Below are 288,358 nucleotides of genomic sequence, written 5' to 3'. Positions count from 1 at the left end.
GTTTGTCACAAAGTTGTTTTGTGCTTAAATCAGTGTTTTGCATGGTTTGTTAGGTGTTGCTAGGTAGTTACTTGGTGTTTAGTTGCAGGGTTAGGGTTAGTCCCACTTTTAGTTTGAGTCTTCAGTGTAAGGATTTGCTCATCTGCCATACAGAGAGTTATCACTTGAAAATGTAGTTTACAGCAAATGCACTCAAATGACCTAAGCCCTCAAATCCATATGTATCCACGTGAGAGAGGAAAGCTCAGGATATGGAGCTCCAGGAGACGTAGGTCTTAACTTCAGCCTTGTTTTAGGGTGCTGGCCTGTTCTCTCTCATCTGTTGTTACAGCTGCTACGGCCATGAGCGCTGCAGAGCCTCAACCTCAACCCCTACCCAGCTCCTCTCCAATGGGGTCATCACCTCTGACCCCTCACCCCGGGGTTATTTGCTGAGACACTGCGATTAAAGAAAGCTGTTTTGTTCCAAAATCTTTTTAAAAAAGACTTCAGCTTAAGTCCTCTGTCATCGGTGCTATTGATGTGCTCTAAGTGAGCTGATTTGTGGAGCCGACCGGTCAGGAAACTTGCTAAGCGGCCTATGTACTGGATTAGCATGTTCCCATAGCTTTTGTGAGCTATAGCATAATTTCAGTCAACTACAAGGTGTTATAGATGATGTGAAAAATGATACCGTATGTACGAGCAGTTTTTTGTTTCAGCTATGCGTAATCAATGTGTTGTGTGTTGTGCTCGTGTGTATGCGTGGGTGTGTGTGTGTGTGTGTAATTACAGACTGCAGGTAATTTAACACCACAATCATTCCCTTAGGTGCATGGCTCATGTTATATTAAGAAGAGGGTTTAGGGGAGGGAGGGTCATAACAACAATAGGCCATAGATCTGCACTGATCTCCATCTAAACCAACCATATACATCTTAAATGGAGCGTGAACGCATTGTCCTGATTGGAATACCAGGAATGACTGTACAATTCCATAGTGTTAAATAGCCACACCTATATGGACATCTACATGCATGGTTAGAGCGTAACAAATGTATTTGCATTTAATTGTTTGAATAAATATAACCCTCCAGTACAGATTCAACACTATGATTACTAAACAACTTTAGACCGTTGGAGATCTTTGATGTTTGGAGATTTTCAAGCTGTTGTTTTCTATCTCACTCTCTCTCTGTCTTAGGTCAGAGGGCAGAGATGGAGATCTCACCGTGCAAGCAATTCATGTGTTCACATCCGTCTTCATTAACCGTCTGGAACTCCTCAATCCACACAGTGTAGATTCTCCCACTTCCAGCACACACAATCACTGGCTGGCTACTGTGAGCTGCCAGATTCTCTCTCATCAACACTCGTATACTCTCAGATTTGTTTAATTTGACTCTTCATATAGATGTTCACATACAGTAGTGCCAAAGTGCATGGCTTTGGTTATGAGGATCTACATACCTGTGCATCAAACTATTTGTGTAGTTCGCATTTATTTCAGCTATATATGGACTAACATTTTAGGCTTGGTTGAGTTTTGGATGGAATTATGTTGAAGCATACATTGAGGAAGCCATATCTAGGGACCAGAATGCCACAGAGACTTGATCATAGGTATCACTACTATACATAAAATCATCCTGCATAATGTAAAAAAAAAAATTCTGGGCAAATATAAGCTTGATATCTTTAATATTGACAAAGTAAGGCCATGTCAAAGAAACTGAAATCAATGTCAAATCAATGATTGAAATCAAACTTTGACGCACATGATCTTAGAATTAGATTATTAGCCTGGATTTCACAGAGGCATGGTTCCAAATTTCAGTATTTTCTTTTGAAACTGTTCATTCTAGTTTCCTTAACTGTGCTGTAAAGGGGACATATCATGAAAATCTGACTTTTTCCATGTTTAAGTGCTATAATTGGGTCCCCAGTGCTTCTATCAACCTAGAAAACGTGAAAAAGAACAACCCAGTAACTTTGTTTTAGTAAACCATACTCTGCAAGCATGTGAAAAAAATTGGTCATTCAGATTTCGCTCCCTATGTGACATCAAAAGGGGATCTTAATTAGGGCCGGGACTTTAACGCGTTAATTAAGATTAATTAATTACACAAAAAATAACGCGTTAAACATTTTTAACGCATTTTAATCACACTTATTTTTGCACCGCGGAACATTTCTCATTGGATGAGTTTCGGCGGACCGATTATACTGGAGCACCAGCTAGCGTTCATGACTTCAGACAACAACAAACCACAGAACATGAGCGAAGAAGCTGATGAGATCGCTTTGATTGGCCTCGTGGATGGGAAATTTTTTTATAAATAAACGAACGGATGGAAGGGTCGATAAGAGCATGGTTGTGTGTAAGCTATGCAACAAGGAATTCACATATCACCGCAGCACATCGAGGCTCAAGTATCATCTCAATGCAAAACATATAGCAGCTAGCGTGGACATTAGCCCGACTCCGAGTACAACGACTTGGTTGAACAAAAATAAACAATATTTTGTTGCTTAAGCTTATGTGTTCAGTCATTAATCATGGTATACTAAAAATCCATGTGAAAAAATAACATCTCAATGTTCTCAGATCAAATATTTATATGTGATTAAAATATGATTCATTTCGATTAATTACAAAGCCTCTAATTAATTAGATTATTTTTTTTAAACGAGTCCCGGCCCTAATCTTAATATAATAATACCACCCCTTAATCTGCACTATCCAACCAAGGCACTGGCATTTAGTACAGAGAGAGAGACAGAAAGAAAATAATTGGCAGCACAGTTGAGTTTTAATTTCAACAAAACACCATTATGGCGATCAGTGTTTGCATAGCTCATTTGCATTTGAGGGGACACCCTTAATTTTTGAACACACCAATAAAGTGGCAATTTTAACTGCTGTAATAAATTATCTATGGGGTATTATGATCTTAGACTTCACATACACACTCTGGGGACACTAAAGTCTTATTTTACATCTTAAAAAGTCTCATAAAAGTCTCATCTTAAAAAGTCTCATAAAATGTCCCCTTTAATGAAATATTCAAAATGACCACAAGGCTCAGTTTGATACGCTCTGTTCCATGCTGTATTTCTTAATATAAGCAGATTCACTTATATGTGGGTAAACTGATGACAGAATGATAACAAAAACAGAGAGAGCATAAGAGACTCCTATTGGTGATTTGGCTGAACTCACTGTGAACCGTGCCAGATTTATTTTCTCCAACCTTTCCCTCTCCCAGTGGGAGCCAGATTTACACTGCCCCCTCTCTGTACGTGTGCTTTTGGGGGAGAAGCCGCAAAGACTTGTGGGGAGGCCGACAGCAGAAAAGAGGGATGATGGGTATTTAGAGGGGGGTCTTTTCTTTATGGCTTCACAACTGAACTTTAACCAACTCTTTGCCATAGAAGCACATCTCTCGCTCTCTTGCTCTCTCTCTCTCTCTCTCTCTCTCTCTCTCTCTACCCAAGGCCTTAATTCATCTTCTGAAACTCTCTCTGCTAAGCAATCAGAGGGAAACGCCTCAACTTATAGATTGGGGTCCCCCAGAAGTAGTAAATGTGTATCTTCTGTCATCATTCATCATTGTATTGTATTCATAAGAGTAGAGGTCAGTGGCCTGGGTTAAGGGTAATGATTCAATGTGTTACGGGGGGGTTGTGCAGATTTTTTGTTTGTCTTTATGTAAAAGGTGTTGAATGATATTGAAAGACCCTCCGTGCTCACTGTGGTTTGGTAACTATGCAGGCTCACGATGACTGGATTCAAAGGGCAGTATGCCATTGTGCATATGTGGATAACAAAGTGATTCATTAGGAAGTGAGTGGCACAAAAAGACCTGATAAAACTATATTGCTTTGTGACTAAATTATCTGTAATCTTTTCTAAATACAGTGGTGTGAAAAAGTGTTGGAAAACATTGGAACAGTGGTGAACCTACGCAGGAGTGGCTACCCGACCAAAATTACCCCAACAGTGCAGCGACGACTAAGGTATCCAAAAGGTCAAAAGACTCCACAACAACATCCACATAATTGCATCCAACTAACTGATCTCACAAAAATGTTTATGCTGAAGGAAATCAAGGATTTTAATGGGATTTTTGTAGGGATGCATCGATATGGAAATTTTGGCCGATACCGATAACTCTTTATATTTGGGGGCCGATAACCGATATATATATAGGCAGATAAATATTCATATTATTTTCACAATGAAAAACTCCCAGACCGCAGACATCTTGTCTTTGCGTTAGACTGGCTTACTCTTCTTAAAGGAACACGCCCACATTTTGGGAATTTAGCTTATTCACCGTATCCCCCAGAGTTAGATAAGTCCATACATACCTCTCTCATCTCCGTGCGTGCTGTAACTCTGTCTGACGCAGCCCCCGCTAGCTTAGCTTAGCACAAAGACTGGAAGTGGGTGGCTTTAGCTAGCATACTGCTCCCAATAAGTGACAAAATAACGCGATCATTTTCCTATTTATGTGTTGTGATTTGTATAGTCAAACCGTGTACAAATAACAAGGTGATATGAGACACAGCGATCTTTTAACAGTATACATACTGAGAACTATATTCTCTGAAGACGAAGCACTGCCGCATGGGCGGAGTGATTTGCACAATTCTGACCGAACTCTCTGCTCCTCACCAGGGGCTTCTCGTGTGCTGCGAGCAGATCACTCCGCCCATGCGGCAGTGCTTCGTCTTCAGAGAATATAGTTCTCAGTATGTATACTGTTAAAAGATCGCTGTGTCTCATATCACCTTGTTATTTGTACACGGTTTGACTATACAAATCACAACACATAAATAGGAAAATGATCGCGTTATTTTGTCACTTATTGGGAGCAGTATGCTAGCTATAGCCACCCACTTCCAGTCTTTGTGCTAAGCTAAGCTAGCGGGGGCTGCGTCAGACAGAGTTACAGCACGCACGGAGATGAGAGAGGTATGTATGGACTTATCTAACTCTGGGGGATACGGTGAATAAGCTAAATTCCCAAAATGTGGGCGTGTTCCTTTAAGCCCGCAACACGTGTCATCTTCGTGCTATTTCACAGAAAGCACCAATCAAAACTCCACATGGCCAGCAATGAGCAAGTGAAGTGGTTCAACAAACCAAATAATCCATAATTTATCGGCTTTCATTTATCGGCCTAATTTTGCTATCAGACCAATAACCGATAATATTAAAAATAAGCAGTTATCGGCCGATAACGATATGTCGGCCGATATATCGTGCATCCCTAGATTTTTGCCTTCAAAATCAATCATGGCATACATTACAGTCAGTTCTGTTTTTAGCTGGTACAGATTGAACACTGCTCCGTGACTCTGCGTTAAGCTAGAGAACACTTGCGGGATTTTTTCCAAAAATTGCCTGAATGGCAGAGTTCCAAGACGAAAACAGCTGCTGAGCAAAAGGAACAAAAGGCTTGTCTCAGTTTTGCCAGAAAACATCTTGATGATCCCAATAAAATACTTTGTGGACTGGCGAGACAAAAGTTTAACTTTTTGGAAGGTGTGTACGATTACGTATAGTGTAAAAGTAAAAAAAGAACATCATACCAACAGTAAAATATAATGTTTTGCTGCTTTAGGACCCGGAAGTTTTAATAACAAAGCTATTACTACCTACCTCAGTCCTGTTTTCCGACAAACCCTCCACCACCCCAACTCCCCACTCTAATCTGTTTTTATCCCACTTAAGGATGGGGGAGTTCTCCGGGTTTGGGCAATACCCCGGATTCGAGCTTCACTTCGAATCCAGAGCCCTCCCCCAGGACAACATGCCAAAATATGCTTACTTTCGCAATCAGATTAGATGTAAGGGCGAACTTGTGAAGCTGTAATAAATGGAACCACAAATTTTGCTGTATACCAAAAATTCCTGAAGGAGAATGTCTGGCCATCTGTTCATGACCTCAAGCTGAAGCGAACTTGGGTTCTGCAGCAGGACAATGATCCAAAACACACCAGCAAGTTCACCTCTGAATGGCTGAAGAAAAACAAAATGAAGACATTGGAGTGGCCTAGTCAAAGTCCGGACCTGAATCCTATTGAGATGCTGTGGCATGACCTTGAAATGCTCGAAAACCCTACAATGTGGCTGAATTATAACAGTTCTGCAAAGATGGATGGGCCAAAATTCCTCCACAGTGCTGTAACAGACTCATTGCAAGTTATTGCAAATGCTTGATTGCAGTTGTTGCTGCTAAGGGTGGCCCAAAAACAGTTATTAGGTTTAGGGGGCAAGCACTTTTTCACACAGGTACATGTGAGTTTGGATTTAGTTTAATAATAAAAGCCTTCTTTTAAAAACTGCATGTTTACTTGTGTTATCTTTGTGTTATCTTTTGTAAAAAACCAAAGAGTAAAGCCATTTTCTTCAGTGAATGCTGAATTTTAAGGCAACCAGGTGACTTATTTTTTTAAGTTGAACTAACAAATATTTTTATACATAAAGATTTACTTATTGCATAGTACACTTATGCAAATTAGGACATAGTGTCATTGTTTATGCCAATGAATACACTTGCACTGTCCTACAAGTTGGACAGTGAAGAATGCATCCATGTTCAAAGTGCCAAAAGCTAATATAAATACTTTTATACACTACTGTACTTCTGCATGTACGCTGGCACACCTACTGCGCGCACCCAGGGGAAGTCAAGCGCATAAAAGGACCAATGGTTGAAAAGGAGAACATAGTGTAACACCCATTTGAACATAAACAGGGGGATCTCCTTACGGAACAGAAAAAAAAATGCTCCATCCAACTGTGCTGGGAAAGGTGGATGAGGTCAGAGCACTTTCATTGGTGGAAAAGCTGAAAAAATCATTATAATTACTGTAATTACAACCAAAGCCTTTTTGCTCCCTCATTCAAATTGTGAAAGAGGAAGGTGGGGTTGCTTTACCTGAATAAAGGACACACACACACTCAAGCAAACACTCATGGCACACGTAAACATATGTAAACAGACACCGAGCACAGCGTACACACACACAGGTACAGGCATGCAGATGTATAGACAGGCATTGGCTTGCTGACACACATGATGGCGGTCTCAAATGCACACACATATACACTAAGCAACACAAATACACATGCCCCACAAGACGAAGATGTCTTTTATCATATTTCACTGTGTTGTTGCGAGTGTCAGGGTAACGTTGATTTATGAAGTCTCGTGTCCTCTGCTTGCTGTTTGTATATCTGTTTTGCTGTGATACTTCATGGGCTTCAATAAAGGCCAGTACATTGGTTGAATCGTGTTGGTGGACTGCGTTCCTGAGTATTTTGGCTAAGCCATTTTAAATGGAAATTCAGACTTCCTTGTATGAAACAATAGGGTGTATGTGATTGTGACATACTTTGGATAATTGTATTTTGAGTATTTTAAGTACAATACTAATGTGCAACTTTCTAATGGTTTTGCAGTTTAATATATGGATATCTAAAACACATAGGCCTACTCTAGTATGTAATATAATGTGTACTGTTTAGTTTGTTTGTTTGTATATTTATTTCTTATTTATATATTTAAAGGAAAGATTCACCAAAATGAAAATTCTGTCATCATTTACTTCCATGGTATTCTTTTTAGGAAGCTTGGTTACAAATATTCCTCAAAATATCTTCCTTCGTGTTCATCAGAACAAAGAAGTTTATACAGATTTGCAACCACATAGGGGTAAGTAAATGAGGACAGAATTTTCTGTAAATATTTTATACATTTTGTACTGTATCAATGTCACATTCTAACATATGCAACGTATTTATATATGAAGAGTTTGGTTCCAAAACTCAATAAATCCATTTTGACTATAATTTCTGTAAAAACATGTTTTCTATATCAAGAAAGTGACAAGATGAAAACCACTATTTTGTAAATAAATGTTACAAACTTTCTCATAGCATCTTTAGGTTATAAAAACATAAAAAATTCAAATCCATAATTTGATGTTCAAAGATTTATTATTATAAAAACTGATTCATTTTCCACAAAATGCAATAAATCCATGACAAGTTTTTTTTTTCAAAATGCTATAAATCTATTGAATCAATATATAACTGTGCATTCATCTTTGCCATGTTATATTAATTTAGTTGACTAGTGGTATACACTGATTAAAAAAAACATTAATGGCATTAATCAAAACACTTTGTCATATTAAGAACTGTCATTGCTGCTGTCATCCTTGGGACGTCGTCGCTGAACTTTTTTGACAGCGATCAACTGTAAAATGTTTTTGTCCTGCTCGATTTTTGTTGACTTTGAGTAAAATAATGAAAAGTTTTTCATAAGATCCCTTGTGGTCAATGTGTTAGCATGACAGAAACTTGATGCTGTCGTGTGAGAACAAGCAACAGCCGGCATTTTTCCTTCTCCCGAGTGCCTCTCGCTTAAATTATTAGATTTTGATGGCTTACGTTTCTTCCCCGTCACAGAAAACCACCACAGGTTTATCAATGTCAACAAAAGTATTATTTTGTTTTTGTTTGTTTGTTGATCACGAAGTAGAAATAAGATGAGGAAAAATAGGATTTTGTGTGTATTCAACGCGCCGCCATTATAGTTTACAATGCGTTGAATGGTGCGCTGTCATTTGTTGAGCGGATTTATTGCATTCTGCAAAAAAAGGAGGAGTGGCGTTTATCGCGTTCTGGGGAAAAAAGGTAGAAAAGATGACAGAATAACACGGCGGATATTGGATTTTGCATAAAATTAAGAAATTACTTTTTAATACTGACCAGATACAATACTGATTTGGGGGGTAACTAACTTTGTTTTTAAATGGCGTTTATCGAGTTTTGGAACCATATATTATATTTAATACTACAAATAAATGTCTCAAATACTGCGTGAATTTGAAAATACCAAGTTTGTATAATTTCATTTTAGTCATCACTATTCCATTTCAGTTTCACTATTAGAGTTATTTTTGGTCATTCAAGCTGTACACATTATTCAACCTCAGTTCATCATTAGAGCTCTGTTCTTACGGTAAACCTAGTGAGCCGCCGACATGAATCTTCCTGTAAGTCAACATAGCCACGTTCCTGACACAAAAATTGTTTCACAAGCTAGGCCGCGTAATTATACTGCATTTTAAGACACTGTGCCAAATTCTCAGGCATAATCAAATATATCTTTAATGGAAATGGCAATCCCAGAATTCATTGTAAACTCATCGAAGATGGCAGATTATTATTGTATGAACTGATTTTTTTCCCAGTATTTGTGTGTGGTTTATAAATATTTTGTGGCAGCAGCTCATCACACAGCAGTTTTTTCCAAGTATTGCTCTTTAGACCATAGTTAGATCTGATACCCTGTCTGATACTCAGTGAAATCCAATGCTTCAGTCATATTATCTGCACCACTCAAAGTGTGATGATTGACCTACTCATCGAGAAACCCAATCTTTTCAAGCTCTGGCCTGCATACAGAAAAGAAATCTGACAGTACCCATTTGGGTACCAGTATATACCTTTGTGGTAATAATATGGACGCTTTAATTACAAAGTTGTATTTTTGAAAGGGTACCGCCCCAGTACCTTTTTCTGAGAATGTGGTGTAAATAATCCGACTTCAAAATGGTCTCTCAACAATTTTACGTAGGAGGGGTCGAGTGATTATTTTGTGTATACTGAAGAAGATAAGTCTAATCATTTTGCTAAAAATTATATTTTGTTGATGTTTCGTTGTGTAAATGTTTTAGCCTAAAGGTTGAGTAAACTCAAAAAAGCTGTGCAAGTTATTTTTAGAGCAAATAATTTGTCTATATATTTACACAATAAAACTATTTGTTGGAAAAAGTAAGTAACCTTTTCTAACTTTTGAGTTAGTTCAACTTTTTGTAATTGTTTTAAAATTGTTGAGTTAACTAATATTTTGAAATAACTCAAAAACTTACTTTTTCAGTTGAACCAACTTTGTATTTCAGTTTACAGTGAATAATTTTATATACAGTAAATAACATAAATACAAAATATAGGTTAATATATATATATATATATATATCCTTGCATGGCTAGGAAGCAAAACTTGTTCTGTATACCCCTAAGTTGATTCAACTTAAAACATGGGGTAACTCGCAGCCCTAAAAATGTCAATTTTGCCTTGTTAAAATGCGGAACAGGCAATTAATATTTTTCATACTGAACGTAAAAAGTCTCGTTCCAGCAATTGTTAGATTAACAAAACATTTCCTGTTCTACAAATGGTCAGTAAACAATGTGAAAAAACTTTATTTCACACGAGCTCACATGTAAATCAAAAAAATATTTTTACTAGTGTACACCCCCCTAATATTGTACTAAGCTTGATACACTTGTGCTGTCTTGGTTAGCAAGTCAAAATTAATCCTAACAAGTGCTGACCAAAGGCATATGTGTTCCCCTTCCTGAGTCTTGGTTCCTCTAATGTTCTTCCTTCTTCTAACCTTACCATCTGAAGGGATTTTTCTCACCATTGTTTTCCTTGAATTGCTTATTACGCATTTTAAGGCACAAAAATAAGAGTTTGGTAGAAACCTAGAAAAAAACAGAATTGGAAGTATTTTCCTAGTTTTGCCAGTTGTGATCACGTGTGTTACTGAAGGGTATGTACTGAACTGTATTATAAAGGCCATTGTTGGCTGGAGGAGGGGATGGGGCTTGAGGAAAATACCTAGAGTTTTGCCTCATGAGCTGTGGTGAGAGGAGCCCACTAAACACTAATTGTATGGGTGCTTGGGTCCACCTTTATAATTTTGTCATGAATTTTAACAGCTGCCCTATGCCTTACTTCCATAAATAGAAATGTACCTGCTTATATAAACAAATGTATCCTCATTCCAACAAAGAAACATCTCAGATTGCTTCCTTACATACACTGTGAAAAATTCCACTTTGAATAAACTTGTATACGATTCATTTCAAGTTTCTTGACTAGTAAGTTTATAATTTATGATAAAAAAAATGTACAAAAAAGTTAAATAAGCTCAAAGAGCAACAATGGTCCGATTCACAATTTTACATTTTCTTTGGTGTGTAAGTGTGTATTAGTACATGTTAAGGATATGCAATAGGTACAGACCCCAAAGTAAACGATGTTGGAGTTATCATCTCCAACATAAATCTCTTTTCTTGGACTACAACAAACACACGGATTGTAGGCAACAGTTTACTTTACTGGGATTGGTAATGTAGACAGGTGATTCTCACGAAACCATTGAAACACCACGGCACTAATGATTTTAGCTTTAAAATGTGTAATATAGTAACATTAAAAAGCATCAGAATTAACACAATACTGTGTTCTACCTTGCACAATGTGTGATTTCAACATAAGAATTTATAATTGGAAATTTTATCTCATTTTCTGCTGAAATTCTTATTACCGCAATGTGTCCGGCTGTGTTTGAACATGCGTTATGTTGTAATTTAATCAAATTAACACAAAAATATTAAGAAAAAAATAAATGGATGTTTTGCTAGACTACTTTAGATGACAGAAAATATTTACTGAATATTCATGTATAATAATAATGAAGAAAAATTAGGAAAATGATGTGTCCATGCCTGATGTTCTCATCCTCTGCAACACTTTTTGAGAACAGTTTAAGCACACATACAGAATTTTAATAAAGTTTGATTTTGAGTGACCAAGCACATGGACCAGTTACTTCAAGATGGCTACCAAGTAAGATCATTTTTTACAGTTAATTTGAAATATTGTCTTGTCAGAATGCTTACACGACATTTTGATTATCATTACCGCAACAGATGCTTATTAAATGTTAATTTAATTAATAGAAGCATAATACTTTGATTTTAAATGCATGTGCAGAATCTCCAAATTATGTTCTTTCAGGTTTGTCATGTCATTTTGAAAATATGTCAGTGTTGATGTTTTCTGACTGTTGCGGTAATGAGATTTTTTAGGACTATTTTTTTTTAATTATGTTACAAAAAGTGTTAAATGATAAGTAAAAGTTTTTAAATTAATGTTCCCATTTACTCCAGACTTTGTTTTTCAATGTCTGGTGGGAAAAAAGTCAATTTAAGCAATTTTTACATTTTCATGCTTGACATTTTTAAAACCAAGTTTTCGTGAGAATCACCCATACAAGACCCGCTTTGGACTCACAACCTGTAAGTTAACTCCTGTTAGCATTGCATTGTGACCAAATTTTTTAAACATGGTAAGGAGCGTCACATTTCCAGTGTGATATTCAGGCCAATCACAACTTACTGTACAGGTCAACGGGCCAATCAGGGACAGTTTTGTACAAAATCTGTGCGTTTCTGGAGCTACAAAAAAGTACAGTGTGTGGAAAATAATGCAATAATGCAAAGTTATTTCAATTAAATTTTTTATAATTTATAGCAACTTCTTAGTGTTTATATAGGTTCACACTATTTCATTATATCTTAACCACCAACACAAAATTGCACTACTGTCTCTTTTTTGGCGGCAACAAATTTGCTTTAAATACACAAAGTTCTAACAGCCAGAAAATAACAAACAAGCTAAACATTAAGAGTTAAGAGTCCGACTAAAACAAACACTGATCACCATAATGGTGACTTTAAATAAAACAAAGCCAACATCTAAACTTAAAGGAATAGTCTACTCATTTTCAATATTAAACTATGTTATTACCTTAACTAAGAAGAGTTGATACATCCCTCTATCATCTGTGTGCATGCACGTAAGCGCTGGAGCGCGCTGCGACGCTTCGATAGCATGTAGCTTAGCCCCATTCATTCAATGGTACCAATCAGAGATAAAGTTAGAAGTGACCAAACACATCAACGTTTTTCCTATTTAAGACGAGTAGTTATACGAGCAAGTTTGGTGGTACAAAATAAAACGTAACGCTTTTCTAAGCGGATTTAAAAGAGGAACTATATTTTATGGCGTAATAGCACTTTTGGGAGTGCTTCGGCTCGGCGCAGTAACGCCCTCCCTCTCCCATGATGAGAGGGAGAGGGGGAGCGGACTTTTCAGGCGAGTCGGGGTGCTCCCGGGGGTGCTGTTGCGCCATAAAATATAGTTCCTCTTTTAAGTCCGCTTAGAAAAGCGCTACGTTTTATTTTGTACCACCAAACTTGCTCGTATAACTACTCGTCTTAAATAGGAAAAACGTTGATGTGTTTGGTCACTTCTGGCTTTATCTCTGGGTGGTACCGTTGAGTGAATGGGGCTAAGCTAAATGCTATCGAAGTGTCGCAGCGCGCTCCAGCGCTTACGTGCACGCACACAGATGATAGAGGGATTTATCAACAATTCTTAGTTAAGGTAATAACATAGTTTAATATTGAAAATGAGTAGACTTTTCCTTTAAGTTTAAGTTAATAAATGATTCTACAAAATGTAAAATGCAGTTGTAGGTTTCAAACAGAGATGGTGATAGAGAGGATAAAGTCAAAAGTGTCAAAGCTTTAAACACCGTTTCAGTGTTACTTTTAACATTCTGTGGTGTTAATGTAACACTGGGGATTTTGCTGTGTGTCACACAGTAACTTTTACTTATCTTAAGTTGGAGAGTTACTGAGCAGCATTCCAGATTATCTTTGCCTGTCAATTAAAACACATAAGAATCTCATAATGCAGAGTCAACAAAAATTCCTATATGCAACCATATTCACACTGCTTCACCCCAGCACTGTTTACAAGCAAACAACCATCGGCGAGATCTGAAGTGGGCCACACAGAATACAGCACACGACCCTATTATATTATTCTCTCACATCTTTGGCCTCATGCACACTGCGTTTATTTATACAGCAACTTATACTTGAGACTTTATTACACTTAACACTAAAACGTTTAAGTTGCTGGTTGTGCAAGGGAAATCAGATTCAGTACAGTAAAGCTGTGTAATGTAGATACTGACCTAGTAAAGTCATTCAGTCTGTGCTGTTGAGTTGCAGATGGCTGGTGTTAGCTTACCACAGTCTTGAGAGTAAATTCATACGAGCTAGTTGTGCACGTGCACGCATTGTTGTCAATCATAGAGCTTAGATGTCACCTGCTGGACACAAAGAGAACTGCAGGCAGTCGCCCGGACAGGGTTTAGATTAATCCAGGGCTAGGCCTTAGTTATATTAGGACATTTAAGTAGTTTTTACAAACATACCTTACAAAATATTATTTAATACACAATATTGGTGTGCTTCTTGACACAAAACAATGGCACTGATGTATGTTAAGATATGTCATTGCTAGATATTTTTAAATTAAGGCAGCTCAAACATGCATTTTAGTCTGGGACTAGGATAAGCCCTAACCACCCCAAACAAGCAACAAAAATCTTGAAAAAATTTCTTAAACATTAAATTCAATAAAATTGGCTGATTTGTTTTGCTTGTTTTATGCACAAAATCACTTAAATGTGAAATTTTTGGTTTTACTTTTTTTTCTTGGGTCGTTTTGCTCATCAAGAAAAAGCATCTTAATTTAAGAATTATTTTTTGATATTTTTACTGAAAACACTAAGAATTTTTTTTATTGAAAATCATTTTTTGCAGTGTATATTGATAGAAATTTGAGAGGGGCAAAGAAATAGCAAAGAATGAGATTAGGAATTATAAAACTTTTGCTGCGAGCACATGGGTTGTGTGCCAATTCAAGCTTTTTGAATTTTAATTGATTTACTAAAATAAAATTTTAAATGTGATTTAAATGAAATTCAATGCGTGTTTTCAGTAATATCTGAAGATATTAATAATCATTGCTTGAACTGCAGGTCTCATTTACTTTCTGACAGACATTTACCCTGAACAGTTCACAGCATGGTTTGTCCCACAAATCTTTCTAGGATTGGATTTGACATTGTAACTTGAGAATATAGGTCAGTTTGCTGTTGTTATTTAAATGTCTTTACTTTCGAAGGCCTTGACAAGTTTGTACCGTAGTACGTGTGTACTTAGACCTTTTATTATGTTCACAATGCCTGGCTCTTTTTTTGTTACACTTGACAAATAATGACCACACCCGCATAGGCCTTACATACTCTATATGTTACACAGTATAGATTCTAGTTAAATGTAGTCCAGCAGAAACTTTTTGTATAATGTATACACTGTACAATTAGCCTCATTTTACACTCTATTTCTTCTCCCTCGTACTCCTGCCAGCACAGCAGCTGTGAGGCAGATGTGAAAACAGTTGCGTATGAGAGCTGCGTTTGAGATATGAGTTTGGCATCATTTCCCCACACACCAAAACCACAGCACAGTTCTCCATCAGTCCAGAAACCTTCAGTTTCCCCAATCATGCTGGTTTTCGTTTTACTCACGGATGATTTTGGACCACTTAAGTGTCTGTTAATGGAGTCATTTTGACTAAAGGAAACATGACAGCGTTGCATGTGTTGTTTGGGTTTGGCTAACCAATCATCAACATATATGTTTATAAATGGTGCATTTTTGCATTTTGTGGGGAGTTACATTTCCATAAGAAAGGCAAAAATGAGGTTTCAGAATCTGGTGTGTGTTTATGTGCAATGGCCATCTTTCAGCCAGGCTTCGACTTTAGTTACACATGAATGCTAATGCGTGTGAATGAGCACGCTGCAGTCACCAAGCAGACTTTTTACACTTTTGAAAACTGTGAGTCGTGCGAATCTTGACTGTTACCCCACAATGGCCTTTAAATGGGCAAGGGTGTTGCTGACCATGTCAGTACCCCAAACCTCTATGCCGTTAGAGGTCATTAACCTGCCAAGGACCACTTAATGGATAGAGAGGAGCACCAGGGACCCCCAATACATGAATCAAATTTAGACTGGACTTACCTTCTTTGTTTACGTTACAAATATATTCAAATAATTGTTTTTTTGATATACGCAGTCACCTACTTTAATCATACAACATACAGTAACACAATTTACTAAACACAGGAAGCCTCAACAGATAAAAAAAATTATCGGTGAAGTTTTTTATTATTTAATTATATTTTTATTATGAGCCAATTAATGCTTTTTGTTGCCTAATTTAGGCAGATCATTCCACAGTTGTGGAACAGCTCCAGAGAAGGTACTAGAGGTCTTTTCGGGTCCAAAGAAATGTACCCGACCCGAAATGACCCGAATCACTTAATACTCGAACCCGACGTGCATAAATAATTTTTTTAAAAGAAAGACCAGAACCGAGACAAACTTGAAAAAATTAGACCCGAGTCCGACCCGAACTAGTGGCAATTTTTTTAACGGGACTGGACCCGAATGTAAACGGCACTGACGCAGCAGTCAGACAGAAAGAAATTACGGTGGCCTCGCAACCAATTTGGCGAACTGCTCCATTTGTTTTACTTTGTTATCTGACAATGACACCAAGGTAACCGCTAAAATGTACATTTAAAATTGACTGACATGTCTGTCTCAACGAAAATTAACTTACCCCCAGCCACACAATGTCGCAAGCGCTCTTGGCAAACAGATGAGAGGTTTGAAAAGGACACACGCGAGAGAGTTCGGGTCTTCTCGGGTCCGTTCGGCAAAAACACATTCATTGTCAATTACCCGAGACCCGATGCGGCTATTATTGTACCCGAGCCGTGTCCGAGGCACATGTGAAACTTTTAGACCTGAATCTGTTCGGGGTCTTGGGTTGGACCTCGGGTTTTCGTATCTAAATGGACCCGTGAAGACCTCTAGAAAATGTACGCAATAAAGTTTTTTTTCCCTTTTTGAGGTGGCAACACAAGCCATTGCTCGGTGAGAGAGCGCAGGGATGTCATGTATATCGAAAAGAGCAGTGGTCCAAGCACGGAGCCTTGAGGTACCCCAGTATTTGCTGTATTTATTTGTGCAACAGAAAGGCTCTGTGGATGTTAAAGGTTCTTTATGGAACCACAAATCCAGACAAAGACCATTTCTGAATTTTTTTATTGTGTAGATATGGTATCTCCTCTTAATGGAAGAGTATAGGAATTACATAAATCAAAACGTTTAAACATACTTTTCAAATTGCACAATTTGAGATATCATTAAGTCAGAGTTATGACAGAGTTTAATACTTAGAAACAAAATGACCCATTTTGAACAAACTGTTAAACTAAAAAGTGAGAGGGAAGAGATTTTACTGAACATTGTAAAACTAAATTGTAGTGAGAACGCATTAAAAAAGAACATAGAAAATAGTTGACGAGAAGTGTTGAGTTTTATTGTATTCATCCTGGGTGTGACAAGACCTTAACCTCCCTAGTTATTGGGTCACACACACGAAAACAAAGTGCGTGTGTGTGTGTGTGTTTGCGTATGCTCGTGTGAACAAACCAGAACAAACACATTCCCTATTGTTAAATGGAACAGTATTAGGCAAGTGAATGTTTCCATCATTATAAATATAACATCATGCCGATGTGTCTTCCAAACTGAGCAAATTCAATGGATAATGGTCAGAATAGGAATGGGAGGGGGCAGGAAACAGTAATTAGTCTTTGATCAAAGTGTCCGTTACTCAATAAGAGATGACACTGGAAGGGAGGGCAGCGGTAAAGAGAGTGTGGTCTTTTTCTCTGTCCTTTCTATAACTAACAGGGGAACCGTGGATGCTGAGGTCAAGACCCCAAACCCACAGTGCAATATGCACTTTCTATTTATAAAAAAATTGTAACAGTCTTTCCTAAAAGACTGAAGAGTATTTTTCGTTGTTTTGTTTAGAGTTGGGTGGATGGGGGTTATGTATGACAAACCTTCCTTTCATTTAATTTGATTCAAAGTAGGAAGCAGCTTTCAGACGTAAAGACTGGTAACTACAAAAAAAGAAAAAGAAAGGCAGAGGGTGAGTGATTTTTTAAGGCTTGACCACAGCTAACAAAAAAAAATAACACAATACACTAAGAACAAAAGAGATGGGACAAACATTCTTTTTTGATTTTGATTCTCAGTCAACACGTCTGCCGGTTCATACAAATGTTTGTCAAATACTGTCCTGGTATAAATATAGTACAGTGAATGATAATACAAAAAATACAAAAGTATGGTTCTTCATCATAATCGAACACATTATTTGCATATGCATATGAATACAAACACATCATAAAAACAGCAGACATTTTGATGGTACACTGAGAGTAAATATTTAGGTAAACTACCCTAAAAGGAAAAAAGAGAGCCACACGCATACAACTATCCATCATGTGCTTCTCTTTGTTAGTGTCTGCTCTCATTGGATGGTAAATACAGTCTTGGAAATAAATAAAACATTGAAACACAGCTGTTTTGGCCTAAGTTTTTTTTTTTAAATATATATAAATAGGAAAGAACAAGTTTGTGTGACACATTTAAGAGTACGCTTTTGAGAGATCTAAAAAGTGAACTATTTAAAATGTAAAGTTGCAACATTTAGGTTACAGTGCCTTTTAATTATTTTGAATGGCAAACATAAAATAATAAAGCGATGTTCATTATATGTTCATTAGGGGAATATGTATAGTGTTGTATTTGTAGGCCTACTTCTAACACTGCAAAAAATATATATATTTTTGTCTTGTTTTTAGTAAAAATATCTAAAATTTCTTAAATTATGATGCTTTTTCATGATGAGCAAAACGACCCAAGAAAAAAGTCTAGTTTTTAGACCAAAAATATAAAAGTGATTTTGTGCAAATTTAAGCAAATTTTTCTTGAATTTTTCGTGAGTTTAGTGTATAAGAAAAATGTTCAAGATTTTTTTTGCTTACCCCATTGGCAGATTTATTTGCTTGTTTTATGCACAAAATCACTTAAATTTGATATTTTTGGTCTAAAAACTAGACTTATTTTCTAAGGGTACTTTTGCTCATCAAGAAAAAGGATCTTAATTTAAGAAATTTTTGATATTTTTACTGAAAAAATATTTTTTCTTTAAATAATTTTTTTGCAGTGCAGTTGGGGCAAAATTGTGCTGTGTGACGTCTAGACTGACATAGCTGTATCTTCATTGTCCTGACAAGACCTCACACCCAACTACTGTACAATTAAGCAGAACATGTTTGTATGAATAATACAAGTTACATAGTTCTGTGCTTCACATTCTTCATCAGTTCACCTCACAATATCAATGCCTTAACTTATTCAAAATCTCAACTATATTTATCCTAGACCAAAGTGGGGTTAGATAAAGTGTAAATGGACATCTGCTTTACAAGCTATTTTTTACAAGACAAAAATAGTTTGTTAAATAAAACAGTAAAGTTACACGTATCTTTTGTAAAAAAAATGTCCTGAGTTATAAGCAACCTATGAGCAGTAAAATATCTTCTGAAAATGTAAATGGTAAAGGCCTACATGATTCATAAATAGTTTGAGCGCCTCCATGTGGTTATTTTTGACAATTACGTTTTAAATGTAAACATTAGGGGGCAGTATAACACCTAAAAGTTTGTTTACAATAAATAACATTCTCTCTCTCTCTCTCTCTCTCTCTCTCTCTCTCTCTCTCTCTCTCTCTCTCTCTCTCTCTCTCTCTCTCTCTCTCTAAATTAAAGTTTATTTGCATGATTGTGTCACTTTATACATACTTTCTGAGTGTGTGTAACTGATGAACGAATTTAGCAGCAGCTGATGGGCCTGTTTTTGATCTGATTCTGAAGAGCTGTGAAACTCTGGTATGAGCATTGGGATTTTGTTAACATCCCTACTGAAAAATCCAGCAAAGACCAGCATAAGCTGGTAGCTGGTTTTAGCTGATTTAATGTGGCCAAGGTGGTGGGTCAGCAGCTAAGTCCAGCTAGACCAGTTTAAAAAGTGACCAAAACACAGCATACCAGCTTGCTATAATTAGTGTGACCATACGTGCCATTCTTACCGGACGTGTTTTGGCCAGTATTTCAGTGCGTCTTCTGGAAGTCGTATTTGTTGACAGCATACGCCATTCAGTTAAACACAGCTACAATCGTAGTTTCATCCTTCTCTTAAAATGTAACGGTTGCTTTTCTGTAATAATAATAATAATCCTCTATGACATATGCGGTTGACAAATACAACTTGAAGACGCACCCGAAATCCTGGCCAGGACGCGTCCCGGAAGAATGAATGGCACGTATGGTCACCCTAGCTATAATAGCAAAACCAGCTAAAACCAATCTGGGAGACTAGCTAATACCTTTAATGATTTGGTTTATTGTGGCTTGTGCTGGTCTGGAGTTTCAGAGCCAATTGACAGATGAGATTGGTTTTATGTCTTTTCTCTTGGGTTTTAAGGGCTTCATTCTTAAGTGTGTTGGATGAACTTGAATTTAAGTGTGACCAGAATTTAAGGGAGCGTTTTTAGATGTTTATTATTAGGGGATATTTTCCTAATTCAGCCCTGCATGCATTAGTAGGTGTTCTTCTCTGAAGAAAGTTCTTCTTCTACAGAATACAGCATGCAGAGATATGCTCTCTTTCTCTATCTCTCTTTCTCTCTTTCTCTCTAAAGTGCTCTAAATCAGAATCATGTTTTCTTCATTGGTTTTTGCAGTGTGTTTCGTCTTATCCCTGACTCAAAATGACATCAGCCGGGCCGAGCATTAATCACAGCAGACTACACACATGGCATTCCCCAAACCTGCTCCATATCACACTGCAGTAGATCATTCTCTCCATTTCTCTTTAATGTGCTGCATAGTTATTTTCAAATGTCATTTCCACATGCAGCTGTATTTAAGGCCTACCTGCCCTCTCTAAAGCACAACCAATGACTTCAATGGGATATAACTCATTCTAAAGCTGCACAAAAGCGACAGTAGGATAAAAAATCAGCAGCCTTATAAATCCATCACCAGAAATACTGTCCTCAAGGCCACGTTTCACATGCTGAAGGTTTTGAACAAGAAAATGAAACAAGAAAAGAACAAAATATGTTTATCCCACATTCAGAAATTTATGAGGTCAAGTCAACTGTAACACGCACATGCATCAGCGACTTGTTTTTATCCATGTGCACTGTAAATGTGCTTTTTCTGACTCCTCCCCCCGAGCTTATTCCATGTGTCTATGTCTGCTAAAGTCATCATTGCGCTACCCCCTTACACCATCCCTGTCTCTCTCCCTCTATAAATGTGCTCTTAATGCCTCTTTAATGCCTCAAGATGACAATACAATAACATTCACAGGACATCATCACATAAATATCTGTGAAAACTTGCAGATCATGTGTGTGGGATAGGGGGGCTACTAAGTAAAACAACACTTCACTGATATGCTTACAGTGGTTTCAGAAAATATTCAACCAAGGGGCATCAACAAGCAATGCTGCTTATAACGTTATATAAGCCTAAGGTAGGGTTTTTTACCAACTCATCATGCACAAGCCTTTAAATTTTGTTTTTGGGACACAACATGCTGATCTCCACCACATCACTTGAGTATCTGATCTAGATCTGTTATATCTAAGATAAATGTCCGCAATTTAGCACAATTATTTTAGGGGAAGTTGAGATGAAATATTTTAAAGGAAGTAGAGCCAAAATCAAAAACTTCCAGATGTTACTGTTTTCTGGTTATCTTACAGAAAAATATCTGGAACTTTTCAAGTCAAAGGTATTATAGCATGAGCTCCGCCAATAACTTGAACTCTCCTTCATTAGATTTTCATATCTGATTACAACAATGGTAAAACATAATACGAAACAAACAGAATTTCTGATTTTGGGATCAAATATTGCACTGATCGTAATGATAAAAGTGCATTGTCTAAAGCGCACGGTCTTAACGGGCGTGTCCGATTCCACTTTTGCTAATTTAACAACGGGAAAAATTGTTTGTGCGCTGAGCGCACGGTTCAAAAGGGTTGTTCCTATTATCATAATGAGTAAGGGGTGTGTTTTGAGGGTAACGTGCAATAAACCAATGAGAGTCTCAGCTCTCATTCCCTTTAAAAGCCAGTTGCGCTGGTGCTATGTCTAATCCCTATTTAGATGACGGACTTTGTAAACTGAAAAACTAAGCGAAGGAAGAAGGCCGCCAGTTTAAGAATAATGTTTAAAAATTGTGTTGTATTCATTTTTATTGAAATAGTTATTTTTTGGATTAAAACCTTTAAAAGCAGTTTTCTTTCAGTCATAGAAGTAAAAATAGCAGGCTTTTATTGCTGTAAATGTATTAATATCCTACATAATCATTGTAATCTCATAAAATAATTAGCAAATATGCAAGAAAAGGTTTTTACTCTAAAAAGACTTTATTTGTAACAAACAAGAGATAAAGAATGTACATACGTGCAGAGAGCCAAAGTGTTTCAGCACTCGGACAGCGACATGTTTTTTTTTTAAGCATTACTTAAAAATGTTTCTCATTTCACCATATCCACAGGTACAGAGTCATCATATACAATAAATGCGTGGGGTAGCATTTAAAAAAACATTTAAAAAAATTGCATTTAAAAAAGCATTTATTTACTTACCAAGCTACAGGTGAAGCAGCTCTTTGCGCCTTCTAACGTCTCACAATCGGTCCTCGTTTATGTCCAAGAGACTCAATAATAATCTTTTACATTTTAATCCTTTACTTTTTCATATTTAAAAGCGTTTTTGTGCTGCTGCGCATCCACGTGTGTGATAAGCAAACCCGCGTTGCTGTCCCATTTATAGGCGCATATTACAAACACGCTCATTAAATAACAAAAGCAATATTGCACCATTGATTTTAGACTTTAGACCAGGTTTTAGTTGGTCAATGGTGTAGTCTATTTTAGTTGCCTCCAAATAGCAACGCGCCAACAATGTGCCTGAACACACCTCGTTTTCAGACCAGAACGCCCATGGGCGCAAAATTGAGCGCAATTTGCTATTTAAACAATAAAAGTGAAAAAAAAATTGTTGGACATAATGACTAAATACAGTGAAACTGTTTCACAGATATGAACAATGTTACAGCTGCAAGATATAAAGTTATGTTAAAATATGAATAATAAAATATTACAACAATGAACACTTGTCAGAGGACACCGAGATGCAAAGAATGAGCCAGGAATAAATTAGACTTCATCTTGATTCATTTTATTCAGATTTTGACAATATTTCTATCAGTTTACCACTTTGGAGCCAGATTTACACTGCTTTCATCACTGTCTCTTTGGCCATTAAAACTATGGGTGTGGACAGCTGTTTTTGCAACAGACATATTTGTAGGAGTTTCCCCTACTATGTTGATTTAAACCTGTATGAGTTTCTTTATTATGTTGCACACAAAAAAGCTACTTTGATAAATGATGGTAAGCATACCGTTGACGGTACCAAGTCACTTCCATAGTATTTGTTCCTTCTACTATTGAAATCAGTGGGTACCATCAACTGTCTGTGCGGTTACCATCATTTATCAAATATCTTCTTCTGTGTTCAACAGAATAAAGTAATTCATCTGATCAGCTGATCTCTGCACTAAATGGCAGTGCCATGGTTGGATAGTGCAGATTAAGGGGCGGGAATTATTATAAAAAGATCCCCTTCTGACATCACAAGGGGAGCCAAATTTCAATTACCTATTTTTTGACATGCTTGCAGAGAATAGTTTACCAAAACTAAGTTGTTGTTTTCACATTTTCTAGGTGTCTAAAAGCACTGGTGACCCAATTATAGCACTAAAACATGAAAAAGTCAGATGTTCATGATATGTCCCCTTTAACATGTGCAGAAAATCACAAACAGAAAATTCCACTCCCATTTATGCTTTTTTGAAATTTGCTTGGTAAATCTGGTACATAGTCTCTTATCTATTTATATGTTGAGATCAATAGTATTCAGGGGCAAGCATGCAAAATTATAAAAAACAAATAAAATTTTTATTAAAAGCTAGATGGGCAAGTAAATCTGTAGGTAAATGGAGGATTTGTGATATTGTAAGTCAGTGGTGCTCAAACTGGGGGGCGTGAGATAGTGCCAAGGGATCCATTTTCAAAATACATTAATTAATTATAATTTCTGTGCAATTAGATTTCAGAAATAATCCTAACCAACAGCATTACATTGTAAAGGGAGAACATTTTATCGCTGGAATATTGGCAACAAAGTCGGGGAGGTGATTTCCAAGTATGTATCTGTGGGAGCGAGATAATGCTGATTCAGTCTAAGTTCAGACATCACAGGTTGAGAATGTCTGGCCTTCCTTCGAAACACATGACAGAGACACCTGACAGTAGCAAAAGCTTTTAAGAAATGAAGTGAGAAGATGGTTATCAGGCTGGTTTTGTTCTTTTCATGTCTGAAAGCCAAATGTTAAGGTGTTGAGTGCAAGGTCCTGTGGGACATCTACAGCACTGCAATGAATCAGGGATTTCGCAGGCCTTCAGTGGGATTATAAATGCTGACACAGACTTGAAAACAGGTGGTGAACTGAATGAGGGAAGTGGAAACTGTGAAGACTTTGTGTGGGCTTTACACCCCATTACAGGCATACATACACAGACCTGTAAAGCAATATTACTGTAAAGACATCTCATAGGCACAATGGTTTTAATACTAAGATAATAATAATATTTTACCCAGTGAGAATTTCTGTACGCCTAAACCTCATCTGTCGATAGTATAGCCTACTAAATTTAAAGCAAAACTTTATTTGGTTGCTTTATGAGACTTTCAAAAATAAGGACCACTTCAGAGTATAAAACTGGATGTATTGGATATAATTTGTGCACAAATTGTGCAAAGTATTCAAAAGCCTTTCTGCAGCCTATACCAAAGGTGGTCCTAAGTCAAATCTTTTTCCTCCTTAAGCTTCCTGTAATGCCCCTCTACAACTGTTCGTCTTTAAACACGTCTGCTGTTTAGTGAGAGATCTCATCTGTCCTCGGGAGCCGTGTGTTTTGTCTGGTAGTAGCAGCGTGATAGATGGTGATATGTGTGTGTATATAAAGACAACCCTACCATAACACATTAAATGAGTGAACTCAACACTAAAGGAACGTATGTTTTGTGTAAGGCTTTGTGCTTTTCCGTGTAGAGCTGTAAAGGCTTAACAGACAAGGCCAAAAAAATTAAAATTAGGGCTGTCAAAAGATTAATCGCATACAAAATAAAAGTTTGTGTTTGCATAATATTGTGTGTATTGTGTGTAATTATTATGTATAAATAAATTAATATACACATACATGTACATTTAAGAAAATGTTATTTATGTATTATTTCTTTAATTTGTATATAAAGAGTTTGGTTCCAAAACGCGATAAACGCCATTTTTGAAAAAAAAAATGAGTTACTGCCAAAATCAGTATTATATCAGGTTATTATTTAAAAGTAAATTTTTAATTTTACGCTAAATCCAATATCCGCTGTGTTATTCTGTCATCTTTTCTCCCTTTTTTCCCACACTGTAAAAAATACTTTGCCGCCTTACATTTTTTTGTTGAATCAACTGGGATTTGCAAGTCATTTTAACTTACTATTATTTATCTTGACTAGAGATGAGTTGTTATAACTACAGGTGAGTTGTTATAACTTATAAAATTGAGTTGACTTTTCTCAGCTGTATTTTGTAAGTTGTGACAACTCATCTCTGTTGACATGACTTGTAAATCTGAGTTGATTTAACAAAAAAATTTAAGGCAGCAAAGTATTTTTTACAGTGCAAAACGCAACAAACGCCACTCCTCCTTTTCTATAGAATGCAATAAATCCGCTCCACAAATTATAGCGCACCATTCCACGCAATGTAAACAAACAATGGCGGCACGTTGAGTACACAGAATCCTATAACTGCAGCAATGACAGTGATCTTAATATGACAAAGTAAGTGTTTTGATTAATGCCATTAATGTTTATTTCTTTTAATCAGTGTATACCACTAGTCAACTAAATGAATATACAGTAACATGGCAAAGATGAATGCACATTTATACATTGATTGAATAGATTTATAGCATTTTGAAAAAAAAAACTTGTCATGGATTTATTGCATTTTGTGGAAAAAATAATTAGTTTTTATAATAAATCTTAAAAAAAATTAAGTTATGGATTTGAATTTTTTTGTAACAGAAAATAGTGGTTTTCATCTTGTCACTTTCTTGGTATAGAAAACACGTTTTTACCGAAATTTGCATGTGTGTGTATTTATATATAGAAAATAAATACACACAGTGCACACAAATATATTATGCAAAAACAAAAACGTTTTTTTTTTAATGCGATTAATCGTGATTAATCTTTTGACAGCCATAGTTAAAATACATTTTAACCTGGGCAGCTCTTATGTTGAAGGTTCAAGAAAGCTTGCAATGTAAAAAACGAATACATAGTCAAATTTGGTAGATGCGATTACCAAATATTTCATGTAAAAATATTGTATGCTGGCAATGTTTTGAGTATTACAGAAGGGCATTTTGGTGCCTGTAGTAAAAAATAGTTTGGTTCCAAAATGCAATAAATCCATTTTGACTAATTTCGGTAAAAATGTGTTTTCTATGCCAAGAAAGTAACAAGATGAAAACCACTTTTTTCTGGTACAAACTTTTACATAGCATTTTTAGGTTATAATAACATAAAAAATTCAAATCCATAATTAGATTTTTAAAAGATTTATTATAAAAACTGATTATTTTTTCCCACAAAATGCAATAAATCCATGACAAGTTTTTTTTAAATGCTATAAATCTATTGAATCAATATATAAATGTACATTCATCTTTGCCATGTTATATTTATTTAGTTGACTACTATATAAACAAAATGACAAAATAACACTGCGGATATCGGATTTTGCGTAAAATTACTTTTTAATACTGACCTTTTACAATACTGATTTTGGTGGTGACTCGTTTAAAAAAAGGGGTTTATCATGTTTTGGAACCAAACTCGTTGTTGTAAGTGCTGGAAATACATGCTAATGCATTTACAAACACAACACAGTTTTACCTACTGTAAGCATCTGCTAAATGCTTAAATGTTTTGTCTCTGTATTTACACCATATATTAATATTTGTAACAAATTATATGTTTATTACATGTTTCCCTGTTAAATCTTAAAAAATCTATAATTCTATGTCATTGAGTTAAACAATTAAAATATTTTAACTGTAGATTTACATTCTTTCCTTTTGAATTTATGAACATTTTGCTGTGCGTTTGTATGTGTTAGTTGGAGAGAGAGAGTGTGTATGTGAAGGAGCTTTGGCTGGGACAACTTTGGTCAGTCACAGAGAACCTAATCCACAAGATTTAAGAGAGCATTCGAACTGAGCTCTGTGTGTGTATACTATAATTTACAGAGAGTCAGAGCTTAAGGAGATATTCAGATACAGACATACGAGACACACACAGAGACACAGCGGACAAAAGCAGAGTTCAGTAAAATAAAGTAGACGGTTCAGAAATAAGGGGCTTGTGTGATTGTGATAAACAAGAATCAGTTCTGCAGCCTGTGATTTATGGACAAATGTCTCGTTGTATTTCCACAGTACTGATCCTTCCTTTATCCAGCTTCAATCCCAGCAGGCAAAGAGTACATATTGGTTAAATATAATCCATTCTGTTAAACACGGAAAACATCATGTTGCATTTAAGTGTGTCACTTCACCCAAAAATAAAAAAAATATGTCATCATGTTTACCCTTATGCTGTCCCAGACCCATATAACTTTATATCTCAGTGGACCACAAAAGATTATAATATGAAGAGTGTCTTTTTCCATACTGAATGTCAGTTTTTTATGCACTTTAAGAACACCCAAGCAGCCACATAGCAATGCCCTGTTGACCTCCCGCAACACTCTATAGTTTCATAGGATGCATGCGCTTTGCCACGGTTATGTGCCTGGCCCAAATGAACTTCCGGTCTGTGTTTGTTTATTGGTCTGGCTAGAGGCTAAACTGACCTATGGGACCAATATCTTGTCGAAAATAAAAATATTTTGGTTTCCTAACCAATGGAAACTCCGCTCTCAGCGCTCCTTCAAAAACGCGTGCGCGGCAGGCGGCAAAAAAACGCAAGGCGCTCCGCGCATAAACAGAGCGCAAACGCGCCCTGCCCATAGAATATCATTCAAAAAAGGCGCCTGCAACTGCCATAAGCGCTTTTGGTGTGACTGGCCCCTAAATGTCTGAAGGTGCGGTCACACTGAGCATTCAAAAATGTTTTCTTTTTTTTTTTTTTTTTTTTTTTTTTTTTTTTTTGGCCCGCCACCACCCCCCCTCTTCGGAAAAAAAATGTTTTCGATGTTACTGCGAATATGGGCGGGGAGTGGTTCCTCAATATAAGATCTTTGGCTTTCTCCATTTGTGCTTTTCAGTAGAGAGATGGGGCATGCCAAAACATACCGTTTTTCTTCTGTCACATATCTCAACGTAATATGAATTTGCATGTAAGAGTTCACCATACTTTAACTTTAATATGCAGTGAACTGCGAAATATTGTCGCACCAGCTTTTCAGTTTTTCCTGCAATTCTGCACTGCAAAAAATGATTTTCAAGAAAAATAAATATTAGTATTTTTGTCTTGTTTTCAGGTAAAAATATCTAAAAATTCTTGAATTAAGATGCTTTTTCTTGATGAGCAAAATGACTCAAGAAAATAATTCTAGTTTTTAGACCAAAACTATCAAATTTAAGTGATTTTGTGAATAAAACAAGCAAAAAATCTGCCAATGGAGTAAGCTAATTTTTCTTGAATTTAGTGTTTAAGAAAAATTTTCAAGATTTTTTTACTTACCCCATTGGCAGATTTCTTTGCACAAAATCACTTAAATTTTATATTTTTGGTCTAAAAACTAAACATATTTTCTTGGCTCGTTTTGCTCATCAAGAAAAAGCATCTTAATTTAAGAACTTTTACATATTTTTACTGAAAACAAGACAAAAATACTAAGAATTTTTTTCTTGAAAATCAATTTTTGCAGTGTGGTTTTTATCACATTCGCATGCGTATGAATGGAAGTCAATGGAACGAAAAGTATAGTGTGACTGCCCCTTTAACAGGCTTTCTCACAGTTTTGGTCATGAAGGGCAAAAAAAGTAGGTAAAGACTGGCATAAAAGTGTATTCTTGACCCAGCTGACAGAGAAACTTGAAAAGATTGTGTTACATTTGCATACTCTAGACATAAGAACAGAAACTCCTGTATACTGTAGCTTTTTGCAAACTTTATTTAACCAGGAGAAATCATATTGAGACTATAGTCTCTTTTTTAAATGATCCCTGGCCAAGAAAGGCAGCACTTAAAATCTAATAACATCCCAGTAGAACATAACACAACATCTAACAAAACAAAAATTAATACAACAAAATTTTAAATGACGTATAATCAAGACAGACAAAAATAACAATCTATATAATGCTGCAAAGCATTCCAGGTTGAGGGAGCATTAAAACGGAAAGCAATTTTGCCAAATTCAGTTTTAACAACAGGTATATTAAAAAGAATGCTGCTTTTTGATCTAAGATTATATCTGTTGTTTTCTACTAAAGAAAAGACTGATAAATAAGAAGGCAACAGTCCAATTATTCCCTTATAGATAAAAATAAACCAATGATGCTGTCTACGAATTGAAAGCGGAGGCCAACCTGATAAACTATACAGCTTACAATGATGTGTAAAATAATCTGCTTTAGTAACAAAGCGTAAAGCAGAATGATAAATAGAGTCCAGTGAACATAAAACAGACTTTGCTGCATGCATATACAAAATATCCCCATAGTCTATAACAGATAAAAAGGTAGAAGCAACGAGTTCCTTTCTTACAAGCCTTATTCCTATAATAAAAACCTAATTTAACTCTCAATCTTTTTACCAAATTATCTACATGGGGTTTAAATATAAGCTTATCATCCAATAAAAAACCCAAGTAATTATAACATGACACTCTTTCAATTTTCTGACCATCTTGCGTGATAATATGTGGCAAATCCTGTACATTGGTGGAGTGAGTAAATAACATAAATTTTGTCTTTTTGGAATTAAGTACCAATTTTAATTTAAGTAAATTATTTTGTAGAGTTATAAAGGCATCTTGCAATTTCTTTAATGCCTCATATGGAGTTTTAGCAATACTGTATATGATAGTATCATCCGCATAGAGATGTACAGCTGCATTTATATTTGTACAAATACCATTTATGTAGATTGTAAACAACAAAGGTCCTAATATGGAACCTTGAGGTACTCCAACACTTAGTTTTGCCTCCCCAGACATAATACCTTCGCAAGTGACATATTGATATCTACTATTCAAATAATTATTTTGAATAGTTTTTGAATAACAAGGCAGACTATAGGTGGTGACATTTGTGAGCAACCTGACAAATATCCAAATATAATGTAAATGCAGTTTATTGATTTGTGTGTAAATGCATAAAAAGAAACAGATTTTTTTTATAGATTTCTGCTTATTTTGTGCATTTAAAGCAATCATTGCAGATTCTTTATATCAGCAAATTGGTACACTGCAAAAAATGACTTTCTTACTTAGTATTTTTGTCTTGTTTTCAGTAAAAATATATCTAAAAATTCTTAAATTAAAGGTATAGCGGAGGATTTTCTCGAATTTTAGAAAAGAACCGCCTTCTCCACATTTTTAAAAAATGCAATCAATAGTCTTGATGATCCACCCGGAAAAAGAAAATCCTCCGCAATACCTTTAAGATGTATTTTCTTGATGAGCAAAATGACTTAGGAAAATAAGTCTAGTTTTAGACAAAAAAAATATAAGAAACATTTTCTTGAATTAAGTGATGAAAAAAGTAAACTTTTTCAAGAAAAATGTTCTTATTCCATTGGCAGATTTTTTTTGCCTGTTTTGGGCACTAATTTACTTAAAGTTTATATTTTTTGTCTAAAAGTAGACTTATTTTCCTAGGTAATTTTGCTCATCAAGAATATACATCTTAATTTAAGATATTTTTAGATATTTTTACTGAAAACAAGACAAAAATACTAAGAAAGTCATTTTTTTTGCAGTGTATATATCAGACTCTGGAAAGGTTCTCGTTTGACATGTGAAAACTATTTTTTGGTTCAGGTTTGAAATGTTTCATAACTTAAAATGTTAAAATGTGACTATTAGCAACAGATCTTCACCTGCTGTACTTGTGAACTCACAGCACACACTCGGATAGAATAGAAACTAACTCAGAGAGAAAAACAGATAACAAGATGAACTCATAAAATGGAATCACACATGAAGCTGTCACCATTGGTCCAATCCCCAGATTTTCTCAGCCTGAATTGCTGCCACAAGTTGTTAGTGTTAAACATGGTTCACGCTAGATCCTCCATTTCTGAAAAAGGAGTTTCCATCATGTTTCACTCCCACTGAGGTTCCAGAACGGCTGGCCAAACGGCAATAAAAACCTCTGAGGACAGCAGAGAGAGGGAGTGACGGAGAGACAAATAAGAGATGGAGAGAGGATGTGTTTGTTTGAAAAGTTAGCTGAGTGATGACAATGGCGCGCGAGTAAAGTGTATGTCCGACTACTGCCGAGTGATCTCATCCTGTGCTTGACTCATACTGTGACCAATTCCTTAACTCAAAATACAGAATTCATGCAGGCGATATGTATGTGCACTGGCATTTGTGCACGCACAACTGGTTTCATTGAGGACGTACTGTAATGTACTTTATTTGAATCATAAGTTGTCCCAATTGACTAATTTGCTATCAATGAATGTTAGAAGTACATCTCCAAACTACTAACCAGAGGTATAAGCAGTTTCCCAGACAAGTTCAAATGACGTAACGCATACAACAAAACAAGTTAATGTAAAACAGTTTGTACATTGTACTTTTGATGTCAATGTTAACTGTTTTGCTCAACATGACCTCAATCATCATCAAAGTAAACCGTAATCGTTTCTGCAGGTGAAACCATTTGCTTGCAACGCGCCTTGTACCCCTTCCTCCTTTCTTCTACATAATCAAAACTGTGACTGCTAAGTGCATTAAGTGTCAAGCAGTCCATACTTAGACGCTGTCCCAAATGATGCACTTCATGTGGACTTTTGTTCTCATGACCTTAAATTGTGCGTGCTATAGTCTACGAGTCTGTAGGGTGTCCCATCTGTCAAATTTTACGCTCCAAAGTGTGCTCATCAGCGCCCCCTTTGCCCCCTTGATGCGATCTTCGGCGAACTTTACCACTTTACCAACCCAGAAGTCCTTGCGAAAGAGCAATCAGACCAATCAGACGACGGAAGGGAGGAGTTCACATGATGGGCAACTTCTCTTTCTACTTCCAGCGTGACGCTTGAGTCTGTCCCAAAATACAACTCCGGTGCACCCTCGTGGACTCCCTAAGGTCTGCACTACATGATGTCATCAAAGTGTGGACTCCGAGGAAGTCCACAAGTCCGGAGTGTGCCATTTGGGACAGGGTCTTCATTTCTTCTGTTGAAGGAGTGCATCATCTGGGTACTTGTTGTGTACTTCCTCTAGTGAACACAATAATTTCAGTGTGAACACAATACTCACAATGTTTATACTATAAAATAACATAGAATTGTGCATAAGTGCAATTTGGGACACACATCTCCTTTTCCAGCCAGTCAAGTGAGACATGATCTCTCTTGTTTTGTTTTATTAAGACTGAGGGCAATGAAGCTCTCTCTTTTTTTCTATATCTACGTTTTAGTATGTTTTCTATCTCTAAGTCCAATGGAGCTTTGGTTCATTGCTCTAAATAGAATTCACAACTCACATTGATCTGTTCCTCCTTAAATCTTTCCCCGCCAGCGGTTTTTAAAAAAAGTTGCCAGCCAGCGCCAGCATTTTTCAAGATTTTCACAAAAGTTGAATGCCTTCCAGAAAATGTTCTTCTTAAAATATATAAACACGTCGGAGCTGATGGTGTAGTGGGCAGCGTTCCGACATGTGGTGCTTTCGCACTTTCGGCGACCTAAGTTCGATTCCCGGCTCTTGGTCATTTGCCGATCCCATTCCCCTCTCTCCTCCCTGTACTTTCCTGTGCTCTCCTTAATCACTGTCAAATACAGGCAAAAATAGCCCAAAAAATATAATTTCTATATAACTCTCTATATAACTATATAACTCTTTCGCCGCCATTGACGAGATATCTCGTTAATCAAGAGAACACGCAACTTATTAAACCCGGAAGTATTGCCCTATGGCAAGTGGCTGCATTAAAGATCGCTCTGAATGGGATCTCTATGAAAAGTCTGTCACAAAAATGGAATTATCTCTGCTTTTTGCTCAAAATGTGGTGTTTTTGCAGAAACCTACCCATATTCAAAATCTGATTACAAAAGAACTGCTGAAGGAAGGATGAAACATTTTTTGTTTGTTTGAAAGCAGAGGGTCTGTTCTTTCATTTGATATATTGTTTGTTTATATATTTAAAGAAGAACATTTTCTGAAAGGCATTCAACTTTTGTGAAAATCATGAAAAACGCTGGAACTGGCTGGCAACTTTTTTAAAAAACGCTGGTGGTGAAAGAGTTAAAATATATAAACATACAATATATCAAATGAAAGAACAGATCCTCTGCTTTAAAAAAACAAAACAAAACAAAACAAAACATTTTATCCTACCTTCATTAGTTCTCTTTTTATCACCTCTCACAGGTCCCGTACTGCATATTAATTCGGTTGTCACTTCACCTTTTAATGCTTAATCCTGTTCTGTACACACACAGTTCAGTAATTTACGGGACTCACAACCGCATTCTACAACCGAATTAATGCAGGTAGTGACAACCGCATTTACAGAAACTCTGCACAGTGTGTACATAACCGAACTGAACAAGTAGTTAATCAAGTGTTTAAACGTTCATCATAAACAGGACAGATCTCTCTTCTGAAAAAATAAATGCTTAGAAGAGGAAAAAGTCTTCTGTATGCGCGGTTCAGAAAATGACAGAGGCACAAGCGTTTGCTGACTAGTGTTGCCAGATCTTGCACTAAAAAAACACAGAACAAGAAAAATCCAATAATAAACCGAAATAAATCTAAATGCTTTACCTCAAAATCAAAATATTGGGACCGGCACCCTCACACTTTATTAACACCAATAACTTGATCGCTTCATGAGCCAAAAGCCATAAACGGTTAAAGGAATAGTCTACTCATTTTCAATATTAAAATATGTTATTACCTTAACTAAGAATTGTTGATACATCCCTCTATCATCTGTGTGCGTGCACGTAAGCGCTGGAGCGCGCTGCGACGTTTCGATAGCATTTAGCTTAGCCCCATTCATTCAATGGGACCATTTAGAGATAAAGTTAGAAGTGACCAAACACATCAACGTTTTTCCTATTTAAGACGAGTAGTTATACGAGCAAGTTTGGTGGTACCAAATAAAACGTAGCGCTTTTCTAAGCGGATTTAAAAGAGGAACTATATTTTATGGCGTAATAGCACTTTTGAGAGTACTTCGACTCGGCGCAGTAACACCCTCCCTCTCCCATTATGAGAGTGAGAAGGGGAGCGGACTTTTCAGGCGAGTCGAAGTACTCCCAAAAGTGCTATTACGCCATAAAATATAGTTCCTCTTTTAAATCCGCTTAGAAAAGCCCTACGTTTTATTAAGCGCCAAAACGGTATTTACGTACAAAAAAGACGAGGACCTGGCAACACTACAAGACCGCGTGCTCCGCGCTGTGAAGCAGCCTCACAAAAGCGTAAAATACACAACGCCAATACAGAGGTTATTGCAAAACACAATGCTGTTATTATTTTGGTCAAAGCTGTAAGCACGCGAGAACGTTGCTATGGATATTTCTCTGTCAATCATCACATTTTCGGGAGTGAGTCTTGTTCCGTACAGACATGAAACAAACATTTAGGAGATTCACTCCCGCATTTTAATGCGGTTTTCACTCCCGAAAGTTTGCAGTGTGTACGAGACCACATATGGGCAGATTTCTTCAAAAACACCAAATTTTGAGCAAAAAAATGAGATTATTCCATTTTTGTAAAGGAATTTGATAGAGATCAGACTGAGAGCAATCCTCAAAACTTACACAGACATACAGCTGTTTGCCCTAGGGTGATACTTCCAGGTTTTATAAGTTGCGAAAGAGCGCCCTGGTGGATAATAGCAGTATTGCGGAAAGCCGGCAATAATCGTCATTGGCAGGGAAGCACTTTCTCTTAATTGACGGGGAAACAGTTAATGTAAGAAATGTTACAGTTGATTACTAAAACAAAAAATGTCCCTTTAGCTTAGAGGGCACATTTAACATGACTTTTTATAAAGTCAAATAAATCTTTGGTGTCCCAAGAGTACATATGTGAAGTTCTAGCTCAAAATACCATATGGATAATTTATTATACCATATTAAAATTGCCACTTTGTAGGTGTGTGCAAAAATGTGCCGTTTTGGGTCCTGTTAAATGCAAATGAGCTGATTTCTGCACTAAATGCCAGTGCCGTGGTTGGATAGTGCAGGTTAAGGGGCTATATTATCCCCTTCTGACATCACAATCTCAATTACCTATTTTTTCACGTGCTTGCAGAGAAACTAAGTAACTGGGTTAATCTTTTTATAATTTTCTATGTTGATACAAACTTAGATTTTCATGATATGTCCCCTTTAAAACAACCAAAACATGTAGTTTGCAGTAATACACTTACAATGGGGTCTGTGTGGCAAGATATTGCACTAACAAAATATGAGCTTCAGAATTTCAAACCCTCAGAGAGACACTGTGCACATTGCAAGTCCATTACTGTAAATGTCTATGGTAACTAGCATGTCACAGAAGTTTAAATAACTGTGTATGGTAACGCAGAATTTCACCAGTTTAAGAACTGGTACACACTAATATTTACATGTATACGTGCATGGTGATACATGTAATCTGTTTAAAGCAAATACAGCTATATAAACCTACATAGATAGTACACACACAGATTCTGAGACACTAGGGCTGTCACTTTTCGTTCGAAAATCGATTGCACAATCGATCGGACTAACCAAAAAACGTTTCGAAAACGAAAATAGGCAATCGATTTTAACCAAATATGTACACTATTAATTTTAAAAGAATTAAACAGTTAAAAATATAGAGTAACAAAACTCACAAACAAGCAGAAAAAAAATTAAGAATTCCGAAAGTGCAGTAGGTGTGCGAAAGCTAGACAGAAAATACCCAGCAATTTTACGCACCTATGTTTCACGCTTTCAATCGCTGCATCTAGTGTTTTGCAAAGAAAATGGAGGACAACGTCAATAAACCTGTGCAACACGAGACAGCGTCGAAATTGTGACCTTACAGGAGATGATGAGTTATGACAAGGAGCCACCCTTGCGAGCTGACAGCGACCCGCTTTTGAGATGGAAGATTGGCAGTACGAAATACGCAGCTGGCAAAGAAGTACCCGAGTTTCCCTGGGACATCAGTGCGGTCGGAGTGCGTCTTCTCAACAGATGGACATAGTGAATGAAAAGCGCTCTGCTCTTGACCCCTAAAATGTTGATCGACTTGTTTTCCTGACCAATAATTTGTAATGGCCCTAGTCTTTTTGCGCATTTCATTATGCCTGCCTAGTGCCGCCTAAGTGTCGGTTAAAAAAATACACAGCATGTTCTCAACTTCAAGTAAGTCTATTTAAAGTTTCATTTTTGAACAGTTGTTTGAAATGGATCGAATCATTATTTAAAATAAATTTTGAATTGCCTAAATCATAAAAGCAGCCGGTTGAACCTGCAGTAATGTTTTTCATTTATGGCAGCAGTCCACTCTTTTAGAGAATGTTGCACTACTGTTGCTGTTTTTTATTCTGCACGAAACTTAATGACAATGAATAAGAATTATTGCTGACTTGTGCGTTTCAGGCGCTCTCTTTACATTTGTCTGTTATTTGGCGTTAAATGGAAACGTCTTTTTTAGACATAGAAAATCGATTTTACAATCGATTTAATGAACCCTTATATATTAAAAATCGAAAATGATTTTTTCACAAAAGTGACAGCCCTATGAGACACGCCTGAATAAAATCACCCTTAGGTTTATAGCAAATTGATAGTTTAATCTCATCTAGAATCTAATATGCAATATCATATTCTGTAACGCCTGTCAAATTAATATTCTCTGTAAGCAAAATAAGGGGTCATTTCAGTCAGATGATCTTAAACTTTTGACCTGCAGTCTATTATATGTATTTTATAATTTCCATAAGCAGTAAGCAAATTCATGAAGTAACATGTTACCTGTTACTGTTCCACAAGCATAGTGGAAATACAGTTACAGTACATAGACAAATATATGTTATACTTGAAATAACCTTTGTAACTATGTAAGTGTGACTTCACTCCTCAACTGTATTCCAGCATGGGACTGGAGTATTTCATTACTTTAGAACACACCAGTCAAGTTTTGTACTGAACACAACAGGGTGCGGCTAAAAATTACCTCAACATTGAATGCTTTATACACAAGCACACAAAAACACACTCAGACACGAACACACACACGAGATCCACGAGAGAGAAAACGAGAAAACCTATTATTTTATTCAAACATCTGCAGTAGACCCAAAGTTACATTTGTGGACTTTATATGCATGGGTGTTTGCTCTATGAAACCACACTAAAGGAGAAAATAACCCACAAAAACTATGCTGGAAATATAACACAGTCGATAATGGCATTACGCAGCATTCTAAGGAAACAAAGATGTTCGCGATATCATGCAGTTGCATAACTTTTAAACTTCTGTAGAATTTATGCAGTAGTCCAAATGTTTTCTATTCTTCACTGCACTGCCAAAAAAGCTAAAAACCATATCACACAGACCTGAACCAGCAATGTCTTTTGTGAGAAAAAGTTGGTTTGTTTTTAGTAAAAGCTGAAGTTAAACTCTCCCCCTCCAAGAGCAAGATAGACACCCCATCCTAAAACTTTAGTTAGTTTCTTGGTGTCATCTTTTTAAAATTCTGTATGAGATTCTTTGGCTGAAGCATATGAATCATGCTTAGGAGTTATTGTCTTATTTTGAGAAAGCAAATAAAACAACAGTGACAAGAAGAATGCGGACTCCTCTCACAAACTTTCTAATTGCTCTCCCGCAAACACTTTATTGCCTTGTAATGCTTCTTTCACACTGTACTTTAACCATGTGAATGTCTTTTGGCTTGCACTATATGGCAAATAGCAAGAAATTACAGCTTTGTCAGCAAGAGAGTTTCATCTGAACGTTGGGATGTTTGTTTGTTCCTTACTAATTCTTTCTGAGAACTGAATAAAAGTTTTAGAACTTTAAATGGTCAGACATATGTCTGTCTGTATTTTAAAAATGTTTGTGACCCTGCTTGTGAAAAAGTCGGTTTATTTTAATTTACTGTTTTCAACACAAAATGTTCATATTGTAAAGAGCATTCTTTGAAAATAAATCCTTGATATTTTTAATATTATTTGAGTAAGACCATGTCGAAGATTGAAATTAAACTTTGATGCTCCTAATCTTATAATTAGATTATGAGACTTTAGTCTGGATTTTACAGACAGGGTCATTTACAGTATTGAGAACCTTTTTGGCAGCAGTTCATAAACACACAATGGTCCAAATCCCTACAACAATCACATGAAAATATACAAAAACAATACATTAAAGAGGGATTAGAGGTCACAGATGAATAGTTGTGTCAAACCTAAGATAAACATCTGCAACTAAGAAGAAAGATTGGAGACTTCATTTTCTTAAGCGTCTTCATTCATTACTCTGCTTAAGTGTTTTAGTGTAATATGAAATGTGCATTAAACAATTTCCTTAAAAAATAAATAAAACATTGAATCTTTTAAAAATTATACTTGAGAGCTTATTATACTCTTTAAAAAGCATCCCAGGAGTCCGTTTATGAAGTTGGTTGAGAGAAAGCACAGAGTGTGCTGAACTGCAATCTAAACAAAGGATTGCAACTTTGAAGATGAAATATTTATCATATTTTCCACTGCATAATTCATAATCCATTTGTTTTATGCATCATATTATTATTATTATTATTATAAAATGGCAATATAAAGAATGATTAGCCACTTTTTTTGAAAATATGCTCATTTTCCAGCTAAACATTTGATTTTTTTTACCGTTTTGGAATCCATTCAGCCGATCTCCGGGTCTTGCGGTAATACCTTTTAGCATAGCTAAGCATAATCCATTGAATCTGATTAGACCATTAGCATAGTGCTAAAAAAAATAGAGTGCTAAAAAGTTTCGATATTTTTCCTTTTTTAAATTTGACTCTTCTGTAGTTACATCGTATACTAAGACTGACAGAAAATTAAAAGTTGCGATTTTCTAAGTCGATATGGCTAGGAACTATACTTTCATTCTGGCGTAATAATCAGGGACTTTGCTGCCGTAACATGGCAGCAGCAGGCGTAGTGATATTACGCACTGCCCGAAAATAGTCCCCTTGGTTACTTTCAATAGCAGGGGACTATTTTCAGGCGTTGCATAATAACATTGCACCTGCTGCAGGCATGTTACGCCAAAAAAGATTATTACGCCAGAATGAGAGTATAGTTCCTAGACATATCAACCGTAAAAATCGCTACTTTTAATTTTCCGTCGGTTTTAGTTAACACGGTCTCACACCCATGGCGTCAATATTTGACGACACTTGACCATGCGTCAATATGTTGACGCGGAGGGTATACCTTTCGCGTCATTTTTTGACGAACTGGGGACTTCAATACTATTAGGTACGCGAAATTAAACAGTTGTCGCCTGGCATTGGGGTTAGGGAAAGGTTTGGGTAGGGATGTCATTATGTAAATCTGACCCTAAACCGACCTGAAAATGGTAGAAAATGGTAAGAAAATAGGAAAGAGACTGCAACGGACTCAATATTATTGCAGTCCCCAGCTCGTCAAAAAATGACGCGAAAGGCACACCCTCCGCGCCAACACACCGACGCATGGTCAAGTGCCGTCAAACACCGACGCCATGGGGTGAGACCGGGTTGTTTTAGTACACAATGTTAGCCTGACGTTGTCATACTCAATTCTAGTTAGAATTTGAGTCTGATACCGCTCCATTGAGCTATAATTATGAGGCGTGTCTCAACCGAAAAATGCCTCTGCACTCAATTGGATAGACCTACGACCAATCAGAGCAACGGAGTGTGTGACGTATGTTGAAATTACGTCTTTGCAGCCTGACCAAACTGCTAGTTATTTCGCTACAATGACACTAACATTGTGATTATACTGAGTTAGCGAATGTACATCAACACCTACTATGTTTACAACATTTCGTTTATATCACAACATGAAGTATTTACTAAGTCATAGAGTAAGACTATCTCTTACCATTTGTACGTTAGGGGAACTTCATCCACGACGATACCCATTACGTTGGCTTGAAAATATTGGAGAATAGCATGTCCCTCCACTTATTCAGCAACCACGATTCCGGGCTTCCGAAAAGAAGCTGGCAACGACCGCTAATTATATCCATCTCGTCGTGCACGCTGAGTCGCATCGCCGTGATAACGTTAGCCATTTCAGTTGCGACCGAACTTTTGCCGAATAGGAAGGACGGCAAAAACATCAACAAATGCCCTGCTCGCGTTTCTCTGTTGCTCTTTTAAAATCAATGCTCTGTCGATATCTTTTAGAACAGACTCAATGTCAGAATCCACACAGCTGAACTCTACAGCGGCAGCCATTCAACACACGCGCTCTTTGGTGACGTAGTTCATTACGTTACTGTTGATTATCTGTCCATCATCGTATAAAGCCCGCCCTGACAATTTGATTGGTTCGACCAGCATTTGTCCAAGCATAGTAGCTCCTCAACGGAGAAACCCCAGACCGATATTCCCGTTTTCAAAATCTTGTGGGCGGGGGTAAGATCGGCTGGCACCCAGGCTAACACAATGTAACTACAGAAGAGGTTTATAATAGGAAAAATATCGAAACTCTTTGATTATTTTTTAGCACGATGCTAATGGTCTAATCAGATTTAATGAATTATGCTAAGCTATGCTAAAGTGGTACCACCAGACCCGTAGATCGGCTGAATGGATTCCAAAATGGTAAAAATCAAATGTTTAACTCTAGGGGAGCTGGAAAATGAACATATTTTCAAAAAAAGTGGAGTGTCCCTTTAAACTTTTAAAGACTTTTAACAAGAGCAACCGCCTTTAACCATTTTACTAATTTATACCATGGTACCGCTAAATGTTGTAACTGAATATTTAAAGGTTGCCTATAAATTACTAGAAAGATATTTATTGGTTAATGAAATATGACAACATACAGTACCCTATTACAAAAGCATTATTCACATTAAAATACGTTTAAAGGCACTCTGTTATATTAAAAATCATTAAAAGTCTTGCCAAGTTAAAATCATGCAAATCCTGCACACTTATCTGTAATTATTATGTGCAGTATTTTAACCCAGTTTAACTTTGGTTGTCAGGATGAAATAAAGGCTCGGAAACTTTTGAAGTAGCCTACCTCGTTTGAACTTTTTTCATGAGATGACTTATCCCCTGCCACCTATTTTATGCATTATTCACACTCAACTAATAAAGAGCAAGTGTACCCACAATGACTGAACAAGATTTAACTCAATAAGTGAGTCAGAAACGTGAACACTTGCGAGTGGGACAGTAGTGGCCCCTGATGCAATTTCCTGTATACACGCGCGTGGAGGGGGTTTGGCTCCCGGGGTAATCTGACCCCAGAGCTCTGCTCTTTAAAGAAATAAAGGATGAACTTACTGAATGGAGATTCGCTGCTGAGTACAGAGCAGGACGGAAAACCTCTAACGACGGAGCGATGCGAATGCAATCTTTACAGGAGTTTACAGATGCGCGGCGATGTGATTTGAAACATTAAAGTGAAGAACTCGTGCGGTCAACAGAAGGACAATCACAAGGTAAGCTGAACTATTGGAGGACTCGCGTGTTTTTAAGAACTGACTGAATATAGTTTGTCTTCGGTTCAAAGATCATGCAGGTTTTTTTTCGACGGCTGGTCCATATGGGTAATACTTTAAGTTTTAAAGTGTTAACGTTGTAGACCCCAAAACCGCACTGTTGTTATTAATTGGTATAATCGCGGGTCTGTGTCTATGTAATGTATGCATTATCGCGTGAGTCTGACATACCTGTGCATTGCATTCTGCCGATTTTTGCACGAAAGTAATCCCAACATTTCCTACACGTGTCATCATTGGGTTTTGTAGCATAATCTGTCGGTGCATGAACAAGTGTTAAGATTACGGTTTAGAAGGCTATGTGAAAGGCAGTATGATGGGCAAGTTTGCAAGCAGCCTATATTGCTGTTTATAACTGTATATGTGCTCACGTGGAGCCTTTGATCACAATGAATGAGTTTGATAACAGCTGACCTTGAACTCGCACGCGCATTAGAGACCACAACAAACAGTCAGTCAGTCAGTCAAGAGGTTTCTTCGCAATTTAATATTTCTAACGTAAATATTTATGAGACTCTCTCTCTCTCTCTCTCTCTCTCTCTCTCTCTCTTAATCGATTACAGTAGGCTATTATTTAAAAACCATTGGAATTACATCTTTACCATTGTTCTACAATAGTAAACGTTTACCTTGATATTAGTAGTAAAACTATGATAATCATGATCAGTTCCTAAACATTTAGCTACTATAGTAAAACCATGCGCGTCCCTTACGAAAATTAACCATGGTTTTTTGGTTTTAACTGTAGTAAAACCATGGTTAATTTTCATAAGGGGTGTATTGATATTTATGGGTCATATTATATAAAATTAAATGTTTTTCCCCAAAAATACATTTAAATCACTTTGAGGCACGGTTTAAGAGTTTTACTAAAGTAGTTGCTAAAAAATTGTTTCTGTAGCTTTACAACAAGTGGAGCATTGCATTATCAAAGCAAAAAGTGTTTGATCCCAGGGGAAATGCATATTGATAAAATGCATTATGTAGCCTAAATGCACTATAAGTCACTTTGGATAAAAGCAAATAATATATGAAGAACTTTAAAGCTGACTAAAACTGTACTCTAAAGCCTGCATCAGTCAGAGCATTTACAATAAGATTGTGTTGTCTTTGTGTGTAGGTAACTGTATTGAAGATGTTTACACCTCAGCATGGAGGAATGTCTGTAGGCTATATTTACTGCTCAGGCTGATAATGAGTGTGGCTAGTTTACAGAAACCTGTTATTAGGCTGAATGCAAGTCTTCCTGTAGACCAGATAAGAAGAGAGCAGCAATGGTGGAGAGAATATTGGAACTGTGGGTGATTTTCATGGCTCATCTACAGTTGTTATGAACTTTCTATGTGATTCATGCAATCCAATCTATTTATACCACCACTAAATGGGTGTTGTGTTTTACAGCAGATGTCCTCACTCCTAAATATGAAATCTGTGCAGTCTGGGGCTGCAGCGGTCGGTGCTCTATATTCAGTAGTGTCTTTTGGCGTCATTGATGCTTTGGCCCTTGATTCACTCCCAGCCGTTTCTCAATTCATGTTTAATTTAATTCATTAAACAAGCACGCCAAAGGTGACAGTCGCATATAAACTGTCGAGGTAAAACATAAAGGATGTTAAGGTAGGAGGAAAAAGAACTGAAGAGCTTGAATCAGTCTAAGGTGGTTTCTGACCTGGAATCGCAGCTTGGCCAAGTTGGCTTTTAGCTGGTTTATCTGGTCTTCCAGCCTAAATACAGCTGTAGATGTAGCTGACAACCATCAAAATAGACAAGCTTGGCCAAGGGGGACCAGAAATGAGAAACCATGGATGGAATCAACTTTTTCAGACCTTCTCAGAATTTGTACCGATTTAAGCTTCAAAGAAAAGATAATGGGGACAAAAGCATCTGCATGGTGCAGAGTGACTTTATTTAGCTGTTTTCAGCTACTTTGAGTTAGTCAAGCAGGCCTTGTTTTAGTTATTCAGACCTCCAAAGCTGATGTTATGGGTGGCCATAAATTGTTGCATGGACACCAAATGGAAAACTTTGTTGCAGACTGGAGAAGCTGAAACAAAAGCAATGAGGCTCAGTTTAGAGGAGTGTGGCGGACTCACTTTTAAGATGTATAGTCTGAAGAGCAAATACAGTAGTTGGAAAGTTTAAAGGCTGCTCGCTCCAACCTGTAATACAGTAGCTATTACAGGTATTCATTTAGAAGATCACACACAAAAATAATAGCATAGCAAACACTGTGAATTTAAAGGGACACTTCACTTAAAAAAAATGCTTATATTCCAGCTCACCTAGAGTTAAACATTTGATTTTTACCGTTTTGGAATCCATTCAGCTGATCTCTGGGTCTGCCGCTACCACTTTAAGCATAGCTTAGCACAATCCATTGAATCTGATTAGACCATTAGCATTGCGCTAAAAAAATAACCAAAGAGTTTAAATGTTTTTCCGATTTAAAACATTTCACAAGACTTTTTTTAAGATGTCAAATAAATCTTTGGCGTCTCCAGAGTGCGTATGTGAAGTTTCAGCTCTTTTTAAATGCAAATGAGCTGATCTCTGTACTAAATGGCAGTGCAGTGGTTGGATAGTGCATATTAAGGGGCGGTATTATCCCCTTCTTACATCACAAGAGGAGCCAAATTCAATTACCTATTTTTTACATGATTGCAGGGAATGGTTCACCAAAACTAAGTTACTGGGTTGATCTTTTTCACATTTTCTAGGTTTATAAAAGCACTAGGGGCCCAATTATAGCACTTAAATATTGAAAAAGTCTTTAAATACTTGAAGAATAGATTACTGGTCTGAATTATTGATGATGATCATTTATTTGTCCTTTTTAAGGGAAAATTAGTTTTTGGCATACACACACATAAAGCTGTGTACAAGACAAGCACATTAATAACATACAGTCATGTCATTCAAACAAGAGTTCAACAGTTTGGTCACGTTCATGCACACCACACGCACATACCATAAACCACCCAGCACACTTTTCCTGTTGATTTGATTAATTCCATCGGGATGCCAAATTCTTCGAAAACCAGTTTGGTCTTGACACACACAATCCAGAAAAACAACAGAGGGGATTTCACATGATGTTGCGATGATATCATTTAATCACCTAATCGCTTACATCACCGCAGCTGCACGCTCAGCGGAGATTTAGGGTGTATTCGCCCATGTCTACATGTACGTGACCCAGAGCTGATATTCAGCGTATTGAAATAACAGAGGTGGTTTTGTTTCACTGAATGATGCACCAGAGATGTGTCCTGGTTTCCCACTGACCTTTCATGACAGGCTTATTGTTTTTGCCCCTTGTGATATGAATTGGATCATATGATTTACCTATTCCACAAGTGTTGTAAATAGTTCACATTGTCTCATTTATAGGACACTATGGGGCATCGTTTTAAAGTGAAAAGCTATGCAGTTATCTGTCCGTGACATTTTGTGGCTGTATGGAGATGTATGAGAGCTTTCATGGCTGTTAGATCTTTTAAGGGGCACTGCTATGGAAAGCCTTTGGCCTTCAGATAGGCTGAGATGGAAGTATTATGAGTCATTACAAGAGATCTCAGTTCTGACACAATGCTTTATCCAAAATGTAAATGTAGCCCTATAAAATCTGGCTCTGCTTTCTGTTTTACTTTTTTTAAGTTACACTCCACTTTTTTTGAAAATATGCTCAGTTTCCAGCTCCCCTAAAGTAAAACATTTGATTTTTACCGTTTTGGAATCCATTCAGCCGATCTCCGGGTCCGGCTGTACCACTTTTAGCATAGCTTAGCATAATCCATTGAATCTGATTAGACCATTAGCATCGCGCTAAAATAACCAAATAGTTTCAATATTTTTCCTATTTAAAACTTGACTTTTCTGTAGTTACATTTTGTACTAAGACTGACTGAAAATTAAAAGTTGCAATTGTCTAGGCTGATATGGCTTGGAACTATACTCTCATTCTGGCGTAATAATCAAGTACTTGCTGCCGTACCATGGCTGCAGGAGGTTCAATGATATTACGCAGTCCTCTGCTATTGAAAGTTACCAAGGGGACTATTTTCAGGCGCTGAGTAATATCATTGCGCCTCCTGCAGCCATGGTACGGCAGCAAAGTCCTTGATTATTACGCCAGAATGAGATTATAGTTCCTAGCCATATCAGCAACAAAGCGGAATTTAGCTATGCTAAAAGTGATACTGCCAGACTCAGAGATTGGCTGAATAGATTCCAAAACGGTAAAAATCAAATGTTTAACTCTAGGGGAGCTGGAAAATGAGCATATTTTTTAAAAAGAGTGGAGTGTCCCTTTAAATGGTCTTTGAAAAACATTCAAATTCTAACAAACTTTTTTCTTTTTGCTGTATGAGATTCACTATGGATTCTTGAAAACCTTTAACCCAGTGTTTCTCAATTAGGGGGCCGGGGCCTAAAGGGGGGCCCTCTTCCAAGGGGGCCTCAGAATGGCATAAAATGATTCAAAATAAGACAAAAGTATTAGTGAGTTGAGAGGCCTTCAAATATTGTTGTGGACAATAGGGGGTCTTGAAGTAATGAAGGTTGCTATATAGTTTTAACCCATGTCCCAGTATTTTTAATCTTGAAATACACTGTTCCTAGCTGTCACTGGGGCAGTACCTAAACTAGTGCTGCACAATTAATCGCATCGCAATCGCGATGTCAGCCTATGCGATTATATGACAGCAAAATGTTGCAATTATATTAAATAAATAAATATGTGGACTTGTTAACGCAAACTTTCTGATAACAGTTTGATGATTTTCCTTGCTGTTTAAAAAAAGAAAGAAAAACGAACAAAAAAGGCAGTGCACGTGTGGCATGCACATGTGTGGTGTGCGTCGTCACTTATACCAGAGTGAAGATGGATGCAGAGGAGGTTGACAGTGATCTGGTAGCTAAAAAAACTCTGTGTCTGTTGTATGGCGGTATTTTGGATTTAGGATTACTGACACTGAGCAGTTGCTACATCACGTGGCAACACAAAAACATTTCTAGTTTTACAAATACACATTTTAGCTAAACTGTGTGTGGATTTTCCTTAAAACCAATCAAGTTGACTCATGATACCATTTAGTATAATCGCAATTGCACATCGCAATATTAGCATCAATAACCGCAATGGGAAAAATTACCTAAATCGTGCAGCCCTAACCTAAACAATAGCTAATGTGTACCATTTAGGATGTGCATAACATTTGGTACCAATATATACTATTGAGGTACTACTATGAATTCTTTAGGTGCATGCAAAGGTTTACTTTTTGAAAGGGTACCGCCCCAGTGACAGTTAGGGACCATTTTTTCTGACAGTGTATGAAATGCCATTATTACACACAAACTGTAATGCAAACAATCTGATTTATATAATCTCTTGATTAATTTCTTAAAAATGAATTAAAAATGATTATAAAACAATATTGCAAAAACTGCAAAGAGAGTCTTACCATGGGTTCACACACCAGCCGCGTTTGAGGCGTCAAATTTGCGTCTACAGCGTCTAGTTTGCCGCTTGAACATTTTGAGTTTACTTGCTTCAATTGCGCGTGAAAGCCGCACGTGAAATTCTAGTCATCAAGAAATTCACACGGAAATTCGCGTCATGGGAGGGGCTTCTGCGACTCCGCTGAAATTCCACTAGCTTCCTGTAATCATGTCACTACTAGAGCAAGCTCCTGATTGGTTAACGCGGCACGTTTTTCCTGGAAAGTTCCAATTTTTCAACTCGCACGTTTGCCGCGGCAACACTCAATTTGCGCATTCACCCAAATTAGACGCGCGAATTAGGCGGAATCGTGTCTACCGCGCCGCGCTTAACACCTCGTTCTCGCCCCGAGACCGCATCAACGCGTCTTCACATTGACTTAACATTGAAATCACTCGCGCTTGAAGCCTCTACCATGGCTGGTGTGAACGCAGCATTAGTTTTGTCATTAAATATCTTCTCTGAAGAAGACCAACGACTTATCGCTCTTTCTCTCTTCCTTCCCACAGTCAAACATCAAGCTGCAAAATGGCTTTTTTCTCAAAGCATTAGCACATAGGTTTAAGGGGCAAATGTATCGTTTGCGTATTGCTGTCAGCTTTGACATTACAAGTTGACATTGGGTTAAGCTGCAGTAGCAGAAACATTGGCTTCTTTTGACCTTCTGACAGCCATGGCTGCCTCCGCCAGGCTACGTTTCCCAAACCATAGGTTTTGGTTTCAGTCAAGTCTGTACATAACTAAACAGTGAGTTATAGCGCTTTGGTCAGCTAGAGGAATCTGTCTGTGCGCCGCTTCTGTAATTTGTCAGAAGGGCTATAGTTACAACCATGCTAATTGCAGAGCGCGACAAGAGACAGTTGTGCCGCTCTGCAGTTTAAATGTCTGCCGCGGTAGAGACTTCTGGTGTCACTCTGTCTCATTTACCGTTTCGCTTCCAACTAGCTGCCGTTTATTGTCTAGTGCAAAGGCCATTATATTGTCAAACTTCAACCTTTACTGTTTTGAAGTTCATCAGAAACATCTTATTGCCTTCATTGTTGTGACTCCCACACTCACCAACCCACATTTGTATTGTAACTTTTCATTTTATTTTCCCACCATATGAATAGAGCCATTTTTTTAGACATGGAGGTTGGCATATTTGCGACAGGCTACATTTAAGCTACAGCAGTGAGATGATCTACGACGCTTTGATTCGACGCAGTCTGTCAAAGGACTGCAAAGGCCTACTTGCCCATTCTGTTCTAACAAAACCTGTGGTTGAGATACAGACTAATTGCGGCCTGTCAGCTTCGCGCAGGTAAAAATAAACTGTGCTTTCAACTATTCAAGAGCTTGTCTCCTTTGAGCTGCCGCATTCTTTATCCCTTTTTCGGGGGGACTGATACCCCCCTCCCTCATACTGGTAATAGGGACTGTCATGCAGAAAGACTCCATTGTGTGGGCCAGGATCCTGTTTCTCCCTGGGTCTGTAATTAAGAAGGGATTGCTTGAGCAGGGATATTTAGGTGGCTGAATATGGGGTAGAGATTCTGGATAGACTGTCTAAACATGTATAGTTGGACATATCCTATCCCAACGCATGTGCATAGTAGTGTATTAGTGCATGTGCATATTAGTGTCTACACTGTGTGTAGTACAGTGCAAGAGAAGGGAGTCTTTGTTAAATTGTGTCATCTTTGTTAGCTCACAGTTCAAGTTTGCTTTTCAGTGGTTACCAAGGCGATCAAAAAAGTGAGCTCATTTGAAGAGAGGGAAACAATAAAAGTGAGGTGAATAGAAACCCTCGGGCCCAGAGCGTTTACCATCACAGCGATGATGTCAGCAGTGTCCTCATTTTATGGTAAATGTCAGCCTTGGATTACAGGCATTTTGGCCTCATTTATAGTAAACTGTCTAATGGAATTAAAATCTGGTCTGTAAACGCTATAAACGTCAGCCAATTTCTTGTCAGTCACTATGGAGGACACTATAAATGCTAATAAAGAACCAGTTAATAGTGACAATTGGAAACTAGAGTGTTACCGTTATTCTTAATAAGTTACCAAAGTATTTAAAGTGAGAAGGATACATAAAAAAACATGCATTTTAAAGGAACACGCCCAGATCTTGGCAATCCAGCCCATTCACCGTATCCCCCAGAGCCAGACAAGTCCATACATACCCCCCTCATCTCTGTGCGCGCTGCAACTCCGTCTGATGCAGCCCCCGCTAGCTTAGCTTAGCACAAAGTCTGGAAGTGAATGGCTCCAGCTAGCAAACTGCTCCCAATAAGTGACAAAATAACAACAACGCAAACATTTTCCTATTTATGTGTTGTGATTTGTATAGTCACACCGTGTACAAATAACAAGGTGATATGAGACACAGCGATCTTTTAACAGTATACATACTGGAAACTATATTCTCAGAAGACGAAACACTGCTACTTGGACAGAGTGATTTGCTCGCAGCACCCGAGAAGCCCCTGATGAGGAGCAGAGAGTTCGGTCAGAGTTGTGCAAATCACTCCGCCAAAGTAGCAGTGCTTCGTCTTCTGAGAATATAGTTCCCAGTATGTAAACTGTTAAAAGATTGCTTTGTCTCATATCACCTTGTTATAAAAATCACAACACATAAATAGGAAAATGTTCGCATTATTTTGTCACTTATTGGGAGCAGTTTGCTAGCTGGAGCCATTCACCTCCAGTCCCCGCGCCAAGCCAAGCCAGCGGGGGCTGCATCAGACAGAGCCACAGCACGCACGGAGATGAGAAAGGTATGTATGGACTTATCTAACTCTGCGGGATACGGTGAATAAGCTAAAGTCCCAAAATCTGGGCGTGTTCCCTTAACATTAGACTTTTTTGATGTTAAATCGACTTGTTCTACAGTCTATACACAGTATTAAGTTATATCAGAAGTAAGTAACTATAATTAAATTACAGGAAAAAGTAATTAAATTACAGTAACTAATTACTTAGTAATTAAACTCTATACCACTCCATCTCACTAGAATTCATACATATTATTCCAGTTGGCTTTTTTGTATTAATTCATTTGATCACAGTCGTAAGCTTTGGTACTATTTGCCTTGACCCCTGTGATTTTGGGGTTAGGTGCTGGGTTAGGGGCGGGGTTAGGGGTTCGGTTTTGTTGTGTGTTTTTTTTTCATGAGAATCGTACGATTTTGCACGATTAACTTCATGTGAATTGATACGAATTAGCCAGCTCGTAAAATATTTACGATTTCCTATGAGATCAGGCTGGTTTCACCCAACACTGGCTGTAACCTGTTAATATCAGGGCTTAAGATTAGTGCTGCAAACACGCAGTTCATGTATGAATTGTGTGAAATCTATTTACATATATATCTATGGTACGAGCCTAGTGGTGCGAACGAGTAGAGGCAAGGATCTAATTAGCATATTCATAAATCTGCATATACTACATGAGGCAAGGGTGTAGAGTAACATTCAAGCTGTTTTAAACAAATTCTGGAAACAAGCAGACCCCTATTTTCATTGCGCTGACTCGCTCCACCTGACAACTTCCCACACTGTTCCTAATAGATTTTTCCATCTGTGTTGCAGGTTGGCAGACTGGCACGCAGGCACAGATGGCAGAGGTGATGGAGGGCAGCACAGCTACAGCAGCAGTGCCCAACACCTGTGTGGACTGGCAGAAACGATGCATTGCCCTGGAGACGCAGCTCATGAGGTTTCGCCTGCAAGCAGGAAACATCCGACACCTTCTCGCTGAAAGGGTAAATAAAGAGAATGCACCCCATTGTATTGCAGATATGCATATGATACATTTAATTTATTTACCTTATCTTTCTTGACCAAAAATAACTCTTGTCTTGGGTTGGACTGTAACACATGCACTTTGATTGTGAATATCACATGCTCTATGAAGGATAAATAACAGACAAAGTAGTAAACACAGTTTGCCACTGTTTAGTGTGCTGTGGTGGATTGCATCTCATGACTAGCACATAATGTCTTTTTAAGGAGTGAACTAATTGGTCACAGGATAGTATCATCAGGGTATTTTTAGCCGGTTTTCAACTCACTAAACAAAGAACCATAACGTATTATTTGAAGTACCTTAGAGGATCATGCTAAAAAGGTATATATTAAGAGTTTGGTTACATAATGCAATAAATCCATTTTGACTAATTTTGGTAAAAATTTGTTTTATATACCAAGAACGTGACAAGATGAAAACCACTATTTTCTGTTACAAACTTTCACATAGCATCTTTACATTATAATAACATTAAAAATTAAAATCCATAATTAGATTTTCAAAGATTTATTATAAAAACCGCAAAATGCAATAAATAAAGTTTTTTTCAAAATGCTATAAATGTATTGAATCAATATATAAATGTGCATTCATCTTTTCCATGTCATATTAATTTAGTTGACTAGTGGTATACAATGATTAAAAAAATAAACATTAATGACATCAATCAAAACACTCACATATATTAAGAACACTGTCATTGCTGCTGTCATCCTTGGGACGTCGTCGCTAAACTTTTTTTTGACAGCGATCAGCTGTTAAATGTTTTGGTCCTGCTCGATTTTCGTTGACTTCGCGTAAAATAATGGAAAGTTTTTCATAAGATCCCCTGGGGTCAATGTGTTAGCATGACAGTAGCTTGATGTCATCGTGTGAGAACAAGCAAGAGCCGGCATTTTACCGTCGCCCGAGTTGCTAACGTTTCTTCCCCGCCACAGAAAACCACCACAGGTTTATCAATGCCATCAAAGGTATAATTTTGTTCTTGTTTGTTTGTTGATCACGAAGTACAAAGTAGATGAGGAAAACTAGGATTCCGTGTGTATTCAACGCGCCACCATTGTTGTTTACAATGCGTGGAATGGTGCGCTGTGATTTGTTGAGCGGATTTATTGCATTCTGCAGAGAAGGAGGCGTTTATCGCATTTTGGGAAAAAAAGGGAATAAAGATGACAGAATAACATGGCAGATATCAGATTTTGCGTAAAATTAAGGATTTACTTTTTAATACTGACCTGATACAATACTGATTTTGGTGGTAACTATTTTTTTAAAAATGAGGTTTAGCGTCATGTTATAGTCACAAAATATTCATTTATTCGTGTTATTGACACAATGTTTTGCTTTTTTCGTGCCATGAGCATGAATGTCTTTTTCGTGTCACACAGCACAAATTTGTATAAATATTTTTTTGTGTTTGTGGCACGACTTTCTTTTTTTGTGTCATTTTATTAGATTTGGAATGTAATTTTATGTATTGGTTTCTACATGTTTTTCTTCCGCTTTTAAAACAATTTTCGCTTGAATTTGGGGTAAGAGTTACGGCTTAGGTTAGGATGTCTGAAATGTATCAGAAAGTGATTCTAAACACAACCCCAGGCGACAATTGTAAAAAAATAGGAGAAAAACAATGAGAAAACAAAATATAAAATGACACGATAAAGAAAGTCGTGCGACGGACACGAAAAACAATTTATAACAATTCACGCTGAGTGACACGCAAAGACATTCTTGCTCATGGCACGAATAAAGCACCAAAATGGGTAAATATTGGACAGAACACACAGCCAGTGTTGGGCAAGTTACTGAAAATTAGTAATTAGTTACAGTTACTAGTTACTTCTTTTAAAAGTAACTGAATTACTCTACCAGTTACTGTATATCAAAAGTAATTAGTTACTTAGAAAAGTAACTTTTAAGTTACTTTTATGTCTGCTTTTAAATGTAAATATGAACAGTACTGAACAGTCAAACAGTAAAATGATATGGATGGGCTATTTTACACGTAAGACTCTAATATATCACACATACTGTAGGAGCTTATTTTGCTTTAGATTCAACCTTTGAATATTTTTGTTAGAAATTATCTTAATATGTAAACTTAGTTTATTTATGTATATCATTAAGACCATTGAGACAAATATTCTGCATGTTTACAAAAATATATAATGTGTTAAAATTGTGTAGTGTCTCTTTAAAAATTTGGAGACAATTGTGTCGACATGTCATATTTTCTAAAATAAATTATAATTTTTCTGATTTCATATTTATTTTAATAAGTTAGAAACGTCTCCGGTGTGTCCTGCTGACAGGCGCGATGTGCGTGCAGCAGGTGACGCAAATTATGGGTCCTCCGAAGGTTAGACCGTCTCATTTCAGTTCTCTTCGCAAACTTCTGAGCGCCTTGAAAGACAGAGTGCTCACCTTTTATCACATGCTTAGTAGGGTGCAGCCCTTGAATTGGAATACAGCTTGTGAAGCTTGCCGCAGGGACTGTGCTCTTTGGTCATATATTGTTTGTTTTCTGTTGGATTTAAATGATACACAGGATTAAAGGAAGATATTTAATCAGAACGAAGTAGGCTACGTGGATTGTTTTGTTGGACGGACACAGAGCGAGTGGATTGTTTTTTCGGATACGGAGAGACTGAAACTAAAACTAAAAGCGAGCTCACACATACTATGGAGTTTTAACACGGGTGTACAGAGCAGTGTGAATATTTTAGTGGAAACAACAATCGCGGATCGTTCTCTTCCATGAAGGCCGATGTAAACATCTAAGAATATATGAACATTTCTCAGATTTATTACCTTTGTGGACTACAAATGCAAGTTGATGTCATACTGCGATTGCTTGGTGAAGATAATTTACAAACATGAGACCGGATGGATTATGACTTTCGCACAACTTTTAAACAAAGGTATGTTGTCCCGTTTAGATTTTTCATGTTTATTCTAAATGCACTGTCAGCTATGATGAAGTGTAATGATTCATTGCGCCGCCAACCACGGTCCTGCGACGTCAGATATGTCTTGTCTATTTTTTACAAAATAGAGTAACGCGAGTAACAAACTCATTTAAATTTCAGTAATTGTAATTGCGTTACTTGATTTAAAAAAATACTTCGGTACATGCGCGTTACTGCTAAAAGTAGTGGAGTTACAGTAACGTGTAACACTGCACACAGCTGGGTTAAATTGGCCCAATGCTGGGTTGTTTTAACCATGGCTGCATAACAACAACCTAACATTGGGTAATTTTTAACCCAGCATGTGTTCTGTCTAATATTTACCATTATGGGTCAAAAATAACCCAGCCATTTTTAGAGTGCATAGCAAAGTCAAACGTAATGGGTTAGATTTTAGTATGTACATGCACATGTACTAATGCACAATATAATATATATATTATCAGTACCTGTATGTATATTCTGTGGGATCTGATGTAATGCTTGACCAATTGAGCTACAGGAGCACTGTAGGAATGACCTATAAGTCGCTTGGGATAAAAAAATGGCATAAATGTATTAAGTGTTCCGATTCTTTTGTTCAAATACTTTCAACATACTTTTGCCTATGTCACGATAGAAGGGGTATCGTTGTTCCTTCCCATCTCTATTCCTTTCCATCTCTCCCTCTTGCTCTACAGTTTGGTCATGCTGCATTGACTTCAGCGGTTTGTCTTGCAAGAAAAGGTTAACTGTCAAACTTGGCAGGCAGCCCTGAAGGGAAAGTCATGGGGAAACCACTGACTCGTGTCAATGCTTGAGTGGATATACATGTGTGTGTGTGTGTGTGTCATAGATAAGGGAAGGAATCCTTTATTAGTTACCAGTTCAGCGAAACTAACTAGATTTTGCCATGTTAAGAAAATGTGCTTGGTTGTCTGGCTTGACTTTCCAAAGCTTGCCGTCACACTGGGTGGTTGCCAGAGCATAACTATGCTATCGCTATGTTTTTTATTGCATTGCTATACAATTGCAGTGATTTTTAGGGCATTGCTACAGTAAGTTGTTGCTAGGGTATTTTGAGTGGTTGCTTGGTTGTTTCTTACTGACAGACCCCCTTGAAATACTCTCCATATATTTAAACTGTATACTCAAAGTAAAAGTCATCCTTTTTAATTCAATCATTTGATTTGGCCTGATAATTTTTCATTAATATAATTTATTTTTGTTTCATTATTATTTATGTAGTGACTAAAAGGAACTGAATTAATCCAAACTACAGGAAGATCTTCACTGTAGTCTCCTAGAATTCCAAAATTTCACTTCCATAAACAGGATGCGTAGTAAACATGACCTCATTGAAGAAGAGGTAAACAGTGTCCAAGAATGGTGTGTAAACCATATATATATATTATATATACATCAGGGATGTTTTTCTTATTGGTCCAAGAGGTAGATCGATTAATGTGCACGTTTATGTCTGTGTATGTGTGGTGGTGCCATTGGGGTGTTTACTATCTAAACACGCAGACCACAGGGACATTAAGTCTTGGACATGTCCCAAACATCGTCTATCAGGTTTCTTCCCTTTCTGGTCATCGCTCTAACATCACCCTGACCTTGGCTCCTTCCCGCTTTGCTACTTTTTCCAACTATTCTCGCTGGATATCAGGGTTTAGTGTCTCATTAGTTTCTGCTTGTTATGTTGAAAAGAAAAGGAGGACAGAAGTGTGTGTGAAAGTGAGAGTTTGCTGCTGGTGTCTGTTTAGAAAAGGTCATACGCTTCTCATCTGCTTCTCTTGGTGATGTAAGGAGTGTTTTACACATTGACCCACTTTACAGAGGAAAAACTTGACACAGAATTGTGTGAGAGGTATGATGTCTCATTCTGGTTTGATTGTAGACATTTTCCATTTTTTTCATGTACACATTCACTTTTGCTGTAATTTTGTGAGAGTTTGTCACATAATGATAAAAAATCTGTGTGAATGCACTGTGTACAGCAGTGGTTTTTAAACTGGGGGGTGTGAGATGGTGCCGGGGGCCTCAGTTTTATAACATTTTGTAAAATACATTAATTTATCATAAACTCTGTGCAATCAAACATCAGAAAAATTGCACTATTGTACAATTTAATATGTTTTGTTTAATTTAAATTCTAAGTACAGATTGTTTAATGTCATGATTTTTCTTTTGGGGGGGAATGCACCTTACGTGGGGGGGAGGGGTGGGTGGTATTGTGCACATGCTGCCATATTTGGTGTACAAAATGGAATACTATACTGTGCATAATGTAAACATTTTTTCCCAAAATGTGACTTAAAGGGACACTCCACTTTTTTAAAAAAATATGCTCATTTTCCAGCTCCCCTAGAGTTAAACATTTGATTCTTACCGTTTTGAAATCCATTTAGCTGATCTCCCGGTCTGGTGCTAGCACTTTTAGTATAGCTTAGCACTCATTTGAATGCAATTTAGCATAGCTTAGCAACTCATTGAACCTGATTGGACCATTAGCATCGCACTAAAAAATAACCAAAGAATTTCAAAATATATCCTATTTAAAACTTGACTCTTCTGTAGTTACATCGTGTACTAAGATGGACTGAAAATTAAAAGTTGCAATCTTCTATGAAGACATGGTTAGGACTATACTCTTATTCTGGTGTAATAATCAAGGACTTTGCTGCCGCTACATGGCTGCAGCAGGCATAGTGATATTACGCACTGCCCGAAAATAGTCCCCTTGGTTACTTTCAAAAGCACGGAACTATTTTCGGGCAGTGCGTAATATCACTACGCCTGCTGCAGCCATGTTACATCAGCAAAGTCCTTGATCATTACGCCAGAATGAGAGTATAGTTCCTAACCATATCTGCCTAGAAATAGCAACTTTAAATTTTCCATCGGTCTTAGTACATGCAACTACAGAAGAGTCAAGTTTTAAATAGGAAAAATATTGAAACTCTTTGGTTATTTTTAGCACAATGCCAATGGTCCAATCAGATTCAATGGATTGTGCTAAGCTATGCTAAAAGTGGTAGCGCCAGACCCGGAGATCAGCTGAATGGATTCCAAAACGATAAGAATCAAATGTTTAACTCTGTAAAATGAGCATATTTTCAAAAAAAGTGGAATGTTCCTTTAAACACATGTTCCTTTAAACACATGTTCCTTTAAAAATATTTTTTTATTATTTACTGTTTTCTACATAAAATCATCCTACAGTACATAATATAAAGAACAATATGTGAAAATATGACATTGATATCTTTAATATTGACTGAGTAAGGTCATGTCAGAGATTGAAATCATTGATAGAAATCAAACTTTGATGCTTGTTTTTGCACAAACAAATTTTCAGACTTTAGCTTTCAGGATTTCAGGGTTACAAATGTGCAGAATAAAATAGGGCACACTATAAAACATGGTCAGTACAGTCTCTCTTTCATCAATCTTTCTTTTCTCACTTACCTCTACAAATTAATTATTATCCAAATTAATCAGACCTTTGGCGTCTTGATCTAAAATGTTAATCATTGCATTTCAGACCATTGTTTCCCTATGGAAAAGGCTGAGCTTTTAGAAATAGTGGTGATCTGATCGTGACACTGTAGTTGGATGCTATGGTTGGGAATCATTAATGCATAGCTCTCCTTCACTGTTTTCGAATGCAAAGGTTGTGTAGTCAGCTGTCTAAGAAAGTTTAAGCAAAATTTCTTTGCGTTTCCCCATAGCAACTGCGAGAGAACAGTTGTGAAATATTACACATACCTGGTTGTCTGATGCCCAGTCAGCTGCCCTGCTTCCACCTGTTTAACCTGTGGCCTGTCAACCATATATTATTCCTTGATCCATCCTCAACTAGCTGAATCATGACTTGAATGTGTTTTAACATTAAAGAGTCTTAAAGAAAATGAATAATATATTCTGTAATCATTCATTCACCTTCATGTCATTCCAAAGGTGTATACATTGCTTTCTGTTTAATGGCAAATATATTTCGAAGACGTTGTTTCAAACAACATTGGCATGGCAAAATAAATCTACTTTGACAAAAGTCTGTACTCTACTATCCTGATATATTACTCAATATGTGTCTGTTCACTTCATTGGAAACTTTACATTGACTCTACTGAGGCTAGAAAGCTCAACACCCACCACTCACCACAGTTAAACTTTATGACATGGTTGTTGAATAACGTTTAATACTCCGTGAATCATTGTTGAGTGGGGAAGGCAATCCCGAGGTCAGTGCTAAGCTCGGCTGAGTGGGCACTTTTCCCACAGTAATGTGGATTGATGAAGTGTCTGTGAGTCCCTGTGCCTGTTCACATTTGATGCAGCGTCATCTATTCATTCCTGTACATTTGTTGACCCAGAGGTGAAGAGTCAAACTTGCACACAATGACCTCACAGGCTGCTCCGCTGGTCCTGAATGCTTGGGGAATGTTCACGTAGAGTGGGTGCATTGTGGGAATTCTTGGTTTTTTGGTTTGAGGAATGGGGAAGGGTGGAAAAAAGGATGAACAAAGAAGATGGAACAAAAGACGTGCTCCACCATACAGTGGGAATCTATTAGTGTGCTTGTCCTCCTTATACTGGGTCAATGAGCACAAGGCATGTGAGGTCCAGGAACTGGACAACCTTTTTCACAAGTTTTTTTTAAATGTGCGTTATATTAAAGCATCTTCGGACATATGATGCAAGTTTGGGTATCTTATTGAAAATATGGGGGCAGTTTCCCCCGACTGGGTTTAGATTAATTTAGTTATTTTAGGACATTTAAGTCGTTTTTACAAACATACCTTACAAAAACATTACTGATGTGCCGTTTAAGACAAAACAATGGGACTGATTAATGCTAAAATATGTCAGTGCAAGATGTTTTTAAATGAAGGCAGCTCAAACTTTAGGCTGGGACTAGGATAAGTCCTGTCCGGGAAACTGCCCCATGATGTCTTAGCCATGCACACATGCTTTGAATTTCTCGCTTTTCTCTTGGTTTCTGATCTGTTTTTATATTTTCAAGATGTAGTTTTCTTCCCAGCCAAACAACAAAAATAAGTAAAAGTAACACTGTTCATAGCAGGTGCGTGCTATAAAAATGACATCATTTATTAAGTGATGCATCAATGCTCCTTGCAGGTTCTATAGGTTGCCATCTCTGTCATGTCATTTTTGGTAGCCCTACCCACAGTGATATCTCATTGGTCCAAATTCCCTTTTAACGTAGCATAATGTTTTAAGTATGGGGAGAACATTTACTTGATGCACAAATATTGTCCCATACAGAATGAATATGTAAACAAGATTGTGTTTGCAAAGGTTTTCGGTATGAGCATGCCCAAACGCGCACCAATACACTGTACCCTCAGTATTTAGTGCGAGGTTATGTGTGAAATAATTTTGGCATGACAGGTACTGATGTTCAAAGCAGATTATTCCTAGACCTACTCAAAGATTACTAAAATAGGACTCAGTCAAAATACACTGTAAACGTCCAAGCATCTTTAACGTATAAATGAAACCCCATGATCCTCTCTGTTCCTATAGATGCAGGAGTTGGAGCAAAAAGTGATAGAGTCTGACCAGCGGGCAGAGAACGCTGAAAAACAGGTATGTATATGCCCCTTATATTGTATTATTCAAACCCTTTTCACTTACAGTGGTGTTGGCCCCTCCAGATTTCTTATGTTTTTGCATATTTGTTTCAGATCACCAAACAAATGAAAATATTAGTCAAAGATAACACAGCATGCAGTGTTTAAACTAAGGGATTTTTTTATTAAGGGAAAACAAAATCCAAAACTACATGGCCCTGTGTGAAAAATGTTCGCCCCCTAAACCTAATAAATGGTTGGGCCACCCTTAGCAGCAACAACTGCAATCAAGTGTTTGCCATAACTTGCAATAAGTCTGTCACAGCGCTGTGGGGGAATTTGGTCCACTAATCTTTGCAGAATTGTTGTAATTCAGCCACATTGTAGGGTTTTCGAGCATGAACCCCCTTTTTAAGGTAATTCCCCACTATCTCAATATGATTGAGGTCAGGACTTTGACTAGGCCACTCCAAAGTCTTTTTTTCGTCAGCCATTCAGAAGTGGACTTGCTGGTGTGTTTTGGGTCATTGTCCTGCTGCAGAACCCAAATTCACTTAAGCTTGAGGTCACGAACAGCAGAATTCATGGTTCCATTTATCACTCCAAGTCTTCCAGGTCCTGAAGCAGCAAAACAGCCCCAGACCATCACACTTCCACCATTATATTTTATTTTTGGTATGATGTTCTTTTTCTGAAATGCTGTTTTACTTTTACGCCAGACGTAAATCGACACACACCTTCCAAAAAGTTTAACTTTTGTCACGTCAGCCCACAGAGTATTTTACCAAAAGTCTTGGGGATTATCAAGATGTTTTCTGGCAAAACTGAGATGAGCCTTTATGTTCTTTTTCCTCAACAACATTTTTTGTCTTGGAATTTTGTCATACAGGCCATTTTTGCACAGTCTCTTTCTTATGGTGGAGTTATGAAGACTGACCTTAACTGAGGCAAGTGAGGCCTCCAGTTCTTTGGATGTTGTTGCAGGGTCTTTTGTGACCTCTTGGATGAGTTGTTGCTGCGCTCTTGGGGTAATTTTGGTCGGCCGGCCACTCCTGGGACATTAACTGAGGCAAATGAGGCCTGCAATTCTTTGGATGTAGTAGTGGGGTCTTTTGTGACCTCTTGTATGAGTCGTCGCTGCGCTCTTGGTCGGCCGGCCATTCCTGGGAAGGTACTCCACTGTTCCATGTTTTCGCCATTTGTGGAGTTTTAGAAATGGCTTTATAACCTTTCCCAGACTTATATATCTCAATTACTTTCGTTCCCATTTGTTTCTGAATATCTTTGGATCTCTGCATTATGGCTGGCTTTTGAGGATCTTTTGGTCTACTTTACTTGTCAGGCAGGTCCTATTTAAGTGATTTCTTGATTTCGAACAGGTGTGGCAATAATTAGGCCTGGGTGTGGCTAGAGAAATTGAACTCACATGTAATAAACCATAGTTAAGTTATTTTTAACAAGGGGGCAAACACTTTCACACAGGGCCATGTAGTTTTGGATTTTGTTTGCCCTCAATAATAAATACCTTAATTTAAAAACTGCATGTTGTGTTCACCTCTGTTATCTCTGACTAATATTTAAATTTGTTTGATGATCTGAAACATTAAAGTGTGACAAATATGTAATAACATAAGAAACTTGGAGGGGGGCCAATACTTTTTTACACCTGTAGATGTCCAATTACATCCCCACTCAATGTATATAATATGAAATAAGGATCAGGATGACCTCATTAAGATTATCATTGTAGGTCCATATCATGGGGGAGAAGCTGAAGTCTGCAAACATGCAACCCAGTGAATCAGAAAACTCATTTTACAGGCAGTACCAAGAGCTGAGCAGTCAAATGCAGGAAAAAGACATGATCATAAAAAAATTGGAGGACCATCTGGAGAAGCAGGTATGAAAGACCTCAAAGAGAGTTAGAGATGGCCATATATATCCATTAAACTCTAATTCAGGGATGATAATTTACTTGTACAAAAACTGTCCTCCCTATCTGCAGAACTTGGTTCGAGCCCAAGAAGCCAAGATAATAGAGGAGAAGTCTGCCAAAATCAAAGACTGGGTAACTTTCAAGTTACGAGAGGTGAGTTGTAGAAGAACCGTGGGTAGAAAACACTTCTTGGAAACAAATAGCATATCCCAATTTGTCCCTTTTATCTTTTGCCTTCTAGATGGAAACAGAGAACCAGCAGCTGAAAAAGGCAAACCTAAAGCAGGCAGAGCAAATCCTCATACTGCAAGACAAGCTTCAAAGTAAACAAAGTTTATTTCCTTTTCATACTTTTTGTTTAGTATTGTTACTATTTTGTTTACTATTTGTGTTTGCTTATTTTGATGTATAGTTTGTTGTGTTTCTGGCAGCTCTTCTTGAAAAGCCAGTTGTGGATACCCACCTGGTTCCCTCCAGCCCCCTACACCCTCCCAGTTGCCCAGGGACACCCCCAGCCCAGGAGGAGGGCTGGAGACTAACAGGGTCTCGCTTAGGGGCAAACACCTCTAAAGGTACATCATCTTCAATGTGAAGGAAGTTCTAAGCCCTCAGTGTCTTTGAACAGAAAGATTTAGCTTTGAAATAGTCAGCACTAGAGAGAACTAACCAGGCTGCTTTTGCTACTGTATGTAAATGGCGCTAGTTATTAATACCTAATTTTAACATGCCAGCTGTTTATGCTCTTATTTATCAGGGCAGGCCAAGTAAACATTGGCCTTTGTTAGAAACGAAGTATCCACCATGACTGATCCACCATAGACATATTCATTCAACCAAATTAATGTTTAAAGTGTCTCAGAGCCAGTTTGTACAATTTCTGGAAAAAATCTTACAAATATTTCCCATATAAGCTTTCCAGTGGCCCTTTATTGGAAATTTTTTATTTCTGCTTCTTTTGCTTTATCTGCAGTTGCATAATCTTACTTTCTTACTGCAGATGGCAAGAGGAAAATCACAGATGGCTGTGATTCTGCTTTTCATAGTGCATCTTTATTTCCCACAATACAAGACAAAGGAGACTCTCATAAGTCTAGTCAAGATGAGGTGAACACCACAGCCTTGGTAAAGGAGGGAGAAGAGAGCACAGAGCTTTCTTTTGGGGGGACACGAGAGAGAACAGTAGGAGGAGCCCCAGACAGAGACCATTCTTCCGATGAACTCAACAGCAAATTCCGTTCCCAGCGCCTACGATCTTCCTCCTCATCCTCCTCCTCGTCCTCAGCATATGAGACTCCTGGTCCTGATGGCTTTGACACGCCCACCCCAACACCTAAAAGCCCTCCCCCCACACCCGTCTCACCTTCTTTAATCCGCCTCCCGCTGTCAATCCCCTTCCCTCTGTCCTTACCCTCTGGCACCAGCATGACCCTTCCCAAAGTACGCACCCCTCTAACTCCCCGTGACAGCATACAGCTCGTAAAAAAGCATCACAGTCAGCCACATCCTGGCATGGAGCGCTTCCATCAGGTCAACGTCAACATTGATATTGGAAACTGCACCTCTCCATCCGGCCAAAGTCTGATGTTGGGTTCCACACATGGGCTGGAAGAGACTGACATTGATGAAGGACCTCCAGAGAACATGGAGGGTGTGGTGGAGGGACCAGAGATGGAAGAACTGTCTTCTGATGGGGTCTTATGTGAAGGGTTGGACAAGGAACTAGAGATGATGGACCCAGAAGTCCTAAAACCACCTACTCCACCTTTGCACAGATTCCCCTCCTGGGTAAAGAAAAAAAATGCTTGTTTATAGTCCAAAAGAGAATGTTTAACTTGTCCAGAATTGTTTGTGTGGTTACATTTTGTAGGAGAATGAAAAAATCTATACGTTTTACAGAGGGGCACCAATTAGGGACCAAAATCTCGTAGAGATTAGTGGATGGTCTCTCTTAATTTAGGCCCACCCAAAACGCCCCAGACATAGCACAGCATGCTAAAAATGTTATATGTATAGTTTGACAGCATTGTTTGCATCTGTTTGTGCTTGTCTTTGCAGGAGAGCCGTATCTATGCAGTAGCTAAATCAGGAATGAGAGTTTCAGAGGCCTGTCTTGGTGCAAAAACCACTGGCAGAGGTCAGTCAACCAACTGCGACTCTAACGCTAACCAATCAGTATTGTTTACATTAGTGCATTTTCATTTTAAAATGCAATACTTTTGCTATGTTACGCCTGGCATCCCGGAGTTTTAGTCCTTCGAAACCAGAGACTTTTTGAAACGCTGCAGACACAGTTTTGAAAACTCTGGGGTTGCACAGTGTAGATGACCCCAGACGGAAATTTATGTCTTCTGGATCAATGTTTATTTTTCCCTGATTTGTCAAGGCCCTATCCTATGTCCATTACGCTACCGAAAGATGACAATGACCAACCACAACGATCGTGTAAACAATAACATAGAGACGGAACTGCACACTGTTCAAATGCTCTTTTTAGAACATTGCGTGTTTATTCATGACACAAATCTAGGGTGACCATACGTGCCATTCTTCCCGGACCCGTCCTGGCCAGGATTTTGGTGCGTCTTTCAGAAGTCGTATTTGTTGACTGTATACGCTATGACGTATGCGGTCGACAAATACGACTTCTGGAAGACGGACCCTGGCCAGGACGCGTCCGGGAAGAATGGCACGTATATTCACCCTACACAAACCCCCAAAACAAGCACATGTTAAAATGAAAACGCACTAATGTAAACATAGCATCAGTCTTTCAGTTTCATCTAGCAACAAGGTTTTGCAAAGCCATGCTCTCAGATCTGTCAGTTAGAGGTCAGGTCTTGTTGTATGTCACTTCCTCATACCTACTGCAAGGAAAAACACACCTGTGCAGGTGTGACCTCCATTCATTGAAGCTTTAAGGAGGTTTGTAGAGGAACTCTGAGGTTGTGAGTAAAGGGTTGGAATGGAAACCCTGCTCTTCAATCAGCCGTGCATGAGACCTGTATGTAATTATTTCACAGTTCCATCCCTCCAGTCACTTAAAGAGAAAGAAACTTGATGCTGTTCCTGTAACTCAACTGGGAGAACATTGCATTAGCAGCTCAATAGGTCATGGGTTTGATCCAACACATAATGAATAGCTTGAATGCACTCTATGTCGCTTTGGAACTAAAAAGCTCATCTGCCCCAATGTAATGCTAGGGTGGGATAAGGGCACAGTACTTGCTGTATATTTTTTTTTACAAATTTGCTGTGAGTCAAGATGCATACCTTTATCTGTTTCAAGCCCACTGTGGGTCCTTCATCTGTGTTTCACAACTGCTGTGTTGTCACTGAATTAGCAGTTTGCATATTGAGTTAATGATTTTGTTATGTGTATGCAAATAGATTTAAAAGCCATTTTATGGAGTCAATACAGTGCCATATAAACACTCTTAGAAAGGATCTGTTAATTTTTTACACATCTTTTCGTGTTAAGCTTTTTACACATTATGTGTAATTATGTGTCATTTTGTGTTGATTTTGTGTTAAAAGTAACACAAAATGTTTCGTTTCAATAATAACACAAAGATGGGTGGATTGTTTTTCTAATGTGTTGTTTTTAACTAGGGCTGTCAAATTTAAAGCGCTAATAACGCGTTAACGCAAATTCATTTTAACGCCACTAATTTTATTAACGCCGATTAACGCAACGCGCAATTTCTGTTTGACCCTTGGTCTAGCCCATAGTTGAATGAACAGAGACACAGGCAAATGTGAACCTTTCTAAATGAGTCGAAAGTTTTCATAGAAATAAGAAATCCAATGCTCTAAATGCTCGTTGGACATCTGAAATGATCTTTATTTACAGTATACGTCTGAGAGGTGTAACGTTACCGTCCTCCTAATGCTTAATCTAATACAAAGATGCGTCTCAATTCATTTTGATTTCGCTTTTGTGCATGACTTAGAAAATAGACTGCAGGACTTGCTTGATGTTAAAAGAGTCATTAAGAGAGATAAAGTTCGGTACCTGATTACTGTTAAAGAGTTATTAAGAGCGACAAGACTCAAAAGCGATCTCCTCACGCTGACTGACTGACATCTGAACCGCGTGCACACAGACCCGCGAGTGCGCGACCCGGATATATAGACATCTACACAAAATTACAGTTTTAAAAATATCTGTTTTGATAAGAATTCACGCAGGTAGGATAATCTGTTATGTCTTAAGTAAATGTTTGGTTAACTGTTGGGTAAAAATATCTGATGTGTAACATTATATTAGATCACTTAAAAATCATGAAACTTATTTTACAGCAGTGATTGATTTTTACATTCATTTATATTTTTATGTATGCTCTGCATTATTTATATTTGTGAAATGCACATTTTTTTTGCAATACTATATTTTTTCTCAACATTTTCTTTATTTTTTGCTTGCAATTTTTTGCTCAATACTTTATTTTTATTTTACAAAACTTTATTTTGCTTTGCAATTTTTTTGCTAATATACATTTCGCTTTATTGACTCCAAACCATTTGGTTGTTTATCCCTTAAATTGTTTTTTAATTGGCTAAAAAGTTGGTTTGTGTAAAGTTGGCCTTTGAAATTATATTGAAATGCCCACACAGGCCTTATGAAATTTTTACAGCTTTGCAAAGTTTATGCGAGTTGGACACATATTGTTTGTTTGTTTGTTCCTTCAGTATCCACCCAACCTCAACATGCTGCTGCTGCTGCTGGCCCTTTTACCCACCTCATTTATAAGAACATGAGTGTGCCTGTGTACTCCACATTTAAGGGGGTAAGATTACATCATTAATATGATACTATTTACCAATCATCATGTTATATGTATCAGATACACCTATGATGTATAGTGGCTGTGTAGTTTAAAAATTAATGAGCTGTCTACATAGAGTAGCAAGGATTTTTAGACCGCAAAGGCTGAATTTAATCATACATGGCCGAGTGTTGCTACTTTTTAAGATATCTTATTTTGAATATACTTTACACGCTTTATAAATAAGAAAATCACATAATGCAATCAAACCAATTTTAATCCTGTTTATATAAACAGATGTCACATTAGCAGTAGACAACAGTCAGCTCACTGTTTTTAAACATACCTATTTTTTATTTAAACAAATTTTTGATAATCCATATGTTCCTAAATAAATATTATAACCTGCTTTACTCTCACACCCAACAATGCATCTCTGCTCTTTAAGAAAGCAACTCAGATCAGCAGCGTCCCTCTTCCTGATGATGATTCTGGTTCAGAAGACGACAGCAGCTCATTGGCCAGCCTGCACACGTCCACACTGGGACCGGATAAGAAGGGGAGTACCCCTGGCAGTCCCCGCGCCGTGAAAAGAGGTGAGATAACCCAAAAATTGCACTCTAGATCCTTCAAAATCTTTCTGTGTCTAACTGGTTTATATTTCAATATCTTACTAAGTATCTTTGGATCTTTTGTGTCACAGGTGTGTCTGTGTCATCCATCAGTTCAGAGAGCGACTATGCCATTCCTCCAGATGCGTATTCTTTGGACAGTGACTGCTCTGAACCCGAGCACAAGGTCCAGCGAACCTCCTCTTACTCCTGCGAGAGCTTCGGGCCGGTATGTCTCTGAACTCTTTCTCGTTTGAGTGACCCTACTTCTATTAATGTTCATACTGTTAAATACAAATATTCTTTGGTGACCAAATTGTCTAGTCACCCATTCTTATTTTCTGTATTATGTAGTAACAGAGATCTTCTGTTAGGATTTTTTGTACATTAAGAAAGATTTATTCATAATTATATAATTCTATTCATTTTATTAATAATATAAATATGAATGTTTCAATAAATATTGAATAATCATTAAATAAAAAGAGAATTTGTATTAATTATACCAAGTATTAATTATATTATTATTGTTATTAAATATTAATACTTGTATATAAATGGCTTTATTAATATAATAATAAATGTTTTAGTAAATATTGGATAACTGTTAAATATGAAGAATTATTATTAATTATAACAAGTATTAATTATATTATTATTATTATTATTATTATTGAATATAAATACTTATATTTTAATAGCTACAAATATTAATTCCACAATTATTAATAATATTGAGTAATTATTAATTTTAGAGTTAATTATTTATTGAAATTATGATTTATTACATATTAAATCATTATTTCTTATTAAATAAATTATTGTTACAAAACTTTTCTAGTCCTCTAATTCAATTGGATAAGCATTATTCCAAGCATGCTAATACTCTTTTCTCTTTATCATCACATTTGTCTGTTTTTATGGCATTTTTTAGGGGCTGTACTCTGCAAAAAATTTACTTTCTTACTTAGTATTTTTGTCTTGTTTTTGCTTGATGAGCAAAATGACCTAAGAAAATAAGTCTAGTTTTTAGACAAAAAAAACATTTGTGCTTAAAACAAGCAAAAAAATGTCATAACTAAAATCTTAAACTTATTTCTTTAACACTTAATTTAAGAAAAAATTAAGAAAGATTTATTTACCCCTTTGGCAGATTTGTTTTGCTTGTTTTAAACACAAATTCACTTCAATTTTATATTTTTTTTGTCTAAAAACTAAACTTATTTAAACTTATTATATAATTTTGCTCATCAAGAAAAAACATTACAAAGTAAGTGAGAAAGAAATTTTTTACAGTAAAATTGTGACTGTTGCTCAGAAACAAAAATTGTACAGCATACTTTAAATTTTAGCTGGGTGTGCTACAGAATTAAACAGTTCTTAAAAGTTCAGTGTATTAAAAATGTTTAATTTTAGGCTACATACTAATTTCAACTTTATTATGTAATGTTACAGCAACTCATCAGTAGTCAAGATAAAATTTTAATTTGAAATGAGGTCAGTCCGACGTTGGGCTAACATTGTGTTTACAGCAAACGTTTTTGTAATGCCGATTCTGTGTTTCCATCTGTCAAAATACCAGTACAGCTCTTGATTCGGCCATAGGCCCATTATCACTGGTATTGCTCAAATGTCTTTGTAAATAGGAGACTCTTGAGAAGTCAGGTTACCTGTTGAAGATGGGAAGTCAGGTAAAGGCATGGAAGAGACGCTGGTTTATTCTGAAGAATGGGGAGATCTTGTACTATAAGTCTCCGAGTGAGTATACTTTTTCACAAAGTCTGCGGCAGTGTCTTTCGAGTGTGAGGGAAGGAAGTTTAAAGTTTCAGCAGTGATGATATCTGCCGTTTGTTCTGCTCTCCGAGTGACGTGATCCGGAAACCTCAGGGCCAAATGGAGCTAAACTCCTCGTGTCAGATGGCCCGTGGAGAGGGGGCTCAGACATTCCAGGTGAGACGCACACACCGATACACATAAACAGCCTTTAAGAGATCTGTCAGCCTGTGGCTTTCTGAAACAGTCTGGTAGGGGTATCAGATGTTTTTCGCCTGTGTTTTGAGGGGATGTTTAGCCCACAAGTGCTGTCATTATTGGATTTTCAAAGTTGTAATAATAATAGTAATAATAATAATAGGGAATTATGTGTAATTTTCTGCAATCTTTAATCAGTGTAATCACCTCCATTACGTCTTGGGAGGGATTGAATGTCATAGTTGTACAGCGTTTTGATGAATGTATTTTTGGTCATCTGAACATGTTTTACTGTTATCCTGTATAAAGTATTTAATTGATGTGGAATAAATTCTACAGGACATTCCTGAAGGAAGGAAGGATTGAAAGGATTCATGGTTATACCAAATTCTCAAACTGAGAAGAGTCATAGACTAAAAGGGTTTGCACAGATTTAAGCTAATGCTCTACTGTATCTTTTCCTCATTTTAGTTAATTACAGAAAAGAAGACATTTTACCTGGCTGCAGACTCCCCAAATATCCTGGAAGAGTGGATCAGAGTTCTCCAGAATGTTCTCAAGGTCCAGGCTAGTGGACCCGTTTCTATGGATATGGAAGGCAAGCCTACAGTGCGAGGTTGGCTTACTAAGGTCAGAGTTTACACAAGTATTTTTGAGATGTAAGAGTCGGTATCAATATTCACTGTGACCTAAACTTTAAACGGGACATTTTACAAGACTTTTTTTAAGATGTCAAATAAATATTTGGTGTCCCAAGAGTACGTATGTGAAGTTTTAGCTTAAAATACCATATAGATCATTTATTATATCATGTGTAAGAAAAATGTTGGGTGTGTCCTTTAAAATGCAAATGAGCTGATATCTGCACTAAATGGCAGTGATGTGGTTGGATAGTGCAGATTAGAGGGGCAGTATTATCCACTTCTGACATCACAAGGGCAGCCAAATTTCAATGACCTTTTTTTTCAAATGCTTGCAGAGAATGGTTTACCAAAACTAAGTTACTGGGTTGATCTTTTTCACACTTTCTAGGTTGATAAAAGCACTGGGGACCCAATTATAGCATTTAAACATTAAAAAAGTCAGATTTTCATGATATGTCGCCTTTAAATTTGAAACAATACTTTGGTGTGGACTTATTTACACTGGTGACAAAATGTATTTGACAATTCCTTGCCATCCTGTAGATTTGTTTCATCTCACAGACCACAAGGGCCAGATTTACTAACAGCTTGCGCCAGCGCCAACCATAATTTTGCCGTTAAATAACGACTGTCAGGATTTACTTAAGACGCACAGTGGATATTTAGCGCTATAAAGGTGTAGTCTAGTTATTTTTGCAACTGACCTTACTGCATATGCATTTTTAAGAGTTTCCCTTTCAGACGCAACATTTTTGGGAGGAGAGTATTTAAATGATTCATGCAACGCGATTTACTAATGTTTGCACATGTGTTATGACTGGTATTTGCGGCATTATTTAACGCAAAAAAAAAATGTCTTAAATCATTTTGCGCTTAAAATGGCTGCAATTGTTGCTAAATTTGCGACCCTGAACTAATTTGCGCTGCTCTTAGTAGATTGCGTTGGTCATTATGGAAATCAGATGTTACGCTTTCTCAGTTAATAACCTGCAGATATAACCACTCCCATCGGCGCTTTTTTGGAATTGCGGTCTCACGCTAATTTGCCCCACGTAGGAAACCTGACCCTAAGTATATGTGCTGTGTTTTGTCTTTGATTATTTTTTTATTTTTTTTGTGGTTCTTTTCTTTTCAATTTTGTTCTTTGGCTGTTTGCAAACAGAATGAAGTTATGCAGTTTTTTGTGGTTTATGGCAAATAACAGACCAGCTAAAAGGAATGTTGTGTCCCCATATTAAGTATTCTTTTGTTGTGACCAAGCCTTTACAGTATCTACTAAGCTGACACTTAGAAGTTACCTACCTTTTTAAGTGGAAGCTATTTGAATAGTGTATCTAAATGTAGTTTAACATTTCATTGCATTTATGTTTATAACCTAATGGTAAGAGTATGGTAAAAATATGCATACAGTAACACCCAGCATGATGACTAGAGGAGGAATAAATGGGTGACAGTGGATTGCAGGGTGAGATTCCTAGATGGCTGGTACACGCTGGGACAGAGCTGAGGTCAGCGGAGCTGGAATGTTTTTGAGGAGGAATCCCTGTTAACTTTATGTGTGCGTAGATGTGATTGGGGGATGTGACTTCACCACATCAAAAGAGGCTTTAAAAATATCTTCCTCAAAAATGATTGACAACTCAGGCTAAAATAATGCTTTTATCCTGTATCTGTGTGTTTACCACAATACACTGCCATTTACATGAAGGTCCTTTACAAGTCTAACGAATGAACTAGAAGCAAAATCGACCACAAATGTAATACAATTACATACAGTTTATCCTAGTTCCAGATTAAAATGTATATTTGAGCTACCTTCATTTAAAAACACCTTGCACTGACATATCTTAACGTGTATCAGGTCCATTAAGATGTACACCAGTATTGTTTTTTGTAAGGTTTGTTTGTAAAAACTTCTTAAATGTTCTAATATATCCAAGGCCTAGTCCTGGATTAATCTAAACCCTATCTGGGAAACCACCCCTATGTTATTACATTTAGAATGTAGTCAATGTGTTCAAACCTTCCCTCCATATTTCTTTGTCTGTCTCCTTTGTCTGATCATGACTTTTATTTTACGGCAGGTAAAACATGGTCACTCAAAGCTTGTGTGGTGTGCTTTGATTGGAAAGGTGTTCTACTACTATCGTAACCATGATGACAAGGTAAGATACCTTTAGTTGTCTAACACAAAGAATACTTGGAAGTAGCTGTAACCGTGTCAACAGTTTAAAACATGTGTAAATATTATTTTCACTTTATTGTGTGGTTTTTTTTTGTATATTGAGGTCGGTCAAACGTGTACATTTGTTTCAGTTCCCATTGGGTCAGTTGCGTATCCGTGAAGCGCGGGTGGAAGAAGTGGACAGGTCATGTGACTCTGATGAGGATTATGAAGCAGGTGGGCGGGGCTTCCTATCCTCTCACTTCACATTAGTGGTCCATCCCAAGGAGCAAAGCCCCACCTACCTGCTCGTGGGCACCAAACAAGAAAAGGTACCGCTTGTACCACAAAACATAAACCAAACTTTAACAAGCACTTACCTAAATGCTGTTTTGTATTTTGTTCATTAGAATATGATACGATATGTAAATTACTATTCTACTGTAAATTACATTACAATTTAAAAAGAAGCTATTAATATTATTGTTTATAGCGTATTGATGATGAAACTGGAGAGAGATGGTATAAGAGAAAGAGCATACTCTTGGTTAGTAAGTTATTGATGAGTTAACAGATATCAATATGTTCAAATAAATATAACAGATATCAATCTGTTCGAATAATTAATGTCAAATTGGATCAAGTGAAAGTAAACTGAGGTGTTCCACAAGGTTCCGTGTTGGGCTCTACATTTTTTGTCATATAAACGATATTTGGAAAGTGTCTAACATATTAAAATTGGGGTTCATTTGCTGAATTAACTCATTTATATTGTTTGGGGAAAAGTATCACACAGCTTTTCAGAAAGTGAACTGCAAGTAATTTTGTAACGAAGGTCAAAATTCTCAAGGCCAGCAGATTCTCAAGGCCAGCAGGTAGCGACTGAGGTGCCTCTGAGCAAGGCTCCCTTCGCCCAGTTGCTTCCTGGGCACTTCAGTGATAGGGAGTGTGTGGGTGTGTTTACGACTTGCAGTGCAAGACACGTCTGATTAGACATTTCAGTGCCATTCAGACACAATATCTGTCTATCTTGCAGGACACCTGGCTGTACCACCTGACTGTGGCGGCAGGCAGTTGTGCCAGTTTGAGGGTGGGCACAGAGTATGAGCAGCTGATTGGCAAGCTGCTGGACACAGATGGAGACCCTGGTAAGAGGTCACTTTTAAATATCTACCAATCCCAGGCTTTCACAAAACAAGTGTGGAAATGAAATGAACACCAACACGCCAGACAGTGTTTATGATCTAATCCAAAACTATGGTGGCATCCATCTTAATTTGGTTTTGAATGTTTCTTGTGTTGATTTGCAGATTTGGCACTGTGGAAGCATGGAGTGCTGTGCTTTAGTAAGGAAGGTCTGCGGTCGCCACTCACCACACTGCCCTCTGAAGCACTTCAAACGGAGGCTCTTAAACTCTTTAAGGTGAATGTCTGTCTGCATCGTGATCCCACTGGTTTTGCCCTTCCGTCTGCTTAATTACAAAGGCTTCAGTCCATATTTCCTCTTGTTTTCTTTATCTCATGTTATGGGGCGCTTCATCATTCAGACCCTACTAACTATCCTTGAAGGTTCATAGTGCTCTTCTTTCATTTGTGCCTGAGAGCTTCCGTGTCTCCTACAGCAAGATCAAAGGCAGGGATGGGAGACCCTGTGCTTATTATAGCTGAGGAGATATCAAGCTGGCTAATTGAGGCTACTACTACTACTACTACTGTCTGTAGTAGTGTAGCCATGTTGAAGTTGATATTATCCAAGTCTAAAAACTTAGGGGTAATCCTTAGGGGTCAAAGACTGAATGGGCACTTGGATTGATTCCACAATTATTCCAATTATTGTGTGGGAAACGGCACCAGCGCTGTTACACTGCCTAAATGTTTCATTCTGAGTTCAAAGAGGATCTCTGACAGCGTTTGGAGAGATGGTCTCGTTCCAGTCTCTCGTCGCGTCTCCTCAGGCTCCCGTTGCCTATTGAGAACCCCGTTCTCCAGAGGCTTGCAGACATTATGCCCTATTTACAGTTCAATGGCATATCCTCAGGAGCTAGCATCGTGCTCTTTGAAGATCAAGACAGGCTTTTTAGGTAGTCATTTGATACTGAAAGAAAATGCCTCCCACTCTGAAGTAATGAATGGGGGGTTGACAGCTGCATCCTGACTTGATTTAATTAGCATTGTAAGGATTTCTGTAAGAACAGAAATGGAATGTTAATAAGAAAGCGAAGCGTGTCGTTGCATGCGCTGTCTGCGCGTCTCGACCGCAGAACCAGCTGTGTGTGGTAACGTGTTATGTGAGGGGCTGCCACCTGCTGGCTGATCTGTGTTTATCAGAGATAGTAGTGTTTAGAGGATATGTGGCTGTTTGGATACCTGTCAGAAAATACAGTAAATAAACAAACTTTCAGATGAACATTCCAAATATAGACATTTAAGAGCCAAAACCTTTACCCAAACAACCCAGTTCAAAAGTTTACATACCCCTGACTCCTAACCTATTTTTGCCTTCTCAAGCATAGTATTTGCATAGTTCATAATAGTTGCGTAGGAATTTCTAAGATGTCCTGGATGTGAAAAGAGGATTCTCAACATCATACAGTCACTGTTGAAAAGAGTCTGAATATTCAAAAAATGCTGTAAAAGGAAAGAATGACCAGGACGTAGAGGATTATTATGAAGCATAATTTACTGCGTGATGCTTTTTCTTGTTACACCTTATTAAGACACTATGGGCCAGATTTACTAAATGGGGCAAATAAGTTTGAGAGAGCAATTCCAAAAAAGTGCAGATGGAAGTGGTAATATTCACGGGTATTTTACTAAACAGCCTCAAATTAAATAACACAGGCACAACAGCTAATTTCCATAAAGATCAACCAATCCAAGAGCAGCGCAAAATAGTTCAGGAATGCAAATAAGCAGAACTGATGCCCCTCAGGTGCGGGTGATCTACTAACGCCTGATGTGCTTGAGTTCAACACCACGGACAATGCGTCTGAAAATGCGGGGTGTGAAATCCCGGCTAAAGAAGGCATATAGCACAAAAAAAATGGGATGACAAAAAATAAAAATTTGCAAAAACCTGCTATTTGGTATCTTTGTTAAATAATTGCGCAAATACCAGTAATATCACACGTGCAAATATTAGTAAATTGCGTAAATTATTTAAAAACTTTCCTCCTAGAAATGCATATGCAATAAGGCCAGTCACAAAAATAACTAGATCTTTTCAGTGCTAATTTTTCACTGCACGTCTTTAGTAAATCCCAAGAGTCATTACATAACACCAAAATGGTGGTTTGAACTGGCTCAAGCTGTTAGTAAGGCCTAAACTGTGACTTTTTTTACACGGTACGGCCATTCGTCCACACGAAAACGTAGTATCAGGTTGCCGTGTTGTCGCGTAGGAAGTAAAACCGGGGTTTTTGCCTTGCTACGTCACTTTTGTTAGGCTTCTGATTGGCCAAGGTGGCTTTACGATTTGGGTTATATCGCCGCCTGCTGGTGTGGCATGCTCTTGACAGCGCTTGATTGCATGTTTTTTTGCTTTTTTATGAGAACAGAGATTTATTTTAAACCGAGCATGTGTGGACGGGATTTTTTTGGAGGGAAAACTCTGGTTATAAAAATACCCGTGTCCGTGTGGACTAGGCCTAAATCTGGTCTTATGTGTGTAGTGATCCAGGTTTGAATCCAGCATGCAGCACTTTCTAAGCTCATTTCCTGTTTCTCATTCATTTAATAAAGGCATCTGATAGGGTATTTATGACATAACATACACATAGCTACAAATAAGTAATGTCTTGAATTTTCTCTGCCAGTCATGTCAGCTCTTTATTAATGTTCTGGTGGAGTCGCCCTCCATAGACTACCACACTTCGTTGGCCCAGAATGCACTGCAGGTCTGCCTAACACATCCAGAGCTCCAGAACGAGATGTACTGCCAGTTGATCAAACAGACCAACTGCCGTACCCCTCACAACTATTCCCTCACACAGGTCAGTGTCATATTCACACACACATACTTAATACTGTTTAACATACTGTATGAAATATTGTATCTCTCTTCTCTCCCTTGCCATTTCAGTGCTGGCAGCTGTTATCTTTGTGTGTGGCTCTCTTCCTGCCTCAGCATCGCTTCCTGTGGTACCTGAGACAGTACCTGCAGCACAATGCAGATCCCAGGTCAGTGGCCGCAAACACTCATTCTGTGTACTCAAATTTGATTATGCATATGGGCATTTGTGATTAAAATTTAATTATACATGGCTATCAGAAAATAAATAAAATATGTATTTGGTGATTTAAACCAAGCGTGCCGCACAAGCCCTGAAAAGTGAAGCCAAAACGTCTCAATCGCCCCCCAGTGAGTGGTCCCAGTACAGGTCATAAACCCAGCCTCCCCATGTTATTCAATGGGAATTGAGACCAACTAAAAAATGTAATTACACTTCAATTATCTTTTTTCAGAAGCTGGTTTCTGTCATTTACTGTCGTTTTATCACGCTGATGTAAATTTAAATGTTTGTTTTTAGTTAGTTATTTAATGATATAAAACGGTGGTGTCACGTCATGATTGACAGCTGTGATATCGTGTGATATGCGCATTCTGCGAGAGCGAGGGCGGGGTCTTGATTTCGCGGCTTTAATTCCTGCTCACTAATGCGCAGGACTGGTCCCGAAATCGCTACTGCGCAGACTCAAGACCCAAGATGTCAGCGCCGTATTGGGACACTGGCGGCTTCACTTTTCACCAATGGAAGAGAGCAAACAGGCGTCGTCCATCTTTTTTACAGTTTATGACTTAAAAACAATCAGCCATTTTACATTCAGTTGGTGAAACATTGTATGCAGCAGAAAGGTAGTGGGTTTGAACCCAGGACTCTTTGGATGGGCATCTGCCAAATACTTAAAGTTGCCGTAGAATGTAAAACTGTATTTACCTTGGAAGAGATGAATAATACGAGTTGTGTACATGGTAATGACATATCGTGAGCATCAAACATTATTGTTTCCTCCTTCTTATGTAAACTTTGTACATGCAAAAGACCACTGGAAAACAGGCCAATCTCAACATAACACCGACTGTGACGTTATAGTCGAGATGCACCACCCAACATTAAATTACACATTAAATTATATAAATTACAATGTTGTTACAATGTTAAAAACAAAGTTGTGACTGCTGAGTTAGAGCTATATGCTAGTCAATGCTATATGCTAGCATTTAGGCAGAAGTTCTACCATTGGCGTAACAGTTACATTTTTCAGGTCAATACTTAGAAACGTCCATTAACAATATCCAAACAATTGATTTTTCCTCAAATTCTGTATCTTCGTCTGATACAGGCTCAAACATAAGGTCTGTTTACACCATAGTCTGTAAAAAAAGATGGACGTAGTGTCTGTGACGTCACTCATAGGTTTCTGAAGATCGTTTTTGAAGCCAATAGTAGGCGATGTCTGCCGTCGCTATCTCGGCCACTCGACATCGCGGATATCCAAAAATGGGTAAAAAGGCGGGATGTGAATGAAGCTGAGGTGGCTGGTTGCTGAAACCACATCCGCCTAGCTTGACTGTAGTGACAGCAGTGGTGTTCAACCGTAACTCACGTGGCCACACCCTTAATTATGCAGAACTTTAAGGCTTAATATCATTTAAACGGATGAGTTACAAAAAACAGTTGTCATAAAGGGCAAAATTAGCTATATAGCAGTGTTGTTTTTGGCATCCCTTTTAGTTTTAGTCTTAGTCTTTTGGACGAAAATGCTTTTAGTTTTAGTCACATTTTAGTCACTTACAAAATGTATCGTTTTAGTCAAGTTTTAGTCGACGAAAACACAAAAAGGTTTTAGTCAAGTTTTAGTCGACGAAAATGCAAAAAGGTTTTAGTCAAGTTAAGTCAATTTTAGTAAAAAAAAGTATTTTTTAACCAATGAATTTAGGTTAAAAAGTGTGGTGTATTTAATACAATTAAAATGTGCATTAAAGTTGTCCCTGAGGGCTTGCCGTTGTTTTAGTGGTGTGCCTTCTGCGCATGTCATAACAAAAAGTTATGAAGAAAAATGTTGAGCCTGATATACCCTCATGTTAAGTTTGTGTGATACGCTGAGACCTCGCTTATAAAGTTGAGAAACGCGTGCCTTGGCTTATTTAAATACTCTACAAAAAGTATTGGAAATGGGCTTAGGTTTGACAAGTAGATACATGTAAAACCTTAAACTTACCATGAAATGTGTCAGAAGCCGAATGTCGAGTAAAATTAAATGTATATGATATGTTAACAGCGTGACTTGTTAGTTACCTTTAAAAAATATTAGCGTGATGAGCCTTCAGGTGCCGCTTGAGGTTGGTGGTATTCTTCCCACCTAGTTTGTGGCCACCTAGTTTGTGGCCACATTTACCGTCGTCTCCCAATATGCATTCCATTTTTCTGTCTGATGGATTATACTGAAAGTATGTCTATAAATCATCTCGTCGTTTCCGTTTATTGGCGTCACCACTATGGTCCTTCGAACTCGCCACAGCCGCAGGTGTGTTGTTGTTGTTGTTTGAAATCTGGTGCATGGCATGGCGGCAGCCGGGTGGTGGGCGTGAGCATAAATGAGACTGTGTTGACCCAAAACAAGGATAGGAAGCGACAGCATTGCTGATACTTTTTAGCTAAAAACAGACAGATTTCACGCAAAATAGGCAGAAATGACATGCATTGTGAACGTCAGACTTATAATCATTTTCGTTCCATCTCGTCTCGTCAACGAAAACTCGAAAGCGTCTCGTCATGTTTTCATCACCTTAGAGACATTTTTAGCTAGTCATCGTCGCGTTAGCGTCATAAAAAATAGGTGAGTCAACGAAATCATTTCGTAATCGTCATCGTTGATGAAAACAACACTGCTATATAGACCATTTACTCCCTTTTGGAGCCTGCGTCTAGCGGCCAGTCGATGAATTGCAGTTTAAGTCACTTCCCTATTGGCTTCATCAGAGAAATCGGAAGGTTGGCCCTCGGTTTAAACACACACAGAGCCATTCAAAAGAGCTTCTCTGGAACAGCCAATCAGAGCAGAGCTTAACATTATTATTCATGACTCTTTTAAATAAGGTAATAATAGACCATTTCATCATTTTTTTCAAGTCAAGGATTTATTAAGGAAAAAAAAACAAACATTTAATAAAAGAACTTTAGGGTAGCACTTGATGTAATTGTATAGAAAGGTTGTGAGTTTGAACACAGGACGATTTTGATAGGTGTCTGCAAAATGCTTTTAGGTTACATATTTTTAATGGACAACTAAACAAGAAAACAAGATTAAGAAAAGCACTTTGGGGGAGCACCTGATGTAATTGTATTTAAAAGCATGTCTCTCTGTGTGTGTGAATGCCCACAGAACTGAAGTAGGAAAGTATGCCGTGTACTGTCAGCGGTCAGTGGAGAGAACTTTACAGAATGGAGAAAGAGAGGCCAAACCCTCACGGATGGAGATTTTGTCTATTCTGCTGAGAAACCCATATCATCACTCTTTACCGTTTAGCATACCTGTCCACTTCATGAATAATACATATGAGGTACACTGATTGCAATCTTCCAAAGTAAGATCAAAACTATTTCAAAATGCTGTTGACTCTTCATGTAAGCGTCTTTCTCTTATTTTTTAGGTTGTAGGTTTTGATGGTTCTACCACAGTGGAAGAATTTCTGAACACATTGAACCAGAGAACAAGTATGAGAAAGCCACAGATTTCAGGTTTTGCACTTTTTACTGATGACCCCTCTGGAAAAGACTTGGAGCACTGCCTGCAGTCCAGCTATAAGGTGTGATAGTTTTCCTTCTTTGTGGATTTTATATCAGATCACTTACAGAATGCATTTTGCATAGTGCAGTTTAGACCTTGGCTGTGTCCAAAAAAGCCCCCTATACCCTCAATTACTATTCACTACGTTAGTCCACTAATATTGTTTACTCAAAGCATATTATCTTCTGATGCAGATTTGTGATGTCATCTCCAAGTGGGAACAAGCGTTAAAAGAACTTCATCCAGGAAAATATGAAGGAACACGGATTGTCCGCCTAACTTACAAAAGCAGGTGCATTTGTGGACCTTTTTTAATCAAAGCTCAAATCAAATTTTACAATCAAATTTGACATTTTCATGTTCTTGTTGTAAAGTTATTCATATCATGTTTTTAGGCTGTGTTTCCGAGCGCAGGCTAATGGAGAAACAGAACGAGAGCGCCTCCTGCTGGCGTATCAAGTAAATGATGAGGTACAACAAGGGCACTTTCCTGTCAGTAAGGAACTGGGATTGGAAGTGGCTGCATTGATGGCACAGGTCGGTGTGAACAGACAGAGACTGAGTGTATGTGCAGCAAGGATAGTTAGAGGTGTCAATCACATCTTGATCAAATTTGTCTTGTAGGTTGAGCATGGTGATCTGGATCGCCCTGCAATGTCACCTGGTTCTCCTCAGTCAAAGACCCAGCAGATACTTCTGCAGGTACTGGAGCGCTTTTACCCCAAACGGTACAAGCAGGAATGCAGCTTGGAACATCTCAGGTAGACTAACTTTATGATTTATTGGTTTAGTCTTCTCATTTCACTTACTGAATTAGAATAGCACTATGAAATAGCACTACACAATTTGTATAGTTATTTTTTCGCTATGTTTTTTTTTTTTAACTCTGTACAGTCTTTACTATATGTACTTACTGTAAAGCTGCTTTGCACGTATGCAAAACTGTGTAAAGCAAGAAATAAACGTACATTTATTTAAACAATGGCAACTTTGTTTTACAGGGACCTCGCTGAGCGTTTGGCCACTAAGTGGTCTGTTTTGCGTGGATGCACAGCCTCAGAATGTGTGAGAATCTATCTGACCGTGGCCCGCAAATGGCCTCTTTTTGGGGCCAAGCTTTTCAGTGCCAAGGTACAATAAGTTCAGACGTTTCCATAGGTAGTTTTTTTTTGCTCACGTAAAGGTATTGTACTGTTTACAAGAGTATAGTTCACACCATTAAATCCCACTGTTTTTTGTTTACAGCCTTTGCCACCTTCTCCATTGGACCAAACTCAAGTGTGGTTGGCTGTTAATGAAGATGGACTGAGTGTTCTGGACTACACCATGGTAAGTATGTGTGCACGCGCTTGAAATTATAGAAAGAAATATTCTTGGTCATTTAAAAAATGTATGCTCTTAAGTGTGTTGTTGATTACCACCGGAAAAAAAACTGGACTCTCTTAGCTAAAGATAAATGAAAACATGCATTTAGTTGATGAAAAACATTTAAACGGACAATCCACTTTTTTGAAAATTTGCTCATTTTCCATCTCCTCTAGAGTTAAAAATTTGATTCTTACCATTTTGGAATCCATTCAGCTGATCTCCTGGTCTGGCGCTAGCACTTTTAGCATAGCTTAGCACAATCCATTGAATCTGATTAGACCATTAGCATCGCGCTAAAAGTTAACCAAAGAGTTTGAATATTTTTCCTTTTTAAAACTTGACTCTTCTGTAGTTACATCGTGTACTAAGACCGACGGAAAATTAAAAGTTGCGATTTTCTAGGAAGATATGGTTAGGAACTATACTCTCATTCTGGTGTAATAATCAAGGACTTTGCTGATGTAACATGGCTGCACCAGGCGTAGTGATATTACCCACTGCCAGAAAATAGTCCCCTTGGTTACTTAGCAGGGGACTACTTTCTATTTTCAGGCAGTGCATAATATCACTACACCTAATGCTAATGGTCTAATCAGATTCAATGGATTATGCTAAACTATGCTAAAAGTGTTAGCGCCAGACCCAGAGATCGGCTGAATGGATTCCAAAACAATAAGAATCAAATGTTTAACTCTAGGGGAGCTGGAAAATTTGCATATTTTCAACAAAAGTGGAATGTCCCTTTAAAATCATAATTAAAGTAGAACAATAAAATTGTTTATACCTCGTGCAAAGTTTGCCCTGCTGAGAAAACAATAAAACCATTACAGAAATTCCTAATGGTTTCCATTAAAATACCAATAGGAACCATTAACTTTTAACAGTAAAACCACTACAAAATCCTTTTTGTAGTGTGTTTTGGGAGATATTCCATTAGGATTTAAAGGCCCCACAAATAGAACCCAACGCATACCAGTAGAGACCAACAGAGACCCATAGAGACCATTATAGTTTCCAATACAATTAATAAAATTCCCATTAAAACCAATACATCCAATAGAATTTCTGTGATGGTGCCTATTGTTTTTTTTTAGCAGGGTGTGCAAAGTTGTATCCAGCCTCTCGAACTGGCGTCATGATTGGCTTTAAAAGTAAATCCAGTTACTTAGTATTGAGACAAAAAAAATAAGGAACATGGAAAGGGTGTGGTGTAACAAAGTACAATAGTAAATTCTACAAATCACATTCACAGGGATGTATAAGTACTGAGAGGTTAGGTCTATAAGTACTGTATGTTTTTCCATTCATTTTTACAAATTATAGAAAAGTCTTTATAGTTTCTTTTGAAAATCAACATTATTCTGCAAATGCTGTCCATAGGTTTTAGGTGAATAATCCTAAGCATTAACATTTACTCTTATTCTGTTTTTTAACGGGTACCTCAACTAAAGACTTGGATGCTTTAATGCTAAACACATTGGGGTGGACAGGGATTAGACTAGTCCTAGACTAAAATAAATGTAAGAGCTGTCCAAACTGAAAACAACTTGCATATTTTAAAATACATCAGTGCAAATACATTTTGCCTCAAAATGCACACCAGTAATGTTTTTATTAAGTCATGTTTGTTAAAACTAGTTATATTTCCTAATTAAACTAAGGCCTAGTCCTGTCCGCGAAACAACCCCTTTAAAATAACTTCATAACTATAAAAAGCCTTACATGTAGTACTCATTTTAACCTATGGAGGCCGCCATTATGTTCTGAGTGTAGTGCATTCATATCATTAATGTGTTTTTTTTCTCTGTAGCATCTTTTAGTCACATATCCATACCAGTCGGTGATCACCTTTGGAGGCTGCAAGGAGGACTTCATGGTTGTTGTCAGCCAGGTTAAAGACCAGGCTTCGGGCAAGAAGACTGTGGAGAAACTTTCATTTACAATGGCTACACCAAAGGTAAAGTATTTTAATTTATAAATGATAAAACACCGTTTTACTGCATTTTACTGCATAGTTCTCTTTGATTTTTTAGATCCTGGAACTGACTCTTCTCATGGCTAGTTATATCAATTATTGGACCTCCAGTCTGCCAAGTGCTAGCAACCAGACACAAGGATCAGCGCTCGGACCTCAAGGAGACAGAAGGATGTGGGACATAGACAGCAGACACTTTCCATCAATGACATATACCACTAAAGGCCCCACTCTTCTTTAAAGGAAATGAAAATTCTCTTTCTTAGTTACCCTCATGCCATCTCGGGTGCATATGACCTGTTGTGTGTGTATTGTAAAGCTCACCACGAGAAGTCTACAATGAATACATTTTTGTGAAAAAATAAGTCGTATATAGTACCTGGAATGGACAGTGAATAAATTTTCAGGTGAACTATTCCTTTAAGTGCATTGGCAACTCTTCAAAAAGTATAAATGTGCCTTTCAAACCCTTTTGATCTAGAGAACTCAGTTTATAGAGATATGATTTGTTTGTTTTAGAAAGTTCATATAAACTGCGAGGAAAGTTATGTGAATAGGCCAACTTCTTGCATACTTCTTGATCACAGTGCGGCTTTACAAGACTTGTGTAAACCACACTGAGAAGATCACCCACTTAGTCAGCATAGCTCCAACTTTGTATTTTTTTCTGGAGTGCAAAAATCTTGGAAATGTTGGATGCCCAAAGGAAGTGACTTGTATAATGTGATTTAAAAAAAATCTATGTCTGTCCAGGACATTTCTTCTTTTTTACGGTAGTTAGCAGTTCTGTCATCTCTAGTATTTTAACACATTTGGCGGAAATTAGCTAATCAGTGGCTAGTCTTACGTGGTAAACCGTTCTATATTGTTCTCTTTTCTTAACATGGGCTATTATTGCACAGATGAAATGGTAAGCTCATAGAGCTATACTCGCATTACTGGTAGTGCAACAAGGATGATAGACTAAGTTTATGTATTCAAGCAGGAAATTACATGAAAATCAGTACTATGTGAATACTATTGAGTTGTTACAGGTTTACTTTTTCTAACATTGTTCTGTAGTACTACCAAACATGATGCTTAATCTGAGCCAGACTGCTAATATTTTAAAAAGTGGTAATATTTAGGTACTGAATGAATAGCCAATGCCTCCTGCAGAAAGCTCCTCCTATCTCAACATGACGTTAATATGTGCAGGACCATGTATTTACGTGTAGTTTGTCATTATCATGGTAATGATGTCTTTAGACTTTTTATATTTCTTATTATATTTCCTTTTTATATTTCCTGTATTTACTTTTACATACAAGTAAAGATATAACAGGTTTTCAGCCATCGTACAGTGTTAACTATTCTGCATCTGTTTTGAAAACAGACAATGTAAAAGCTAAGAACACACTGTACCTTTAATGCAGCAGAAGATATAGGAGGACACTGTTGTAGGGAGGAATTTAAAAAAAAGTCACGTAACTTGAATTATTATATGAATTAAACCACTGTCTCCTTATTTTAAATATTTATTTTGTTTTTGAAATGTGTCAGTTTTAGTCTATTCAACTTTTGTTAGACCACTTTAGTTTTTATTTTTATTTTTAGAAGTGTTCCAAGTAGTTTGGAATTAATGTCACTTTTGTTGTCAAAAAATGTAGTAGTATACCATAGAGATCAGTGATGGGTACAGATATTGAAATGATGCTGTGACGTTGTGACCGCATCAAATACTATAGAGAGATTGTTGAAAATAAAATATTCATTTTACTTTTGTCTTTCTATTTTTTAATTTTCTGAAAATTAGAAAAGTTATTTAAATATTTAATAATTAACATTTACAATAAAGGCAATGGAGTAAATTATATTTTAATTCAAAATATAAATATTACTATTATTCCTCTTTTTTGTTCAAGACACAAAAAAGAGGAATAATTTACCGTAAGTTATGTGATGACACGAAAGCTGCTTGTTTGTGTTGTTACTGCTGAAACCGTCTATACACTCACCTAAAGGATTATTAGGAACACCTGTTCAATTTCTCATTAATACAATGGTGTAATGGTGTGGGGGATGTTTTCTTGGCACACTTTAGGCCCCTTAGTGCCAATTTGTATGGTGTTCCTAATAATCCTTTAGGTGAGTGTGTATATGTGTATATATGAAGAGTTTGGTTCCAAAACGCAATAAATCCATTTTGACTAATTTCTGTAAAAACGTGTTTTCTATACCAAGAAAGTGACAAAATGAAAACCACTATTTTCTGTTACAAACTTTCCCATAGCATCTTAGGTTATAAAAACATAAAAAATTCAAATCCATAACTTGATTTTCAAAGATTTATTATAAAAACTAATATTTTTTTCCACAAAATGCAATAAATCCATGACAGTTTTAGTTTCAAAATGCTATAAATCTATTAATTCAATGTACAAATGTGCATTCATCTTTACCATTTTATATTTATTTAGTTGAACAGTTGTACACACTGACTAAAAATATAAACATTAATGTCATTAATCAAAACACTTACTTTGTCATATTAAGATCACTGTCATTGCAGCGGTTATACTTGACGTCATTGCTTAGCATTTTTCACAGTGATCAGCTGTAAAATGTTTTGGTCCTGCTCGATTTTCGTTGACTTTGAGTAAAATAATGGAAAGTTTTTCATAAGATCCCCTGGGGTCAATGTGTTAGCATGAGAAACTTGATGCTGTCAGGAGATAAGCACCAGTCTCCCGAGTGATTCGCGTAAATTATTAGATGTTGATGACAATCTTTCCCGTCACAGAAAACAACCACAGGTTTATCAATGCCATTAAAGTATTATTTTGTTTGTTTGTTGATCACGAAGTACAAAGTAGATGAGGAAAACTAGGACTCCGTGTACTCAGCGCGCCGCCATTGTTTGTTTACATTGCGTGAACGGTGGAGGAGTGGCGTTTATCGCATTTTAGGAAAAAAGGGAGAAAAGATGACAGAATAACACGGCGGATATTGGATTTTGCGTAAAATTAATTATTTACTTTTAAATACTGACCTGATATAATACTAATTTTGGCAGTAACTCATTTTCTTCAAAAATGGCGTTTATCGCGTTTTGGAACCAAACTCTTCATATATACATTCACCTAAAGGATTATTAGGGACACCATATAATACTGTGTTTGACCCCCTTTCGCCTTCAGAACTGCCTTAATTCTACGTGGCATTGATTCAACAAGGTGCTGAAAACATTTGGATAGGATAGCATCTAGCAGTTGATGGAGATTTGTGGGATGCACATCCAGGGCACGAAGCCTCCATTCCAGCACATCACAAAGATGCTCTATTGGGTTGAGATCTGGTGACTGTGGGGGCCATTTTAGTACAGTGAACTCATTGTCATGTTCAAGAAACCAATTTGAAATTATTCGAACTTTTTGGTGCATTATCCTGCAGGAAGTAGCCATCTGAGGATGGGTACACGGTGGTCATAAAGGGATGGACATGGTCAGAAACAATGCTCAGGTAGGCCGTTGCATTTAAACGATGCCAAATAGACACTAAGGGGCATAGAGTGTGCCAAGAAAACATCCCCCACACCATTACACTATTGCATTGATGAGAAATTGAACAGGTGTTCCTAATAATCCTTTAGGTGAGTGTATATATACTGTATAGGCAAATGGACCCATATTGCATTTATAGAAAAGCAGTTTTTTTTTAATATCACTTGTTTTTATATTGCAGAAAAAATCTTATTACTGAAAAGGTTTACAGAATTGCTTGACACAGTCTGTTTATAAATAGGGTGGAGGTTTCTCTGCTCTCTGAATGCAGGCAGGTCAAAGTGTTAATGGTCCTTTCCTGCCAATAGACTGCTATAAATCTGAAAACGAAATGGGAAAATGTGTATGTACTAAACTAATACAGTAATATGCTTATTACTCAAGCAGACTCTTAGCAACTTCAGATATTGAATTAGGAAAAGCCTGCTTTCGCTGTTATTCTGCAGTAAAAGAAATTGGCTCTAAACATGGTCTGAAAAAATGCAAAACTCTCTCGAGGATGTTGTTTTATTGTTTTTCTAAAAATTTTAGATGACAGCTTTTAGTTTATGTGACATCAAGTAAACTATTTTCAGCTCCGAGCGGCATCTTTCACAGAAGAACCATCAAATGTTTCAGTACACTAGACTGAATTTACAAGTTATAAAACTTTTGTTTTGAATGCTTATACTTGAATTTTGGAGGCAAACATGAAGACCCAAAGATCCTTTCTTTCTTTATTCTTTACGCCATTCCAGCATCTATGGCTATATTCATGGCGAGAACCGGTTAATCCATACACAAGTTTATAAATTAATCCAGACACAGGTTAGGGAAGGGATCAATTTGGCATCTCCAATTTGCTTAACTTGCATGTTTTTGGCCTGTGGGAGGAAACCTGAGTATCCGGAGTAAACCCACACTGACACAGGGAGAAAACTGCCCTTTTAAAGACAATTTAAAGTTTTAAAAAATCACAAGTTGGGGTATTACTGGTGTGTTTTATTTCTAGAATAAAACGTGAACTATCTTGGGCTTATGTTGAAGGCGGAGTGCAAGATTTCTGAAAAACGCTTTGGAAACGGGAGTCGGGCCGACTACCAAAACACACTTGTAGCCAATCAGCAGTAAGGCGCGTGTCTACTAAACAACATCGTTGCCTGGTTGCGTATGTGTGGGGTGGGTCTATCAAAAGAAGGTCCACATTCTATTGGGGTAGGGCCGTGTTTGTTTAGGTGATTTCAGATTTCATCATTGGCTTTCAGAGATCATGGACCCTGCCTTTAAGAATTTAAACCCCATTCAAAAAAACATTGACTTCAGGATGATGGAACAGGAAGTGCTAAAAGGCTATTTCGCTTCCAGGTTTTGCCTACAAAATACGTCTCCTCTGTGGCACTCTATTGCCACATTCCAGACGAAGCCCATAGTTGGAAAATACCAGTTTAAATGTCCATCACACATTACAGTACATTGTTTACCACGATGTCACGATAAGATGGCGAGAAAATATTGTGTACTTGTGCCAATTATGGCGAAAGCAAGAGTGTACCTTAAAAAAATTGCTGGGATTTTTTCAATGTTGGATCAAAAAGGGACAAACCCAACTGCTGGGTTAAATTAACCCAGCAAATGTTTATATTTGACCTAATAATTGGTTAAAACAATCCAGCATAGGTTAAAATAATAACCCAACAAGTTAGGTTCATCCCTTTTTGACCCAAAGATGGATTGAAAATGACCCAGCATTATTTTAAAGATACAGTGTGTTTTTTTAGTGCCGTCTAGCGATAAGATTGCGAATTGCAACCAACAGCTAAGTCCAGAGTTTACTACTCAATCTTATAAGATGCAAAAAATATTTTGGTGTGTACCCAGCATAAGACAACGTTGGGACAAAACGCATTCTGTAAAGCAGTTTGTCCATTTAGGGCTACTGTAAAAACATGATGGCGACTTCCATGTAAAGGGGACCCACGCTGTATGTAGATAAAAACGGCTCATTCTAAGGTAATAAAAACAATACAGTTAATTTTGTAACATCTTTATACACCACTGATAATACAGTTATGTATTGCATTTCTGTCAAGAGGTCCTTCAAAAAGTCCCACATTGCACATTTAAGAAATCTAAAACAAAATGTTTTGCTTAAAAAAAAATTCGATAGCCAATTTCAATTTTGAAAACACATTTATCATAAAATGTGGGGAAAGGCATCATAATAATAATTTGGCAGTAGTGTTTTGAGTAATAATTGATTTACTGTTATGTGAAATGACAGCACTTCAGAAGTTCAAAAATTAAGATTGTTGTCCTCCTTAATTAGCCAATCACAAAAGGTACCTTTGTAAAATACAGTGAAAACACATTTAAGCAACAGTTAATGCATGCAAGTATGACAAATAAATGTATGCTATGATTTATTAGGTGGTACTGGAGTTTCTCTGCAGTTTCCCTAAACCAATGTCATACTGTACCTACAAACACATCATACAGTACAGAAAACAATAGTAGAAGGTTAAAGGACACAGTCAGGCTAAATGTTTCACCAAAAGAAGTTTGTTAAGTTTTTAATCTTTGAACAACTGATGTACAATTCAAGATTTAGACATTTTCTAGTTACCAGCCTATTGAAACATGTCAATGATTATTGTCAGGGATACAAACTCATATGCTAGTCAGTCATAACAGGTGTTATATTTTATATTAAATGTGTTATATACTATCTCTTATATATCCATGAAATGTTCTTGGGATGTGCTTTCTGTATTACAGGCAGCTTAACATTTATTTAGAAACATTTATACTGAATTACCTTATTTCTGTAAATTTGAATATTCCATTTGCAAAGGTTTTGCCTAATTTAAGCAAAATAGCATAAAACTGTGAATTTAGCTGACAGGTGAGTAGTTTGCTTTCCTGTAGCCTAATGTGGGTGCTGGGTATGGGAACCATTATAGGCTACTGTTCATTTACTCATAATGACCTTAAGTCTAGCTGGTTAAAAGTAACTGCAAAAATGCGCAAAAACCTCAGTATTGCAATTTGTTTACAGACACGTTTGGAAATATTGTGTTATCTAATCCAATAAAACGGACCACAGTGAATAATAGCGTTTTGTATTATGATTTTTATTTTTCATGACTTCATGAGAAAGTACACATCACAGGTAACAGAGTTCAAATTAAAGCGTAGTCTACGTGCGCACATTGACCTCACCTCCACATTTCGCGCCAGCACGCCGCGTGTGTATCAGATTCAGAACTGCGTCGAGCTCCACAAAGCGAGGAACAGCAATAAACAGTGAAATCCCACACTAAAAGGTTTGACAACACACATTTAAATGACTCTACTCAACTATGTCCACATTCGACAATAACAGAGACACTGACATGAGCTTTTCAATTCCATGTCCAAAATTTCCTCAACGAAAATGTAAAAATGCACGAAACAATATATATATATATATATATATATATTGTGTTTTTAATGGCAGATGTGTTTTTTTCCTAGACACAGCCCAGACAAAAATGACATCTAAAAAGCAGAGTTTACTGAGAGAGGCGTCTCATCAAATCATTGCAGGTGGATCAGCAGGTAAGAGGAACAAACTTTCTTTCATAATCCACAAACTTTGTTTACGAAATCAGTACGTTAGCATCTCGCGCTGCTGTTGCACGTGTAGCGCCTGTACTACCTCCCAAAACTGCGTTTGCTGTGCAATGCACTCCTCTCCAGATGCATGACGAGTATATTGTTGTATAAAAGACAGAAATGTTGTTGATAGTGATTTTAAAGACGATAGTTTGAAAGAATTCTTCAACCGGATGTGTAGCGGAGTTTGATGCATGTACGTGCACGGAAAAAAGTTCCGTTTACAAGTAGTTCCGTTTAAGTTTAATGCGCATCTTTCTTTGCTTAAAGAGCAAGTTCGTTTAATAAGATATTATGAACGTATGAGAATATAGTTTTAGTTTACACACAGTATGTTTTTGGGGTTTATGAAGGCCGTTTATTTCTGGCTACGTGGATATAATAAAATCTGATATAATGTTTCAGATTTTTCATAAGATTTTATGGGCGTCATACTCCGTGTTTCCCCAATCATGGTTTTGTTAAATATATTAAAAGACAAGCAGTTTCTTTCTGATTGTGTAGACAAATGTGTGCATCTCTTTATGATAATTTTTTGTCTGAGTAAACATTTGTATAACGTTACCGTTTGCCGTTGCTCGCAAATTCTATATTTTATCCCAATCTATTCTGTCATGAGAAACATTTATGGACTTCAGTACCGTTGTGGTGCCAAAAAAAGATTGGCTGCCAGATTATGACACCCAGTGGCGTGTTTACCATTTTGGGGGCCCTTAGCATAGTCCAAGAACCAGGGCCCCCCATGCCCCAGCAATGCCCAAGGTTTTTCAATTGAATTGCACAACAATAATATTCAGTATATAGAATTAAGTGATATATATATATATATATATATATATATATATATATATATATATATATATATATAATTCACGCCCCTCTCAGATATATCTTTTGCTTGCAAATGTATTATATGATTTATTCAAAACAATGTAATTAATACTGCAACTTCAGTGTCTGACATCTTACTAAAAAAACTAAATGAGGAGAAAGAGATAAAGATTTATACTGATCTAACAAACTGAACTAACAAACACCAGCAAACAACATTGTAAGTTGGTTATGGCTTGAATTTATGGATGAGAATCACATAACTCATGTTCATATTGCAAAAACAAACTTACTGTGAGATACAACAAGCATATAGACTAGAAATACACTAAAGATGAGATTTTAATGATGAAATACAGAATATTATTTATGTATTTTCGACGTAATTTAAACCCCTGCGTGGTGTCTTTGTCATGTTTATACCTGTACGAGTGTGGAGCAAAAGATGCGTGTCACTGATTAAACCAAACCACCAATCACAGGTGTGAAGCCCAAAGTCTTTAAAGTAAACTTGACCATCGAGTGAATGTTGTGCAGTTACAAGGGCACAGAGAGAGTCGAGCGAGCGCTCATTCCAGCATTTGTGTGGCTGCATTTGTGTGCGCTGAGCAGAGGTGCGCTGTCCCGTAGAGTTTCGCGTATGAAGTAGCCTATATATGCCCTCGCGAGGATGCGCGCAAATATTATTCTGAGTGCATACTCGCACATCTCTCGCTCGCGCATGCTTTATCCGTACCTTAGATTTGGGTCTGAATAAACGTAACATACTTTCGCACACATTGTGGCCAGTAGGGGGCCCCCCAAGCCCGCGTGGCCCCACGCAATTGCATGGTTTGCAAACACGCCACTTATGACACCTCACATTACCCAGTATGGTTAGATTTAGTAAGCAGAAGTCATTGGCCGTTTCTCAATCCGAAGGCTGCAGCTGCCGGAGGTCGCATTTCTAGACTGCATACGTCATTCTTATTTCTTGTTTTAGAATGTTAACAATTCTTATTTCAGAATGTTAACAATTAGTACATTGACAATTTTACAATCTTACTTAATCGTAACTTGTTGTAATAGCCTTATAACTTGCGAATGTAATGCTTAGTTAACTTAAAAGGTATAGCGGAAGATTTTACCTAATTATTTAAAAGAACCACCTCTCCACATTTTTAAAAAAATGCACACGCGCAACACTCTACCTCCTCTCGAGAGGGAACGCCTGTTAAACGCGTGCACGAGAGCATTATTCTCTTCACTCTGGTTACAAGTTGCTGTTGGCATGTTTACCGTGTCTGTGCAGTTCGTGACTTGTGCCAAGGCTAGCATCGCTAATCATAGCTTACATCAACTTTTACTAGCAGTGATTTTAAACGGATTTCTCCAAATAGCATGACAAAATGTACCTTTCCAGTAGAAACTTCGCGTGGGAAGCCCAACCTGTCCTATTACCTCACGCAAGCGTGTGAAATAGTCTCTTATAAACACTCTGGTCTTGTTTCTTTCTTCATAGTCCTTTCTCTTCTTGTCATACAATTCGTAGACACTTTTTCTCTTGCGACCCTCAGACATTTAGAAAAAAACACAGTTGAAACCGTAGCACAACACACATATACACGTGAAAGTGCGCATTTGCAAAAAGCGAACCTAGGGACGAGCACGTACGATGGTATACGTCAACATATCATCAGAATGATTGACATCTGGGATGACCAATAATCTAGATGATCCACCCGGAAAAAGAAAATCTTCCGCTATACCTTTAAATAAACCGGGCTTGATGACGTATGCAGCCTGCATATGCGACCTACGCAAAGTGCAGCCTTCGGATTGAGAAATGGCCATAATCTGGCAGGAATTCAAAAGTCGACCCAACCAGGGGCATAGTTTCCGAGAGGATACTGGGGGGAAACTAGCAATTGCAATCATCCCCCAATATTTTTACAGTGATTAATGAAAACAACCCCCAAAGTTTAGACCAAATCCTTGGGCACAACACCGGGTCTTCTTATCATAGCAGCAAGATGAAAATAAATCTTCCAAGACCTTACTGTGAATACTTCATCACATTTAGTAATCACCTGGTCTCCCCCCCATCTCTCTCTCTCTCTCTCTCTCTCTCTCTCTCTCTCTCTCTCTCTCTCTCTCTCTCTCTCTCTCTCTCTCTCTCTCTCTCTCTCTCTTTCACACTTTCTTTGTGGCTGTCTGTCCTTACGTCCCAAAACTCAGTGTTATTAACCCCCACCCTCACAAAAATCACACCTTTGCACTTGTCACATCCCCTCCAGCAGCCTGTTAATGAGGCTGGGGAGTGAGCAAAGTTAATTGATGTGCTGGTCGCATTAGCTTTGGTCTATGCTTGCTTTTTTCCAGCCCTGGCCTGTTTTAGTTTTCTAGACGTCCTAAAAAGCCTTTCATTATTTTTAAAGAACGCAAATGTTAATGTCGCCTCTGTGCGTGTGTGTTTAATATATCCTACTAGGACTCATTTGATTTTACAACCTTTCTATTCAAACATACTGTGCTGAAAAATTGGACATGTGTTTTAAACCTGATATTCTTCAGTTTGTTGATTCAATAGTTTTATAGACTACCACAAGGGGGAAGCATTGTACTTGACTTTTTTAATGTTCAGTGGACATTCTTCTATTGAAGTACCCTTAAAAGCAGGTTTTTCTGTGGTCTTGTGCAAATGTTACCATCATCCTAAATCCATTTGTTGTAAAGCTGTAACATTTTTGTGCAATCTGTATGTGAAAAACATCAATCAAGTACAATGAAAGAAACAATGGACAGAAGACACAATAATTATTTCAAATTACCCCATGAGTCTTAAAAAATTACTTTTGTAAACATCTACTTTGTCCTTCACATGTGTTTTTGCCTTTGCCTCTATAATCAATTTACTTATTAATCAAATCCTGATGGGGAATGTGACTGCTTTTTAGGATTTACAGACTAGCCTTTTATTTAGGAAATTAAGAAATACTGCATATGTTACTATTACTTTCAAAAGAAATAGGGCAATTCTAAAATTTGTACAAAATTGGACTAAATACATTCGGCAGGATATTGCAAACCTTCCCCAATTTCAAAGTCTCCTTTCTACAGGGAACTTATTTTCTTTTCATCATTTATCTCCGATTTAGCCAGAAGGTCCGGAAAAATGGTCAGATGTTACCCAAAGTGTTTTTGGTATTGATTTCCGCTCTCTGCCCCTGTTATACCGAGTAATTTGGTAAGATTTACACAAAAATGTTTTAGTTATGATTAGTTTCTGTGTAAACGTATCCGCCGACTGCAAATGGACTGTGACGAGAAAAGACAGACAGCCTAAGTATAATTGAACTCAGCCCACCCCTCCACAGCAGACCCTCACTTAAAACACACTCAGGCGCTCTCTTTCTAATCGCTTCGAATCTGTGAAAGAAGGTTTGGGCAGCGTTAAACAAATACATTCGTGTAGTGTTGATCGGGAGGAACAAGAAAAGAGTCAAAGATGAATAAATAAATAATGGCAATTGAGAAGGGGCTGCCTGGGAGGAATTAGATGTCTGCCGTTTCCTATCCGGCCCACGATTGGCCGCTACAATCAGAGCCGAATTAGGCCTAATATTTATTTCCAGAAACAATTGTACATGATTCAACAGGGCTTTGATTGAGCTCCACAAGGACATGTTGTGGACAGATGTTTAGATGACCTCATGTTTGAAGTAATGTTGATTTTGGAGGTTGCTTCTCCGAGCCTCTAAATCGCCTTTTACATTTACACACCCATATACAGACACGCACGCACGCACGCATGTCTTCTGCTGCACACGTTCAAGATTCAGTTTTTTTGTCACTTGACACATTTCAATTACAATTTTCGGATGATAATTATGTAATCATTCAGTAACACACACACACACGAAACACCAGTGCGTTTGTAGTATGCTAGAAAACCGTTCTTGAAATGGAGCAAAAAATGCAATTAAACCATAATAAACATTAGAAAAACAAACACAGGAGATTTATTGACTGCTACGACTAATTACCGCTGGAGGAAATGTGCAGGATCATAATGTCACAAGAAATCAGTTGACTGCAACCAGGCATGAAGTATAATGGTAACATATGCAGCAAGGAGCTTAGGCTCTCCAAACAGATCATATACCTCCCACAGGTACGTGCCTTAACCTGAGACCATCCACCGATATTCAATAGAGACGATGCATCTGATCAAATGCATGCAGTACGTATTATATTGACAGTACTACATCGTGCGAACAGATTGCTCTCCTAATAAAGTGGCGAGAAATTTGACATGGCTTGGGATAAAATATCACCCATCTGATCCATTCATCCACACACTTGATAGGAACTACTGTTGAACTACAGTATGTGGATTGTCGCTGTTGATTCAGCTGTTTGGAGATCTTCTCCAGTAATGTACAAGCCAGCCGGGGACCGCTGACGTTATCTTAATGACATGATTTATGGAGGTCGCACGCTGAACTGAGCCGAGGAGCCCGGGACAGGGAGACGTGCGTGGGAGACGTCTCTACTGTAGACTGCGACGCGCACACACGAACGTACACGCACATTTCATCCATCACGCGTGTCGTGTTGCTGTAAGCAATAAGGATAATTGCAGTGTTATGGTAAGAGTAGCGTGATTATGGTTGTTCGACATGGGAGGCTGTCCCTGGGCCAGTGCTCTCGCTTATTTTCCGGGGGAAATTATTAGAATAAGGCCATCAGAGCGGGCAGGAAAGACGGGCTGGGATTGCCGACAACAAACACAATATGCTCTATCAGCAAATCACTGGTGGAGATGTAATCAGTGATGTTGATGTTAACCACATCCATTTTTGATAAAACATTACTCCCAGTGTTTCAATTACTTTTATGCCACCGGGGCAAAATTCACGTCAAGCAATTTAGCTCATTTTGAAATGTATTTAAATCAGTGCTTTTGAAGTGAGGTTGAGTTTTCTCTGTGAAGAAAGCTGGATGTATCATTATGGTGTAACTCTTTACCTTTTGAAGTCGATTTTTAAATGAAAATTGAGGCTGCTTTTAAGCATTACTATTTGTTTCTTGTGTCATCATGCACAATTGATCCTAATATCAAAACTTGCCTTTGAAATTATTTTCATTTTTCGGCTGATCATCACACAGGGCAGTATTAATCAATATCCAAACAAGTTGCCAATGTTTTAGGCTGTTGTTGTAGACAATGCATCCTTTATAATATGTTCACATTAATAGTTAACAATGCAAGCTTCTGTATTAAAAGTTATGGCAATGACAATTAATGATATATTTGAAAATGAAGCTTTACTATTGGGAAACATTTGGGGTGAATTTGACTTTTAACCTTACTTCAAATAGAGGGCATTGACATCACTTTTCCACGTGACCACGCCGGAACTCGCCCTGTTGAGTGACAAACGTTCAACACAACGGCTGGTTTTCCTACCGGGTGCTGCGAAAATGCCAGTAAACTACTATTATCAGCTTAAATTGAATTTAGTTAGACTTGATTACAGAGGTGAACAATACTTAGTTACATTAGTTACATTTCAAAGCATCTGTGTTCCAAGCATTAGGTTGTTTGCATTGGGAAAAACATTACTTCACTACATTCTAAAGCATAGAATCATACTGTGTATTCTTTAATATTGCATATTAAAATTTATTTAATACCTAATTACATTTAAATTGTGTACTTTTAATGTACCTAAATATTTTATGTAAAACCAAAACGTATTATTTATGAAATGTAATAGAGTAAAAATTATGATAATATGCTTTGGAATGTATGTTTTTCAAAGAAAAACAGGGATAAAATACAAATACTTGAAAATATACTTTTAAGTAGAAAGTAAAACCTCTGCTTGATAGTGACCCTAGCAACTTGTCAACTCACCTGTGGTCTGTGGACGTTGGAATGAACGATCAATTTACTTCTCCTTTCTGTGTTTTTGGCAGTCTGTAAAACGATAGCTCTGAATTCTTGTTAATCTGTTAGTACAGTCTATCGCACAACAGCCTTTTCCCATTTCAACGCGTTTTCACTGTGTTTTCGCCGATGTCACGCTGTTCTCAAATGCTGCTGCTCTGTCTTTTGCCACTCAGTGGGCGTAATCGCAGTCCCTCTCGCAAACGGTGATGTCATATGCATACCCTCTATTGGGTTTTAGGAGGAGAGTAGTCATCCATTGTCCATTACAAACTTACATTTTGCACTCCATTTTACGCTTGCATTTCACAATCCAATTTATTTTTGATGAATAAAGTCAACTCATGCTGTTAAAAGTAGGAAAATTATGGATGTAAATTAGAAAGTTCATTACGATTCAATACAAAATCGTTTTTTGCGATGTTTGTTGGTACATCAAGCACTACGTCAATGCGATTACGATTCAGTCCGATTTCATTCATTTATCAATTTTTTTATATTACGTGCCTATAAGCAGTTGCATTTTGACACAATGACTCAATCTCTGTCCTAATTGGAACATTTACAACATCAAACTAACAAAAATACACTTTTTTAAATAAATAAAAAAATGAATAATGAGTAACATCAAAGTTTTACATAAAATCATGTCACAATTATGATTAAAGGAGCATTTCTCCCATAGAAACATTAATCTTTATTGAAAGTGCGTCATATTTGTAGTCGAAATGTAACATACATTTCGAATTTGGTGCCTATTTGACAGAGAAAAAGGGGGTTTGTAGTCTCACCCCCTCAACAAAGATATAGCACTTCCTTCTTTCAATGATGCAAAATGATGATTTTTATATCATTGAAAGAAGGAAGTGCAACACTAATATCTGTATTTCTCCTGTCTCAGGGACAACTAAGGAAATGATGCACGACCATTCAAAAACATGACTGGGGTTCTAACTATACAAAGCTTAATGCAAATGGGTGAAATGTCCCTTTAAGTCTTTCAGTATTTTGTGCCAAATGTGCTATAGTGACAATCACTGAGGTAGTTTTAGAAAAAAAATATTAAATTGAAAAATAAAACAATATAAAAATAAAGCTGTTAAAGCTCTGTCACACAACATTAGATCAAGTGCTGCAGTGGTCTCTTTTGAGAGATTTTTCTTAAAAAAAAAAAAATTAACTGATCAACATGTTCAAGAGAGGACACTGCGTTTTGCATGGACAATATCTATCTATCTATCGCACAACAGCTTTTTCCCATTTCAACGCGTTTTCACTGTGTTTTCGCAGATGTCACGCTGTACTCAAATGCTGCCACTCTGTCTTTTGCCACTCAGTGGGCGTATCCGCAGTCCCTCTCGCCAACGGTGATGTCATATGCATACCCTCTATTGGGTGATGTTTTAGGTGGAGAGTAGTCATCCATTGTCCATTACATTGCGTCTTGCATGGACAATATCACCTGCAGTGCTAAACACACGCTCGTCTTCTGTCTCTTTCGCTGTGTTTTCGCTGCTACAACAGCTTTGTTGTTGCATCACATTCACTTGCTGATGCTCGTAAATGAAAATAAACAAAAATGCACGCATTGACAGAAATGCGTAGATGGACGTTACGTCAAGAAATGAAATCGTGTAGAGTGTCAAAATACCCTTAAATTTATTTTTTACGTGTGGCATCAATGCATCGGATCAATAGAAATAAAATCGATGTATCGATCCGTATCGATGCATTGTTACACCCCTACTTGTAATTCACTGCAAGACGCTTTGGATAAAAGTGTCCGGCAGATGCGTAAATGTTAATGTAAACGTCTCAGAAAAATTAGGTGGACTTATGAAAACGCAACATTTTAATCATGGAAAGGAGTCACTGGAATGTCAAAGATTTTCAAAGAACTGAACATTAGAAGCTTTACTGTCATACTGTAATGTAATGTATTACATACAGTGCAGAAATACAGCACATGGCAGCAATAACAGCTGGAAAGGAAACCAGCTAACAAGCTATGCTTAATTGAGCACTTAGTCTAAGTAGTCAAAGGCCATAGTTTGAATGACCCTGTAGGAAAATGAAACTGCACGGTAGATGATACACTTCGTGTGCTTGGATGAGTGTGTATGCATGTGTTCGCGTGTTAGCGTTCACTTTTTCTTGGACCGCTGTCCTGTTGGCTGTTGTCCGAAGTTGTAATTAGCTTCGAATACTGAGATATTCTTTGGCTAGAGAAGAGCTTTTGATAGAGCGATCACTACATTACAATGATCAAGTATTGAATTGAAGTGTTCCCATAAAGCTTTATCTATAAATAACCTCCTATGAAACGAACATGATTTTACTGTTTAAAACACTTTTTATTCGTTTGTTAATCTACCATGATGTAATTTAATATTATTTAACCATGGCAGAAGATTTGTGTTTTGCGCTCTCCTCAAGAGACAAAGCGTTGTCCCGTTTCTGCTTTATATTGCTTGTAAACCTCGGGTGAATCTCTGCTCAGAGATTCTGTTTTTAGCAGCTCTCCTTTCTTATGTAAAGGAGATCCAAACTGCACAGATGACGTTTGGTCAAAGAGAAACATCGCAGATGAACGTATAAATCTTTTAACTGAATCTAATTCGAGAAGCTAGATTTTAGAAAATTACAAACCTAGTGATTTATCTTTGGAAAAGAAATGGATGAATTATAAATAAACATAATGAGTACTGTCAAAAACAACAGCACCAAAAAAAGCTTCAAGGACAGATTGCAGATTTAGCCTGTTTGTGCATGTCTGTAGGTTTATAAGAAATTGTGAACATAAAGGATATTATATGCATGCGTGAGCAAAATTTTTCTAAGCACGTGTGCTTTTACCGATTTTGCTTTAGCACTCTTTGTTTTGCCCTCCACGTCAAAGCCCAGGTCCGCAGTCGAGAGGCGGCCTTTTCCACTGGGTTAACCGACTCAAGATGAGCCACGCTTGGGCAAGAGCTGAATCATAATGTGATTTGTTGTGCTTGGGAGCCAATTTGAGTCTCTTAGGAAGAGATCCATGCCCAGTCGCCCGCTTGCGCGCTTGGCGAGGAGACCTTAATTAGAGAAGCTCAAATTTATAGACACTTTTGATTACGGCTGATCTTGAGCGGTAAAAGGATGACATTGCCTAAGAGGGGGACCTTGGCACAGGCAGCCGCATTTGATAATGAGAACCAAAGCTTAGGCTTGTTTTGAATTTGTTTACACATTTATTATCCTTTCAAAAGGAGTGCTTCATCCAATAAAATCAAGACAGACACAGATGTCACAATCAAGAGGGAATGAGAAGGGATGGGGGACGAATTGAGGCGGTTTCTATTATTATGTTTGAAATAAGGGCAATTATACAATGGAATAAAGATATAAAAAATGATGTTGGGTCATGGAAAAGTGCCCCAGTTATATGTCTCACATTACCGAGTGTCACAGGGTGGGCGCTGACAGGAAAGTAGGAGGGGATTATTGTGGAGTTTTCATGCCGATTGGTTGGTCATTTTATCTTGAATGATTGGCAAAACGTTAATCCTATAGAGAGTTTTAGAAAGAGCTTGAATCATAGAAAAGAAAAACGAAAAATTATGCCGCAAGAGTTGTTTCAGATTGATCTGATCCATGATTATATCCTGATTTGGATGATTATCCAGCTTTGGAAAAAAGGCTGCATCCCACTCGAATAACATGTTCATTAAAAATTTTGCTCAGCCTGTAAATCTTAAACTGTCATAATATTACAGTAATCATTTTACTCCCCCCTCTTTTGAGTCATTATGGTGTATAAGCTGTCTTGCATGCAATTGCCACACTCTGTGATAGGTGGCAGTAGAGAGCTATTTTAAAGTTATTCTTCCTGACAGTCTTCTTTCTTTCCAAATTTTTTAAAATCTTTCATGGATGTATTAAAGTGCTTACACTTAATCTTTTTATAGTAACAGTCAGATAAAGTTTAGCTATATATTATTATTATACATTAATTGTATAGGAGTATATAAGGAATGTTGTTTACGGATGAGGAAAACAGTGCTTAGGAAAAACAACATAGATCATTTTCCCTTGCAATCCACTGGACTGAATTTCTGGTGCCGTCATATGAATTTTCCATCGACTAAAAAAAAAAAATGAAGTAGGACTTCCTGTTTCTTGTGTCCTCGCACTCCTGCTGTGATGGTTTCGGCCTTATCCAAAATAAGTCACAGTATATCAAGTCTTCAAATCCCTCTGGATTATGTATGACATGATCAAACAGTGCTGATTTAATTTCCCACAAGTGAAATGGCTACTATCCAGCGGCTAAGTTGGCGTTCCAAAAACACTCCGATCTGTTATTTGCACATCACTGTCTAATGGTTGGGCAACACCACGGCAGGTGGTACTGCTCGTCCGGACCGCAGTCTGACATGGCTGACCAGAACGTTCTATTCCAGGCGCTGAAGTCTTGAGAACATGTCAGTAGCAGCGCCTAACCGACTCGCTGAATGGATGGTAGGGTAATATGCAAGATCATAGGCGAGGGGAAAGACTTCTCTATCCTCAAGCGGTGTATAGTCGCACAGAATGAGACATAGATGCGGATTTCGGTGGTGCAGAGAGAAGACCACACATTCTGAGGGATCCTGGGGGCTCTCTGCTCGTTTTGAAGTGCAGTATGGTGGAAAGGTTAAGCTATCAGTCTACCGACTGTGGCAGCGTTGGGGCTGATGAGAGATGACAGATGCTTTCTGCGGAAAAACTCTCCGGAAAAACACACACGTCGTCTCTGTACTGAGAGGCTTTTGGATTAAATCATATTTGCTTGTCGTAGAATACTTCTGTTTCATGTTTATGAGTCCATATTCGTTAGTCTGTAGTTATAGGTTTTACATAGTAAAACAATAGATGTATTATGTACAATTAAGATTTGTGGTTGTCATACTTAGTGGAACATGTCCATAGTCAATGTGACGGGGCTTGGACACCTGCTTGGACACCTGCATATATTTTTATTTTGTTCAAATACTGAAATAAGAGGGGTACGGATACATATACTGTAGGAATTATCTTATACATCGATCTGCACAGTGCACAATGATAAATGCAAGCGTATTGTTTAAATCTCTCAGTGCATTTGTGGTGTGCAGTGTTTATAATCTGATGGCTAAGCAGGTGTGCTGTGGGTAGAAGAGCTGCAGATGAGATGGCAGATATATCTCTTCTGTAAGCACTTGTTCTTTCCCAAGAGCCCATTGCCGCCCATGTAGAGAGGAATCCAGTATGGCTGTAGTGTCAAGCTCTGTCATGCATACCCAAGCTCTGGGGTGTATTTAAAAACGGCGCTTTCCGCCTCAGTCAGCTGAATAGATGGAGCCCAAGGGGCACTTTTTCTGCAGCCACCAATTTATCAGCTCATATCCAGGCCGATACGGACTGACGTCGCCTGGGCTTTCCCTGTTTGTGCCCCCCTCTGTGTTTATACATGGCAGTGAGTAAGTGGCAATGCCTGCCATAGAGGAAACGTCTCACTGTGATTATGTGCAGGTCGCTGCCGTTTTTGTGGGTCTGTTTGTGTTTTGATTGCTTAGGGAAATGTTTTGTTTGGTAATTTTTTTCCAACCCACCCACCCACTCACGGATTTAATTACATTTATGATCTGCGCTTTTGTATATCTTAACAATCCTGTTCATTATGCAGCGCTGGTTCTCAGAGCACATAGTTGTGGTATCATAATGCTAATGGTAATAATGATACAAAATATGTAATGTAATTCACAGTAACATTATGGTTTAAAATATTTGTCAAATGGCTGGAGAAAGAGGTAAAATAATTGTCCCGGGGGCAATTAGGTTGAATGGCTGCGGGAGCGGCAAAGTCATTTCGTAAGCCAAACATCCTGGTGCTGGGCTGCAGTTTTGGGCCAGCTTGCGGGAAGCTGTTTTTGGGGAAGTGGACCTGGGTTTGTTTTCTTTCTCTGAGAACTCTGCCAGATGAGCACCTGAATTTCAGAGTCCTTCTTTTTTCTTTTTCTCCCCGACCATTTATGGATTTACAGTGATTTCTGCATCATCGGTTATATGCTTAAATTCAGTACATTTTCACAAATCACTTATTTTGTTAAATAACACATAAATTTGGCACTGTAGAAAGTTATCTGTTGTCTTAACAACTATGACATTTTATGATAAGTAGCTTTTACTTAAAAAACATACTTATTTACAAAATGAATTTTCATTACTTAAAATGTATTGTTCATGCAACACAAAAACATTAACTAAGAGGTTCAAAGATATGCATAAAGTAAATTAAACAATCCGAGTCATTTTAATAATTACAGTTTAGTAAACGTAACCTAAATGTAAAGTGTAATGAACTTTAATATTATCAGTAAAAACACTGTGAGGATTACCCATAACCCCTAGTGCCTGGATATTTTTTTAAACAATTAGAACTGATTGTGCATAGTTGTTAATAAGAGGTAAAAAGCAGTTTAGGCTCTGTTTAGTATTTTGTTGTTTAGTATGTTTTGTTGTAAATTATAGTTTTCTGTGAAGTTACAGTTCAAGTGATTATTGTTTGCTTTGGTAAGCATGAACCCTGTTCAGCACATAATATTTCCACAATTATAAAGACCCACATCAAAACTGCACTTTGGTGTGTATTTCTACGGTGAAGCAAGTCCACTAAAACTAAATGACTACCTAATGACTTTTTAATACTCTTTCTTATGCTATGCATTGGTATTCTACATGAACACCAAGTTAAATTTATTTAACAATTTGAGTACAGTCTACATGACCATTAAGTTAATTAAGTGAACTAAGTGAACTGGTGTTGCATATTTTTTTTAATAAAAAAGTTTAGTAAACTCAAATATTTGTGTAAAAATAATGTTTTTCTTTTTATTTTGTCTTTAAAAAGTTGAATTTTAGCATGATGCAAAAACAACTTGATCTCACGGAAAGTCGTGTAATAGTCATGCAAAATTGTATTCATTTATTTGTGTACATGACACGAAATTTTGTTTTTTGTGTGACACACACATTTATATATAAATAAATATAATAAATATATATAACTCGTTTTTCTCGTGTCCGTGACACAACTTTCTTTTTCATGTTATTTTATATATTGTTTTCTCATTTTTCCCCCCTATTTTTAAATCATTGTCGCTTGGGGTTTGGGTTAGGATGTCTAAAAATGTAACAGAAAGTGATTGTAACCCCAAACCCAAGCGACAACAGTAAGAAAATAGGAAAAAACAATACGAAAAAAATACATAAAATAAAAAACGAAAAAGAAAGTCGTGCAACAGACACGAAAAACTATTTATAGAAATTGTCACGAAAAGACATTTGTGCTCAAGGCACAAAAAGCTGAATTGTGTGACATGGACTCGAATAAATTAATCAAATTTTGCGTGACTATAACACGATTTTCCGTGTGATCAGTCTGTGCAAAAATGGTGCATATATGTGGTTAATCCAACATATTTTTTTACAGTGTAGACTAAAATTGTATTGGATAAGACCTCATTAAAGCTGTTTTAAGTGACCCCATCCTTTCCATTGATCTGTTGTTATACGGTTTCCTACACTGGGGTTTCCAAACCCTTGGTGGTTCGCATGGAAATTGCAGGGGGCTTGTGAGTTAATGAAAAAATTATCAATTACAATAAAATAATAAATATAAATAAATACATTTAAAATAAAAATATAAATAAAACTCTACTAACAAAAATATTTTATTTGTTTAATCTGCATTTTATGTGCCAATGAAAGAAAATTACCAGATGAAGGTCCAATAACTGGTCACATTAACAATAACTACTAATGTAAAATACTACTGATAGGAATTTTAAAATAGATAAAAAAAATATTTTTGAAGTTTAATATGCAAATTTGCTATTCAATTATTAAAATATTTACTTAAAATCTCAAGCGGTAAATTAAGCTGTAAATTGAAATAAAAAATATACTTTGTGAAAACTACTACGTTTATGCATCAAATGTAATATGATAGATTACGAACAGACAGAATAAGACTGCTAAAGCAATGAAGTTCTCATGAACTAAAATCAGTATTTAGTATACCAGAGAGAGCTGTATGGAAAATGTCAATCCACTAACCTGACACACTGATCAATGATGCCAAGAGCTGGCATGAACTGATCAGGCTGAAAGCAGGCGAAAATGTGGAAATTTGCTGCATCTCAAACCCTATTAGGTCATACACCTGATATAAAGTGGGCTAGCTAACAGTCCAAGTAAGTCTGAGCCTTATAAACCAGAAGGTCTCAGAAGCTGAGCAGTTCATAAGTAATATCCATCATCATGAGGGTCTTTGAAAATGGAAAAAAATTGAGTGGTGTGGGAAAAAGGAGAGGGAAATTAACATTTTGCGTGTGGGTAAATCAAACGTCATTTTGAAGCTCTGAGCTGCCTAAATGGCAGACACAGTCCATTTATTAGTCATGCTAGAGAACCATATTATTTTCCCCTTCTTCTGTATTTCACGTTGCACTAATCTAAGCCCACTTTAAAAAGTTCAGAAGAGGCTCATATTTGCTCGTACAAATGAACGAAAATTAGTTTTGGCCCCAACTCAGGAATCACTAATGACCAAACACCAAATGACATCATCCTGGTGATGTAAGAGAAATAACTTTGATTTACCCTCTTCTGTCACCTTGGCAAGGACCCCTCCGATTCCACAAGATGGCCATTTTTCCCAACTTAGAGTTGTATGTTTAATGTGGAATGAAGGTACTTGAAGAGCGAATGAAAAATGAACAGCCCTCTGTCATTTTGTTTGGTTCCATTGCATTTTTGTTTAGTTTTCATACGTTTGGAGGAGGAGCGTTGGCGTATTTGTCACTGTTGAGTTAGCGCAGTCTCTTTCAGCCGAGACGAGTGAGGTTTGCCATAGCTCCCCTAAAAACAACAAGGCACTCCTGCCAAGCTTCCTAGTTAATTAGCAAAGCATTTCACACACTGCATAACATCAGAAAGAAATTGGAAAAGTGACAAATTTGGAGAGCTCAGCAGGGTGTGAAAGCCGCGCTGTGCTTGACATTTTCCCAAGCAGCCTGCTACCTGGTTCAGCTTAACAGCACTCTTCAGGTGTTCGTTTGTAATGAGGCATTTGGTTCCATCAAAAATATTTCCCTAAATATACTACTGTAATGTTTTATGTACTACAACTTCCTAGTACTGATTTCCTTAAACAGAGTGAAATCTGAGATCAAGTTTGATGAAACCACCAGCGCAGAAAGAACATTTGAATATTTTGGTTTAGCTTATGCCAGATAGATGTTTTCAGATAATGTCTTTTGGCTTATTCTGATAAAACCATTTCTGAGCTTTTTGAGTGGTGATAATTTAGTTTTTTATTGTAAACTAAAGCAATAAGCCCCAAGAAGCATTTGTGCATTTTATAACAGTTAAGGGGCGTTGTTCGCGGAGTGCCTAAAACCCCCTTAGCTGTTATAAAATGCACTGTAACCCCACTGCTTCGCGGGGTTTATTGCTTTTATAAAACGGTTACTTCATATGCATAACGTTAGCAGGATTTCATAAAGTAAAACACAAATAAGTTGTTATTATATTAGTACAAATATTACTCTTCCGCCAAACAAAGTAGTTCCTCAGAATCAAGTGTGGCTGCAACAGAGCGCAGTTCCCAACCAGAATAAGTGTTTTTATTGTTGCATAGGATTTGTGTACATGCATCTAGCAAAAATGACTTGCTTCTTTCCAAAATATCAACATGAAGTGTCCTATAAATTACAAAACGTTAAAAAAAGAACAAAGAAATACCGATCCCTCTATTTCATGCTTGACTTTTATAGTTTGGTAGGCATCCATGTCTGTGTAATGATGACAAACATGCCAAATGTTGCAGGGAAAAAATAGCAATGCTTTATTATTTCCCAGCACTCTTAACATTTTGTCCTTCTGAAGTATAATACAGCGCCTCCATAATGCACTAATGCGGTTCTCAAATGTTTGCTCAGTTGATTGACACCAAACACACCTGTTCCTAACCTCATCATATCTTCATCCAAAATCTCTACTCGTGTAACAGGCATCACCAGACCCACCCCAATCCCTCCACAGGACTTTGCATACTGTCACCGCATCAGCCGCAACAGTCTGGGGAGTTGAACTTGACTTGAACATATGTCTTCAATTTTAATAGCCCTTCATTCCCCCAGATTGCCTGGAGGGGGGAAGGTTGCCTGAGAAGCGGCGTTTCATGTAAGAATAATTTGTGTTAAGTAGCTGGGCGATCTGTTTGTTACGCTAGAGCTGACAGTTTGTTTATGTTTCTTAAGGAGTATGATGGATGGGGCAGGAGTTGATGCTAATTAAGCTAAATTGTTGCTAAGAATGCAGCGGGCCTGCGCCACACTGCATAGGCCAGCTCCCATTGTTCACATCTCTTCGCACTCGGGGCGTAATCGAATGGAGCTTGCGGCCATTCATCATTGTGCCGTGCGGCAGGAACAGGAAGTGAGAGTCTGAGGGTTGGGGACAGACTGGTGACGGTGATGGGAGATGTCACAATGAATTCATTGCTCTTCCTCGTCTTTCTAGATTTCTATTGACAGATGCACTCAAGAGTCTAACGGTCTATAAAATGCTTGTTTACTGGGTGAACGTGCAGTTAGTTGAGGATTAGCTCTGTTTGATTTCCTTCAAACGTAGACTGGTTCAGCAAACAGTGTGTCTAGCAGCTTTTGTGAATGCTGTGTTTACCTTAATAGTGTCATTAGATCTACTAAGTTTGTACCACATGCACCACATTTTTTTGATTATTTAATTGGCTATTAATCTACTGTATATGAGACACCATTAAAGATCAGTAATTGTATCTATAATGACTGTCTAAAGGCCGGTTCACATGGCCCCATCAAACATTAACAGTGTTAAAGGGATAGTTCACCCAAAAATGAAAATTCTGTAATCATTTACTCACTCTCATGTTGTTACAAACCTGTAAAAATTTCTTTGTTCTGATGAACACAAAGATATTTTTAGGAATGTTTGTAACCAAACAGATTACTCCCAGAAAATACCAGTAAAATCGTCAGACAAGCTTCTGTGTGAACGCAAAAATGTCCCGTAAATGTTCTGGGATCGCTCCTGGAAAGAGGACCTAGTAACATTGCCGTAAGATACCTGTAAAGCCCTCAGTGTGAATGAGACGCAGAAACAATGCCGTAAGGGGCGTGTCGTAGTGAGGACGCACATGTCGTGGCAACATGAAGTTATGGTTCAGCTCTTTAAAACGAGGGGTTTACATGCAGATTAACATTCACGACAAGAAATGTCTGCAAACTGGACTGAAGCAGAGATCAGGGAGCTCCTCAATATCAGCACTGAAGATTATTCAGCAGCATAAAAGAATAGTGCGTCACATGCTCATATGTTGTTATTATAATAAACAAAAATGCATGCGCGTCATCACAACAAGATATATTGTTTAGCTCTTCAAAAAGGGTGTTTTTAAATGCACATTAACATTCACAATGAGAAATGTCTGCAAACGGGACTGAAGGGAGCTCGCCAAATATTCAACTTTGAAGCTGAGATCATTCACCAGCATACTAGAACGGCGCGTCAAGCGCTCCTTTATAGTCTTATCATAAACCAAAATGCACACGAGTGGTTTCTGGAGAGAGAAATAATGGATAATAAGTGATGCACCGAAATGAAAATTCTGGGCCGAAACCAAAAATTGTAGGATTCATTTGGCCGAAAACCGAAAAGGAAGCCGAAAATGGATTCTTTTAAAAACTTTAAAATGTTATTCTTTTCTCTGTATATTTTTATATGCACACACTTAAATTGCTTGAATTTAATGAATCTGAATTCTGAAACACAAAATGCAGTGCATTGGGCTCTATTCTGAAGTTGCATGTAAATATTTTTTTACTTTCAGTACTTTTAAAATTGCTGTGCAAAACAACAATGCAAAAACAGCAGTAGAACTTAATCCAAACTGTAAACAAATAGCCTATTAAGCTTTAGCAAAACACAGTTGTGTCATTCATTTTCAGCTTGCATTTTGTTTTTTGTTTTTCTGCCAGAAACCGATATACCTGTTTGCACCCATTTTCTCTGCGGAGAAAAAAAACTACCAAGTGCAGGACCTCACTTTACGTGTCTTTCTGGGATATTTACAGTATCTGTGTAAACGGGCACACACACATTCCGGCAAATCATTGGCAGTGTGAATGAACCCAAAATCGAACGATCCCGGACAAATCCTGCACGCATTTCCCGTTTATTTTCCATAATGTCTTTGTGAAAAGGGTCAATGGGGATTCAGATTGTTTTGGTTACAAACATTCCTCAAAATATCTTCCTTTGTGTTCATCAGAACAAAGAAATGTATGCAGGTTTGTAACAAAATGAGGGTGAGTACATGATGACAGAATTAAAATTTTGGGGTAAATGATCTCCTTTCACCAGCAAAATACAACAACTTTTCGAAATTCGCCTTTACAAAACATGTATAGTAAGCTGCTAAATGAAAGGCAGCCTAGAACCTGTCCATACTTTTTTACTATTTAAATTACATTTCAATTGGGCTCAACCCATAAACTAGCATCAGTTCTGTTATCATCTAAAAACTCACAGCCTTTATTGACCTAGCCCCTCAAAACTCAAGTCATTCATTTATTACAAGAAAATTTTCTTCTCGGCAGCAAATACATTTAAGAAAAATAATTTTCTTTCAAAGGCAAGTAAAAATTTCAAATAAATTTGAACTAAATTATTTCTAAAATATTGTATCTTTATATTTAAAAGGTCAAAACTGTTTAAAATAATATGAACATAATAAACTCAGAATGTTACAGTATTTTTTTTTCATCTTACATTTTTTATTCTAGATTTAAAGATAAACTATTTGAAGAGAACTTGTTCTTAATTATATTTTAGCTAATATAAATAATAAATTATATAATTTATATACAATATATTTAAAAAAGTATAAATTATATTTAAAAAAATCTATCAATAAATTAAAAGCTTATAAGAAACTAAACTAATGATTAATTCAATCTGCAGATAAATTATGATTTATATGTAAATTATTTATAAACTGCTGAATGTGTAAAAAAAGTTTTGCATTTCATGACAGAACATTTACGGATAATTAACTTGATAATACATGTTTTACAGTATGTGGCTCTTCATAATAACTGACTCTGATTGGTCAATTGTGGCATGTAATTGCTAGATATATTCACTGTAGTCAATAGCGATTTAGCTTTTTTTAACTGTTGTCATGTAGGGTTTCATTTAAAGGCATAATATGTAATTTTCACCGCTAGACTTCACTAAACAATAGCAACGCCCGCAGCTTAATGACGTTATTAAAAAGCGTGGAATGATCGGAGTTGCAGTCTTTACCTTTAATGCCGTCAGGATTCAATCGGACAGGACTTGCAAATCATGTTTATGGATAATGTATTGAAATAAATGTTAAGTCATAATATAAGGAATAATGTTTCCAGGTCCAAGCCTCCTCTCATTTCAGTAGAGTATATTATTTAAACAGCCGTTTATGAGCACTATTTATTCATATTACACATTTGAGCGAAAATTTTATAAACTCGGTGTGAGTGCACACTGTAGTCTCCAGGCTCACAGAATCACAGTCAGCATGAATAATTCGTCCATGTCTGGTCATCTTGGATTTTGTTATGGAGATAGAAATTAGGATCGGGTGTTTTTAGTAGTTTTGCATTATGATACGATTGTATATTAGCCTTTTTTATATCCCTATGGCATTTAAGATGGGTTGGACCCGGAAGTGCTGCATGACGTCAGACTTAACAAGCGGATAACCTAAAACTGTCATGGATTTATTGCATTTTGTGGAAAAAAATATTCGTTTTTATAATAAATCTTTGAAAATCAAGTTATGGATTTGATTTTTTTATGTTTTTATAACCTAAAGATGCTATGTGAAAGTTTGTAACAGAAAATAGTGGTTTTCATCTTGTCACTTTCTTCGTATAGAAAACACGTTTTTACCGAAATTTGTCAAAATGGATTTATTGCGTTTTGGAACCAAACTCTTCATATATAAAACTGTGCAAGTAGTTTTTGTATATTTTAATGCTTAAATCTTACATATTGTGCCTTTAATGATTGCAATGATAACCATATAAGCATAATTAATAAGATGCTTCTCATTGTATTTAGTTTTTGTTTACACTTGCTGTCAGATAGATGAGGCAAAGAAATGTTAAACAACCAATGTGCAAGGGTTAAAACATTCTTGACTTAATGATGGAAAGTAAGCTATTATTATTTCGTAGAAGTGTAAACAATTATGCTAATGTTATAGACTTCACGGTACTTTGAATTGCTTACGGTAATAACATTGTGAAATTCAATCAAATAATTATTACGATAAATTATACTATGAAATACCAGTCAAAAAGTCAAACTCTGAATGGCTCAAACATAATCACTTCCTCTGCAGATTTGCCAGTCTTCTGATGTTCTGTTCTTCTAACCAGTTCCTTAATTTCACCCATACTTTGCCAGTGGCACCTTCTCAGCGTTCACCTTAATTTGTTTTCTCCCCTTTCCCCCCACATTTATTTTCCTTGGTCTGCCGTTTTTCCTGAAGCAGGAAAGTGAGGAAATGACTTTTTCAAATCCTTAGACCTGTGGACTGCAGCCCAGCGGGCCAAGACCCCAATCACCCACCCCATCAACACGTGCCCCTGACAGGCAAGCTAAAGACCTCCACTCAGATTGGCATGCTTTTTACTGTAAGGGTCACTTCTGCTTTACTGTACTGTTACGCTAAACAAAGACATGTGAGGACCACACTGGGAACTTTCTGATCTGTGACATGTTACAAACGAACAGGACCTGGCACCAGTCACACGCTTGACCCTCTAAACCCAAAAGACGTAACAGAGCGTTGTTTATAACGCACCTCCCCAAATGTTTGTGCTGAAGCATGTGTTAGCGATTAACCTCGGACACGTACATTTACTATACAGCAATGTCATCTGCAAGCTACAGCAATATGACAGGGTAAGTGTGAGATGGGTTGAATGAAATATGTTGAATGTTTTGGACTAGCCCTTAGCTAAAGTGAAGTGTGTGGATCGTCTCTATTCAGGAGTTTGGCTGAACAAACACTGTAATCCAATTTATGAAACATTGTTGAAAGACAACCAACTCTCAATCTTGACGTTTCAGAGCTCTTCTAAACTTACATAAACCCTTACATAATTTTGTAATAGGGCAACATCAAACATGGCCAAAGGCAAGTCTGCAGTAGATTGTAATGAATTATTTTATTTAGTTTTTGCTGCTATACTTCAATAATATGGTGTTTAAAATGGGTAGTTTGTGCATTTTGTAGAAACTCAAATATATGTACAGTTTACCATAACGTTGTCCAGTACTGTAAAAGCTAATGTTGCTATAATAACCCATGACCAAACTTACCAGCAAATATGAACGCTTTCAATCTGAGTGCTTTCTGTATTGCTTTGCTACATACACAGGATAAGGGCTCATTAGCATAATCCATCCACATTATCATAATCCATCAGTCAGTGTATTAAATGACTTTTAAAACACATTTCTGTGAGATTTAAAGCAGCATATGCATATATATATGTTAGCCTGTATGTTGCAGCCAGGTTGGCGGGAAGTCAAAAGAAGGAAATAAGTGTGTTCGGATGGGCGAGAGTGAAACTCGAGCATGATTGAGTTAGGGAAAGTAAAGAAGCCCTCGGGCTTGGAGTCGGATGTTGTGTGTATACATAGGAGTCTTGTCATGCTACCCTTTAAGCAAGAGGAGGCCAACCTACAAATTGCAATGGGACTTTTCGCATGCCAGAGGTACTTGCGCGTCTCGTGTGGTGTGTGCATAAGGAGGTCGTGCGAGTGCATGTGTGTGGTAGCGTGCAGTTGTACCTGTACATGCTCATTTTGTATGAGCACTGACAATGCAAATGCACACAGATGTCTGCATCTGCCCTTTCTGCACAAGTTTAAAAAGCCTTACCCGAGATCAATGACGAATATGTAAACAGATTATGGTTCCTATTTGTATTCTCGTTTATCCTTATTATGATTTATTGTGTAATTTGTATATATAATGCATAAAACGAAGAAAATGTTTGACTTTTATATAAAGAAATTGGCTATTGTGAGTGGCTATTGCCTGTGCAAAACTTGCCTCAATGTGTGTGGGGTCACTTAGGCATTGATGGGCAGTTGCAGTGGTGTTCTGGGTGGTTGCTTGGGTGTTTGATGTGGTTGCTATTGTGTTTTAGTCATAGACATACACAGATGCCGCACTAAGCACTTTGGCATGTTGCTGCGATGGGTCAATGGCGCCAACATACTGAGAAGGGTAAGACTGCTCTATAAACACATACAAGTGAACAATTTTTTTTGGATAAAAGCACAAGAACATTAACATTTCTCCATTGATTCTGATGGTTTACAATTGTTATGAAAAAGTTTTGTCTCCTCTTACTTATAATCTTTACAGTAAAACGTGAAAAGTTATTTATTGTGATAAGGAATTGTTAAAACTCATGCTTGTCAAGCCTTGATTTGGCTTATTTTTCTTGGTTAATAATTGCAGAGACATGCATAATGTAATATTTCTGATGTATTTAATGTACATGAAATTGTACACCGTTAACCTGCATTTCATCAGACAATGTGGCGTCTATGTATGTCTGTTTTTATATAACCTAATCTGGCTTTGCAGAATTTGTATTCAGGATTTTTATGTACCTACTGTAGGGTAGGTTGCACCAACAGGGATTAGGCCTTAATCTGGTTTAAATCAAAGCTTATTTAATTATTCTGTTGCACCAAACTTTAAATCTTGTTTAAACATGAGTGGGAGCATCAGTCTGATCGTGGGCACTTGTATAGTCAGAGATAGGGGTGGGCGATATGACCAAAATCTTCTATCACAATAGGATTAATTTTATATCATGATAAGGATATGTATCACGGTAGAGTTTTTTATGTTTTAATAATAAATCTTCAATACCATAGAAATGTTCATAATTCTCACAAAAAACATATACATAGAAAGAAGATAAAAACAAACAAAACTCAAGCTCTCTGAAGATAAACAGTTAATGATATAAGAATGATAATAAATAATTATGCATGTATGTATAGGTCTATATATTTTTATTTAAAGTAGAAAAGTGATTTAATCAGGAGCAGTGAGAGATTTTCTCTCAATGCTGTTTGATTAACACGAGTGACACACAGGAGCAAATTAGGTAACTTCCCCTTTAAGACCAAAGTCCGGATCCAATACACTGTTACACATGCGCTTTCTCTTTTAGCTGTTTACTTTCTCTTAAGACCTAACTGGTCATGTTTATGAGGATGCTTTCAAAGACGGGAATTTTGACGCATATGTGTATTTAACCCCATGGTTCAGAATTGCTTTATAATGTTAAATACAGTCGATGTCTAGACACCAAACATCTGCGCTAAAATAAAATACCATGCACGCGTTCTCCGCAGACCTTGGGATTTAACACGACGTGCAGATAGATTCACTTCTACTTTTGTTGTACAACGTCAAGTTTATTATGAAAGTTGCCAAATACTTTTTTTTAGGAAAGAAGGCGCAGTGAATACAAAATATTTTTTTACTTCCTTTTAATAGACAATCTATCTATAAATAAGTATGAATATATGTATAAACATGCCTATATGAAATATAGATCTAGTAAGATTGCTATCAACCAATTCAGCACCATCGCCATGGACAGCAGCTGCTAACGTCATACATCATAAAGGTTTTATGCTACGTACACACCAAGCACGGGGCATCGCGTTAGTCACTCTCGCTTTACTCACACTCGCGTGTTTTCGCGGCAAACGCACGGCCATATAGGGTTTGCATCGCCCCGGGCGATGACGCGCCTGATTGCGTTTTTGCATTTACTTTGTATGTAATCTACTCGTGCAAATCGTTGAACTCGCGTTTGGTCTGTATGCCCCATTACCGTGGGTTCACACCAGCCGCGTTTGAGGTGGTAAATTTGCGTCATGGGAGGGCCTTCCATAGGCTTCTGCGACTCCGCTCGCTTGTCACTACTAGAGCAAGCTCCTGATTGGTTAACGCTGCACATTTTTCCACCAAAGTTCAAAATTTCCTACTTGCGCATTTCCCACGGCAACGCTCAATTCAATTCAATTCAATTTTATTTATATAGCGCTTTTCACAAGTGTTAATTGTTGCAAAGCAGCTTTACATGAGAAGATGTAGAGGAGAACACAGAAAATCAATAGATAATATAAGAAGTAGAGATAGCGGTTAAACCGTACAAGCGAGCATATTAATAATGTAACGTTTACAGTAAAGTGCTAAGTTAAGCCATTCACCGCACTAAATACCTCTTCGTGCCGTGGGACCTCCAGACGCACGTCAACGCGTCTTTACATTGACTTAACATTAAAATCACTCGCGCATGATGCCTCTACCGCGGCTGTTCTGAACACAGCATTAGTCTCTTGATAGCATGCTATGTTCAATTAGAGACAACATTATCGAGAAACGCAACAGTGAGGATAAATGTAACAGGTTTTATGAGGTTTTAAGCAGGGCTTAAAAACGAAAAAAATTAGCAATCGTTTCACTCCGAGCAGAATCGATATTTTAACGTTTCCGTTTTTGCGTTCCTCATTGAACATTTACGTTCCGAAAACGGTTTACTTAGAAAAAATACCGGTTAATAACGTTATTTTAATTCAGGCTATACTTTAACAAATGCATGCATACAGACTAATTTTCACACAAAAATAATAACATAACACATGATATAACTAAACTTCAACATTTCATTAATTGTTAAAACCACAAAATAAATACCTGCATTAATTTTAAGTATAAACAGCTGAAAAAAACGACCCGTTTTATGCCGGTCTTTTACTGGTTGAAACCGCAGCATACTCTGCTGGATGTTTACGTTAAATGTGCCTCTGTAAGTTACTTCAGTGAATCCCGGCTACTGTACTTCTCCCCCACATCCTTTAATATTGCAGACAGACTTGTTAAGACAGCTTGTCGTAAGAAAAATAATAACGAAAAGGAATTTCTTGGTGGCGACCCATCTAAAAAGTAATTGACAGTGGTATAAGTCCCCTGGCTTTTTGAGTTACAGTTTGCATCTTCATATTTCCAAGCAAGTTTTAACTTAAACATACCTCTGAACATTTGATGGGTAGCTTTGTGGTTATTTAAGACAAATGCTATCGGGCCGGAGACTCGATGACTGCGGCGCGGGCATTTCACTCACGCTATGTGTCAAAGTCACTCACGCTTGATGCGTCAAAGTCACATGTTGTACTGTTCAATTCATGATTGGTCACTGATAAAGTACAATATTAAAGAAAACGATAAAATAACGTTATTAACCGGTTAATGGTAATTTTAAATAAACGTTTCTGTTCAGAACAATTAAAATTGATTTTGTTTTCGTTTTCGTTTTTGTTCCTGTTAAAATTTCGTTCGTTTCCGGTTTTCGTTTTCGTTCCTTGAACCGGTTCAGAGCCCTGGTTTTAAGTAGCTCTCTCTCTCCACTTACTTATACATATATGATGTCAGTTTATTTACATTTTATTTTATCTATTTGTTATGTTTTCCACAGCATTGCGATCGTACACAACCCTAGGAATAGATCTACACATAATAATGTATTCTGGTTGTTATCCTGAAGCACTAGGTTTCAACAAAGTAAGAACAGTTCTGTCCTTCAGGAGCAAAGTTGTACAAATCCAGCCATCACAAAAATGACGAGAGCAGAAATATAGTTTCTGGTTACAGTGCGGAGGAATTGCACTGTAATTGTTTATTGCATAAACTGTAACCACTATTTTTCACTTCCTCTACATACTGTACAATATTATTTTGCCTTCATATCTAAAAAACAGCATCTTCAAATCAATAACTCTGTGATACCGTTAGCAAACAGACTTGGGCTAGTTAACAAATCAGGTCTCCTCGGCAATAGCAAGTGGGCATGTATAAGCAGCCAGTGGGCGGGCATTATTCAAATGAACACGTTCTCGTAATCAGGCTATTGAGATAACTGTAGAACTACATCTCAGGCATTTACTGTAGGCCATTAAAAATGCCTTCTGTTAAAGGAAATATATTCTTTTAAGTTGGACTCCGAGCTTTGTAACTCTGCACATCCCTTTTATGCATATACTGCTACATAATACTATAACTAGAGTTAAAAAGTTGAAATCCATGAAAGAGGCTTTTTAATAGGTCATCAAATGTTTTTATTTGAATCACCCCTTTACATAACCAATGTATGTAGGTAGTGATTTATAATGCAAAAAATACATTTTATGTGCCTTTTATTTCCTTTTTGAATGACAACGTCAACATTGCTGATGTTTTATTACACCGGAAAACTCATCATGACGGACAAAATAAATCGCAGATGAAGGGTTTAATACAGGTTAAAGTTTTAATCTAAGATTTGTTCATCTGTGTTTAAATTTAAGTGGTGCAACACAACTCGATTTAAAATTGAACTGAGATCAACAAACCCTAGATTAGCTCTAAACTCCTTAATTTAATCCTTGTTGGTGCAATCCACCCTTAGGCACACCAAAGCTTTTAAATGTGGCTGAAAACGCCTGGAGGATGTCGAATGCCAGCTGTTTTTTCAGCTAAGGGGCAGCTTTGGTAGCTGTGATACTTCTGCTTTGTTTATCAGTTGTTGTATGATGCACCGGTTGGTTGTTGTGATATTTGTTCCGCCCTTCCTCCACTGTTATTGGACGGCCGTGTGAGAACTGACATTGACGAGGGGAGCTTTTCACCCAAAGTTGAATCTCTTTCAACTCTTGGCGCTCAGCTGAAAACGCTAGCTGCTGGCTTTTTAAAAAAACACCACGCTTCCATTGGAAATACATAAAAACATACACCGGCCGCGGGCGTAAAAGCTTTGATGTGCCGTCTCCTTAGGTTAATATTTGTTGGATAATTAATTAAAACTTTTAAGGGCTGTTCACATGTCATGTCTTAAAACGCGTGTTAAATGCGGGTCAAGCCAGTTCTTCCTTCTTTTCAAAGTTCTCGGGAGCACCCATGGCGCCTTTCATTGCTGAGCATCCATGAGCTGAGGTCTTCCTGACGATGAGGAAAACGGAATGCGTGATCGAATTTGAATCGCTTATCTTCACCTTACGTCAATCATATTATTGTCACTAATTAATTTGATAAATTAATCTGGTCGTGAATTTGGAGTGTTTAACCAGAGAAGAGCTGTCACTCAGAAGTACGAGAACAAGGGGCGGGGTTGCGTTAAGTCACAGTTTTCACTGGCGATACATCATTGGGAGGGAGAGTGGGAAATGTGATGCAGACATATTGAACTGCAGATAAGAAAACGGCCTAAGCCATCATCAGGTGACCTGGTTAGAAAGATGAGAAGAAATGTGCCAAAGATAAATGCAGCAATGTCACTCATCTTGTTGTGAATATATTATGACGTGTATCTAATATATCATTATGTAACTTGCTATGAAATTACACATAGAGCAGTAAAGTAAGTTTTGCTGTACTACCATTTTAAAGTTTTAGGATCACTTTCATTTACTTATTAATATTTTTTCCACATATTACTATAATAGCAAATTCATTAAAACTATGGAATAACACGGATGAAACTATGCAAAAATCAAAACAGAAATACAAAAAAGTATAATAATTCATAAATGTATTCAGAAATTAAAGTTGTTAGCTTAGTGCAGGGTTTTAATAAGTTATTATAATGTTATAAAATAATGTGAAAATTAAGGCATAAGACTAAGATCACAACCTGATTCGTCACTTATATGACATATCATTTGCGACAGATGTAAAAAACAATGCTGTGTGCAAAGCATTAGCTGATACACGAGTCATGATGGATCCGAACAAACATTAAACCAAACAGTACATGAAGGCATTAGGGTATTTTTAACAGCGAAAACTTGCGAAGAGCTTATAAAAGAAACAAAACAGTGCCAGGAATTCCTCTGTTCAATTTGCAAACGAAGATATAATAAATGCTTTTCCGCTTGTTTGGTGTGCGCCAAATGAACCACACCAACTGACCAATCTCAAGGTTTTTTTTATGAAACCAAATCTGGTAAATGTGAACACTCTTGTGAATAATGTGAATAATTATGAAAGGCCAATTTATGACAAAAAATAGGGCTGCACAATGTATCGTTTCAGCATCGACATCACCATGTGCGCTTCTGCAATAGTTACATCGCAAAACATTTATTTTGAAAGGAAAACTATTTTGGATGCCCTTGCCAGTGTTACACTATATTAGAAAGAAGAAAATCTGTGAGCTATACAAGAAATGCAAGGCAAAAGATTTTAAACATAGCTTTTCATGTCATCTGGTGAAGTCATCCAGTATTTCTTATATCGCTTATATTTACATTGCAGAAAAGCAAAACATTGCAATGTAACCCCCCCCCCCCCCAATATATTGTGCATACCTATGTCACACTTTATTATATTTGTATGTAGAAGGACAAGTTACATGGCATAATAATAGCAAGTAAGAAGGATAGTAATAGTGATGCTTTACATCACATGCACTTCTAATTAACCAATCAAATCCTCTGCTGCCACCAAAAACGTTTTTGACATCTTCCTTTGACAGCTTCCTTTTTTTGTTTGCCTTTAGCTTTTCGTTTCAAACGTAGAGTTTGTTCCTGCTTCTTGCTCCACTGCTCTTTTGCTTTGATTCTGCACAGCGTGTGAGGTGCTTTTTAAACTGTGGGAAAAAATGTCCCGAGCGAAGAGCAGAGTGGAGGCGCCGCTCTCCGCTGCAGCAAAGCTAAGCAAAAGCAGATGTTATAAAGTTTACAGAAATCAGAACATTATTTTCCTGTTTCCATTGCATTCTTCTAAACACTTAGTGAACAAGCTTTGAAGTCACCCAAGAAATCTAGTCTGCGGGAGGAATGATAGCATCTCTAGAGCAACAGAGCAGAGGAGAGGCAGAGCTGGTCTCTCCTCCAGCGTTACTCTGTCAGAACCAGTTTCGCACTGATGCGGACAGAGCCATTCAAGGCCATGGCAGGCACCGCCCCCTGCACACGCCAGCGCCACTGTGGTCTTCAACGTGGACGGCTGTGTGTGTGTGTGTGTCCATGTCTGCAAGAGAGATCAGATAAACCGATAAATCCTAACTGTCTGAAAGTAATGCCGGAGGGTGCAAACTGGAACTCTATTTGATTTTCCCCATATCAGAGCTCCTGCTCCTTGACCGACAGGGACCATCATCACCCCGTTGATTGAAGCAAGTCGATCAAAGCATCCTAAACTGTTTTTTAATCCGAAACGGGGCTGACCCGTCGACTTCCCCCTTATTGTTTCCAAGTCAAAATTCATTTCATGTGCACTTGTTTTTGATTTAGCGGGGCAAATCACTCGTATTACCTTGAATTAGGAGAAAAGCAGGCCCGCAAGTGTGTTTTTCTGCGGGCGAGCTCTGGGTCAGCTCAGCGCTTGTAGTGCTGTGATTTGATGTGGCACGGGTAAGGAGCAGATGGCTGTGAGTCTCTGACAACTGAGAAAAGACCTCATTGTCACTGTCACATTCTGCTGGTCTTCAAGACAAGATGCCTCCAAAACCCCATCATACCATATGCATAGATGTTGTTTCTGATCTTAATTCATCCTCTCATGACCCTGCGTAATTTGCTTTCATTTCCCCCCTTTTTTCTTCTGTTTATTGTGAGCCTCCATTTGTGTTTGGATAAAGGGCTGGTACAGGCCCTAAGCGAGGTGAGCTCTTCTCTTTCCTTGTCTTCTTTGTGTATCTTTTGCGGTTGAAGTTAACGTTTAGGTGAATTCTTTCTTTTGAGGATTGGCATCTGTGCCAAAGGTTATTTTTTCCACGTTTCCTTCAATTTTTCTCTTTTTGTTTTCTCAAACAGTCTGTTTAATAGTCAGAACCTACCTCAACGAAACAGACCTAATCAAAACCCTACAAGAGACGCAGTTGAAATTACTCAATACAACTAGATTCGGTAACACTTTACTTGAAGGGGTGTTCATAAGACTGACATGACACCTTTATAATCATGACATGACACGTGCTATGAACATGAAGGAGATTTTATGCACGTTTATGACAACTGTCATTAAGTGTCATTTGTTTAATTATGTCATTTTTAATGCAAAGATGACATTGTTTGAGATGTCACGACAACTTGACATCAACCAATACATCATAACTTGTCATGAGAACTTGACATTACCAAGACAACATAACTGCGAGCAATGTGCGATTACTTGTTTCAATTGTTAAATTTTTGTGTGAGAACAATGACTTGCATAATGTTTGAGCCTTTGTCTGCTTTTAATATTGGAGAAACGCCAGGATCTCTTCATCTAGTTCACAAAATCGTTTCAATGCGTTTTCTTTACTAAGCCATCTAATGTCATTGTGGATAAGCAAGTTCTTATTGAGCCAACATATCTGACAAAAACTGGTGGAAAAGGCGGTGTTGTAAGCTGGAAATACAATGAATAAAGTTAATAACACCCATAGAGTCCATGGTCTCCTTTAAAGCCGCTCTATGCATTTACGGCGTTTTTGTCAAACAGCGACCCCTAGTGTCGCTGGAGAATACTTGCAACTGTCGTAATTTCCCACTCTAGTACTCCGAAGATAATGACCAGGTAATGTTTCACAATTTCATACAAATATTAGGCTACTGCATAGTCTACTAAACTACAGATGATGGTAATAGGATAATAAGAAGTTTATTCCAAGTGTAGAGTGCATATAATAATAAAGTACCGCGTTTGCTAGCTTATAACATTTTTACATGATTGCAGCTAAATCACAAGTAAACATTACAAAATGCCATGACAAGGTTAATTGTGTACGTTGGATTATTTCATAACGTTGTTCGTTATGATGTCACTATACATGATTATTGCTATTTATCATAATAGTTTGCAAATTGTGCATGTTACACTATTTACAACCTCTAGGCTTATTTATGTCCTGATAATTATGTGAGATATTGACAACTGTTGTCATGATAATCGCATGACATACTACAAGCAAGCGCAACAACATACAACATAGACCGCAAACAAGTTAACAAATAAGAGATTTACTTACTAGTCCATCAACAAGATCGCCAGATCAGCATCCCATCCAGTGCTGTCTTTTAGCTCACGCCAACGAGTAAAAACCTGACCGAGTGGGACTCTTGTCCGGTTCCTAACACGGTCAGATTCTCTTTTCCTTTTCCTACTCTCTTCCGAACGCGCTTTCTTAACTTTTAAATCGTTTAGCATCACGTCTCAAATTCACGCTTGCAGTTGTTGTTATAGGCTTGATCGACTTCATGCAGCGCTGCAAGAACCTACAGCCGGATGACGTCAAAGTGCCGTCTCGGATCATTCTCGCTGTACTTTGACGTCATCCGGCAGTCGGTTCTTGCAGCACCACACGAAGTCGAACAAGCCTAACGTGTGTGACGTCGTTGCCGTAAAGCAAGTTGTGATTCTCGCGAGATTTGTCAGGGGCGGTTCTCTGGTGGTTTTGCTAGCGGCGTCCTCCCCGAGCTTCAACAGGAGGATGATTCACCCTACTATAACTTTGTTTACCACTGAAATAACTTTAAAGCTGTTATATTAAGGTAGAATAACTGCATAGTGTGTCTTTAACTCACCACTGTCAGTCATTGCATCTTATTTAGCGTTCACACCAGCCGCGGAAGAGGTGGAAAGCGCAGGTGAATTACGTGTTAAGTTAATGCAAAGATGCGAATAGACATCCTGCTGCGCGAATGGCGTGGAAAACCATGAAAAATCTGAATTTTGGATATTTGCGCCACGTTAACCTATCAGGAGCTTGCTCTAGTAGTGACGTGATTACAAAAAGCGAGCAGAGGCAGAAGAAGCCCCTCCCATGACACACATTTTCGCGTGAATGTCTTAAATGACTAGAATTTCATGTGCGAATGAAGCAAGTAAAGTCAAAGGGTCGGTTTCTCGTACAGAGCTTATCCTAGTCCCAGACTAAAATGCAAGTTTGAGAAGCTTTAATTTAAAACCACCTTCTCCTGACTAATTTTAAGATATATTGGTGACATTATTTTGTCTCAAAATGCACACCTCTAGAGTTTTTTATAAGGTATGTTTGTAAAAACTTCTTAAATGACCTAATATAAATAAGGCCTAGTCCTGGATTAGCCTAAATCCTGTCCAGGAAAGCATCCAACTACGAGCAAATAGCGTGTTTTTGCCGCCTCTTCCGCGTCTGGTGTGAACACATAGTTACTGGAGAGGCTTCTCGCTCCACTCGCCTCTTTAGCTCATGCTGTATGTAACAGACACACGCATCACCTCATAACTGTAGGGTCCGTTGTTCAACTAAGCTACGTTTATTCTAGAGCATGTAAGCCCTGCCCAGGTGAGGTGCGCCACTTCCGGTTCTGTAGTTTACTAAAAGTTTATTCATTCTGAACGTGTTGCGTGTCCATATTGCACCAAAATGCAACACTGCACTCCCTAGGTTCCGCAGCAACGCACCGTCATGCGTGAAGTTGATAGGATATACGGGTCTTAACATAATAAAAATGCAAGCCAGCAAGCAAACAAACAGACAGAGATTCCTGTCTTTATTAGAGAGAAGAATAGGTTTAGCCCCCTTTCGCCGAAGCTTCGGATATTCTGTGTGTTGATTAAAACGAAGCTTAAAGCTCAAAATCTGGTATTTGGACCAGCCCTAGTAAATATTTAGGCTTAGGGAATCCCAGATGCTATGTATAAGCAATGCTAACAGTGATCCTTGCCTTAACAAACACTACATGTTAGTGCTGTTAGTCATTAGTGGCGAGCTGGAGGGTTTCCGTAAGTGTGAGTTAATGTCCAAGCCTCAGAAGGCCCATGGAAAAGACATGACGTTGAGAAAAGGGGCCTGCATGCATTTCTGCACCAGAGAGCTTCTCCTTATGTGTTTAGATAGCTTCTCCACGTGCGTCAGCCTGTTATCATTGGCTGTATGGCCGGTGATGCTTCTTCACTGGAAAGGCCCTGGTGTGAATTTTACTGGAGGACGGGGAACACGGATCATAAAAGCTGCCCGAGTTTTCAGCCGTGATCCCAGGCGGTCTGATGCAGACACTCACCTTCACTTCCAACCATCTGTGTTTGGGCCCATACGCTGGAATAAGATTCAAGTGTGTGAATGGGAGCCCAGAAGGAGCCAGAGAGAAAGAAACCAAGCAAAAGAGAGAGAATCTTACCTCATACATGTGGGCACATGGCTGTATTTTGACAGTAAGCGCCATAAAAAATGCTTTGCCTAACCGGAGAATCATGACATCATGACCCAACTATGTTTTTAGCCAAATACATTTATTGCCCAGTGTAAACGACTGATGGGGGAATTACAAGGGAAGATAAAACAAGAGCCTTTACTGTTTAATAGTCAACACTGCTCAGTCCCTCCCCTCGCACCATGGCATTAGGGCTCCAGATGCATTGACCACCCTGCAAGCTCATCCATCTCTTCTGGCTTGTTCACAGTTCCATTCCCATCCCATCCTTTCTCCAGCTTGCAGATCCGAAGACAAGGCTGAAGATCTAGAGGTGCAAAAACATGACATTTCTGTTTACTGTATACGTCTCAACCTCTACCCTACCCTGGACTGTGAGTGCATCGAGTTGAGCCCCGGAGGGGTCAGGACCCTGACATGACCACAGGCTTGGGGTGAACCCTGACTTAAGGGGGGCAATATGGAGTAAGAGGCTTCCGCTGCCCGCTGGCTTTGGGTGTGAACAAGCAGAAAACAAGGAGTGAAAGATGGCCCAAGAGAACCTGAGCCAAACCGTGAAAGTTTAAACAAATACAAATGGAAAGTTACCTTGGTGGTCTTGCAGGCTTCCCCCAGCTGATGTTTTCTCTTTTTATGGGTCTTTTTTTGACAGTCAAAGCAGGCAGCAATTAGTAATGCTGATCTGCTCAAAAAAAAAAATTACTATGAAGACATATATTTATATTATAATATATTATATTATAATATTATATAGTCATGCAGGAACACGCTGGGAAAGCACACTTTTTTGTCTGAGAATGTATATGTAGGGTATACTATTTATCTACAATACTCACATTTTGGCCACAGATGGTGGCGTGAATGTAGTGCGGATGTTTTGTGTTTTATGTTGGTGTATGTGTGTGTTTGCACATACTAGTATTTGGTTTTTGTCAGTCTGACATTATTAATCATGAAGGTAAAAAAAGTTTTGACATTTATGGTTACATATGTAACATATTGAAATATTTTGTACCTCCACATCACAATTCATATTTTACAGAGGATTTCTTGTAAATATATATTTTGAGAGTTTGGTTCCAAAACGCAATAAATCCACTTTGACTAATTTTGGTAAAAACGTGTTTTCTATACCAAGAAAGTGACAAGATGAAGACCACTATTTTCTGTTACACACTTTCACATACATGTAGCATCTTTAGGTTAAAATAACATTTAAAATTCTTAAAGATTTATTATAAAAACTGATTTTTTCCCTGCAAAATGCAATAAATCCATGTAAACCGTGTAAATCCATTTTTTGCTTTAAATCTATTAAATAAATATATAAATGTGCATTCATCTTTGCCATGTTTGCCATAGTGGTAAACACTGATTAAAAATCAAAACATTAATGGCATTAATCAAACACTTACTTTGTCATTAAGAACACTGTCACTGCTGCTGTCATCCTTGGGACGTCATCGCTGAACTTTTTTTGACAGCGATCAGCTGTAAAATGTTTTGGTCCTGCCCGATTTTCGTTGACTTCGAGTAAAATAATGGAACGTTTTTCAAAAGATTTTTTGCTAGCTTATAACGTTTTTACATGATTGCAGCTAAATCACAAGTAAACATTACAAAATGCCATGACAAGGTTAATTGTGTACGTTGCATTATTTCATAACGTTGTTCGTTATGATGTCACTATACATGATTATTGCTATTTATCATAATAGTTTGCAAATTGTGCATGTTACACTATTTACAACCTCTAGGCTTATTTATGTCCTGATAATTATGTGAGATATTGACAACTGTTGTCATGATAATCGCATGACATACTACAAGCAAGCGCAACAACATACAACATAGACCGCAAACAAGTTAAAATAAATATATAAATGTGCATTCATCTTTGCCATGTTTGCCATAGTGGTAAACACTGATTAAAAATCAAAACATTAATGGCATTAATCAAACACTTACTTTGTCATTAAGAACACTGTCACTGCTGCTGTCATCCTTGGGACGTCATCGCTGAACTTTTTTTGACAGCGATCAGCTGTAAAATGTTTTGGTCCTGCCCGATTTTCGTTGACTTCGAGTAAAATAATGGAATGTTTTTCAAAAGATTTCCTGGGGTCAATGTGTTAGCATGACAGAAGTTTGGTCTTGTCGTGTGAGCCATTGTTGTTTACAATGCGTTGAATGGTGCGCTGTGATTTGTTGAGTGGATTTATTGCATTCTGCAGAGAAGGACGACTGGGGTTTATCGCATTTTGGGAAAAAAGGGAGAAAAGATGACAGAATAACATGGCGGAAATCGGACTTTTGTGTAAAATTAATTATATACTGACCTGATACAATACTGATTTTGGTGGTAAATTTTTTTTAAATTCCGTTTATCGCGTTTTGGGACAAAACTCGTTATGGTTTCTACAGCCTTGCAATGTCGAAATAAAATCTAAACTCATAAATCATCAAAAAGGATCTCTTTATGGATCTTCTTCTTATAATTTTTTAAAATTGTTTTAGCTGAGCTAATTATTACATTTTGTAATAATTTTAGTGTAGACTGAATGTTGTTAGCAGTCTAATGGGCAGATGTAGCATTGCACTTATTTACGGTAAATACAATGCATTTCTGTCACAAGCCAATAAATCATTTTGTTTTCACACCACTGTAGTAAATGATTTAGAAAGTTTATTTTTGTGACCTCGGTCATGACTGGATGAACTCCCTTTGGCTTCAGGCAAGTTAATTTATGTCTTTATTAAACCATCATTGAGTCGAGCAGAGATATCAAATTTTCTTCATTGACAAAGACATTTTTTAAGCAATAAGTGAGTTTATTGGATACCAATGACCTATGTATCTTTTGGTACTATTTCTGGGCTATAGCCGAGGTGTTTTTTACACGAGTCCCTGTGGAAGAGATGAAATGTTCGCTTTAAATCTGCACAGTTTATCTATGGAGTGGAGGATGAAAAAATATCACAACATACACTTTGTTCACCCCAGCCTGCAGTAAAAAATTAAGAATTACAGTGAGAGAAAGTTACGACTTGTGGTCGTAAATAACTGTTTAACCCCCCTCTCCCTCTTTTTTCCTCTTTGTAGATGTCTCTCTGTTTAACTGGTTTCTATGTGAGAGTGGCTTCGGTAATAGCTACATTGCTCTGAGGTGTGTGGTGGTGTTGTGTTTTCTCGGTAATTAGCTAATGACATTGCCTAATACATATATTAAAATACATATCACTGTAAAAAATGTGCTGTAATTGTGCAGCTGGTTGCCAGTAACTTACTGTAGAAGATAAAGACTAAAAAAGTTGTATGTTCATTAAACTTTGAACAAACTGTAAATAACATAAATGTAAAATCTACAGTAAGTTACTGGCAGCTAGTTGCCAGTAATACAATACTGTAATTTCTACAGACATTTTTTACAGTGTGCATAATCCCATTGCCCCAATATACACATATCAGCAAATGATCTTGTACTGTCATGGCCAGAACATAAAATGTAGAAAAATACAAAAGCATCTGCATTTCATTTATTTCAGTGAACTATTATTTAATAATCTGCAGGTTTAGATTTCTTGTTTACTCATATGCATGTTAACAGTGATTTTCTTCCGTTTTCAAAAAATATTTAATTGCTTTGGCAAAAACTGCTTTCACTGTAAACAATTTATTAATGATCATTCAGCTAAACATTGTACTCGCTCAACAGATGTTCTTTCAGGCACCGTTTTAAGACACACAGGTCCCGTACACACTGCATATTAATTCAGTTGTCACTTCACCTTTTAATGCTTAATCCTGTTCTGTACACACACAGTTCAGTAATTTACGGGACTCACAACCGCATTCTACAACCGAATTAACTCCCGCAAAATGCAGGTGGTGACAACCGAATTTACAAAAACTCTGCACAGTGTGTACATAACCGAACTGAACAACTAGTAGTTAATCAAGTGTTTAAACGTGCATCATAAACAGGACAGGTCTCTCTTCTGAAAAAATAAATGCATAGAAGAGGAAAAAGTCTTCTGTATGCGCGGTTCAGAAAATGACAGAGGAAGCGTTTGCTGACTAGTGTTGCCAGATCTTGCACGAAAAAAACAGCTAACAAGAAAAATCCAATAATAAACCAAAATAAATCTAAATGCTTTATCCCAAAGATCACAATATTGGGACCGGCACCCTCACACTTTATTAACACCAAAAACTTGATCGCTTCATGAGCCAAAAGCCATAAACGGTTAAGCGCCAAAACGGTATTTACGTACAAAAAAGATGAGGACCTGGCAACACTGCAAGACCGCGTGCTCCACACTGTGAAGCAGCCTCACAAAAGCGTAAAATACACCACGCCAAGACGGAGGTTTATTGCTAAACACAATGCTGTTATGATTTCAGTCAAAGCTGTGAGTGATAAGCACGCGAGACGGCAGAACGTTGCTATGGTTATTTCTGTGTCAATCATCACATTTTCGGAAGTGAGTCTTGTTCCGTACAGACATGAAACGAACATTTAGGGGATTCACTCCCGCATTTTAATGCGGTTGTCACTCCCGAAAGTTTGCAGTGTGTACGAGACCACAAATTTTAGTATACTTTATCTGACTAATATGTCAATCTCTTACATAGGCTTACACAGTTAGTATTTAAAATATCAAGGTTATATTTTTACAAAATGTCCTTTACATTATGTAGGATGATACAGTACATCACAATAAATCACAAAAAAATACTTTAGCTAGGTAGGTTTTCACACACTGGGCCACATATCATTATGCATCTATTATTATAATTTTTTTTCTACTTAAAAAAAAAAGTAATACAAATTTGAAAATAATGCAGTGGACAAAAAATAAGCAAATCAAAATTAGTGTTATGTAAAGATTTTATATATGTTTAACATGTCAAAATTTTTATATTTTAATTTCTTTATAAATTGCCATCTGTTGGCTTCATACCAACTTTTACATCTCTTAATTTAGGTTGGCAACTTCATCATTTCTGCATAACCTGTACACTGGTCACTTGTTGACTCTTTCATGTTATGCCTGCTACAGCTCTGTAAAAAATCTTGTAAAAGTTTACTTCTGTAAGCACTATAAAAAGCACTTCAAATATTTATAGATTATAAGCAACTAGGGCTGGGCAAAAAAAAATCGATTAATTGTTTTTTTTTTAAACATGGTCGATTAAAAATCGACTCTCAAAGGCCACAAATCGATTTTTTTTTTAAATAACCTGATCCTGTTTGATCAAGGATGCGACTGTTTTGACTTTTTTCAGCATACATTTTTCATCTTGCATCAAAATTGTATTGTATTTAACATAATTGTATGCATTTGAAAATAAGAGATGGATTCTGTTTTAATGTACCCAAGTGTACCTAAAATAAAAATGTGTAATATACAGGTTGGTGGCTCTTAATTTCTTTTTATTAATTACCCACCTTACCAACTTATTTTTCACTTTTTTTTAATAAATAAAGCATTTGTATTAAAAATATATTCATTGAGTTGAATCGAGAATCGAGTTTAAAAATCGGTCTGAGAATCGGAATCGAACCGAGAATCGAAATCGGACCGATAACTTATGAATCGAAATCGAATCGATCCAGAACATCTGAATCGATACCCAGCCCTATAAGCAACAGTCAGGGGTGTCCCAACCAGTAGGCCTAAATGTTTTCTTTTCTTAGAGATTAAAACATATAGATCACATGGATGTGTAACATTGCTATTTTTGCTATATTTAAAGCATCTTTATAGCCTAAATATAGTAACAGGGTCAAAGTAGTAAGCATTGTAAAAATATTGGACAGTTGTGGTAGTTCAGTCTTTTGAAGCAGAGAAAGAGAGTTTGTTTTCAGCCTATGGGAGTATCTGCTCCTATACCACAGGGGGGTAATAATCACTTAACCCAAATCAGAGGCAATCAGAGCCGACTGCAGCTGCGAGCAGCACACATCTCTGGTCTGGGAGGAGAGCCACAGGAAGAAGAAATGAGAGGGGGACGAAGATGAAGATGAGAGCTGGAAAAGAAAATAGCTTATTAAGACTTGTGGGTCTGCTTCGCATGAAATTGCTCGGCACATTGGTGCTTACACATGCATGTCCTGATCGAAACGCAATGAGTTATTGCATTATTTTACATTTCCCGTGTCCAGCTTTGTAATTAATGTGGATCTGTTTTGAAAGGACTGAACATGATCGCTGGAACAGTACAGTTGCTTTATTTAGAAATTTCTATTGCTGTTTCCTCTGAGGTTCCTGCTTACAAGAATGTGATCAAGTGAATTTAAATGAGTTTAGCTGGAATAAAATGGACACATTGGGTGAATAAAAATTAGCATTTTCTTTTTATATCCTAAAAAGACAAATAATTTATAAAATAGTTTTTTCCACCGCTGGCTTTTTACACATGGTTGGGTAAAATATTGACAAATCCAACCGTTGGGTTTAATTTTTAACCTATGCTGGGTTAGCCTGGCTAACACCAGACCAGTCTCATAGAGAATGAGACGTGGTCTGGGAACCACATGCTCATTTTCTTGTATTTGAGGCGTGGTTTACGAATGCCCAGAGCCGTTTATTGGGCGCTACGAATGTCTATCAAATGCGTCTGTACGTAGCTCATAGCCAATCGTTTCAATTATAGCAGATGACGTATGTACAGCGACATAAATTCAAACGTCAAAAACTTTTATCGGGTATGTGTGCACACAGCTGAAAGCTATGCAACTAAACCGCTAGCTGTATATTGAAAAGCAACACAACTTAGTGGCACTGTGACAACCACAGTACAGGCATAATGACAATATGATATTAATAAATACCACTTACCATTTATAAGTTAATTGTACTTCGTCGACGACGATGCCTAGCAGGTTGGTCCTATAAAAATCTGTGGCTATCATGTCTTGCCACATCCAAACATCTTTCCTGGATATGAAATTGTTTAATGCCAAAAGTTGCTCTTTTTTTTAAATAAACTTGCGTTCAAAACTACTTAGAACACTATCTAAGGTTGCATCGAAATGTACATTCGCGTCTGCTGCGGTGTTGGATAAACGAAACTGCTTCTGTGTGTCGCATAGACATCATCATCATCTTGCTGCCCCTCCCCATTCTGTGATTGGTTCCCTATTTCAGGGGAAAAATTGGTCCACAGTTTCCATGCTAGACTTGCAGCGTGAATAAATTTACGCCCAAGGCAGCATGGGTAAACCCAGGCTAATGCTGGGTCGCTTCAACCCAAAATAGTGGTTGTTTATGCTGTTCATGGTGCCACAAAGAATGATGGGAAATGTAGTTTTGCCCCACACCCCTGTCGAACTACACAAGACTGCAAAATGAATAGTTTTTTTGGCAAGCTTTACCACTGTTCTTCATCAACAGACCAGTCAAATAAAAAATGAACGAAAATCCCACTAGTAATTACAAGACTCTAGTGGCATTCATATGTGCTCATCTTGTAAATATGATCATGACTTAAAAGCAACATTCCCCCCTTCAAATAATTCCTACAGGCCTGCTAAACTACAATTGAGATCTATTGCTCCCTTGCACTTTCGAATGTAAATTGACTTCCAAAGCGTCATTCCTTTTATCCTGGACTAGCCCCCAGCATCCCTTACTATCTGTGTATGTGGTGATGTGCCATGCTTTTGCCTGAAATGTGATGTTCTGTAGTGATAATTTTCGAGGGCAGAGATTGTCTCCGTGGCCAGAGTTAACATGGCCCCCCTTGCGGCGTTTCTTCACCACGCTCAGCCGCAGCCAAGACCTCCAGCGTTTCGGATCGACTCGGGAGTCTGGGTCCTTCCGCCCTGCCCGGCTTATCTCAACGTTCTCGCTGCTTAGCAGCCTGGTCTGCTCTTAATCAACTGGAGATTGCAGCAATAAGATATCTGGAACATAAATCTGTGTGTTTCTGTGTGTGAGGAAACTAGTGTATGTGTGTGTTCTTTTATGCCTTCATCTCAGAGCCGTACCGAAAGGCCTTTCTGTTGCTCACAGCTTCTCGCAGCATCTGCCATTCATTTGGAGGGGAAGACAAACACTCTGATGAAAATGTCAGAGACCGCAACATTGCCTTTACTTTCTTTCTGTCTCCCTGTTTGAGAGCAGGAGGTATTTCCACTCATTTGTGCCTGTTTAGAGCATTGTAGGTTTCTGTATGTTACAGATGGGCCACATTTCAAAATTAAATATAGAGAATTGAATTTTACGTTGTTTAAATAGAGGCTCTTGAGTACGTCTAGTTTACTCTCCATTTGGCTCCAGAGTCCTGCGGGTGCTTGAGTGAATCTACGCATTTTAATTCCTTGTGTTGATCTCTACGATTCTGTGATTGATAAGAAGAGATCTTAGTTAAGACCATGTCCGTAAAATGTTTAGACCGCTTGGAAGGGGGCAACGATGGCATGTTATATGATGTTGTCAACCATCATGATTACATGACAGATCATCCAAATACACTGTACTTTTTCCATCCAGATGCGAATGGCATTGCACACAAGACCTTCCAGTCTTGTCTTAGTGCTTTCTGTTAATTCAGACAAAAGATAGCTAGTTCTCTGCTGTAAATTCATCTATCATTTTTTTTTTTGAGAAATAAAGTTTTCTCAGAAGCATACAGTATACAGTTACAATGTCAAACTTATGGTGGGTCTGTCTTTGAAATTTTATCAATAAAATATTATCTTTGGAAAACATTATTCGAATTGAATTTTTACTTGCTTAAATCAACTGTTGTGCTGTATTTGCAGTAATAGCCCCCAATTTGTTTTATCTTTTTTTAGTCGGAAATGTCACATTATGGAAGAAAAATGGGTTGTGAATGGCGTTTCGTGTTGCATTGCTAGTCCACACACACACACAAGAACAAACACACAATCTGAAGTCGCAGCCACAGTTTTTCCCCAAGTTAAATGAGCATGTGGGATTCCTTCCTCTACCCAGCTTTGTTATTTTAGGTGCTTATAATAGCTATTCATGTTTGTTAAGATTTTCTTTCCAAGGCAAAAGCAAGAGATACGGCCTAGTCTTCGAGGCAGGACATAAAACACGCAAGTTGATTCAGGGGGAAGGTGCATGTGCGTGTCTGTTTAATGACGAGGTGTTGAAGTGGAACTGCACATAGATCAGTGAGGGACACCTGCTTCCCACTCTCACTGACCCAGAACCCCCTAAATCGTCTCTCGCACCGTTAATGCCCGACTAATGGGGGAGTACACACACAATCTCTCTCTTTCTCTGTCCCATTCTCTCTCGCTCATCTGAAAACCACGTTGTTCTTACACCACCTCTACACTGTGAGCAGAAAAACTAGACTAGTGCACATTATAATCAAGCAAGCTCGAAAGGACAGCGATGTAATACGAATAATAATCTACATAAATATCTTGTTCGCCAAGTAAAATAGTTCATTAGGAACTTGCCGAATTATCACAGAATTGATTGTTACATTTCTTGGCAACCGTCAACAGCCTACAGTCAAATAAACTATAATGTTTGGCGGCGGAGTTGTTTAATGTGATTAATAATATTAATCACTTTAAGTATTTGTGAGGGCATTTGGTGTCTTTTATCATCTTGTTGTTTTCAGAGTTGCATATAAGCAGTAATGCACTCGAGGCACATTGTGAGGGAGGGTGACTAATAGTGAAGCTTTGTGGGTGTGTCCAACTTCTCAAAGTTACATTTTATGCAAATGCGAAGTAACATGACATACAACTCAACTATCAATGGACATAAAGACGTTTTTTTTAAGATTAGGTCAGATTTTCAAGAGAAGTCCACCAATAACCTAACCCTAACCCTAACCTAAGCGATAACCTGGTGGCCTCCACTGATAAAAGTTCTGCATCAAATCACTATTGGTGTGAAAGTCTCCTTTAAAGGGTTATTCATGGCTTTTCATGGGCTGTTGCTTCAGTCCAAACGGCATGTGCACAGCTTCAATGATTTATGATGGGATCTTTCCCATTCATGGAGTCACTCGCTTGTAGCGTAGACGAAATATTGGACGTCATTTCGCCAGCAAGTGGTGCTTCAACTTCTGCTGTGTGAGAGGTTTTTGATAAGATAATGGTGAGAGCTAAGCTGTCATTCCTCGGAGACTGCTGACCTCTAAATGGGTGCCGAGTGGAGCCTCGGTGCGGTTTCACTCGCTCGGGACGGCCTGGACGTGCTCATACACTGTTGACTTAAGCGTTCCGCCTGAGCCATCAATCATCGGCCGGGTGACAGGAGGCTTCTGAACCCTGCAGAACTTCTGCCAGCAAATATTCCCCTTTCTCCCCATTCCCTGCATGTAGCAACCAGCTCTCTGAAACAACAATGAAAACAACCCCGTTCTTCTCACACGCACACTGCAGCGCACACACCGCGTTTAACCTCGCGGACCCCCCCGCCACACACACGCCAGCTCGCCCCGCTCCCTTTCAAAGACAAAGAATTGCTTCTAAATCCTTCCTTCCCATTTTTTGGAAACCGCCGAGGCATTTGGAAGAGGTTTTTTTGCAATTATATTTAATCATACGCGGCCGCCCCAATCAGCAGGAGCGGGAGTGATCACATTTGCATGGGTTTCAGTTTCTACCCCTCACGTCAGATCACTGCCCAGCGGCCACAGCACATAGGACCACCTGGGCGAGACTCTTATTCTTTCTATCTCTCTGTCGTATGGTCACTCTTTCCATCCTGTTCTCCTGCTCATTCATATTAAACGTTTAGCTGGTGTGAACTGCGGTTGATCTGACTGGAAAAGTTTTATAATAGTAAATCAAAAAAATTTTTGTTTTATTCATAACATGAATTTCTTTTTGTAATCGTTTCATAACAGTTTGAATTGCTGTGTAAAACAACAGGATATTTTTAGATGAAACCTCACAGCGCCTTTCCATGTTTAAAGCTCAATAAAGGACAAAAATAGCTTTTTTTCTAAATTTATAATTTCTTCTTCAATCTTCAATCTCGAAATTCTCCTTTTGTGTTCTACGGGAAAAAAATAACAACATGCACAATTCCAACATTTGCAGTCAAACCATGAAATATAAATTCTCAGAGAATGCATTTATTAACCATCTGTTTATATTTTCCTAAACCCCTGATGATAGAGTCCAGACCTCAGAAAAATATTAGTCTATGTTTTCTATTTTTACATTAGGAAAACATGCACGCGTTATGGATGTAACAAAAAGTTTTGGGGAAAAAATATAGGGTCTCATGCACTAAGCATGCGTACGCACAAATTTGTTCGTAAAATGTGCGTACGGACGTTTTAACTTAAAAATCATGATTCAACAAAAACTTTTGTACTAAAATTTATTTGAAATTGTATGCATCAACATAATAACAACTTAGACCACTTGTGCGCAATAATCATGAACAAGGAAAAAAATATATATAACACAGATATATATTATAGGGTTCTTTTTCCTTGTTCATTTTAACAAATTTGTGCATATGCATGCTTAGTGAATGAGACCCATATTTTGTAGGAATTCTGTGAATTAAAATGCACAAACAAGAAGCAATAATAACTGTTAAATAAAGAAGGGACGGGTCTTCAAAGAACATTTAATAAATATTTTATTCAAATTTTTATATGCGCAAAAAAAAGTTTTAAATATGAAATTTCTCTGTTATGGACGTGACAAAGAAAAATTATGGGAAAAAATGCTTTAAGTTAACCGAGGCTTTGCATAAGTATTTAAACCACCAAATAACAACATCTGAGATATCAGTATAGTTAAAAACTTTTCGTAAAACTTTACTTTTCATGTTAAGGTTGGCATTTTCATGTAATTGCCCGCATGCAAGATTGAAAGGCATATAATGTTCTCTTTGGGGTAAACTTATCCATTAAAAGGAAACCGTTTTTGAGGGAAGAGTTCATGGATATGCTTGCCAGTTGATGATGTGTATCTTTGTGACTATGACTTTGCGTATGAGTCAATGTCGAGTTTGTCCGTAGGATTAATCTGTTAACTCCCTCGCTCTCATCCCAGGGTACACACCAGTCAACCGGCCCACCCAGTCTGTGTGAGAGCATTCCATCATTCCTACGGATATGAGCGCGTTTGTGTGTACGGATGCCGCTGACCATTGTATGCGCGAGCGTGCCTGTATACATGTGTGCGAGAAAAGCCGGTCCTCTCGTTTTCCCAAGTGAAAGGCTGCATTATAACCCTTTTCCATGACCTCAAGCCAAACCCTTCCAGGCTTCTCGACGGCCCGCGCCGGTGTGTGTTTGCGTATCTGTTGCGCATGTGCGCGTGGACGGTCTTAACTGCTTTCCATGTCCCGCAGCCAGGTCCCTCCTCTGCAGCTTGCCTCGCAGCGCTTGTTTAGACAACAGTGGCGCACATGTTGGCTGAAATACGGCCGCTGAGCTCCTTCACTCGGGTGAATTAAGCTACGGCATGTGTGCTTAAACCCAGACAGCTCGCTGATTTAGCCATAGATTCAAATGATTGATTTAAGAGCTCAACAGCCCACACTTGTTGAAGCGATGACCTTTCGGAGCTTAGTTGATGGGAGGGGCGCTGGGCGAATTTACAGCTGAAAACATATAGCTTCCTCACAGACCAATGTGTTTACATTGTCCGTAAAGGCCTCTGGAATATTTATTTTATGTTTTATGATATTAAAAAGACGTTATGTGCGCGGCTTCCGTGCCCCTTTCTGCCGCTCTGGAGATTTGCGTCTTTATGTGATTTATCGATTGGATCATCACACATTGAATTCATTGGGTGGCCGTGTTTGTTATGGTTCAAAACAGCCTAGCGTGAAGCCTAAAGGGAAGTCAGAAAATCTCTTTATCCATGATACATTTGTGTTTTATGAGCTGTCTAATTATTAAATGTGTTGCAGGAAGGTTCACCCGAGACTGAACATTCCAGATCCGCTAATGCCTCCCTGACGTATTTCCCCTCCCTCTTTGATAATTATTTTCCTTATGAGCCCATAAAATGCTTTCTCTTGGCTATACAGAGCCTTCCTCTCATTTCATGACACCAATTCATCTCTACGCTTAACAAAAATCTAATTCCCATCTCTATTTATTTTTTTTAAAATAAAGCTCTCGCATTTCATTGAGGAGTTAGAAAGAATTACAAGTAAAGCGGTGATTCTTTTAAAAACTTTATTTTCAAACAATTCTGTCAGTGAAGGAAGAAATGGGAAAAACAAGTAATGAATGCAATAAAGGAAGCAGGCTAGTAAATCCAGCCTCTCTTCCTCTCCCTCTCTCTCTCTTTCATTGCAGCATACAGGACTAAGTTAGGCATAAGCGAATAATTAGGTAATTGCCCTCTTGATTGAGCCCAATAGGAAGCGTTTCAATTAGGCTAAAACTGCACGAGGAGGAAGTAAGCTCTTACAAAGGGAAACATTCCTTGTCATGCAACTGTCAGCCCCCCCTCCCAAGTCCACACCACAAGTAAGGATTTACTGGATAAGCAAAGAAGGAAATACTCATTTTTAAAAAAAAAAAAATCAGTGAAGAGAAAGAGAGGAAAAGTATGCCAGCGAGGACCAGAGGAAGGCAGAAAAAAGACAGCGACAAATGATTGCGGTAATTAGGGCTATATTTAAGCGGCCCCCTTTTCTCTGATATGATTTGCTAGTGATCTCCTGTCCAGATAAGAGGACGACTTCTCAGCCCGCCGAGTCGCCTGTTACAAATTAGAACCTTCCAGCCATGGAAGAGACATAGTTCCTGGAAAGAGAAGAAAGAGTGGGGGGAGAGCTTCTGCTACAGAGAGAGAAAGAGAGAGAGGGAGAGAAATAGAGAAAGAGAGAGATGTCAAAGCACAGTGGCAGGAGAACACAGATGGGAGAGCATCCTGGACATTAGCAGATGTTAACCGTGTTATTTATTATTTTGTCTCAATAGCATCTTTTTAGTGTCTTTGTGCTTGTGGCTTTTCTATCTTTATGATGTTGTTTTAGTGATACCTTGTTATTGTAGTAAAGCAGTCTTTATTTTATTCTTTTCATTATATACCTACTTGTGACCTTTTTTAAATAAGCATATGCAGTGTTCAGGTGTTTTCTGAAAGCATTTTGTAACCACATTTTTTAAAGAGGCTATATAAATGAAGCTTACAATTGATTGTTCCTTAAAGAAAATACTGCTTTACTACTGGCACTGTATTCAATTGCAAAAAACTTTAATTTTTTCTAAAGAGCATGAGGATTGAGCCTACTTGTGCAAATCTAGGGTAGTAACTTTTAGGTTATTAAAGGAATAGTCAATTTTCTTAAAATAAAAATCCAGATAATTTACTCACCACAAAATGTTAGGGTTAGGGTTATTTTAATGGACTTTAATAGAGCCCAACACTTAACACTTAACTCAACACTTAACAGTTTTTTTCACCAGCGTTTCAAAGGACTCTAAACGATCCCAAACGAGGCATAAGGGTCTTATCTAGCAAAACGGTTGTTATTTTTGACAAGAAAAATAAAAAATATGCACTTTTAAACCACAACTTCTCGTCTATCTCCGGTCCTGTGATACGCCAGCGTGACCTCAAGCAATACGTCATGACGTCAAGAGGTCACAGAGGATGAACGCGAAACTCCGTCCCAGTGTTTACGAGTGTGGAGAAAGAGGACCGTTCCGACGATGTTGTATGTCGAATGATACTAATTAATGTCTTTGTGTCAGTTTATTGTTCACAATGGTCCGCAAATGTGCGTTTCATATATGTAACACGTGACCTCTCTACGTCACTACGTATTTACGTTAGGTCGCGCTGGCGTATCACAGGACCGGATATAGACGAGAAGTTGTGGTTTAAAAGTGCACATTTTTCATTCTTCCCGTCAAAAATGACAATCGTTTTGCTAGATAAGACCCTTATGCCTCGTTTGGGATCATTTAGAGTCCTTTGAAACTCTGTTGAAAAAAAATGTTAAGTGTTGAGTTAAGTATTTAGTGTTGGGCTCTATTAAAGTCCATCAAAATGAGAAAAATCCCGCAATGTTCTCCTCAAAAAACATAACCTCCTCTCGACTGAACAAAGAAAGCCATCAACATTTTGGATGACATGGTGGTGAGTAAATTATCCTGATTTTTTATCTTTGATTTTTTTAGAAAATGGACTATTCCTTTAAGAAGTAGGAAAGAACCGGGGCAAAAGTAACGCAGGACGAAAGTAAATAAGCGATTTTCTCAGAGCCCTGAATAGATTTGCATTCCAAACTATGACAGCATCTTTAGCACGCAACCCATGACAGAGCTGACAAATATTGCGTTATTTCTTCACCGTTTTGTGCGTCTAGGTCTGGAAAGCTGTTTTTAACCATGATAAGTACATTCCTTAAGTGGCCATTTTTTCTTATAACGCGTTGTGTTTCTCATTTCATGTGTTAAAGTACTGATCAATCTACAGGTTATTTAGTGCTCTAACACATCTTGAAATTTGACTTCTCAGAGTTTTTCAAAATAAAAGTAAATCGGCCTTAAATGTCAGAAGTTCCTGTAGGGGACGAAAGTAACACTTGTTACTTTTGTCCCACTACTAATACTGTAGCACTATGTTGAAAATCTATATTATTATAATTTGATTTAATTTTCTAGTGTTCAAACTGTTAAAAATGTTTTATTTCCAACAATTCCAGTTGGTTCTGTGGGGTTGCTTTTGAAACATTTGATAAAACAGAAATTTAAAATGAAAATTTAATTTCATTATTTTTTGCAAAGATAAATGACAAAATAATTGTGCAGTTACATATTGAAGGGATATTCCACTTTTTTTTTGAAAATATGCTCATTTTCCAGCTCCCCTAGAGTTAAACATTTGATTCTTACCGTTTTGAAATGCATTCAGCCGATCTCTGGGTCTGGCTGTAACACTTTTAGCATTGCTTAGCACAATCCATTGAATCTGATTAGACCGTTAGCATCGCGCTAAAAAATAACCAAAGAGTTTCGATATTTTTCCTATTTAAAACTTGACTCTTCCGTAGTTACATTGTGTACTAAGACTGACAGAAAATTAAAAGGTGCGATTTTCTAGGCAGATATGGCTAGAACTATACTCTCAAACTGGTGTAATAATCAAGGACTTGATGTAACATGGCTGCAGCAGGCGTAGTCATATTACAGCCTAGATGTTGCAATCGTCCAGTCATTCAGAAAAAATAACAGCATGCATCAGTGGTGGCTCATGACTGCTCTTCCTAGGATGCGCTAATTCAAAATAAGTTCATGTTTGTTTGAACAGTTGAGTGTTGGAAAATGTAAGAGACAAAGACAAATTTAGCTTTTTTTTTCAAAATCATCCATAAAACATTTTTGAAAACAATATTTAAAATTGTCTGGTTGCAATAAATCATTACATTTATTCAAAAGTACACTAAACATTACACACAAAATACAACCAAATGCATGAAATAATACAATAAAGTTTCAGTAGTCCGTTTTCCAATAATGTATGTTTTAATAAGTCATGGAAACACACACAGCACATGCATTGCATAGTTTAATGAGACCGACCTACCAATTTTTGTTGACTCATGTCATAAAATTATTGACGGTGAGAACAACCTGATCTGTAAATAAGCTAGAACTCATACAGTGACTCCAGCTGTACCCGTACCTCTTTAAACTGCAGAGGAATGTTGCTGTGGTAAATGATGTTTGCATAGGCCTGAATCCTTTGGGGGAACCAGTCAGACTGTGCGCTCACTGCGTTCACTCTGGTCTGTGCTGAAATATTAACTCACACAGAGCATATATTTGACGACCACATTCTGGAAATAATTGTTTACGATCAGTCACAGCAGCGGTTTATCTGGGTGTTAATTGATCTTGTATGGATGTTTATAGGAATAAAAACGAGCGGTAATAAATGTATGAGAAGTTGGGTGTGTGTGTGTGTTTTTAGTACATGTAAACAGACGCTGCCCTACAGACGCGTCCCACAGGGCCACAGTGTGGTTAACAGAGTAAACTGTGGTCAATGTTAATACGTTTCCTGTGTCTGACGGACTTACCTGAACGTTTCACACATGCTGATTAAAGAGAGTTTTAGAACGTCTTTTATTTTTAGTCAGATTTATCCAACAAACATGTAAACTAGCCTTTGACTCTTTGGCTGCTGTAATGGAACTGGGCAATATAATATAAAGAATATTTAAATAATTTTTTTGGTGATTTTTTTTTTACAAATCATATATAATGTGGCAATAATAACACACTGTTCATTCGGCACTTGAGTCTTCCAGAGTTTTGTCGATTCTCTTTTTGGGTAATTGTAAAAGAAGTTAGGACGAGCTATCTACTCTAATTTTTAACTGTAAGAGTAAAGAATAAAAATTTATTAAAAGTTCATCAAAAAGTCTGTTCTCAAACTGGGGGCCCATGAGATTGTGCCTGGGGGGCCACGGTTTTATGACATTTTATAAAATACATTAATTTATCATACATTCTGTGTAATTAAACCTCAGACCTACATGTATAATTTAATATATTTTGTTCAATTCAACGTTTTACTTTTGGAATGTTTATGTCAGAAATTTTCTTTGGGGGCCACGAAGGGATGCACTGTACACAAGGGGGCCGCACGCTGAAAAAGTTTGGGAACCACTGTTTTAAGTAGGGGTGAGCAGGGGCGAAAGTACACATTTTAAGAAAAAGTAATTTAAAAGAAAATGTATATATATTTTTGATGTGGTCAATAAGTGTGGTCTACCAGGTGAAACTTTAAATAAATGTTAAAAAAATGTATAATTTTACTTTGAACATAAGTAGTGAATTGTAACTTTCAACTCTGTCAGCTGGGACGAAAGTAACACACAGGTGGGTCAAAAGTAACACAACAGAACAAGATAGATTTTTGTGTAACACTTGTTTGTAACACTAAATATACACGACAATGACCTTGTTAATATGTAACTGCAAACAAATGTTATCATTTATCTTCACAAAACAATAATTTTCATTTTAAATTTCAGTTTCATCAAATGTTTCAAAAGCGACTCGACTGTACAAACTCGAATTGTTGAGAATAAAACATTTTTTTGAACATTATGATAAATTAAATTAAATCAAATTAGAATAATATACATTTTCAACATAATGCAACAATGTTAACAGCGGGACAAAAGTGACAAGGGTTACTTTCGTCTCGAAAGGAACTCCTGACATTCAAACCCGATTTACTTTTATTTTGAAAAACTCTGAGAAGGCAAACTTTAGGATGTGTTACAGTACTAAAAATCCTGGAGATTGATCAGTATTTTAACACATGAAACGAGAAACACAACGTGTTATAAGGAAAAAAAACGCGTAGGAATTAACTTATCATGGTCAAAAACGGCTATCTGAATCTACACGCGCAAAAATAATGATGAAATAACGCAATATTTGTTAGCTTTGTAAACGTTTGCGTGCTAAAGATGCTGTCATAGTTTGGAATGCAGATGTACTGTAGCCAGGGGTAAGAGAAAATTGCTTTTTACTTTCGCGCATGCGTTACTTTCGCCCCAGTTCTACCCTAACTGAAATTTGTGTTAGCACTAAAAAAATGTATTCACTGAAGTTTGTACATTGCATTTTTATATAAAAATAAATATATTGGTATTTTTATTTCAATTTGATGGTTAAACAGTATATAATGTAAATATGTTACATCTACATTTTTGCGCAAATAGTTTTAAAATTACAGTTTAGTTAAAATTAGAGTTTGTTTGATTTTAAAAAAAGCCATTTTGGTCATAAAAATAAAGATGTATACAAACTATTTAAAAAGATTAAGACATCATGGAGATAACTATAACAATACAAGTAAAGTTTTACAAATTGTTAAAATTAGGCAACTTAAATAGTTAAGTCAACACAACAACTCAATTGTAACGATACAGAGGAACAATATCATTGAGATCAATTTCATAGCATGTTTTTCATTTAAAATGTGCAGCATTTGAGCTTAAGCTTTATGTTATCATATGTAGGTGTTAATATAATAAATTTAATGTTACAATGATCATTATATTTAGCGTTCTTGGTGTTAACGTGCCTTAAATCAAAAAGTCTGAATTTTTTAAAATATTGGCCAGCCATAACTGGCACTTGTGGGAGGCAATAATGTTCCCTTTACCAGCCCTAGCACTGCACTGTTTATTACTAAAGCTGCTAAAGTGGGCTCGAATTGGTCCTGTTTATCTACCCATCTCTCCTATTCATTCATTTGTCTTCAGGTTTCATGTGACAGGTGTGATGAATGAGGGCTTTATAGTCACATGCCAACCAAAGGTGTCCTGCTGCCTCACGCTCGGGTTGATTGCAATGCATTTATAACCGGCTTATGCTTGTGTTATCTTTTATACCTCTGGATTTAAAGGTTTACTTCACCCCAAAGCAAAATATAATCTATCATGATTAATTTACCCTCATGATGATATAAGCCTGTGAGCTTCCGTGAAACACAAAAGTTAGGCAAACCGTTTGCTCTTTTCCATACGATGAAACTAAATGGAGATGGATATTGTCCAGCTCCAAAAATGACAAAAAGCACTACACTGCTAGGTACCATAAAAATGGCGTACAATTGTCATTGTGACTTTATTGTAAACTTTGCCATCATTATTGATTATTCAAGGTGTGTGTGTGTCTGTAGAGAATTTTGACAGTTATTAGTGTTTATGTTTGTTCATTGTACACGCACACACAGCAGCCACTTCTGCATTTTGCAGCCCCAACATTTACATCCTCCTGGACGTTCTTCATCATAAGCATATTCTGTCATCAAGGTGGGGGAGGAAGCGAAGGGTAGCGAGCTCATTACCGGGACGGCAGAGGAGCAGCGCTGGTAATGTTTTAACCCCAAAATGAGTTCCATTCACCAAGGAGTCCCATGTGGAGTCAGGGATGTAATGCTCATATGGAGCAGTTTATGAGGATTAAGAGCTTTTATTTAGTCTAGAGGGCCAGTCCTGATCTTAGCTTTCTCTCCCTCTCTCCCTCGCTCTCTCAGACTGTAAACTTTGGGTATTGGGTGGCTGTGCTTGGGGGAAAAGACTCTAATTCTAGTCATCCATGCAATACACGCTCACCCACCCCCTTAATGTAAGACATCACACATTTAAACACTTTAGAGTAAAAACACTCACCTTTAATGTCATTAACTAACATTAACATTGCAAGTGTTACTAAACTTGAACTAAAAGTATAATAATACAATTATAAAAGTATATTTTTATATAGGGCAGACTATTGATTAGTTATCACATGGGCTCTGGTAATATGTTAGTAATTTACTCAATTACTAAGGTTATTAAGTCAGATGTCCGGCCTTGTTTTGTGTTAGCTACAAACGTTTTGATCAGCAGTCTTAGTTGTCTATAATGAAGGGATAGGTTGGGCAAGTTGTTGCATTTTTGAGTGTTTTATTTTTTTATACATCAGCCCCACGGTGTAATTGTATATGATTTTAAGCCTATAATAGGTTAGTGATCTATTAATAGGGACCCATTATAACAATTTACCCATTATAATGTGACAACGTTATTACAAAAAGTCAACATGTGTTAAATGAACCATATCGTTTATCCTGGTCAATGTCAGTGAAAATGTAAAAAAAACCTTAAGAGTTCAAGGGATGTGTATAATCACGCATTTAAGTTAATTTTAAAGTAATCAAATATATTTAACATATATATTTTTTGAAAATGCAAATAATAATGGTCCATAAATAACCCAAAGTCCTGTAGTGTTTGCATTAACTTGTAATTGACTGCAAATGTTTCAATTTTTATGTTTTATGACGTGTTAAACGTCTGAAAAAATTGTGCATTTAATACAGGTTCATGTTATTTTAATGCAATGCTGTTTACCATGTGCGGGTTTACGAAGTTCCTGTTTGGTCGTGGTGTTTTGGTTATGGCATACTGACAAACTTTGGGATTTTTTTAATATGGAGTTTCTCGATATTTACAGAGTATATTTACAGTATAATAATATATCTATATGATACTGTATATACAAACGTGTTATGCGGTAACTTAATAATTCAATATAGTTTATGCAATACAATAATGCTTTGTTTGTGAAATTCATTTAAAATATATCAATGTATTTTTTGCCATATTTCAATACATATAATTATTTAATTGAAATGCCTATGTTCATATTATTTAATAGGGATGCTCCGATCGATCGGCCGCCGATCGTAATCGGCCGATAACGGTATTAAATGACGCTAAATTTGCCGATCTCATGAGCTGATCTTTCTGTTTAATTTTGTCATCATAGTACATCAACTACGAATGCGTGTGTATTTAATTCATACAGTAAAGACTGTGAAGTGTTTTATTTTAAATACTTTTAAAAGACATACACTTTTTTAAAGGCATATTACATTTCTCTTTGCAAGAAGAAATATTTGTTGTGCTTATTTATTTGATTCTCTATTAAAACAATAATATGCCTAATTTATAGTTAGTTTCATTTCTACAAATGGTGTAAACTCTGCTAGATTATAGATAAAAGATTCCCATTCCATTCTGCCATTCTGTGATCGGCACTGATCGGCGATCGGCAGATCATGATCTTGGTAATCGGTGATCGGCCCCAAAAATGCTGATCGGAGCATTGATATCATAATTTCATGTTTTATATGTTCACATAATTTTTTTATATGTTTTGTGTAGCTGCTCATTGGTAGAGAAAGTCTCTTTACTTATCTGCATTGACTTAAAACTTTGAATATAGATAACTTATTGAATTATGAAAATCATTTAGTTATTGTAGACTGATATGGTGATATGCACATTTGCAATATTTCAATATATAAAAGTATTTAATTGAAATGCCCATGTTCATATTATCATGATATAACGTGACGTTGAGGTTGTTATTATTTTATGTAAATTTTGTGTGTGCGTTTTTGTGGGGGTATGTTTCCTTATTTGCATGTGCGCTTGCGTGTCTCAGTTTGCTGTATGTGTGTGGTTTTCCCCTCCTTCTTGCTCCCAAAAGGAAAAGTTTCATGTTCGCTCACTAACTCGTCCCTGTAGAGGGTCAATTGCAACCAGTTGGCCACCAGTCTGGTCCAAAATAAACATTTGGAGAGAGGAGACTGTATAGGCAGGTACTGGGGGCCTCTCTCTCTCTCTCTCTCTCTCTTTCTCTCTCTCTCTCTCTCTCTCTTTCTCTCTCTAACTCGCTCACATTTCTCTGCTGTCTTTCCCTGGGAAACTCACTTTCTCTATGTGTATGTATGATATGTGTGTGTGTGTGTGTGTGTGTGTGTGTGTGTGTGTGTGTGAACAGGCTGTGTGCTATGTTAGATGTCATTATATAGCCTTTTACATGTACAGCCCATGAGCTACAGGCACTCTGCAACCTTTTGATATGTCTATCATTTCATTTGCACAAAGAAAACAAAAGCGTTCCTCCTTTAATCATCCTGTAAAATGTGCTTTTTATTTCTTGGTCTCTTATGTCATATGCATTCATTACAAACGGCGCAAAGCTTTAGGCTGCCGCATCAGTGCCACGTCATGTATGTGATGCTTGATGTGGGCAGGTGTGTGTGATTCATGGGTACATTGTGGTTGTTTGAGTCTGATGGCCAGTGACTGGTTTAACTGGGGCAGGGGCGCCGTATACACGGCTCAATTTAGGCCCCATTAATCACACTGGCATTTCCTCACATCAGCCTGTGTGTCTGTTTTGCTTGTTTGCGCTTGCCGCATAATGAGTTCAGGTGACGGTGGAGAGAGGGTTGCTCTGTTCACTTCATCCATTAGGGACCAGGCAGCTGGCCACTACCTCTTCAGCTTATTTGTGAGTTACTCTGTCAGGGTAGTGAACAGGAATCTAAAATGTGTCTGGACAGCTCAGCATTAACGTTTCTCTGGATTTTTATTGTATAGAGTGAATTGGGGTTATGTAGTTGTGCATGCATTTGGATATTTTTTAGAGGAAATGTCTATGTTTATCATGTATATTACACTCATTTTCAATCTTAAAGGCGGGGTGCATGATCTCTGAAAGCCAATGTTGACATTTAAAATAACCTAAACAAACACGACCCTACCCCAATAGAATCTGGACTTTTTTAATAGACCCGCCCCACACATACACAACCCAAGTCTGCTTAATCCCGGCTTCAGGCCATTCAGGAATACCGGTTTATTGGAAGAATTGATTAATAGTCTAATATAATAAATGCAAATTTACAAGAAAGCATTTCAGACGCACTTAGGGTTTTGCATCTGAGCTCTTCATATACAAACATGACATAAGTGTACATAAATATTATTAGCACTACATTGTAGGCATGGGCCGATTACCGGTTTCAATGTATACCAAGGTTTTAAAGAGTCAAGGTTTTAAAATCACTAACATTTTCTGTGATACTGTTTCCCAGGTTATTTAATTAAATCATTAAGTCATGTAATTTACATTTAATATATATTACAAAAAAATATATATATTTTTAAATTATAATTTAAAAGGCTTTATTTTCACCCAGCATACATATTGTACGTCGCTTAAAAATAAAATGTATTGTGTCCAGTTAAAAAGTTGTTGTTTGTATACGCATCTAAAATAACACATTTTAGTGGTGCAATGTGAAACCTTGATATTTTAGTTTAAGGTTTTCATACTGCCAAAATCTCATACTGGCCCATGCCTACTATATTGGCAATGTTTTAGTTCTGATTTATTTTCTTCCTCTGTGAATTTCTCTGCTTGCTTAGTTTCAGTAGTAATTCTTTGCTTGTACTTTCTTGTTTTACATCTTGATCTCTTTAAAGTATCTGTTTCATGCTGTCAGATCAATTGAATTGAGAATTGCTTTTAAACCAGCTGCTAATAATAACTATGGAAAGTTTAATGTTTAGACAGTTTTCTAAAGGGAAAACACACCCTTTTGATAGCAACACAATAAAAGAATTGGTTAGTTGTTTTGAACAACAAAAAACAGGCAATGGTGTAAATTTAAAACTCTACAATACCCTAAACTTCCATGTGACAAAATGTATTTATCACAGTCAAACACATAGTCTTTAAAATTCTGTGTGTATTGTTTTATGTTTTTTTAATAAATTTTTTAAAGTTTGATGAAAAACCTTGTCAATTTAGAGACAATTCTTTTGATGCAAAATTGTGAAAGTTTAATAAATTTTTTTTTTTAAGTATTCATATAACAATAGAAATATGCTTCAAGGCATTTAAATTGTTTTGGTATCCCAACACAATCTAGAAATTCGTAACAATTTTTTGAGCTAATTCTTATTGGGGTGGTGCTTCACTATTGCTTTTTCAATAACACTTCACAATAAAGTCATATTTGTTAATGTTAGTTAACAATGATCAATACTTCAACAGCATTTATTAATTTTAGTTCATGTTAATTGTTAGCATTTACAAATACATTTTTGCAATCAAAAGTAGCAACTGAACAATGAACTAACATAAAAAAATGTATTTGCATTTTTTAACAGTTACAAGATGCTAAAAACTATAGTGATCATTGTTGTTTCATATTAGCTTATGTATTATTTACTAATGTTAACAAATGAAGGGTTAAAAAAATTGTTACAGCCAAAATCAGAATTGCATCTGCTCAGAATTGAAAAATAAATTCTTCATTTTACGCAAAATTCGATATCCGCCATGTTATTCTGTCATCTTTTCTCCCTTTTTTCCAAAACGCGATAAACGGCAGTTTTGATTCTCTGCAGAATGCAATAAATCCGCTTAACCAATCACAGCGACCCATTCCACGCATTATAAACAATAATGGCGGCGCATTGAACACACACAAAATCCTAGTTTTCCTCATCTACTTTGTACTTCATGAACAACAAACAAACAAAAGCAAAATAGTAATTTTAAATAAAAATAAAATTATTTTCATGAGAGGCACTCAGGCGAAGGAAAAATGCCGGCTGTTGCTTGTTCTCACACAACAGCATCAAGCTTTTGTCATGCTAACACATTGACCCCAGGGGATCTTATGAAAAACTTTCCAGTATTTTACGCAAAGTCAACGAAAATTTAGCAGGACCAAAACATTTTACAGCTGACTGCTGTCAAAAAAAGTTCAGGGACGACGTCCCAAGGATAACAGAGGCAATGACAGTGTTCTTAATATGACAAAGTAAGTGTTTAGAATAATGCCATTAATGTTTTTTTTAATCAGTGTATACCAATAGTCAACTAAATGCATATAACATGGCAAAGATGAATGCACATTTATATATTGATTCAATAGATTTACAGCATTTTGAAAAAAAAGAAAAAAAATCTTTGAAAATCAAATTATGGATTTGAATTTTTTTATGTTATTTTAACCTAAAGAGGCTATGTGAAAGTTTGTAACAACAAATTGTGGTTTTCATCTATATCACTTTCTTGGTTTAGAAAACATGTTTTTACCGAAATTAGTCTAAATGGATTTATTACGTTTTGGAACCAAACTCTTCAAATACAACCTCATTGTAGTGTTACTTTTTTTCTAATAATCATACAATTTACATACGAATTCATGCGAAGTAGCCACCTCGTAAAATAGTTACGAAATCCCAGGAGATCACGCTGAGCATCCTGGACACGTTTAAAATAATGTCCCATACAGAGAGTTTTAACCATGTGGACTGTTTACATATCATAAACATTTCAACAGCTTTAAAAAGACTGCGAACCTAGCACCTCCACCATTCGATGCCTGCGTGTAGCACGTTGCTTCATAAATTGCATTGCGTACGCTTGTGAATGAGAGACCCTGTTGTCAGGATAGCAACGTGTGTCTGTCTGACAGCGTGTCTGTGTACAGAAAGAATGTGTAGTGGAGGGGAAGGTGATCTGTGGCCAGTTATACAGGTGCTTATAATTTGCAGTGTGTGATTAATCATTGTTGTGTTGGAGGGTGACATGTTGTTTAATGCATCTGTCCGTCTTCCTCTCCCCATCCTGGGCCAGCAGGCCGCGGCATGCTGCGTGTCATCGAGGGGTTACCGTGTGGTTAAACACCAATGCACTGGTCCTGATTTACACCCGGGTCATATTTTTAACAAATCACGTGTTTGGTAATGCTAATAAAGACGGCACCCATTGGATTACAGCAGGCAAGACAGTGTATGCTTTTTCAAAGCTTTAATATAAATAATGTATGTGTGTGTGCTTGTGTGTATTTGCTTTGGGTACAGGGCAAGCAGCCTGGTCAGTGCAGGCTGTAAATCTGCAGCTCTCTGATGGAATTCTGACAGACAGGAAGCTAATCTGTCCCTCGTGTGTCATTACGGCCAACCTCCCAGATTGCCACATATCCTGCTGCTACGCTCATCTTCCACACACACATATTCAGCGTGACTGCCAGAGACAGTAACAAACACACATGTTGAACATAAAGTGGCTTTGGCTGTGTCAAGAGTTCATTGTCCACATCTGCCAGAGGCAGAGAAAGAGCTCACAGGCGTTTTCTTTCTCAATTTTTACTCCGCATCTGTGCAGATCTTTAAACCCACACGGACGAATATTCACAATCTCTCGCTGTCCCTGTGTTGCTATACTGCATGTGGTCACCATTCGCTGCCGTTGCATTCGGTTTATTTTAGTCTGCTCAGTGGTTTCTCTCCATCTGTAAAGTAGTGGTATCCAATAATGAAAATCCCTTGTCTTGTCATCCTCATTTCGCTTCTAATCTGTGGTTTCTCTTTGCTCTGTGAAACAAAAAGTAATATTTAGAAGAATGTTAACATAGCTCCTTTCCTTATTTAAAGTGGACAGTTCACAAGACTTTTTTTAAGATGTCAAATAAATCTTTGGTGTCCCCAGAGTATCTATGTGTAACTCTAGCTCAAAATAGATAATTTATTATAGCATGTTAAAATTGCCACTTTGTAGGTGTGAGCAAAAATGTGCCGTTTTGGGTGTGTCCTTTTAAATGCAAATGAGCTGATCACTGCACTAAATGGCAGTGCTGTGGTTGGATAGTGCAGATTAAGGGTCAGTATTATCCCTATCTGACATCACAAGGGAAGCCAAATTTCAATGACCTTTTTATCAGATGCTTGTAGAGAATGGTTTACCAAAACTAAGTTACTGGGTTGATCTTTTTCACATTGTCTAGGTTGATACAAGCACTGGGGACAGAATTATAGCACTTAAACATAGAAAATGTCAGATTTTTCTAATATGTCCCCTTTAAAACAACCCAGCATTTTGGTTTAAAACAACCCAGCATAGGTTAAATTACAACCAAAGGGGCTGGGTTCATCCCTTTTTGGTCCTACGCTGGGTTGAAAATAACCCAGCATTTTTTTAGAGTGTAGGCTCTTTTTACTGTAGGTGGGCTTCAGCCACCCAAAAATATTTTTTTCTACATATTGAATTTGTGATAACCTTAAAGTCCCCTTTAAATTTCATGTAAACATTGTGGCAGGCTTTGGGTCCTCCCTGTCTTTTAGTCTGTGTTATTAAGCGCCTTTTTCAAGTTCAATCTGATTCCGCAGTCACGGCACAAACCAGAGCGGACATCACAGTACAAGGTGTATAGACGGTTTCAGCAGTAACACCATAAGCAAACGACTTTCGTGGAGCAAACGTAACTTCTGGTAAACTCCGCACAGAATCAATAACAAAAAGTAATTTCAGAGTAGTTTATTTCTGATAGAGTCACAGGCTTCGAGGATAGGACTCACACTCCGAGAGAGATCAGGACTTTGTTGGCTGTAACTGTTGTCGGTTATGCAGGCAGATTCAACACCAACAGGAATGCCAAATTCCATCTCTTCTGTAAGGAGCTTTGATGTAGAGCTTTAAATTTTTCCCTTTGCGTTTCATCATGCAATCCAAAGGATCCATGTGCAAAAGACTTGATCGTCAAACTGGAGGACTTTAATTAAACCAATCAAAACTAGCAACTTTGCAAACCAAAATAAAAATGATGCCTAATGCATAATCAAACTGTAATTTGCGCCCAGGTTTAAATCTTTAGGCTAAAACTTGGGAATGGAAAATATCAACACCTCGGCTGCATATAAACGCTTCTTCACCGGCCGCCATCTCAACGACTTGCAAATCGGGCTTAAAATCATGTAGTGTGAACTTAGCATAACAAGCAAAATAAACAACAAGTATGACCTTAGTTCAAATCATAGCTAAAGTGTATCAAAAACTACACTTAGGCTACGTACACACGGAAACGATCTGAAGAGAAAACACAAAGTGGTGTTGCATTATCACTTTTTATTCCATGTTTATATGAGTGTGTTAAGGGGGAAGTCTGCGTGCGTATGGTGACGCAAAAGTGTGTGATATTCGATGTAGTATGCACTCCAGGCAGCTAGGTGGCAATGTGAAGCACTGACACACAACAACATCAAGTCTACGCGCCTGCGTACAAACTTCTTCCTTGTTCTCCCAGATCTCGTCCAAAGCCGTCTGGTTTGCCTCCGATGAATTGGTGCATCAACAATTTGATAGAGGTAATTAATGCACCTTCTCTGATCAGTAATACTAGCTGTGAACATTTCGTACAACTGCTGGAAAGACTTTGTATATTTATCAGAGCTGCGATGGCAACTTGAAGGTCCGACGTATAGAAATAATCCGACATGTTTGTTGTTATTTTCCTGAATTGGCGCATGCCTGTGACGTAAATGTGTACGCGACGAGAACCACCGTGAGCAGACTTTTGCGTTTTTACCCTTTAGACGGGAACTCAACGGTAGAGGGTTTTTAAGATTTCCACTCTGGAGGGTGGTTTACCTTTTTTAAAGACATATTGTGCAGTTATTTTACCTTAATATAACAGCTTCAAAGTTATTTCGGTGGTAAACAAAGTCATAGTAAGGCGAATCATCCTCCTGTTGAAGCTCGTGGAGGACGCCGCTACCAAAACCAGCAAAGGCTTTGAGAGAACCGCCCCTGACAAATCTCGCGAGAATCAAGACTTGCTTTACGGCAACGACGTCACACACGTTAGGCTTGTTCGACTTCGTGTGGCTCTGCAAGAACCGACCGCCAGATGACGTCAAATTACCGCAAGAATGATCCGAGACGGCACTTTGACGTCATCCGGCTGTCGGTTCTTGCAGCGCTGCATGAAGTCGATCAAGCCTATAACAACAACTGCACGCGGGAATTTGAGACGTGAGGCTAAACGATTTAAAAGTTAAGAAAGCGCGTTCGGAAGTGAGTAGGAAAAGAGAATCTGACCGCGTTAGGAACCGGACAAGAGTCCCACTCGGTCAGGTTTTTACTCGTTGGCGTGAGCTAAAAGACAGCACTGGATGGGATGCTGATCTGACGATCTTGTTGATGGACTAGTAAATATCTCACATAATTATCAGGACATAAATAAGCCTAGAGTTTGTAAATAGTGTTAACATGCACAATTTGCAAACTATTATGATAAATAGCAATAATCATGTATAGTGACATTATAGCAAACAATGTTATGAAATAATGCAACGTACACAATTAACTTTGTCATGGCATTTTGTAATGTTTACTTGTGATTTAGCTGCAATCATGTAAAAACGTTATAAGCTAGCAAACGCGGTACTTTATTATTATATGCACTCTACACTTGGAATAAACTTCTTATTATCCTATTACCATCATCTGTAGTTTAGTAGACTATGCAGTAGCCTAATATTTGTATGAAATTGTAAAACATTCCCTGGTCATTATCTTCGGAGTACTAGAGTGGGAAATTACGACAGTTGCAAGTATTCTCCAGCGACTCTAGGGGTCGTTGTTTGACAAAAGTGCCAAAATGCATAGAGCGGCTTTAAGACCCAAAAACACCGCCGCCTTGTAAACAAAAGGCACAACCGATAAAATATTTGTACGTTTTCACCCTCGAGCGTTCTTGTGTAAACAGGGTCTTAGCTAACATTGCTGTGTAAAATGTGTACTATATAATGTCAAACCTCCCATCAAATATCGTGAATCCATGATCGCCGTCTTCCCTCGTCTTTAGGAAACCTAGAACATTTGTCATATGTTCATTTGAAAAAAAAATGTGAGTACACACAACAGTTATACCCATTTTTTTAATACATGGGAATACTGCAATAATGTTAGTATAAAATCCAAACGTAGTATTGAAACATTTATTTAATCACACCCTCATTGGGGGCTGAGCCCCCAAATTTTAAAAACTTAGAATCTACTGTCCTTTTAAGTTCCAAAGGTCAAAGTGATCCATAGTAAGTCTTGTAAATTTTTACGGTTACTTTTTAAGACCAAAATATACTTTTTTATTTAAAATACTTTCTTTTACTATAGCTCTCAAATCTGAATAGCACTTCTACACATTAAAATATTGTTCACCATGATCAGTTAAGATAAGGACAAAATCCAATTACCTCAGTCAGTCTGGTTTTCATTATACAGGGCCGGCAATTTGCAAATACACTATATTCCAAAAACAACTATACATATTTAAATAGGAACATGGCTGTATTACATTTTGCTGGGAAACAAGTGGCTGAGAAAAAAATGATAATGTGTTGTCTCACATATGGCTTACATAATACAGGGTACTATTCTTTATTAAATTGCATTGAAACAATGTGTATTGCAGAAACACTATACAAATACATGGAATTGAGTTTAGTAGATCCCCCTTAAGAGGCAGACATTTTTTTAAGGTTGCAACCAATTTGTAAATTCCCTCATTTGTAGAAAAAAAATGTTACTTGAACGTTATGTAAAGTAACTCCTTTTTTGTTCCTTGACGAAAGTCATACAGGCTTAAAACAACATGAGAGTGAGTAAATACTGACAGAATTTTAAGTAGCGGGTAAAGTGCTTCTTCAAAGGTGCCTTTAATCAACATTCTCCGAGCTGAACTCGCAAGAATGCTGCAAGTTACTCGCTCATTTTAAGCAGTTGTACCATCTATCCAATTACACAAGAATCTTTATACACAAACGTTCTCTTATTTGTATTTAAGGAACCATCTTTTCACTCCGTGTGCCTCAGCTTAGCTCTTCTTTACATCCCAACCCACTGCTTACTTTACTGCTCTGCGATAATACCGCAAGCTCATGAACAATTTCACCCTGACAGTTTGAAATATTTTTTGAATCCTTTGACAAATTGTTGGATTAAAAAAAAGCCCCATGCATAATGGGCTGGCTTGGAGGGTGTCCAGTATTAGGATCCTGACCCTTTAATTATGGAGTTACGGTTCTTGTTTTCATGCGTGATGCTGAATTTCATTAGTGGTTGTAGGACGTTTTGGTAGCATGAATAGTGCTGCTCAGCAATAATGGTGCGATTTGAGCATAGCTCATGTGAAATATTATTTAGGTTGTGGTAGGAGAAACCCAGCGCAGGATTATATATCATGTCAATGCATTTTTCTTTATACATGTATTTTGTATGCACAAACCACGGGTTATGATGAGTTAAATTTTTTATAGTGTGGGCGGCATGTAATAATGCCACAAAGCCTGGTGCCAGCTGATGTCAACTATGCCACGTCATCAGATCGGACAGGGCATTGACTACGCAGTTCGGCTCAATTCATTACACTGATTCTAGTAATGACAAAAAATCATATACATACATTGGTCCTTATTACTGACAAACATACATGCATACACAATCGCTCAAAAGGGTCGAGCCTCATGCCTGATTTCATAATAACTGCATCAAACCACCACTGTATGTAACTTAATCATAGTCTCTCATCAAACCCAAACCGCCACCACGACTGCCCAGCGTCGCTTATGTAATGCTTGGAACGAAAAAGTCTCTGTGTGTGTGTGTGTGTACGAACTTTATTTAACTGAGTCTCATGGATTCTTACATTATGCAGATCCTTAATGTGTTTAATCTGTGAATGCTGAAATCTTTAAAGCTGGATGCTAAAAGATGTTTGGCCACTGCTGGCTCAGTGCGTTTACATTTTATTAATGCCTTCCTGGTTTAGTCTCTCACGTCTAACTTTGGAAGGCGGCCCCTGAACAATCCTACCATATTAGAGTACATACAGTAGTCTAGCCAGCTCTGGCTCTCGTATAGCCATCATCTGTACGTGCTTGGACGGATATATTTAGTTATGCGGGTGCATGAACGTGTTTGTTAAAGATCTTTATTTTTTCCAAATATTTTCATAGTTTCTTCAATGAGACCCCCCCAGGGAAAGGAAAGATCATATCATTCTTTAAAAGAATGTCCGTTGTTCTTTCCCATCATTTCCTGTATGTGCACCTTGCAGGCAGAATGCTGTTTTTAGCACTGTTGTTGGCGGCCCTCACTGCCCATCCTGCACATGTGACTCCCAAGCTCATCTCCACAGTCGCTGAATTACAAGCGATGTAGAGAGCTCAAAGCGTACTGTGATGGGACAGCAGGGATGAGTCTTCACTCACATAAGTTCTGCCCAGCGGGGCATCTGGTCTACACAGATCCAGGGGCCTTATTTCTGCACTTGTCCAAAGAGACACAGGGTGTTAACAGGTAATTAAAGAATTTACTGCCCCACTAAAACTCTATTATTGCTGTTCCTGGCCCATAATTGGGTTCATTATCAGCTTTTATGGACTTTATGTGCAAGTTTCTGAAGCAGTGGACAAACCCTCAATGCATGCTGTCCAGGTCATATATGGTGCACAAGTTTGAAGAGGTCACATGTTGTCTCCAGGTATGATGTGGTCACCCTGTAGTCTGTATTGCTTACATTAAGAGATAGATGCACATATTAAACACCCTGTTTCAGCAACAGCCCGAGGCATAAGCAAACTAAGTGGCTGCCTGGGGCCCCCAATCTTTTTTTTACAATTAAATAACTTAAACAAGTAATATACATGAATGAATGAGTACGAATGAATGAGTACGAATGAATGAGTACGAATGAATGAGTACGAATGAATGAATGAATGAGTACGAATGAATGAATGAATGAGTACAAATGAATGAATGAATGAGTACGAATGAATGAATGAATGAATGAGTACGAATGAATGAATGAATGAATGAGTACGAATGAATGAATGAATAATTAAGAAAATTCTGATTTGCAGACAACTGCTGTGTGTCTACAGTGCTAGCGTTTGAGTCATGCGCAATATAGACACCTCGCGTGCATTGACAATTCGCACCGGCGTGCAAGTGTGCGTCACTATAATAAATGATAAGCCATGTCACAAAAAAGGATGTATCCAAATCGCAGTTGATCCGTGATCGACCCAAGGTTCGGCTCGCATGCGATTTGCGCTTAAATAGCGAAAGTTTATCATTTGCACATGTTTCAAATGCTTGCAAATGTAAACATTTCAAGTGATTTCAATCAATTTAACTCACAAAAGGCGCTAAAGTGAGCAGCTTTCTGGACGCACATGCGGTTAAATGTGTCCGGTCCAGCTCCAGAGTCAGATGTGATCCTCACCATGCCCTTCAGGGATCAGGGGCCTCATTTATAAAACTTTGCGTAGGATTTGCGTCAGAAGTGGCGTACGGATGAAACATAGGACGGGCGTACGCACAGAAATATTCGGATTTATAAAACCGTGCGCACGCACATCCTACGCATTTTTCCCTTAATAAATCACAATCAATTCTAAATGTAGCGCAGCTTTTGCGGCTTCATGACACGCCCATAGTTGCCCATAAATAGTCCGTGAAACGCCCACAAGTTAATATGCATTGATTGCGAAATCATGGCAAACACATAGAGGAAATAAAAAAACCCGTAAATTCACTCAATGTGAAGTAGAAGTTATCGTTGGCGAGGGGGAAAAGAGGAGAAAAACGTTGTTTGGAGGGCACAGTGTGGGCATTACGCATTGTGATGGGGCATTTTATTTCCATTCATTTAATTGCATCTGACAAGCTACAGATGTCGGTAATAATCGACGTGGAAATGGGACATTGTTCAGCGCAAATGTAATTTCTTGTTGCTTCCTGAATGGTTGAGACATACGCCATACATTGTTTTATCAAAAATAAAACACACTAAAGGCATATGCAGATATGGTTTACTATGAAAACAACTTTCCCCAGTGGACAATTAATACATCTATCTATTTATTTATCTATCTATCTAACTATATATCTCCTTAATTATCTATCTATCTGTCTATGTAATTGCATCTATATCTGCTCCGCAAGACGGACACATTTACGAGAATATCAGTTTTGTACATTATTTCGTTCTGTTAACTATATTCTTTATGAGGATGAATTGCACAACATGCCAATATTATTGCAGAACATATTTCACTTTTCTTTTAGCAAATATGTGTTCATTTGAATTTTTGTTGTAATTTTCGATTTATTTATTTTGTTTCACTGCTGATCGATCAAACGAGTGTTCGTGTAGGCTGTTAATTGTAAGACTTGCTTTGTGAAGTCTTCATGTTATTTATGAGAGGTAGTGTTGTCATTTTTACTTTCACTTTCACGTGTTTCTTCCATCTGCCGTCGGTGTCGCCATTTCTCATTTCACCCGTTTTTGTGCGTACGCCTGGGTCAGAGCTTGCGTGACGGACAGCACATTTTCCCGTCAAGTTTGCTTTTTATAAATAACAACTATTGCGTAGAGAGTGGCGTGCGCCTTCTTTTGTGCGTACGCAACGTTTATAAATGAGGCCCCAGAACACTTGATGTTTAAACTTTTGATAGAGTTACGCTACTATGTGTCATACTGTAGGCCATTAACATACATTTGAGCCATTTGTAATTCATCCTCTGTCTGTGCGTGCTCGCGCGTTTAAGTGCACTCAGTAGTGCACGCATGGAGAGACGCGTTTTAGAAAGCAAGCGAACATAAAAATTTTCTGTTCTTGACAGGGCACATACAAATAAAATGATCTCCACAGTACTCTTTTTCCAATAAAAACATTTGTTTATGTTTTAGGTTTACGTATAGATTAGGCAGAAACCAGGTCCGTGCTTCTCTTAAAGAGACAGTAACCGCAATTAACCCACTTAAGTCATTATTGACTTTATTAACCTACTTGTGTCATTAATGTTAATCAAACAATCCAAGACAAAGAGAAAATCACTTCTGTAGCTCTAAAACAAAAAATTATATTTAAATTATACAATAAAGACAGTGTTATGATTCATTTGATTTGATTTCTGTACCTAATGCTAATTTTAGCCCTTACTTAATGTGCATCTTTTTATAAATGTTTGTAATTTCTTGATTTTTTTATTTAAAAAATTGGTGGGAGGGGGGCCCCAAACAAATTCTGCTTAGGGCCCCCAAGATGCTCGGGCCAGCACTGGCCTGTTTACAAAAAGTTAAAATACTTTTTTTATCCTGGTAAGTCCTGTTTGAAAACATAATCATCATGATTTTTCCATTTGTGGTTCATTATAAATTTAAAAACCTGTTCGATGTGATGCGATATACAAAACGGTGCACAATGTGCCACATAATTTGTATGAGAAATGCTGATGTACAGTACAGAGGGGTATGTCCGATATGCATAACTTGGTCTTGATAGTCTTTTTATCTTTATTTGATTCCCCTTTAGTACTCATTTTGTTGTATGTCTCTTCTCAAAGCACGTTCATCTCTCTCTTGTGTTTATAGTGAGTAAAGGCTGCATTTACTTGGCAAAATAAATATAGCAAGTTTGCATCTGTTTTTATATGTGCACTATCACAAATCATGTTGAAAGAGATATGCGCATATGTGTCTCTTATAACTCTGTCTCATGAGTGTCCACTAGGTGACAGTAATGACACAGCTCATCCTCATGGGTGATTGACAGGAAATATACCATGTGTGACATACTGATAATGACACAGTATGGTGCACCAATGACCAACATCTGCTGTTCATACTGTAACATGATAGGTGCCATTCACAGACAAATTACTTTTCATGATACTTACTTGAGAGCTGCTTTAGATTCACTTAAAATTAAACAAAAAAGATCACAGCAGGTTTTTCTTATTTTTATTTTCATGTTAGTGTTTAACTAAAACATTACATATTTTTGAATTAGACCTCCTTATCATCAACAATAATAAAACAAAAATGTAGATAAATGTAGACTTTTATAAAATAACTTTTTAATAGTTAAAATGTATCTACCTAAATTATAATTTTTAAAACAATAAGAAATATAAATGATTAAACAAAAAATATATATTTTGTTATGTTGACTTAAATTATTATTTAATGCATTTTAATTCAAGTTAAATTTTGTTTTTGTTAATAAAATATTACAACCGTGTTTATAGTATTAAGGGTGTGGCGGTTTAGACATTCATATTAGATATACATTCCAGGTCGCTAAAGACCCAAAACATTTGTGCATTTAAGGGTTAAGCGTTATGCTGGTTTGCACTGGTTTGCTTGCTCTTTGAGGTAGGTCTCAAGCGCATGCCCAGTTAGCATAGGAAAACCAGCTTAAATAAACAAAAACACAGACTAACAGTTCAAACGCACAAAAGCACCATTAAACTGACACCCACAAGCACACACACAGGGCCGGGTACCCAAAAGCACCCCTATTTGATAGTGACGTGTTTATCAGATTGTATTGAGATTGTGTGCAGTTAGGCTAACTTTGAACTTCAACGGCTTACTCCGTGTTTGTTTCGTGGAAATGTTCATGGAAATGTGAGAAGTGTTTTGAATATGTTGTTTTTTTTGTATTTAGTAAAGTTTTTTTATTTTATTAATGCGAGCACAAAATAATTTAGTTTATATGCATGGACTACGATTGCAGATCAAAACCATAGCTACTGTATCAAAGTTAGAATTAATTGTGTAATTTAGCTACTGTAGACCAGGTAGCTCAACAGGTGATGTTATAAGTTGATGCAAAGACAACACCATGATGACATTCTTGGATAACAAAGTTTAAATCTAAAAATGGAATTAATAAATGAATGAAACATTTTGGTTATTGCTTTAAGTTTGCTGTTTTATCTCAATTCCACAGTGGCTGGCATTGCATGCTGACACTGAACTGTATTTTATTGTATGGACACTGCTGTGGACATTTAACCATTTTTAGTATAGAGCCTGCTGGCTTACTCTATTTGCGTATAAGTTTCCAAAGAATAGACTACTACTCTATATATATCTTAGACATCCAGATCAACATCAGTTAACACCGGATTTGCATCTAATGACCGTCCTTTCTTTTGTACCTCCTGTCTTTATATACAGTCTTCATGGTATTTGCATTTTGTGTTATGTATCTTATTAACTATGTTTTCATGAAACTTGATCTCAGGTGTTTTCTAACTGCAGGAACCAGTGATGAGAGAATTACGTAAATGCAGAATCATGTCAGATTATGTCATTCCCAAATCAGCAAGATATTTACATTTATTAAGAACAATCTTTTGTTTTTGTGTTAATTTCAAGGGGCAACCTTTCGATCTATATATTGAAGCCAACATGGAAGTGACTTAAAGGGATAGTTTAGCCAAAAATGATATTAAACCCTTGATTTACTCACCCCCAAGTCGTCCGAAATGCATATGTTTATCATTTTTTAGACTAGCACATTTTCTGTTATTTTAGAAAATGTCTTAGATCTTTCAGTTGGTAACAAAGTTATGGGGTCCACTCCTTCAAGTTCTAAAAATGCGCATTATCCTTCACAAAAGTATTCCAAATGGCTCCAGGGGGATAAACAAAGCCTTCTGAGAATAATTCAGGGACGCAACTAAGATGGTGGTGTTACTGGAAGCTAGTTATTTTCATTTATAAAGTTTTAAATATGGATATTTCTCTGACAACACTGCCCGGATTACTCTCAGAATGCCTTTGTTTATCCCCCTGGAGCCGTTTGGAATACTTTTTGAAGAATAAATGCACATTTTTTGGACTTGAAGGAGTGGACCCCATAACTTTACATCTTACCAACTGAAAGATCGAAGACGTTTTCTAAAATAACTGAAAATGTGTAAGTCTAAAAAATGATGGACATGCACATCTCGGATGGATTGGGGGTGAGTAAATCATGAGTTTAATATCATTTTTGGCTGAACTATCTCTTTAAACTGCAATTCATCGACTGACCACTAGAGACTCGCTCCAATCCCCATAGACCCACATGTTAAAATGCCCAACTTTACAGCAGAAATAAATGTGTTTACAGCCTAGGACAAAACGTGTTTTTGGTTTATATAGTTAATTTTGCCCTTCATGACAACTTTGAGGGTGGTGAATTTTTTTGTAACCCATCCTTATAAATTATATTAAGCCTTAAAGTTCATAATTAAGCCCGTGCTCACTTGAGTTGTCACTACTGTAAAGCTAGACGGGCATGGTTTTTACAACCAGCAACCAGCCACTTAAGCTTCACCCACGTCCCGCCTTTTTACCCATTTTCGATTATCCGCAAGTGATGCACGGTGGCTCGATGCCAAGATGTTGACGGCAGGCCCTGCCAGCTATCGGCTTTAATAAAGCTCTTCACAAACCTATGGGTGATGTCACGGACACTATGTCCATATTTTTTTACGGTCTATGGTGGATAATTTAGATTTTATATAGTGGTATAAGTTGTTAGACTTATACAGGGTTCCCACTGGTCCTTATAATCCTTGAAAGTTTGTGAATCTGGGGAAACATTTCAAGCCCCTGGGAAGTTTTTGAAAATATACATACATAGATAGAGGTCATTAAAAGTGCTTAAATCTATTTTATGCAAGACGTTTTCTGAAAAATAAATCCATATTATTCCCTGTGTAGTGTAGGATATCATTCAAATTCTAGACTTTCGCTTTAAATGCTTATATCTTCTGTATGTGAATGTTGATTCATACCAAAATGCGTTTTTGCATAGTTGTGTTTGACACATGAAAACGTCTCGGGTTACGTATGTAACTGTTGTTCCCTGAGAAGGGAACGAGATGCTGTGTGTCCCTTGTCATACTTCATGCGTCCCTATAACGCCGTCTTTGGCAATATTTCAGATAGCGATATACTTTCTGGCTCTCGCATCACCCTGTCTTTGTCGTTAAGCCTCACCATTGGTTGAATTTGATATACACATTCAGACGCACTTACCCCCGGAGGCGTCCCCAATGTGTCACCGCAGTGACGCAGCACGAGTTCCCTCGAAAGGGAACTGTAACAGTGTATCTTAAAGGGTAACACAATGTAACCTTGCTCTCACTTGAAATGTGTCCCCACATTTAGTTCTTGTATTTGAGGGTATTTGACCTGGAAAGTCCTTGAAAGGTCCTTGAATTTAAAGTTAACTAAGGTGTGGGAACCCTGTTATACACAACTTTAGTATAAGGCACAATTCCTTATCACTGCCTTTCTTCACGGAACTACTTTAGTACTGTGGTTTTGATTTTGATGGTATGAGGATATTTTTGTATTTCTTTTATAAGATTGATGCATTGAAAGTCGCTTTGGATAAAAGCATAAATGTAAAAAAAATCAACTCTTAACCAGACTTCTGACGCAAATAAAAAACCCTTTATAGCAAATGGATTGACTAAATGCAAGACAACCAGGTAGTTTTTGCACAAACAATACAGGGAATGTAGAATATGCGGATCTGCATAATGTCTCTAAATAAAAGTTTTCGCATGAACAATACAGAGAATGTTGAATATGCAGACCTGTATAATGTTTCTAAATAAAAGCTGTTTGAAATAAAGAAGAAAATCCAGCCACCCATAGAGCTTTGCCAGATATGACGATGATGTTTGATGACAAATGACTTGTATAATAGCTTTATAGTTTTATTAAATTCCCACAGACTTTCCTTCATATTCATCTCACACTAAACACAAGATTGAACAGTATGTAGAATTCTGTATAAACAGGAAATTTGTATTTCATTTTGTATTGTTGGTAATTATTTATTTCACATTGTGCTGATGATAAAATCACTTTGACCCCGTCTCATGGCTTATTGCTGTTACTAACTAGTTCCCGTTTTAATGCTATGCATTTATTCATGCATTACCCATTGCTTGCCGATTATGGTTACGCCCTATTGACCAATCAGTATCTTGTTCCAGAACTCCAGATCTGCAATGATCCCTTTTGTTTAAATAATTACTTTCTGCATGTCAGCTTTGACCATCTAGCACCTCGCTTTACATGCATAATGATGTAAACACCGATTCTCGCGAGCTTCTTATCTGCGTATCTTGCACTTCACCTAGTTCCTGTATTTTCAGACAAGCGGTGAAACCCGATGCCTGTGTGAGGTTCAAACTTTTGATAGCTAATCAGATGTTCATTGTTACTCACAATGACAAATGGTGCGCGCCTCATACCACCTGTATGTTAAGCATTCCTGCGTCGGTGTGTTTTGAGAACTATTCATGAAGTCTAGTGTGGAGGTGTTAGCGATGATAAGGGTATGCTCAATTAGCTACTGGTGGTATCAGGAGCACAGCCAAACCTTGCCGCTTTGGACTCAAGGAATGCCTGATATGCATCTCTAAGATCACAGATTTAAGATACGAAACCTAGAAGGAGTGTTAAAAAAGCCCTATCAGAAAAAGAGTTCAGCTAGCAGTTTGTGAGGTGTCATAATACAACAAATTGTATGCATAGCACGAAACTTTTTTTGAGGAGTGTTGTGGACAGCGTCAAATAAAAATAAGTACGGGCCCTGGGTCACAAAGACCTTTCGAACCCAAACCAGAAGTAAGTTGGTAGAATTTCTATAATAGTGAATGTGAAAGGGACACTTCACTTTTGTTGAAAATATGCTCATTTAGCAACTCCCCTAGAGTTAAACATTTGATTTTTACCTTTTTGGAATTCATTCAGCTGATCTCCGGGTCTGGCGCTACCACTTTTAGCATAGCTTAGCATAATCCATTGAATCTGATTAGACCATTAGCATCGCCCTAAAAAATCACCAAAGAGTTGCGATATTTTTCCTATTTAAATCTTGACTCTTCTGTAGTTACATTGTGTATTAAGATACACGATACACAGCAGCCGAAAATAGTCCCCTTATTAACTTTCAAGTGGCAAAGGACTATTTTTGGGCACTGCGTAATATCATTGCACCTCCTGCAGCCATGTTACAGCAGCAAAGTCTTTGATTATGATGCCTGAATGAGAGTATAGTCCAAGCCATATCGGCCTAGAAAATCGCAACTTTTAATTTTCTGTCGGTCTTAGTACACGATGTAACTACAGAAGTTTAAAATAGGAAAAATAGCGAAAGTCTTTGGTTATTTTTTAGGGCAATGGTAATGGTCCAATCTGATCAATATATTATGCTAAGCTATGCTAAAAGTGCTAGCGACAGACCCGGAGATCAGCTGAATGAATTCCAAAACGGTAAAAAACAAATGTTTAACTCTTGGGGAGCTGCAAAATGAGCATATTTTGAACAAAAGTGGAGTGTCTTTTTAATTGGCTACAGAAGAGGATTGTGTCTGTCAAAATCAACATAGCTTATTCTGTGTATACTCTTCCATTACGTCATATCATGTACATTGAAATATAACAAAGAGAAGCTATTAGCACTTTCCCCAATTACTCAGATATGTAAATCTTCAATAAAGATAGTTATTGTGGTTGTTTTATCTTAATAGCTTAAGCAGACATGGCCAAGGGCATTTTCTGCATGCTTTGAAGTAAGTCAAGTGTGATACTAACCTGATAGCTGATGAGGCAACGCCAGCAGCTGTGTTAGTCTAGTAACACTGTTAATGCTTATTGTACTGGTAGTTAGCTGCAGACAACACTGTACTCGATGTGAACCTCTCTTTCGGCTTCTGACGTCTCTTGTAACCTTTTTTTTCTCGAAGGCTTCGGGGGAAATCTGCTCGCTCAGGCTGTCACAGGATGATGGATGACACCTGTGCATGTTGAGCAATCATTTACTGTCACTGTGCTATTTTTCTTTCTCACTTTTGCGTGGGAGCAAGAATCGGGTACTTGCCCGAGCCAAAACCAACTGCAGATAGCGATCTCAACTGTGGTGATATATGGACTGCTATCAGGGAAGATATCGGGCTATTAGAAATGCAGACTAATGAACAGTTGTTTAGCTATCAACTAAGATCGACCGTCTTTATCTTTTTCTTAACCTTGTTGAGGCACATCACCTGATACCTGTCAAAGGATCCAACACAATCTCATGGCAATTTGTAACTATTTTACGAGGTGGCTAATTCATATTTTTTACACACTTTCGGCCCAGTGACGTCAGATGTAGGGGCGTGTCTTCGTTATTGCTTTTTGTAATAATAGTACGTTTTTATACGGTTTACGAAGTGGCTAATAGTTATGAAGTCCCGGAAGATCAAGCTGTATAAATAGTGAATTAATACTATTAATAAACATACGGACCACGCCACACATACATTTCCATGCTCAAGTTTGTAAGACATACCTTGCATTCATTTGCTTTTCAAACAAACCTGATTAACACATGTAAGATACTTCACACAAAATAAAGACATCTTGTCAAAATAAATGATGTCACTGCCGAGTGATGAATTGCACTATAAATTATTTAGGCTTCTACTATTGTTACAGATCGAGGCTTGCAACATCGAATGAGTGCGTCTTGAGGGAAATTGCTCCTCCTTGCCAATTTGTTGCAGTGTGTGTGGCTGCCTGCTCACATGTAACTGCGGGTGTAGAAGCTGTAGATGACAGAAACTGTCAGTGCTATTGTGATTCAGAGACAAAAGACACGCCAAATAATGGAACTCAATGATGTGTCACGCACTGAGGCGGAACTAAGCCTCAAACACCAACCAGATGGCAGGTCGATTTCTTGCCTGTGCTTTGACTAAGTGACAGTATTACGGAGAAGTTCAGAGCGAGCAAGTTTCTGTGTCTTCACTTTCTTCACTCCACTTCAAGAACATGATCAAACAGTAGCATGTGCTGACAGCCAGAAGAAATCCCATGGTGCAACAGAACATATGGGTTGTAAAGCCTACAGAGATTTTTGGATCAGAAGACCACTGTGGGTTTGAATTGACACTGTAGATTATTGTGGAAAAATACACCTGGCTTTTTGTGCGGCCAACATTTATTCAGAAATGCATTTATTCGAGGCTGATAAACGAAACAATCAGCATTGCGATCAACAGACACGCCCCTGATCAGGAAGTACTGTAGTCAGATGAATCGAGGCTGGTGTTTTGCATCTGTTGTGCCCGATTTAATATCTGATAAGGTCATGTTACCTACAAGGGCTTAATGACACGCTAATTTTAACCTATTTCATCAGTAGGTGTAGCTTGTGTCATATGTTGGTTATATTTGTCCTCAGCTATCAAGGAAAACATGTGAATACTGCTTCCTTGTTCTCCTCACCACCTCCCTTTGAAGTCATATTCTGTTTTAGGGGATACATGCTGTTTTGGGGGAATTGTTGCTCAATGGTTAATTGTAACTTGCAATTGAGAAAGAGCACAGAGGAACTTGACTTGTCAAGATCAAGGTTCATCTAAAAATTATCTTTTACCCACCCAAATATGTTTACAGTTCCCACAGTTTCTTAGCCTGACGTTGTCATACTCAATTCTAGTCAGAATTTGAGTCTGATACCGCTCCATTGTGCTATAATTATGAGGTGTGTCTCAACCGAAAAATGCCTCTGCACTAAATTGGATAGACCTACGACCAATCAGAGCAATGGAATGTGTGACGTACGTTAAGTCTTTTGCAGCCTGACCGAACTGCTAGTTATTTCGCTACAATGACACTAAGATTGTGATTATACTAAGTCTTAGAGAACGTACATCAACACCTACTATGTTTACAACATTTCGTTTATATCACAACATTAAGTATTTACTAAGTCATACAGTAAGACTATCTCTTACCATTAGGTGAACTTCATCCACGACGATACCCATTACGTTGGCTTGAAAAGCATGTCCCTCCACTTATTCAGCAACCACGATTCCGGGCTTCCGAAAAGAAGCTGACAATGACCGCTAATTATATCCATCTCGTCATGCACGCCAAGTTGCATCACCTTGATACCAGTTTCAGTTGCGACCAACTTTTGCCGAATCCCATAGGAAGGACGGCAAAAACATCAACAAATGCCTTGCTCGCGTTTCTCTGTTCCTCTTTTAAAATCAATGCTCTGTCGATATCATTTTACAACAGACTCAATGTCAGAATCCACACATCTGAATTCTACAGCGGCAGCCATTTAGTTGTAAAAAGATTCAACACACGCGCTCTTTGGTGATGTGGTTCATTACGTTACTGTTGATCATCTGTCCATCATCGTATAAAGCCTGCCCTGACAATTTGATTGGTTCGACCAGCTTTGGGTCTAGCATAGTAGCTCCTCAACGCAGAAACCCCAGACCGATCTTCCCGTTCTCAAAATCTTGTGGACGGGGCTAACATCGGCTGGCATCCAGGCTAACAGTTTCTAACTTAATCATCTCACCTCTCCCTATATTGTAGAGCTATGGTAATGAACTATGACGCGGTTCGGCGGCAACCAATTGCAAGGCGGAAATGTTCGGCGGCAACCAATCGGAAGGCGGAAACCTCTGCTTGAGAGGATTCCAGAGAATGCATTCGAGCGTTTTTTGACACTCTCGCTGGCGGCGTGAACATCCATCGGTTAAATAAATCTACATGCATGGTTAATCTTCACACCCACTACACTTGGGCCAAATACAGGAAAACGTAATGTAAGCAATTAAGTGGTCAAGTGCAAAGACAGCAAGTGTTGTTATTTGGACGCAGCCAATGTTTCCCTCTGTGCTAAAAACCTTTTCGGAAGGGATAAGATCCGGAATAAGATCCTGTTTTTGGTACTAAAACAACATCAAGGTTCTTGTCGGACATACCTGCACATTGCTTTGCCTCACTCCTTCTTTTTGGTTTCTGTTCTTTCTGTCTAACTTCTTGGCGAAAGCATCCACTGTACCAGTGGAGCGAACACAAAGACATCTGGCTTGAACAATAATAAATGTGACGTCAAGACGTCAACGCAACAACTGTGATTGTGTGTTGTCGAGAGAACTGACGAGACTGCGTCTTTCCTCCTTAAAAATATAATTACCTGAATTGTCAAAATGCTGGATTAAGAACGTTTGGGGGGTCGAATCGAGATCACGATCTTTTAACGATTAATTATATTGTCTAATATATTGTGGTTCCTGGTTTCTATTTCTTCTTCAAGAACACAGCTGCTATTCACTTTAGGGTTTTAATTGCTTGTATAGTCAGGTATTGGACATGTGTCCATTTCAGTCTATCCATCTTTTGGCCTGATTTCTTTTTTCTGCTTGATTAAATCCATTCATATGAAACATGCCTATGGTGGCTGTGGTCTATTCGTTCACATTCTCACCTTGTTTGTGTATTTCCTGTTTCCCGTAACTCTAAGATGATAACTCCTGTGCCGTGCTTAACTACGGTGTTGTTTTCCGCCAAACGTGGAGTTCATTAGACCTTAAATGAGTGACAGGCTTTCTCAGCAACCCACTGCTTCCTACAACTCACTGGTTCCTACCTTTGATCCTCTAGTTGGTCCTTATGTACAATCTAGAGCAGCAACAGGGTTCAGACAGATTTAGGCTTCTTCTGTACAGTTAACTCATTTTAATGATAACGATAACTACATTAGCGTTCACACCACCGCACAATAATAGTAATGTTATATAAATCATTCACCTTTATTGGCATGAACCTATTTACTTTTATAAAAAGTTTGCAATTGTTTAGTTGTCATTGAACATGTAAATATGCATTTACAGCGGCTATAACCAGCAGTGCTGGGTATATCTAAACAGTGTATCTAGTTTGTGTAATCTATTATATAGTAATAGACCCAGGGTTCCCAAACCTTAGTTAACTTCAAATTCAAGGACCTTTAAAGGACTTTCCAGGTCCAATACCCTCAAATTCAAGGACTAAATGTGAGGACATATTTCAGGTGAGATTAAGGTTACATCACGTTACCTTTTAAGATACATTGTTACAGTTCCCTTACAAGGGAACTCGCGCTGCATCACTGTGGTGACACTTTGGGGATGCCTCCAGGGGTAAGTGCGTCTGAATGTGTATATCAAATTCAACCAATGGTGAGGCTTAACGACAAAGACAGGGTGACGCGGGAGCCAGGAACTATATATTGCTATCTGAAATATTGCCAAAGACGGCGTTACAGGGACGCAGGAAGTATGGCAAGGGAGACGCAGCGTCTTGTTCCCTTCTCAGGGAACAACAGTTACAAACGTAACCCGAGATGTTTTCATGTGTCAAACACAACTATGCAAAAAAGCATTTTGGTATGAATCAACATTCGCATATAAGCATTTAAAGCGAAGTTTAGCACGTGTGCTTAAAAAGTCTAAAATTTTAATGATATTATCCTACACTACACAGGGAATAATATGGATTTTTCCAGAAAACAGAAATAGATTCAAGCACTTTCAATGACCTGTATTTATGTATGTATATTTTCAAAAACTTCCCGGGCTTTTGAATTTTCCCCCCCAGATTCACAAACTTTCAAGGATTTCAAGGACCAGTGGGAACCCTGTAGACCGATATATTGCAGTGCCCAATATTTGTCTGATATTTGGATTTTATATTATCTGAATCTGCCAATAAATCTTTTCAATCGGCCAGTAAATTTTTCTCCTACCAGACTTAAATTTTTATCAGTCTAATATAGCTTTTAATTATCTAATCTCTGTTTATACCATTCATTCTATGTGTAGAACCCGTTGTTTTCCAGATATCTGTGCTCTCTAAACCATCTTTGAAAGAAGGGTTTGTTTTATCATAGGATAAGGACCTCGACAAATGTCTTTGCTCTGAAAACAAGTTCTGACTTTAAACCAAAAAAGTGCATTAATCCTTCACAGAGTAATCCACGTGGCTCCAATGGGTTAATAAAGGTCTTCTGCTGGTAATCAATGTGATTTTGTAAGAAAAGTATCCATATTTTAAAATTTATAAAACTATTGGTACCTACCCCACGGTTTGGTTTGGGTCGGGTCAGCTTACTTTTGGAAGCTTTTCCATTGGGTGCAGTAGGTAGTACCGGATACTTTTTTTAGTACCACCTCAGTTGGGGTTCCAAGCAATCCGAGCTGATACCAAATGTGACGCGAAAACACCATAGATCACTGATTGGTCTGAGAGAATCGTCACACCCATCGTCATCGCTATAATGTAAAGTTTAGCTTTAACTTCGTGCTAGCTTGCGCTGTCTCAAACAAAAATGTTGTCATTTGTGCTCTGACTGCTATAAGTTCCCAAACTCACTTTTAGCAATGAAAAACATCCACAGGTTGAGAACCAGGAACACCATACCAGTTTTTTCCAGACTTGCAGTTTGTAGTGGCACGTTCGCAATGCACCTGCGCATTATATGTGTATATGCAACTTAAATGAGGCTCAGCAGAGCGCGTCGAATGACGGCGCCACCGGTTTTTGTACAGAAACTGTCATGTGATACAGAGGTAGTGATAAACACGATGCGCAAACCTCTTTGTGTGGTCAATTTTGATTTTGTGGCGTATTGAGAAATAAATAAATGTATGGGGATGTTTAGCATTTCAACAACGCTTTCACTTGTATGATATCACAGCAGTAGGCAGCGCAAATATAACGACACACCTTTAATCCCTCCCACTACGAAGTGTTACTAAACTCGATGAAAAAGCTAACCAAGCCAAAGTGAGATGAGGTGAGCTGACCCAACCCAAACCAAAATGTGGGGTACTTTGCAATGGAAAAGCGCCATTAAATAACTAGCTTCTGGTAACGGCGCCATGCGATTCAGAAAAGAGTTAGTAGTGAGCATTTGTTGCCATCGGTACGTTGCGCAGTGACTCTTCATGAATCGTGTGAGTCCAAGATAACGTTGTTACCAGAAGCTAGTTTATAGTTTAAAATATGGATATTTGTCTTACAATATCACATCTATTACCTCGAAAAGACCTTTATTAACGCCTTAGAGCTGTGTGAATTACTTCTGTGAAGGATGGATGCACTTTTTATGCTTTAAAGTCAGAAGTTGTTCCCTAATCCCTGTTTTCTCCCACTATACGCTTGGAAAAGCAAGGACATTTACTAAAATAACTCTAAATGTGTTTGAAAAACATGTTTTTCGGATTGCTTGATGGAGTAATTTTGATATTTGGCTGGAGTATTACTATAAAGGGATAGTTTACCCAAAAATAAAAATTCTGTCATCATTTACTCACACTCATGTTGTTACAAACCCGCATAGGAAGTAAATGGGGTCCACGAACGGTTTTGTTACAAACATTTCTCAAAATATCTTCCTTTGTGTTCATCAGAACAAAGAAATTAATGACAATAAGTAAATGATGACAGAATTTTCATTTTTGGGTGAACTATCCCTTTAAAACCACCTTTATCATCTTTATTTCCTCTGGATGCATAGACCGCTGAAATGGAAGTCATATGTCTCCAGAGTGTCTAGCAGTAGTTTTCCCAATAAAGCCCTGGCAGCCATTAATAACTAAAGATAAATGTCATTGCATTAATTTGCCTTAGGAGACAAGCAGAGTAAGATAAACCCAATTTTCTCCTTACTTTCTGACGTTATTGATGTTTTTTTGCACTCTCATATCAGTAGACGTGAAATGAGTCAAAGCACTTCACTCTATATTCCTGCTAGGATTGTTCGTGAATGTGCCACAAACTGTGTGTTCAAAAGTCTTATGTTCCTTTACAGGTAACATGCCAAAAAAAGTTCAACACAAGCGTATGTAATTTTTCTTTTAGCACCTTTGTATGCATCATTTGCTTTATGACAGTTTCTGTCTGATCTTCTGCTGTAGCAGTGCCTAGACTGTCTTCAGTATTTCTCATGGTAATTACTTTCCTGGAAAATCCCCAAAGAGGCAATGTCTTGTTTATGGACAATACATTTAATGGAGGAAATTAGAATAGGACTGTATTTCTCAGCAGCTGTGTACACACACAGAGGAATCCGTGAGGGAAGCCATTAAAGTAAATGGCAGAATAGAGCTGAGAATTGCAGACTCATAATTATTCAAAAATGCCTCGGGTGAAGTCTCACCGAGACTGTTTACTTATCTCGCTCCTCGAACACCTCCTTAGTCTGTTTGAAGAGCCGTATCACTGTCTTACAGCCAATTTATACTTATCATCCACCAAAAAACGTTTTTCCCTTCTTCGTGTCACCTACTGTTTAGCACAAAACACACACTGAATCTTACTGTTAACTATTTACATAACCTGTGCACCAACACAGATTCGGTTTCAACTGTTGTTTGCTGCTTCTGCTAAATGGAACCTGATCTGTATCGTAACAGCACAGCCAATGTATTTGCAGTGTTTTTAAGTGTGAAATCACCATTATTCAGCATGTTTAATACCCATCAGCCCCTCTCTCATGGCTGGAGCGAATACGAACTGCAGTCCTGGCATTAGGAGGGCCATTATGGCAGTCTCTGTACAGGCCGGTCCAGATAAAATAGGATTTAAAAATACTTTGGGAGTTTAGGTCCATCACCACATTGGAACCGAATAAAATGGATGATGGTAATGACTTACAGGCCAGGGGAGCACAACGTCCCACATCTCCGCGTGGAGGCCATTTTGTTGCCAGATCTCTTACCGCACACATGTCAGTTGCAATGGAGTGGCAAAGAGGCAAAAACAAGATCAGAGTGACGTATATGGCTGCCGGCCAAGCAGCTCCTGTCGGATGCAAGTTCGGGGACTCATACATCGGAATTTCACAGGGAAAAACCCCTACGTCTAATGAAGACAGCTGCATAGATATGCATTTGCCCTACACCAATGGTGAAATCACGTGGTTTGCAAACATTTGCGACTTTTTATTTGTATTTACAAATTCATGGATCACGGCGTACAGTATTGAAGGGACCCTCCACTTTTTTTTAAATATGCTCATTTTCCAGATCCCCTAGAGTTAAACATTTGATTTTTACTGTTTTGGAATCCATTCAGCTGATCTCCGGGTCTGGCGCTACCACTTTTAGCATAGCTTAGCATAATCCATTGAATCTGATTACACCATTAGCATCGCGCAAAAAACAACCAACGAGTTTTAATGTTTTTCGTATTTAAAACTTGACTCTTCTGTAGTTACATCGTGCACCAAGACAGACAGAAAATGAAAAGTTGCGATTTTCTAGGCCGATATGGCTAGTAACAATACTCTTATTGTGGCGTAATAATCAAGGACTTTACTACTGTAACATGGCTGCAGTAGGCATAGTGATATTACGCACTGACCGAAAATAGTCCCCTGCAATTGAAAGTTACTAAGGGGACTATTTTCGGGCAGAGCGTAATATAATTGTGCCTCCTGCAGCCATGTTACGGCAGCAAAGTCCTTGATCATTACGCCAGAATGAGAGTATAGTTCCTAGCCATATCTGCCTAGAAAATCACAACTTTTAATTTTCTGTCGGTCAGTCAAGTTTTAAGTAGGAAAAATATCCAAACTCTTTGGTTATTTTTTAGCGCGATGCTAATGGTCTTATCAAATTCAATGGATTGTGCTAAGCTATGCTAAAAGTTGTAGCGCCAGACCCAGAGATCAGCTGAATGGATTCCAAAATGGTAAAAATCAAATGTTTAACTCCAGGGGAGCTAAAAAATGAGCATATTTTCAAAAAAAGTGAAGTGTCCCTTTAAAACATCTTTGTTATAACGTGATTGTGGATTGGGGTGCACGTATTTGGTCTCGGGAGGCTTGGCAGAATCCAAATGGTCTTTCAACGGTTGTGTTTTAGAAAATAAAGCCATATTTGGGATGATTACCCCGCTTAAACTGTCACAAGAGTTGTGAATGTGAATAACCTGAGTGCCAATTTTGAATCGTATTATACAAAAAATTACGTGTACAGTTATGTAAAATATGACGAGAGAAAGTAAAAGAGAGAGAGAAAGAAAACATGGCACTTGGTCATGACAGCTTCATGGCCTGCGAGTGGAAAAACAAGGGATTAGTTTTACTCATGTCTCATTTCGATGACTGATTTAATCAGTTTTAACAGAGCATTGTAACGGATATGTAATTATGTATTTTTTCATCCGCTGTAGGTCTTGTGGAGATTTGCTTGATGCACCCACTGGATGTTGTAAAGACCAGGTAAACATAATTTATCATTTTTCTCTCTCTCTTTCTTTTTCTCATTTCTTTGTTCTTCATTCAGGACTGGCTAGCATTGCGTTTTCTTCCTCTGTGGGAACTCATGGCAGTAGCTGCAGTCTTTTTGTGGAAAATGAAATGCATCATTGACTTATTCCCCCACAATATACCTTTTAATGTTCCTAAATTGCTCGCATACTTACCTCATTATTTCACCTAATTTCATCCCTTGTTTTGATGTCTGTGGTTCTTAAAGTCAAAGAGATGTTAATCTAAGCGAAACATTGCATTTTTTGGCCAGCGGTATCTTTTATTCCCCATCATCTTTAAGTAAAGTTAAAACTATAGAGTTGAGATGGTGTGTGATCTGTGCCCTCACATGAGAGCCTCTCTGTATGGAGTAAACAGGTTGTGGGTCGGTGCTAAACCTTTACAGCTTTGGAGTGCCCTGCTAGGACCTCCGGTTGGGTGACTAACACCCCTCGCACCCCACACGCGCTCTCTCTGATCTTCACGCGTTTCACCACAGTTTTTCGTTGAATAAACTTTTTGAGATGATAATGAGATGTTTGTGCTATTGAGGAAGAAGCGCGGTTGTAAAGGTGGTTTGTTTTGTGCAACTTTGTCAATTTGCATGCATTTGTTTGCAGCCATGTGCCCATGTATGTACGCCCGTATGAAGTGATATTTGATACTCCAGAGTCCTGTAGAGTGATTTAGGATCAGTGTTTAGGGTAAAGGGTTTATTACAGGTAAGGCCACAGTTAGGCCACTTTTTCCTCACACAGGGTCAGGGTTAAAAGTGCATCCTCTGTTTTCTTTGTAATGCTCTTCCTCAAGAAGTGATAAAAGCCCAGCGCAGAGCACCAGTTTTATTTGTTTTGTGTGGGTCTGTGCGTGTGTGTCGGTGCATCGGGCCAACTGCGTATCACATGTGAGTGTGGCTCCATATGTGACCTTATCTTTCATAAGCTCAAATTGAAAGGTTTCAGGCTCAGTCAGTCTGACAGCTGCTCTGTTTCTGTTCTTTCAACTCATAATGGAATACCATAATGCTGAAATTACTTTTAGTTATTGAAAAACCATAACCCTTAAATAGTATTAAAAAAAACATCTAATATAATTATGCCATATTGTGTAGCTTGTGGAGACGTACAGAGCATTTAAAAATGTGTTCTTAGCAGTCATGCACACTTGAAACAAAATAATTTTTAGGCACTTGTTCTGCTGGCTGTATATCCCACGTATTATACTGGCCACATGGTTTATATACAGTAAATAATGTTAACAGCACTTTTTGTAAGAAAAGTAAACCTTCCGCAAGTAGAGGCTTTGAGCCAAGACACGTTCAAACAAGTTCATACAAGACAAACATGCATTTGGTTTAATCTTTAAAAAAAATCATATATGTTATGAATTATGCATATTCATATTTAATATATTTGAAAGCATCATACTGTACCTGGATGATGCTGAAACGCGGGAATGACGTTCCCGTAAATCTTGAAATGTCATGACTGTCCAATCAGAATTGAGCATTACAGAGTAACTTGTAAAAAATGTATTAAAATAAAATAAATAAAATATTTCTCACTACTCAAGAGAGCATCAGTTATGGACACTTTTCAGTCCCTCCAGACAAACGTGATGGTGCGATCGCATGATTTAAAGCATAATCAGCCGAAGTCCGCATATTTATGCGGGGGGACCCATTGTTTCAAATACGCCACACTTTTGCAGCATAAATTGCAGATTTCCGTGCACAACATATGCGGGGCATGCATCATTTCATAATCCCCGCATTTTCGTAGCAAAAATCACATATCTTAGCAGAAAGTTGAAAAATGTTGCATTTACCTCACACAAGCGCAGCCATGTCCCCTGTTGTCATGGGAACGTTATGAAGTGACGTGATTATGTAACGTGATTATGTAACGTCAATGTAAATGAACATCATTGAAAAGCTGCAAAAGTTCTTGCAAGTTCCCACAGTTCTTGCAAGTTCCCGCAGTTCTTGCAGGTTCCCGCTGTTCTTGCAGGTTCCCGCAATTTTTGCAGGTTCCCGCAATTTTTGCAGGTTCCCGCAATTTTTGCAGGTTCCCGCAATTTTTGCAAGCTCCCGCAATTTTTGCAAGTTCCCGCAATTTTTGCAGGTTCCCGCAATTTTTGCAGGTTCCTGCAATTTTTGCAGGTTCCCGCAATTTTTGCAGGTTCCTGTAATTTCATTGCATAAAATTGCGTAAATATCCCACATATTCCATTGCTTTTTTTAAGAAAACGTGCCACAAGATCAAGGATTTTTGCCCCTAACAATCACAAAAAAAAACTGTTTTTCTGGAAGGACTGACTTTTCCATAATTTTTCATTACTCTTACACAAGTATGCTCATTTATTGCTTTTTTTCCATTTGAGAACATCTAGTAGGCCTGTCCATTTTTTACTCTGTTTAACTTACATCCTGTTATACACTCGGGCATAAATGTAAGCATTGTGGTAATATAATTTTCACCACAAAATGCAACAAAATTAAAATATATATATATTCTTATAGGTTACAATTATGTTTTGTCCAAGTTAGAGAACACATATTTGTTTGTATTATGATAATTGTTTTGTATTACTATATCAATTGTGCTTTTATGGTTTCATAATATTGACCAATATTAGTATAAGTATTAAGGGTGTCGCAATTTCGATTTTAAATCGAAATGGATCGAAATTAAGTCACAACCTCAAACTTTGAATTAAAAAATTGGATCGTCGATGCTGCCACACCCCCATGTCACGTCCGGTCGGCTTGCCAAGTGGGGGAAAATAAACCTCTCAGAGGTGCCTTTAAAAACATCTGTCCAGCGGAATGCGATTTATATTTTAAACACAATGGATGTATTGCTACAACTCCTTGATATGCATATCATAAACAGGATTACTACCTAGTGATCTGACTTCGGACAGAGCCCAGCTCTCTGCACGTGCGCGAGAGAGCCGCCAAGATGCAGCGGGTTGTATTATAAACAAAAGGGATAGTTTGCCTCAGCTTGCATAAAACGCATAAAACTGAACAAATACGTAAGGATTACTACTTTAGTTTATGTTTAGACTTTGGACAGATGCGAGAGCGCATGCACGTGAGACAGAGAGAAGCGCAGCTGCTTATGACACACTGGTTTGATTTCAGATGCTAGGAGTCCAAGACATGTGCATTAAGTCCATGTGCATGCAAGAAGGAATTCTCTCTCTACAAGCTCTCTCGCGTAAAGTGAAGCCCACAAACCCCCATGCAAGGAAAAGCACGCAATGTGCATGTTAATGTGAAACTATAATAATAATAAATAATAATGGCATATCATTTTTTGTCTTTCAAAAAAAAGAATTAAAAATCGCGAATCGAATCGTGACCTTAGAATTTTAATCGAATGGAGGATTTGGAAAATCGTGACACCCCTAATATGTATAGACAGTTTCAGCAGTAACAGCATAAACAAGTGGCTGTCCCGGATGACGTAACTTCCGGTAAACTCCGCTAATAATAAATAACAACAAAGTACTTTAAACGTAGTTTATTAATATAACAAGCAAAAAAACAACACATAGATTACCTAGGAAACCAAAACATTTGTTATTTTCGACGAGGCATTTGTTCAAGAGATCAGTTAAGCAACTAGTCAGACCATTAAAAAAACGAAACCGGAAGTAAAGTTCGGATCCAGACGTGTATCACGTGCGTCCGATGAAACCGTCTATATACAGTAGGGATGCATAACGATTAATCGCGATTAATCTAAAGCAGAATAAAAGTTTTTGTTTACAAAAACTTATATTTGTGTGTGAACTGTGTATAATAATTATGTATATATGCACATGTATGTATAATAATAATAAATATATATATGAAGTATTTATATTTATATATAATATAAATTATACATAAATATACAAATGTATATACACATGTTATCATTTATTAAATATATATACATGCATAATAACTTTGCATTTACTTATACAAAGTTATTATACACAGTTCACACACACACACATGTAAGTTTTTGTAAACAAAAACTTTTATTCTGCTATCGATTAATCATGATTAATCATTATGCATCCGTAATATACACACTCTCAATCTGTCTCTCCCTCTCTCTTTCTCTCTTCTCTTCTCTTCTCTCCTCTTCTCTTTTCAGTCACACTAAAGTAGACTAATTGGGGTAGTGAAGGGTTAGTAGAGCTGAAATCTATTAGCATAGGTCTCAGAGAGTTACTGAAGCACAAACGCCCAGCACACCTCCTCAGCGACGCTAGCTGCAGGACTGGCTCCTATTAGTGACTTACTACCGCTTTAATGTCCACTGCTTTAAATTGGTCTAAAATGCCAACCAGGGTGAGTTTTTTTGGCTTGCTCTCTTTCTTCAACGAGCCGCTTTAGTGGAATCAAAGGCTTTTTTCTGAGGGGAACCTGACAAAATGTATACCTGGGAATACATATTTACCCTGTACAAATGAGGTTGCTGGAGCCATGTAGAGGCGGAGATGAGAATTAGGGGGCCGAGGGGCCCGTAGATCTCAGACACACACACACACAAACAAACATCTGGCAGTAGATTAGGAGAACATTAAGAGGATGTATTTCAAGACCATGATTGTTTGTAAGGTTAAATCAATGTTTACTTTAAAGTTGTACTTTCATTCTTCATACATGTTTACCTTCAGAAAGGAGCACTTCCCGCTGACCGACATGATTTGTGTTACCACCTCGCACCGGCATTAGCCATACATTTAAATGAGAAAGATCATTTGCAAATCGAGGACGGGTCAATAATTATGTCTTATATTTACATGCATTCGACGGTGCTCATTCTGTGTTGGAATGTTTACGGTTTTTCAAAGTAAGCTTGGTGGGGTGTGGGTTGGGGGTTAGTTAGACTTCTAAGGAGACAGTGAGACTGGAGTTACAGCTTTTCATTAACCTGGAAACCACCTAGTTACATGGTTCATGGGCTGGTCTCAGCTCACTTGGAGGTAACAAAGGGTGTCAGGCGGCACTTTCGGCAGGGGGCGGCTGCTCGGGGCAGCCCATCTGACTCTGATCATCATGCCGGCCGCGCTGCCGTACTCATTAGAGTCTAAGAATGAGCTTGCTTTGCTCTTGTTGAAAAGCTCCGGTTTCGTCGCTTCACTCCTCCCCAAACACACCTTATGCCCCTCCTACAGACTTTGAACCTATTTTTTTTTACACACGGAAAATTGTTTAAAAAAAAATTTGAAGATGGCAAACTTTTCTATTGTTATGCAAGTTTAAAAATGGCAATGTTTTCATAATTAAAAATTTTATTACACAAGAAAATATTACATATTTGTAGAAACAATGATCCTATACACACATATGAGATTAATAGTATTTTCATATCAGCAACCTAATAAAACTGTTTGTTTGATATGGAGCTGTTCTTTCCATATGAACTTAACCAGCTGACCATAACTTATCTTGGTAACCCTACTTTGCTAGACGCTTTCGATTTTGGAAGAAATAAATTGAATAATGAATAAATGACTGACAGGTCCTTGTAATCCTTGCAAGTTTGTGAATCTGGAGGGGAAAAGTCAAGGCCCTGGGAAGTTTTTGAAAATATACATACATAGATACAGGTCATTGAAAGTGCTTGAATCTAATTTATGCAAGAAGTTTTCTTAAAAAAAATCCATATCACTCTGTGTAGTGTAGGATAATATCATAAAAATTCTAAACTTTTTAAGCACATGTGCTAAACTGTTCGCTTTAAATGCCTTTATCTTCTGTATGCGAATGTTGATTCATACCAAAATGCTTTTTGCATAGTTGTGTTTGACACATGAAAACGTCTCGGTTACATATGTAACTGTTGTTCCCTGAGGAGGGAACTAGACGCTGCGTCTCCCTTGCCATACTTCCTGCGTCCCTGTAACGCCGTCTTTGGCAATATTTCAGATAGCGATATACTTCCTGGCTCCCGCGTCACCCTGTCTTTGTCGTTAAGCCTCACTATTGGTTGAATTTGATATACACATTCAGACGCACTTACCCCTGGAGTCGTCCCCAAAGTGTCACCACAGTGACGCAGCACGAGTTCCCTCAAAAGGGAACTGTAAAAATGTATCTTAAAAGGTAACTCGATGTAACCTTGCTCTCACTTGAACTTTATTCCCACATTTAGTCCTTGAATTTTGAGGGTATTGGATCTGGAAAGTTGTTGAAGGTCCTTGAATTTGAAGTTAACTAAGGTGTGGGAAGCCTGAATATTGCATTTTGAATTATTAAAAAAAATGCTTGGCAGTTTGCATCCCTTTCTCTATGTGTAAGTATAAGTGTAAGTATATATATGATACTATAGAAAGATATATAGAAATGATGGAAATACCACAAATGTGCATATTGTAATATGCATATTGCAATGGTTTGCAAATAACTGAATACCCCTTCAATGTCAAAAATTGAATGTTTGGGCCACAAAATTCATAACTGAGCACTTATTGCGTCTGCCCACATTGAATGATCCACACCATTACTCTTTTGGGTATGACTACAGATACCCGCTCATCTGCTTACACCTGGGGTTCCCCCTTCAAAACAGTCAGTACGATGTCTCAATCTTTATCAAATCTTAGCATGGTTGAAAGGGAGCTTCATTAAATGAAAGGGGGGAGTTACACTGGAAACAATGTTTGTCAAAGCAACTGACAGCTGAATGTAAGGGGTAAACCTACAAACTTCCACCCCCGACTGCTGACTGAACCCTGCTGCACTCTTGATGGAATCCCTCAACCAGCCTTTAAACAGCAGGGCTCAAAGCTCAGAGGCCAGAGAGTCGATCCAGCCCAGTAAAGCAGCACGCCGCTCAGCTGTGCTCCAGTGATGTCTTAATCCTACCATGCCCTGGCTGGCAGCTCTAGTGGAAGAAACTGCATGCAGGTGTCCAACTACGGCTATCTGCGAAGTCTGTGCTGCATTCAGTGGTCAGACGGTTACCACTCGCAATGGTGGTGAAAAATGTCAGTAGAACGTTGCTTGTGGGATGTTTCTTTACAAAGACAATCTAAAGCCAGTCCAAAATAACTACAGAGCACTATTATTTGTGGTTTAGAAAGAGACTTAAAAAGACTTTATATTTGTGGCTTACCACTGACGTTTGACTGTACTGTTTGACAGATCTCTGGACAATCAAGTATGATTAGTAGTTTTAGTTAGTATTATTTGTGTATGGATACTAAAAAATATGCGTAAATGTTGGACAGGGTTAAAAATTACCCAGTGCTGAGTTGTTGTTACCCAACCATGGAGTGTAGGATCAATATTAGGAATATTTTTTTAAGATCTGGTAAAATGTAAAACAATTTAAAAAGCCCATTGTCCCAAATTTTGAGCTAAGAGACAAAATTACATTAAATTTAAGCAATTATGTAGTGAAATGGATTTAATTTAGACATAGACAGATTTTATCTGCTTTAATTCATCTAAATATAAAAATTCTGTCTAAATATTATTAATTTTCTGTCTACCTTAAAAGACATATGTGACCCTGCCTGGGAAATCCAGGCTGAAGTCTCATAATCTAATTATAAAATAATTCAATTCAATTGTATTTATATAGCGCTTTTCAGAATTGTAAATTGTTTCAAAGCAGCTTTACATTAATAGATGTAGGAAAAGCATAGAAAGCGAGCATAGTAATAATGTACACTCTAAAAACAAATCCGTAGAAATTACAATGTTATTGCAGCTGGGTTGCCGGTAATTTACAGTAGATTTAAATGTATGTTATTTACTAGCAAGAGTTTGTTCAAAGTTAAATAAATTTTAAATATTAACAAGTCTTTATCTTTACAGAATAAAACTATACAATAACAGCGTCATGCAAAGCATTCTGGGAACCAGAAATCATCATCAACCTTTTTCTGTTTTTTGCTTCAGATTTTGTTTCCCAGAATGCTTTGCTTGATGCTGTTTTTTAGTTTTACTCTGTAAAGACAAAGACTTGTGAGTGTTTGATGTTCATTTAACTTTGAACAAAATGTTGCCAGTGGGTAACATAGATTTGGATCTGCGGTGGGTTGCCGGCAACCCAGCTGCAATTTCTACGGATTTTTTTTACAGTGTAAAGTATACAGTAAAGTATTTAGTTAAGCCAATGGTGGCGGATTCTCCAAGGGATGAAAAAACCTCTAGGAGAAAAACCCTCCTGTCTAGTCCAGGGGGAAAACTCCTAGGAGGAGAAAAACCCCTGAGAGAGATACATATATATCGGGGTATGTGAACAAGTAAGCGGATTAAACAGGTTCCTCTGGTGGTTGTTGGTCAGGCATCGGCTGGGCATCACTATGAAGGACGGTCAGTAGATCAATGTTGTGATGACCTTCACAGCAGCAGGAACTGGGTCTGTTTGTCTCATTGTTTTTGGGGTCGAGGACAAGACAGGGAGAGAGATACAGAATCCTATTATCGTACAGTATTGTGGTTTAAATCAGCTCGGTTCCAGACAGGCTTAGGGGCCAGTTACACCAAAAGCGCTTTAAACGCTTGCAAACGCAAGGCGCTACACACTGCCTTTTTTAAAAAAGAGCAGTGCGCCGCGGCTTTTCATATTGCTAAGCAACCACCGAGTCAGCTGTCTTGTCAATCAAATATTGAAGCTTGAGCGCTCTTTTTCTTTTAACTGTCATATTAGCAGAAACTTTAAAAAGAGGGCGCTTACTCTGACCTTGTTTGAGGGTGAGAGGTGCACAAACAAGCAGGCGAGAGTGAGCGAGTGGAGTCCGGTTCTTCAAAGCACCTGTAAACTTCACTCACCACAACGTAAGGCCCGCCTCTCCCCTCATTCGATTGGACAATGGAAAGACGCGAATGACGTTGGGCGCTTCTCCGATCTCAGCGCTCCTTCAAAAACGTGTGCGCTGCAGGCGGCAAAAAATCGCAAGGCGCTCGTCGCGCATAAACAGCGCGCAATCGCGCCCTGCCCATAGAATATCATTCAAAAAAGGCGCCTGCATCTGACATAAGCGCTTTTTGTGTGACTGGCCCCTTACTATTGCGGCCTAAGTATATCACCCAGATAAGTTATGTGAAAGTACCGGGCCGGATTTGGTGCGAAATCCAGTGACGTCACCAGCATGCGCGCTCCCGAGCCTCTCGCCTCGTCTACTGACTTTGCACTCAACAGCAAAAACACTGCAACATGTCTGATAACATCAAGAAACGACCTGCTCCCAGCACAACACAGACTTCTATGGAGAAACCTCCGCTTTGTTTTGGGTATAAAAACGGATCCGGAGTTGGCTTTCATACGATTGGACAGGTAAGCTAACATTACTACAAAGCATGTAAAATATATTTAGATTATGTGCTTTAGTTTTTTAGATGTTTGGTTTGCTAGCCTTCGCTTTAGCGTGTGTTCGCCCAGCCGTCGTCGATCGATGACGTAAAACTGCGGACGCGTTTGTTTGCGTGCGTCGTACAGTCTGACATTGATGGAAACTGAGATTATACAGTGTGACATGGATTTAACTACGATATTGATCACACAGTGTGGCAAGCAACAATCCTAAAGGACTATTTCAAATAGCACAGTGTATACCGGGCTTTACTGTTATACTGAAATTGTTCAGTGTAGTTCACTTACCGTTTTCGTTGTCTTACCGTAAATGTACCTATATAACACCACATAACATAGGCTAAATGCAGTCAATTTAACGTTGCAGTGGGAGTTTACCTGAGTTTCCAGCATGTTGTGTGGTGCTTTCTCCGGTGTGTTGCATCTCAGGCTGGCCGTCACTCATGAGTTCGAGCACGCGCTTGTAAACTTATTGGTTGCAATCTGAAACATCACCGCTAGAGGCCGCTGAAAGCTACATACAGCCCCTTTAAGTTTAGATTTAAATTGATCGACTGTGGATCAATAAGGAGCATCAAAGTCAATATTGTGAAGATATTAAGTTTATATTGTCACAAAATGTTCTTTAGAGGACAGGAGTTTAGATTACTTTAATGATGATCTACTGTATGAGCTTTTTTAAGCTTCGTATTGACCCCATTATACTGCAAGATAAAATGATCACATTTTAATCTAAATTAGAAAGTCATACATCTTGGATGGTATGAGGGCGAGTAAATTATGAGCTTTAATATTTGTCTAAAATATATCTTTAACCACTTTTTTATTTTGACATAGCTGCTTTAAAAATAGTCCAGCTTTTTACATAAGTGAGTTTTGACAATGGGATTTCTTGTTGTTCACCATTTTGTCAACTCGGCTATAGAATTAAACGTGCTTTTTGTGTAAAATTCACTTTTTAAAAAGGTTTATTTTCTTCCTAACTGATATCAAAATTGTTTTGCGTCAGTTATGTACTGCTTTGATTACAAAAAATATATATCATTTGAAAAAATATAGCTCTCTTATAAAGTTACTGTTTATGTTTAAAGAGATAATCAGTCTGTGAGGTGCCCATCAAAGCACATTCTATTCATAGCCTCAATTGCAATATTTTTTAATATATAATATTAAATAAATTAATATTTAATATTTTTAAGATATAATACATTTGTTTTATATTAGCTTGGCTTCTTTTATGTATGTTAACATTTTAAACAATAATAAACGTAAGTAAAATAAAATAAAATGAACAAGTAAAACAAAAAAATTTGAGTAGACTATATCAAAAAGTAGCCCTCCAGATTGTTTTATCCATTGTGGTAGCCTTTGCTCACAAAAAGGTTGGAGATCCCTGACTTATACGCTAGCACTTATTTTCACTTTGTTTACCAAATATATTACTTTATTCTTTGTACCATCCATACACAAATGTAATTGCAAACAATATCTGTAGAACTTACTGGCAGCTGTTCTCCAGTAACTTACTGTAAATTTAAAATGGTTATTTACTGGCAACAATTTGTTCAAAGTTAAAAGAACATTAAACATTAACAAGTCTTTATCTTTACAGAATAAAACTAAAATAACAGCCCCATGAGAACCATGAATTAAAAATCTGAAGAAAAAAAAACAGAAAAAGTTTAATGAGGATTTTTGGTTCCCAAAATGCTTTGCAAAAGGCTGTTATTTTATAGTTTTATTTTGTAAAGACAAAGACTTGTTAATGTTCATTTAACTTTGAACAAACAGCTGCATAACTGCAGCACATTTTTACTGTGTAGCAACAGCTTAATGTCACTACAAACTCTTATGTTGTGTTGATATGCGAGGTTTATTGCAAGATCATTATTCAAGTGCAAAAGATATTGATGATACCTCAAATTGATCCGCTTGAGGATAGTTGGGTTATTGAGCATTACTAACCACTGAATTATTATCTTTCATGTCCCTTAAACCTTATTCGCACAGCTCTTTGGCACCCAGAAATATCCATAAAATTGGCAGACATGCTTCTGTCTGAACACAAACACGTCCCGTAAATGTTCTGGAATCGCTCCTGGAAAGAGGACCTAGTAACTTTTGCTTTAAAGGAGACATTCCACAAGACGTTTTTAAGATATTAAAATAAATATTTCATGTTCCCAGAGTACTGTAGTTTTAGCTCATAATACCATATAGGTAATTTATTGTGGCATGTTAAAATAGGCACTTTATGGTCTGAGCAAAAATGCACCGTTTTTGTGTGTATCCCTTTAAATCCAAATGAGCTGCTCAGGTGGGCGGAGTCTCAAGTGCTTGCGCTGTAGAAAAGACAGAGCATCAAGAGGGAGATCCTCTCACAAAAGAAGTTAGTAAGCGATGTTCAGCATGATATATTTGAACAAGTTTAAAAAGTCAATTATCTGTTTTATACATACTAAATACATGTTTATTAGCAGATGGGGAACATTGTGGAATAAAAATAAAGACTTTTAGGTCTCATATGCTGCCAGTGTTTTAAACAGGTACAATGATTTTCAGCATGTTACAATAAAATACACATCCACAAACACTCAGAAGTTTACTTTTTGACCAAACCACACGAGCACATTTGATCTGTAATAAAACAACACGTTTGATGCTTAAACTTTAGAGAAACCGATCAAATGACATGTTTATGCTTATTGTGTATGATAGTGAATACACGTTGTTCTCTCACTATGTCTCGTGCAGTGCATTAATCCTCGTGTTCATTCATATAAACTTCAGAGAAATATATTAAACAACATACTTGTATTGATGAAAGTGAACTGTCGCGTTGCTCTCTCTCCCGTTCGTTCGCTCATTCGCTCTCTCACTCTCTCTCTCTCTGTCTCTTGCACTAAGGTAACGTTCATTTTCATCTTCAACCTTTAAAAAGACCATTTAAACTACAAGCTATAAGATTGTATGCTACTGTTTGTGTTTGAGGGAATACAAACATGTCGTGCTGTCAGTCATTCTTTCTCTCTGTATCTCGCACTCGTGAGGCCGTGTCATGGTTGGATAGTGCAGATGAAGGGGTGGTATCATTATAATACAGGGGTGCAAACTTGTCACCTTTCGGCGAAATTCGCCGTTTTTGATCCAAAATAGGTCATTCTTGTGATTCGTCTAGATCCGATGAGTTTTTGAAAATGAGGGGTGAGGGGGGTCTGCGACAGGGTAGCAGTAAATGAAATTATGAAAATCATGTCCAGCTATTGTGGTAATGATGTCAGTTTGGCGGGTTATGTTTTACGATTTATAGTCACCTCATTTGCTGCCGAAGTTTAAGCAGTCTGCAGATTGAGCGCACACACTTAACTCATAGTATTTTCTCATTCAAGGTTACGCGCCCACGTCACGTTGCTGTGCGCGTGGTCATAAAAGCTTAACATTTGTACACCGCAGTTTTAAATTAACTGATTTTAAGCCGTTGAAACACAAACAATAGTGCTATATGCGCTATATACCTGTTTATGTTTGAGAGGAGCGTGGAAGCCGCGTATCCGCTTCTCATTAAGCTTGTGAGTATTTTTGCCGCTGTATTAGCCTTTAATACACAAATGCGTCAAAATTCCCGGTTTTTGCAAGTGTCCTCATAAACACGACAATTTTCAGGGCTTAAGAGAAAGTAAACAGCTAAAAGAGAAAACACATGTGTAACAGTGTATTAGATCCGGAGTCAGACTTCGGTCTTAAAGGGGAAGTTACCTAATTTTGCTCCTGTCTGTCACTCGTGTTAATCAAACAGTATTGAGAGAAAATCTCTCACTGCTCTTAACTAAATCACTTTTCTACCTTTAATAACATTTTTACGTCAAATTGTACACAAGTTTGATTCGAGTTGCTCGTTCAGGGTTCATATTCTTAGAGCTATGACTGTGGAACAGAAAAAACCCTAAATTATTTGTTTGTGTACTACTAAATAATAATAAAAACGCACATTTCTGTAACACTTTACAAAAAGGTTGTATTTGTTCACATTAGTAAATGCATTATGAACGAAAAATGAACATTATATTGTATATAAGCATTTATTAATTCTTGTTTATGTCACTACAGTAATTCGTGTTAGTAATTGATGTTGCATTAACTAATGCTAACAGTTTCAAATTTGATTTAAATTAAAATGCTAAAATGAATAAGATTTACAATAAATAAATTACAAATTATAATATGTATGTATGTATGTCATGTATGTATGACATGTATGTTCATATATATATATATATATATATATATATATATATATATATATATATATATATATATATATATATATATATAAACGCTTGTGTCTTCGTCACCTTTTTCACCCCTGATGAGTTTGCACCCCTGATAATAAGACCCCCTTGGGGGGAGCGAAATCCGAATGACCTATATATTCACATGCTTGCAGAGAGTCTTACCAAAACAAAGTTACATGGTTGCTGTTTTTCATGTTTTCTAGGTTGATAGAAGCACTGGGGACCCGATTATTCCACTTAAACATGGAAAAAGTCTGATTTTCATGGAATGTCCCCTTTAAGGGGCATGCTGTAGTGAGGATGCGCATGTCATTGCAACATGAAATAAAAATGAGGGATTTACATGAATATTAACATTCAGGACAAGAAATGTCTGCAAACTGGACTAAAGCAGTTATCAGGGAGATCGTCACTATCTGCGCTGAAGCTGAGATTATTCAGCAGCATAAAAGATTAGCGCATCATGCGCTCATAGCTTATAATAAACAAAAATGCACACGCGTCATCGCAACAAGATATATTGTTCAGCTCTTTAAAACAGGGGTTTAAAATTGCACATTAACATTCACAATGAGAAATGTCTGCAAACTGACTGAAATAGAAATCAGGGAGCTCATCACTATCAACTCTGAAGATGAGATCATTCACTAGAATACTAGAACAATGCGTGACACGCTCCTTTATAATCTTATCATAAACAAAAATGCATGCGTGTGGTTTCTGGAGAGAGAAATAACAGATAATAAGCAAACTTCAGAAGCTGAGAGAAAAACCTACCAAGTGCAGGACTTTTAAAACAGTACGTGTCTTTACGGGATCTTTACGGCATCTAATTAAATGCACGCACAGATTCCAGAAAATCATTGGTAATGTGAATGAACCAAAAATCTAACAATGCCGGACAAATCCCAGATGCATTTTTTGTGTATTTTCAATAATGTCTCTGTGAAAAGGGCTTTACATACACCCAAAACACCATAGCACTGTGGCAGTGACTATTGTATGAGCAAGCATCACTTGTATTTTCTTCAAATGTAGTTGAGAACTGAGTTTGACAACAAGGCAACGTGTGCCAGACCTTGTGCTGGTTAAGAAAACCTCCTGTTGATGTGACTGCCATTGCATGTTATGACCTGGTATTAAACAGGTCTGCTCTAAGGAGGTGTCACAATCACCCAAATGCATTATGTTACAAACGTACAAAAATGTCCCAGTGTGCTGAAATGACCCGTTTTAGAGAAGCAGTAAAGTGCCTGATGAAAACTCATTTGTCTCCAGCGTCTGTCAGACGCCTCGCAGCATCTGCAACCCACTCCTTCAGATTTTTGTTTTGCAGCGGCCGTGTTCCTTCCAGGCGGGGGGTGAGAAGCACGAGTGGAGGGTTGTAATTCAAAGACTCATATTTCGTGCAGCAGAACCACCGAGTGCAGTCCTGATGACCTCACGCTGCACTGTCCTGACGGTCTGTGTAATAGCTGCCAAACTCCTGCTGTCCAAAGAGTCTCCACTATCCTTAGCAGTTTCCTTACTTCAAAGCAGCCATAACTATGCTGAACCGAGCTGGACTATCCAAACTCTCCTGATCTGACATTACTAGCATAGCAGTGTTAGTTTTGCTCAGGAGAAATGGCCTTAAGGTGGAGTATTTTGCCATTACATTTTCAACAATTTTGATAATTTTGCTTATGGGTAAAGGATGATCCAATAGGTGAACATTAAAGGAATAGTCTATTCATTTTCAATATTAAAATATGTTATTACCTTAACTAAGAATTGTTGATACATCCCTCTATCATCTGTGTGCGTGCACGTAAGCGCTGGAGCGTGCTGCGACACTTCGATAGCATTTAGCTTAGCCCCATTCATTCAATGGTACCATTTAGAGATAAAGTTAGAAGTGACCAAACACATCAACGTTTTTCCTATTTAAGACGAGTAGTTATACGAGCAAGTTTGGTGGTACAAAATAAAACGTAGCGCTTTTCTAAGCGGATTTAAAAGAGGAACTACATTTTATGGCGTAATAGCACTTTTGGGAGTACTTCGACTCGTCTGAAAAGTCCGCTCCCCTTCTCCCTCTCATAATGGGAGAGGGAGGGTGTTACTGAGTCGAAGTACTCCCATAAGTGCTATTACGCCATACAATATAGTTCCTCTTTGATGTGTTTGGTCACTTCTAACTTTATCTCTAAATGGTACCATTGAATGAATGGGGCTAAGCTAAATGCTATTGAAGCGTCGAAGCGCGCTCCAGCGCTTACGTGCACGCACACAGATGATAGAGGGATGTATCAACAATTCTTAGTTAAGGTAATAACATATTTTAATATTGAAAATGAGTAGACTATTCCTTTAACAACCATATCAGTATGTTTGGCTACTGCTTGCCGTTACTGTTTGGATATTCATAATGCTTGATCATCATATAATGGGACTTAACTACTTGTTTGTGAAATGTGTTAAATAATGCCATGCAAAAAGATTTCTGTTTTCACAAAAGGTCAGAAAGAGGTTGTCAACGCAAGGCCCAAAACTGTGGGAGGGAAGCAGTTTGTAGGATAGGTTAAACGTTGTCCAAGAGGTCGCCTTGAGGGAGGACGTCATTTCTTGTTCCCCCTCAGGCGGCTTCATTACCCCAGTCATGGTGGAGCCTGTGGTGCCACTGAAACCCAAGCTGTTCTGACCCAGACCGAGACCGGGAAGCATGCGGTGTCAAAAGCGCCACAACTTTATCACTTCCCTTTACCCAATCTTCTATCTTCTTTTCTGCTTTATCTCCTACCCTCCAAAGGCTTAGCTTTATGGGACACCTCCAGCCAAAGGCCCGGCAGTATAAGTTTACCTGAAGAGGCATCAGAGCAGAGACAGTTTTAAGAGAGAAACTTTCCCTGTGGTTTTCCAAATGCTTCGCGTTTCATGGGTTCATTTATATCGACAATGGATCTCAACAGTCAGTAATTTTTTACGTTCGTATAGTCAGATTGTTTACTGTTGTATCTGTTAGGATTCTTCTTCTTCCCCACTGGGAGTTTATGGCAGCCCTATAAACTGTATGAAGGAAAATAATGAAATTTGGCACACTTGTAGTCCTGAACAGTAATTTGACCAACATAGCACTAACTCTACAGCGCCACCAGCAGTTCAAAAAATCACTTTTCAGTTGATTATAACTGTAGAGCCCTTTTGATCTAAAAAATATTAATACATGTGATTGCTTTCGCATACTCATTGCATTACATCCATCACATGAAGGCTGAATGTTTTTCGTTTTTATCTCTGTTCAAAAGTTATAACGTCGCAAACTTAACGGTGTTCAGCCAAAATTGGTTCTGAGGCTGTATATGAGAGTTTGTACCCATCATCGGCACCATGAACTGGGGGTCTATGCCAAATTTGATGACAACGCCACCTACAGTGCACAAAATTTGGTAGGGAACATAGACGTGATGTCCTGCAGGTACCTGAAAAGTCTGAAGACAACCCCACCTAAAATTTGAAAGATATAAACGTTTTTAAAAAAAATGATTCTAAATACTTTGTCTGAAATTATTTTCTTTGTCTTTGTATTCCCTGGTTTATGCCGATTGTAACGATATCTCATTTGTCATTTTCCAATAGAGCAGTGACAATGCATCGCGTTTCCCATTTAAATAGACCTGTCTGAAATTGATTCTGAATCGCGAGACTTTAATTTTGTGTTTCATGCCCAGCTTGTGCGTGTACTACAGGTCTTTGATCAGTAGGAAGTCCTTATCGATCTAAAATCATTACGAGTCTGAGTCATTTACAACGTGCTTTAAAAAAGCAACACTCGTCAAACACAATCATTTAAAATATTCTTTATATCAGGAAAATATCTGAAACAATCTGAAGAACAGCAAATTAATATGCCTCTAGACATATTTCCCGGAATAGCGTTTGTCATGCTGCGTTCAGACCAGCCACGGTAGAGGTGTCAAGCGTGAGTGATTTTAATGTTAAGTCAATGTAAAGACGCGTTGACGTGCATCTGGAGGTCTTGCGGCGTGAATTAGGCGTTTAGCGTGGTGTGGTAGATGCGGTTCCGCCTCATTCGCACGTCTACTTTGCATGAATGCCGCGAATTGAGCGTTGACGCGGGAAATGCGCGAGCTGAAAAATTTGAATTTTGACGGAAAAATGTGCTGCGTTAACCAATCAGGATCTTGCTCTAGTAGTGATGTGATTACAGGAAGCGAGGGGAGTCGCAGAAGCCCCTCCCATGAATTTCCGTGTGAATATCTCGATGACTAGACTGAATGAAGTGAGTAAACTCAAATGTTCAAACGGCAAACTAGACGCGGTAGACGCGAATTTGACGCCACAAACGCGGCTGGTGTGAGCCCACGGTAATGGTTCTTCTTCACAAATGGCGTTTCTGCACGAAAGCGCCCTCTGGCTTTTGGATGTGGCGGCATTTCACCATAATTCTTTAAAAGTAATTGATTGAGAAAACGCGCATTTGCAGGATTATTTGTCACAGCTCTATTTTAAAGCATATGTAAAACAGTTTTTTCGCTACTAATTTTACAAATGTGATCTGATTTTGTGAAACTCAGCTCACGTAACCTTTGGACTGAGCTCCTTAGAAATGACTGAACAGGTTTTTGATATTCTCTACCTTCCTGAGAAATACCTGTTCAAAGTTGACTGTGGCATTGTCTCATTGTCATATTAAACTAATCTGACTGTATATAACATGTTGTGCATTACTATACAAAATGTTCTTTCTGACTTCATTCTCACTTAAGCTATCTGATTCTCATGTACATTGCATTTCAGTTATTTCTGCTCTGCAGTGTCATTTCTGCATTTTCGGGTCAATGCTTGCAGCTCTGAAAGCTCGGCAATCTGGCTAAACTATGTCAACTGAGTGGCACGACCTAATAAAGCACATGCATGGAGACTCAGAGGTTGCAGGTTCGACTCCCATTTGACGCGCGTTGCGTTTAACTAAAAAAATTTCCCAACCTGTCTGTTTTTCAACTAAGTTATAATTCTGCCATCATTGCTCTTGTTGCTCTGCTCTGTGCTAGCTGCACCATCGGTGCTTGGGTTGTGCTTGTAGTTATATTTAGGGCCCGAGCACCGAGGAGCAGGCCAGAATGGCCTGCACCGAAAGGTGCGAAGCCCTATTGTTTTTGCTCGGATTATTAGGGCCCGAGCACCGAGGAGCAGGCCAGAATGGCCTGCACCGAAAGGTGCGAAGCCCTATTGTTTTTGCTCGGATTATTATTAGGGCCCGAGCACCGAGGAGCAGGCCAGAATGGCCTGCACCGAAAGGTGCGAAGCCCTATTGTTTTTGCTCGGATTATTATTTTTATTATTATTATTATTTTTTTTTTTTTTATTTTTTTTTTACGTTTCGGGGCAATTTGGGGGGCTTAACATACTCAAAAACTCTTGAAATTTTGCACAGACATCAGAGTCGTCGGCCATCAGGTCCGGGCAAAGGCCGGACCACGGGCGTGGCAAGGGAGCTCTGTAGCGCCCCCTGTAATTCAAAAACAAACATTGGGGCACAGATCGGGCAAAAATGTACGCACATGTACGAGAGTTGGTACACATATAGAACTCATCGACCCGAACAACTTTTGCCCTTAAACCTATTAGCTCCGCCCAACAGGAAGTCGGCCATTTTTGATTGTTTCAAAAACGCATGTGATGAACTTTTAAATACTCCTCCTAGGGGATTTATGCGATTGACACCAAACGCGGTGAACATGATGTCGAGACATTGTACTTGCTAAATTGCGAAGGGATTTTTGATATCTCGAACGGTTCTGCCATGGCGAAGCGACAAAGTCATGGCGAAATCAGAGAAACAGGAAGTGTCTAATATCTAAGGCAAAAAATGTCTTATTGTAATGATACGCAGGACGTTTGTTCGTCTGAAGATTCCGAACGCATCGATGTGCCTATTGTGAGTCTCGGGTATAGCGCCACCACCAGGTGCCAGGAAGTGTGTCAGTCACAAAGGTGGATTTTTTTGACAGTTCCATCCAATGTTCTTTTAAATACTCCTTCTAGGATTTTCATGCCATTGACACCAAAAGTGGTCAACATGATGCCGAGGCATAGTAGATGATAAATTGCGAAGGGATTTTTGATATCTCCAACGCTGTCCCCATGGCAACGCGTCAAATTTTACTTTAATTTTAGGCATGTTTAAGGCTCTTGGCGTGCTTAGATTAACCTAAAACTTGGCACACACATCAGAGTTGTCGACTGTTAAGTGTGCACAAAAAGGTCAGACATAGGCGTGTCTCTTAAGAGGCTCACCAGCGCCCCCGTTTGTCTAAAATGTGGGGTTTCTTTTACCTACAGTCCCCAAATGGGTCAATAACAACATGAAATAGCCCACTGATATTTACCCACTTGATGCACTTGCTCACCGTGCATCGTTTTCTCGGAGGCATCGTATAGCGGTAAAATAACGTGCGAGGGCCCGCCATCGCTGCTTGCAGCTATATTTTTTTTTATTATTATTATTTTTATTATTTTTATTATTATTTTTTTTTAACACTTTTGGGCACTTTGGGTGCCTAAACATACTCGAAAAGTCTTGAAATTTGGCACAGACGTCAGAGTCGTCGGCCATCAGGTCCGGGGAAAGGCTGGACCACGGGCGTGGCAAGGGAGCTCTGTAGCGCCCCCTGTAATGCAAAAACAAACATTGGGGCACAGATCGGGCAAAAATGTACGCACATGTACGAGAGTTGGTACGCATATAGATCTCATCGACCCGAACAACTTTCGCCCTCTAACATTTAAGCTCCTCCCAACAGGAAGTCAGCTATTTTGGATTGTTTAAAAAATGCATGCGTTGAACTTTTAAATACTCCTCCTAGAGGATGCATGCGATTGACAACAAAAGTGGTGAACATGATGTCGAGACATTGGACTTGCTAAATTGCGAAGGGATTTTTGATATCTCGAACGGTTCTGCCATGGCGAGCCGACAAATTTATGGCAAAATCAGAGAAACAGTAAGTGTCTAATATCTAAGGCAAAAAATGTCTTATAGTGATGACACACGAGGTGTTTGTTCGTCTGAAGATTCCGATCGCATCGATGTGCCTATTGTGACTCCCGGGTATAGCGCCACCACCAGGCGCCAGGAAGTGTGTCAGTCATGAACTTTTAAATACTTCTCCTAGGGAATTCATACGATTGACATCAAATGTGGTGAAGATGATGCTGAGACATTGGAATTGCTAAATTGCGAAGGGATTTTTGATATCTCGAACGGTGTTGCCATGGCGAGGCGACAAATTTATGGCGAATTCAGAGAAACAGGAAGTGTCTAATATCTAAAGCAAAAAATGTCTTATTGGGATGAAACGCATTGTGTATGTTCGGCCAAGGATTCCGATCGCATCGATGTGCCTATTGTGAGTTTCAGGTATAGCGCCACCAACAGGCACCAGGAAGTGTGGCAGTCACAAAAGGTGGATTTTTTGACAGTTGCATGCGGTGAACTTTTAAATACTCCTCCTAGGATTTTCATGCGATTGACACCAAAAGTGGTCAACATGATGCTGAGGCATTGTAGATGATAAATTGCGAAGGGATTTTTGATATCTCGAATGCTGCTCCCATGGCAACACATAAAATTGTACTTTCATTTTCAGGCATATTTAAGCACTTGGCATGCACTTTGGGTGCCTTAACATGCTCGAAAACACCGGGAATTTGGCACAGACCTCAAAGTCATTGGCCATTGGGACCGGGCAAACGCTGGAACACGGGCGTGGCAGTAGGGCTCTGTAGCGCCCCCTATAATGCAAAAAAATTATTGGTGCACAAATCGGGCAAACATGTACGCACATGTACGAGAGTTGGTACGTATATAGATCCCATCGACCAGAACAGCTTTCACAATCAAACCTATTAGCTCCGCCCAACAGGAAGTCGGCCATTTTGGATGGTTTCAAAAATGCATACGGTGAACTTTTGAATACTCCTTCTAGGGGATTCATGGGATTGACACCAAACGTGGTGAACATGATGCTGAGACATTGTAGACGCTAAATTGCGAAGGAATTTTTGACATCTCGAACGCTGTTCCCATGGCAACGCGTCAAACTTTACTTTTATTTCAGGCATATTTAGGGCTCTTGGCGTGCTTAGATTGATTTTAAATTTGGCACACACATCAGAGTTGTCAGCTGTTAAGTGTTGAAAAAAACGTCAGATAAAGGCGTGTCTATTTCGTGGCTCACTAGCGCCCTGTTTGTCTAAAATGTGGGGTTTCTTTTACCTACAGTACCTAAATGGATCAGCAGCAACATGAAATAGTCCACTGATATTTACCCACTTGATGCACATGCCCACCGTACATCGTTTTCTCGAAGGCACCGTGTAGCGGTAAAATAACGTGCGAGGGCCCGCCATCGCTGCTTGCAGCTATATTTCTTTTTATTTTTATTTTTTTATTTTTTTTTTTTTTCAACACTTTTGGACATTTTGGGGGCCTTAACATACTCGAAAACTCTTGAAATTTGGCACAGACATCAGAGTCGTCCGTGATCGCCGAAAGCCAAAGGCTGGAACACGGGCGTGGCACGGGGGCTCTGTAGCGCCCCCTGTAATGCAAAAACAAACAGGAGTGCACAGATCGGGCAAACATGTACGCATATTTACGAAAGTTGGTACGCATATAGATCTCATCGACCCGAACAACTTTCGCCCTCTAACATTTTAGCTCCGCCCAACAGGAAGTCCGCCATTTTGGGTTGTTTAAAAAATGCATGCGGTGAACTTTTGAATACTTCTCCTAGGGGATTCATGCAAATGACACCAAATGTGGTGATCATGATGTCAAGACATTGGACTTGCTAAATTGCGAAGGGATTTTTGATATCTCGAACGGTGTTGCCATGGCGAAGCGGCAAAGTCATGGTGAAATCAGAGAAACAGGAAGTGTCTAATATCTAAGGCAAAAAATGTCTTATAGTGATGACATGCGGGGTGTTTGTTCGTCTGAAGATTCCGATCGCATCGATGTGCCTATTGTAAGTCTCGGGTATAGCGCCACCACCAGGCGCCAGGAAGTGTTGCAGTCACAAAGGTTGATTTTTTTGACAGTTCCATGTGATGTTCTTTTAAATACTCGTCCTAGAATGTTTATGCGATTGACACCAAAAGTGGTCAACATGATGCCAAGACATAGTAGATGATAAATTGCGAAGGGATTTTTGATATCTCAAACGTTGTTCCCATGACAACGCGTCAAACTTTACTTTCATTTTAAAGGCATATTTAAGCCCATGCAGTGAACTTTTCAATACTCCTTCTAGGATATTCATGCGATTGACACCAAACGTGGTCAACATGATGCCGAGACATTGGAGATGATAAAAAAGTGAAGGGATTTTTGATATCTCAAACGCTGTTCCCATGGCAACGCGTCAAACTTTTTACTTTCATTTTAAAGGCTTATTTAAGCCTGACAGTCGCATGCAATGTTCTTTTTAATACTCCTTCTAGGGAAATAATGCAATTCACACCAGAAGTTGTCAACATGATGCTGAGACATTGTAGACGCTAAATTGCGAAGGAATTTTTGACATCTCTAACGCTGTTCCCATGGCAACGTGTCAAACTTTACTTTTATGTCAGGCATATTTAAGGCTCTTGGTGTGCTTAGATTAACTTTAAATTTGGCACACACATCAGATTTGTCGGCTGTTAAGTGTTGACAAAAACGTCAGATAAAGGCGTGTCTATTTAGTGGCTCACTAGTGCCCCCGTTTGTCTAAAATGTGGGGTTTCTTTTACCTACAGTACCTAAATGGGTCAGTAGCAGCATGATATTTACCCACTTGATGCACTTGCCCACCGTGCATCGTTTTCTCGGAGGCACCGTGTAGCGGTAAACAAACGTGCGAGGGCCCGCCATCGCTGCTTGCAGCTATATTTATTATTGTGTTTTCTTTTATGGGTAAAAGTAATACAATCTAGAAATGTAAAATGTATGTTCATATTTGAATGAAATGTTTACTGTATATTTTATATGGTTGGAAAAGTGGTACTCTCTGCACAGTATGTTTTGAAATTGTGAACACGGCCATGGTCTTTTTTCCTTTCTGCTCTAAGTTTGATTAAATGTCAGCATTTGCCATATTGGAGCATTTAGGTTAGAGAGGTTTAACCTCATGTATCATTGCAATGGACGTCTGCCATCTTTATGATCCTGCTCATTAAAATTAACTGTCTAGCTGTAAAAAATAGATTTCCTTTTAATGCCGCCTTCTGGATTCTCTTATGTACCGCTGATTATGTGTTAAGGAAACTTTGCTCACGTGCACGTTTTACTTTCATTTCAGCTCTTGGCTAAAATGTTGTTTACAGGCAACCTGTGGAAAATTGAATGAATTACCCTTAAAGGGATAGTTTGCCCAAAAATGAAAATTCTGTTACTGTTTACTCACCCTCAAGGTTTTACACCTGTATGAGTTCCTTTATTCTGTTCAATACAAAAGAAAATATTTTGATGAATTATGGTATGCACACAATTGACGGTACCCATTCACTTCCATAGTAGTTGTTTTTCCTTCCATGAAGTCAGTGGGGTAACTGTGTGATTAGTTTACTGTATGGGTACCATAATTAATCAAAATGTCTTATTTTGTGTTTAACAAAGTAAAGAAACTCTAAGGGGGAGTAAATGACACAATTTTCATTTTTTTGTGAACTATCCCTTTAACACCGCTGGCTGGCTCTCTATATATAGCAATAAATATCATGACTTATAAAATTTCTGTAAGAAGACTTAAAGCACAGACTGCCAGCATCCAATGCCAGCCCGATATAATATTTTTCTTCTGTCAAGTAAAATCATAGTTTCATTTGTAATAGCCTTGCAAAAGTTTTAAATGGAACGTATGCAATATTCAAAGTGTTTTTTCATTCACTGGACATTGTTTATTATCATAAGGTTAATATTTAGCCATGTAGAGTTCTTTGGGGGAATACCCCTATATTTAACAAGACAAATTTAAGAGACCTTTTTAAAAGTTTAGCCGTCAAACCTATCAAACACAAACCTTTTGATCAACTCAATAACCTCAACCCTTCCCACAGGCCTTTTTTAACACCATCATTATTAGGCCTCAACCCATCAGCTTGCCTTTTAGAGGGGCATAGCCCCCCCTGTCGGACCTGGTGTTGGCCCATTACATTCAGGGTCTGGGAAGGGACAAGGCCCTAGGATGGATCCCAGCCTGGATCTGAAACATTTCATTCCTTTCTATAAAAATACAAAGAGTAAGTGTTCGTCTGGTCTTTTTTCTCATTTACTGAGTTCACCGTTTTACAGGGAGTTTTAGGTCAGGTGGTGATGGTAAGGTTTTTTACCCCCGTTGCTCATTTCACCAATAGAAACTCCGCTTTGGCCTCACCTTCACCCTCACCTGACCATCCACGAAGGCGCTCAGGTCCTATAAAAAGAGAAGACAGAAGGTTAGTGGAGGTTTTTGATGAACTCACAGAAATCGTCACCTGTAAGTATATCTTTTCTTTCTGGGTTTAGGTTGAGAGGAATTCTGAGAGCTGGATCTTTTAACAAAGCCCTTGAGCTTTCCCCAGTTCCTCTGTTTGTTGACTTTACGATTGGGAGCTTGGCTCCAAGGCCGACTGAATCCACTTTCCTGATCCTCTTCAGTTCTTGAACTTTCTCCATATAAAGTACGTATAAAAGTGCACTTCTGATCTTCTGGGTCAAAGATGTTGCCCATTTACATGCAAAAAGGCACATTTCTTGTACAAGGTGTCATCTTGGCAAGAGTGGGCAACATGGCAAAGATGTGAGTAACTACTGGCAGTAGAAGATGCCTAAGAAAGAATCCCCATTATCTCACACTCCCTGAGCTGTCATTTGGCGCTTTTGGCTTTTTTATGGCAGGGTAGGTAAGGGGCATGAGGAAATTAGGTGACCCCGAGGTCAGCAGTGGAATCAAGCAGCTGAAAGCGGACCACGGCTCTGCCACCTCTAGGCTAGAGTTGGACCATCCTTGCCTACTACCGAAAGGGAAACTCGGCCCATGTTGGGACAGGGCGCTTTCGTTCCTTGACCTTGCTCTCATGTGCCTTTAATTAAGTCAGATTTAAATTTGTTTACAAGCTCCACTGGCCTTAAATCTTTTGGTCTTGTGCCCCCATCCCCAAGCCTGCCGTTTCAGAATCCCTCTCATCTTCTTTCTCTTTAATATGGTGTTGGACGTGTGTTTATGATGCTATTTTAACTGGTTCTTAGGCACGAGTTACAAGCTATTTGGGAATCTACAAAATTGGATGCTGGACACCCCTCTAAGATGTTAATCTGTTGGCGATATGAAAGGCTGTTCACCTCAGTAAAACCCCCGTACGTTGGAACCAGGGCACTTTTATGGCCCCATCAGGCACCCGACCGAATGACTTACTGCTAACCTCTTGACCTGGCAGTCAAAACCATATGAGGAGAATCTTTCTCATTCCCTGTCTTGCCCTCAGAGCTCGGTCTGGGTTCATCTATTTACACTTGAAGGACAAAGGTTGGTTTATTTATTGACATTCTGTGCCCAAAAGATGGTGTCAAAGAATCAAAGGTCCTACACTTTTTTTTCAATTTTTTGTCCTAAAGCATCCATATTGCATGAACCATTAGGGGAGTAAAGCTGTAAACTTGTTTCCCTAAACCCACACTGATACCATGTTAAACATTTACACAGTGCAGTACATTCTTTATTGGGAAGTTACTAGCATGCTTGTTGCTACAAAAACATCTCTTGGCCATTTGTATCATATTAAAAATTTACACGAGACTGCAGAATTGTTAGCAGCAGGTTACTAGCATATTAGCAGCAAAGTTTGCAGCTAGAAGTGCTGGCTACAACCAAAGAGCTAATTGGTCAGGATGGGTTAAGTAAATGTTTGACTTTTCTGCTGTGCAAGAATAAGCAAAGAATTTAGTGCAGTTTAAAAAAACAGACATGAATTCAAGAGAAAAAAAAGTTTAGCTTTTGATAGACATCTGAGACTTGTGATTTGGGCAGATTATGTCCTATATTTCTTGCTTTGGGATGACTGAAAGCATATGGTGGTCATGTAATATTTCAGCCATGTGGAGCAATGTTTCAAGGTTACTGAAATTAATTAAAATATTTGCAATATCAGTAAGCTTGTGTATCTTTCCTGGATTTCAGAGGTTCATTATTAACATGTAATGAATGTGCATTTTAACTCTTTGTATGCAGATTCTCTATGCTGCATTCACTTCACACCAAACACGAATAGAGCGTCTGTTCCCAAATGATTTCAATTTAAGTCGATGTAAAGACGTGTTTACGTGCGTCTGGAGGTCTCATTGCGCGAATGAGGCTTTTAGCGCAACACAGTACCCCTGAATCTGCCTCATTTGCACTACTTCGCACGAATGACAAGAATTGACGTGCGAATGACGCAAATTGAGTGAGTTGAAAACGCTGAACTTCGCGCCACGTTAAACAATCAGGAGCTTGCTCTAGTAGTGACATGATTACAAGATGCGAGCGGAGTCGCAGAAGCTCCTGCCATGACTGACACAAATTCCGGCGTAAATGTCTCGGATGACTAGAATTTCACACGCGAATGAAGTGAGTAAACTTCACGAATAGCGCGTTTTTGCCGCCTCTACCGTGTTTGGTGTGAATCCAGCATTAGACTTATTTACAATAATTGTGATTGATGATCAATTATTTCATTTTGTAGGTTTCAAATCCAAAGAGGAAAGGGTGACCCAAATAGCTATAAAGGACTTGGGGACTGCTTCAGAACTATATTTCGCAATGAGAGGTAAGTAAAAGCAAATTTTTTAAAATGTTTTTTTTATTCACATTATTTATTTATTTTCGCTGATACCAAAGGAAAAATAAAAAATTATTCTGAGAATTATTCATCAAGAGCAGAAGAGTTCAGAAAACATAAATATAACTACAGCGCATGTTTTATTTTACTTTGATTGTTTCTGCTGTTTGCTTTCCCTCATGACATCTGTTGTGTTTTGTGTACAACTGGCATGGATGGTTTTTTTGTATGCTGTAAATACATGGTAACAACATGCACCTGGTGAAAGGGAATGTTTGAAGCTTTGGAAAGTTAGTGTACAAAAAATCTCAAGCTTTAATCCCACCTGCCATTGAATATGCAGTATGTCAAGCTTGTGAAATCATAGGTTTACATTATGATTTTGGCAGTCACTGGCTGAATGTGTGCCATGCTAGCTTGACTCTCTTTAGGAAAAGCTCACATATGACGCAGTGTGGTTGCACCAGAGATCTTTCTCTTTCTCTCTCTCCCACACACACACACACACACACACACACACACACACACACACACACACACACACGCACACAACTGTGGCGTGTGTCAGTTCCGGAAGAAAGTGTGCAGACTTCAAAGAAAAGTCTGTTTATGGCAAGATGACAGTTTTACAGTAGATCTAAAGCTAATCCTCCATGAGTTGTGAGGATATATGTGCGCTTGCAGCCCCGGGTGACACTGACGTAGCGGCTCCTGCGCATGCGCTACGGGCGACTGCTGCGAGATCCTTCGTCAGCCCCGTCATCACACTTTCCCTCTCTGAGAAGCTGTCAGCAACTGCATCCCGCAGGCCTCCCCTGCAGATTACAGCTCTTCTCTAAACCAATTATCACCCTCCTTCTGTGCTGTGGACACAATCGCCACACAGTAGCCAGGAGCATGATCAGCCCCAGGCTGAAGCACTTAGTTTTAATTTACACAAATAGTGGTAGGAAGTGACTATTGTGGAATTATTATTGAAAATAAACATACTCGTGCTCTATGGGCCGGCATTGCACTTTTGCTCTTGGTCTATTTTTTATTTTTGGGATTTTGGTCTTTCCTCTGTGCGGTAGAAACCCGAGCTGCTCGGTTTCCATACATCAATTAGTTCAGAGCAAGAGATCCATCTGTGAATTGGCTCCAAGTCCGTTTGAACTGATGTTATGACAATTTTCCTGCATTATGATGTGCCATGTGTGAAACATCATAGAGGGAAAGTAGTAATTGTTTTAGATCTCTTATATAAATGGGTTGATTGTTCGTAATTATTTTACAGCATGTGTCCTGTTTAGTCCTTTATAGGGCATTTGAAGATGGCTTTTTGGTCAAGAAGCTCAGGCAACAGTTGCGATTTATTAGGTGTTTAACTCAAGTGTAGGTCTAAATAGGTAGGTTGCTGCTACCCAGTCTCACAAGGTTTCGTGATATAGTCACATAATTTTTAGAATCTTTTTTCGTGATATTATCACGAATTTCCGTGTTTTTTCGTGATCGTATAACAAATTCCTGTTTTCGTATTTTTAAACCATTGTCGCTTTGGTACAGGGTTAGATTTGGTGCTTGCATTAGAATGTCACTTTATACATTGGTTTATACTTTTTTTTCGGATTTATTTTTTTATATGTCACCTGGCATTAGGGTTAGAGTTGGGTTTGGGTAAGGATGTCATTTTATGTAAATCAAACGCTAAACCGAAGCGACAATGATAAGAAAATAGGACAAAACAGTTGAGTAACCAATACGTGATAATCACATGAAAACAGGAATTCGTTATACGATCATGAAAAAATGCGGAAATTCGTGATAATATCACGAAAAAAGAATTAAAAAATTACGTGACACTATAACGAAATTTCGTGAGACTGGGCTGATTTGTGCCCATATAATATAATTTGTGCCTGAAAATGCACTGCAAAAAGTGAAAGTAGGATTAATAAAAAAAAAACTTCAAAAAGTGAAAGTTTGATTTACAAAAAGATGACTTAAATTGCTAACACTTAAAAAACTCAATTTTATCAATTTGATAAAGCTTACATTATTAGGTGTTACCAATTAAAGTAAAATTCATTTAAAATAAGAACATTTAAGTTGATAAAACTTGATTTTTCTATGTGTTACCAATTGAAGTAATTTAGATTCAACTTTTTACAGTGTATGTGACATTTTCAATGATAAATATAATTTAAGCGTATAATTGCGAGTTTTCGCGCTTTAATTTTTTTTATACGTTACTATAGTAATATTAGTTAATTTTGCATAATTACATGCAACTAACTCCAAATCAATCTCTAACATTAAGTACTCTGTACTTAAATGTATAATTACACTGTAACAGTGACACCATAAAATAAAGTGTAATCGCGTTTTCTTAGTACAGGATGAATGTGTACTTATGTCTGCGTAGCCAATATTACTGCAAACATTGTCAATTTTATTGATTAATTTGTTTTATTTGCATTTTTATGTAGAAAATTGTTGCTGAATTAGATGATACCAGTACTGCCATTAAACATCCATCACCATTATGACATAAAGTTTAAAATATACACCTACATTTTTAATGTAAATTAAGTCTTACACCAGTGTAGTCAATTTGCATTTGGTCTCTTTGTTTTACCTGAAATGTGTACAAAATAGAAAGTTTATAATAATATAAACACACAAAGTTTATACTAAATTGTTTTAAATTTTTGACTAATTTGTTTGGGCAACAGTTTCAGAATTAAGTAGTGTATAATGCATGAATGGTTTCCTTTATTATGTACCATTGTTCTTTTATTTATATACATTGTTGTAATTATATACATATCATTGTTTTACTGTTAAGATCTGAATCATACAAGTTTTAACAAGTTCAATACCATGAAGGGACATGCATTATACTATATAAAATACTTTAATTAAAAAATCAGTTGTCAGAAAACTTTTCAACACATTACTGACGGCTAAAACTCATTGTGTCTGATTGATTACTGTCTTTCTATTCTGCCTGTCATGCTTGATTTGTTACATAAACACAAGAAGTCACCGCCTCTTCACTTCTCACTCCTTGATTTACGATCACGGAGCCGTTTGTGACTCCCGTACCAATGTCAAGGTTAAAGCTTCATAGGGCAAATGACGGTATTTGCAGACAAAGCATTCGGGTTGTTGACAAGGGAAAGAAAGCTCTCAAAGTCATCTGGGCCACCAGACGCATCATAACACAATAAACCGTAAATATTCTGCATATGTTTTCAAATCAGCCGATGAGAGGCTTTGAGAGTCGGTCCCATAACAGGGATCAAACATTTTTGCCCCATTATCCAATTTGGTTAATGTGTCATTTCCTTCCTCTCCTTTTGTTATGTCGAAGGATGTGGCTGTGTGCTGAATGGTAGAAATGGGGTTTTATGTAAATCAAAGACAAATCACACCTATACAAACACCGGCAGCTGGACCCACACGTACCTAAATGCGCGTGCATTTGCTTATGAGGGCCAACTGCGTGCTTACATTTAGAGTCAAATTGGCATTCAGGCATAGTCAAACCAGGCATAGTCAAATGGGGTCTTGAGTGTGTGTGTAACAAATTGCAGCTTTATCTCACCACCTGATGTTTCTTAGACTGACCACACCCGGGAAACATGCGGCCGTCGCGTTTGCATGCACCACAGGCGGGGGGCAAAAGGAGGGGGGCTTCCGTTTTGGTCGGACACTCCCGCTTTGACAAAAGCTCACACTGTTGGTCCCACCCTCAATATTGCCACACACTTTCATTCAACACAACGTTGCTTTTGTTGTCATCTCGCCACTACCTGACAAGCGATGCTTGTGTGACGTCTGAAACATCAGGTTGTTGGTGAAATAAAGATTGTCATCTGATGAGACGTGTAGTAGTCATTAGCCGTGGGTCAGAGGTTTTTGAGTAGTGGTCATGGCATGGGCAGATCACCCCCGTGCTCACGCTAATCGCTTCATCTCCTTTTGGAGAAACAATAATATTTACACCCTAACTAAATCAGCCGAGAACATCTCTGTTGACTACTGGGGCATGTTTTCACAATAAAACGACTGGAGTTCACATGCGCCTGTCACGCCACTCTGTGCACCCTGTCCACACACGTGTGTTCAATATCAATACGTGCTTGAACTGATAATGAAAATCTTTCGCTTTCTATCTAAATCCTTTCCTGCCTGTATCAATCTCCTTAGACACAAATGAATGTTACGGGACCTGAAGCGTAATGTAAGCACTGGGCAAGGATTGAGTTCTTTATAATTATTTATCATTTTACCAACTTTATTTATGATTAATCTACATATTACATGGAACCTGACCGCTTCTGTAATGTTATAGTCCTGCCTATGCAAGAAAAAACATTCAAGGCAAAGCCATAAATGTGACATTTTAAAGATTGTTTCTAAGACATTCATTTTTCCTTCATCTTCTAATTAAAATTATATAGAAATTCCTGCAAAATAAACATTACATGGACATCAGACTTGCTAGCTCTGTATTAAAATACATAAAATATATCTTTTTAATAAAGCAAAATTGATTTAAAAAAGCATGTTAATTAAGCAACTATTTGTAACACTTTTCACCATGTTTTAAGTTGTTGCACAGCAGCTTTACAAAAAAAAGAAAATATAGGAAAGGTTAGCAAGCCAAAAGCAACAAAAGATCCAACAAAATTAGTTTACAATTAACATCAACATTTATTTTATTATCTTCTTACTTGTCGTATCACACCTAGAGCCAAATAATGGGTATTAAATTACCAATATAACACTAGAGCCACTACGGGTAAATGTTAGCACATTACCATACTGGAGAGGTTTTTTGTATGAGAGAATTAGGAGCATAAAGAAAAGCTCAGGTGTTTCTCTTGCTTGGACTTGTCCTGACTTTTAGATTGACAGAAAGCAAAACAGAGTCAGGTTTCAGCTTCAGAAAAAGAGCATGTGCTCTACAAACAATGTCTGCTTCTCCAAGTGCACATTTCTGTGCTGGGGGTGGCAGGGACTTGCTGAAGCATTGATCAGACTGGAAATTAAAATATATATCATATATTTTTAATCGTTGTTTGTTTCAGCAGTCTGTGACGACTTTAGTAGTATTTTTTGAAATAATCAAGTTTCACTCTTTACCTTAAGAACTGAAAGAAGGGAAAACAAAGATATAACACTTTTTTGTCTTATTCCATGATACGGCAATACATTCAAATTATTGCAGTTTTTTATAGTTTGTGCTGTTACACTGTTTAACTGCAGTGACAATTATTCAATAGTCGATATATAAGTTGTGATCTTGAGTTGTTTTAAATTAATTCAAGCAGAGCTTATTTCTTTTCTAAGAATATTCAAATGTATAAAGATGTTAGTGATATTGTTGAAATTTTATTTCTTCATTTGCTTATCATACGGATTACTTCATCTATTGCAGTTCTGAAGTAAACGTTTTTGATAAGATTCTTTTAAAGCAATATTTTTGTAAGCACAGATTTGCTTTCTAGTTAACTTATTAATATTAACTTGTTGTTGGAGCAGTAGAGTCTCACAGAATCTGACAGAGGACGATTCGACCCATGCAAACTTTTTTGTCAGATAACTTAAAAATGGAGTTCCTTTGATTGAGGGCTTTTGTTTTCTTTTGCAAAAGTGCTTGTTTGTGGTTTTGGACCAGTTCAACCTGTTCTAGTTTAGAGACAGTACCCTTGAAATAATAGTGCTGCACAACTGAAACCGTTTTGAGCTCAATGCATGATGTTGGGGGTAGATTTTCATAGAATTGGACATCAAAGTAACATTCAGACCATCACGTCTTAACAACTGGAATGATTACAAATTGATGTATACATAATATAAATATGTATACAACAGGCTTAAGAGACATGGTTAAGTATTCACTTAAGACAGTTTGGTAACACTTTACAATAAGGTTCATTAGTTAACATTAGTTAATGTATTAACTAACATGAACAAACCATGAGTAATAAGTATGTATTCATCTTTGTTGATGTTAGTTAATAGAAATAAAGCGTTTAATTGTTCGTTCATGTTAGTTCACAGTGCATTAACTAACGTTAAAAAGATTTTAATAAAGTATTAGTAATTGTTGACATGAACATTAACAAAGATTAATAAATGCTGTATAAGTGCAGTTCATTATTAGTCAATGTTAACTAATGTAGTTAACTAATGTTAACTAATGAACCTTATTGTACAGTGTTACCGACAGTTCGATATATAGGGTGTCTTGCACCAATGGTGATTAATCGTAATTTACATTAATTCAAGGTTTATCTAATAATTCAGTTGCACCCACCTTTACTGCAGCTGGTTGGCAGTAACTTACTGTAGATTGAAATTTTTGTTATTTACTGGCAACATTTTGTTCAAAGTTAAATGGACATTAAACATTAACAAGTCTTTGTCTTTACAGAGTAAAACTAAAATCAAAACGGCATCAAGCTAAGCATTCTGGGAAACAAAATCTGAAGCAAAAAAACAAAAAAAGGTTGATGATGGTTTCTGGTTCCCAGAATGCTTTGCATGAGGCTGTTATTGTATAGTTTGTTAATATTTCATATTTATTTAACTTTGAACAAATTCTTCCCAGTAAATGACATCGATTTAAATCAACAGTAGATTACTGGCAACCAGCTGCAAGTAACACTGTAATTCTACAGGATTTTTTACAGTGTTTGTTCAGTCTTTAAATGATAATTTCTGGTTCTGTTTTACATTAAACACAAGTTAACTTCATTGCTTTAAAACTTAGATTTAAATTTTAGAGGATTTCAATTAGGAACATGTCCAGAATGCAATAGCAATACCAACTAAATTAATTTTTATTCACGTAAAATAAAAATAAATAAATGTGAATAAAACAATTGCACCTGTAAATGACCATTAATATGTTATTTAATCTTTATTTATGCCCATATATTCCCGAATTTATTTATTTAAAAAAATTATTTGCCTCTTGCGGAAGCATTTTTTCTTTTTGCTTGCTTAACGTTTTCTGCCACCATCCATCTTGGTGCTGGTATAACGACAGTTGAAAGTGAAAGTGCAACATTGTTGCTTTATATTTTCAAGGATGAATCCATCATGGTGGGCAGTCTTAAGAATCACAGGTTTAATCATACTGATTTGTTAAATCATAAAATTAAACAGTACTCAAAATAAAACCTAGATCAACAAATCCTGAATTAACTCTAAACTTGATTTACATAAAGTCTGTGAACATTGAATCTAATTTGCAGTGAGCTGCGACTTTTGTACACACAAAATGTCCAAATGAAAGATTGCTTTTCTTGCCGAGTCTTGAATGCGGTTCTTGGTCATCAATACACGACAGAGCGTTCAAATGTCTAAACGTGGCGTTTGTCATTAAACCGTGATCATTCATCATGCGGGTCAGTTCTAATAAGTGATCTCGTTCCCTCAACAGACTCTACGGCTTCTACAAGGGAATCCTTCCCCCCATTTTGGCCGAGACCCCAAAGAGAGCAGTGAAGGTAACAGGAACCATGTCTGACTCCGAGCTCAAGCTCATCACTTAAAGCATGCGGGCTCTGATCTTTGCAACCTGGCCTGCCGAGTGTAAACATACACACAGACCACATGCGTATGTCCTCAACATACCAGCTCTAGCCAGAAGGATCAAAACCACTCATCTCCCCTCTGTGTTTGTCGTCATGCCACATGTGTTTGCTGTTGAGAACTCCCAATATTGACCTACATGGCCAGATATTGCTACTGGCCTCTCTTTAGTATCATGTATAAACAGTACATATATACACTCGGGAGATTACATGAGCGCTTGCCGTGGCTGATTTAAGGTTGTGTTGGCTTATGGGCGTTTACTGCTAATGTCTTATTTTTTAATTGTGTCTAATCTCAAAAACATGTGGAAGGAGTTTAATATGATTATTCGATTTTGGATTGGTAGACTCAACAGGCTTTAACGGTTTACCTTAACATTGATGATAAATGATATCCGTGAGTCAATTTAATGCTCCACATCTGTTGATCCAAACCTACTCAATAGATAGATACATTATATATTCCCTAACCTCCATCTGTCTTAGCCAATATCTAAAGGCTGCCGAGTTGAGCAAAGCATTAATGTAAAGATAGATATGGTGTCCTCCCATTAGTGTGTGTGTGTGTGTGTGTGTGTGTGTGTGTGTGTGTGCGAGTGCGAGTGCGAGTGCGTGCGTGTATGTGTGTGTGTTTATGTACTGTATGTATATGTATATGGGTGTATATATATATATATATATATATATATATATATATATATATATATATATATATATATATATATATATATATATATATATATATGTATATATGTATATGTATGTATGTATGTATGTATATGAATATATGGGTATTCAGGGTTTACAGCTAACACTCCCCAGATTGCAAATGCAAGTAAAATTGTCTTTGGCAAATAAATAAATACTCTGGCGAATGCTGTATTACCAACTGCAACATAATACATGGTTTATATCAAATCATAAGAACAATACTTAGACCCTCGCTGATGTAAGTACATGATTCAGATTAAAGACATGCATACAGCCAACTACAGAAAGCATCTGTCGTGACTCACGCACGTTACAACAACTTGTAGCCTATAGCAGAAACTTTTCTGAAACTTAATATTGCGATGCATATGTGGGAAATTCATCGTGTTTAGTGACCGAATCTAAAATGTGAGGATTAAAATCGAAGAAGGTCTTTGTAGTATATTCTGCAGTGACATATGCAATCATAATAATAATAACAATCATAATAATAATATCAATAATAATAATAATAATATCAATTATTATTATTATTATTATTATTGTTATTATTACATATATATTTATTTAAATTAAAATAATGCAAGATTCCGTTTTATGGACATGGACAAATATTTCTGGCCTTTAGGTTATCTTAATTCAACCACCATTAGCATGTGTGGCAGAACATAAATTTTGGATATTGTGTGTTTATATTTGAGTATTGTTGTGTTGACAGCTCTCATATAGTTCTCATTTACTACAACTGAGTTGTGTTTGCTCAGGGTGTGAGCTGTGTGTGTGTGTGTGTGTGTGTGTGTGTGTGTGTGTGTGTGTGTGTGTGTGTGCATACAGTGGGCTTCAGAGATGTCTGAGGCCACGTTGAATTTATGGGATTTACTTAATTTAAAAACAAAAGATTTGGAAAATCTTAAACCTGCCAAGTCATGACGTGAAATGAAGTACTATTTTAGATGCTGCACTATATCTGGGTCACTAATCAAATGTATGCAAATTTATGACACTCACCATGCTAACTTATTTGTACAGATGGCTAGATTTACAAGATAATCTTACGAACCCTTTCAAATCATACTCATCAGGTTTTCATCACTAACCTTGTGGTGTCCATGCCAGCTGAAGTACATGCTGGCATTTAAAGGGGACATATCATGAAAATCAGACATTTTTCAAGTCCTATAATTGGGTCCCCGGTGCTTCTATCAACCTAGAAAATGTGAAAAAGATCAACCCAGTAAACCAATTGGTAAACCATTCTCTGCAAGCATGTGAAAAATAGGTTATTGAAATTTGGCTTCCCTTGTGATGTCAGAAGGGGATAATACCGCCCTTTAATCTGCACTATCCAACCACGGCACTGCCAGTGCAGAGATCAACTCATTTGCATGGTATTTTGAGCTAGAACTTCACATATGTACTCTGGGGACACCTCTTTTAAAAAGTCTTGTGAAGTGTCCCCTTTAAGCTTATCATTTGACCTTACCCAGTCAATATTAACACAGAATGTTCTTTACATTATGTTTTTATGTAGGAACCAGTAAAAAAATGGCATTAGCTGGGTTTTCACAGGCACAGGTCACATATAGAGGCCTCCTCACTACTGCTATCACACTGTTGGACCCAATGTGTATACAGTCTGGTCTGAAAACATGTGTTTACAGTTTGTGTTGTTTTTTACAGTTCTTCACCTTCGAGCAGTACAAGAAGCTCTTGAGTTTTACTCCGTTATCACCAGGCATGGTGAGTCATCTGATACTAGCTAGATGCATACACAGAGTCATAGATATCATGCACATAATCACTTTCACAGTCGAACGCGGCACTCTCCTCATTACACGGCATACAGGAACTAGGTGTAATCGAGACAAACGCTGCTCGGCGAAGCGTGTGAGACATAGCCCATTACTTTGACAGCGTTCTATCAGCGTGCAGCAAGCTTGACGGATGTCCTCTGACAGATGACACGTCGAGCATCCACAGCCTTTTTGTGCAACCAGAAGCAGAGGAATATTCACCCAATCAATCAATCCCTCCTGTCTCCGCCCACCTTAACTAGACATGTCAATCTGTGCCATGCCCGGGGCATTGGACAGAGTGATGTATGGAGCGTGTGAGGCCGGAAGGTTGAATGAGATCATGTACCTGGGAATTAGCGAATTAAAGACTGTGATTAAGCCGTCCCCCCGCCTCCCTCCGAAGCAGATATGATCGATGAAGACGTGCAATAATAGGACAAATAAAAAATGAAAGAGTATAAGTAAGCTTTGTAAATACGCTTGCAGGCCCGTTCGAGAAGATTTCACTGTTTAAACTGGAACAATCCAGCATGGAGTAATGAGACTCGCACGCTGTCTTCCAGCATATTCACAAGCTTTTATACACCGGCTGAGCATACACACGCATAAAAGGCAATCGGGAGCGCAAGTTTTTCGGAGGGTTTTAGTCGAATGCGTGGGTGTGTGCTAACCCCAGCTCACCTTATGCAAACATACTCAAAGATCTCCTTTTGTCACCCATCAAGTAGGCCTGAATCCTGCTGACATGTATGTCAAGTGCTTGGAATAGGCATCACAAATCATAGGAGAGATGCCAACCACGCGCTTTAGTCAGTCGATGAAAACTTAAACTCCGGCGCTGATATGTTGGTTTTGAAAAATTGTACCCGGTTACAAAGTACAGTTTAGCTCCTGTTGCGACATACAAAGTGATTCATCTTTGTCTCGGGCCATTCTGTCTGAGCCGGATCATCCATCTTTGATTCCTGTCTGCGTTTCCTTTCTATACCCTCCAAATGATTGACACTCGCAGTTTCAATTATTTGCGAATTGCAGTCGAGCTTTCCGTCTGGCCAAACACGTTTCTCAAAGGAAAAGCGTCACAGACGCATTGTTCCTTGGCTTATGGGATTTGTGTGACATACCTTCAATGTCGAGTGGTCGTGTAAGAAATAAAATCTGTTCTGAATTAAACACAAAACGGTTTCTTTATTGTCTTTGTCTATTGTTTTAATAGAAACTTTCTGTCTTTCTCGTTGTCATGTGGCGTCACGTTCCCTCGTAATGTAATTCTGTCTGCCTCGATGTGCTAGGCTCTCTCTGTGGCTGGCCTGGGGTCAGGACTAACCGAGGCACTGGTTGTAAATCCATTTGAAGTAGTGAAAGTGAGCCTACAGGCCAACAGGGATTCGTTCAAAGTGGTAAGAGACTGCAGCTGTTTAATTGTCATCTTGATTTTGAAAGCTTGTTTGTGCATTTGTGATATCACAAAATGTCTTTCTCATTTTTAGATTTTATAGCTCTCTTCATTTTTTTTTCATGCAGCAACCCTCTACATTTGCTCAAGCTCGAAGTATTATAAACGCAGATGGCTTTGGACTCCGTGGGCTTAATAAGGGCCTCACCTCCACTCTGGGGCGACACGGTGTCTTCAACATGATATATTTCGGTTTCTACTTTAATGTTAAAGACGCAATCCCTGCCAGTCAGGTAAACATACAAGGGAAACTTTGTTTTTGTGTTTCTCTCAGAGGTGGCTAGTGACTGCTCATCAGAGGGGCACAAATTCAAAATAAGTCAGAGTGTCATGTGTGTTGCTTGTGTTTTCAATATATGTGCGTCATGTGAACCATGTGCATTACTTGTTTTGTTTAAAATAGGTGCCTGCTGCACATGCGTCAAAACCGTTTATGATAAAAGAGACGTTCACGTTCACAAAATACATGCAAGACACTCCCTTAACAGTAAACTCTGATTACTAGGGATGTAATGATTAATCGTGCAAATGCGCGTTTTCGCAATGAATTACGGTGAAATCCCGGCACATCCGAACGCCAGGGGGCGCTCTAATGCAGAAACTCCCTTTGTGCCACAGAAAAACAAACGCTATTCTAGGAAATGTCTACAGGAATATTTATATTGCTGTTCTTCAAATTGTTTCAGGTATTTTCATGATAATAAAGAATATTTTGAATAGTTTTTATTTAACAATTCTTTTTTAAATGCACGTTATAAACGACTCCGACTCATAATGATTTTCGATTGATAAGGACTTCCTACTGACCAAATGCCGTATTACACGCACAAGCTGTGCATGAAACAAAGAATCGCAGCTTTGCGATTCAGAATCGATTTCAGACAGGCATTTTTAATGAGACACGCGATTTAATCGTTGCATCCCTACTGATTACGTTTGAGATTATGCAAGTATCTGGCAAACGCGAGCGTCTCTTTTATCATAAACCCTTTAGACGCGTCTGCAGCAGGCACTTATTTTGACAAGACACGTGATGCAATTAGGATTGCTCGACGCACAGAACACATATTTTTAAATTACGAACAACACACATGACGGCTGCATACATGTTGTGATGAACTTCGCATCGAGCGCCCTCGAAAAAAAAGTCACCGGCCACCACTGGTTTCTCTTATGCTTGTAAGAAATAATTCATACAGCCCTGCATTTACCTGTATTTATTTATTTAGTATGTAAAATATAGTATATTTTCAATTGGTGTAAACCATGTGCATCACGTGTTTTGTCAAAATAAGTGCCTGCTGCACACGCGATAAAAAAATGTATGATTAAAGAGATGCTCAAAAAATAAACGCAAGACACTCCTTTAACAGTAAACTCTGATTACGCATGAGATTATGCGAATATCTTGCAAACGCAAGCGTCTCTTTTATCATAAACCCTTTAGAAGCGTCTGCAGCAGGCACTTATTTTGACAAGACATGTGATGCACATGCACATAGGATCGCTTGATACACATATTTTGAAATTACGAACCACACACATGACGGGCTACATACATGTTGTAACAAACTTCGCATCGAGCGCCCTCGAAAAAAGAAGTCACCGGCCGCCACTAGTTTCTCTTATACTTGTAAGAAATAATTCATACAGCCCTGTATTTACCTGTATTTATTTCTTTAGTATGTAAAATATAGTATATGTCAACCCCTGTACAGATGTTCAATTGATGTAATAATGGCCATTTTGTATAATGTTTTCATGTGGAATGTCATGTAAATCTCGAGCTAATATATTGCCATAATATATATTATTATAGTGATGACAGAATTAGCTTTGAGGATCAGTTAAGCACATTCAAAGAGAGAGGGACAGAGAGAGAGAGAGAGAGGGAGAGAGAGGAGCTGCTAAGATAAACCTCGCTAATACCTTCCCTGTTTGCTCTCCATCACATCCTCAAAGGTTCAGATTACACATCCGGCAGGGCTCAACTCCCAAACAAAAGTTAATTTTGTTTAATGGAAACGTTACCATACGCCTGCTCCACATGTATAAAGCGGAGCATTAGATTTACTCAAATGAACTAATTGGAAGCAGACTGAGGTATTTGTTGGGGGGAGAATTACAGTTGAAGTCCTACCGAAATTGCCATTCCTCCTTCATCTGGTGCTAAGATCATCATTGCCCAAGAACATCAAACCTCCAGTGATCAATCACGTGAAAGGCCAGAGCTGACCGAGCTTGATTTGACTGTCCGTTTTGGGGGGAGAGCTTGTCTTTGCGGTTTTAGGTGGAGCATCTCATTTTCTCCAGTGTTTTCAAAGCAGCCGTCATTTTATGGGGATTAAAATCCATCTTGATCTTAATGAACCAATGATGCTTCTCCATTGGTAACAAGTCATTAATCTTCAAATACCCCATTTTTGTCTTGGGCGCACTTCTCTACTGTAGTGGTGTTAAAAAGAGCATTTGGTATGCCAAAAGTCTATGAGCTTTGCAGAACACTGTTATAATATAACAAAATACTGTAACTTTAAGGTTTAGCTGTTGATGTTGCATGTCATTCAGGGTGTCCATTGCTCTCAGTGAGGCATCAGTCATTTGTAAAAAATATCCTGGCCAATTAGATTTCAGAGCAGCGCCGACTCAGGCTTCTTTTTGTACAGTAATACCCCAGTGTCGTCGCAGTCCAATTACCCAAATTGCCCCCATATGCCTCCCAGTCTGCCTGCATGAACTCTGTTTATAAATCCTCTCCCGAAGTTTGCCCTCTGTCATGTGACCCGGTTCAGCCAATTGTTGAGCATTGCTCTTCTCATGAAACGCTAATCCGTACCTCGCTACCATAAAATGATTGTAGCTTTAATTCTAGCTTTGTAATCTTATCCCCCTCACTCGGAGTCTCCTTTACCTCCCTCTCTCTTGCTTTCTTATCTTCATTTCCATATTTCTCCATGTTTGCTTATTTATCATCTTCAGTTGTGTTATCTTTTGACTATTCTGGGTCTGTTGTTTAATAGTTTATAAGGGATAACATACAATCAATCTGAGTTAAAAAAAATGTTTAGTGCTGGGCAAAGATTAACAGCGATTAATCGCATACAAAATAAAAGTGATTTTTTTTTTGCAAAAGATAGGAGTGTGTGATGTGTATTATTATGTATATATAAATGCACACAAACACATTCATGTATGTATTTAAGAAACATTTACGTGTGCGTGTGCGTGTGTGTGTGTGTGTGTGTGTGTGTGTGTGTGTGTGTGTGTGTGTGTGTGTGTGTGTGTGTGTGTGTGTGTGTGTGTGTGTGTGTGTGTGTGTGTGTTTATTTATTTATTTATTTACAAAAATGGATATATAAATAAAAAATGTTCTGACATGTATACATGTGTCTGTGCTTAAATATACATAATTATTACACACAGCACAGACACATATATTATGCAAAATTGCACTTTTATTTTGTATGCGCAGCATACTTTGCCCAGCACTAATTTTTCTATATTTTCACAATTGTGTATTTTGTATATGTTCAGCAAGCATTAAAGTATTGTGTGGGTTGGTGACTGATGGTTTCATAAACAAACTCACAAGTTAACTCCCATTTTATGTATTATTTCTCCCTCTCCCTTTCTCTCAGGACCCTCGACTGGAGTTCATGAGGAAGTTTGCTATCGGTTTAGTTTCGGGTACCGTGTCGTCCTGCGTGAACATTCCGTTTGATGTAGCTAAAAGTCGTATCCAGGGTCCACAGCCTGTTCCGGGGCAGATCAAATACCGCACTTGCTTTCAGACCATGAGCGTTGTGTACCGTGAGGAGGGGTAAGTGCAGAGTCTACACCGTCCATACCATAACAGCTACAAGTGTCAAAATATAACTCGACAAGAGGTTCACCTACAAGAAAAGTGACATAACATTTGATGTTTACACTTTACCCATGGGGGACAAGAGGGCAGGTTTTGACAACCAACATTTTAAAGCTTCTTAATCCCTGGTAGTTATATTGTCTCCTGTTAGGAAGTATTTCATGTAGGAATTAAACAAAACAAACAAAGCAATACTAGCTCGGTTTTTACTACTTCTTTTGTGCAGATATAAACTTCATTTTTATTGATACCGGATCTGGATCCACGTGGGGGATATTTTGATATTCGCTTAATGTATTTCTTTGAGGAACATGGTTTCTGTGGTTCTGTTAATAGCAACATTTACCAACACTTTAATTATGACCAATTGGAAACTTTTTTCTCAAACGGGAATTTCAATGAGGTTGTGACATTCCTGGCTGGTGATCTAGTATGTTTCATGCACGCGTGCAATAATGTAAACACTGTTGATTTAAAAGCAGTGTTAAAAACACTTTTGTTTCTTTATCTTTTGACAAAAATGTCCTCTAAATTTTGAGAATATTTTATCATGTAATTTATTTATTTAAGTCCATTTGGCTCTGATATAAAATGGCATATCATAGTACATTTTAGTTCATTAATACATTTAACAGAGAGTTTTACCCGAATGCCCCACGTACAGCATTCAATCTAAAAATGTTTTTTTGCAACCCATAACATTTGTGTTGCTGGTGCAGTGCTCTACCCAGTTGAGCTAGAGGAACATTAGCTGCGTTTCCATTAGAGATTTATCCAAAACGTATGCGATATTTTCTAAATGTTAATAAAAAACTTTTGTGAAATGACAGCGTTTCCACTAACAGTGTTGGGGAAAGTTACTTTTAAAAGTAATGCATTACTCCCCAAAAAAGTAACTAATTGCGTTACTTAGTTACTTTTCATGGAAAGTAATCCTTACGTTACTTTTAAGTTACTTTTTCTTACTTGGCTGAGGCTTGATCTCTTTCAGGCCTTGCAGGTGTTTTTTATGATCGCGAAAATGTTAAGCTCTGGCCTGCCATCTCCGTTTCTGACTCAAACTGTTCCCGCTCCGGTGCACAAATTGCGTAATTCTACGTAAATATGTTCAGTTTAATTCAGTATATTATTTTATTTTTAAATGTAATTAATAAAATTGAAAAGTAACTTGCATTACTTTTTTAAAAAAGTAACTCAAATATTAATGTGTACATTTCTAAAGTAATCCGTTACTTCAGAAAAGTAATATTATTACATAATGCGCGTTACTTGAAATGCGGTACCCCCAACACTGCTGATGATATGCAACTAAAACAGTATTTCTCTTGTGATAAGTCATTCGAAACATCACATCGACTGATGTTGGTAGGTTTACTAATATCTCATCCACCGCACTAGCCATTATTTTTAACAGAAGGAGAAGTAGGAGTATTATCCAAACATTAATGCCAAGGAAGCACCTTATACTTAGGAGTGGCAGGTATGAGGTGTTTCTTGGAGGTAATAGTACGTTATTTTAAGTTAAAAGAGATGTAGGAGTGTTATCCAAACATTATTGGCGAGGAAACCCTCTTATACTTGGTAGCAGACAAGTATGATGTGTTTCTGGGAGGTTTTAGAAATACACCTTTTCCGAATTGCCTGAAAAACCACCTCATGCAAGTGCATGTGATATATTGGAGTTTTTGCGATATTGACGTGTTCCCATTGGCCGTATTTTAAATTCGCAATTTGCGCAATTTGAAATGTAATGGAAACGCAGCTATTAGTAGTAGTAATATTGATAATATTGGGCAAAATAAAATAATAAAACTTGTAATTGTAAACAAGTAATTGTACTGTAAAATTAAACAAACTATGACCAACTATGAAGATTTTGAACAAAACATTTAAACATTAATTTCAACTCATGAAAACATTAGCTTCTGAAACAATAGCATGTAATAGGTGTACCAAAGTATAAGTATAACTTTGTGATGAACTTACTTTCAGAAGCATTATTAGCATGTTATTTTCATCAATGTTTTAATTACAGACTATTATATATGTTTTGCATCTCATATATCATTTGATCAGATCAAAAATATGAGTTGTTGTTGAACGCAGACTCTGATATTCCCTATTGCCTCCCTCTCTATTTAAATTGACAGGCCTCATGGGAAGCTGTAAGAGAGAATCAGAAGTTTTACAACTCTTCGGGGTCTTGATTGGCTGCATTCGCTCTGTACAAAGAGAGCGGCGACTCGTTTGTTATTTGGGGCAGGGAACTAAGGCCTGATCTTAGGTTAGAGGGAGAGACACTGAAGCTGTTTTAGGTTTAGGGGTGCCGTGAGGGTCCCCCATCCTGTCCAGGCCTCTAACACGACACAGTCCTGACTAATTAGTGGTCCCTATGGGAGACGTTGTTAAGCAGGTCCTAACGAGACGCACGGCGCTCAGCGGCTCCATCTAATCAGACAGCGGGGCATAAAGGAAGTGGCTCAAGCCTTATTAACACCAGCAGAAGCAGAGGACACGAGCCGCGACAGGCCAGATATCAGCTTGAATGCATTAGGGCAGGTACGCAACAAGGCTAGCTATTAGGCCCTATACCTGTTTCAGCATCACACCCTGAGAGGGAGAGAGAGAACGAGAAAATTTAGTACCGTAAAGGAATAAATCACCCACTTTAAAACATTTTGTCACTATTTACATCCCTATGTGACTTTTTATCTTCTTTGGAACACAGAAGGAATAATGCTTACATCAAACTGTCAAGGCAAAAAGGCCAAAAATGGTGCGAAAGAATCAGTCTAGTTAACTCATAAACAGATTTATTTTCTAAACATTGATTGCAAGACACATGTACCAGTAGTGATTAGTGGTATGGTGTTATTGACAACTAATTTCTTTATTTATATATTTCTTCTATTTATTTTTAAACAGATATCTTGCTTTATACAAAGGACTGATTCCCAAGATAATGAGACTTGGACCAGGTAAGATACGTGCAAAATCTTATTACACTGACATAAATAATGACTAATAAAAGGAAGTAAACTGATTGAGATGTGTACTTTCTGATTCAGGAGGTGCAGTCATGCTGCTTGTTTATGAATATGTGTCTGCGTGGCTACAGAAGAACTGGTGATGATCTTCACATCACTGTCAGTAGTTCCCCAAGGGTCTGTACTCAACCCTCCCCATGTTTTATGTAAAACACATAACCCTTCCCCAATAATCACATCATCTTTCAGATTTCAACATCAGTTACATTTCCGCCAACATGTGACAATATCCACTGCGGTTTTCTCACTTAACATCAATTTTCAGTGGCGTTCAGGCATGAATAATTATGTAGACTTTCCACCAATGCTGCTTTTCAACAGCACAATCACCTTCCTGGATCTGTTACGTTTCATGTTTATATTTGACAGAACCAAGAGAGATTTCAGAGCTACCAGTCCACATGCCTTCATACTTAACAGCAACACTCCACACCCAAACGGATTACATTTACCAACACAAAATAGAGGAAAAAGATTCACCATGTTGTTTTTAACATAAACCCATGGCTTTATTTCTCATTTCCTTTCAAACACAGTAAATTAAGGGACGCATTTACAGTATGTTTAGATAGACACTTTACTGTCTACTTCACTTCACTTAGACTTTTACTGTATTAAACGGGTAAAAAAAACGTTCATTGGTAAGACTGGAGTATCTGATATGCTTGATGTCTCACAACAATAGATTTAAGCTACCCAGTCTCACAGGGTTTTGTGATATAGTCTGGTATTTTTTTTATTATTTTTTCGTGATATTGTCACGAATTTCCGTGTTTTTTTTTTGTGATCGTATGGCGAATTCCTGTTTTCGTGTGATTATCACGTATTGGTTACTCAACTGCTTTATTATCACAAATTTCCGTGTTTTTTCGTGATCGTATTACGTATTCCTGTTTTCGTGTGATTATCACGTATTGGTTACTCAACTGCTTTATTATCACAAATTTCCGTGTTTTTTCGTGATCGGATACGAATTCCTGTTTTCTTGTGATTACCACGTATTGGTTACTCAACTGCTCTTTTCTATTTATAAACCATTGTCGCTTCGGTTTAGGGTTAGATTTGGTGCTTGCATTAGAATGTCACTTTATACATTGGTTTATACTATTTTTCTGATTTAATTTTTATATGTCGCCTGGCGTTAGGGTTAGAGTTGGGTTTGGGTAGGGATGTCATTTTATGTAAATCTAGCCCTAAACCAAAGCGACAATGGTAAGAAAATAGGACAAACAGTTGAGTGACCAATGCGTGATAATCGCACGAGGACAGGAATTCGTTATGCGATCACAGAAAGAAGCGCGGAAATTCGTGATAATGTCACGAAAAAAGAATGGAAAGAATTACGTTTCTATGTAGCGAAATTTCGTGAGACTGGGCTGGATTTTACAGTGTTGAAGGTGTTGCAAATTCTTTTGCACTTCCGTTTAGTCTGAAATTATTTATTGGTTTATAAATTTCACTTAAATATTTAAGTTTAATCAACTTGGATTAACTAGTCATTGTACTGACTAGTGATGAGTTGCTGTAAGTTATAAAATAAAGTTGACATAACTAATTTAGCAAATTCAACTTAATTTTTTGTTTAATTTGCATCAACTTATCACTTGTCAGGATAGTTGAATGACTCCTAGTTGATTAAACTTAAAAATGTAAGTGCAAAATTTTTTTTTACATTGTATAAGCTAAAGAGGTAAGAGTTAGCTATACAGTTTAGGCTATTAACCGTTATATATTAGCCGAGAAAGCTTGGCTTTTTAAATTTTGGGATTTCAACATAATTTTGCCAAATAAAGACACAATGACAGTAAACCGACAAATTTTAAGTATTCTCTTTGCAAAAATAATTTACATTTATTAATGAAACCGTTTACTTATCAATAGTATTTTCCTAATGTCATGTAACAGTTGTTTTTTGCTAATAAATGATCCTGAACTGTGATCCATCAATGAAATTGTTTGTATGTGCCTTTGGAAATAAAACCAGCTTACTGTCAGAACACAATTTAAATGTTGCAGTTGTTTACCATATTAATGGTCCGAATTCTGTGGGTTGAGCGTGATTTAACCATTAGTTAATTTTTATTCTTTGTTTTAACAGTAATAAATTACACTGGGGCGGACAACCTCTAAGGTTTTTCTCCGTAATAATGGTTTATCGCCGTTGATAATTAATCACCGAACTTGTTTTATAAAATTCATTTTTTACCATCTTGTGGTAAATAATGAAGTCAGTCATTGCTCCCCAAGCCAAAGCTCTCACTCTCTCACTCATCCGCTCTAGCCTGCAGGGTAAGTCAACATAGCTCAGCACAACTTGAAATAACAAAACTGAAAAATGCTAATTTAATCTAAACAATCAGGAATCCCTCTCTATGGTCTCATAATAAAAATATGAACACTCAGTGCTGTGGCCTTTCCGTAATGTTCACTTACTTTTTTATTATTCAGGGGTTAAAGACAACTCGTTAGATGAGTTAAAACAATATGGCAGTCATCCTATGCATTCCACCCTGACCAGTTTACATTTCTTTACTCGCACATTCCCATCACTCTCTTCAAAGGTCATGTTTTATCTCAGTCCATTGACAAAAATTGACGGTTGAAAGTCACCAATGGCAACAATGCAACTGAAGTTTTTTGTACTTGCACTAGACAGTGCAGGAGTTTGTCGTACCCGTGTTACGCACAGAGGGTGAGACTGTTTAGCCAGTTTGTTTAGTCCTGGAATCCTGCACGAGTGTCAGTCAGGGTTGTCATAGCGCCTTTGCCTCTCATCCTCCCCTTCAGCCCTTGATTGGTCGTACACCGACAATCCTTTCAACAGCTTATGAATATTTCAATCAGCAAAGACCTCACCAGACACATTTTCAGACTGTATTGTATTGCTTTCCGCTAAACGTTTGAAAGGCTTCTTTCATGTCACGTGAAGCATTATATTAGACAATTAACTATTAGGTTTGTTTTGTAATCTCATGAACCATCCTCTTATTTGCAGGCTTGCATTTGATGTTTGAGTCTGGCCTTGAATGTAAATGGTGAGACTTTGCCTAGGGGGCTTGTCATGTGTGCACCCTGTAATTTTCAGTTTACGATAAGCAGGCGATACGACGGTCGTCTTGGACTCGTACGGAAACCTAGAGCGTTGGTGCCGCTTTTACTGTATGGAAATTAGTGCTTAGTGATGCGTGAATTTCATTTAATAGCCTTGATTTGTTGAGCAAAGGCGTCCAATAAGAAAGGTTACCAAAATAAAGCGAGTATTATTATTTGATTGGTCATGTGATTCCAATGTGTTGGCCCCCAACTGGTTTAACGTAAAATAAAACATGCTACTGATGTAACTAGAGTTTTCATTTTTATGCCATAATTTTTAACATAATTTTCGAAGAGTACTACTATATGTGTCAAACTTTATTAATGAGAAGAAAATGGCAAGAGTTCAGCTTTGTGTGTTCAAAACATACCGTTCCAAAACACCAGGGAAAACAGTCTGCTTATGGTCAACCGCCTTTAAAATCAAGCTAGCACCTTGGCCCGGTCCACCCGCAGCCCCTGTGCAGTGTTACCGAGCTCCACGCTCCTGTCTTCAGCCTGATTGCACGCAGTCAGCTAAAGATAACCATGTGACATTTGACTTGACTTTCCATAGGAATTAATTCTAAACAGATGTGTGTGCGTGAGCAAGTGTGTTTTCACTTTCCTCTCCGTTTCAATGGTGGCTTTAAGATTAAGGTGTTTGTAATGTTTCCTCCTGTCATAACTCTACATGCGTGCCGTGCCGCCTTGAGAAAATATACTTGCTTCATGTTGGTTTGCAAATTTTCCATGCAGATCAAAGTGCTGGGGTGTTAAAGTAGATTAATTTCCGTCTTTTGCACCTTTTTTAAGCTGTTCCCACAAACACCATTTTTAATTTTTTTTAATGCAACACTTCTCCCTCAAACATCCTATTAGGATGGACCATAGACTGTGTTAATCAAGCAAATAATATAGGATGTCGAAAACGAGTCCTCGAACAGGCCGGTTTTTAACTCGAACGTTCGAAGGCCAACGACTTTTTCTCTTCGGTGTGTTTGTCTTTGTTTTACCTTTCTTGACCCTGTATTAAATGCATGGCCGTGATATGCACGTCCAGTAAATGCATTTGTATTGACTGCGAAGCCAACGTCCGTATCAATGCTGTCAGCTCATAGGTAAATGGCATTCAAAGCTCTTCATTTGAATAGAATAGGGTCTGGGGAGTCTGTGCGGTGGATTTTGACGTGCAATGCACTCTATGTGGGGAGGTTTTCTGTCCGCCTTTTTTTTGGTGGTTTATATGTGCTCAAAACAGCACCTCGATCCCGAAAGCAACGGTCCGTGACCACGGGGTTGGGGTGAAAGTGCTTTCCAAGTCAAATCAGCTGCAGTGCCAGACGGACTGTTTGCACTGCTACATGTGGGGACACTGAGTATATCGTAACATTTTGCCGCAGATGTGTGTTTTTGCGTACTAGTTGGAATCGTGCATGTACAGGTGTCCTGTTGAATTTGCAACATGGTGTTTGCCTTATTTTAGTTTTAGCACACCACAGAAAGAAGGTAGGGAGTGTTCAGTTGCTAAGCTTTGCCCTAATGTGACATGCAGCACACAGTGATTCAGGCTTTTCTTTTCTATCTTAAGCTTATCTTTCACACATCAGCTCTTGTTTTAGGCAATGCTCAATGCCGGGAGCCTTTAGGAATGTGCGTGCTTTCGACCCCACCTGAGGGAACAGGCTTACAGTGGTGGATGTGTTTGTATGTTATGCTACGGCACACTTGTTTGTGCGTTTTCCCCAGCCTGGTACAGTACATTCAAGTAAGAAAAATCAAAACTTGATTGCAATTAATCAAAAGCAAAAAAAGTTTTTAGTTTCCATTACGAAAGATAACATGAAATGAAAATACAGTTTAGCTTGTTCTAAGTCTTTGTAATGGCAGAGACTTTTAATAATACGCAGATGTTTGACAAAGGTCAAGGGGGGCAACAATACAAAAAATATATATTTTTGTATATTTTCTGCTATATTAATAAATATATGAAGAGTTTTGTTGCAAAACGAGATAACCACCGTTTTTTTATTGTTCAGAAATCTCGTTTTTTGGTTGTGCATTCCAATTAATTTCAATGCAACTGCAGTTGGTTTGTTTTGATTTAAACCTTTATAACTTAAAAAATACAGCTAAGTAGCACTATAAAACAAAATAATAACATGATAACATAATAATAAACATGTTTTGACAAAAATTTAAAAAAATTGATTTATCTCGTTTTGCAACTAAACTCTTCATATAATAACTAATTTAAAATAAGATTATTTTTTTAATGTAACAAAAATTACCATATTTGATTTAATATTTTTTTCATACGGATAATATTTATGATGAAATAAACTTTAGATGTATATTTTTTATGGATGCACGATATATCGGCCAACATATCGTTATCGGCCGAAAACTGCTTATTTTTAATATTATCGGTTATCGGTCTGATAGCAAAATTAGGCCGATAAATGACAGCCGATAAATGATGTATTATTTTGGTTTGTTGAACCACTTCACTTGCTCATTGCTGGACATGTGGAGTTTTGATTGGTGCTTTCTGTGACATAGCACAAAGATGACACGTGTTGCGGCCTTAAGAAGAGTATGCTAGTCTTGCGCAAAGACAAGATGTCCGCGGTCTGGGAGTTTTTCATTGTGAAAATAATATGAATATTTATCGGCCTATATATATATATATATATATATATATATATATATATATATATATATATATATATATATATATATCGGTTATCGGCCCCCAAATATAAAGAGTTATCGGTATCGGCCAAAATTTCCATATCGGTGCGTCCCTAATATTTTTATATAAGTGGAGGCAGTGATATTTATAAGACTTCTATGGAATTATCATTAACCAACATTTAATCAGTTTTGGTTAAAAAAAGATTAAAAATAAATAAATAAAAGGAAACTATACTGCACAGGGGTTTTACACGTCTCTTTTAATAAGATACATTCAATTTCATTGTGCAATGTCTGGAAGTGTGCAGCTTCACTGATCATTAATGTTGCATGAATGAGTGCTCCTGCTGTCAGAATGTGCAACAATGTCCCACATGGTGCCTCTTCTCTGCCCGTGTCCGTGTCAGTTGCACTTCATTCAACGTACCTTACAGTCTAATAAATAAACATAATAACTTTTCCCAAGAGCTCTGGCATACGTTATTAGTGAAGTGAAACTGTATCCAAAAAGACAAATAGGTGATTTTTATCAAAAATGTTTAAAAAAAAAAAGAAACAAAGCAGAACATCTAAACATTAGCACTTTATAACACCCTGAAAAACATTTAAATGCAAACTGGTCGGTCGTTTTACATGAGATTGCTTATTCAATCATTTTCTTGAAAACATACAATATATTCACAGAGAGAAGCACCGCAATTTATCTCAGACTAGTGATGAAGCAAGTTCATGAGGAATGCCCACCACAATCAGACAATATTCACTGCACACTATCAAGCACCTGAAGATGTTTTTGTTTTTTTTAGTAAATCCTTGGTTCGGATCGGACAGATAGGCCTTTGCATATTCTGACTCTTGCTCTCTTTGTGGGAGATGCTGATTTGGAGCAGGAGAACGTGGGCATTTTTAAAATAGTACATGGCTCATCTGACAAGTCTTTCATAAATATAGTAAAGGCATAACATTAGTCCATCCAGAGAGAGTCGGTCTGGAAAAGTCTGTGCTGCCGTGTGTCACCCGATCTCTCTCTCTTTTCCGTTCTTTCACTTTCTGTCTCTGACCCCCCCTTCTTCGAAAGTCAAAGGGCGGAGGCGGTAACGGGATGGACAGAGTCTCGCGTGGCAGCCATGCTCTTGAAGGCCAATGGGGCGGTAATGTCACAGCTGTGGGGAGAGAGAGCACTGCCACTGGTGGGCGGCTGCCATGTGGGGCCGGTCACATAGGCCGACGTGGTGCCGCTGTACCCCATGTAGGGTGACACTTGGGTGGGAGGGTGGTAAGGATGGATGCTGGGAGCTGTGACATAACTGTTCACTGTGGGCAATCCATTCGGCGTCTGAAAATAAAGAGAAATGAGAATATAACTTGTGCAGAATAGATAAATCACACATGGCCATAGGGATGAACATAAAGTTGTCAGGGTAGCAAGGGTAAAGAAGCGAGATGAAGGACTTTTTTGACCAGAAAACAGAACCTGTAGAGAAAAAGCTATATCAAAAGAAATGCACCAGCAGGAACGCCTGTATCCTTTTGGCAGAATGTCAATATCAGCTCAGGACAAGAGGAATTCACCAAGCTTTTTCAACATAAATGAAAAAAATGAAGCAGGGTGGTCTCTGACTACTGTAAATCTTTTCCACAGATGAAATCCCTTTTGTTCCAGAGTTTAGGATTTGGCCATGATCATTATTTTTCTTGATTGTTGACCCTTAGCCCTTGGTAAACATAGATATATATATTTTGCATACAATATATATAAATAAATGTATTAATCAATATGGAATATATAATAAAAGATGTATTATATTATATGAATACTATATAATAAACGTTTCTAATACATTCAAATAAATAGTAGAAAACAGTACATTTCTCTAAAAATCTGTATCTGATTGTTGTGTCATTCAGCAACTAATGAAACACATTTACACAGTAAAAAAATCATCTCAGGGATAAACAGCAGAGGTGTGAGGTCAAATCTCATGCATAATGAACAAAAACTTTAAAAACGTCCATTTATGTGGATCACTAATGTAAAACTGGCAGGAGTTTAAATAATTTGACAATATTGTAATCTCTTTATCCTCATTTAGTTACCAGCCAGAAAATGCCTCTAGATTTTTTAAATATAGACCATCAATATTGCTTTAAGTTCTGTTAGTTTCGCTTAGTACATCAGTTCAGTTATTATACTCAGATCATTGTTAGTGTGATAATTACCAATAAGGATCTTAAACACCCCTATGCTAGGAAGAGGCATTTGTCTTTAAAAAAAATGGTACGATAATCTAATATTTGAAAAATTTTTGTCATTACATTGAATTAACAATGAAATCAATTTTAAAATATCCATAGGAACAACCAATGTATTGGTAACACAAACAGAATTGACAAGGACAGGCAAGCAAAAACACTCGAGACACGGCCTGTATAACAAAATACAGCGAAATCGTATGAACTCTATTGTTTTTAATTATTCATTAATTCCACGAAAACATTATTATAATTAGTATAATAAATCGGTGTTGTTGCCTTCCTACGTCATCGCACTATGTCCTGAAAAATCAATTCATAAAATGAATACACAAAAGCTTTTCTGAAACCTGTTGCTCAACTTTACAAAATGCAGAGGTCAGCAAATGGTTGAATATTCTATTTTTATTTACTTCGGATAAAAACTTTTTTTTTCAGAAATAAAACTGCAATATGTTCAATATTTAATTTATAAATACAACAATATGAACCTTAAATTACTGTTCAACACTGTGAAAAGTATTCAATGTATGTGATAGATACGTAATGCAAGCTATAATTCAGTTAGGAGAGATCCATACGTAAATACCTAACATAGACTTTGTGTTGTTCACGTTCGGTAATCAAACATTTGTTAATGCATCGCTCTTTGGTATACGAACAACGGCATTAAACCACAATAATTCATCTATGTTCTGTCCTCAGTTATTGCATAATCCAGTCTGACTCATATATGATCATTTATCTAAGATGACAGACGCAAACATTCAGCAGTCAATGCTATTCATTGTATTTCTAAAGGTTACAATCTCCATTTCTTAAGTTAGCGTAGCTTGCTTAGTTTTTGAGTATCCGTCAGTACATGCATAAAAGCCATGTTTCGGCATCGGTAATAAAGATTTATTCCATCGTTTTTCACGATGCATAAACTTCTAAGACCCCACAATACGTGATTAGTCAATCTGTTTGTTGCTGCCCAGCGGCGCGCAAATAAATAATTCGAAAGGCTGCACCGAATGGCACGCGCGTTGTCTGTTCACGCTCTTCCCCTTTTGAAGCACACCAGAAACCCAAACACTTGGGATGAGTTTCTTGACAAATGTAAGAACCTTTGTCTGGATGTCACGGTGCTTAAGTGTGCAACACAAATGTGTAGAACAACCAGCCATGAGTCACCCTTTGGAGCACGGAGTTGCTACACATAACTATAATAACAAAGATTAATAATAACAACGATTTAATAATATCATTTTTAGCACGGATTTTTTCTTGTCTAAGATATGCGGAGCTTTATTTGTACAGATTTTGCAATCCATAAAGCTTAAGGTTCTGGTGAATATTATCTGGTCGAATTAAAAGAACTGTAATAAGTACGTGCTTGTAAAAACTGTATATATGGTTAGACTGGTAGCTTCAAATAAATCAATTGTTTTAATATCCAACGATAACTGCTTAGTTCAACATTGATTTAATTTTTATATATTGTGTATTCTATATTTTAACAAAGGATGCAAGTTTACTCTTAAAGCTAAAGATTGCTAAAAGATTCTTTCTCATGCTACATGCCTCTTTTTGTTGCACAAAAGGTTCTTTGTATTGTTAAAAGGTTTTTCAGACTACAAAAAAAGGTAAGTAAGAAAGGTTTGTTTAAAAAAAATGGCTTGAAGGTTTTGGCAACCTTAAAACGATTCTTTTATATCACTGAGAAAAACCCTTTCTGGCACCTTTATTTTTAAAAGCTTTTAAAATTGAGATGTGAGCAAAAAGTAGCCTATACGTTGATTTGATTTGAATAAAATACTAACAGTTGATTTAGTAAAAAAAATATTTTTTTTTCTTCGTGGTATACTCATTTTAGACATACGTGGTAAAGTCGAGAAAATACTTTTAAAAAAAAAATATTAATAGTTGGTTGTGTCCTTTTATAAATTATATTGTTCAGTATAAAGTAAAAAAATGTAACAATTTATACTTAAAATACGTTCGTATATAGAGCTTTAGCAGACGTTTCTTATTAAAAACCAAGAGAAAAAAAAACAATTCCTTAATTGATAAACGTAAAGAGATGCAAAATATTTTAAGTTAATTTAAGATAAATTACGATTTTTCGCAGAATTATGTTCAGTGTCAAGTTCAAATATTGCATAGGCCCTGTGCGTGTATAGTTTAGTTCGGCCATTGCAAGCCTATCCTTTACATTCTTCAAAATGGATTACGTTGTCAATGCTACACATTAACAGTGCGACAATTGACGCACATAACTGTTTTTTTTTTTTTTAATAAACTCGAAAAATATGCGACAGTATTATTAATTATTTCTGTACATTACAAAAAAAATGAAATCCAATTCTTAAGCTCTCAGTGATTCACATTCTTTGCCTAGTTCACATCATGCCAAAGAGACAAACTCCATGAAAGATATAAAGTTCTCTACTATACTGTACTCACGAACATAATTGACCAAAAATGTATTTAATCTCTTCTTGAAAATGATTACTAATTATATATGAATCCGTTTTTTCTGCTTCCACATTGGATTTGATTGTTTCTCACTGTTAACATGGGATGCTTTTTACCTGTGAGTATTTTGCTTCAGGTTCTAAGTGAGGCTTATCCACACCATTGACTAGTGGAGAACTCGCTGGCGAAAAATTACTCCTGTTAATAGCACTCCATTCTTCTAGTTTGGCACTGGGAAAGGAAGGACTGTCACTAACTGGGGGGCAAAACAGAGACATGGAAGACTGGAGTCAGATAGGAGAAGCGTGGGCTACAGAACTGCCACAGCAGATTTGTTTTCTGTATATCTTGCTGTCCTGCCAACCATCTCAAACCCACCAGACTCGCTAAATAACACCGGCGTCTAGATAATACAATCGTGTACATTCTGCTGCGTCATACGGCTCGGACTCATTTTCCATAATCACTTTATGATCATGATGGCTTATTATGTTATAAATAAAGTAAAAAAGATAATGAGTTCCCTAATGAGTTACATATATAGTAAAATGCGCATTTCCTGTCCAAACGACAATGCAGACATCAGAAATCGTAATTTGCATGGCAAATTCATCAAATAAAGCTCCCAATGTCATAGAGTCCTTTGTGCAATGACAAGGAACATTTACCAAGCGTCTTCCTGTGAGGACAAATTAGATTTACTTTAACCGTTTCCCCTTTGTGCCTGATGGATATTATATTATACACGGTTCCTAAAGTTTGAAATTGGAAAAGCAAGCCCACCAGTGTTGTAACTCGATAGGGCCACAAAGTAGATTTGTACCATACCTTCACGAAATCCACGTATTTGTTGCAATGTATAAGCCTGTGCTCATCATAACGATGGACATGTTTTAGTCTGTTTTTCATAGTTCAACTAATGGACACTGATTGTACAATATACATTTAAGAGGGCTCTTTTTTAAAAGGTCGATAACGGTAAACAAAGCTACAGTTACAGAAGACCAAATTCAATTAAAAAACCTAGCATGAAGAACAGATGATTTCTCATAACCCATCACAATGTGTGCGTGCGTGCGTGCGTGTGTGTGTGTGAGAGAGAGAGAGAGAGAGAGAGAGAGAGAGAGAGAGAGAGACAGGATGATAAAGAGGGTGGGAGTATAGGCCCATTGGTTGTAACTAGATTCGTAATGATGACAAACTGTTCACTGGCTAGTGGCATACTCCCCTCCACTACGTTTTGAAGATACTTTTGTGTAGTTACTTTATAAAACATGCAAATGGTTAAAAAGTTCCCGGCTACACCTTTTTGAATACTTCATACATTTATTTCCGATTTCTAAATTAACATCTGCTAATCTTTTCAAATACATTAATCGTTTATAAAGACCGCTAAAACCCAATATCCTCCCATACGTTTGAAGCATTATTATCCGCGTTGCCTTTGAAAATGAGCTAAAACCCTGCTTAAATATGGACAGGCTGTGGCCTTTACACGTCACTGTACTAAGCCCACTCAAACTAAACGGGTAGGCTACCTAAAAATACTGCAAATTTATTTTGATTAAAAAAATATATGTTTAGTCGGTTTTTATTAAGAAACATTTTTTAAAACGTTTCGCGTTGATTCAAACTGATGTGTTGCCTAAAATGGTTATTGAAAATCACAACATTGCTGTATAAATATACTTTTTGTTGGTGAAAATTATTTTGTAATAAATTAAACACATTGAAAAAAATATTTTTTTAAATTATGGCCTAGTCATGCTAGTACACTGCTAGCACCTTTTTATGATTTTCCCCTCTAGTGCGCCGACTCCTCGTTGTCCAAAATATTTTACATCCGCTGCGTAATTATTACAAAAGCCTTTAACCATCTGTTTCAATGCAAACGTTTAAATCACTGGAGCTCTGCACAACTCTTGAAAACAAGCACGTCATTTATGTAATCCCACCTTACTGTAACACTTTGTTTCCTGTTACTTTGTTTTGATAAATAAAATATTTGAGTCCAATGAGAGGGTCAACCATTATTATTTATTTTCAACATCTTAGTATGCTTAAATTTTTATAAACTCACTCACTCTAGCTTTCATTTATTTTGTTAAACAAAAACATCCACACAATCGCTCTTTTGCTAGGCCGAACAGTGCATTTTCGCATGAATAGTGCTTTTTCGCTATTCATATAAATGAATAGCATGCATGCCCCCCACACACACACATTTATACGTTGTATCATATATGTTATCACCAAAAGCAAAGAGGGTGCTTACTTTGCTGCTCCGTTATTGATCGAATGCCAAGAATATCTGTAACAGAATGAGACGAAGGCCATATCCTATGCATTGCCATGTGTCCAGGAAGAGTGGGCATGCCAGGCGTAGTTGGTACTTTAGTCCCAGTGCCGATCGGTGTAGGATACGAGTACAGGTGGTTGTACGGTATGGTCGGCTGCGGCTGGGGATGAGGGTTCTGTTTGCTCGACTCGTACTGGTTTTGTTGGGACAGATTTCCGATTTTGTTGCGGAGAATCCTACTGATGGAGCTGACAGATGGTAGATTAAATTTATCACACACACCGTCGGCAAGCAGTCTATCTCGAATCTCCCATGCGAAAATGCCAGGGTCCCGTTGCTTGTAAGTCCGAATGTGCTTGACTACGGTTGGGGTCGTGACCCTTGGCTTACTACCGCCGATTGCGCCCGGGAGTATTGAGCCAGTCTCGTTGTACCGGGCCAGAATCTTGCTCACACAGCCGTGAGAGACACGGAGCTGCCTGCTGATGTCGCAAGGCCTGATGCCCAGCTGGGCCAGCTCTACTATCCGAAGCCTGATGGCATTGGGCAGGGGTCTTCCGTTCACAAAAACACCTCCTAGCTGGTTTACCTCCCCAAAGGCTGGCTCTAATGATGCAGATACATTAAGAAAATTGAATTACAGACATTGAAAAAATCATCATCTTTTTTACAAGGCCATCAACTTCGTCCGAAACATAAAGCTTATTTTAAAACGCCCCTCATGCGGAATTTTTGAAACAAAGACATTAGATTATTTTTATTAAGTTTATTTGTTTATATTTGAAAGGTAAATGTTTTGAATCAAATGTTTCAGTTTTGTGTTTCAGTTGTATGCAGTGAATGTAACATTTTTAACACACTCAGTCCGCATATTATAGAAACAGAATATCACATGTCTTCTGCACTCTTTACCACACAGATTATAACAAACAGAAATTTACATACAACAAATTTGGACGAGATCAAGTTCATTCGCGGCAAAGTGCCATTCGCGGAGCGCTAAAAAGTAGCCTATAGCAACTTTTTTGTTCACCTAAATGACCGAAAAGACAAATGTAATAACTCGAGTCGAGATCTGAAGCATGCATTACTAAATAGTCTAACCGTTTTCTCTAAATACATTTGTGCATCCGTTCCCATGTGGGAAAAACGTGAAAAACAGATCGGAGCTCTTACCCATTGCGTTTAGCCTCCCGATTATAAAAGAAACTTCAGAATGGTGCCCTGCCGTAATCTGTTCTGAGTCCAGTTTAGCTGCTTTATTGCACCGAAGCAGATAAAAAATTAAGCGTCCGAGACGGATGCGATAGCGATTAGTTGTAAGAGAGGAAAATTCGCCTTCTGTTTCCTGATGGCTAGGAACACAGGCTTACATTTCAATCCCAGAAAATTATGGGTTGGACTTTTACACATCTATCCAAGGCGAGGTCTTGCCGGCCAATCAAATTGCGAGTTTCTCCTATGTTGCTATTTAATTGGCTGACAAGTTTGACATGACAGGCGTTCGCACTGGCGCAAGTTTCTCCTGTCGCTTTTGAACTACAGTAAAGTTTTGCCCGAATGTTGGTTTTCATTTTAGCCAGATCTAAGCATGGTAAGTTTTTGCAACATTGCGTTGTAATTTTGTTTCATAAGCATACTTATAATTGTTTCCTCGACCAAGGGAGAAATTCGGTTAACACTGTTTATTTTTATTTAGCCACATGCCTTATGATTATGTCTGATTTTATATGAATTGCATTTCAAATTTTAATGATTTATAATTTCATGTATTGCTTGAAAGTATCGTTTTATTTTTTTAAAGATACATTTTAGTGGTATCATTTCTAGGCATTGCATGCTGTTTTCAATCTTTAATAAATTAATACGTGATAAAGCAGACAGCACAATCCCATATGTCACTTTCTTTAAATTATAATGTCATTTAAATGTTTGTTTTTAAAAATAACTAAAGCATAAGTGTGAAGTGTTCATATTTTATATCCCCAAAAACGATATTATCTGAGCTGATTCGTTGACTTTTTGTCTCAATTGATTATTTCATACAAAATATGTAAAAATGTTTCGACAGCTCTACGTAATACCGAGGTCATAAAATGTGATACTTTTGTTTTCGTAAGATTATGATTTCATGACTGTCAACATAAATAATTAAGATTGCTATTTTTTGTTAGGTGTAAACATTACTCAGACAACAGATTACAATAAACATATTCTTTAATACTTGGCATTGGACATTTGTCTTCCAGTATGTTTGAAATATTTATTCGATCAATTCTGTTTTCTAATTGGTCAGAATAGCGTAACAACAAAGGTATAACAAATTATTGTTTTTGTGTTGATATGTGGGCTATGTTAATTTATATACTGCATTTTATATTGTATTAAATATTTTTATCAGTCATACACGATTTGAAAGTTAATGGTCAGGTGCATTGTGGTATTGTTTAGTTGGGGTCAGGCCTGTTTGAACAGTGACAGCCATTGCAGAGATACTGGCGAGGTGTGTGTGTCATTGTTTCCTGTTTACTTGAGACGTTTAAGCTCTTTCATAGGTTTCCTAAGGTTTACTCTTACCATATTTCTATCTCAAATCTTTATAAATACTTATCTTTCTGATTAGTTTAGATCTCCTTGCAAATCCGTGTATCCGTTTCACAAAAGTGACCAAAGAAACGAATTTTATATCGAATTTCAAGCATTTGTACAGAACCTCGTCCCATTAAGTAATTAATTCAAAGTGTTTATATTCAGTTTTGAGCTTATATCTAAAGTGCTAAGCAATTTTCACAAGATGTTTCATTTGGCCCATCCTTTGTATTTGTATTGCCACTCGCAAAGAATATTAACAATTCGTTGAGATACCCTAAATAGAAACTAACAATGTGTAAGGGATACGTGCATTGTTAGTTATTCAAACAGATATTTGCATTCCCTAAGCAGCAGCTTACTTTTGTACGAACTACTGCACAGTAAACACTTTTCAGGAGAGTGATGGAGACGAGAACAAACGTTGAGAAGGGAAACCCAAAAGAAAGTGATTTAAGCCTGGTCGCGTGCTGTGCTTAGGTGAAGTGTTTGTCGAATCACATACTGAAAGGGCGAAAAGCCGATGCTTCAGCCAAATTAATCCTCCGGAGTATATATATAAACGTATGTTAATGTAGAAATAGTTTGTTCGTTGGATTCAGTCTTTGCTATTAAAGCAAAAGGAGAGCATAAATCTAGCACTGTAACTGACCACTGAAAGCTGGAAAAAGGGGTGCGTTAATGAGGTGTGAAGACTATATGAAAGGCAGCATGCTCTTTCTTGCTACACGTTTGGCCTTTGCATGCGAGAGACTCGCAGCATCCTTTATAATTTTACAATGCAAGACATCATAACGTTGTTGGTGCGTCAGCAAAAAAAAAGATTTTATAAAACTGAACACAAACACATAATTTTGTAAAAAATAAATTACAATTATATATATAAATTAAATCTGTAAGTTAATATAAAATATATAAAATGTGATAAACTATTGTGATATGCTCTGTATTGCAATCATATGTATATTGTGTTGACGCACGTTTGAATTGAATACTTGAGCCGAAGTAAGATGAAGCTATTAACCAGTATGAAAGCAGTAGTTCCCCATTCTTGTTTTGTGTAATTATGTTTGTATTATATTGACTGCCAACATCATAGATATGGAAAATGTATTAAAGAAATGCATAATTCCTGCTATCAGTTATCATTGAAGTCTTATCTATTTGGTAAAGTCAGATTTAATTTATTTGTTCTTTATTTGAACTATACGTGATTGCTATGCTAAATTGTGTTGTAGTCTACTCTGCTGGAAAAGATAAACTTCTTTTGCATGACTGTATCTCAGATAAAAATGCAGTTTACATTGAGTCCATCACCCACTAGCTCGAGCTGCATTTTTTTGCAATGAAGAATATGTCTGGTCAGTCAGATCGGAGCACTGATTATGGAATAATAGTGTTTATTGTATGGCATCCAGTTTATTTCTTTTAAAGACAGAATTACAAACGCGAGATGGTTCACAGCAAATCATAAATACGTTGCGTTTTTTAAAGCAACCCATGATGATGCAACTGACCAGCAAGCGCCTTTAATGCGTATTAGAATTAAGTTTGGATCGTGTATCTATTTTGTTTACGGTTTCTGTTTCAGCAGTTAAGAACCACATAAATACATTTCGTAAAAATCGTTTATATTTTTGTATGATAGAAATTCGCTAACAGGGCTACTTAAACTTTATACTCTAGGAAAAAATTCACATGGTAGTTTCTTTTTCTGAATAGGCACTTAAAAGCAAGTTAATTATGCATCAATAGCGCCAATTTAGACAATAGCTTTTCATTTAAACACAACAAATACAAATCAGCAAAAGTACACTTTAAAACGTTTTGTTTCGGTCATCATAATGTATATAAATATTTTTTAGCAAACACTTGTCATCGCACAAGACAACATTCCCTTGCAACAACCAGCACCGGTTACCTTTATGCAAACCATTATCAGTAGTAGTCAGTGACTGTAGTAATAATTAGTTGCTTCCAGTATTACAGATTTAGGTTTTGCTGTTCTTCAAATTTTTAAGATGATTTTGATAAATATTAAAGGATTACATCTGATCCTTAACCATATTAATTAGCTATTTTATTAGCGAAAATATGCAAAAGAATCACAAATGCCTGCTAATTTCCTGCTAATGTATTTTCTGCCAAAATAGTTGGAAATATTTAAAATGAACATATTTATAAAGCATATTCTTCATATTAACAATATCATAATAATTATATAGTAATAATGATACTAATAATAATAATAGTGAACTATTTCAGAGGTTTTAAAACGTCAATGTCACAAACGCATAAAGTTTTACTAATATGTTCGCAGAAAGTCAAAGTCAGAAGTTTTTGACTCATTACACATCTCAATTGCCATGCGTGCATTAGCCTTTCATCTTGAATGCATCTGACCCTCTGATTCCGACATTAAGAATAGTTTATCTAATTTCAAGAAGCTGGTTTTCAAATTTTTTGGACAAAAAAAAATAAGAGAACACTGAATAAGGAAATTATCTCAATCATCCCCTCTTCTCTGTGTTCTTTATAGTAAGGCCGATGTCATCAATCATGGATACAACCGACGGTGGGAGGCCACGATGTGCAGATATTTCTTAAACGTGATGGATGAATGCCAAAGAAAATAGGTGATTCTCTAGCGAACATTTAACGAATGGTCACTTAATAAACATTATTTATTTTCGGGTGAGAAAATATAAATTATATATTTCTTTTGAGCTAACTTTGATTGGACGTCATAATTTATTCGTTAGTTTGTGCCTTCCATTCGATACATTTAAACAAGGTCACTGCCATTAACTCCTTCAATGCTTTAGACAAAATCAATTATTTCTGCGTGTCATATTAAGAAGTGGACCCCCTTGTGTCCCATCTCATGTTAACCGTCCTAAACATGGTCAAGCATATCTTAATACACACCTTTTAACAGAATGTTGGTACATGTGAAAAAATGAGCTTTCAAGTAGGATACAGTCCAGCATTACCATTGGAAACAGATCGATAGTATTTTACAAAGAACAAAAAATGTTCTTCATTTTAATTTCGTTAAATATTCTTAGTCATTCTAATAGAATTGTGTTTATTGCAGTTGGCTTGGCCTTTGAAATTTTAGATTGACGAAGATAGGGACTCTATTAATCTTCCAAATGTTAACATGCACAGAAAAGGATTGATTAATGGGTGGAATGCCAAAGTCATTGCCCAAGAAAGTCATAAGTTGCAGTCTGTTCGGGGGAAAGGGTAAAGTTAAAGATGAACCAAATCACTTAGTGATGATGTACTACTTTATATGGTAACAAGTAGAGAGTCACGGATATTTGTTTCGTTATTGTGAGCAAAAGGTTTTGTTATACGCGCTATATAATAATAATTATATATAATAATAGACGTGATTGGTTAAAATGGCACACGCAGGTATGTTATTGAATAACCTTCACGCCACAACAGTCACTTTTAAATGGCTCATGGGGGGAAAACTGGCATTTGTCCCGTATGAATGAATTAAGGAACGAATGTATTAATAAATGAATGAACGGCTTTTCGGGTAGTTTCTAGTTAGTCAAAATGTTGTTTATTTTTTAATTACTAAGTTTATACATCATAGTTATACCATAATAATTATACCATAATACTGTTTAACAATAATAAGCTAATACTCCCCACAAGAAACTTGAAAAGAAACTGTTTTGCGTTAATTATTGCGTTTCCTTTGATTAATGTTAGTTTCTTATTTAATCAATTAAATCGAATTAATATACTCTTAATTACTCAAATATGCTCTTGTGAATTAGTTAGTTTTTTTTAGTAATTTTACGACTCAAAATACTACACTTCGCGGTCTAACATGGAAAAATGTGGTTGGAAAGAGTTGTTTGTTAGTCCAACCGTGGTAGGACTTTCCAGAAGAGTCACAATGAAGACCTACATGAAAAAAGGCTGGGAAAAGTAGCCCCAGGGTCTATGTGTGTGCTATAGCAGAAATGTAACAAGCAAAATTGATGTTTATACTGTATGTCCTATAGACAAACTTGTGAAAAGTCACGAAATTCGTATGGGAAATAATAGAAATGACGCGATTAAAATAAAAACAAATCTTAAACAAATTAAATGTTGTCTCGGTGGTTATTAAATAACAGCCTACAATTTTTACCTCTGTGTATTTCCATGTTTAGTCTTCCGTGATGATTGTTAGTTTAGACTGGATTGCTATCATAAATCTCCTATTGTCCCAAAGCCTGGATTATGTTACTCTATTAACAGTTATTATTTACAGTTTAAAAGGATCAACTGATAAACCATAACTATTATCTGACAGTGTTTCCAATGGAATTGGCGCTATTAAACTGCTTTGCAAGTTAACACCTTTCAAAGGTTGACTGGTCTTGTAACTTTAGTCCCAAGTAATGAGGACTTTAGTAGGTTAACGATGGGTGTTTGGGGGCCAGTTCGGGACTTAAAGGGACAAAACCAACAATATATACGATCGTTTTAATAATTGATCACATGAGCAGCTCTCGGTTATTTCACCTGGTCTTCATTACATTACATTCTAATTAACATTAATTTTAAATCAATTCAACTGTTTTCATCGCATATGTTAAAAGAATGAACGAGGTTAATTGCATAAAATGATGCACGGGAATAAAAACGGCTGTTGAGTTTGTTGTGGAGGTCGGTTTGGAAAAGTTATTCTTTGTTGTAGTTTGTAAACTTTGAATTACCAATTTCTCTAGACATTTGCCCATTGTAGTACCAATATGGGTTTTAATGAAACGTTTTTATATAGCCTTTCAGTTTACAAGTGTAGGCCTAGTCTGGTTTTTACGTTCTTCTAACTCGGCCATATATATAAATTCTATTCTGTTCTGCTCTGTTCAACATCTTGAAATGCGTCGCACATATAAAGAATTGAATCAAACTTTCCATAACAGTTCCAAGGTTATCTTAATGCGGTTTCTTGTATCTCCAGGGTAAAAGCACCTTTACTCATTTATATAGGGACGTAGCTCCCCCTGCTGTTTATTTTTCCTAGTACATAGAAGAGCTCCCTTACGAACCATAGTTTTATCGAGGTTATAGTAAATGTGTGGTAACAAAAGTATTAGCGTACAATTTGTAAAACCATGGTTTTACCCCAACAATTGTTAGTGTAGTTAAACCGTGGTTACTGCAGCAAACGCATGGTTAATGTGTGGTTAGCGTGGTTTAACTAGCATGTTGTTTTGTTTTTATTCGCAGTAAAACCATGGTTAATTTTAATAAGGGAGGAGAGACCATGCCCGAATGCTGTGCAGGAAGAAGTGAATAAAAATGCGATCCTTTAACGCACTGTCATTTTTATAATTTTTGTGAACTTTTTAGGGCTGTATATTTATTTCAGTGTAAAACTACTGCAGGTTATATAGTATATAACAAAATACAGAGTATTGTTTTGAATATGTTAACCATCAAAAACATGTAAAACGGCTGCCCAATGTTGTTATTTTTTAAATATCACTTTGGTAAAGTGTAAATATCTGGGTAAGATGCGTTACGGTTTAACGTCATGGACTTATACGAGTAGTCAAGGATAAAGTGGGCCGACAAATCCTCATCCTAAACGCGTTTTGTAATGTACAAAGGGGATTTGTCCTGCAGAGGGAGCCAGTAAAAACAAAACAGTGCTGTGGGCTCTTTTAGGTCTCTCCATCTACAGTACATAAGGGTAATCTAGCCAATAAATACTATGCAGCCTTACATCCGCCTTATCGTTCATGCAAATGTCTGATCAGCCACGCAAATATGGTTAAAGGGTTCAGTGGAAAATGTCTGTGAAAACGTTAGGCTCGTAGCACATTATGTCCAGAGCATTTAGAAAAATACATTTTTCATTCAGCGCTTAAATTTTTTTCTTTCTCATCTGTTAATTCATCAGCGTGATGGCGACGGTTTAGTATTGGCGTTTATTTAGCTCCGTTGTATTTAATTGTTAATCAAACTTTGCAATGAAATTTTGCTTTATAATACGCATGCTGCAACGTCTGGAAGCTTGTCCCTAATCAACTTTATTGAGGATATGATTAAACGGGTAATTTTAAAATCATCACAGCTCAACAGTTGCAGTGTCATTACCGTATACGTGGCCATAAACCTTTGTTGGTAAGTATCAGTTTTGAGTAGTTTGTATGTAACCAAGTTTCCTTGGTTAGAGGTTGGGTAATTTTCAGTGTCACTTGACCCAACATTTTAGGTTAAAATAACTTAATGCTGGGTTTGTCCATCAACCCACTATAGTTTTCCTTATAACATAATGTCCCTTAAAGAAGTGTGTTCAGGGTAATTATTTGCAAATATAACGTCAGTCCCTCAAGTTCATACCAAATAATTGACAATAATGCAAAATACTTTGGGGCCAAATGCGCTGTTAACAAACAACTTACGTTTATACTTTAATAAGCTGTTTCTGCCTCACCATAAGCTACGATTTTTAAACTTTCTTAGCTGAAAATCTAACGTGGTGGTACGTGTGTTGCTTTATAAAGTGCTAAATTTCACTTTATAATCGTTTGTCATTTAATCTTAATTCACAGCTTTTTATATTTTTTTTTCAAATACATTTATTTTTTTTCATTTAATTTTATATTACTGTGATTATTCTACCCATTATTTTGTGAAGAACTACGAATGCAGTCATTTGTTTTTCTCTTACAATGTTTCTGTGGTTCAAGATGCATGGAGGGTGAAGACGTTTTTACAGAGGCGTGTGATGACATACATATTGAAACGAAGTTCACAGTGTTGCCAATATTGCGATATGCACAATTAAAGGTGGAAGCTGTACTATTCGAACTGAATAGGGGTGAATGGCCCCGAAGTGATAGAGACAACTATGATGAAGCTTCTCGCCAAGATGCGTACGGTTGACACGCGGTGTGATTATCGTGCAATGGATGGGCCGGGTTCCGCTTTTGCGTGCATATGATAGCCAGTCCTTCGCATTCACTTGTATGGCGAGTCGTTTCGTGTCGTTTTGTTTATTGTTTTCTCATTTGTTTTCTGTTTTTTAAACCGTTTTCGCTTGGGTTTAGTGTTAGATTTCAGATTTGTTTAAGCAGATTATTTAATATACAGGTTTCTCTATGTTTTGTATTTAAGCCATGGTTGCTTGGAGTTGGAGTTGGGGTTAGAGATGAGGTTTGGGTTAGGATGTCATTTTTATAACAAAAAGTTGTTCTAACCCTAAACCTAAGCGACAATGGTAAAAAAACAGAAAACAAATGAGGAAACAATAAATAAAACGACACGAAACGATTCGCCATATAAGTGAATGGGAAGGACTAAGAGCGAGCACCATATTCACGCAAAAGCGGAATTTGGCGTATCTATTGCACGAATATCACACTGCGTGTCATTTGTAGGCTTTTTGGTAAGAATGGGTAGGATTGAAGCAGCTTGTTAATGTAAGCAGTGAGTATTGTCTTCAACAATTATTTCACCACAATCTTATTTGTACTAGCTACGTGGTCATTCCCAAAAATTAAAGTAGGCGAAATTTATTTGTTTATCTATTAGATTCATTTGTGTAGAATTATTATCAATAAGGCATTATCATTTTAAAGTCACGATAAACTATATAAAGCTATAAAGATTGGGTGTACTTTTACAATATTCCTACAGGTGACTGTTGTATGAGTCTGCACGTAGGCCTATACCTACGCTTTTCAGATGATGCTTTTAAGAGTAATTCGATCGATACAATGTTTTGGGAAGAACGGAAAACAACCTTAAAATTAAATTTTTGATGCCACGATTTTATCAAAACATTTTATATGTTGGTGTTTGAATTAAACTACCCATTCTCACCAAGATGTTAACAAATGACAAAAAAAATCTTGAAGTTGTACAGTTGTGTGCTGAAATGCTGTACAACTAGTTTTAACAAGCCAAAATTACACACCCACACATAGGCTATACAAAGATCTGTATGTCTATAGTGTAACACTGGGTTCTCCTTGGGTTTAAGAAATCAAACAACAAGGGTAAATATTTGACACTGAAGAGCTCTTGGGTGCTTGAGAGTGCACAATTTTCCTACTATCCGTGGGTGTCTAATAGATTAAGGAGATACGAGAGGTCATTAGAAACTAAACTGTGTGCCTACACAAGGCTTTATTTATTCTATGAGAGTGTGTGCTTAAATTCAAAGAGCTTGGCAAACATTTAACTCACTTTATACAGGTTAGCAGCGATATGTGGATGATGTCGCACTGAAATGTTACTGGTGTCAAATAACAAATTATAAAAGCTATGTTTTCAATTTTTGTAATAAATTCTGTGCATTAAATTTGTGTGATTCTTTATTATTTTTCGTTTAATATATGACCATATAGGCTACAAATCAAACGTTGCGGTAGTTGGTTTTTAAATGTTAAAAGCTCTTATTAATCAAACTCATCAGGAGGCAATTTGTAACGAAAAGGGAGAAACCAAAAGCTTTCTAATACCGGTTGAAAACATAACCAATAATTTATTGGCGTAGGCAGCAATAGACGTGAAGCAGTAGATAGTTGTCCAGATCCCGTTTGGCCCTATTCAAAACCATGACAACAAGAAACAAGCAGGGATTTATTTGAGAAAGTTAAAGGACATTGTGCAGGGGCGTCAATCAAGCATTATTTCAGGACTGAACAAATGCAAAATCTTGACTGGAACAAATGCTTCCAACGGGTCTCGGACGCGGGGCTACATTTCCCTCTTTTGTTCCCGGTCGCTGGTTGGCATGTATTTGTGTTCCTTTTTTCGCACCGACCACCCAGGACGACTAGACGAGAACGGATACCCACTATGTTTGGGAGCGTCTATGCAGTCATCCAGAGCGCGCATTAGAAGAGGCAGTCTCAGGCATCATCGGAACCGAGTTCCCAGGTGCACTTTGCTGGTGATGTGTGGGACTCGCTTAAGCAACAGCCTATAAAGAAATGTTCATCTCTCCACCTATGTCTCATGAAATTTATATATGTTTTGTGTTATTTATAAGATATTAGCTATTAAAAAGTAAAAACATTTATATTTTTTTGCAGCTTCAATTAATGTTTGGTTAAAATTTGGGCTTTAATTTACGTTTCAAAAGGAAACAATTTGGCCAAATGTCTTTATAGAGGTAATAAACAGGCTATGACTACGTTTCTGCAATTACAGTTTCTCCCATTACAGTTTTCTTCTCCATCAATATAGACTTATCAAGAAATATCCCGCCCATTACTGGACTTACAGGGTGTACATGCAGTAAGCATTGGTGTCAAACACCTGCAATAAACAACAAATACGCCAATAAACGAATTAGAAAAACCAACTATGGGACGCTAATGGATCACTTTGTATGCAAATATCCGATATATTATTTGAGCGGGGGGAAGAAGGGGGGTTCTTGTTGTTACTTGCCACCCAAGACGTGATTCAGCCTCAACAATTACCATTATCTGTTTCCCACTTTTTACGAATTCGGACGAATCAGTAATGATGAAGAGTGCTACCCACCATCATTGTGAAAGTTACGGCCTATTCTTTGACGGGTTCACACCTACCATTACAGGGATTTAAGTACTCGAGTCATTGAGGTACTTAGCACCCATAAGGAGGAGAGGCCTCAAAGCAGCGACAAAGTGCTGTTTATATAAACACCACGACACCAGTGTACACATTGTCACTTGAGTCGCGTCCTCCACTTGGACACATCACTTCAGCACTGCGCGGCCGAGGATAGCTCTCAAAACCGAGAATCAGACCTGGATTTATCAGCAATCGAGATTTACTGATGGCTATTTCCAACAAGTTCAGTTTTACCGTAAGAAGTATTTTGGATTTGCCTGAAAATGACACCGATGGCATCGCTCACCATTCTCCAGTTGGCGCACTCTCCACCTCGCCTTACTCGTCCTGGATCGAAAACGACAGAAGTCATTGCATCTGTAAGTTTTTAAAACATAATTTGTATCAGTATGGTTGGTAGGGTAATTTTTTATGTCCTTGTTGTTATTTTTCTAGCAAAATATCTGTAATAAGCTTAATCTATCAATTCATCATAGACTGGCTTTCAATTTAAATTCCATTGTCTGAATGGACCATAGCATTTGATAAACGTAAAGCACAAATAAATACAAAGATAGTCTGTAGATGACAAAGGATAATAACTTTCATCATCACCATGCTTTTTAGCGTCCGATGAGAGCAACCTTGAGGCTTCACCAGACTCCACCGGGCCTGATGTGCTCTCCGTGGATGCAGAACAGGAGAAGAGGAAGAAGCGCCGTGTGTTATTTTCCAAAGCTCAAACTTATGAGTTGGAGAGACGCTTTCGTCAGCAGCGTTACTTGTCCGCTCCTGAACGAGAACAGCTGGCGCACCTGTTGCGACTCACGCCCACTCAGGTGAAGATCTGGTTCCAAAACCACAGATATAAAATGAAGAGAGCGCGGATTGAGTGCGCTCATGACCTCAGTCAACCTCCAGTGATGCGCAGGGTTGTGGTGCCAATTTTGGTCCGAGATGGCAAACCTTACCCGAACTGCAATGTCGAAACAGAAAGGGGCAGCTGCATTCCAACAACAGTTCAATCCTCACCCTTTAGCGTTCAGAGTTTCCCATCTTTACAGCAACAGACACCCTTCGCGCTTTTCCCCACATACCAGCACTTCACCAACACAGCGGCCTCCCGTCATCACTTTTGTGTTTGGTGAGACTTTGGCATCACGCGAACTATTTCATGGACTTACGTCATGGATAATTTCAAGCTGTTTTTATTTACATATGGTGTTCGGTTTAAACCTTCAGTGTTAAGTGAATAAATGCTGTTTGCACATATTGTATGTTTTATGTACTTGTAGGGTTTTTATGAGATGCTTTTTGCAGTTCGTGTATTATTGTGTATAATTACCTAGATATATAGCATTTTTGAAATATTTTGTATTGTTCTAAACCAAACATTTTATATATTGAGAAAAAAAGTTTTATGTTTTATACAGATAAATCAAAGAATAGTATTGTGTCATTATTTTTGGTGAAATGACATCACAATAAAGTGTTAGAACCCCGAACATTTTCGTTATTTATTCTATATAACGTTACAACTATCTAACTATATATTTAAAATAAAATGTATTATTTCAGCATTTAACCTATATTTAAAAGTTCATGGTTTACACATCCCTAATATTTTAGTTCTTATATTTTAGAATATTAAAAACTCTTCTTGTAAATTTAGAAACATTTTTAATCATTTGTTTAGCATAATTCGTTCATCTTTGTGTTAATCCGTGTGATTCTTATTTCTTGTTTGTATAAAAGATCCCACATCGTCCTGAAAGGAGCATGAAAATTAACGCACAGCAAGAGATGAGTGGCTTTTGTAATGTTAAGACGTTCACTTTCACCCAACAGAGAAGACCAAATAACCAGCTTAACGAAAGAAACCTCTATATAGTAGGTAAACATTGAGGACTGAATATAAGATGCACAAAGGGTAATGAATCCCGCCAGTGTGGTTCTGAAACACTCATCAATACAGACGTTCCCTCTTAGTTTCGTTTCTGCCCATACCTTGCCTCAAGGATGTATTGTTTCAAATGCTGTGTAAATTATCTTTTTGATTTGTGTTTAAAGCATTGGTGAATAAAGAAGAAAATAAAACTTGTTCTTAACAGTGTCAGGCCCACCACAAGACATCCCACCCCCATCCACCCAGTTTGTATCATCTTTGTCACCTGGCCTTTTGTCCCCTCTCTCAGGCCATCTTGTACTACATATGGAAGGGACTGACCGGAGCGCTCTCCTCGCTACATCTTCCCTTAAACACTTTTTGTGTCGTCTTCTGAAAGGCCCATTGTGTGGCTCCCAAAAGGACCTAGACAAAATCCGCAGCGTCTCAATTCTCGTGATGTTTAATCAGTCCCGGGCTGACAAATTTATGGGCTTTAACAGGACAATGGAGTTACTGGGTTCTGGGAGTGACAAAGAGTTTTAGAGGTCTCCGATAGTTTATGGTGAAGCTTCTCCAAAACGACAACTTATGATATAGTTTTAAACGCATCGATTTCTATTCATATATGCACATTAGATAAAAAAATATTTTGTTGAAGCATCTAAATTTTACTTGTTTAATTTTTGGGTGAATAAGTCCAACACTTACAGACTTACAGCCAAAGATCTCATTTCACAGGGATAGACCAAATCAAGAAGAACTGTGGCTTCAAACTCCAAAGTGTCATCTCCAAGATAAATCGGAAAACGGATGTGCTGTGAACTGTTTTAGGCACTTGTGAGAAAATGCTGTAAAATAAAGACGGTTTCAAAAAATAATAATTCCATAGATTTTACTTATCAATTACCTGCTATTAAGCAAATAAAATCAGTAGGCTATGTATGATTATGTATGTCCTCTGTAAACGTATCTAAATTTAACTTCAATATTGGTAAAGCGTCAAAGTTGTGCAAGAATTATGTGCATCGATGAAACACCAATACACTAATCCACAATCCACTGATGAGAAAATAAAATTAAATACAGCACCAGGGATTCTGAATGCTTAGCAAATAGGATGGCAGCATGTTGAGATGTTTTTTTCGAGATATGCCACCCTACCTCAAGGCATTTAGTGCTATAGTCACAAAATATTTGTTTTATTTATTCGTGGACACGATTTTCCTCATTTTTCATGTCATTGCGATTGTCTTTTTTGTGTCAGCACGAAGTTCTACATATTGTTTTTAGAGCTATATTCTTAACCTAGTTAGCTAAAGTTATTATTGTTATGTCAGCCTGTCAAATAAAACCTTAAAATATGATTAGGTTGAGTACCAGGGAACAAATTCGTGACAAAAGTAAAAACATGTATAGCCTTGAATTTGTAAGCTATCATCAAATTGACAGTACAATTTTAATAGTAAATTTGCGATGAATTATACTTGTTTTGATAAAGTTATAGGAAAGTAAAGACATGACTTGGGTAATTTATCACAATGTGAATGTGACGTCCACAACTCTGACTGTTGAGCTGTGAGCTCTGGGCCACTCTGCCACCTCGAGGTTAACAAACATCTTCCTAAGGTGGTCTTGCATGCTTAATGCTGTCCGCTAGATGTCATAAGAGCACCGTCTAATGTCCTAAGTCTGAGGTTTGGTTAAGCTATGTAGGCTACTGTTAATATTTAGTGCGCCGAATCAGCCTTAACATTAACTCTCCAACGCTCTATAAAAAATGATTAATCAAAATCATATGCAGAGAAGTCAAAACTGAATATGAACAATATAGCCTATATCGTGCGTGTGTGTGTTGTGTGTACCGCTGTAACACAATTAGAAAAGATATTAGGAACAAGAGAAAGCGTACTAATTACTGTTAATTGAGCATGATAGCCGTGCTCCAGCAAAGAGGAGCGGGCCTGATTAAGATAATTAAGAGAGCCTTTTGTAAACTAGATCGAGTATGCTGAACACCTCTAAAGCGCTGGACACCCCATAGTTATGACTGTAGGCTAATTGTTTTAATTGCATGCGCGATTATTACCACTGGTGCACAAACTGCACCCACCTGTGCAAACGTCAAACTAAGACATTTATAATTGACATGGTTAGTTGTCTATCATCACGATTTTTTTAACCTAAAGCTTGAGGTAAACTATATTAATCGAATTGGATTTAAATCAGAGCACTTTCAAGGACATGAAGGCTACATTTTATTTGAGAATTAATTCTGTGTTCTCAAAATGTTAAGTTGGCATTAGGTTAAACTAAACCTCTTACCTATTCGATGCTGTTGTTCGAATGTCCACCACCAGAAGGCGCTGTTTCCGTGTCGACAGATACCTGTGTTCTCAAATATCAGCACAGCTGGTGATGTCAAATTATAATTGAAACGTTCCATAAAACTGCAAATTAATAAATACAAAAAATAAGAAGACAACAACGAGAATTGACCTTCTAAATTACGTTCTATAATGTCCTTTTATTTAGAAAGAAATTTAGCTGTCAAAAAATCTAGATGACAGATTAGTGTTTATTTTTTTATTTTTGTTATTGGTTAAAGCATTGTATTTTAAATGTATGATTTAAAAAATATTTCTTAAAAATTTGATACACGTAGGCTACGTCCAAATGTATGTGACTGGTTTAATGAACGATGAAATCTGTTTTGCATTTTGGGTTATGAGACGCTGTAGAGAAATCCTAGTTATCAACTCATCTTCAGTAAAAATGAAAGCAGAGATTATAAATAGAAATAGGCCTATCACATTAACTTTAATAAATCCATTCATTTACATTTTGAAAGAAGTTTAAAATTATATTAAAATCACACTGAATAATTACACATACATTTAAATCATAAATGTATTTTTATACTCCATTATTGCTGATTATCTGATTAATGCTACCTCCAAATCTGAAATTATTTAAACATTTTTATTTGTGGCTGAATGTTGCAGCGCTTAGAGAAGAAGACACTGAAGGAGACTGCTTTAGAAATTTTATTATAAACGGTCTTTTTCTTTGTTTGCCCACAGTCCATTTTAATCTTAGTGTCCTCAGATATTATTATTATTGTCATTATTGTCATCAGCAGCTGCATTGTCTTGAGGAGATTAATTGAATCATATGCTTTGTTCAACAAATAGCTTATACAATTTTTTTAATTATTATTATTATTATTATTATTATTATTATTATTATTATTAGAAGGATAAAAATAGTTCTAAAATAATTTTAGAAAAAATCTTATTTGTTGAGTTTGTAAATTCCATTAGTCGAGTCCTGTTTTTCATCTGTAAAAAGATTCAGGGCGTCAAATCGATGCGCACTGGCGAGATCATCTAACGTACGCGGAGTTACTTCAGGACTTGAGGTTATTTCAGTGTCGTTAACTTTACCTGAGAGGCTCTCTTCTTCATGAGTTCATTTCCTCAGCACCGCGTGTCTGAGCGGAGTGGATAGGAATTTAGACGACACGCTGCCTATTTCCAATAATATCAAGAAAAGGGCTTAATCATTTACTTGGCCTCTTAACAAGCGCGTATGTATTTATTTATTTGTCAGTCGGTGTTCCTGAGTCGTGGCAAGGGCCCTTTGCATGTTTGAGTACGGTGGAGCATAATACAAACACGCCTGCAATCACCAGAAGCCTCTTGTGGCCATTAAAAGTCAGTAGTTCAACTCGAGCTTTTTTCACGAACTGAGTGGTTCTCTAAAAGTCTGAAGTCCGCATATGCACTCATATCAAGGGGCCCTTACAAACATCACTCCAACTGTCAATATTTCATCCTTTGTGTTCACCGACGTTCTTGCAGTCATCACCACCGCAAACAACACGCGCATGTTGAAAATGCACTATACGGACCAATGAAATTTACGCACAAGTGTTGTTACATGTGTAAATGTTTCGGGGTTGGGGGATGGCATGGGTAGTTTAAGACCGCGTAATAGAAATTGTGCGTGGGTGCATGGATGATAGCGCTGCTTTGTATTGTTGCCCTGGCTGCTGATGCCCCGCCTCTGATGGAAGCCTTAAACCTGGCACCAAGCTAAAACAAACGAAAGTCAGCTTCGAGCTCCCACTCAAACCAATTAAGGCGGACTCCAGTGCACACTCATACGTTTCCATCCCGCTGCAGCGACACTGAAACAACAGGAACAGAGAAGCTGGCCAAAAAAAGAAGGAAAGATTGCCTTGCCTTCTAATTTCTCCCTTTCCAACACAGAACAATGTCGATGAGCCCTAAACATACGACTCCTTTTTCTGTATCCGATATCTTAAGTCCTCTTGAGGAGAGCTACAAAAAAGTGAGTATGGAGGGGAACAACTTGGGGGCTCCTCTTGCTTCGTACAGACAACCTCAAGTCACGCAAGCGGCGATGCAGCAGCACCACATGGGCCACAATGGAACAGTACCCGCTGCCTACCACATGACTGCAGCTGGAGTTTCCCAGCTGTCACATTCAGCAATGGGGGGATACTGTAACGGGAATTTGGGTAACATGAGCGACCTGCCGGCCTATCAAGACGGCATGAGAGGCAGCACGACGGCCACCAGCTGGTACGGAACGAATCCGGACCCGCGCTTCTCCACAAGTACGTGAGACTGATCGTACTCTTTATTATTAGAAATAAAAATGCTTATTAAAATGCTTCCAACATTATAATTAGAAATTTGTTTATTAGAAATCTTTGGCTTGTGTGGAACAAATACTATTTAATCAGAATTATGACATAATTGTGTTTTAAAGTGTTATAGGTTAATCACACATTATAAAATTGTACATGTAAATATTGCTCTCAGTCCATAATTTTAAACGTGTCAGGTAAACAAAACCGATTCTGTCAATTAGCATACTTTCAACAATACACTCCCACTGTATGACCAAAACTTAATTCAAGTCATACAAGATTCATATTTCGTTAATGCGTAACCGTGGGCATTAAACACATTCGCTCATTTAATAGATAGAAATATTGAAATTTGGTTTTTTTTTTTGTTAAAATGCAAAGCTAAATATGATTATTTTTCTTGCAGTCTCTCGTTTCATGGGTTCCTCGTCTGGTATGAATATGGGGAGTATGAGCACTCTTAGTTCATTGGCGGATGTTGGTAAAAGTATGGGTCCGTTGACCAGCACACCTCGAAGGAAGAGGCGCGTTCTCTTCTCTCAGGCGCAGGTGTACGAGCTTGAGCGCCGATTCAAGCAGCAGAAGTATCTCTCTGCACCGGAAAGGGAGCACCTGGCGAGTATGATTCACTTGACTCCAACTCAAGTTAAAATTTGGTTTCAAAACCACCGGTATAAAATGAAAAGGCAGGCCAAGGACAAAGTGTCCCAGCAGCAAATGCAACAAGACAGTGGTTCCTGTCAGCAGCAGCAGCAGTCTCCACGGCGGGTGGCCGTGCCAGTGTTGGTGAAGGACGGAAAGCCATGCCAAGGCGGCAACCATACTCCCAACACTGGCATACAAAACCACCATCACCAAGGGGGAAACGTCATGATTATGTCCAATAGCAGTTCTACAATGGGTCAGCATCAAAGTCAGCAGGTAGGCAGTGCGGGACAGTCGCCAGATCTGGGTCAACACACCGCAAGCCCCCCATCTCTCCAAACCCAAGTATCTGGCCTGTCACACCTGAACTCTTCCGGTTCCGAATATGGAGCTGCCTTACCTTGCTCCGCTCTGCTTTATGGTAGGACTTGGTGACAACGGAACAGACAATAACATTATAACAGAATAATATACGGATCCAGATAATCTGTATACTGTACTAAAAAAAAAAAACGAATTTTGACCATACGAACAGTGATGCGCACTGAAATCATTGTCTCCTTTATGGAGGGAGAAGTAAAAAGGCTGCAAGCAACACGAGGATTGCCAAATGACAAAGGTATCAAATCTTTTATTATGAGGACGAGCGCCAAACACCATTAAGAAGATGGAATTATTTATATACGCTAGATGATAAAAGGAGACTGATAAACACTAAATTACATTTTTTTCTGTTGGATTAAAAATGTTTCGTTCAACAATGAAGACGTCTCCAGAGTTAGACTGATAAATAACACTGATTTCTTATAGAATTCACTGTAAGACGTAGCCTGTATATTTCTGTAAAAGAGTTGGAGTGAATGCATAGTTTTTAGCGATATGTATATTGTACAAAATTTTTATCGATATTAAGGGTCACATGGTTTTTTTTTCAGTTCCATTGTTATTTGTATGTTTAATTTACTTGTAACTTATATAGATATTTGACTTCAAAGCATTCCTACAATCATATTAATAAATTATGACAATAACAAGAAAAATAATTACACGTTTATTGTAATTTTGGGTGCAAGAATCAACCTCTCGGCGATGCTAAAAGTCGAACCTGACCAATTAAACAGTTGTTTAAAGAGTAATAAAATGAAAGCGAGTTTAAAAAGCAACAAAGCTAGCGTTCAAACAATTAGCATTTACATTTGTTATAGCTTTTCCAATTTTAAAACGTTTTGTTTCAATTACAATCGACGTTTTTATGTACTGTTTGTACTAGATAATCCCTCATTGCGACAATGTGGAACAGGTTTCCTGAAGTCTTTTTGCAAAGTAAGAATGCACAAAGATATGTTGTTTCTGTGCGGTTCAACATCCATGCACTCATAGTCTTATAGTAGCCCAATTGTGACGGTGTTTTTTGCGTTATAAATGTTGTGCCGTGCCTAAACATGATTATAAAATTGACACAAACACCCCAGACCCATTGCATGGTGAACCACTGCTTTGTGCAATTTAATTGCTTTGCTGGGCCAAATGTCACAAAGCCAAATCAAACAAATTACTGTTTTCGTTCCCAAGTTAATTGTATTTAGTGAAAAATAATTAATTGTCTTATTTGTCATTTTCTATCTTTTTACCAAGATTTAAAAAGGTCTCTATCAGGAGCGTTTTCATTGTAAATGAGTCAGTGTAGGTGAGGTCTCCACTCCTTTAAAGAAACTCACATCAAACAAACGCTCATGAAAGCTAGCTTATCAATCACATCGCTATACAAACAACAGTATTTTCCTAAATAACTTTGCAAGACGAAATAAACGCACTTATCAGAGCACCATCCATCAATACCGTGTTTGTGAAGATCAGAGGTAAAATCAAACGCCCCTCGTGTTTACGTATTGATAAAAGTTCGTAAACATCAGTGATGGGTGAGGTACGATTGACTGTTGGCATATTTGAAAGTGTGTAGTCTCTGTATTTGTGCGGCTTTCAAGAACAGGTTATAGTTCATGTTATATTTAAGAGAGGAAAAACGTTATGCAAAAAGGAGACAATTTAATATAATTTGACGATGACACCGAAGTTTTCCATTACATTTTTTGGTAAAGAACCCAAAAGAAATTCAGACTGTATAATAAAATAGCCTACAAATAAAATGAATAAAATAAAAAATTTCAAAAACTTTTAGAATAATCGGTCATTTATTGACAAATGACACTTTGTTTGCTTTTTCATTCTTTGTTTATTTCTTTGGTTTATCTCTTTATTAATGTCCTCATTATTTATCGCTTGTCAAATCACAATTTATTGTTGTTCTGAACTTGGCTACACTTTATCCCTTTAGATGAATATTTTGGTAATGGTTATGAACTCAGTTACTATTCACGTGACATGCATTAATATTGCCAAACTGCTTTTGCGTTTGAAAATGATCGAGGATTGTGTCATCAAACAATATTTTTTCACTTTCATTTTTCCTATAATATGCACTAGTTTCAACTATGTTGTTTTATGAAGTATTTGAATAACTCCATGATTAAATTGATTTTGTCAACTAAACAATCGACATTATTATTGCAACTTTTATAAATTGATTAAAAAATATTTTTCCTTAGAAATCCACAAACTACCCTTGTTAAATTTAGAAAGCATGTTTACTAGTTCGGAAAATAATATTTTAGGACAGGAATGTCATCTGGGACTGCGCTTAAAATTAGAGCTGCGTATTGTTGGCTCACTATGTGTAGCTAAAGATTTTTGATTGACAGACCAGCGCTAGAATTTATTATTGGCTATTTTATTAATTATTACCCTCGGTTATTTCAGGCAATATTTTCAAACATTGTTGTGGCGAATGTAGGTATAATTAACCAGACGTAAAACAAAAAATATAAAGCTGGGCCATGACTCCGCTCTATTGTTTATCGTCTCTTATCAGTTCTTTTCATTTCACATTTACATTTTATACATTTTAGACGTTTTTAATCCAAGGCAATTTACAGTATATTCAAGGCTTTTGCTCTATTAATGGAGCTACGGGAACATATACTTCTTTAATAGCAAATAAAACCCTTTATGTAGCTAGTAAACCTTCAACTGATGAAGGTATTTATTTGATGCTCTCGCGCCAGTAACCGGGCACTGGGCGTGCGTTTTAATGACTCACTGATTGTAATGATGCTCTTCTTTTCTGTGAAGGGTCGTTAAATCAACAGATCATTTTGTCGATTATGTCCGAAATTATACTGCCGAAGGTCTTATATATGCTACTTTTACCTGCATTGATACTTAATGTAAATTCCACCTGAAATTCTTATATCTATATCTTGCATATCAGTTTTGAAAAAGACTGAAATAACAGGGGCTATTAGACGAGATGATAGAGTTGTCTGTGGACATTTTCTATTTGTTTTCTATTTTTACTTTTAAAAGTGAAAAATAACATATGTTTTTTAACATTTATTTTAAGGAATAATATTTGTTTCTCGGGACCATTTTCTCATGGCATTAGTTACTTTTTGTTATTAATGGTGATAATAATGGGATTAATTACACGAGATGAAAAAGCTTAAAGCAGACCTACAGGTCCTCATTATTTGTGCATGTCACTGTAAAGTTAATAGGCAGCAATATTTCTAATAAAAAAAAAGTAATATTTCTGCTATAGTTTAACCTCTAAACGTGCGCAATTCTTTTCGCAAGGCTGATTAAATTGATTAACCCACATACATAAAATCAAATCTGTTCATTTTATTGACAATTTAGATTTTCCCTTTTATCCATTGTGCAAATTCAATCATTTTCTACAGCTATCTAGCAGCGCCGAAAGAGTCTATTAGGTTTTACAGGGATTCGTTTTGTTAGAGCTCCACTGAAAGACTCCAGATTACATTAACATGTCTGAGGCTCGGTGTGTGGTCTTTGTGTGGAGCTTGTCGCTGTTGAAAATGACTTGTTGGAAGCGTGTATGCTCTCATCACTTTCTCCCAACACACGTTGCACAACTGCTGACTGTCTTGGCGGCTTTTGGGTGCAAAGGTCGCAGTCACCTCCCCGCAATTAGACCCTAATTTCAACACAATCATATCAGAGTTAGGCTATCTGGGGTTCGTTCCCAGTTTCACTCTACTGTACATCAGGGAAGAACCCACAGGGTTGATTTACACTACATTTATACTTTTGAGAGATTATAAGGTTTACTGACAACCATATATAGGTTCACTGGTAATCATATTTCACTCGTAACACAATATTTAACTTTACGATTTGGCATAATTCAAATGTTTCCAAAATCAAAATATGATCAAGATATTAAGATATTTTAAATATTAAGATATTTTTAAACGCGTTGGTAAATTAAAAGGGATATTAAACGCAATATATACAGATTCGTAAACACTTGTTTTTTCTTTACATGCAGGAATGTACGTTTCTAAACAGACTTGTAAATAAGGTTGCCTGCAAGACTTGCATATACGCCAATGTTCGTTTAATTTACACCACTGAGTTTAAACATGCTCACAACTATAAAAGAGAAAAAAAAATTAGATGGAATTCAGTCTGTAACAATATTAGAGATTTGTCCATAATTTCGTGTTTTGGTTTGTCTTGTGACATTTGTTGTGCTTTGGCGCTGTCCGGGGTGCTGAAGTTTCTTTTAGCCAGTATTGACTTGTGGCCGAATGTTTGGACCCATTTTATTAAAATCATATAAATCACCTTAGGTTTTAAAAATTCTTAAAAAATAAAGAATTACATGCCCTATCTGAAAAGGTACAGACGTAAGCGGTACAGAGGCCAAATGATGCAACCTTTATACACAAACGGTCATAGTGCAACGAATTATAATACTATATTCATATTTTCGACATGAATATCTAAATTAGTATTAATGATTTTGACATGATGATAAGGGAGAGAGAAATCCAAGTGAAATGTGAGGTGTAGCCTATACATCATCTTCAGCGTTTAAAGTTATAACAAAAACGAAAGATGAGCACGGACTATGGTTTTCGTCTTCTTCCAACGCCTCTTATCTGAGTAAGCATTCCACAATGTGCCTGACAAATGGTACAATTACACATTAACTGCAATCACCTCCTTTAGTAGCCTAAATCTTATTGTCAACTAGTAGCAAAAATATCTTTAATTGTCCAGCATTTATCTGCTTCGCGAGGCCATTGTACTGTGCACGCACAGGAGGGTTATTTGCAAGGAGAAATACTTAGCATGCAGCGCGGAACACAAGATGCTGTAATACTTGACCTTTCAGTGTAATTGTGGCACCAGTGAAATGCAGCGCATTCAGTCCTGTCTGAATGGAGCCTTTACCAATGAACAAAAAACTGCATATTTTTACCTTTCTTTAATGTTTTTGGTTTTGTTTCTCTTCATATAAAAGTGTTATTTTAATGGTCCGGCTTTTAACCCACAGTTTAATTTCCATCAACTTTCGAAATATTCCGATAAGAAAATGCTTTTTCGTGTTAGATAGGGAACGGTAATAACGTAAGTATATATGAGGAGCTCAGATGCATAAACCGCTAAACGCCACCTCCGTCAAAAATAAGATAATGATATTAACCGAATGCCTTGCTTAATTCCAACCTTAGGCTATTCGGAAATAGCGATTTGTTGGCAGAATCCATTAAGAGTCTAATAAAAAAAAAATTACAAGAAAACGCATCAGACGCAGATGGTTTTGATATAGGCTAAATATCACTGTAAAAAGTTGCTGTAATTATGCAGCTGGTTGCCAGTAACTTACTGTGGAAGATAAAGATTGAAAATGTTTCATGGTCATTTAACGTTGAACAAACTGTTGCCAGTAAACAACATAAATGTAAAATCTACAGTAAGTTACTGACAGCTAGTTGCCAGTAATACCCAGTAATACTGTAATTTCTACAGAATTTTTTTACAGTGGCCTATATTTAATATTTCAATAATACAATAACTAAAATACACGTTTTAAATGTCCTAAAAGTAATGCTTTATAGTTTCTTTTGCTGGTATAGATAGCGTTTTTTTTCTCTATGCCAGGTAAATGAAAATCAGTCTGTATCGCATGTCATGTTTACCATTACGCATTATTTAGAATGGTTTATTTTATAAGAATATATTCCGACTATGTGTGGTTAAATTCTATATGTGATGCAAGCACACGTTTGGCGAAAAGAATTCGGAAATAATAGGCGTTAAAACTAAAAATTCCTTGACTGTTAAATGTTAAGATTGTAATGTCAGAGTGCGACAGCTCGCTGGTCATGACTCAATAATGAAATCCCAAGCAGAAAAGAGGCGCTCTATCGTCTTGTACTGTACCAGCGGGAGTCCTTTGGTGATCAGCGAACCATCACTAACCGTGTTAACACTTCCTCCCCTGCTAAATAACGTGTAATCACCTCATCTCACTGCTATTTTGATCAACTTTTGTCACCTAAACACTATCTGATTACTTAAGCGTGTTGCAACAAAAACTATTTAAAACGATTGTTTAGCATAATGGATCTAAACTGGCAGTCTGCAATCACCAGCCATTCTTTTTACGATGTTTTATGTTTATTGATCTAGATAGATGTAGCTTAACTGAGCATGGTAAACATTCGACTAAGTTAATTCGATTCCGTTATTTGTATAATGATTTAACCAATTGGAGACCTAAACTAACTAATATAAATACATAGCCTGACGTTAGGGTCAGAAGAGAAATATATAAAAATATTTTTATTTGAAGTAATCAACATTATGAACCACTATTTTTAATTGGACTGTTTATTCCTTATGATGAAAATTAATCATGATTTTATTAAAGTAAACGTGTTGTAAATTGTTTAGGATTATTACCATTTGTAAAACTATGGCTTTGCCAAAGTAACCATGGTTAAACTATGTAGTTCGAAAGGGTTCAGTGGTAGCCTACACTGAAGCCTATCTAGTTCCACTTTAGTTCTACAGCATGATAAATCGTTCCATAGACCTATACTGAATTAACAAAATTGTACCGCATATTTAAAACGTCAAATTGACGTATACAACAAAGTACATAACTATGAAACACATTGCCAAAGAAATCCAGTAAGCAACCTAAACAAAGGAACCGATATACTAGGATTAAAAGCGGCCCACCTAGTCAGTGTGGCACACAATGAGTAGCCTATACCGCACAACTGTGAAGAATATACGCTCTATACAGGAGTGTGGTGGTTTAGACACTAAGACCTGTTGAGATGAAGGCTTTTTTTCTGCAGAACCGGAAGGAGGGATGCTATTTGCCCCTTTATAAAATATGTCATTAGGAAGAATTCATGTGACACAAAGGGACGGCAGTCAAAAATTGCCCCACCACTGTTCAGTAATTATATAGTTTGCCCAGACTGCGGGCTGTCATGCGTCGAGGCAGGTGGCAAGTCCATCATGCAAATGGCTTGGCGGTGCCGCCATAATTAGCCAGCGCGAGTCGCCCAAATTAACAATTAGCTAACATGCAATTCTCTCCGCGCGCGCGGCGGCTCGCGTTTGTGTGACCATTGTATAAGGCAGCCAATTGCACATATGGCGTATCATTTATCATTTTCTATGCTTCATTTACAATTATATGGCAAAGGAAATCAGGGTAAACGTTTGTAACGATTAGACTTTCTCTGACTGGTTGCACGGTTTCCGGGGAAAGCAAAACTAAGCAGACAGGGCCTATTTCTGTTTTACCAAAACACTGTAATCTTGCCATGTTGCGCAGGACACTACTATAATGTGTATCTGTTTATTTCACCCCAACCCTTGTTGGGAAAAAATGGACAACTCTTTGAAAATGTCCAATAAACTTGAAATGTCAAATTTTGATCCCACCATTAGTTTAAACAAACCAGCATTTTGTGTTGAAACAGCTCATAATATGTTATTTAAACCCAAAGGTTGGGTTTGTCTGTATTTTACCCAACCAGGGTTTAGTGCAATTTGTAGCCTATAATATGACAACCAATTGATCGGGAAAAACTGAGGACGAGCCCCATGCAGCGCAGCAGTTAAAAGTAATCCCGACCTAAGAGGTGCTGCTTTTTTAACCCCTCCAGTGATCTTCTTGCACCCGACAGCCTAAACGCCTCCCCAGCAGATAGCCCTAACACAGCCCACCCACCCACTTATTATTCCGGGCTGCCCTCCGACATGACACTGGAACAAAGTAGGCGTTAAGCCACATTAGAGCCGGGACACGAGTTATCAGTAACCCGTTATCAGTTAATGAAGGGAAACACATGCGGGGCGATACACAGTAGCCGATCAATAGCGCGCGGACAATGAGCGACTGCTCACAAAAAGAGAAATGCAAATCAATTAGAAACCTTGTTTGCTTCTGGTCCGCTCAGTCTATTCCCAGCAATTACATGTTCATTAAAGCTAATTTAACCGGGATGCTGCCACAGGGACAACAACAGTTGTTTGTTGCTCCATCATTTTCAAAGGCAGGAAATGACAGCCTAATGCGTTACATCTTAATAGAGACCGTCCTCAGAGATTTTCACCATTGTTTGGTTTAATCATTTTGGGAGATATGCAAACCCCAATTAGGTGACCTTTAAGCCGGACCACTGCTTGATTTATTTATTCTGTTGAAGAATAAGAAGAAATGCGTGCCAAAATTGAAATGCAAATATACTGAGATATCTTAAAACGAGTCCAATTCCTCTTTCTGTATATTGGATTAATGTAAATTGTTGATCAGTGACTGTACTTTATTGCTGGCATAGTTTCCACAGTTCACCAAAACAGGGAATGGAAATGGCTTACTGACTTCAAGTAATGAAGTTCTTCTGCCCCCTAAGACAACAAACACTTCAGACACCTTCAGATTCACCAGTTTGGCAGTGAACACGTGTAGGTTTGAATTAGCTCTTTCATAACGTAAGAAGATCTTTGCCAAAACGACTGCCGATTGAGGGTCGTTTGGAGTAAGCATACTTGACATGAGCTATGTATAGTGACATGCTGAAGTTTATCTGATGAATGGTAAATGAAAGGGGTTAAAGCTAAAATCATCCACATGATTGCACGGCTGTTCTTTTCAGAAAGAAAAATGTCTGCATGGGGTGGATTCATGGTGGCAACAAAATGCATTTATGAATTAGAATGACTTCAATCAGTCTGAAATAGAAAAGAGCAAAGATATCATGAATGCTTTTGTTCAGCGTATGTTGTATTTCAGACTTTTCTGTGTGTTTTTAGGCCATTTCATCTTACTACTTTGAATCACAAAACCGTAACACCTTTACATTCATTTGGTGGTGATGTTTTACAGCACTGAATTTGATTTAGTAACTGATACTGTAATTTATCATAAAATGTTACGGGATGGATTGTAATGATGCATGAAAACAGGATTAAATGAATCCAACATTTTATGTGGAGTGTGTATATAGGTTAACATGTTAAATTAATGATTATTTTTCATTTATGGGTTTAAAAGCAAAATGTAAAGTGTTTAGTCATGATTACTTGATTGTTTAAAAACATACGCTCTATGATGTGTCTAATAAAGCACATTAATATTTTACCTAATTATTTAGTAAAGCATAGCATTCTTGATCTTGATGCTATTTACTTTATTAATATTGTTTATTGCTTGAGAGGACACACAGTACCATTTATTGACATGCACTGAAATTGTTTACGTTTTGGGGCACAGTGAGTGGAAACCTTGGGGAACATGTAAGCGTTCTCATATCTCACATACAACCTCACATTTGTCGTCACTTAATACCATTTCATACCTATACTATTTTGGTGGTGGTGAGCAAAGACTTTTTGCCTTGTAATCATAAAGCCCCCTGCCCCCATTTTCAAGCTTTTGCCCCCCTTCCTGATCTAAGTTAGCTTTCTAGTAGGACCATGGCATGCTGTGTTTTGGCAGAAAATCAATAAAGGGGAAAATCTGCTCTAATCATCTGCACATTTACCATCACAATCAACAATCAAAGCCAAGACCTGAGTCTTTATTTGTAGGCCTGAGCTGCCCAATTTTCCCACTGTGAAAGGCAGGCTAAATTAGAACCCTTGGTTCCTGTTAGCAGCTCTTAATGGCTCTGATTTGTGAACTGCTAAATGAGGTTATGTAAATTGATCCTGAGTGCAGGCAGGAGCCCCCAGGTGACAGGTGCAGCTTCCTGCGAGTGCGGGCAGAGGGGGGGTTATGAGACAAGGAGGAAGAAAACTTAGCAGAGCTGTAGAATCAAATCTCCCCTCAATAAAAGTTACAAGAGTATTAGATGGATTTTCAATTAAACACCCTAAGCAGTTCACTTTCATTAGTGAAGAAATTGTAATGTTTGCTAAGCTAAGGCTTGAAGACGATAAAAAAAATGTTCATTCCACTCCCACATTATTGATAAAACATTACTGATTGGATCTGTTTGTCACAATCGACTATAATTCTGTTTTAACTAACTCCTGATTTGAGCCCAGATGTCTGCATCAGTGTTTACCACATGCAGTCTCCTACTGTGGTAGATTCTTATAATGTACAGTGCACAGCATAAATGAGTACACCCCCTTTGAAAATTAAAATTTTTCTCCATTTGTTAGTTAAATATGAGACCAATTTGCTGTATTTTTACACACCAGTTTTATGAAACATTTATGTTTCTTAACATAAGAGTGAAAGTCACCATCTTAAGGGTATGAAAAATAACAAATTTAAATCAAATGAGGTGATGCAAAAATGAGTACACCCTACAAAAAATCTTTAAAAAAATCTAATATTTTGTATTGCCTCCATTATTTTTTTTTAAAAACAGCACTTATTCTTCTAGACCAGCAATTCTTAAAGTGTGGTCCGCGGACCACTAGTGGTCCCCCAAACCCTCCCAGTGGTCCGCTAAAAGATGACCTAAACTAGGCAAGTGTTTATACAATCGTCACTTATTTAAGTAGATTTTTAATGCACATGCGAAACTGTGATATCAGTTCTTGCCATTTTGTTTTAATAACGTAAAAATGGATCGGTGTCTAAACCAAAGACGAGTCAAAAGAAAAGATCAAGCATCAACTGAAAGCAGCTAAAATCCACAGATCTATTCGTTTAGTAATGTACTAGTTTTTGTTTCATGTGTAAAATCCCTGTAATTACAGTATGTTTAATTGCAGGTTTTTTTTCACATGTGCAGTTTGTTGTTCATATTAAGCTGCAAGTCATTTCACATTTACTTTTTCAAACGAAAAAAAATTCATAGAATAATTTCTGAAATAGCATTGCATTTGTGTTTAAAAAATTAGTTTTTGACTTGAAACAGTTGCATATTAAACTTAATTTTAGCTTATCCTTCCTATTATGTTGTTTTTTGGGGGCGTGAGTGGGATTCTGTTAGGTCGTCCTCAGAAAAAAATTGGAAGATAAAGTGGTCCTTGGGCTGAAAAAGTTTGAGAAACACTGTTCTAGACATTGAATAAACAAGTTGACAACATACAGTTACATTTTTTATTCTCCATTCTTGAACAATGACCACTCTCAGATCCTGGATGCTGGATGGAAAACGACGTTCTGCTTGTCTTTTCAGAACTCCCCACAGCTCAATAGGGTTGGGGTCTGAATCACTTTTAGCTTCTTCTAAAATGAATAAGTGACCTTAGATGTGTGTTTTGGGTCAAATGCCATGTTAAAAGATTGCCCGTTGACCAACGGCACAGAGTGATGGTAGCATCGTCTTTACCTTTCTCAATATGAGCTCTAGCAAAAGTCTTTTTGTGCATTGGCTTTACCAGTGGCTTCCTCTATGAATGACCGCCATGCATGCCTCTCCTTTGCACTGTACGTCCGTCGTGTGGTGTCACAGGAAACACCCCAGATTGACTTTCTAATGATTTAGCCAACTGTGCTGAACTTGCATGATGATTTTTTTCAGCATCTCTCATCACAAACGCTCTTGACGAGGTGTTAACTTCAGTGGACGTCCTGGACATCGCTGAGAACTTCCCACAAGTCCATTCTTTTTTCATTTTTGGATCCCTCTTATGACAGTATTAAAACTTATTAGCAATCCTTAATTATCTTAAAACCTTGACCATTTTGTGCAAAAAAATTATCTTTATTTCTCATGTCTTGAGACATGTCTTTACCATGTGGTGCTATTCTGTCACCATTACATGGGAGTGGATATTCTCTCTTAATTCTCACTCTCAATTGCAAGTTATCCTGTGGCCACCTGTGTAATGATAAATCATATTCATCTTTTCCTATAGTGAATTACTGTTAATTACACTTTATTTAATTTTTTTGCTTACGTATTCATCGGCGTGTATTCATTTTTGCAACACCTCATTTATTTAAATTAGTTATTTTTTGAATCTTAAAGATGGTCAGTGACTTTCACTCTTTTGTAAATAAAATATATGTTTAATAAAACTATTTTGTAAAAAAGAAAGGAAATTGGTCTCATATTTACTAACAAATGGAGAAAAATCTTAATTTTCAAAGGGGGTGTACTCATTTATGCTGTGCACTGTAAATGTAGAAACAAGTATATTCTGGAACTAGACTAGAAGGTCTCCTAACCTCCTGGAAACCTTTGATGGGTCATGGCCCAAAAATAGATGAGAGGTCTGTCCTAACAGCAGTCTAGACAAGAGGGAAAAACTGCAAAATAACACAAATAAGCATGTAAATGTGATAACATATTTAAAAGAGGGGACAACCCAGTTCATGTGTGTTTTTCTGTGTATGCAGGCATCTACTTTTTATTATTATGACATTTTATTTAAAAGACAGGAGAATCAAATGACAGTGTTATTTTTTTATATTACAGGTCTCCACTTTCTATTATTATGGTGTTTTTTGGCAAATTCATTTCTTGAAGCTTATCAAATTAGACAGATGCTACTGTAGACTGGTTGTGTGACATGCTCTGATCTATGAATGTCAGTAAAAAGATAACATAATGCAAAATATAAAATTATATCACATTCATGATTAATATATCGCACTAACTTTAAAACAAACTATTCATACTGGAGGCCTGCTTATTTTCATCAGAAGCATATAGTGCAAGTGCACAGATTCTTTCAGGTTTAGGAAATGTGGTGTGTATCTAATATATCTTAAGTTTACTTTGAAGAAAAGAAAACATACCTGCCATGACTGCTGCCTTTCTGTAAAAACATATATTGCTGATAGCATATAGATGAAAGCATGTCAGACTACTATTAGATAGGTCTTAGATATGTCTAAATTGAATTGTCCTCTTCCTCTCTTTCTGATTCTCTCTGTGCTACTACTCAATCTTACTCTATTTTCTTATATATTACTTTACTCTGTAGTTTAAACCAGGGCAAGGACACCTGAATGGGTCATTGTAATGTCAATTGTTTTTTTTTAAGGGTGCAGGTAAACAGAAAAGAGGAACATGAGTAAGACCCGTGCTTGGAATAAAAAATTTAATTATTCTCACTTATCTATATGAAGCCATTTGATGCTAGGCATCTACATCTTCTGTACAGTAGGTAACTATCTGATACAACACATACGATTGCTTATGATCACTTAGGACAAATACAGCCCTGAAAGAGACACAGAGAGATCGCATCACAACTCAATTCATATAGTGTTAGTACTGTTTGTAGTATGCCTAATTTCTTGTATCTATAATGTCAACACATTTCATTTTTGAATGCTATAAGAGCAGTGTGTTGTTGTAAATTATTTCATTCAGAAATAAAATGAGCTATAGGTCCATAATAAAGCAACACACCAAAATATGAAAGAAATCTCGGCTGCAGTATGAGAAACATTACACATTTTCATAGTTTAAACCATATTACAGTACAAATACAAAATAATTTTACATGAAAACCCAGGGATAACTTGGTAACTGACTTGAGCTGTCTCTCTTTGTCCATCCTGCTGCGTGGGAATATTCTCAAACAGCATGCAGAGCATAAGAGGATGTCAAGTGTAACAGTTTTCCTCCGGCTGCACGAAGTAAAGAGCGCCACAGAAAGGACTGGAGCTGAAAGGTCGGTCTCCAAAACCCTTCCTAAAATGATTAACCCTTCCAGAAGACATTACAGGGTTCAGCACCGAGCACTTGTGCTTTGTCATTGATGGTAATTGTTCTTTTTCTCAGTTGTTACGTTCATCAGTCTCCTCATTATATGGAAAAAAGAACGTATGAATGTATGAATAGACGAGGGAGATTTTCCCACACTTTCTCGGGACAGAAAAGAGCACCATTGTGAGCAGCTTCCCATCCCTATTGCCCTTACACCATTGTCTGACAGTCAGTATTGCTATAAACGGGCAGGCTGCCTTTCAAAACGCTCCCTGGAAGAAAAACTGTGAGTAGAATCTGACAATATCTCCTGAAGTGTGAAACGTCTGACGTTGAACTCGATGGATACTGAACCAATGTCTAAACCCTTCACCTTGTCTTTTAAAGGTCACATTTTTTGGCAGCATTTACAAGCTATAACAGACAGACATTATTTTGATTGACAGGAGGAGTGGTTAACAAAAGTATGAACTCAACTCACTTCTGAACAAACATTTCTATACTTTGGCAATACAGAAAAGGTATAATACTTATGAAAGATATTACTTGCTTTCCATAAAACGTGTCAGGCAAATGTTTTTCCAAATGTTTAAATGCTGGAAAATGTAGTCTATAATATATACAGTATGTGTGATAATATATTTATAATATACAATGATAAAAAAGCATGGTAGGTTATTATTATTGTAGGCCTATAATAGTGGGACATATAATCAAATGTGGCAATTATTAAAAGAACAAATACATTGCAAGTATTTTAAAAGCGAAAAGTGTTGCATTTGTGGTGTTCTGCTTTCCAATTTCTTGAACCACGTTCAGAATGTAGGCGTGTTAGACATCATGCAGCTCTGCGCAGGACGATCCGCAAATGACATCAGAGTTGTGCTTTTAAATCGCTCTCGCGGTGCTTTAGTGTCATAGTCGATCGCTCTGCGCAGCGTTGCATGAAGTCAAACACACCGGAAGTGAGGTAATGAAATTCAGGCTCGCTCTTCTCCAATCAACGCTGCTGTTAGTAGCGGAACTGCAATGGCGGCGATCAGAGAAACACTCGGTTCGTCTGCTGAAAGTAAACAGAGGGAGCTTGGTGAACAGATTTCTCACGCAGGACGTCGGGATGTATTTAAAAACTGTGTCGCCACAATACTCGATTCCCTCGCCGAGTTTGGCACAAAGGTCGGTGTAAAATGCCTGCTATATAAACGGTCTTATGAATCTCGTTATGTACCGTTATGATAATGTAAAACAATGTTGCAACACACAGTGCGTTAATTTTTTTATGGTTGTTTTTTAGTTAAACGTGGGTGCTGGAGTGTTGAGTATCACTGCCAATGTCAACAGTATGGATATTTCTGAGCTTCAGCCATCACAACTATACACCTGTTTACAACAGTATATCTCCAAACTACAGGTAAATTAACAATGTAAAATGTTACTCGTGTAGAGTGAATTCATAATCTTACATTCATCTCAATTTCATAAAAGTAAGTGTCCCAATCTACCTGTATTCAGTCTGCTGTAGGATAAAGGAGACTCACTGTACTGTCATATGCATTGCAGCATTTCTGTTTCAAGTTTCTTTTGAAATACTTGATTCTGATTGGTCAATTTGGACGCCCTACTGCAGAACTTTTGTGTGTCATTTCTGTTTCTCATATAATACATTATTTTCAGCTTAAATGAGTGTCCATTTGTTTATTTGTATTAACTACTATATGTTGCATTGTTTGTATATTAGTTAGTACATTTGTAATTAATGTGTTACTTATTTAGTTAAATTTTATTCTTTAAAGGCATTGGATTGGAAAACAAGAATTTCTTTCTACAGGAAACGGTGCATAAGACAGTACAGCTATCAACTTAAAAAATAATTGTTTATACACATATGACAAATTATTCAAGATGGTAAATTCAGATATATGGGCTTATTTGTAACTACAAATCTCAGTGGTTTTGCATGTTTTGTGAAAACGCAGGAACCAATGAAATGTGAAGTTATCAATGTGACAGCACATTTGAATTTGTATTTGCTGATTTGTTTCCTTTTATACGTGAAGTATCAGTGGCTAAGTAAGCTAAAATATTATGGTTTCTTTTCACATTAAAGGTCAAGTTCTTTCTGATTCAATTTTTTAAACCCTAGTTAGTATGTAATGTTGCTCTAATAGCATAAATAATAACGGTAAAATGATAAAGCTCAAAGTTCACTGCCAGGCGATATATTTAACAGAATTCGCCTTTTAAAGCCTACAGCGAATGGCCGGTTTGGACTGCAGCCCTTTACTTCCTGTTTTAATGACGTCAGTAGAACTGTCACTAGAACGCCACCCACAGGAATACGTCAGTCGCCAGCTAAGCTAACGGCAAGCTAAGCTACTCTGGTCCAACCAGACTCTCGTACATTCATTTCATTTGTACAAAGAGTCTGGCCACGCTCCATTGCAAAGCGTTACTTCCGTTAAGGAGGGTCCTCTGTTGAAGTTTAAAACTATTGGATCTGCCCAGAGTCACTCAGGATCTGCCATAGGCGATCGCTAACATGTGGTCGTGACGTATATCATGCGCTGAAACCGTCCGGAAACAACAAGTCCGAATAATCAAAACAACAAAACTTGCTTTAACTTCTGTATATTCGGCAGTTTTGCAACAACGGACCGAATAGCTTTTCTAACGTCTTTCTCCGCTGCCATTACTGAACTACAACTCAAACTGACGCAGGACCTCAACGTCATCGTTCTTAGCCACCCCCCTCTGTTTGCTGATTGGACCTGCAAATTTTTGCAGGTGAAAACGAAACTCTACACAGCAGTCCCAGACGTAGTACTGAAGCGAAATGAAAATTAAGCAGAAGCACGTAGGAGGGCAGAGCCAGGCTAAAGCTAAGCTGCTATTGAATCACAACACACTTAACCAAGCTACAAAATCAGAATGTATTTCTGAGGGAGGGACGTCATAGAACAAGGAAGACATCAGCCCGTTTTGAGGACTGTGAAAACAGCAGTATACAAATAAGTAAATTGTGTGAAAAATACCGTGTTTTTTTACACGTGAAACATGAACACATGTTATATTGCGCACTGTAAACACAATCAAAGCTTCAAAAACACAGAAAGAATGGGACTTTTAACCAACTGGAGACATCTAAATTACTTTAATGATTGTTGATAAATTGTTTGTGTTCAGTTGAAGAAAGTCATAGGCTTCTGAGAGATGGCATGAAGGTTTCATATTTTCATATTTGGTTGAACTGTTCCTTTACTTTTATTTGTTAACTAGCAGTGCATTGTTGCTTATTGTGCAAATCCGGATCACTCTGTTAGGGTCTATTTCATGAACACATCTAAATACACTAAATACATCTGTCTCCTCCAGTCAATATCTGAAAATCTAAAAGAGATTGAGGTGGATTCAAATAATCTCAATCCAGGCACCTGTGAAGGCTGCCGACCAGAAACACCTGAAGAGATGGTGATTGACTCAGAGCATGTTTCTCCTCCATCTCAACGTGAGGATCAAAACAAGACCCAGGCTGATGACAATGTTCAGATCAAGGCTGGTAAATCGGAGGTAAATCGTGATATTTGAATATAGAGATGCGGCATCATTCCTTGACTTAGAAGTTCTGTATATTTGAAGTTCTGAAGATGCTGCTAGTACTAGTTAGTGAGAACTAACCTAGATACTAAAATTCATTCAGAACATGGAAGAAGTTATAATGATAAGAAGTTATATTTTTATGCGAATAAATTTGCTCCCATTCAATTGAAAAGTTAGATTTTCATTATTATTTTAATTTACAGATGATTATCGCTGCTCTAAACATTCATTTTTTGCTGGCGTTTAAGTGCTTAAGTTGATTCTTTGATAGTCGCTATTTATTATTTGCATGTAATCAGGCCCATTTGGTCAGTATGTATGAATTTGAATTGGTATCTATGGACAGACAGTTCAGAATGAATGGTGGCCTCCTTCAGTGCCTGCTTTCCGTCAGAGAGAAACAAATAGCCACCCACTTTGAGAGTCCTGAGAGAGGTCCCGGTCCTTGCAACATTATCAAGTGGATGTTCATTACATGCTGAAATTGCATGTGGGCGAAGGACAAGGAGGCCCTCATTTTTTATTGCTTATTTATTTACAGTCACTATAATAAAAAGCCAAAGCGAATCACAACTATCTGAAACGGTTGCATGTGAAAAATGTTTTGATTTTTGGAATAATTGTGTCCACTGCCCTCACTTGTTACTGGTGCGGCCCACATTGCCCTAGTATTCCTCATTATAACTAAACAGCAAAAATAAGACGGTACATTGATTTTTTTCCTCAATTGCTCATCAATCCGACCCTCATTGCCCTCTTTCTCGCTCATTTTCTCAGATTGAACGTAGGATATCTGCATTTATAGAGCGCAAACAGCTGGAGATCAATGAAAACAATGTGAGGGAGTTTTGCAACGTGATCGACTGCAATCAGGGTGAGGATGGCAGGGCAGCATGGGGGGGGGGGGTTTGAGGTCGGTGGGATACTGCACATCAATTGCCAATGTTTGTAAGAGTGCTGATTTTCATGGACGAGGGGTCAGAATGCTGGGCTTACACTACGAATTACTCTTTATTGGTGCCAAAAGCAGGTTATTTGCTTTGGGCTTGTTCATTTGCAATTTGTGGTGGGGTATTTACCAGTGTATGTACACTACTAGTTAAATGTTTGAACACAACTAATCAGTCTTTACTGTTATACTTAAATGTGAATGATTTAGGTGTTAGATCTGGTCCCTGGTTTTTAATTTCTTTTTATGTAATCTTATAATGTGAACTGATGACAAAGTTACTGCATGCATATTTATATTACATGCATATTTATTCAAAATTTTTAAAGAATTTTAACATATCACACAGCAAGTCATCAAACATATTTATCTTAGCTACCTATACTATATGCATTTTCTAAACCAGCTTTATTAGGCGTCAACCTATGATGTAATTTTCATCTATAGCTGTGTTTCCATTAGCCTTCGAATAGCACAAATTGAAATAGCAAATTGAAAATGCACTCAATAGAAAAACAGCAATTTCGTATAAACACCCATATAACAAGAAAAAGTTTTTACGGTTGGATGAGGTGTTTTTTTCCAGGAAATTCAAGAAAGGAATATATAGCAAATCTGCAACGTTTTAGTCACATAACACTGGTTAATGGAAACAACATAATTACGCAATAGTTTTTTGTTGACATTTACAAAATAACTCTAAAGTTTCGCGCAGATCTTTTCTTTATATATGCTACCTCATCCATAAAAAAATGACTGATATAAAAACTTATTTCTTAGAATTAATATAATGTTATGTTTATGTTTCCAGAAACCTTTTTGTTCTGTTGATACTTTTAAAAAGGTTTTTAATCAACTGAATCCAAACATAGTTCTAAGGTTTTTAGAGGAAATTAATTTTAAACATCTTTTCTAGGCTTACTTTATTTAATTACATTTTATTATCGCCATGAATATAGCCTTAGAAGCTGGTATGGCGTTTAAAGGGACATTCCACTTTTTTTGAAAATATACAAATTTTCCAGCTCCCCTAGAGTTAAAGGGGCAATAAGTAAGATTTACCCCCATCTAGTGGTGAAATTGTATTTTGCATTCAAACGAACAGTGCTCTCTAGCACCTCGCCTTTCCAAATGCATGTTGCAACGGTAGCCGTTATGTAATCAGTGATCTCCTTGTCCTTGTCTACGTGTTCTGAATGAAAACACGTTGTGGAAAATATGTTGGTAGGCTAGTGCTTTTTGTCCCTCTCTGCTATTATAGTTTATCAATACTATGGAACGATATGGAAGCCTCCTCGGACTTACCTGTTCAATGTAAGTAAAGAGGAGAAATTCTAAGCATACAAAGAAAAGTCAGATCACTGGCAGAGGTCATTTGACACCATCGAGGACATATTTATGAATAAAGACATTGATTTTGATTAATAAAACTCTTAAAACTCTACTTACTGTCCCTTTAAACATTTGTTTCTTGCCGTTTTGGAATCCATTCAGCTGGTCTCTGGGTCTGACACTGCCCGAAAATAGTCCCCTGCTATTGAAAGTAACCAAGGGGACTATTTTCGGGCAGTGCGTAATATCACTACGCCTGCTGCAGCCATGTTACATCAACAAAGTCATTGATTATCACGCCAGTTTAAGAGTATAGTTCCTAGCCATATCTGCTTAGAAAATCACAACTTTTAATTTTTCGACGCTCCTAGTACACAACGTAACTACAGAAGAGTCAAGTTTTAAACTGGAAAAATATCCAAACTCTTTGGTTATTTTTTAGCCCAATGCTAATGGTCTAATCAGATTCAATGGATTGTGCTAAGAGCTATGCTAAAAGTGCTAGCGCCAGACCCGGAGATCAGCTGAATAGATTCCAAAACGGTAAAAATCGAATGTTTAACTCTAGGGGAGCTGGAAAATGAGCATTTTCAAAGAGGTGGAATGTCCCTTTAAAGGAAAAGAAAGAAAGAAAGTTTATTTTTCCAGGACCCCCAAATGAGATGGTACAAGGGGATGTCCTTTCAATAAATTCTAATATATAAATAGTAAACCGAAACATAAAAATTTTTTGAATTGTAGTATGAAAGGGCAATTTTAGTAAATTTTTATTGTTAAACTATTTCGCAGGATATCTACATTTTAACAATAGGTTTTGTTTTATTCCTTTTGGTTTATAGAGGACAGCTGTGCACGAACGGATGCAGTTTTCACGCCATATCCTGGTTTCAAGAGTCACGTCAAAGGTTTATTATATTCTATAAGAATGCATTACATATTTTTTGTATACCCCAACCCTGTGGCACCCATGTAGACATATAATTAAAGGTTTGTTTCATATTTAATTTTAAATATGTTTTTCTGTTTGCTCTACTTGCAGTGATTCGTATAAGTGCTCATGCTCACATTCTTTATAAAAACTTCAGACCATATGATTAGTGATTAGGGTCATGGATCAGTAATTGATGTTTGTTTCCTATTTTAGTGACACGTGTGATAAATACATACGGACCCCAGACTAGAGGGGTGCATGGTGAGCTGGGAGACCATCAGCAAGGCTCCATTAGTAGAGACTGTGGAAACCCAGCCATTGAGGAGAGGCTTCATAACATGGAAGCCCACCTGAAACTTCCACCAGGTTTGCAGGATCACTAGTTTAACTTTAAAGGACCTTTTTAGGACATGTGTTACTATTTCTAGTGTTCAGACATAAAGTAGTTTTTATTGACAGTATTTGCTGATGAATGTTGACAAAGTTTGACAGTTATTTAATGCTAATGTACTGTATTTTTCTTTTAGCGGGTCCAGTACCTCAGAGCGTTTATCAGCGGCTAAAGAAACTTGAAGATCGAATTCTGGAGCTTGAGGGTCTTTCCCCGGAGTACTTCCACTCCACAGTAAGTGGTGGGAAGAGAGAATGCGTGTGTGTTCTTGTTTGTTGGAGAAGTGGATGATCAGATATTGAATTAGTCTGTTGAGCTTAGCGCTATCATTCCACAAGTTCCACCCTCTTAGAATGTCCACAGTAGTTTATGAACACAGAAAACAAAGCTTTAGATGAATCATTGGATGACTTCCTTTTTTTTTTTTGTACAGGGTTTAGATTAAACCAGGAGCAGGCCTTAGTTATATTAAAGTGTGTGTAAAATCCTAAAAATAATATGTTCGATTTTTAGATACATGGCACGACACGACATTCATTTCATTTGTACAGAGAGTCTGGCCACCCTCCATTGCAAAGGGTTACTTTTGTTAAGGAGGGTCCTCTGTTGAAGTTTAAAACTATTGGATCTGCCCAGAGTCACTCTGAATCTGCCATAACCAATCGCTAACGTTTGGTTGTGACGTATGTCACTCAGTCTGGCGCACGACCTCAACGTCTGCGTTCTTAGCCACACCCCGCTGTTCGCTGATTGGACCTGCAGATTTTTGCTGGAGAAAACAAAACTCTACACAGCAGTCCCAGACATTGTTCTGTAGCGAAATGAGGATTAAACGGAAGAACGTAGGAGGGCAGAGCCAGGCTAACGACACGGCGCTTCTCGCCCGGTGTGCGACATCCTTTATGCTGCGTACACACCAAACGCAAAGCATTGTGTTCCTTTCTCTTAATTACTTGTGGGATTTAACTTGTGCGGAAGACGCGTTTGAAGTTAAAAGTGTGTGTTCGTTGTGCACAACTCGCGTCATTTGCATCGCCCTGCGTGAGTTTGGGTGTATTCGCTTCGCCTTGCTTAAGTTTGCGTCTATTAGCATCGCCCTGCTCGAGTTTGCGTCATTCGGATCGCCCTGCGCGACTTTGCGTCTGTTTGCATCGCCATGCGCGACTTTGTGTCTGTTCGCATCGGCCTGCGCGACTTTGCGTCTGTTCGCATCGCCCTGCGCGACTTTGTGTCTGTTCGCACCGCCCTGCGCGACTTTGTGTCTGTTCGCACCGCCCTGCGCGACTTTGCGTCTGTTCGCACCGCCCTGCGCGACTTTGCGTCTGTTCGCACCACCCTGCGCGACTTTGCGTCTGTTCGCATCGCCCTGCGCGACTTTGCGTCTGTTCGCATCGCCCTGCGAGACCTTGCGTCTGTTCGCATCGCCCTGCGCGACCTTGCGTCTGTTCGCATCGCCCTGCGCGACTTTGCGTCTGTTCGCATCGCCCTGCGCGACTTTGCGTCTGTTCGCATCGCCCTGTGCGACTTTCCGACTGTTCGCATCGCCCTGCGCGACTTTGCGTCTGTTCGCATCGCCCTGCGCGACTTTGCGTCTGTTCGCATCGCCCTGCACGACTTTGCGTCTGTTCGCATCACCTTGCGCAACTTTGCGTCTGTTTGCATCGCCCTGCGAGACTTTGCGTCTGTTTGCATCGCCTTGCGTGACTTTGCGTCTGTTCGCATCGCCCTCCGCGACTTTGCGTCTGTTCGCATCGCCCTGCCCGACTTTGCGTCTGTTCGCATGGCCCTGCGCGACTTTGCGTCTGTTCGCATCTATTCAAGTCTTGCCATGACTTTGTATGTAATCTACTTGCACAAATAGTTAATTTACTTCTAAATGCAGAGCGTGTATTCGCGTCGCGTTCCTCGCTCAATTTTACTTGTTGGATTTAATTATGGGTCAGGCGAATTTTTCAATCAAATAGCATTACCCCGCATGTATTCGTGTCTATTTGCTTCTTTGCATTGACTTTGTATGTAATCTACTCATGCAAAACATCGAATTCACGTTTGGTGTACACCACATTAGTGTTCCTAATTTGACCGTGTCCTTGAAGCTAAGTGGTAGAGTATTGCATAAGCATCGCAAAAGGTTGTGGCTTCTAACTCGGTGAATGTACATGCTGATAAAATGTAACATTGCAGTGCACTACAAGTTACTTTGGATAAATGCATCTGCGAAATCCATAAATGTAAAAGCAAATTCATAAAAAAAACTTTGTAAAATCAAACTTTTATTTAGTGTGTTTAATTTAGTCTGTCTTATTTTTTGATAAAAATATCTAAAATACATTTGAGAAAAATTTTATTATTAAATTATTATTGATTTTTGGACCCAATTGTTCATGACTCCAGACTTTGCCTTCAGCTAAACTATTTATACACTTTTCCTGCGAAATCTTAAAACAAAAATTATTGAAGGCCCCTTTAAAATGTATTAAAGGTAATATGGAGCAAGTAGGAAACAGACTACTGTTCCTAAACACAAGAAGAACTAAAGATAGAAATAAAATCTGGTATTTTGTAGCAGCTGCTATTCTGCATATCTTACTGAAGGATTTCAATGTAAGTAATAGCCTTAAGGCTTCAACCATTTGTGTGGTACATTTCAGCATGGATTGTGTTATGAACCTGCCACAAATGTAATAAAGACTTTGCTGTTGTTAAAGGTGCAGTAAATAACAAGTCCTGTTTATTTCCAGGGTGTCAAAAAGGGGTTGAATAAAACTTTTTTTTATGCAGATACGTATACAACACAGATATGACTGCTTAAACATACAAGGTTTACCTGTAGCATTATAAGCTTTATACTATTTTGGCTTCCCAAATATCAGTACATTTTAGCATTTAGGTGGTATAGCTCTCGGGTCCTTGTGTAGTGTAAGTTTAAGAGCCTGTGCTTCTACCACACATTCTTTGTTTGTTTTTATGCCATCCAGCGCAAGTCCTTGCTACGCTGACTTCTCACTTATGTTTCTCCTCCCGCGCTCATGACAGACGACCAAAGAGTTCTTCAAAACCATTAAAAGCTGATATGGGTGATATTTTCCCTCACTCCAGAATTTGTTATCCCTGTCAGATTGTAGCCCATCAAAGTTAGCTGAGTAAGTGCTCTTGAACCGTTTCTACGCCTCCTCACACCAGCTTCACTTAGTTCGGTGCTGGGCTTGAAAGCTAGCTGATTTCCATGTCCTTTGCAATGTGTGTGTGTCTGTGTATTGCCTGTAAAGTGGGACGTCGAGTGCCGTCAAATATGCTGATCTTCTTAGTTTGCGGCGCTGCTTTTAGCAAATAGAATGAATTAATTGAACTCTGCTGACCAGGGCTGAGCAGATATCATCTCCCAACCAAATGGCCCACACGCACAGCGAAAAGTGATTAAAATGGAGATAAATTATGGATAATGGATAAAAAAATGGACAGTATAAATCCATTGGACGGGAATAAAAATTCCAATGGCCCCCACTTAATACTGTTAATCAGTGCGAGTCCATGGCAGCGCTGGTCTGTTGGCAGTGATTGAGTTACAATGAAGGACGTCTCTGTTTCATACTCTAATCATGTGCCGTTTCTGCCCACTTACTGGTTAAAGTCCTTGTCCTTGGTTTAATGTATTGTTTTGGCTGCCTTTACATTTTTCCGCCTTGGAATTTGGTCTTTTTTGTCCTATGAATAAAAGGCCAGAGTAGAGATTTGTGTGTAATCTGATTAAGAAACGAAACCTGTGATGTGCCGTCTCATATGCATTGTTCGTATAAATCAGCATTCATTTCACACTTCCGTTTCTTTTCTTTCAGAATTTCTCAATTAAACGGCCTAAAGCCTCAATGTCGCAGGTAAGTTCCATTACTGATGCATTTATGTAGTCATGGAGAAAATCGTGAAGGTCCCGCTGTTAAATGAGAATATCTCGGGTGGCTGATGAAAACGTCTGTGTTTATACAGAGCTGCAGTCTTGCTGAGCTGGATGGGAAGATCAGCGCCATCAAAGCAGCCTTGATGAGAAAAACTAGCGAGTTTCAGCCCACAGACACAGGAGAGTTTCCATACTGACATAAAGGTCCTGCTCATTCATTTCATTTTTTTATGATTTATAAAAATAAACTTCACAAATGTCAAGTTGTCTGTAAAATGTACTTTTTAGTTTTTTTTATTATTATTGTTCATTTAACGTTTGTATGCCACTTGGTGTAAATAAATTCACATTAGAAAGAAAATTATGTGCATTTTTAGTGAAAATTTCCCATCGAGAATTTGATGGAATTGAACACTTCAGCCTCAAAATAATATATTTTGTTCAATTAATTATTTATGTCTTTTAAGAAAATGCAGGTCTCAATAAAAAAACTATTAAAATGATAATGAACTGTAGTTATTATAAACAACAATTTCATAAATAAAAACATTATTTTAAAACTAAAAGGCAGCATCATTCTGCTTTATAATATGTGACTGTTGTAATAGCCAGCATAATAATAACTTGACATAAATTATGGTCAACCATTTGTATTTGTGTAACAGAAATATAGGAAAATAATTTTCGATACTCTATTTTGACTGCTATTATTTTAAGTGTACAAGAAAGAATAATTCTTCAGCAGCCTACATGTCAGCGAGGGGTCATGAATATGTTAATGTTAAAAGTGATTATTACATGTGATTGAGGGACTGCTTAAAGTACATGTGAATGTGATTGCAAACGACATGCAATGTGAATGGACAGCAGCGGCTGCTGTGACTCACAGAGTACATCTGTAACCTCTCAATGCACTTTTTTTAATAATAGGATTAAATTGGTTTAAAATGGTTTAATCATTTGTAAATATAATGTCATATATGGTATTAAAACACATTTACATTTAATTTTTGTATAATATTAAACTGTACTTGTCAAAATTATTTGCACCATCTGGGTTACTTGTGTTAATAGTTTTTAGCAGTTGTTATCTGGGAATAACAAACTTGCAAATGTCGCAACTGTCCAATCAGAATCAAGCATTCCAACAAGCCATGTAATGAAAGCAAATAATAACGATAATAATAAAGAGCTCTTACTATTGTAAAATTGAAACCTAAACTTTTGCAATGCACAAATAACTGCATCACAACACTGTAGGGTTGTATGCGAGCTAGCGACACGACAGTATGAAATCATTGATATTACGTATTTATTTGAAAGAATATATTAAGAGTTTGGTTCCAAAAGCGATAAATGTCTTTTTTTTTTATTAGTCACTGCCAAAGTCAGTATTTTAGCAGATGTCAGTATTTAAAAGTAAATTCTTAATTTTACGCAAAATACAATATCCGCTGTGTTATTCTGTCATCTTTTCTCCCTTTTTCCCAAAACGCAATAAACGCCACTCCTTCTTTTCTGCAGAATGCAATAAATCCGCTCAACAAATCACAGCGCACCATTCAACGCATTGTTAACAAACAATGGCGGCGCGTTGGATACACAGAATCTTAGTTTTCCTCATCTTGTACTTTGTGATCATTAAACAAACAAACAAACAAAAACAAAATAATACTTTAATGGTATGGATAAACCTGTGGTGGTTTTCTGTGACAGGAAAGAAACGTAACCATCAACATATAATAATCTACTTGAAGGGAAGGAAAATGCCGGATACTTGTTCCCCTGACAGCATCAAACTTCTGTCATGCTAACACATTGACCCCAGGGGATCTTATGAAAAACTTTCCATTATTTTAATCGAAGTCTACGAAAATCAAGAAGGACCAAAATATTTTACAGCTGATCGCTGTCAAAAATGTTAAGCGACGACATCCCAATTATAACCGCAGCAATGACAGTGTTCATAATATGACAAAGTAAGTGTTTTGATTAATGCCATTAATGTTTATTTTTTATACCACTAGTCAACTAAATGAATATAACATGGCAAAGATAAATGCTTGTCATGGATTTATTGCATTTTGTGAAAAAAATAATTCGTTTTTATATCAAATTATGGATTTGAATATTTTATGTTTTTATAACCTAAAGATGCTATGTGAAAGTTTGTAACAAAAAATAGTAGTTTTCATCTTGTGACTTTCTTGGTATAGAAAACACGTTTTAATCGAAATTAGTCAAAATGGATTTATTGCGTTTTTGAACCAAACTCTTCATATTTAAAAAAAAATAAATAAAAAATTAGATTTGTACGTTCCTTTAAGATTCGTCTCTTCTCCTGTACTTTACTTGAAAACGTCTGTACTTTGGGATTCTGTACCTCTCAACCAAGACCCACATTCACAAGCCTCCAACCCCAATAGTGACAGGTAATTAAAACTGCCTGAGTGAAGGCTTGTCAAAACACGGGACTTGTTGGAATTCACTGTGTGAGGGCTCCGATCTGTTCCAACGATGAAGTGGGAAGCAAAAGCTGACTCCTCCAGGTGTTCGGACAGACCTCTTTAATTTTTGCTCCGGCTTTCTGAGCCCGAAAAAGGCCCGCAATGCACCCTGGGAGGTGTGTACTTGAACGGTAACAAAGCAAATGGGGGAGTTGTCTATTGTCGCTCCTCCAGCTTTTGTCTCAGGCTCGGACTCTTACGTAGCTTAAGGAGAACAAATTGGCTTGACAATAACAAAGGGATTATAAAAGTGAATTAAGGCCTTTGTTGTGAAGTACGGCTCACCAATGTCCGTTTGTCCTTCTGGTCATTAAGCTGGGAACGCAGGCTAATAGGCTGGTGAAGTAGGCCAGTCTACATCTGTGTCTGTGTGTCCTTTGTTGATTTATTCTACAAAAATCGAGTTTTTCTGTTGGAGATGGAGTGCTCTATATCTGAATGGTATAGCATCCGCCTGTCTTTCCATAATCGCCATTACTGACCATAGATATGCTGCATATTTGGTATGGCTCACTTTTTCATATTTTATTCACCAGTGAACTCCATACACAGAGTAGTCAACGGTCATATTCTCATGATTTTCTTCTGAGACCGTGCATGGAGGATTAACTCCGTTCCCTACCCCCAACCACTCCACTTCACCCAGCTATTCTGTCTATAGCAAAAGGTACTTCCGTCCCAATTCGTTTACTGGTTTCTCTCTGTCACGCACTTCCTCGCTCTTTCGCTACCTTTTACTATCTCCTCTTTGCTGTCTGTATGTGATTAAGACTTCTTGGCAATCGCAAGAAAAGCCAGTTAGGCCTTTTCTCCATTTCTTTGGTTCTCCCACATTGTGCGAGGTAGAGACATAGACTCATAACCATTCATAACTCGCAAACTCTTAATGGGCTTCAACCCTCCAAAAAGAAGGAAAGAAAGCTTTCCCCCCTCTCTCCTCTGACTAGTCAGATTCAGTCTTTCTTTCCCCGTGGCTCTGTGTCAAAAAAGACTGTTGCTCGTTTGTGTGGGGAACAATGGGGAACAAGGCTGAATCTCTAGCGCCGAACAAAGGGAAGAAAACAGGTTTTTCATTCTGCGGAACATTAGATTCTGACACATTTTAGCATGGCAGTTTTTTTTTGTCCTGAGTGCAGTGGCTGGGCTCTTTAAAAAGGACCACCTGTTGGCTAGCAGGCTGCTCTTCATTACGCGAGCAACTATTATCACAGAGAGAGGAGCTCCGCAGGGGAGTTCTGAAGTTAACCCTGCCCGTCTGGACCCACACGCTTCCTGCCATACAGCAGGAAGTCACACGCTCATTTTGCTACAATGCCACTACTTGATGAGATGTCTAGATTGGTGATTATAGTCAAAATTTGAACGGAATGTACTCTTTTAAAAAAAAAAATCGATTGTTCTACATGGTCATTTATTTTGCATGCACATTAAGGCATTTTTCAGACTTGCAGTTTAATAGTTAAAGGTGCATTGTGTAACTTTTAGAAGGATCTCTTGACAGAAATGCAAAATAATATCCATACTGTATTATTAGTGGTGTATAAAGACCTTACATAATGAACTGTATTGTTTTTATTACCTTAGAATGAGCAGTTTTTATCTATTTATCCCGCAGGTCCCCATACATGGACGTCGCCGTCGTGTTTCTACAGTAGCCCTAAACGGACAAACTGTTCTACAGAGCGAGTTCCGTTCCTACGTTGTCTCATACGACGACAAGTTTGTCCTATTTATTTATCAGTATGGCTAGTGGCTAAACTGATCTCTGAAACAAATACCTTGTTGAAAATAAAATGTTTTGGTTTGCTAAAGACGAGGAGAGATAAGGGACATGGATCACAGCTGTGCGGAGAGGTTTGGCAGCCAGGCAAGAATTCAAGGACCTGAAGCTAATATTGTATACACAAATTTCTGTAGAAATTACAGTATTACTGGCAACTAGCTGCCAGTAACTTACTGTAGATGTTATTTACTGGCAACAGTTTGTTCAAAGTTAAATGAGCATGAATCATGTTCAGTCTTTTTCTTCTATAGTAAGTTACTGGCAACCAGCTACATACAGCTTATGTTTTACAGTGTACATTCATTTTACGTTAAAAGTCATGTTAGCTCAGTGTTATATTTTGTATGCATTAGATATGATATATAAACAAAGGTAATTTGCCATATATTTCCCTTGTTTTCAGAAATAAAACTACTGCAAAAGGACTCATGTTGTTATTGATTCTATTATCTATGTGTGGAAGTTTAAATGGCTAATAGTCAATATAATATTAAAAATATATAGCATTTTATTAGAATATAATCTGTGGGGAAAAATTATACAAAATAATAGGGGAAAGCGGGGCACAACAAAGCTTTTTAGTTTTGGCTCAATCATTCAAAAAATATTTGAGTTTGATTAATTATATTTTTACACAAGCAACACATCTCTGCTACAAATGAACATTTGAAGTTTGTTTCTAGTACTTACCATTCTTGGACAATTACACCAAACGTGACAGAAGTGCAAACGTTACAACTTACCCTATAGACGGGGTTAATTGTAACAGGCAGGGGGTTAGTTGTAACACTTGCTAAAAATTAAGGTTGCAGGCAAATATTTCAATACTATTTTGTCTATATACTTGGAGTAGAAATTGTTTATATATCTGTCTATAATAGACAGGTATCCAAACTGTATTTATTCATACATCCAGCCCTTTTCTAACAAGAGTTCAATTATAAATGGATACAAATGTCTAAATATGTGAGAAAAAGTAGCACAATAATGACAAAACCTTTTTTTATATGTGACCCAGTCTGTAATAATCATACTACAGTTTCAAAAATCAAATTCTGAGATGATGAACATCAAACTCTGATTTTAGCCATTCATTTCATTATGATTTTAATCTTTGACAGTGACCTTTTTCAATCAATATTAAAGATATGAACAAAAATAAATTTGACACACGATTTTTGATAAGACAGGCACATTTATTTTGTTGGCAGCCAGCAATTATTTGTGTGTAGCCTATTTAAAACAACAGAGAGAATTACGCTAACGTTAGCTGTTTTCATATCGTAAGTGCTGAGGGGTTAGTTGTAACACAGCGTTACAATTAACCCCGCTGGGTCAAAATATTTCCAAGCCAACCAAAAAAGTTGCCAAGAGCTGCAGACATATTTGAAATGATATGTTTTAGTCAACAAGACACTGATTAATATGACATAACATTCGATTTGGTATCTTACACACCCAAAACCGAAAAAAAAACCCCATATGATTTTACTAGCATGCCACCAAAACACTCGTTCATCAATAACTCTCTGAAAAAACATTATACATTTCCAATAAGTTGTGGGGGGTCGTCTTTTGGCAGTGTGAAAAAATACCGAAAAACCACAACGCTCAACCTTGTGCAACAACGTAAACAGTCCGTGTTACAACTAACCCCATGTTAGTTTTTGCCCCACGCACCCCTACTGTATATTTGATTTTATTTACAATAATCATTTTGCAGTGTCTTTTGTTTTCTTCCATGTAAAGCACAAATACTATAGAATTTAATGGGATCCGTCAACTGTGTGCTTACTATATTTTATCAAAATATCTTCAGTATAATTTATCACAATACTTCCATAGTAATGTCAAATAAGTCAATGGTTTCCAGCAGCTTTGTGCTTATCATCATTTATCAAAAAATTATTTTGTGTTTATCCGATGAGGTTGAGTAAATGATGACAGAATTATCACGGGCGAACACTCCCTTTAAAATTGAACTAATTTCAATTAAAAGTGAAATAAGAATGTTTTTTGTGATAAAGGTTTTTCAGATTATAAAAATGTATAAAATAAATTGATACCGTTGACTAAATAGTTATTTAAAGCAGTTGTTCTCAAACTTTTTTTAGCGTGCGGCCCCCCTTGTGTACGGCAAATTCCTTTGCGCCCCAAAGAAAATTTATGCCAAAAACCAGTTCTAAAACGTAAAATTTTAATGAAACAAAACATTAAATTATACAAAGAAGTGCTTTTGGTTAGTAGCCTTATTTTTTAGGTTTAATTACACAGAATTCATGATAAATGAATGTATTTTATAAAATGTCATAAAACTGGGGCCCCCCTGGCACCATCTTGCGGCCCCCCGTTTGAGAACCACTGATTTAAAGAACCAAAAAAGGTTATTTTATGGCATTACTGTGAAGAACCTTTCAAAGATCTTTATTTTTAAGAATGTAAGGTTCTACAAACTATAAAAAGGTATTAAAGAAATGGTCATTTTAAGAGCCTTTGACTCAGCCTAATTGTTCTTTGGGGAACCAGAAACGCATCTTTGTGAAGAACTCTTATTTTTAAGAGTGTATCCTCTCCCACCTGAACTACAAAAACAAAATTCAAGATGCATACTTAATTCAAGATAAGAGCAATATAAACCTCAGCGACCCTTTCTGGACTCCAATTGAAATTGAAATAAAGCTGATACATTTGGAAACCTTAACCATATAGGCAAAAGCAGAGTCAAATATAACGCATCCTCGAATAGCCAAAGGGCTGTGCACCTAGGCTCGCTGGGGTTAAAATGTGGCAGTTATATTGCCAGGATGGAGCAGCGGGAGCCGAATTCAGGCAATTACAATCAAGTCAGGGCGCAGTTAGAGCGTGGGCCTGGAACACGAGTAGGATGCTGATGAGACACTTAGCCACACAGCCTCAGCCATTGGCCCTCTCCATTGACTGCCAACCCCCCCTGCTGGATAGCCATATAGATCCCTGAATCCAATGCTCACACCCTCTCACCTTTAGCTGGGATATATCTGTGTCACTGATACAGGCACAAAGATGCTGCTCGGGCTGATAATCTGGGGATGGACGTATATATTGTTTTCTCAAGCTGTGTTAGTGTAACAACGGTGCGTCCATTCCATCACTCAAACACTTGACTTGATTTAATTTACCAATTAATTACATCATTTTCCAGTGAGGAGAATGGAGATGTCTTACTCATGCAGAAAATTGGTACCCGCATTACCCGCAAGGGTCAAGCAACTTCAAATCACATTGTGACCTTACAGCAAAGACATAAAGTACAGTACAGAAGGGAGTCTCTCTTTCACCTCAAAAAAAAAAAAGAAATACCATCTACTCTACAGCATTTTGAAGCACACGTACACCTATGTTTACGCTTGAACACAATACGCTCTTGAATGTTGATGCATTAGGTTGCACACCTGAGGTCTGCGCCTGCCCTGTGTGAGCTCTAATCTAGGGTCCATTCATCATAGTGGGCCCGTCTGACACACGGAGGCGAGAGGTGGGGGTTCGTTCCCCATCCTGATTACTCCAACCCATCCCAGCTTCACTTCGGCCTCCTGCAATGCCGGCATCTACACAAATCACTTCTGCCCTCCTTCTGGTGGCACAGTCACTGCGCACAGAGAAGACGACACCTGAAAGCAATTAGGGATCCAACAGTAGCTGGGAACTGGTGACTTTTCAAGAGCTTTTCAAACTTTTCCCCCCACTGGTTGATGTTTTTGTCATGCAAAGACACAAACCTGATTCTGAGGCACTTGTGCATTTCAAATGTTCTGATGCCCAGCTGCTTCGAAATTAAACTGGATATTTTTAGTAATTGCACGAGGAAAGGAGTAACTTGTAATGACGTTATCCAAGATTCCTGAGGCTTTTAGCCGCTAAAATGCAAATGAGCGTAATGCAACTTTTTCCCGTGCCATGAAAACCTTATTTTGCTGTCTCTAAGCTGTAATCCACATAAAATATGTTGCCACATGGCGCACGTTTTACCAGAGCTCTGGTTTGGACCAGATTGCTAGTTAGACACCTCAATTTTACCCGTGGCATTCTCGCTTCTTGATGTTTTGGAAGCCACTTTCCATCCATGCTGTCGACTTGTGGGTTCTGTTGTCCTGCAACACCTCACTCACAATTCCCTTTGTAATGGCTGTTTTTTAACAGCGCTTTATCTTCCCTCTAGATCCCAGGCGCTGGGCTCGGCAAACCCCATTCTTTCAAATTATTCCATCTTTGCACGGAGAGAGAAATTGGATTGTGTTGATCCCGTTTTTGCAGCGGGGAAGGTGGCCGTAGCATTATCCTCGGTTTACACTGGTGACGGAGAGGCAATCACACAGAGGTCTCACTCTGACACAAACACTCCAGCCTCTGGACGAGGAAATTACACCACAATGAGCTCTGCCTCTGTGCCTCGAGGTCACTCGCTACCTCACACGCTCACAAAAGTGTGATCACCTGCTGAAAGGTATTATTCATGCAGTATCAGTAAATGTCTAATTTGTTTTTCACACTGTGTTCAATTAAAAGTGTTGTGCAATGTAAAACTGTATTAACTCAGGCATAGATGAATAATAAGAGTCCTGTACATAATGACATACCGTGAGTCTCAAACACGAATGTTCCCTTCTCCTTGTGTAAACCTAATGCATGCAAAAGACAGCTGGAAAACAAACCAATCTCAACATAACACAGACTGTGACGTTACAGTCGTGATGTATGCCCCAACATTAAATTACACATTAAGTTTATTACAATGTTGTTACAATGCTAAAAACAAAGTTGTGAGTGCGGAGTTAGCGCCATATGTAGCAATGCTGACATCACGGGAATGCGCGTTGAAATTCTTCGGCATAAAATCTGTTTCCGCCCGCGCGGGACTTTTACAATGCGTCTCATGCAATATCCAATCCTCGCCGCATGGTTGTAGTATGTTTTCACGAAATACGACAATAAAAAATAAAGAAATAAAATAAATACGACAATAAATACGTCAAGTCTGACCACCGGAAGCGTTTGATATTTTGAGCTTTCAACCCGGAGGTGTTTTTAGTTCACAGCAACTGTTTAAAAATTTGTGTCACTTTTAACCGGTCAGTGTGCTTTCACTAAACTCTGGACACTAATGAAAGGTAGGTGAACCACAATTTATATCTTTTATCTTGGTACTGAAACATGGTAATCTAAATCTATGGAGAAGGTATTTAAATAAATCACGGAAATTTGAATATTACATTTCTGGTAATAGACTAAAGTAAACATCCTGTCATATGATAAATTTTGAGCATTGGGGTTTTTGAAAATGTTGTCATCATACCTACTATATGCTAGTTAATGCTATATGTTAGCGTTTAGGCTGAAGTTCTACTATTTACTTTACGGTTATGTTTTCCTGGACCACTAATGCTGCGTTTACACCAGCCGCGGTAGAGGTGTGAAGCGCGAGTGATTTCAATGTCAAAGTCAACGTGAAGACGCGTTGACATGCATCTGGAGGTCTCGCGGCGTGGATGAGGCGTTTGGTGCGGAAGACTCAATTCCGCCTCATTCGCATGTCTAGTTCACGCGAATGGTGCTTTTTGTGCATTTTG

The 288,358-nt window shown here is 37.6% G+C and overlaps 6 protein-coding genes across 7 annotated transcripts; 5 read left to right on the top strand and 1 right to left on the bottom strand.

Annotated features, from left to right (window-relative positions):
* The first annotated feature begins 41,497 nt into the window (after nucleotides 1-41,497).
* LOC129417923 (pleckstrin homology domain-containing family H member 1) lies at nucleotides 41,498-84,615 on the top strand. Its single transcript, XM_073869588.1, has 30 exons — nucleotides 41,498-41,751; nucleotides 50,890-51,062; nucleotides 59,611-59,673; nucleotides 61,408-61,557; nucleotides 61,663-61,746; nucleotides 61,835-61,916; nucleotides 62,025-62,165; nucleotides 62,591-63,378; nucleotides 63,649-63,727; nucleotides 66,283-66,380; nucleotides 66,808-66,955; nucleotides 67,063-67,199; nucleotides 68,617-68,732; nucleotides 68,836-68,920; nucleotides 69,413-69,571; nucleotides 71,670-71,750; nucleotides 71,902-72,081; nucleotides 72,786-72,897; nucleotides 73,060-73,172; nucleotides 75,565-75,741; nucleotides 75,831-75,928; nucleotides 79,136-79,313; nucleotides 79,404-79,559; nucleotides 79,735-79,832; nucleotides 79,936-80,077; nucleotides 80,165-80,301; nucleotides 80,542-80,671; nucleotides 80,786-80,869; nucleotides 82,719-82,865; nucleotides 82,942-84,615. Exons 2-30 carry the CDS (start codon nucleotides 50,916-50,918, stop codon nucleotides 83,122-83,124), a joined length of 4,293 nt encoding a protein of 1,430 aa, XP_073725689.1. The 5' UTR covers nucleotides 41,498-41,751; nucleotides 50,890-50,915; the 3' UTR covers nucleotides 83,125-84,615.
* A 4,954-nt stretch (nucleotides 84,616-89,569) lies between these two features.
* LOC129417592 (mitochondrial 2-oxodicarboxylate carrier) lies at nucleotides 89,570-239,249 on the top strand. Of its 2 annotated transcripts, XM_055172408.2 has the most exons (12): nucleotides 89,570-89,727; nucleotides 89,918-90,001; nucleotides 175,166-175,214; nucleotides 202,618-202,701; nucleotides 210,155-210,221; nucleotides 212,700-212,759; nucleotides 214,108-214,215; nucleotides 214,340-214,504; nucleotides 217,910-218,091; nucleotides 221,062-221,114; nucleotides 221,205-221,300; nucleotides 239,093-239,249. In XM_055172408.2, exons 2-11 carry the CDS (start codon nucleotides 89,935-89,937, stop codon nucleotides 221,264-221,266), a joined length of 897 nt encoding a protein of 298 aa, XP_055028383.1. In that variant the 5' UTR covers nucleotides 89,570-89,727; nucleotides 89,918-89,934; the 3' UTR covers nucleotides 221,267-221,300; nucleotides 239,093-239,249. The 2 variants fall into 2 exon arrangements, with proteins under 2 accessions (XP_055028383.1, XP_055028382.1); XM_055172407.2 differs by lacking the exon at nucleotides 239,093-239,249 and having other exon boundaries at nucleotides 221,205-221,920.
* Nucleotides 227,194-235,551, bottom strand: LOC129417591 (paired box protein Pax-9). The gene is made up of 4 exons (XM_055172406.2): nucleotides 235,141-235,551; nucleotides 233,941-234,570; nucleotides 231,782-231,921; nucleotides 227,194-228,288 (listed from the first exon to the last, which is right to left on the bottom strand). Exons 1-4 carry the CDS (start codon nucleotides 235,142-235,144, stop codon nucleotides 228,031-228,033), a joined length of 1,032 nt encoding a protein of 343 aa, XP_055028381.1. The 5' UTR covers nucleotides 235,145-235,551; the 3' UTR covers nucleotides 227,194-228,030.
* Nucleotides 239,250-245,012: 5,763 nt separating the features above from the next.
* On the top strand, nucleotides 245,013-247,491 carry LOC129417594 (homeobox protein Nkx-2.8). Its single transcript, XM_055172409.2, has 2 exons — nucleotides 245,013-246,509; nucleotides 246,757-247,491. The coding sequence occupies exons 1-2, from the start codon at nucleotides 246,356-246,358 to the stop codon at nucleotides 247,275-247,277; spliced, it is 675 nt and encodes a 224-aa protein (XP_055028384.2). The 5' UTR covers nucleotides 245,013-246,355; the 3' UTR covers nucleotides 247,278-247,491.
* Nucleotides 247,492-251,327: 3,836 nt separating this feature from the next.
* On the top strand, nucleotides 251,328-255,732 carry LOC129418362 (thyroid transcription factor 1). The gene is made up of 2 exons (XM_055173314.2): nucleotides 251,328-252,659; nucleotides 253,102-255,732. The coding sequence occupies exons 1-2, from the start codon at nucleotides 252,293-252,295 to the stop codon at nucleotides 253,773-253,775; spliced, it is 1,041 nt and encodes a 346-aa protein (XP_055029289.1). The 5' UTR covers nucleotides 251,328-252,292; the 3' UTR covers nucleotides 253,776-255,732.
* A 12,614-nt stretch (nucleotides 255,733-268,346) lies between these two features.
* On the top strand, nucleotides 268,347-278,823 carry LOC129418005 (MAP3K12-binding inhibitory protein 1). Its single transcript, XM_055172911.2, has 9 exons — nucleotides 268,347-268,543; nucleotides 268,662-268,778; nucleotides 270,740-270,934; nucleotides 271,742-271,838; nucleotides 274,085-274,150; nucleotides 274,390-274,542; nucleotides 274,704-274,801; nucleotides 278,404-278,442; nucleotides 278,552-278,823. Exons 1-9 carry the CDS (start codon nucleotides 268,397-268,399, stop codon nucleotides 278,657-278,659), a joined length of 1,020 nt encoding a protein of 339 aa, XP_055028886.2. The 5' UTR covers nucleotides 268,347-268,396; the 3' UTR covers nucleotides 278,660-278,823.
* The last annotated feature ends 9,535 nt before the right edge of the window (nucleotides 278,824-288,358 follow it).

Source organism: Misgurnus anguillicaudatus, chromosome 7, assembly GCF_027580225.2.
Source record: "Misgurnus anguillicaudatus chromosome 7, ASM2758022v2, whole genome shotgun sequence".
In the NCBI taxonomy this organism is placed as follows: domain Eukaryota; kingdom Metazoa; phylum Chordata; class Actinopteri; order Cypriniformes; family Cobitidae; genus Misgurnus; species Misgurnus anguillicaudatus.
This window is presented reverse-complemented; position numbering and strand designations above follow the sequence as displayed.

Excerpts from the sequence above, each read along its gene's own strand:
- LOC129417923 (XM_073869588.1), top strand. The coding sequence starts at position 50,916 with ATGGCAGAGGTGATGGAGGGCAGCACAGCTACAGCAGCAGTGCCCAAC. Across the intron at positions 66,381-66,807 it reads TGTACTCCACATTTAAGGGG|AAAGCAACTCAGATCAGCAG; the intron begins GTAAGATTACAT and ends CTGCTCTTTAAG. Across the intron at positions 80,078-80,164 it reads TGGCTGCATTGATGGCACAG|GTTGAGCATGGTGATCTGGA; the intron begins GTCGGTGTGAAC and ends TTTGTCTTGTAG.
- LOC129417592 (XM_055172408.2), top strand. The coding sequence starts at position 89,935 with ATGACATCTAAAAAGCAGAGTTTACTGAGAGAGGCGTCTCATCAAATC. Across the intron at positions 90,002-175,165 it reads CATTGCAGGTGGATCAGCAG|GTCTTGTGGAGATTTGCTTG; the intron begins GTAAGAGGAACA and ends CATCCGCTGTAG. Across the intron at positions 210,222-212,699 it reads CCCCAAAGAGAGCAGTGAAG|TTCTTCACCTTCGAGCAGTA; the intron begins GTAACAGGAACC and ends TGTTTTTTACAG.
- LOC129417591 (XM_055172406.2), bottom strand. Across the intron at positions 231,922-233,940 it reads ATCAATAACGGAGCAGCAAA|TTAGTGACAGTCCTTCCTTT; the intron begins GTAAGCACCCTC and ends TTTGCCCCCCAG. Across the intron at positions 228,289-231,781 it reads CTGAAGCAAAATACTCACAG|ACGCCGAATGGATTGCCCAC; the intron begins GTAAAAAGCATC and ends CTTTATTTTCAG.
- LOC129417594 (XM_055172409.2), top strand. The coding sequence starts at position 246,356 with ATGGCTATTTCCAACAAGTTCAGTTTTACCGTAAGAAGTATTTTGGAT. Across the intron at positions 246,510-246,756 it reads CGACAGAAGTCATTGCATCT|CGTCCGATGAGAGCAACCTT; the intron begins GTAAGTTTTTAA and ends CATGCTTTTTAG.
- LOC129418362 (XM_055173314.2), top strand. The coding sequence starts at position 252,293 with ATGTCGATGAGCCCTAAACATACGACTCCTTTTTCTGTATCCGATATC. Across the intron at positions 252,660-253,101 it reads GGACCCGCGCTTCTCCACAA|TCTCTCGTTTCATGGGTTCC; the intron begins GTACGTGAGACT and ends TTTTTCTTGCAG.
- LOC129418005 (XM_055172911.2), top strand. The coding sequence starts at position 268,397 with ATGGCGGCGATCAGAGAAACACTCGGTTCGTCTGCTGAAAGTAAACAG. Across the intron at positions 274,543-274,703 it reads CCACCTGAAACTTCCACCAG|CGGGTCCAGTACCTCAGAGC; the intron begins GTTTGCAGGATC and ends TTTTTCTTTTAG. Across the intron at positions 278,443-278,551 it reads CTAAAGCCTCAATGTCGCAG|AGCTGCAGTCTTGCTGAGCT; the intron begins GTAAGTTCCATT and ends GTGTTTATACAG.